The sequence below is a fragment of the Lissotriton helveticus genome, chromosome 5_1 (genome assembly GCF_964261635.1).
Source record: "Lissotriton helveticus chromosome 5_1, aLisHel1.1, whole genome shotgun sequence".
NCBI classification, from domain to species: Eukaryota; Metazoa; Chordata; class Amphibia; order Caudata; family Salamandridae; genus Lissotriton; species Lissotriton helveticus.
The window spans coordinates 243553146-243841503 of NC_136065.1; the positions used below are offsets into that span (position 1 = coordinate 243553146).

A 288358-nucleotide genomic window follows, 5' to 3' on the forward strand; every position below is an offset into this window, starting at 1 on the left:
TCTATAAGGGCCTCCTGTAGCGGGGGTGGAGCATATACACTGCCAAACACCATGGGCTCATCCCCCACCATCCCCTTAACAAATGCAAACCTGCCATGGGCGTCTATCCATTGCGTCTCATGTGTATAGGACACCCTACGGTGTATCAGAATCGCGACTCCCCTGGACCCTCTCGCAAAGCCAGCGTGAAATACCTGGTCATAGCCGTATCTACGTAAGCTAAGGGTTTTGGTTCCCAAGAGGTGTGTCTCCTGTAAGAGCATCACATCCTTTTTTTTCTTTTTTCCCCATTCGCAAGACCGCACCTCTTTTAACTTTGTCGAGCATCCCCCCACATTCCAGCTCATAATGCGTAACGAAGCCCTCGGGATGCCCGTCTCTAAACCATCAGCCGCCATCTACAGGCCAGAGTTTCAGAATGCCGGGCATCAGAGGCCACACACAGACACATAAGACCGACCACGCTTCCGTACACACCGTGCGTAAACTAACTATGTCTACCCCCCCCCAACTCCCCCCCAGAACCCCCCGCCCCCCCGGTCCCACCCACCTCCCTCCAGTCCCACCCCTGCCCCAAACTGTGCCAACAACCCCCCCTCCAACCCCCCACCCCATACCTCAGCAACATTGAAGTACCTGTCGCGGTGCAGGCGATCTCAGCCCTCCAACGGGAGGCCAGAGACCCACTACGCCAATGGATCCCACCCAACTACCCACCTGGTTTCTAACAACCCCCCACCCAACTCGTAGAAACGAACTTCGGGAGTAGACCCGCCCTCTCTCGAGCGTCTCCCGACCCATGGTCCACCCACATACATTTCTTCGTGAAGCAACAGTTCAGGTGATATGCCCGCAGTCAGCATTATTCCTTCTCATGCTACCACGGTCCCTCATCGACCTCCTGGGTCCTTAACGTTAGTCAGGCTCAATTTAGTAGAAGGCCTCACGACTTCGAGGTTTGAGAGTCCGTCACCTCCGCATCCTCCGCTGCTTCCTCCCGGGGAGGTGGGCGCTTCTGGGAGCGCGATCTCCAGTTGCTCCTACTGCGTGATCTTCGAGGTGTCTTCGGAGGTCCCGCCGTGGATGATGAGTCCGAGCCCCGCCTCGGAGGGGTGTGCACCTTAACACACACCGTTTCATCCGTCCATGCAAACACTTCCTCCGGAGAGTTAAAGAACTGGGTGCGGGACTGGAATACCACCCGTAGGCGGGCCGGGTAAAGCAGGGCATACTGAATCTTGAGTTCTCGTAGTTGCGCTTTCACTGCAGTAAAGGACTGTCGTTGCTGCTGTACTAGTTTAGTATAGTCCGGAAATATCAGAATTTTGTGGTTCTCGTACATTAGAGGGTCTTTGGCGCGGGCTTGTCGTAAGATAGTGTCCCGATCATGGTAGTTAAGCAATTTGGCGATCACTGATCGGGGGCGAGCCCCCACTGGCGGCTTTGGAAGAAGTGCACGATGCGCCCGCTCCACGACAAAGCAGCGTGAAAGGGACTCCGGAGGGAGCCACCCCTCCAGTCATTGGGTCAGGAAGGCCTCCATGTTACCTTTCTCGCTGTCCTCCGGAAAGCCCACAAAGCGCAGGTTGTTCCTCCTGGCTCGTCCCTCCGCATCCTCGATCCGGAACGCTAGACCCTTTTAGATCCCCTCCATGGCGGCCATCTTCTTCTTGAGGATCACCACATCGTCTTCCACCTCCGTGATCCTGGATTCTGTTTTGGTGATGCGGGCGACAGCGTTGCGCAGATCTTGTCGGAGCAAGGTCACATCAGCTCCGACCGCCCCAATTTTTGCATCCAGCATGTCCCTCGATTGCGTAATCACCGCCTTCAGTGCTGCGTTATCCGGTCCCGAGCCTTGTTGACCACCGGATGCCCCTGCACCTCCACTCGGCCCCGCGAATTTGTCCATCGGTCCCTGCTTCGTGGTTCCGCCGCTGTTGCCGCCTCTCGTCATGTCGCGCTTAGGGCACAATGGCCGGCCGTGAGGAACGCAGGGACCCGGCACCAACCTCTGCCGTCTACTCGAAGTCTGGGGAAAAGCACACCCGGTGGTCTGGGGGGGTCGGCGTCCTTACTCTCATCCAGCCGAGGAGCCACCGATTTGGTATCAGCACCTTGTCCCCACACACCCCCCGTTAGTCAGGAGTGCAGGATCGCCGTAGCAATTGCGACGGTTCAGCAGGGGTCCACTCCGTCTTTCCCAGGGCCCACTGGAGGCAGTTCAGGTCTCCCTCCTTCCACCCCCGAGCAGAGTCAAAGACACCCTCGGGGCCCCGCTGTCAGCCAAGCGTTGTCTAAGTTCGAGGGGGGGTCTCCTCGTCTGGATCCCCTCTCCGCGGCCCGACGTAACCGCCGAACGGAGGGTCCCACTCAACAACCGCCGTGATGCATAGACCCAGAGGAGACGGACGCGAGATATCCAGAAGAGGGGGGGAAGGGGGGAGAAACGGGATGGCTGCAGCCCCCCAAGGCTCCGAGGCCTCTGAACCCCTGCGGCCCGATCCAACCGCCGAGCGGGAACAGGTTACTGCCACAGGAGCGTCCCCTCCCCCGCCTGTCTGCCCGCCAAGTGGCGGCCCCTTACCCCACAGTCTACGTCGCCTGGGCTCCGCTGAAGCGTCTCCTTCAGGCGCCGATCTACGGTCGGGGTCAGCAGATCTCTGGCGGTAGTCCCACTGTGCCCAAGGTCGGAGGCGGCACGCCCTACTCCGGCCCCCGGCGCCACCGCACTTCCGGGCAGACTGCCCGTCACGCCAGCTCCGGGCTTCAGCGCGTGGCGCAGGCCGCACCACAATCAGTGCTCCGTACGGCTGAAAAAGGCAGAAAAAAGGCTGCGAGGGCGCCCAACTCGCTATCGGGGCTTCCCCTCCGCTGTCAGCAGGCAACCACTCAGTCTGGGTGTCCCTGGGTCGGGGCAACGCAGGATTTTCAACAGGATAATATGCCGGCGGGACGGAGCTCGTTTAAGCTGCGTCCGCCATGCTCGCCGTCTTGGCCACGCCCCCCCCAACACTCTCTAATCTGTTTATGGAACCACAAACAGAGCTTCTCAACTCCGCAAATATCCAATATCACATGTACGCAGACGATATACAACTCTACATTAAGGTCCAATCTCTTGAGGACATCAAGTCCCTTAACTCAACGCTCCAAGATACACGGATCTGGCTAGCTAAGAACCATTTAAAACTAAACACACTAAAAACAGAATTTCTCTTAATCACCCCACCCAACCAAACAACCATCATCCGCAAGTGGATGGAGCACCTAACGGCACTAGACGGTCAACCTCTCATCATTGATGTCACTAAATCTCTGGGAATAACCCTAGATGATAAACTAAACATGCTGAAACACATCAGCGCTGCAACAAAGGGTGCACATTTTCAGATTAACACACTAAGAAAACTGAAACCCTTCATACCCGCAAATGACTTCAAACAGGCAGTTCAATCTCTAGTAATCCCCAGCGTTGACTATGGGAGTGTCGCACTCTGTGGTCTACCCAAATCAACGACCGCTCTTCTCAGAGCCTCTATCAATACAGCCGCTAGACTCGTCACAGGCACCAAACGCAACTGCCACATTTTCCCTGACCTTCAGGCCCTCAACTGGCTACCTTTTGAGGCCAGAATCCAGTTACAAAGCGCCTGTACGACACATAAGGCACTTCATCACAAAACACCGAGATACCTAGCGGAGAAACTAGTACTATCAGGCGACAACAGGTCTACCAGGAGCTATAACAACCTTCTACTGAAACCACAACGTTTCTCCAAGAAAAAAACATACAATCATACCTTCTCAGGAATTCCCCCAGGATATGGAACGCTCTACCCCCAGAAACGAGACTTAATCCATCTGCGGCCTTTTTCAAAAAAGAAGTGAAATCGATTCTCATGTCCAAATTCACTTGAAATTGTCTTAGACACTACTGCAGCTATGTGCTAATCTTTAATTGTTCCCAGTACTGTATTCATATAACCCACTGTATTTATATTTATATGTGTTTATATGCTATTACCTATATTTGATCTGTAAAGCGCTCTGATACCCGCAAGGGTCTTGTTCGCGCTATACAAAACCGCCAAAATAAAAAAAATGCTTAGTGGAGGAGCCACCACTGTTCCTCATTGCCACCCTCGCACCAAACATCATCTTCCTCGCTGAAACCTGGCTCAACCCCACATGTGCCCCAGATATTGCCACAGCGATCCCTGACATATATAAAATCACTCACCAGGTCCACATGAACAAGCCGGGAGGAGGAACAGCGAGGAGGAACAGCTATCATCCACAAAGAGAAAACAACATCATACCCTCACAGGAGCTGTGCGACAACCTCACCCACTTCTTTAACAGCAAGATTGCAGCCATATACAAAAAGTTCAAACCCCAACTCACACCTAAAGACTTCCTTGACAGATACAGCACCACCGGAACCGACACAAACCACACACTGACCACCTGGAACACCCTCTCCACCCAAGACCCCACCTCCACCATGAAAACCATCCACAGTCCCATGCCCGCACCACATCTGCAACCTCGGATCCAAAGGATCGGCCAGGAACTCATCACCCTACTCAACACCTCTAACAACACCACAACGTTTCCCAATGCCTAGAAACACACCAAAGTCAGACTACTAATCAAACAAACCCCTGCCGACCTCGGAATAATCATTGGCAACAAGCTTGCCATGAAATCACAGATCAACGCCATCTCCTCTGCCGCCTTCTTCACTCTGTGCATGCTACATATAATCTTCAAGTGGCTACCCCTACACATGAGAAGCACCGTGACACAGGCCCTCATCACCAGCTGACTGGACTATGGCAACGCCCTGTACGTAGGTTCGCCACACATCTCCTACAGAGACGTCAGACCATACAGAACCTTCCCCGATGAACCCACACCCATTCCACCTCAGGCAACTTCACTGGGTCTCTGTACAGAAGAAATGCCAATTCAAGCTGCTGACCCACAGTGCTGTACACAACCATGGATTGCATACATTCCCATCGCCTGAATTTCCACCAACTGTTGAGAAGACTATGTTATCACTCCTTTTCACTTGCCCATACATCTCGCATCTGCCGAAAAAGAACAAGGAGGACGCTCCTTCTCCCATATCGCAGCAAAGACCTGGAACAGCCTCCTAAAGCACCTCTAGACCATCGCCTCACTTTCGGAATTCCAAATGGTCCTCAGATCTGGCTGTTTGAATAAGCCTCCGGGACCTGCAAGCGCCTGGACACCCTATTGGGTGATTAGCCACGCTTTATAAATCCTGATTTATTGATTGATTCCCAAGCTGAGCAAAGCACAAATAAAGCCTTGTCCTAAGAGCCCTTGGCATTCAGGTAAGATGTTTGTGATACGCAACTCAACCAAAGCTACATAGAAAAGGTGAAGATGTCTCTCCCTGAAATGTGTATGCATCAGACTTAAATATCCTTTTCGAGTTATTATGAAAAGGCTGGCCCTCGTGATTAATGATGCAGGATGCAGGAATTGGCATACACATTCTATTGTGCACTCACTAAAATCTGCTACATGTTATAATTCAGGGAAACACATATATATGAGCAATTGGTGTACTCTCAACCTATAATAAAGCGAGCCCTACATGATAAATGTGCAGATAATAATAAATGAAGCACATGAATATAAATTATATAAATGTGTGCACTAATGCATGAGTAAATATTTATTTAGGAGTTTTATATAGCGCTAGCCAGACCCAAGGGTATCGGAGTGCTTTACAACAAAGGTGATGGGAAAATCAATACAAAACGTAACAATAGTATACATATTGATTTACTGTGAGTCGAGAGTCTCAGAACAGAATGCAGCCTTAATATCCAAAGAGTTACAAAATAAAGGGGTGATATACACAGGGGTGAGGCAGGACTAAGTTGGTAGGTGGGTGAGGTAGATAAAATTAAATGGGTGGCACATAATTAGAAAACTCAAAGCATACGAGTGGCATGGCACGAAAAATGTGCATTACGTATGGCTAGTGTAGCAACCACCATCTGAGAGTATCTGGATTATTATCTTGGTATTAATACAATACAATACATTTGTAAAGCGCAAAGCTAAAAAGGTGTCCCGTTGCTAGCACTGTGTTGGTCCTCCTGTTTAGTGTGAAAGAAAGCGAGAGCCTACCATGAGTCAAAGAGGAATGTTTTTATCCTCTTCCTTTTCCTGAAGACCGCCTCCGATGTACAGCTTCTCAGGGCCAAAGGAAGGGCATTCCAAAGTTTTACAGTCAGATAGACAAAAGACGGATCTCCTCTTCTGGATTTGATGATCCAGATTAGCATGCCTAATTCTTTGCCTTACAGTTTTGGAAAATATTTACTTGGATCCATTCATTAGTCTTGCAACCTCCTAGCCTCAGAGAATCTATCTTACTCAACCTCAAACTCAATCCAACTGATGCTGGAAAAGTTTTCAGAATTGGGGGCTGGCCTTCATTAACACAAATCAGAATTAACATAGTTACTTGGTGGAGTGTGACGGTTTAATTGGTGCAGCTTGGACCACATTTTCACAAACACTCAGCTACACATGGCAGTGCAATGTAAGTCATCAGCAACATCCATTGGAGTGGGGACTCAGATTTATTTGAGTAAGTGTGAGGTCTTTTTGCCGCCACAGTTGAACATTATCATAAAACTCAATATAGAAATGTAATAAAATATAAATAAATATAAAGTAATGTATATAAACATAGTATGCATTTATTATTTAATTATAAAATATAACTAAATAATAAATGTGTACTTTTCATTATAAAATATAATTAAATAATAAAGTACTACTTTATATTTTTTTTAACAATTTATATTTCTTTATATTCTTAACAATTTTAGATAGTTTAATTTAATCTAACATTATTACCTATGGGGATTTATTTTAAGTCCCTACCTCAATTGTTTTCTGTGGGAGGGCGTTGCAGCACCAGTGGTTGGCCTTGTGTAGTGTAGTATATGCTACAAAAGTGGAAATTACTGCAAATGTGCCATTTACTACAAAAATGTAGTTTGTGAATCAAGCCCAATGTTTCTGTTCAGTGTGACATTATTAAAAAAAATATCTGGTTTTATGCAGAACGTTATTATGGCAGGGCTCTGGACTCCAAGAGCATCCCTCTTTTAAGCACACCTTGTTAGTTAATTTTTGTACCTTCATTTTATAAAGATGTTACTCTTGGTTAAGTTGTGCTATACTGCCTGTGTGCTAGAAGGTTTTTGTGTAAAAAGTCCACCCATGTGCAGTACACTCATGTGTGCTGCGTTACCCCGTGTTCAGCTCTGAGCTCAAATGCTTTTAACACTATCTATTAATTTGGATTTTAAAATTATTTTTTTATTGGAAAATTGATAGCAAAAGTACCACTTTTAAATGTCTATGAGAAACACAATCTTATAGTAATTATTGTAAAAGTTCTATAAATGCTACCATATTTTATTTAGTTTATGGGTACAGTTTGTTTGCCTCAATGCATTTTGGGTAACCTTATTCTTCTTGAGGAAGCTTTCCTAATGAGTAGCTGCAATCTTATGTATACCTCTGTGGAGACAATTGGTAAACCAACATAAAGCGTTTAAACTGTACCAATCAGGATAGGAATTGTGCACAACACAATGCACCTCCTGCAAGACTTGCCCATTCACAACATACTCTTGTAACACCGGGACCTGTCAGGATTTTAAAACAGTTGCATCCATAATTATGCCGCTCAAGATGTGCACTGCAAGTAACGGATTCCCTCCACGTTACCACATTAGGTGGACCATCTGGACATCCATTACAGTGGTGCCGTTTAATAGTATAACTTGTAATTTGGAGCCCCAGTGCTCTCATGCACATTAAATGTAAATCCGTATTTGTAAAGCGCGAACTACTCACCCTTACGGGTCTCAAGGCACTGGGGGCAGTCGTGGAAATTAAGTGAGCTATTGCCCAGAGTCACATGGTGCTGATCTGAGCTGCCGCCAGAACCCTGTGCTCTGAAGTCAGCTGCAATGGCCACTGCAACACAGCTCTTCACATTTACATTTTTAAGGAGTCACAGAAACGCTGTGTTAACACTAACTTTTTTAGTACTTTGCATACTGTTGTTTTCTATGTTATTTTTAGACCAAATGATTTTGATGGTGTATCTGGTCCAATGGATGATAAACTATATTAACAAAAGTCACTAGTATTTTATATGTATTTTATTTAAATATTTATGTGATTCTAAATATTGTGGTCGGAGCATAATTGGTTATTTTTTTACATCAAAGTTATATATGTATTGGTTTGGCTGAACCCTATCCTCTGTGCCTTAATAAAAAGGGTTGCTCTCTAAATTTTTGAAATCATCTTAGACACTACCACCCTGCCTATTATCGAGACTGTTATTCTCATTCAAAATTGTACTTATTCCCGAGCATTGCCAAAGTTTTAACCAAGTTCGATTCCTCCAGGTGAGATTTCTAATGGTAAATGTGGACTCCCAGATACATAAAGTTTGTCTGTCCCAATTATATAACAATGCAGGCATGCATGCTCAGTGCCACTAGACCTAAATTGGCATAGACAATGCCAACCATATATTAACGAGCAAACCTGACAATTCACTACTTCTCTGCAACTCCACCATAGTCGAGAAAAGATATTTCTGTATTTTGAAAATATAATATATAATATGGATACAGATACATTGTGTGTGTGTGTAGACATTTAGCTTAATTCCTGTGGGGACACCCACTCTATGTATCAGGGGTTTCAGCAGTACAGCAAACAAGAGAGGAGAACCTAGGATGCTTCTTCTCTACTGTATTGATCAGGAGTCATATATGACCTTTCCAGTTCCATCCCATGTTGATCCGACAGAGCGTAGTAATCCGATCCAAGGCAGTATTCTGGCACCAAATTCCATCCTGCTCATGACTATAAATAAAAGGTCATTGAAGCTGCACCTCCATTACAGACCTGTTTACTACTTAGACTGTATGTCTAATATTTGATAAACTATTCCTATGAGGAACAAAAACATACTGGCCTGGATTTACCAAATTGAGTAACACCAGTGACCGGTTCGCTAGCGCCTTGCCCAGAAAATTGTAGTCCAAGTCTTAAAAAGTAAGAACATGCAATGCAACATCATATGTGGAGGGTCCCTGTGAAGGAACGGGAGCTGTTTGACGAACAACAATATTTTGTTTAAAGTAGAAAGCTTAATCACCCCATATCTATTGTGTCTTCAACTCCCTGCTCGACATCAGAGCAGTCTATGGTATGGTATGGTATGGTAAAAAGTTTTGTACCGCGCTCAGCCACCGTACGGTTTCATGGCGCTCATGACAAATGCGGGGAGGCTGGGACGTGTGTTTTACTCAAAAGCAGACTGGAAAAGATAAGTTTTTAACAATTTACGAAAACAACCATAAGTAGAACAGTGACGGATGGCGGGCGGGAAAGCATTCCAGGTCTTGGAGGCACAAAAAGAAAAACAAGAGCCGCCATGTTTTTTCCGTTTGGTTTTTGGAATGACTAACAGATTGTGGCCAGAGGTGCGAAGATTTCTGGGAGGAACATAGCATTTCAATTTAGAGGTAATAAAGATGGGGGCAAGATCGGATAGGGCTTTAAAGATCGTACAGCCCAGTTTGAAGATGCAACGCTTAGCTACAGGGAGCCAATGGAGGCTCCGCAGTAGAGGCGAGACATGATGATGACGAGGTTGATGATAAACCAGGCGAGCAGCCTGATTTTGCACAAGTTGCAGTTTGTGAAGGAGGTATGCAGGAATGCCGGCATACAACGCGTTGGCGTAGTCAAGTCTTGATGTGACCAGGGCCATGATGACAAGGATCAGTGCGTCTCTGGTAAGAAATCTACAGATTTTTCGTATCCTGCGAAGTTGGAAAAGCAGGATGACGTCACCGCACTGATCTGGGGCCCCATGGATAGGTCACTAGAAATGACCACGCCAAGACTCTTCACAGATTTAACAGGACAGGGAGGGAGCCCTAGTGAGGGGGGCCAAAAGCTGTCATTCCATGGATTGGCTGCTCCACCCACCAGAAGAAGCTCAGTCTTGGTAGGATTGAGTTTGAGTTGGCTATGAAACATCCACTCAGAGATCTCAAGCATGGTGGACTGAAAGGTGGTACAGGAGGAGAGGGAGGTATCAATGGGAAAAATTAACTGTAAATCGTCCGCATAGTTAAAGATGGTAGCAGCAGATTTATGAAGGGAAAAAATCAGGGGTTGCATGTATAGATTAAATAATAACGGGGATAGAGCGGAGCCCTGAGGGACACCGCAGGACAAGGGAGAGTAGGAAGCCGAGAAGGTAGACAGATGCACTGCCTGCGAGCGATTATCCAGAAAGGACTTGACCCACTCAAGAGCCGTACCCTGGATGCCGGCGTTCCCGACACGGTCGATCAAAATTGCGTGATCGACCGTGTCGAAAGCCGCCGACAGATCCAGAAGGACAAGGGCCTGAGGGATGTTGTTATCAGCGCCCTTTCTGAGGGTGTCCATGACAGCAACAATAACCTACTCGGTGGAATGGAGGGGGCGGAATCCAGCTTGTTGGGCCTCCAGGAAAGATGAAGTCTCAATGAAGGTACTCAGGCAGCGAGTGACATAGGTCTCTAAAATTTTCGCCAGATAAGGGAGAAGGGAAATAGGTCTATAAATGCTCAAGACCGTGGGATCGGCATTGATCTTTTTTAGAATTGGAGTCACCACTGCCTGTTTAAAGGAATCCGGAACCATCCCTGTCGCCAAGGAATTGTTGAGTAAAGCCAGGGGAGGTTCGGGGCAGGCCAAAAAGATGTCCCTAAGAACCTGGAAAGGACAGCAATCGGTAGGGGAGCCAGAGCTCACTTTATGCAAGAGTGAACTGAACTCTGAAATGGAGATCGGGGGAAAGGCATCCAAACAACAAGGGTTTCTAGGGGGTAAGGGAGGGGGATGAGGGGATGAAGGCAAAGGAATATTGTTCTTAATATTAATAATTTTATCGGAAAAGAAAGCATTGAGTGAGTCACACAAGAGTTGGGAAGGTTGAGGTTGAAGGGTGACTCGGTCTGGTAAGGAGAGCTCATTCACAATGGAAAAAATATCCTTTGTCTTGGAGGCGGACTCCATGATTTTTTGAGAGAAGTAAATAGTTTTGGCTGAAAGAATGGATTTTTTGTAGGTTCTCAAACGGTCCATAAACTCAATTTTCAGCTGATGGTCATAGTTACGCCTCCAGCGGCGCTCCGCCTGGCGTAAGGCCAGTTTATCTGCCTTCAGTTGGTCCGTAAACCAACGCTGGGCGTCATGAGGGCGCCTGGTTTTTATATTTTTTAAAGGGGCAATGGTATTGCAAGCGGAAAATAGCCATTGATGGAGGAGAAAAGCCTGGTGAGACACCAGGCTCGAGGTCGGAGGGGTTGTAGAGGACAAAATGGAATGAAGTTCCACCAGATTGGCTTTCTTCCAATTCCGAGCAGTGAAATTAGTCAAAGGGGGAGGATGATTAGGAGTGATCAAATTAAGAACAAAGGAAATAAAATAGTGGTCGGACCAGGAACAAGGGGACACAATGGGGGAAGAAATATCTAGGTTGACTGTCCACACCTGATCTAGAATGTGACCTTTACAGTGGGTAGGAGTAGTAATATGTTGATAATAGTTTAGGCCTAATAAAAGGTCAGAAAATTCCACCGAGAGGTGACTTTCTCGGGGGTCGGAGGGCCAATAGTTAAGATCCCCAATGATCATAACCTTGGCATTGTTGATGGTCAGCTGTGAAATATGATCAGCAAACTGACGAGGGAAGGAAGGCATGGGGGCAGGAGGACGGTAAATAAGAACAACAACAAAAGAGAGCCTAGAGGACATAAGTTTAACAGTAAGACATTCAGTTCTAGGGATTGCTGTACAGGCTAGAGTAGTAAAGACATACTGAGAACGAATAATGGCGGCCACCCCCCCACCGACTTGCCCTGCTGATCGATTGGCCTGTAGAATATAATACCCGGCAGGGATGGCGGCAAGGATATCAGGGACAGAGTCCTCAGTCAGCCAGGTCTCTGACAGGAGAAGGATATCCACAGAATTATCGTCCAATAGTTGGAAAATTTCCAGCTGGTGCTTCACCAATGACCAGGTATTAAGATACACCACGGACAGTGGTGTAACATCCGGCGTTGGCAAGTGAAAGTGGGGGGATATCGGCACAGGACAGGGAAGCGAAGTGACAGGGCTGAGGGTAACTGGGGGAACGAAGATACCACAATTCAAAGCAGCCTGTTTAACAGGGGCTGGTAAGGGGTATGGGCGGCGAAGCAGTAGGAGATCGGCGGAAGAATAGGTAATAAAATGGGCATTTTGGACGGCCGCGGGCCACGATCGGCCGCGGACGGGCGCAGACGGGCTTGACTTAAGCGTGGCTTCGGCGCGAAGTCGGCGCTCCCGCTGCGCTCGTCCGCTGCGCTTCCGCCATGTGTCCATGATATACCCAGGGTAGAGTGAGCCGCTAGACCGCTGACCTGCACGATGGAGAGGCAGGGCGGAAGTGGGGAGGAGGGCAGGAAGTGTTGCTCAGTGCTGCGACCCTCCGCACAAACGGCACAATGCCAGGGCGGAACGGGGTCTAGAGCGAGGGTGAAAGTACAACAAGCCCGAGCCCAGCGCCCAATAAAATACAATGAACAAATGCAGGTAAGCGCAATAATGACAATTTTTAAAATAAGCTTGGATTCAGCTCAAAAGAAATTGAAAATCAGCTGCAGCACAATCTCACGAGCGCAGCCTCAATCGCCGCGTTAAGTCTACATTGATAAAGCATAGGCCAGCAGCGGCCGGTGCAGGTAAGCGATGTTGGGCGTTGGTACCGGGGCGAGGCGCTGTGGGGGGATGTCGACAGACAATGGAATAGGAGTTATTTATTTATTTAATTTGCTGTATTCCATCATCTGTCGCCATTGCCCTTGTCTCACCCGCCCCACTGCGCTTCCCTGCACCGGCCGCTGCTGGCATAGGCATACTTAATTAGGAATTTATCCCTCTACAGTAGAAATGCTGCAGATCTAGTATATCAGTTACATCTTTTCAACTTGTAATTCTGATGTAGTCTCTATATGATCATGAAAACAGAATAAGTGCATAACCAGAAAATGTGCTCATAGAAAAGTTTCATTTTTCCCCACACTATAGCTAATTTATTTACAAATAAGAAACCTCACTGTAGGATGTGAGAGGGGAATAGCAGGTAGAGGGATCCTCACCAACTATGTATGGTATATGTTGCATTATGGCTTAGATACCATGCTGACCTATTCCTCACTCACTGCTGTTAAATTGAAAATAATCATGAATCTGCTCAATATTAGCAGCTCGAATCTCAGATTTACTGATAACATCAGTCCCATGTGTATATTGAAGAAAATGATTTATATCTAGAGGTTGCCCCAGGAAGGTAATGTCAATGGCTTTGCCCTAAACTATGATGAGAAAGAGTGCCAAACGTTTGACAACTAACAGAGAGAGCTTGACGAACAGCAGCACATTATAGGATAACAATCTAAGAATTCTCAAGACATGTTTTACACAAGGAAAAAGTTACCCATTTAACAAATCAGTAATTTAGCAAAAAGCCAGAAGTCATGTTTCAAAATTAGGCAAAAACAAGCTAGCATAGAGCTAATTTGAGGATAAACAATCGACATAGTTACAGGAAAGGGTGAAAATTGTACAGCAAATAGAACTGTATAAATGAGACTTATTACCGCAGATCATGAATGACAAAGAAAATAACTATCTGCAAAACACTGATTTGCAACATAGATCATGTGGTTTATGTTCTGCAGTGTCCCTGTGCCAAAAATATGAGGGAAGAACTATTTTTAAGATCAAGAAAAAGATTCTTCAGAACATACATGCAGAATGCCAATAATGAGACTTCTTGGCACATTTTATGATAATGATCCATTAAGAGTGAAGTACGGTGGACTTGATTATATTCCTAGGTGTGCAAAAGGGGGAGAGGCGTTGAACATCTACTATTGCTAGAATCAGCATAATCAATTGATATGGATGCCAGATACTGCCATTCCTAGGGTAGAGGACTGCATAGTTATCCATTGAGCTCCTAATGCCCTCACTGCTGTTTCTACTGCATAAGTTGGGGATCGTAGGATAAGGGAAGCAGGAATATGGTAGGCACATAAAGAAAGGGTTCTGCAACTTAGATGAGTAAGTCAGAAGCACACCACTTCTTCTAAAGAAAGGAATTCATTAAGAAACACTTAACAGTATTCCAAGTGATCAAAAAGCAAATTTACTTATTCTAGTTCTGAAAACAGCTTGGAAGCTGGCAGCTGGTTTCTACTGGTAAGGCTGCAATAATAACTGGAGAGAGTTAAGTTTCAAGCTGTTAAATAAGAACCCGAAGAAGGACCCACAAACAATAAAGGTGCAGGCGTGTGAACTGACGCAGCTTGATTCGTGAGGACGCTGTCCCGCGGCGATTTGGGGAGTCCTACTTGTGAGAGACGCGAAGACGAAAATCCCCCATCTATATTAACCTACTTATTTCATCGGGCGGATTTGGCCGTGCCTGCAGCAGCCCTTAGTTTGGGAGCAAAGTTTTTGAGATTCCTTCTGCCAGACATCGCTGGTCTTTGATTTTCGATTGACACCCCGATTGTTTACAGGGATCTACTGAAAACATAAATACATATCTTGTGTTTCCACCCTTCGAGTAGACCCATTGGTGGGTCGAATACCGCGATTCGGTATCTACCTTCAAATGAGCCGGTCTAGCTCATCATCACCGTTGAGTCACTGAAAGATCAACAGCCGATGAGCCACTGTTCCTAAATGGTCCCTGTGACAGGGAGAGAGAAATCTAGAACCCTCCGAAATTAGTCTCCTAGTCTGCTGTTTATGTACTGTATGCTGTGTGCTGTGTACTCCTGTTGTTTCACCCGCCCTCCGGTTGCCCTGATGAAGGTGTAGCCCTTTAATATCTGGCATTACACCGAAACACGCGTTGGCGTTTGATTTCCTGCCCAGTTTCTAGATACCATCTGATCTCCTATTTCAATAGTGGGAGAGTCTTCTGGACAGTCGATTGGTGCTACATCCAAGCTGGAAAGATTGTTGAGTGTCGGAAGAACTGAAGATCTGAAGAATGCATTGGCATATGTGTGTGTTGAAATTGTGGTATGTTAGTTTAGGTTGAGTGTGATAAAGTGTGATATCTGAGATGAGTGGGTGTGGGTGATGTATGTTAGATTCTCGAATTTTATTATGTTGTGGAGTACTATATGATTATATAAAAATTATTTGTGCAATAATGTATCCGATGTATAGCTAAAAAAGAATGAATAAAAATATGTTTATATTTTTCTAAAAAATGTCTTTGGTTTCTGGCGTTAGTGAACTCGACTGTGCATCCTATTGAATCATGGACTCCTTTGGAGCCGACATAAATCAAAGAGGGGGCAGCTTTTTCCTAGTTTCTGCTTCACCCCTGCTTGCTTGTCCCTTATCAATGTCGCCAGGGGGCCTCTTTTACTGTTTGGTGCACACGAAGAAGGGGCCACAAGCAAAAACAAGTCGCAGTGCAAAAAAACACCATTTATTAATATTAACAGGCAGAGACTAGAATACAGTTCTGGTGTATATACTGTCAGAAAACCTTTTAACCCAGAAGTGAAAGCTCAGCAAACTGGAATTTAGTGAGGGCCATCTTGGATTTGGAAAACAGCCATTAATGAATCAGGTCATAAAAAAGCAGTGGCCAATTTGAGTCAGGGATGAGAGTGCGACGGGCGAGCAATCTCCATTCCTATCCTAGTGAGCATCACTGTCATCTCTCACAAACTGGCAACCGGGAACACTTAACACGTTAAGGTAAAGATTGAGCAGCAGGTTGCAGCTCTCTGCCAGCCCTGGGGTCCCCAGGAAACCATGGTAAGTCCTGGCAGATACCCGCAGGGACACAACCTTTTTAAAATGTAAATTATTTATTGGGTTTTGCTTAGTTAAATGTTCATTGTCACATGCAGTACATCAGTTACATTTTGAGTGCCAACTTACTGTAAAGAAAGAAAAGAAAAGAAGAACCCACAGTAATTTACAGGGAAGGCGCACAGACTTGTGCTAGTAAGTACTTACGGCATCTTGACTGCACAAATTACCAGCTAGGACATGGTACGGAGTCATTGGGCAAGGTAAGGAGAACCCAATTTAGTAAAAGAAACAAGTGAGCAACAATCGCTGTAGTATCTTGGTACTGATTTAATGGAAATAATTTGTCAGATCCCATTTTAAGTTTCTCCAGGATTAGATCCCCATTAGATATGTCCAGTGTTGTACCTGCCCTGTATCCAGTGTGTTTGAACGGATTATCTTTGCCAGTGCCCACTTATACACCCCCAATTGCCATTTGTTGGTTTCAAAGGCCCAAGCAGGTTTTCTTTTTCTGGCAACAGCGTTCTTTGCCATAATTGTGGCTAAATATATAGACAAACCTGTCATGTTATCCTATCTGGGTTTATACATTAAACCTAGAATGCATATTTTAGGAGGAAAGAAATGATTCTGACCCGTGAGCCTGGAACGTGGTCCATTTTCTTGCCCCAGAACTTTCTTATCACTGGGCAAGACCGGACCATATCATAAACAGTGGCATCTGAGTTTTTGCATCTTGGGCATTCGTCTGGAACAGCAGGGAACATCCCATGCCATTTATGTGGTGTGAGATATGTGCAATATAAATATATACATTGTATAAGCTTGAAATGTGCATTTCTGGATACATGACGTGTCGTCTGAGTACAAAGTGACATTCTGCATCATGACAGAGTTTTGCGTACATCTAGCTGTCATTTAGCCTCCAGGTTACGCAGCTCAAGACAGAGTTTTTCCTTACCTGCGTTGTATAGACTGGTTATCACGTGGCTACCTGTCCCCCCATCTTAGTAACATTTGCAGGATTTTGTCCGTTCCTTGTTCTGCATCTTAGTGGCTCTGTGTGGTCATTGCTGTATTGTTTAAAGCATCATGTGTGATACACTGGCCCTGGTGGATTTCATATTCGGCTCTCAGTCTATCTAAGGTCATAAGAAATCTTGAATTTTAAAGGTGACCCACCTGGCTTACAAGGCCCTAATCGAGGCCCTGCAGTTTGATGTTTGTTTAATAATGCTGAACTTAGACATGCATCAAAAGAAAATCTTCGGTCTATATACTATCCACTGGGTAGTGTTGAGTAAGTATCTAGCAATATTTACCTGTTTTTTAGCAGTACCGGTACCGACCCAACATACCAATAAGATACACTGCAGCTGTTGATTTGCCTTGTGCCTCGTTTATGTATATTATTTCAGTGGGCCCACGGAGTTCAAACAGGCCACCACTCATTGCAGCTGCGCTACCCGGTAATATGCCTCAAAGGAACTTAGGCCACTCTCATCCAATGGTGAGTACCACTGGGACACAATCTTGATGAAAATCATTGTCCATTCATGAAATATGACTTCATGGGTCAATATTATATTCCTGTATCTTGTTTTCCTCACCTCCAAATACCTTTTACTTTAATATTTGTTGATGAGTGGCATCCTTATAAAACCATTATCATATATGACCAATAACATGCTACCAAGTCTTCCATATGTTTTTCTTGTTCACTGTTTCCTTTTGACGATTCATAGTTGCCAAATCAGGCTTTCCGGCAGGGGTTACTTTAAGAGATCATGGGTGTTACAATGTTACTAGTCATCACCAACAATGTTACCTTTCTGCCTTTGACCACCTTCCCATTGAGGCACCAGGCAGGCTGAGGCTTGCCTATTACTTTTCTCCTTGATTTCTGAGCAGCCAGATCTTCAAGCTCCAGTTTTGCCTGCCACAGTGATACGTGCTAAGATATATTTTCGGCCTTCACAACCATTACACTTGTGGTATAAAATAGGAATGCGACCAGTATGAGGATAACCCTAACTGATGGCAAACTACAGCCATCATAGATTACTAGTAGGCTTCTTTTATAATCAAAACCCCAACTTTCATGCATTGAAGAATACTGTGTTGAACTTTCATTTTGGGATGTTGATCACATCTGTAAAACTCCTTTCCACAGAGAGTCCCAAATATTCCCTTTGCACTTGTCCTATTTCTACCCTACCCCAATCCACAAATCGTCTCACAATAGGAGTCCACAGTATATCAGAAATCCCCTCTCCCACCCGAACGGGATTCACCACTGGCAACCATTTGGGGAGGGTTTTCTTCCACACACCCCATTCTACCCGATACAACCCCATTGGAATAGGTTTAGCGTCCTTGAGGAGGTGGACTGACTCACTCAGCCATGTACGCCCCCACGAGAACATAATGAGGGTAATCCAGAGGAAGGTGTTATAACACAGGAAAAGTCACTATCCTCTGATAGTTATGAGATCCTCTGGCCTCTTGCCTCAAAGAGGGAGGAGACAAGGGCTGAACAGAGCCTGGATCAGGCATTACTAAGAGAACATGGGGGGGAGAAGGATAAAGTTAAGGCTATGGAAGGTAGCATAAAAATACTCTTGTGGAATGTCGCAGGCCTAAAGAGCAAGCTACTCGTACCAGACTGGTCCTCCTTTATGACCACTCATGACATTTGCTCGATGCAAGAAACCTGGTCCCTCGAGGCGAGTGACAGTCCCGGTTTTGCTACCTTTGACATCCCTGCAGTCTCAGGTGGGAAAGGCCGCCCTTCGGGTGGCCTTGCCACATGGGTAGGCTTACACTTGGGCATGCAGGCTGTACAGGTGGACACAAACTCGCCAGATATCCAATGTGTTTTGCTAACATCTGTTAGTAGATCTACATTGGCTATTATTAATATCTACTCTAGGCCTACCGTGAACGGGAAAGAATCGAGTACTATTCAAGCACTCGACCATTTCCTTCAGACACTTGACTCCGCAACTCCGATCATTCTTGGTGGCGATCTGAACTGTCAGTTCGAACCATTGGGTGGATCCGAGTTGTGTGAGGAGGATGAGGTCGACTTGCTCTGGCAAATTCCAGCCAAAAGAATCGCCCCGGTTAAGGCCTGGACCCCGTTAGTATTACAAATTAAGGCCTTGACCCTTGCAATGTCTCTGCGGGCATGCAATGGAAGGGGCAATAACAAATGTTCCGGCCTGCCCACATATAATAGGACAAATCGAACTTCCACCATTGACTACCTCATGTTGGAAGCCAAACATTGGGGCAAGTTTAAAGACTTCGTGGTTGTCGCAAGGCACGATAGTGACCACAATGCGCTGGTCCTAACGCTTAAACCGGGTGCATTTGGACTAACTAACCCTGACTCTAATTCCACTCCGATAGTTCCACCACATATTATATCTAACAATAGGAGAAGAGTCAAATGGCCTTCTTGCCTAGACTCTCCTACTCGTCTCGCAAAAATTTACCAGATAGCTGTTCCACTGATAAGCGATATGGGAAATTCCACCTCCCATGGGCAGACTATAGAGACCCAGAGAAAGTTAGTTGAGAGTCTAGGGGATGTATTCTATCCGGTTAGTGGGACTAAGCTGCGCCGGAATAAAACACATCCCTGGCACAACCACGCATGTAAAGACTCAAAGAAAGACCTACTCAAGGCAATTAAATCTAAGTATACCCTTAAAATTAGAACAACTAGACTGCTGTATAAAAAGGTGCTCATTAGTGCAAAGAGTGAGTGGGAGGAATCTAGGTGGGAAGAGATGAGACAGACACTACTCCTAAAAGATTCTAAGACCTTTTGGCTAATTGTTACTTTTTCAGTGACAGGAGAGAGAGACACTGGGGTCTCGAATATTGCCCCTATAGTGTGGGAGGCACACTTTAAGTCACTCTATACAAGCCCTGAGTTGGAGGAAATTGGGTGTCAGCCCCGGGAGGGGCTGTCAGAACTGGATTCGGAGCCTCGGGCCTGTGCGCCACGGGACCTCCAGCACGAGAACCGACTGCCGGGGGCCCCGGGGTCCAGGAGTTTGGTTCCACGTGCCCGCACGGCCCGGGACCTCCCGCATGAGTATCGATTGCTGTGGGCCCCGGGCACTGGGTCTTCTCCCTGTCATAATCTTGGCTTTAACCAGGCTTCCGAGATTTCGGTTGCCCCAGACCCCCTGCATGAGAGCCGACTGCCGGGGGCCTTGGGCTCCGGGATTTCGATTTCCTGCACTAGCACGGCCCGGGACCACCCGTACGAGTCTCGACTGCTGGGGGCCCCGGGTGCAGGGATTTCCCCCTGTCAAAACTATGGCTCCAGCCAGGCTCCTGAGCTTCCCATGGCCCCAGACCCCCTGCACGAGTGTAGACTGCCGGGGGTCTTGGGCCCTGGACCTGGATCCTGTCTCGCAATAGTGAAAGGGGATGCCCCTACTGGGTCTCCCACTTATAGTTCAGATAATATTACACTCAGGGAAGTTGAACTGGCAATTCAGAAACTGCTCCCGAATAAGGCCCCGGGTCTGGATAAGCTCCCTGGAGATCTCTTTCGCTCTCAGCCAAAAATCTGGGCCCCATATCTGATGGTTCTGTTCAATGCTGTCCTACAGGGCTCCCCAGTACCAGAGACTTGGCTGGGAGCCGAGATTGTTCCAATTTTTAAAAAGGGCTGTCCGCTCGCCCCATCAAATTATAGACCAATTAGTCTACTCGATACTACCCAGAAGCTGATGGGACGAATCCTGATGGAGAGATTACTGGGCTGGATGGAGGAAAACAAAACTTTGACCACCCTCCAAGCCGGTTTTAGATCAGGGGTCTCGACTCTGGACCAGATCTTTCGACTCCAGGTCCTATTCTGGAAAACTGCAAGAGTAGAGGGTGGCAGCCTCTACCTTGTTTTTGTGGACCTGCGGGCCGCATTCGATCTGGTCCCTAGGGAGAGGCTCTGGACAGTGTTGGAGGAACTCGGTCTCCCTCCTTACTTACTAGATGCCTTAATCCGGCTTCACACTGGGAACTACGCCCAGGTGAGGTGTGGGAAAAACGGGGAATTATCCGATCGTTTCCCTGTTACCCGGGGAGTACGCCAGGGTTGCGTACTGGCCCCTACTCTCTTTAGCTTCTATGTCAATGGCCTGATAGATAGACTCAATTGTGTCAGGGATAACGATGCTCCACGCCTGGCTACTGGTAGGGTGCCCGCTTTGATGTTTGCGGACGACACTTTGTTGTTGTCGCGGACATCATCGGGAATCCAGCGGGTTCTGGACGGGTTTGTTTCCTTCTGCGCCTCGCGGGGTTTGGAGATCAACTTGGAGAAAACCAAGTTTATGATCTTCAACCCCCCGAGGCACACCCGCCCAAACCCCACATTGAATGGAACCCCACTTGAGCAAGTTAAGACCTTTATATATCTGGGGGTGACTTTGACTGAATATTTTACATGGGACCAACAAGTCTCTAAATCCTCCTTGAGACTTGCACAGATTATGGGTAGCGTAGGCAGATTCCATAGTGCCTCAACTTTTAAACCGGCTACCCCTGCCCTAGAGATATACAAAACACAGGTCAGGTCTGCAGCCTTATATGCTGCTGAACTCTGGGGACACACCAATGCATGTAATCTAATGAAAGTCGAGCACTCTTTCATGCGACATCTGTTTGGTCTTCCACAAAGCACGCCCCTGCTACCATTACACTTGGACCTGGGTCTGGAACCTATTACTGATCTGGTGGCAGCTCGACCTCTGCTCTACTGGAGAAGGCTCTGGTCTGTGCCGGAGCTTGAACCGTTTAGAGCAGAATTCAATACTATTTGGGGGCAGTTAAAGAACAAGAATATACCTTGGTTGGTACACGTTAAAACTCTCCTTTACCAAATTGGTCTTCCCCAACTTTGGGATACATCGGAGGACAGCTGTATGAGGATGCAGAGGACTGTACATAACCTCAAACTGCTACACTGTTCTACTTCCCTGGGCAGATTGTCCACTGAGTTCCTCATAACAAAAGTTGAATACTGGATGGAGGTGTTTTTGGACCTGGTGCAGCCGCCACTTGCAAGAAAACTATATATTCAATTGAGGCACGGCTCCTTACCGGTTGGGGCATTCACATCCAGATGGACAAAAACGATGAAGGCTAATTGCCCTGCCTATAATCACGCAAGGGAAGACATTATACATATCCTCTTTTTTTGCCCAGCATACAGTGAAATTCGGAAGTGCTGGATTATCCCATTATGCAAAAACCTGGGTTTTAGACATTGTGTACATGCCTGTAGAGTCCTAACTTATGACAATGCCCCTCTCGTTGTTTTTGCCGTTTCCCGGTTTTTATTCAGCATGTGGCGGAGAAGAACTGCATTTATCCATAAGGAATAATGGACTACTGTTTTTATGCTTTACTATTCCTTTGATAACCAACGTTTAATAACTTTTTAATTCTGAAGTATTTTTTTTTTTTTTGTTTTTTTTTTTTTGTGAAAACCTTTATTGTGCATTAGTAAAAACAAATACGGGCCCACAACCATCAGGCCGGCCACGAATACTATTAAAGCACCAGGGCACACAATACAGCGACACAGACACAGAATAGTACCATAAACGAGCATCAGAATTACAAAACAGATCAACACGATACCATGTCACAGGAGCCCTGAAGGTTAATTTTAAATGTTTTACGTTGCGAATCTTAAAATCGATTTTCACGTTTGAAGCAAAAACAAAGACTAAAAACTACAAGAGCCGAGTCCGTGGTGGTATAACAAGACAGTAGTGATAGAGTCACCATACAGTGTAACAATACATAAGGCACGACATTACAGGCGGGATGGCGGAACAAGCATACGCAGCGAGGCATCAGAATAACAACCTAGTCAAGGAACACCACCCCCGCCCGCCAGGAGCCCCAATCACGGACCCAGATAGAAAGAAGAAAGAGAAACAAAACAAAAAGACAAAAAGGCACCATAGAAACTAAAACCAAGAAATAAAGGCCCCAACCCCCCGCCCCCCACCCTACACTCATGCAGAGGCTACGGCCTACCCCCCCCCAGCAGTGTGTCTGTCGCCCAATAAACCCGAAATATAGAAGAGAAGAAGAAGAAAGAAAAAGGAAAGAAGTACAATAATACAGAGTATGAGAGTAAGAAAGGAATTACCTAAGCAATACTCCCATAAAGCACCGAAAATCTGAGGAGGATCAGAATCAGTTATTTCCGGACTCCGCCGCCCGCACGGAGCTCCCACCCCATAAGACAGGATCAACAAGAGGATATATAAAGTACAACTTGTGGTGGGGAGGAACATGGGAAACAGCGAATCACAATATATCAAGAAAGCGTGTCAGTCCGGGTCTCCGCCAGGCAAAAAGGCAAAATTAACGAAGAACACACCATCAACCCTGTCCCGAACGTTGAAAGTCCGCCAACCATGGCCACCGCTGAGAGCTTACAAAAGGCAGAACAAAGGAACAAGATGGCCGCCCCCCACAAAGAAGAAGCATAAAAGGATGAGTCGAATGTGTCCATTTACCAAGTAGTCCAGGGTCCAAAAAGACGAGCACCCCCCCAATCACAGGATAACACACTCGCCCCCAATGTAGGAATGAGGCTCCAAAGGCAAAAGCAGCCAGGAGGACCAACACCCGAGAGGCAGGCAAGCGAAGCAATAATAGTGATGGCAACCGCAAAGTCTCAGTCCTCAGAGCGGGGGGAAACAATGTAACTGCAGCCTCTCCGGTGGATGAACACAAACCCGTATAGTCAGATCCAGTCCGCTTCAATGGAAACAAATGTGGAAACAACATATCCATTGCAGGAGTAAGTGGAGGCGGCAGGGAGTTAAAACGTCTCGATCGCCCCAGTGCCGATGTAACCTCTGCAATCCTCCAATCCAGATCCCGAGTGTGTCGCAGCCATGTAGCCCACAAGTCGGCAAGAGCTGACAGGATGTCGCCGCAAGTCGGGTCCCGCTGCGGTCTCAGCCAGTCCAGATTACGAGCAGACGCCGTCTGATCAGAACATCGTACGGGACCAGGCAGAATAACACTCCCTGGGGACAAGGAAGCACCCATCCCCCCGTCATAGAAAACCGGCGCCATCACCATTCCAGCAAGGAATACACAATCGCAGGATTGAGGCGACACGGTTACCTGGGAATTATAGTCAGGGGGGGGGGGGGCGGGCAGGAGCGCGGCTCGGAGTCCAGAGCGGCGCTTAGCTGGCCCCGGCACCACAATGAAGGAAGGCGACCAGCAACCGATAAGGCGCGCTAAGATGGAGTCCGCTCAGCCCATCAGCAGCGGGACAAAGAGAGGCGATGCGAGAGGAGAGCTCGTAATGCCAGCGCAAGGTGAAGCCTGGTGGGGAATTTCGCCTCACCGATAAGGATGTACACCAAATCTCTGGACAATTAACAGTGCCATGTCAAGCATCCGCGCCTCTGCAGATCTGCAAGCCGACAACGTCACATCAGCGCCCAGCTGCGGAGATCACGGGTCCAGGGACAGCCACGGAGGATACTTAGCACGGCAAGTTCTCCATGAAATCAGCAGGCAGAGACCTCGGAAGAACGCTCCCGATTACAGCGCGATTAATCCGCTGTCATAATGCGACACAGGCACAGGAGAAACCACAGGATATCGATACAGGAGTGGAAGGCTGGCGGAGCCGGGAGCCTACACGTCCGTTCCGTCGGCCATCTTGGCTCCTCGGCCAATTCTGAAGTATTTATGTTTTATTATCCTGCTTGTACATATTTTATTGCACTTTTATGGTCTTTGACCGAAATAAAGTTATCAAAGTGAAAGTGAAGTGATTTTGGGATGTTTATTTTTCCCTCTTCACTTCATCGCTTCTGGTTTGTGACAGTTTATGGTGTATGTAATTCAGACTGCAAAATACTCTTTAGAAAGACTGTCCTAATCTTTAAATGTTCTGTGAACTTTCTCATCTGCCTGTTACATTAATGACCATTATGTATAAATATGTATTCTTGGCGTGTGGAGTTTGGTGTGTTTTCAGGTACAAAGAGCCCAATTCACACACTGCATTTTTTAGTACGTAAAGTTGTAGTACAGTAGTACTACTTACTTACTGCCAAATATAATTCACAACCGTACGATTGTAAATCTCCCCCTCAACCTCACCTTCCATTTCTTTGAAAATCCTTATACATGTAAGTTTACTACTAAGGGCCCGATTACGATGCTGTAGTAAACAGCTCCGGTTGGAGCCGTTACTACAGCATTGTAATCAGCTGTTCAGATTCCTTTCCAACCGACCCATTTTCATGGTGTTAGTCGGAAAGGAATCCAAACCGGATATCCATATGGCCGCCGTCGGGCTTGGAGAGCCCGTCTGCCATTTGGAAAGACTCCATAATCCCTCGGGCGGCTCTTTCCGCATAAGCGATTATGATGGCAGATTCCAACAGCATTTATGGCCTTTCTGACACAGAAAAGCGGTGGAAATCTGACTTTAGCCCCCCCAGCAGGGCCCCCATGGCGGATCTCTGCACCCCTTGGCAGGCACCTTGAGATGCCTGCCACGGGGTGCAGGGATGAACTGCATTTTAGCTCTTTACAATGAGAGCATGCATCCCGGCAGAATGCAAGCTCCCATTATAAAGAATAGGAATGTGACCGAACAGTGTTCAGTCGCATCCTAATTGCTAGGTTGGGACCGATGACAGGAGGTTGTTCGGTCCCGGTTCCTAAACGATGTCGGACGGATTCATGTCCGTCTGACATCGTAATCGGGCACTTAGTAGTAAATGTGGAAAGTGGCTGGAAAAAGGGAACTACTAAATGGGAAGGGTTTAGGGAGAAGTAAGGATGGGTTTAGGGAGAACTAAGGATGGGTTTAGGGAGACCTAGGAGGGGTTTAGGGAGGGACAGACACCCCTGCACAAAAGAGTTAAACCCTTGCTCTTTACAAACTGCACTTCTAAAGTTACTTCGGCCACAAAGGACCCAAAACAGTAGTAAATGTGCTTTAGCTCAGACTTGGAGTAAATCCATTACACACTTGGTCAGCCACTGACACTGCAACATCCTCCCATAGAAAATAATGAAAGGAGGTACTTAAATAGAACTCCATAGGAAATAATGTTAAAATGAACTAATTTATATTGACTTTAATTTTTTTTATATAAATGTAATTTATTATGAAAAATATTTAAACAAAACCACATTATCTTATGATAAAATATATTTGTACCCCTTTTAAAATAAATTAATTGAAGTTGAATGTATTGTTACATTTTTGTAATTTAAATATGTAATAAGTAAATATAAATATTTTTATTTAGGTGGGATTTTGTAAATAAATATCTTTTTTAATTAGATTTAATTAAATATGTAATTAAAAATTAAGTTAACAGTGCTCTAGTGTTTTGTATTTTGTTCTACATTTACAAGAAACAAATAAATAAAATCAATATCTAAAACCTAATGTACCGTAATACAGTAATACTTATCATAAAAATACTTTAGCCATTTTTTTAAGTATGATAAGCTTCTAAAACGTTTCTTATACTTTAAAGTAGTGTGGTCTCTGCCCAAGTGGTGGAGAACTCCACTTTACTCAATTGACTTAATTTTTTTATAAATATTCAATATATTTTTTTTTTTTAAAACAGATTTTATTGATTGCATAGTGAACACATGTAAAGTAACGCTCTGACATCCAGAGACAATCACCAGAAGCAAGTTATCAATCGCAAATCACATGCAATTTCTGTCATGGGTAAACATACAAGTGGAGGAAAACAGTGAAACTAAAGTACAACACCCACCCCCCCATCCACCCACTACCCCCTTCCCCCCCACGCGCGCCGCTGCCTGCTCCGCCTGTATTATGCTTGTTAAGTATTGCACCTGCCAAATGTGCCAGAGTGTCTGTATGCAGTCCTGGCTGTTGAGCTGTCAAGGGGACTGGAAAGCGTTGTCTTCAGGTGGCGGTTCCAAGTCCAGGCCCCGAAAGTCTGCCCACCTCTTCCATATCCTGTAGTGCTTTCGAGGACAGCCCCTGGCTATGTAAATGGGCTGCTCCAGGCCCATACAAAAGTCCATCCCATTTTTCCAGGCTATGAGCGATGGGGCCCGGGGTGCCTTCCAAGATCGTGCAATGTCTCTCTTAGCTAGGGTTAGCCCCAGTAATAGTAAGTGGCGCTTATACCTATTGCCCCCTACCCCAGCCAGAACGTGAAGGAGGGCCAGCTTAGGATCCTTCTGAAGCACCCAGGCCAGGGCCTCATTTAAACACCTGAACACCCCATCCCAGAACTTCCCTATGACCCTGCAGTCCCACACTGTATGCATCAGCGTGTCCTCTTCCGACCCACACCTAAGGCAATGTGGGGATGCTATCAAGCCTGCCCGCCACAAGCGCTGCCTGGTGTAGTATGTACGATGAAGGTACCTGAATTGGATTAGTCGCAAGCGCATGGAAATGGCTGCTCTCCTGGGTCCCTCTAGTGCCTCCACCCAGTCCTCCTCATCAAGGTCCCCAACATCCCGCTCCCACGCGGTCTTAAGTTGTAGTAAGTCTGTGGAGCAGTGCCGCATCAAGGTTTGGGAGATGTGGGATATTTTCTTATCAGGCAATTCCCTAATGAAGACCTTAGCCTCAATGGGGCTGAACTCCGGTAGGTCCTCCACCCCCTCAAGATATGGAGTGAGGGCATGTCGGAATTGGAGATATTTATAAAATTGGGTACGTGGCATTTCGAACTCCACCCGTAGAGTGTCAAAGGATTTGAGTACACACCCCTACATAACATCCCCTAGGGTAGAGATGCCAATCGCATCCCAGCCCCGGAAGCCCACCAGGGCAGCTAGCTGAGGCAGCCTACCATTCCGCCACAGTGGGGTTTCTAGAGTTAGGACATTCCACCATCCCATCCTACGCAGGGCCTGTCGCCATACCTGAAAGACCACCTGTGTATTGGATGGCAGGGACCTCCGGAGTGATGCCGAGTATAGCAGAGTGTGTAAGGATGCAGTGCCCATCAAGGCCCGTTCCACTGCAAAAGCGGGATCCCTCCTGTCTGCATACCACCATTCGTTCAAGACCAGGAGGTGGGACGCCTGGTAATATGACAAGACATCTGACGTGGCCAATCCCCCAGTGTAGGTGGACCGAAAGCAAGTTCGCAAGGCAACACGCACGGCACCCCCCTCCCACAGGAAACCACTCAACGCTGTGTTAAGGCGCCGAAACCAGCCTAGTGGGATCAACACCGGATGATTTTGCAATTGATATATTAGACGCGGGAGCGCCACCATCTTAAAGATGGCAGATCTGCCATGAATGGAGAGCGGCATTCTGGCCCACACCTTCAAGTCTTCCCCAGTGCGCTCCCAGACCGGGGCAATGTTGCGCTCCCGGGCCACGGTCGCGTCCTCCGTGAGAAACACTCCCAAATCCTTCACGCCATCCGCAGCCACCTGGAGCCCCCTCGCCCACTCTCCAACCGGCTGCGGACCTCCTAGAATCCAGAGGGTAGACTTCCCAGGGTTCATGTAGAGGCCCGATGTTTCGCCAAAAATTTGTAGGATTCGCATAATGCGAGGCCCCGAACGCTCCAGATCTGTAAGGAAAAACAGCACATCATCCGCGTAGAGGGCTATCCTATCAGTTACATCGGTCGACCACTGAAACCCCTTTAGCTGAGCGTCAATCCGCACCCACGCCGCGAGGGGCTCCATTGCGAGTGCAAATAAGTACGGGGAGAGGGGGCAGCCCTGTCTTGTCCCTCGCTGAATGCGAAAGGAGCGGGATATCCCTCCGCCCACTCGCACCGCGGCCGTGAGGTCCGTGTACAATAGCCGTACGTAAGCCAAAAAGTGAGGGCCAAGATTCAGGCGCCCTAGTAGGGCAAATAGGTACGTCCAGCTCAGGGAATCAAACGCCCTGTCCATGTCTGCCAGCAACAACGCCGCCCGTTCTCCCAATCCCCGCCAGGCCGAAATCACAACCTGAGCTCGTCTGATATTATGACGAGTGGCACGTTGTGGCATAAAGCCGGCTTGATCCGGGTGAACCAGGTCTGTAATATGGGACTTAATTCTATTGGCGAGGGCCTTTGCCAGTATCTTGGCCTCGGTGTTAAGCAATGAGATTGGACGGTAGGACTCATGTCTCTCCGGAGGCCGCCCCGGCTTCAGGAACACAGCTATTTCCGCATGCCTCCAATCTGGGGGCAGCATGCCACTCGCGCGCGCCTCTTCAATGACTGGCCGGAAGTGGGGAGTCAACTGCGTTGCATATTGTCGAAAAAATTCGCTCGGGAACTCATTTGGACCCGGCGCCTTACCCGGGTTCAATTCGCCCAATGCCGTGGCCAACTCGTCATTTGTCAATGAACGGTCCAACGCACCGCGAACCTCATCTGTGACGGCCCTCGGAGGGAGGTCATCTATAAACCGCTGCACTACCTCCGCCTCCAAGCACTCCCGGGGCGCGTACAAGGTCTCATAGTACGAAGCAAAACTACCAGCTATCGCAACCGGCTCCAGGAGCGGCACCCCATCCGGGGTCACTATGCGGGCCAATGGCTGGGCATGCATAATGCCCTGACACAGGCGATGAAGCATCTTGCAGGACTTGTCGCCCCACTGATATATGCGGCTGCGTGTAGCTAGCCAGGCCTGTCGGGCTTCATCCAGCAGCACTGAAGCATATTGTTGTTGCGCCAATACTAGCTGACGCCTCACCTGTCTACCGTCATCCCCACGCCCTCTACGCTCCAGATCCTCCAGCTCCGCCTCGCGCCGCACAAGTTCCCTACGCTTCTCCCTACGCGCCGCCGCACACCACGAGATGTCTACCCCCCCGCAGCGTGGGCTTCATTGCTTCCCATAGCATCGCCGGAGATTCTACTGTGCCCACGTTAGTGGACAGGAAGTGCGCAAGTTCACGAGTCATGTGAGTGCCGTATGGAGTCTGCATCAATTGCCATGGCGACAAGCGCCACCTAAACGGCTGCCTATTGCGACCAGTGTCGACAATGACATAGACCGGGGAATGGTCGGACAGTGCCCGTGGTAATATCTCTGCGGACAAGACCCTATTGGCCATCACTCTCGGAACAAAGACGTAGTCTAACCGCGAGAACGAGTCCCGCGCTGAGGAAAAGTACGTGAAGTCCCTACGCGCCCCATGTTTGTGCCTCCAGGTATCAACCCAATCTAGCCCCGTGACCATAGCTTTTAATCTGGTGGCCTGCCCTTTCCCCTCCACCACCTCACTAGCGCCAGCAGTGCTTCGCCATCTGTCACATCAGACCTCCATGACATCGTTCCAGTCCCCTCCCACAATGGACAGGGCAGTGGGCATGTCCACCCATAAAGACATCAGCCTCTCTACCAGGGCCCACTGCAAAGGGGGCGGTGCATATACACTACCTATAACCACTACCTCGCCCCCAATCTCACCCTGCACAAACACATATCGACCCTGCGCATCTATCCATGTGCGTCTATGAGTAAAGGGGACCCTACGGTGTACGAGAATGGCCACCCCTCGTGACCCCCTCGTGAAACCAGAGTGGTAGGCCTGAGTGAAGCCATTTCGCTGAAGGCAGAGTGCTTTGGTGCCCATCAGATGCGTTTCTTGCAATAGCAATATATCAGCTCCCCTCCTCTTAGCCCAAGGAAACACAGCTCCCCTCTTTACCTTGTCTAGCATTCCCCGCACATTCCAGCTCATTAGACGTGTCCCGCAAGGACCTAGCCGTGCACCCCCACTATCAAAAGACATTTGCGCAGAAGCATGCATTTCCGCACAGCCCACTGAAGGCAGCAGTGGCAGTTCCCACCACAGATCGGAAGCAGCATATGGCGCGCGAGCCCTCCCCCCCTTACTGGAACAAAACCAAAACCCCAACAACCCCCTTCCCCCCCCCGCACCTCCCAAACACGGAAGCACCTGTCATGGTCGGAGTGTGGTCTCGGCCCCAACTGGGAGCCAGGAACCACCCCCTCCAATGGATCCCCATACAGCAGCCCATGTTGAACTAGGCTGTCGTTCCCTCCCTAACCCTGAACAAGTGTGGCCACCAGCCCAAGCCACAGCGCCCTGGTCATTGTTGTTTAACGTGTAGCGAAGCAAGTGTCAGTTCCCTCTGTATTCAGGGCACATCCTCCTGCAAGTCTTTATCTCGACGGGTCTTTGATCTCGACTGCGAGCTGCGGCTCGAGCGCGATCTGCCGCGGCGCTGTCGCTGTCTCTCGGGACCCCTATCAGCAGGGCCCCCCGTTGAGGAGTCAGACTCCCCACCTTTCGCCGTGTTGACACGAACCTTTAAAGTCTCGTCCGTCCATCGAAAGACTTCCTCCGGGGTGTCAAAGAATAAGGTGCGGGACTGGAAAACGACCCACAACCTCGCCGGGTAGAGCAGAGCATATGGTAGTTTCAGGTCCCGCAGGCGAGCCTTGGCCGCGGTGAACGATTGTTGTTGTTGCTGGACCAGTTTTGTGTAGTCCGGGAATATAAGAATGTTAGAATTCACATATAGGAGCTGGCCCTTCAATCTCGCCTGTTTCAGGATAGCGTCTCTATCTGCGTAGTTTAAGAGCTTGGCAATCATGGGGCGTGGGCGCTCTCCCACTGGAGGTTTCTGCGTCAGCGCACGGTGGGCCCTTTCCACTACAAAACAGCGATAGAGAGTGTCGGCTGGCATCCAGCCCTCCAGCCATTGTGTCAGGAAACGCTCCGCATTGCCCTTCTCGCAATCCTCTGGAAATCCCAGGAAGCGAAGGTTACCGCGCCTAGCGCGCCCCTCCACATCCTCAGCTCTCAGGGCCAGGCCCTTCTGAATTCTCTCCAGGGCCACGACCCTCTTTTTCAAAGTAGTCATGTCGTCCTCCACCGTAGATATGCGCATTTCTGCGTCTGTTATGCGTTCCATGGCGTTTCTCAAGTCCTGTCGAAGGAGCATCACATCCGAGCCCACTGCCCCGATCTTAGCATCCAGGGCATCTCTGGACTGCGTGATCGCCGCCAAGAGCGCCGCATTGTCCGGCACCTGAGCTTGTGCACCCTTCGAGCCAGCAGCCTCAGTAAATTTGTCTATTGGTCCCTGTTTGCCCTGGCTTCCACCTCCGCCTCGCGTCATGATACCGTCGAGGAGTGGGGCCGTCCTCTGGCCTCTGTCCTACTGATTGCGCCGCCGGCTGCCGCCCGGCAATGGCCCCCAACCGCTGATTGCCTGCCCAAGGAGATGGCGAAATGACTGACTCTGCTCCGCGGTCCACAAACAGCAGCGTCGCTCCCCAACCGGCGCCTGAAGATGCTGGGCAGATACCTTCAGCCTCGTAACCCCATATGCAGGGGGAGTGTCCCCGTGCGGTCCGCTCCCCAGTGGATGTGCCCCGGGGCCCGACCTGACCCCCGATGATCGGCGAGGCCCCGCAGCCACCCTGCACTTCCCATTACAGGGCACCGCACCAGCCTAGACACGAGGCAGCCGCTCGCCCGTTCCGTCGCGGCTCTCCTCTGCTTAGTTCCGGGGTCTCAGGGACAGAGGGGGACGCCGCTGCGCAGTCCGCTCCCAGCTAAATGTGAGCCAGGGGCCCGACCTGACCCCCGAAGATCGACGCGCTGCTGCAGCCACCCTGCCCTTCCCACAGCAGGGCGCCGCACTGACCTGGACCCGGGGCAGTCGCTTGTTTGACTCGGGGCAGCTGCTTGCCTTGCTGTCGCGGCTCTCCTCAGATTGGCGCCAGCCTCTCCCCTAACCAAGATGGCGGTTGCTCTCACCGGCCGTCCTCGGCCCCAGCGCCCTCCGGGCTCGACCCGCAGCCGCGTCCCCAGCGGCGCCACCAGGCGGAGATACCAGCTCCCGGGACCCCCGGTCCCACGACAATCGGCAGGGCAGGCGCCTCTTCAACACTCTGCGCGGCCCCTCCAGCCGATCGGATCACGCTCAAAATCGAGGCCCCGGTTTAGCAGGCCGCACCGGACAGCCCCGCTTGCAGCCTCCCTCCGGGACGTCTCTTGATCTCAGGAGCAGATTCGGGCGTCTCCAAGTGCCGTCACCCGATGCCTCCGGGACCGGGCACCAAGCAGGATCGCAGGGAACTGTGAGAGATGACCAGGGCTAGGATATTAGGTAAGGATTTCTAACGGCTGGTCGGAGCTCCGGCTCTACACAACCGCCATGTTCGCTGGCCAAGCCACGCCCCAATATTCAATTATTTAAATATAAATGTATTTAAATACACACAATTAATGTTTAAAGTAATACCACTTAAAATATAATGTTTGTTTATTGATTTTGTAAAAAAATTACAAAATGTTATGTTTTGAATTAATTTAAATATTTAACATATATATCTTTTTTAAATAGTTACAATTATTTTTTACATTTCGAAAAAAGATTATTTTGAGCATACAATCTTTTTTCTATTTATCTTTTTAACATCAAAGTAAATTCATATATATTTTTAAAAGGTTGAAATAAATTAATTAATTTATTTTCCCATTATTTGCTATGGGATTCTGTTTTAAATCCCTGTCACCCACATTTTCTAAAGACAAAGACTTGGAGTACTGATATACTCCTTTATATCTTATTTTTCAATTACATGCAGCATCAATTGTAGAGATGGCAAGATTTAATTGGGAATCCGATCTCTCATAAGGGTCCTCTTGCACTGTTCACTGTCTTTTTGTAGTACTCTTTCTGTTGTATGTTATTTTTGGTCCTCTTTCCATTTAACAGACGACCAGATCTAGTTGTTGTTCTATATAAGATTTAATTGGTGCCATTTGCTAAAATCAAGTTATCTCACCTTTTAAAAAATCTACACTTATAAAATAATAATTTTTGTGTGTCTCTCTCAATGCCACAAAATATTAAAGGGGTTTCAATGTGAAGATGCGGACGCATTGATAAAGTCTTGCACTGGCATTAAATGTCTGTGCTATTTATTCTTTTGTGAAGCTTGCTCATTTACATCTCTTTGCTTTGTGGCTTTCACATATTTTATGAATTTTTTCAAGGGAAGATTTTTGTTCTCAGCTAGTCCTATGAACAAGTGCAATAATTGGCTAGAATACTTGCAGATCTTTGTAATGCCCTCATGGTTTCTGTGGGTTGCCTTGTAATGCAACGTGTTTTGGGAGGAAACAGGACTCTATGTGGCGCTCCATGTGGTGATATCTGGCTGTGGACTTAGAGTTTGCAATGCTTGGTCCCTTTGGTGGCATACTTCTCTATCATCTTGATCTAGATATACATGAGATGGGGACAGACCCTGTTGGTTAGCACATGCCCGATAGTGTTTCTAATAGTCTGCATGGGGGGCGTGGCCAAGATGGTGGGCTGACAAGACGCTCTCACCGTGAGCTCCTGAGACCCCGGAGCCCTTGAGCCGTTCTACGCCGCTGATCTCCCCCGGATCAAGCGGAGGGGAAGACCGGCACGGCTGCGAGCTCGGTGGCAGCTGCCTGGAGCCTCTGGTGGCTCCGCAGACACAACGCGACGTCTCGCCACACCGGTCCCTGGAGCGAGCGGGGCCACGGTTCCGTCGCGGACACACGAAACGGAGGCCGCGACTCGCACACGGAGCCATAGGGCCGTAGAGCTTCTAAGTGCCCCAACGAGGATCGGAGGTTGAGGGGCATACCCCTCCCGGACCGCCGGCGAGCTTTGAAGGCGGCAGTGAAGGGTGCGGCGAGGACGCGCCTCCTAGGGCGGACCGGGGGAGGAGCCGGCGAGGAGCCACTACGCAAACCCGGGGATCGAGAAGGCCAAGAGGCCTAGCTTACCGGAGCGTCCGACGGGCCCCTTCCCGAGGCCCTGGCTGAGAGGTGGGCCGAGTGACGACTCAGGGGACACACGAGAGTACCCAGCTGACCCCACATGCAGTGGGGGGACCCGCGTGACTCACACTGGGCCTGGGTGACGGAGCCGCCGCGTGGGCCAGCCGTCCTGCCTGGTGCCGAGCACTTATCCCCCCAGCTTATCCCACGGCGGCGACAGGCCTGCGCAGTTGAGCTGCATTCACCGCCCAGGGGTTAGTCGAGCTCGGGGGAAGCCCCGGAACCCAACGGGCACTCGAGCGGCTGACTGCGGAGGCGCGATCCGGCCAGGAGGGGGTCCAGCCTGTACTGCTTTACCCTGTGGGGCGACGGTGCCCGCTCTGGGCCCTTGCGGAGGCGCTGCATCGCAGGCATCAGCCCAGAGCCGACGTAGTGGCCCAATCCTGAGCAGAGGGGGGAGCACCCAACGATTATCGCTGCTGGACATAGGTCGATACCCCTCCGCGGGGTTGACCTGTGGCTGTGTGCTGACTGCTGCGCCCCTACTTGGATCGGCGCCTTGGGGTCCTGGAACTCAGCTGATTCGACCTGCAGTGAGGGCACGCTGAGAAGGAGACGCAGCTGCACCGCCATACCTGCGGCCCTTTGTGGACTACCTCCCTCCCTCCCCCCACGACGCCCCCCACCTCTGAGATGTCGGGCAACAGAGGGGGCAAGAAAGGAGAACGCACCTTGCCCGAAATGTTGGGCCGCAATGCTTCGAGACAGGACAGGACTCAGCCAGCCCCGAGCCCTCCAACTAGCTCTCGGGGAGCGGAGGGGGGAGAACCTCCGGTTACCAGGTCTTTTCTGGAGTCGCTGTTTGGCACCCTCAGGGAGGACTTCCAGACGCTGAAACAGGAGGTGGCTGGAGAGGTCCGGGAGGTGAGGAGGGAAGTCGACTCGCTTGGTGAACGAATCTCCACCATGGAAGACGCTACCCAATCCCGGGACGAAGAGATGGCGCACCTACAGCAGGAGGTATTGCGGCTCAGGGAACTACAGATTGACCTCCAGGCCCACGCCGAAGATCTCGAAAACAGGTCCAGGCGCAACAACATCAGGGTCCGAGGCGTTCCGTCTACAGAGGAAGGGGAAGACACGGCAGCCTACCTGAGGGACCTGTTTCGCAACATATTGGGCGAACCTGGAGACTTCCCGGTGAGAATCGACAGAGCACATAGAGTGGGACTACCGCGCCGAGCCTCGGCTCCGCCCCCGGATATTCTGGCCTTCCTACCGGATTTTCCTCTGAAGGAACGAATCTTGCGTGAGGCACGACAAAAACACCCGGTGAGCTTCCGAGGTCATCAAATAGCCTTGTTTCAGGACTTATCTACGATCACATTGCAGAAACGCAAGTCCTTCAAGATTGCCACTGACTTTCTGCGGGAGTATGACACGCAGTACTCATGGGGCCACCCCTTCAAGCTCATTTTCCGCTGGAAAGGGACACTGCATCAGCTGCGGTCCCTCCAGGACACATGCGGAGTGTTGGGTATCACCGCGGCGGATGACGACGTTCCAACGCCTCGCCGCCGTAACTCCAGGGGAGGATGGCAGACGGTTCGACGGCGACGACCCACGCTCCCGCCTCCACGACCGGATTCTCCCACGATTAGAGCTGAAATGGACAGCGCCATACGGGAGGTGTCCAGAGACACGTCGTCTGGTGATGTGGCCTTGACGGCCTGAGCTACCTCCGGGGGGAGATCGTATTGGCATCATCAACATTGCAGGTTTGAGGGTTCTGAGGGGGAAGGGGGGCTCTGGGAGGGCAGAGGTGGTGGCTGGACGTCCACTCGAATACCTCTCCACGGACTTGTCCGTTAGGGACCAGACTGGGACAATGGAGTTTTCTGAACGGTTGGGGTTGGGGCTGCAGGGGGAGTGGGGGGATGAGGGTAGGACACTGGAAAGGGGGTGGGGACACGGGGAGTTGGGGAGTTCAGGGACTGTTCGGGGAGTTGGGGTGGGAGGGGTTCGGGGTTTCTGCTGTGCTGCATTTGCTTACTGCCGCGCTTGCTTTGTCCTCATGTCACTTTTTTGGGGCTGGTTGAGGACTGTTCAGGGGGGGTTCCGGGATTCGAGCTGTATTGTTGTCGCTGCTCTTTGCTGCTGCTCTTGCCTTGTCCTTACTCCGCAGGTACGGAGTACAGAGTGTTGTGCTAACTGTCTGTCGCATTTGTTCCGACCCACATTGCCGACTTGTATTGGGTTCCCTGTTACTTCAGGTCCGTTTAGCGCCACTCTTCCAATGATTATTCATGGCCCTCAGGATTGTTACTCTTAATGTGAAGGGGTTAAATAACCCGGTCAAGCGCAGGGCAATATTGTCCCTCCTCGAGAGCACCCAGGCCGACATCTGCCTCTTGCAAGAAACTCACCTACTGGCCTGAGACTGTCTCAGGATGCGGTCTCCAAAATTCCCAGTACAGCTTTTTTCCTCAGGGACTACCAAAACGGCAGGGGTTGCGATCCTGGTGTCTGGGAAGTTTAGAGGGGAGGTACTGCATAAGGTTGCGGAGCAAAAAGGGAGGCTCCTGGCTTACAGGGTTAAGATGGGGGGATTTCTGTTCACGGTGGGTTCCATATATAGCACTAATGATCGCCAGGATCTGTTTTTACAAACTGCTCTAGCAGACATCGCGACTACCCCAGACAGACACATAATCATTGGAGGGGACCTGAATATGGTCTTTAACTCATCCTTAGATAGATCTGCGCAGCGCCACCCACACACCGGGGAATTCTCACAGCTGAGTAACTCCCAACTGGGGGATCTGGACATGCTTGATCTCTGGAGACACCTACACCCCACCACGCGGGCCTATTCCTACTACTCCCACGCGCACAGGACATACGCGAGATTGGACTATCTCCTGGTTACGGGACCGGTTGCCGAACTGGCGACTGCTTCCGATATGGGGGTCCTCACGTTGTCTGATCACGCTCCGGTATCGGGAACCTTCCAACTGCCGCCGGTGTCTCCATCACGCGGAGTCTGGCGCCTTCGGGATACCCTGTTACATAGACAGGCGGTACGGAACCAGGTGCGCGCCGTGATTGCTGAGTTTCGGGAACACAATGAGAACGGAGATACCACCCGGGCAACGCAGTGGGCCGCCCTGAAAGCGGTGCTCCGGGGTGAGTTTATCGCCATTTCCTCGGCGGAAAATAGGGACCGACAACGGAAAAGGGACAAACTTACTAATACGGTGCGGGAGTTGGAACAGGTGCATCAGAGGACGGGGGCCCCCAGAGTCTGGAGGCAACTTAAAGCGGCCCGGAAGCTTCTTTCCGCGCTGGACATGGATAGGGCGGAGTACGCAGCGCTGCGCCTGAAACACGCGTATTACACTGGCGGTGACCGATGCGGCCGATTACTTGCGAGTAAACTTCGGGTGAAACACCAGCGCCAACGGGTCAAGGAGTTGTCCACCCCTGGTGGTACATTGGCCACGGAGGACCACCGGATTGCGGACGGTTTCCGTCGCTATTACGCTGACCTGTACACGGGCGAGCCCGCCTCGGCTGAGACCGATTACCTCGCGTCGGTCGACCTTCCTGTTCTCACACCAGAACAAGCGGAACACCTAGAACGGGACATTCGACCGGAGGAGGTGATTATGGCTATCTCCCGACTCAAACATGGAAAGGCCCCGGGACCCGACGGTTACACTTCGCTTTTCTACAAAACACTCTGTCCAGAGCTGGTGCCGCTGTTGACACGGCTCTTTAACTCCTTTGCCGAGCCTGGAGCTATCCCTCCGGATCTCCTGCGGGCTACGATATCGGTTATCCCTAAACCAGGGAAAGACCGGACCAAATGCGACTCCTATCGGCCGATCTCGCTACTCAATGTGGACCTCAAGCTCTACACTGGGATTCTGGCGGCACGTCTGGCACCACATTTGCCGGGACTTGTGGACCCGGATCAGGCCGGGTTTGTCCCGGGCCGACAAACGGTGGACAACACTAAGAGGGTGGTCCACATCCTGGAGAAGGCCTCCCGTATCCCCGGAGAGCGCATGTTGCTCTCGGTTGACGCAGAGAAGGCATTCGATCGGGTGCATTGGCCTTACCTTGAGAAAGTGCTTTGCAAACTGGGTATCGGTGAGAAGTTCCGCACCCTCATATTTAACTGCTACAGATCTCCTACTGCGATAGTGAGGGTGAATGGGTGCAACTCCGACCGATTCGTGATAGAGAGGGGGACCAGACAGGGGTGCCCACTATCCCCACTGCTCTTCGCTCTTTACATGGAGCCATTTGCGCAGAGGATTCGACGCAATCCGGAGGTGACTGGCGTCCGGATGGGGGGATACGTTCACACCATCAGTTTGTGTGCGGATGATGTGATCTTAATGCTTGACAACCCGAGGGTGGCGCTCCCCGCTTGCATTGCCGAGATGGACGCTTTCGCCGCGGTGGCGGGTTTTAAAATGAACATGAGAAAATCGGCGGCCCTTGACATCTCGCTTGCCTCTGCTACAAGGCTTGAGCTACAGGGACGATTCCCCATGCGTTGGTCTGGAGATCTGATCCCGTACCTGGGGGTGCTGCTGGCACCCTCTCTGCCCGCCATGGTTATTGCTAACTATGCAGCCCTGGGCAAGAAAATGAAGGAGGAATTATCCCGTTGGAGCAAAGGTACGTTATCATTGTTGGGACGGATCGCAGCGGTGAAAATGACCCTCTTGCCGCAGGTACTGTATTTGTTCCGGGCCCTGCCGCTCCAGCCGCCGAAAGGGTGGATACGACAGGCTCAGACCGATATCGCACGATTTGTCTGGCAAGGCCGTAAACCCAGACTCAGGAGAGCCCTGTCCACTCTGGCACCCGAGTCCGGTGGACTTGGCATTCCGGATCTCCACAAGTATTTTCAGGCGGCGCAGCTGCGGTATTTAGTGGAGTGGAGCAAATGGGAATCTGACAGGCACTGGCTGTTCCAGGACCAAGCAGTGGCGGGCAGGACTCTGCAAGAGATTCCCTTCCTACGCAAAAGTCACCGGCCCCCCAATCTCTATGCGTCTTTTGTCACACAGGTCCCGCTCCGTGTTTGGGATGCCGTGAATATTAAGCATGAACTTACCACCTTCCCGTCACCGCTTACACCACTGGTGGGGAACCCCGACTTTCGACCCGGGACGGAACCTGGAGCGTTCTCGCTCTGGCGGGCAGCCAGATGCTGTGCATTGTTCCATATCTATGGCCCGGACGGTGCTGTGTCGTTCGAAGACCTCCGCCGGGAATACCGCCTGCCCGAGACTGAGCGTATGCGGTACCTGCAAGTACGCCATTGGGCGCTTCAGTCGCAGGTACGGGACCTGGCCGATCGGAAACTCACCCCATACGAGATGTGGCTAGCGACGCGTTCCTCGGACGCCAAGCTCATCTCGAACCTATACCGACTCTTGCAACCCCCACCTTACCACATCCATAACCCGGGAAGGGTTAGCTGGGAACGAGAGCTGGGGAGGGAACTGAGTCACAAAGAATGGGATGACATCTCCTACCGAGCGCGTCACTCCGCATACCACACTGGGCTCACAGAAACCTTTACTAAGATATCCACATACTGGTACTACACACCTCAGAGGTTGCACGAAATGAACCATCACATCCCGAACACTTGTTGGCGCGAATGTGGACAGACAGGCACACTTACGCACATTTTATGGGATTTTTCCGTTGCTGGGTCCGTACTGGAAGGAGGTCCTAGATGAGATAGACCAGTGCTTCAGCATCGAATTACCACGCCTCCCTGCCTATGTTCTACTAGGGTTACCCAATGGCTTGATGTACCCTCTGCGATCCAGGAGGGGCAGCCAGATAGCGATCGCTCTAGGCTCGGCGATCCAGAACATACTCATATATTGGCGTACCACCATCCTTCCTACCAACATGGGCTGGTTGCATAGGTTATGGCACGTTCTGGGAATGGAGAAGCTGTCCCTCACAGTGGCGGGTGAGGTAGATAGATTTGATGACCTGTGGCAGCCTTTTAATATCTTGCTGCAGTCGGAGTTCAAGGGAGGGCAAGGGAGGGGGCAGTTGGGGGGGGGTTGTTGGTTCTGGAATTTGTCGTCACGGCACTCCCGCCTAAACTGAGGCTCTGCAAATGCTTAGATAGTAATGTATAGAATTCGGAAGGTGCTTCAGGAGGAGAGACTTTGCAGTACATTCTCACGACGACTGTATTCCTTGTATGTACTGTTTTTCTTTGTTTATGAAAAAGCAATAAAATACTTTAAACCTAATAGTCTGCATGCAGCACCTCTAAGGTGGCATCCTTGTTTCCCTTGACTACCTTTATTTTTTATTTTCTTCTTGTAAACGATCCACAATTATATCCAGGGCTCCAGCTCGCTGTTTAGAACTCAGACAGGTTTGTGTTATGCAAATACCCCCTCATGCATGCTTACAATCAATGGTATTTCAAGCTTGACCCTAATTTGCAGTATGACACCGACCTTCAAGCTCTCTCCTGTAGCCACTAGCCCCTTACCCATCCTGCGGCGTCAGCATGTTACTTTTAACTCCACTTCAGTTTTATTGCTGGTTTTCTTCCTTACATTCCATCTTGCATGTACATATTTCAGAATTTGTCTGAACCTCAATTCTAAATTGTTCATTAAATAATTATTGTTATCATCCTGACGGTGTCGAGATTTGTTAGATTCACCAAGAGTAGTTTCTGATTTGGGGCATCCAGGAGCACAGTTGTTGCTCTCCTTGGATCTGTGGACTCTCTAAGTCTGTCTCAGCTTAGCCAGAGCATCCTGTAGGCAATCTGTCTCAATGTCTTTGCTTATCACCTTGCTTCCCTTTGATCTCTTCCACGTTTATGCTGTGTTCCTGCTCCATTACTGATATGCTGCAAGATGAATCAGACTTGTGTTTCTCCACTGAGATCTGTTATTGTGAATTGCAACTGTCTCTCCTACATTTTTTTTCTTCTGTTCAACAGGTAATGGTAATTTCACACCTCTATAATTATGATACATATTCATTATGGTTCCTTGTCACCATCTGAACATTGTTCTGAGAGGAACAAGGTGACATAAGGTTTAAGGAGATCCTGTCTCTACACCGAGGCGAGCACATAGATGATTTTCTAGGTAAGACCAGCTCTTGGCGGTTGGATGACATTACCACGTATGCCTTTAGAAAGCGTATTTTACCACACATTCCTTTACCATGAATTTTCATTAACTAACAATAAAAAGTAATTTACATATAACAGTACAATGCACACCTTTACCATGGATGCTTTTACCACACATTTTCTTTTGTATTAAAAATACATTTTTAAGATAGTCATTTAAAAAAAAATATATATATATATATATATTACTACAAAAGTCTGTTCGCACAATGAAATTGTGGTCATAACATGATGGCATGCAATTTGCAGCTACTTTTTGTGACCATTTTCATATTGCAGGTGGCCCTTATTTGCAAAAGCACTGTCCACTCAATGAAATGGCATGCAGCATTCTATTTATTTTGACCGATTAAATTATCTACATGTAGGTCATATCATTAGGTTTCATTGCCTTGTCAATTACAATGTATACATTTATATTCCTATTTCATCTAGGTTAGGAATTACAGTTAATTTTTAGTTCATGTTATAACTCACATACATTCTCTGCACTTCAGTATATCATTCTTGTAACTCTCATCACAGGCTTTACTAAATGCTGACAAAACTTATTAAACTCCCATGGCAATATGTCAAAATTTCGGCTGAATCACATCCAACTATAGTACTTTTTGGTTGCTCAAGTGCTGACTATGGTCTCAGAGAAGGCCTGAGCCATACTCTCCCAAGCTATTGCTGATTGAAGAGATGCAGCAAAGTTCACCATATGATGTGGGTGCACTGATCTACTCACAGACAATCAAAGAATCCCAGTAATTTACTTACTAATTTAGTCCTACCTGCAACATGTCATCCGCAATAATTATGCAGCTGAATGGGATCCTGGTAGTCAACCTTCAACTTGCAGTGTCGCACTGAAATAATAATTCAGATCTACACATACAGTTTACATCATCAGCAGCCTGGGACCTCTCTCAGGATAAGCATTAATGAGGCCCAGGCAGCACTTCAAAATTAAGAGCTACCCGGAGGTTATTGCATAAAAGCATCCTTAGAAGACGGAAAAAACCTTATCTCTTGGCATCTCATCCTCCAAAGTCGTAACCCTATATTTCACTCTTCAACTGCTGAATCCTAAATCTTAACTGATACACATGCATCTCTTACAGAGAGCAACAGCCCACTTTTTTATAATGGGGTGGTGAGCTTCCAGTTTTTTGGATTGAAAGGCTAAGAGATCCTCATTTAGTCTAATATAATCAGAGATTAAGTTCCATAATCTAGGAGCTAAGCAGGAGAAGGCCTGTTTAGATGTTTTGTATCTTCTGGCTTTCAAGATTTCCAGGATTAGGAGGCTTCTGTTTCTGATGTTCCTGTTGCCACTAAAGTTTGTTGTCAAGATGGGATGGCCGGCTGGTATGTATTGCTCTATGCGTTATGAAAGCTATCTTGAAATCAGTACCCTCTTCCAAGAAGAGCCAGTGGACGTCTAGCTATTAAATCTGTCTGTTCCTTAACATTTTCTTGAAATCCACACAGTTCAAATCTTTCATCTCTTTAGTTGTATTTACAGTCACAGTTTTCTCTTTGGTTGTTTCCTAAACACAAAAAGTGACTAAAGGGTAACTCTAAAATGGTATCTATTGTAAGGAGTTTATGTGCTAGAACTACTGCTTCAAACTGTTTGATTATATTCCCTGTGGTATCAAGTAATTTACCACCCTCTCATATGGGACTGTGAATTTAATAGCGCCCTATATCAAATTTAAGTATGCTGACTTTGAGGAATCTTTGCATATAAACTGTTAACTGTCATAAATACTGTTGCTACATTAATAAGTGCAATTGATTTTAAGTTTCTGCTGAAGAAATGTGTTTATTACAGGTTATGTCTGGTACCAAACGTTGCAAAAAGTAACAACATAAGTTGATAATGGCTGTAATAAACAAATATTGTCTATCAGATTCATGACATTGATACTGATCTTTGGCAAAATTTCACAGATGACTGAGGCTGGATGTGTGGTCTGGTTAGGGCTGGACAGTTCATCAGAGCAACCAGGCTTTCCCTTAGGAGACTCAGGTATTAGAGGCTGGTCTTAAGCTGCCTCTTTTCAGATAGAATACCTGCCTGGGGATAGGAGGCATTGACAGCCAACTGTCATCGCTGGCTAACCATAACACTAATTCTAAATCAACGTTGGAATGGACACTTGTAACCGTGACAACTGGTTACTTAAAAAACCCTCATAAACGCGGTGTATGAGTCGTATAAAGCGGTGTATCTTTTTCTCCGCTCTCCACTCGCCGAAAATTAATTAATTAAATTAAAAAACAGATTAGTTCTCTAGAAAAAACTTTAATAATGAGAACTAGTCTATTATTAAAAGCAGGTAAGAATAATAGACTAGTTCTCATTATTAAAGTTTTTTCTAGAGAACTAATCTGTTTTTTAATTTAATTAATTTTTTCTTTGGGTGAGTCACTATCTCTGGACACTACCGTGTGGAACCGGAGTTTGCCTCAGGCTTGAGGCTGGCATATCATAACTTAATTAACCCAATGACTGTGCCATAACGCGAGTGGAGAGCGGAGAAAAAGATACACCGCTTTATACGACTCATACACCGCGTTTATGAGGGTTTTTTAAGTAACCAGTTGTCATGGTTACAAGTGTCCACTCCAACGTTGATTTAGAATTACTGATTAGGGGAACTGAATGGACACATTTATTCCTCCTCCCTACTCTTTGATTATTAATAATAATAACCATAACACTAGTCAGTGGCACACATCATGATGTAGTCTAACCACCATCCCTGAGATGGAAAGGGAACATGGATGCTACTACCTCCATCTCGGCTCTACTGCTTTGATACAGGATGAGATTCATTTGCTCACTACCAGTGTTTGAGTTGGATTTCAGAAGCAGCTGGATAGATTCTGTGGCAGAGAGACCCCCCACCCATACAAGAAAGGTTACAGTTCAGATCTTGAGTCTAAATTGAAAGTTAATCTACCTGTAATAGAGTAAATCTTTCAGAATGCACTAGAACACAGCTGTCTACTTAACCCTTGAAAGGAAACAAAGTCAAATCCCACAAACTGACATTTGATTTCTCACTGTTTCATTAATTTAGACTCTGGGGGACCTATTCAGAAACTGCATTTTGTGCTACGTTTAGTTGTGCCACAATAATACCAGTAAACTATTACAAAATGCTATTCAAAAACCCTACAAATGTAAATCTCCACCTCTCCTGTAATTTCTATAGGTAGAGCCTCACACATGTAAATTTACTACTTAGGGGCAGTTTACGATCTAAATCGGAAAGCCTCCGACCTTAGGTTTCACTTTGGGGTCGCCTAAATACAATTTAGGTGGTTGGAAGTGAAACCGTCCGGTCATTCTGCTTCTGACTGGCTCAAGGAGCCCGTCGGCAAGTCAGAACTGGCACGTAATCCATATGGATGACGTTTTACGGCGTCCAGATTATGATGCTCAGTTTCCGACAGGCTTTCTATGCTGGGCTTTCCGACATGGAAAGCCTGCCAGAAAGCAAGTTTGGGGGGCCCTAGCAGGGCCCCCTTCTAGCAGTTGTCTACAGTTGGTGGCCGACGGGGCACCTATGGTGCCCCCCTGTTAATCCCTGCACCACGTGGCAGACATGGCAGGCACCCTGAGGTGCCTGCCTCGCGGTGCAGGGATGAACACAACCCCTAATTTCCCTATGGGAGCTTGTGCTACGGCCGTAGCGCATACTCCCATAGGGAAATGTAAGTATGCGACCACACATAGTGCGGTCACATACTTACATTTCCCTACTGGAGCATGTGCTACAGCCACAGCACAAGCTCCCAAAATGAAATAAGAGGTTGCGGTCAACTCTGCACCGTTTAATTAGGCGTACGGTTGGTCCAGTTTCCGCGACAGGTAATAGTAATAAGCCCCTTAGTAGTAAATGTGGGAGGGACGAGAAGGAGTGACCGGAAAAAGGAGCATACTTACAATTAAATGGGAGAGGTTTATGGAGGAGAAGTTTTGGAATGAAGGACTTAGGGAGTGGTTTAGGTAGTGCCCTACACCCACCTACAAAAAAGTAATCCATTGCTATTCACAAACTGAACGTCTCATGTTGCTATTGCCCAAAACTGACCCAAAATAGTAATACATTTCTCCAGATGAGACCTGGGGGCAATCCATCACCACACATGCTTCTGATACTGCAACCTCTTTCCATTGAAAATAATGGAGTTAGGGGCCTAAAATACAATCTCCATAGAAACTGTGTTAAATGAAATAATTAAACATATTTAAAAATATAATCTAAAAATAAAACGTGAATAATGTAATTCTAACCTTTTTTGATCTTATGAATTAATGTGCAATTATTTTTACTAAAATTACTTTTGATTAATTCTATTCCTGACTTTTTAAAATTACTAATACATAAAAAAAAAAGTTTTTTTTGACTTAGGTGGAAATGTATTTTTTAAATCTAAAAATATTTTAATTTCATTTAATTTAATTCAAAATGAATAGTGCTGTATAGATTTTTTTTACTTTGTTCTGCATTTAAAATAAATATATGAACTTTTTTCATTAATATTTAACAAACCTTATTCTGCTAAGTTTCAGTACTGACAATATGGCAGTGTACTGAATGTGATCATATGTAAGTAATAGTCGGAAGAATAATGGGTTGATGTATCTGTAGGATCCCATACAAAGTACTTACAGTTGTGTCTAAAATGCATAGCTGGCACTAGCCCCAGGCACAACGAAATGCTAATTAAGGCAAAAAAAAATTTGAAGCAAACAACCTAGGCTAATAGTTTTGTTGGCCTGCCTGTCTCTATCTGCCTTTCTGAAAATGTAATACTTCTCTCTCCATTGTTGTTAAAGGTTGACTTGGGATATTGATTATCGGGCTACCTTTGGTATGGGCCTCGAGAGCCTTGCAGGTTCATTCAGAGTCCTGCGGTTATAGTGAAATTGGGTACAAATGGTTCTCACATCTGATACCATATTTCAAGTTCAGCCGAGCTGTGCTTGCACCCAAGATTCATCCCTGTCCGAATTCTCCAGGTATTACTTGAAAGAATTCTCATGGAAAAAAATTGTCAAAGTAAATTATTGTGGAACCAAATTACAAAGGTATTTTGAGCCATAAGTCATATGTTACAAAATAGTTAAATTTTTGCCGAACAAGAATTTACAAAGCGATTCTTACTATATGATATGATACAAAAGAAGTTATGAAGCGCACTGTTGCAGAGGTTTCCGGGCAGGTGTAAATGGTTTACTACTACAGCGAGTTCTCTTCCATGAGTGTGGAGAAATCCTATGATTGGGGTGGGAAGTGTGTGTGACAAGTCGTGGTTCTCCTTGGAAGTTGGGAATACCCTAAACGTTGTATGGTTGTGGGCATTCCTAAACACTGATCTGACACTTTCCCACCCAAGAAATGGTAAGAGATTTACTCAAGCAATGAGCAAGAGTAACTCACCTTCCAGGGTGGGAAGAGGAAAGGATCACCCCAAGATTTGCTGGTATTGTAGCAGAGGGCTCTGAGTGAAAAAAGATTAAAAAAACCAGGTATCCATTTTCACAGCAGACTCAATTTCCACTGTTGGAAATGCTACACTCTGTAGATTTACGAACTGAGGAAATAGGATCCTTGGACAGATGTAACATGACATTCTCAGTAGTATGCTTAGAAACCTGAGCCTGGCACAGCTTTCCATGTAATGGAATGTGTCAATTATAAAAAAGAAATAAATATTTACGTGTATGGAGGTGTACTTTCACGGTGCCGATTAGCAACTTTTTTTGTGAATTGACTCTTTTGTGTGTTTACTGGCCCTAATTCTAAATAGGAAAACTTAGGGGGATATGCACAATGAAGTGACGGAGCGTGTCGTTAGCCTCCGGGGCTTAACTACTCTCTCCGCCACTTCGAAAATGGAAGGCTGCCCCATATTTACATGAATGTGATGCAGCCTTGCGTTTCCCCCTGGGATGGCGCTAAGTTTTAAAACTTGGTGCCAACGCAGGCACCCCTGCACCAGAGTGCAAGGGTGTCTCCTTGCAGGGGAGGATTGGTTATGTGTAGGAAGGTGTCCCTTCCTGCACATAAACAATCCTTAAATGCCATTGTATAACTTTCATGTGTACTGCTTCATGCAGCACACATGAAAGTTACAAAATGGTATTTTTTTAAAGGTTTGTTTATGTACAGGAAGTGACACCTTCCTGTACACACACAGACCATGGCATTTTCCTTTTTCCATGTGTGCTGCACAAGACATCACACATGGAAAAAGCAAAAACGAGGCGAAATAATGCATTTCTCCTCTTTTCGCCAACTTAAGACCAGGATTTTCCCAGTCTTAATTTTGGCGCTGCCTCCTATGTATGCCACCCTTGTAAATAGGGGGCAGTGTCAAATAGAATGGGTGTTGCAGGGAAACGCTCACCGCAACACCAACTGCACGCCCCTTTCATGCTAAACATAGTGTGAAAGGGTGCCTTATGTACAAGGCCGCGTTAAGCCTCGTTAAGTGGCTTAACGCTGCCTTGTACATAAGGCAAGGCCCCTATCGCCACGAGAACGTCACAAAAAGTGACGTTTCCATGGCGATAGGGGCTTGTACATATGCCCCTTAGAGTCTGGGTCATAAACCTCTCTTGTACCTGATATTTTCGTCAGAATTAGTATGAGGGGTATAGTGATGCACTCAGTTCTTAACTCTGAAAGTTTTGAGTGGTATCTATATAATTATACAGAACCTAGCAATGTTAAAGCCTTGGATTAATTCATGCTTTCAGTTGAGAAGTTGGGAATCCCAGGAGCACTAAATGCCAAGAAGGCTGTAACCATCTTGGCAGAAAACCTTTTGTTTGCTTGGTGAAGAAGGGCGACCCATTATTCCTGGAAAAAATGGAAGCTGCCTGGGGAAGAAGCAAAAACACACTCTGAATGATCAATTGGAATAATCAAGAGCAAACAGAGTGCAATGGGGTATTAGACCGGCTATTGGTTCTCGGAGACAAATGCTTGTTAATCATTTACCAGAAGGAGATGAGTCCACCTTAGAAAAATAGTCGAATTGGCATGCCCTAAAGGAGTGCCAGGGAGTACACTAAACACCAATTTAAGATGGCTTCCTCATCTTTTAGGATGCACCATCCTTTCGAATTCATTTCAGAATGCGGAAGTATTTAGGGCGCAAACATACTTGCCCCCGTGCCCCTTAAAATTCCATGCTGCCTCTAGTATCAATCGCTTGCTTGGTATTGATCTTGTTGCTTCTCCATGTTGCAACCTACTTGTCTGAATCCCTGCTGGCAATCTAGATTGCTAACTCCAGATTGTCTTCCTGGTTGGTCCTCACAAGCTACATTCCCACCTACCAGCCTTAGTCCTTTCTTGTCTCTGCTGGCTATCTTTTCCCGTTTCTCGTTACCATCACTGGTACGTACCTGCTTGCCCCAGCTCAGCGACAGCTTAGCAAGACCATCCTGTACCCTGTAGATTCCCATCATCTTTTTCCTTGCAGTCTGTAGCACGTGTGCTTTGTGCCCGTGACGTCATTGATCTGCTGGAAGGAGAACCATGTTTTTTCTCTGCAGACCAGTTACTATGAATTGTAACTCCCTCTCCTGCTTTCCACCCCTGTGTTACAGGTGCCGGCAAAGTTTACCCTCTATGGAAGTCCGGTACCTATTCTGCCAAGTCTTTGCCAAGCTCCCTCTACTCTCCAGCGAGACAAGGGGGCTTCAGAGAAAAGAAGAACCTATTTATATCGTGGAAAGAGTACACCAGTGTTTTGCAAGGTAAGACCTGCAGTTCACATAGAAGAAAGCATATAGATTTAGGTCTTTGCTTTAATGACTTCCATCCAGTTTTTACAGCTGACTTCTTCATGACACTCTTAGCTTCATTTTCTTGTCATACTTTCGGATTCTTCAGCAGACAGCAGTTTGAAATTAGAAATGCTGTCCAAAAGAAATAAAAAGAAGACTTTCTTTATTATTCTGCATTATAATAGTTTTTTAATTATATTTTTTCGCATATTGTTTGAGCCAGTTGTAGTGTATCTGTACTTTGATACTTCATCTCTCTTTTTCCTTTTCATATTTCATTTCTTTTTGGGATGCCCTTAATGCAGGTTCACAAACAAGACTAATCCATGGTCATCCATTGTTGCTCATACATAAATAATGGAATGCCATAGTTTCTTGAGGAACATTGAACCAGATCTACTTCCACTTTAGAAAGTCAAAGAAGATAGTGAGTTTTCGAACTCACTCACCTACATTTTTAGGATGCTTGGAGAAATCTGATTTTCTACTGCGTTTTTAGGTATGGTTTTTTACAGCCACGCTATCAAAGAGACCTGTTGCTAACTATATCCATAGATTGGGGTTTGAGTCCACCCCTTTAAACCATTGACTTTCTTTGACCTGCATCTTTCAGCCACAGACTTAGAGAATTTGCCAAACACGTCTTGACTCAGCCTAGTGGAGTATTCATCTGTCACCCAATTTTATTGGCTGTTTGGTTGCACCTTTCTACCTCTACTCAGCAGTTCTTGCCATGAACTCCAGGAGGAGCTAATTTACAACTGTAACCTTCGCTGTCCCCGCCTACTGACTCCCTCCTGTGCATCTCATTTTAAATTGCTAACACTACATCTGTTAGCACAGTAAGCCCTGACCTATTGGCTTTGTCAGTATTTGTTTATTGTTTCTTTTATAGCTGGCTTGACCCTTAGAGAAGTTTTCTAATGTGAGTTGTATTGGTCCCCAAGTTCACCTTTGCAGCTCTTAATATGGAATATTCTTAGGAACCCTACTTTGTTCTGAAGTTTGTTTTGATAGTAACAGGCTTAATGGGAATCTTTTTCATGATTTTATTTGTGACATCCTAGTATACATTTATGTGCTTTTCATGCATAACCCATAGAAAGATACTCATGAGTAATAGCAGATGCTCAGAGTGTAATATGCTATTTATTTTTATTGTTGAGTGTGAAGAGCAGTCATGACGCAAGAGAGGCGAATAGCATATTGAACTACATATCGGCGTATATAGTGCACACCCTGGGAATTGTTAGTGCATATTTATTTAAAAAATATATTTAACCAAAACGAAGATGCAAGAGTACAGGTTTGTGCATTCAGGTAAAATCCCATTTAAGAGGCAGTGTGACTATTAGCAGCGTTGTTTCTCTGTATAAAGTCAGGAATTTGATCTTAGCACTCTGCTAATAAATGTGTGAAAATGTGTTTATTAGTATAGATGCCCCTACTAATCCCTGTGTATCTATATATATATATATGATAATAGTACAAATGTACTCTCACAAAGTTTGCATTCCCTCCATTTGCAGTCTTTGTTAATCTCACTCTGGATTAGGTTAACATCAGTGTAGGAACATCTCTCACTTTGTATGTTTCTAAATATCATCTTGGGCACACATCATATTCAAAGGAAGACATTCTCTTTGAAACTATACTCAGTGAACTTTGTTCAAAGAAGTTTTTAAGTCCAAAGTCTGCTGCCTACAAGACTTCGATCTCTTTATCAATGCAGTGGGTAATAGTCTGGCCTGAAAATAAAATATGACATTGCTGTCTTTGTTTGGTAAAAGTGAACATTCATTCCATATTTATTCTCAACACATCCCAAATAGATGGCTTGACAAACTATCTGTTGCAAGACATAATGTGATCAACCTAAAAAAAGCATCCTTGAGTCCTGCATCGAGTGGCTTTTGCTCTGCCCACAGGTTGGTAGCCATGAGTACATGTTTTGGTTGGGCAGCAATTGTGTGTTTCCAAAGAAAAAAGGTGCTTCTCCTCTACAAAGCTGGGCTTATTGTGTTTATTTATGCAGCTGCCTGAGCTTGTATTTCCAGGGGCACAAACATGACGTTGTAATGCTGTTAAAAAAGTGTCCCAGATAATTAGATAATTTACAGTGTGTTTTTTGCTCAGGCAGCATCACAGATGGGAGGAGGGCAGAACTGAGTTTGTTATGGTTTCAAGCCAATAGTCATGGCAATGGGCCTGATTTGTTTATTATGAAATGTTATGATAAAACATTTGTTAAAGCCAGTAACCCTTTAACAGTTGGTTACTTTCACATTGTTTTACAGGTTACAGACAGGTGTATTGTTACATGTAATCTCAGAAATTACCGTTAGGTAAGGGTTTTGGTGTTGGCCTCTGAAGTGGTGGCAGTAGACGATCACAATTAAATAGGTACAATTTATTGTAGATAAAAAGCACCAGCTTTGTCAGGCAAGCAGCTCTTGCAAGGAGCCAGGGAACAACTGCTTTCACAAACTCACAGATTACCATTGTAGGCAAGGGTTTTGGTGTTGGCTTCCGAAGTTGGGGCAGCAGACAATCACCAGAGCTGCAATAAATACAAGAGTGTGTGTACAAAGCCGATGACAGCACGCGTGTGCTGTATAAATAAACATTGTTAAGAACATAGCAAGGCTTGAGAACATGTAAGAATGTTGCAACAGTTAACAATGCTCTAAGTAAACATTGGCTAAATGGTAACTATTGCAATACTTGAATTAATAAAGGTAAAAGCAACACAGTTACCCAGTACACTCTGACAAACTGTGGGGTCTTCACTGTGATTATTATTGTTAGGCTCTGATAAGAGGAGTTGTATATTGCTTTGCAAGCTGTATTTTTCTACTTTTGTATGCGCCTACGAGGCCTATCAGGCCTACCACTGCAGCCCACAGTGCAGTTTTAAACTGCTATTTGGACCTGGCAAAATAAACCTTTTGCCAGGTCTAAACTATCTGTTTTAATACTTATATGCCACCCCCTAAGTTGGGCCCTAAGGGACCATAGGGCAGGTTACCTTTTATTTTGAAAGTAGGACACGTATTTTTAAGCTTTACATGTCCTGGTAGTGAAAAACCCCTAAATTTGTTTTTCACTAATGTAAGGGCTATCTTTCCTATAGGTTAATCTTGGATTACCTTATTACGTTCAATACGTGCTAACATTTGATTGGGATCAGGTAGAAATTTCATGTTTAGACTAAAATTAAGTGGAATTTAAAATCCTCTTTAATGAGAAAATCAGAATTTAGTTACAATTTTGAAAATATCACTTTTAGAAAGTTGGCATTTCCTGCCCAAAGGTTTCTAAGGTCTTCTAGCAGTTTCCATCTCCCTGGGCCTGTTAATGGCTTTCCCATGAAGAATCCATATTGGGCCCAGTCAGTGTACAGTAGTGGACTAGATATGAGTAGGACCGGCCATCCTGCTAGGATGGTTGGGGTGAAGCTGTTCCTTACTCAACTTATACTTCAATGGACTGCCTCCAGCACACACACAAAGGAACCTGACACTAGTCGTTTGTCACCCCAGACTTCTTGGAGCCTTGGCAGGGGAAGGGATGAACTTTCCAGAACCAAATGTGGGGGTAGCCTCGAAGACTCCCCCACTTCAAAGGCTAGCACGTGTTATAAATATTGGTCCCTCAGACCAACTCATCAGTTCAATTTCAGACCTATGGACATTACAGAAGAAGGACTGCCTTGTTTCCCCTGCTGCTTGAGTCCTGGCTTGTTCCCCAGAGGACTTCTCTGCTGTTTGAGGCCTATGTTGTTCCCCAGAGGACTGCCCTGCTGCTTGAAGTCTGTCTTGCTCTATGAGAGGAAGACTGGACCTGCTCCCTTCATCCCAGGCTAATCTGAGTGACTCCTAGGGTCAGTTGGCTGAGCTCCTGTTCTGGGCTACAGGGACACAAAAAGCTCCAGAGGCCTCTCTGCAACTGTCCAGCTGACCTGCTGCACTTGACCTGCCTGAGCCCTCCTAGCCTCTGCTGGAGTGACTCCCTGATCCCCCAAGAGATGCCTCCACAGAGCCTTTACCCTTGGCTGAGAAAAGAGAGAACTCTTGCTTGTCTAACTGAAGGTTCCATCAAATCTGACAAGAAGCGCCTCAAAGTCTCATTGCACAGTTTTATCGGAACCGATGCAGGGAAAAAAATCCTCGCAAAACAACAGCATGCAGACCTCGCACCAAAGAAATAACGCATAATCTCAGTAAGCCAAACTTTGTCCTGTGCCCGGCCTGTACTCCCTCATGGTCGACATGAGCATATGACTTCTTCCCGGTTCAGCGCGACCAGATACCCTCAGTTGGCGATTTGGGCCTTTTGGTGCTATTTTTACTTAAACCTTTAAAATTCAGTATCTCCGGATCGTTTCACTTATTACAATTTATTTTATTTTTCTAAGTTGGTTTGTGATTTTTCTTGTATTGTGTTTTCACTTTACTACTGTAAGTGAATAAATACTTTGCACATTGCCTCTAAGTTAAACTTGACTACTTTTGTGCCAAGCTACCAGAAGGTTAAGTACAGATTAATTTTTTGACTTTAGTGGTTCACTCTGACAAGGATTGTTGTTGTTGCTTGAGAAGAGTTTACACGCCACTCAACCAATAACCACATTTCTTACACCTACAGGTTATTTTACATGGGATCTAACAGATTGATTCCTCTGAGTACAGGATTGGATTGGCTCAAATGTGTGTGCTGCTGCTAAAAATGCTTGTATTGTAAATGTTGTCTTGCAGCAAAGCTTATACAGTGGGACTGAGCATTTTATAGTAGTAAGCCAGTGATCATGGCTATAGACATTATCTCTTTATTATGAAATGTTATGATAAAGTCACTAGGTAGCCCAAGCCCTCTAAATCAATTACCCTGTCAATCTCTGTTGAGTGCACCCAGGTGGGAATCAATACAATATTCTATGGTGTTACAAACACTTGTATTAAGCTACCCCTGACCCTACACAGGGCTCCCTCAACATATTCCTGATGGGTTTGAGACTTTTTTGACTGTCTGCTGAGACTAATGATCGCTGAGACTAATGAGTCACTAAGTCAACTCCTCACTCTCCAAGAGGCCAAAAAGGTTCTCCACAACAGAATTGTATGCATTGTCTCCCCACAACTAGCACTCCAATTATTAAAGCTCTACATGAGTGCATACTCTCAGGGCTTATCATAAAGTCACTTGGCATGATGTATTCACTTTCAAAACCATTTGTTAAAGTCAATTGGTATTTAAGTGTGAATTGTTATAACTCTATGTTGAACGATACTGATAGATATTTTGTTACACGGGATCTCACTGATTACGAGGGTAGACAAGAGTTTTGGTGAAGGTCACTCTCCCTGGCAAACCCTCGGAGTAGAATTTCACTTTCATGATTATTGTAAGGCCATGTTGTGAGTACTTGTATATTGTTTTGCAAACTGTAATTTTGTACCTATATTTAATTTTATAAATGTATGCCTGATGGTTGCCAGGTTATGCGCACTTTAGTAGGTTTGTGTTGGTCATAATGTCAAGACACAGTGATGGGGCGACTCAGAGCGCGTCTAGGTCCAGCATACAATCTCCCTAAATGTACATGTATACAAACAGAGTGAAAAACAATATACAAAAGGGGGTGCTTAGGAAGTCCAACGGAAAGTTCACTTAATCACATATTAAACCAGATTATATCAATTCTTCTTATAGATCCAATATAACCAGGAGCCATGATATGATATTCCCAAAAAGATTTTCTTCATTCTTGACAACATCAAACTGCAGCCCAGCCAACTTGTTTTGTCTAACCCTGGTTGGAGTATCCTGAGTGCCACAACGCGAAGTTCAACATAGTTAAACCTCAGTGGAACTCCCCTCCGTACCAACCCTCCCACACTAAAAAATAGTTTAAAAAAAAAACACTTACCTGCTCTAGAGTCTCTGGGCTGCCTAACCTAATCTGACAATGATTGGTTTTTTTTAGGCTTTTTTTTTTAGTTTGAAACTTACTATTGCATTTTTTGGTGTATAAATGGTACAATTACATTCATATGTAACAGTTGTGTTACACATAATCCAGTGTTAACAGCAGAAAATATAGGTGCAATAGTCAGAAGACTCAATCAGCAATATATGAAACAGAAATAACAAAAATGTAAACCAAACAAGGAGTACAAATATCAGGTCTGCGCCTTATTATAGCAGGAGGTGAGGGTAAGCAAGCAGTGAGCACTATTACAGAGAAACCAGTGGTGTAACACAGGCAGGGGGCCCTCTCAGCATAGTAATTTGCTTGAGAGCTCTGGATTAAATCCGGAGCTGGGGCCCCTTCATGTACCTTGCAGGGGGACCCCCTGAAATTCCATTATGCCCCTGAGAGAAACAGTACGAATTAAAAAAAAGAAGCAACAGTTGTTGTATACCAATGATTGGGGTTATAGTAGTGATATTTGGCACAGGAGGATTGTTGTCCCTAGAGGATAATTAATTGACCCCTTGTTCAATTTGTGCCAAACATCAACCAAGGCACTCCTCCTAGCCTGGGTCCTTTGCCAACCTCCATTTTGCTTTGGCCCCAACCACTGATGGTCTAAAGGGGGAGGGAGACAGAAAGGTTATTTACGAGGAGGAAAGGGGTGTAGTCCCAGAGCAGAGGCTTGACCATATCTCTACTGCTGTACCTCACCAGCAGATAAGAGTAATAGATTCTGGTATCTATCTTCCAGCGCACACAGTGGCATATGGACCGCGAAACCTACAGACAGGCACACTTATCAGGGTGGTGCCGTTCCTTTGTATATTTTCGAACTACAGTAGAGGGCACAATATATCTCTGCAGACTATTTCTCTGTCAGCCCAGCAATGGGGTGATCGAATTTGTGAGGTCCCAGACAGATGGAACTTTTTGTTTATGCTTTGCAAACAATATATTTTGTGAGAGACCTCAAATCTACTTTGGATATATTGCGATACCTTGAAAAAGTCCGGGTGGACGAAACACGTGTCGGCTGCGACATTGTTGGACAACATTGTTTGGAGAACTGCTTTGGAGTAAAAGAAACTTTGTGGCACAACATGAAATGAAATGAAATGAAATGAAAAGGGGTTTTGTTGAGCGCGGCTGCTGCCCTAAGGCATCCAAGCGCTAAGTAGAAGGATACTGCCTCATGAAGCAACAGCTTGGAGAAGGGTTCAGTTAGTGAAGAGGAAGGTTTTAAGCTGTTTGCGGAAGGATGACAGGTTGGAGTTTGATCTTAGGTGTATGGGGAGTGAGTTCCACAACTTAGCAGCGTTAAACGTGAAAGATCTTCCTCCTGCTCTTGACCTTTTGATCCGGGGGACTACCGCCAAAAAAGCATGAGTAGAGCAGAGTTGCCTGCTGGGGAAGTGAGGGGACAGGAGAGGATGGTTAATCTTGGGACCGGTTCTCCAAAATGCTTGATGGGACACGCACAGGGCTTTAAATGTTATTCTTTCCCTAACAGGGAGCCAGTGTAGGGTTTTCAGTCCAGATTCTATTGATGCTCTGCGAGGAATCTGAAGCAGTGTGCGTGCAGCACAGTTCTGGACTCGCTGGAGTTTTTGCAACACATATTCTGGTGCCCCCACATACAAGGCGTTGCTGAAGTCGAGTCAGGATTGTATTAGGCCCTGTATCACGATCTGCTTGGCTTCAAAAGGAAGGACTGGGAGGATTTTTTTGAGCATCCTGATAAGCCCAAAGCAGGTTGCAGATGTTTTGGTTGCTTGGGTGTTGAGAGTTAGAGATTTGTCCAGCCAAACCCCTAGACTTTTGATATTGTCTTTCGGGGTAGGAGGAATGCCCAAGCTGACGGGCCAGAGGTGGTCGATGGTCAGCAGCGTTGGGGGGCTGAGTAACATTAGCTCCGTTTTGTCCCCGTTGAGCTTAAGGGAAGATGTCGTCATCCATTTCCTTACCTCCTCCATGCATGCCGTCAGATTGGTCTGTGTTAGCTCGCTGTTCTTCTGTGCAAGGGATACCACTAACTGGGTATCGGCCGCGTACGTGATGATCTTAATATCATATGGGCGGACGATCTCAGCCAGCGGTTCCATGTACACATTGAACAGCGTGGGGCTCAGTGACGAGCCCTGTGGTACCCCACAGTCCAGAGGCCTGCTAGTGGAGGAGGAGTCTCCCTCAAAAACTTGGAAGGTCCTTCCACTCAGAAAGGATCTCAGCCAGGCCAGAGCGTCCCCGGACACTCCCAAGTTGGAAAGTCGACACAGCAGAGTTTTATGACATACCGTGTCGAAAGCGGCACTCAGATCAAGGAGGATCACTGCCACTGATCCTCCTTGATCCAGAATCCGCCTGGTTTCTTCCGTTACTGCTAGCAAGGCCGTTTCCATCCCATGTTTGGGACGGAACCCTGTCTGCGAGACATCGAGTAGGTGGTTAGACTCGAGAAATCTGGTTAGGTGGAGGTTAACATGCTTCTCCAAGATCTTACTGGCCCAAGGCAGCAGGGAGATGGGGCGGTAGTTGTTCAGGTTATTAGGGTCCAAGTTGGGCTTTTTCAGTAATGCTCTCACCATTGCTTTCTTCCAGCTGAGTTGAATGTTACTCTTTATTAGGGAGTTTTTTAGTAACTCCATGAGAGTAGGGAGAATGATTTGGTTGGCAGCAACCATAGTGCGGGGTGGGGCTGGGTCACTGGGGGATCCTGACTTTACTTGTCAGGATCTGTTATCATGATCTGTGTGGACTGGAATAGGTATTGCACTATTAATTTGAGACTTATTTTACAATTGAAATAGTTTGTGCTTGAGTCCAATTTGTGTTTTTGAAGAGTTTTAGTATGGAATGTTGCGGGTTTCACAAAAATGTTAGTCGACCCAGAATGGGGCAATTTTGTGGATTCAGATGATGTGATCTTATTGGAGCAGACCTGTAGTGTGTATACCCCCACAGAAGTGGATACTCCTCTTATGGCATTAATGCAACAAGTAAAGAAAAGTGGAGACCCTTAGCAATCAGGGTTAAAACTGCACTCAGGTCCAAAGTCAAAGCAGTCCCTGTTGATTCCCAGGACATCCTAGCAATTGAGCTTGCACTACACACTAGATTAACAAGCATTAAACATGCAATAGGTCTCTCCTTTCATTAAGTTAAAGCTGTTTGCTTTGCTATACAATACCATTAGCAAAGCAAATGGCTTTAACTTAATCAAAGGCAAGACCTATTGCATTTTCAATACTGGTTCTATTTGTGTAACTCACCCATGTCCTCTCCCTCTACAATCCTTGCCAAACATCACTTCTACCTGCACCTGCGACTATCCTTGGTGAGGGTGGAGCAGCCTTAATCTGCTCTGTAAAGCCTCGCCCACCCGGCAGCATCCCTTGTCATCCATCTGCTCTACGGAGGTAGTTGTTTCTTTACATCAGAGCTCTTGCCTCCTCCTACTCCACTTCTTTTAGTTGCACGCACCTTCTTATCCCACGCCCGCGTGACTCCGCTTTGGGTCAAATTGATTTCGTCCTTGTCTTTCATGCACCTATCTAATGTTCCTCCTATCGTAGCTGTGCTGGCATCTTCTTACACCATCCTCCTTGCCCTGACTCCTTCAGATGACGTGCGTCTGTACTGCGCACACCCACCTCTTCCAAATTTGGCTGTATTCAATTCTGCCTTCATCACTGGGGCGCACAGCTGTGGTGTGTCAGCAGTGGTGTGTCAGCAGTGAATTGCACAGCAGTGGTGTGTCAACAGCAGTGGTGTGTCAGCAGCAGTGGTGTGTCAGCAGTGGTGTGTCAGCAGTGAAGTGCACAGCAGTGGTGTGTCAGCAGTGAAGTGCACAGCAGTGGTGTGTCAGCAGTAAGGTGCACAAGAGGGGGGTGTCAGAAGTGGGGTGCACAGAAGGGGTCAGCAGTGATGTATCAGCAGTGGTGTGTCAGCAGCCGCGTCAGCAGCAGCATCAGCAGTGGTGTGTCAGCAGTGGTGTGTCAGCAGCGATGAGTCACCAGCCATGAGTCAGCAGCGATGTGTCAGCAGCAATGTGTCAGCAGCAGTGTGTCAGCAGCGGTGTGTCAGCAGTGGCATGTCAGAAGTGGCGTGTCAGCAGCGGTGTGTCAGCAGTGGTGTCAGCAGTGGTGTGTCAGCAGCAATGTTTCAGCAGTGGTGTGTCAGCAGCAGCGTGTCAGCAGCAGCGTGTCAGTAGTGGTGTGTCAGCAGTAGTGTGTCAGCAGCTGCGTTAGCAGCGATGTGTCAGCAGCGATGTGTCAGCAGTGGTGTGCCAGCAGCGGTGTGCCAGCAGCGCTGTGTCAGCAGCGGTGTGTCAGCAGCGGTGTCAGCAGCGGCATGTCAGCAGCTGCGTGTCAGCAGTGGCGTGTCAGCATCAGTGTGTCAGCAGTGTTGTCAGCATCGGCGTGTCAGCAGTGATGTGTCAGCAGTAGTGTGGCAACAGTGGTGTGTCAGCAGTGGTGTCTGCAGCTGCATGTCAGCAACGGCATGTCAGCAGTGATGTGTCAGCAGCGGTGCATCAGCAGCGATGTGTCAGCAGTGGTGTGTCAGCAGCGGTGTGTCAGCAGCGGCGTGTCAGCAGTGGTGTCAGCAGCGGCGTGTCAGCAGTGGTGTGTCAGCAGCGGTGTGTCAGCAGTGATGTCAGCAGCGGCGTGTCAGCTGTGGTAAGTCAGCAGTGGTGTGTCAGCAGCGGTGTGTCAGCAGCGGCGTGTCAGCAGCGGTGTGTCAGCAGCGGCGTGTCAGCCGCGGTGTGTCAGCAGTGGTGTGCCAGCAGCGGTGTGCCAGCAGCGCTGTGTCAGCAGCGGTGTGTCAGCAGCGGTGTCAGCAGCGGCATGTCAGCAGCTGCGTGTCAGCAGTGGCGTGTCAGCATCAGTGTGTCAGCAGTGTTGTCAGCATCGGCGTGTCAGCAGTGATGTGTCAGCAGTAGTGTGGCAACAGTGGTGTGTCAGCAGTGGTGTCTGCAGCTGCATGTCAGCAACGGCATGTCAGCAGTGATGTGTCAGCAGCGGTGCATCAGCAGCGATGTGTCAGCAGTGGTGTGTCAGCAGCGGTGTGTCAGCAGCGGCGTGTCAGCAGTGGTGTCAGCAGCGGCGTGTCAGCAGTGGTGTGTCAGCAGCGGTGTGTCAGCAGTGATGTCAGCAGCGGCGTGTCAGCTGTGGTAAGTCAGCAGTGGTGTGTCAGCAGCGGTGTGTCAGCAGCGGCGTGTCAGCAGCGGTGTGTCAGCAGCGGCGTGTCAGCCGCGGTGTGTCAGCGGCAGCATGTCAGCAGTGGTGTGTCAGCAGCAGAATGTCAGCAGTGGTGTGTCAGCACTGGTGTGTCAGCAGTGGTGTGTCAGCGGTAGTGTGTCAGCGGTGGTGTGTCAGCGGTGGTGGCTGCAGCGGGGTGTCATCAGCGACGCATCAGCAGTGATGTGTCAGCAGTGGCGTGTCAGCAGCGGCGTGTCAGTAGTCTGGCCCTGGCAAGCTTGTAGGGTTATTGCTTTATTTTAAGAATATACCAAAAAAAAGAAACACAAAGAAAAAATAATCTTGCCCAAACTTGATAGCCATCTGTCTGCCATACATTTTCATTAAAATAAGTACAAAAATAATAACCACTACATATGGTGTTGATGATACAGTAGTACACACATTTTCTCCCAGCCATGTGCACGTAAAACAGGTATAGAAACTCTTTCATTTGAACGCACTTCACAGGAAAATATGATCCTTATTAGAACAAATATTGGAGTTAAGTTACTGTAACTTGAAGACATATGTTAAATACATAAGTGGGACTCAAAATAGAGGCTAAACAATGGAAATTAATATTGACTGGCAAAGTGTTGGGTCTACCGGCCTGCCACTGAGGCACACTTCTTTTTCAGGCGGCTGTGCACATGTGATCAGTTTAAGTGCAATCCCTCACAGAACAAGATAATGCCTTAAGCGGGTTGACCCACTGCCCTATGCTGTATAACTTGGAGAAAGGAAACAAAGTGTTAATGACAACCTAATAATCTATTGATTAGGAAGGCTAATCCTCAATCACCTTTATGTTTGTATGTGTGTATTTTTATGTATTTCTTTGTATTACATGAAAATATGGAAACCACGAAAGCGGTCTCTAGGCCAAAACTAAAAATGAAGTCCAGGTGAACTCGGAGTCACGAGGTCTCCCACTCCGTGGCGCGTGCCTGGTCACACTTGTGCAAGCGTAGTACAGTGAGCAGATCTCAAAGGCCGCCAGTGTTCATTCATAGGAACAATTCACAGCCAGTTACCCCAGCTGACATGACCCAACTCCCGCCCCTATATTAAAACCACTCGGTGCGGCCCGATCTTTAAAGTATACGCATGAACATAGTAAATGACTTTAGTATATACACTGTGCGTCCCTCACCTGGGCTACAGAGAAGAGGGGCTCTCTTAAAGACATGCAGCAGAAGAATGTTGTGATGAGAGTTGGGGGGCAGCAAGCGCACGACGACCAGGCACTGCTAGGGAACATGTAATGGAAACTTCACAGAACGAGCAACACCTGATGTGGCCCCTGGCACAGAATAAAAAAAAAAAGATGACTGTTGGACAGGCCTAGTCTGGTGCAACATGCCATACACCTTTAATGTAACCGGTTCCCCACTCTGGCAATGCCTATTCTTCTTAACGTCCACCAAAATGGGGCGCCCAACCATATCATGCAAGATATTCAGCAATATCGATCTATTGTGAGGGCTAAAGATGGATAGGAACAGCGGGATTAGTCGAAAAACGACCAGCCAGCCTGTAATATTACTCTCCAGGCCAAGCGAAGGTAGAAGAGGCACTTATTATCCAACTTACACCTCCAAGTTACCTCACAGTGACTGAATCTCTATCACCAACATTCTAAGGTGAGCTCCCGAACATTCCAAGAACAATGGAATGCAGGGGGGATGAAATAAATACAAAGGATAATTATGTTATAATAAAGCAGGTGTAAATGAAGTTACATTACAACACAACCTCTACGGAGAGGCCAAGGAATGGAGGGGGCAGCACTGAGTGTGAACTCTCATCTGGTTTTCTGCATTGATGGTACGTGTGAGGAGATTTAGAGGTGATCAGGAAGGGAAATAGGCATTGATGAGCCCTCCGTGGGTGGTACACCAGGCCCGCGACAGGGAGAACCGCTGGAGGTCCTAGAGAGAGTCTGGCATCGGAGGTCATGGTTAGCGGTCACTACAGCGAAGGACTTCAGATACCACTGCTCTCAGTTCAGTGCCAATAGCTACCAAGCGCCAGGTGTATCCTGTAAATTCTCTCAACCGCCTAGAGGTCATTGCATCCGGAGATAGTGGAGGCCCCGAAGTCAGCTGACAAAGGGTAGTGGCGTACCAGAAAGCTTGGGCTCACAGATCACAGATCACAGATGTGTTGCCGCCCCCCTCCCCGAGATTTCCCGAGTGTGAGAGTGCTCTTGTGTGTAATTTGACACGCGGAATGCAGCTGGCGCGCCACTGCTCACTCCTGGACTGACTATTTGTTAACAAGCTGCTAACAAGCGCTGCCCGTCATGGAGGGACAGAAGATGTGCACGCGGGGACTGCCTTTACTGGCGGCAAGAAAAAAAGTCCCCAGTGTATCACGCCACCAGTAAAGCATCCAATCCCCGCGTGCACATCTCTTGTCTAGTTTGTCACCCTGCGTGCACGCTGGAATCGTATCAATTCCAAAAGGTCTCTGCGTGGCAGAGCAGCGCATGTGCTGCTTTTCGCCAGGCCGAGACCTAAAAATTTGAATTTTTAATGTATATAATAGAGTTTCCCTGGCCTCAGAGGAAACCAATGCTATTCGTATTTTAGATTATGTCTTGTCCAAATGCATCGGAAATGCCCCTCTATTGGTAGCTGGGGACTTTAATTGTACATTTGAACCACTTGCCCCTGCCTCTCTAGACTTGACCGAGGGGTGGACAGTTCTTGGCAAATCCTGCAGCTAGACCTCCCCCAGTTAGATGGTCCAAGAGAGGAGGCCAGAGTTGGCCTTTACATTGCTATCTTAATAAAGGGGTGAGGCCCTGTAAACGACAACTAGATAGGGCCTGTCAATAATTAGTACAACTAATTATCTAGTCATGAGTGCTGAGCACTATTTTTTCAAAATAATAAATAATGAGTAAATAAACTCTACAAACCAAAGAAATTAGTTTATGGTCTGTTTCTGTTCAAGTAACATACAGCGATAAAGGTGGTGACTAGATAATTAGTTGGCCTTTACATTGCAGCATGATTTGAGGGCCAAAAATGCTAGGATGAAATCTGATCTGAATGTTGAAATGACCTTTAATAGACCTGGCTATGCCAGCAGAATTGACTATTGCTTGGTTGACCATAGCCTATGTCCCATTGTATCTGACATGACAGTGGTCAAATGATCTGATAGTGACCACAATGCTTTGATGATTTCCCTAACAATTCAGGGGGACAGCGACCCTGATATTAGGGGTTGGACCGATTTGGATTAGCTAGCCATCACTAATAATTTGAGAACAATTAGATGGGATTGGGTGGAGGATAATCCGTGGCCTTTGGAAGTTGTCAAATCCAAAGTCCACGCGGAGGTGGAGGTGCTGTCTAAATAGCACAAAGTAGAAATGATAGAGAAGCTGAGTAACCAGCATGAGATACTATATAGGCAGATTAGGGAAACTCTGGTCCAATTGAAAAAAGGAAATGATTACCATGGAATAAAGGAGGGAAAAGGTGGGCCCCTGTGGCAGACTGGTATAATCAGGACTGTAGAAAAGCGAAGGTTGAGCTCTTACATACAGCAAAATCCAAGATCCGCCCTTATATGGTGGCATGTAGGGCTAGATATAGACAGACATTAGAGTATGCCAAGAAACAATGGAAATGTTCCTTATGGTCCTTCCTACATAGTGCACTAGTAGCCAAAGATAATAACTCCTTTTGGAGGAAAGCAGCCCACTGTCTGAATGGACCAAAGTCTGTTATGGAGTTGAAAGCCCAGGCAGAAGAGGGGGTATCCCACTTTGGGAGTCTTTATGCGATAGGGAACATGGAGGAGGATGAGCTAGTAGGTATGCAAGAGAAAGTTGCCTGGTGCTGTGGAATCCCTAGAAATCTCACTCATGGAAACCCAAGAAGCCATTAGTTCCTGTATTCCAGCAAGAGCTCCTGGCCCCAATCGAATCCCCAATGACTTGTACAAAGAGGACACAGACGTTTGGGTCCCATATATCAATATGCTAACCAATGCTATTGTATCAGGTATGGAAATCCCTACTTCCTGGAGCCTACTCAAGATAATACCAATTTATAAAAAAAGTAGATAGGGCAAACCTGGCCAACTATAGACCTATAAACCTAATTGACTCTTTGCAGACATTTTTTACAAGCAGGTACTGGACCGCATTCCGGATTGGATCCTAGAGACAAATATCCTGTCTGACTTTCAGGGAGGCTTTCATACCAATATCATTACCCTGGACCAGATCTTCCGCTTTCTCTGCATTTATTGGAGAGAAGTTGTCATCAAAGGGAGGTAGTTATATGTAGCCTTTGTGGATCTGTGCACTGCCTTTGATCTGCTCCCTCAAACTAAACTCTGGAGGGTGGTGGCAGATCTGGGACTCCCTCAAACTATGCTAGATATTTAAATTCATCTGCACTCAGTAAATAAAGCCCAGATTAAGTGGGGGGAGTATGGTCAACTGTGCCCTTCATGATAAACCGTGGAATAAGACGGGGATGGGTTTTAGCGCCCACCTTGTTCTCGCCCTTTATCAACGGGTGGAAGACTTCTTCATTAGGGATGGGTGCCATGCCCCAAAAGTTGGGGTGAGAAGAGTGCCTGCACTCCTTTTCGCTGACAATACATATTAATATCAAAGTCCCCATAAGGCGCCAAGGCGCCAAGGCGCCAAGGATTTTGGCTTTTTTTAAACATTGGAGTGGTGCCTGCCCAGAATGGAATGCCACCACCCTCCAAAAGAATTAGCCACAGTCTTTATGCTCCCCCCCCGGAGGCAGATGGGGGCAATAGCCCCTGATCTGCCCGCCCAGGGAGGGTGCATAAAGCCAACTAGGCACCAGGGATTATGTTTTTTTATACCTAGGGATGGGGGCTGCCAAGAAGGGCCATGCCAATGTCCCCACTCCACATAACAATTAGCCACAGTCTTCCTGCCCCCCTCCAGGAGGCAGATGGGGATATATAGCACCTGGTCTTCCCCCCTGGGGTCAGAAAGGCATTAGGCACCAGAGATCTTGTTTTTTTATACATAGGGGTGGGGGCTGCCCGAATGGGCATGCCAATCCCTCCAATCCCTGAATAAAATAACCACAGTCTTTCTGCCTCCTCTGGGAGGCAGATGGGTGCAATAGCCCCTGATCTGCACCCCAGGAGGGGCAGAAATCTCACTAGGCACCAAGGATTATGTTTTTTAATTCGTAAGGGAAGGGCTGCCCAAAATGGCCATGCCCCCACCCCAAACAAAATTTTGATAGTCTTTCTGCCCCCCTGGAGGACATATCAGTGCTTCTTCTTGAGGTATGTTTTTATCGGGAGACCAAGGGGAACACTGGGTGATAGGAGATTTGTGCCGGTGCGGTGATCCCAAACAGAAACCTAAAGATTTTTTTTTATTGTTAAATTTGAAGTTTGTAGGGGATTCTGGGTAAGAAAACCGTGGGGGATCCACGGAAGCCACACATCCTTGGACTCCCCTGGGTATCTACTTTTCAGAAATGTCTGTGCTTCGTAGGCTTCTCTAGATGGCCGCCAAGCCTAGGACCAAAAACGCAGAAAGCCATTAGGCTCCATGGATTTTGCAAAGCCAGGTAGTTCTGTGATTGATAATTCTGATGTCTCCACAATACATTTTGGGCCCTTCCCTGTCGCGGTACTTGGCCCACCCACCCCCAAGCGAGGTAGCATTTTTATCAGGCGACCTGGGGGAACATTAGGTAGTAGGACATTTGTGTTGGCCTGTGATCCCACAACTTCCTCACACAGAAATGTAAGGGAAATTTGTTTTTTGGGGCAAACGTTGAGGTTTGCAGGGATTCTGGGTAGGAAAACGTTGGGAGATCCACGCAAGCCACACCTTCCTGGACTCCCCCTAGGGGCAAGTTTTCAGAAATGTCTGGTAGTTGTGGTAAATAAATAATTAATTACCGGTACTATTTTTGAATATATTAACAACAACAGATAGCTCAATAAATAAGAGGCAGGATCCGATGTGTCCGAGTTGAACAGGCTTTATTCAGGCAAAAGGGAAGGGACTGGAACGGGACAGCCTGAGTAAAGTAGGAAGCAAGGCAGCTGCACCATTTCATTAACAGTGCAGTGTATATATAGTAAGACATTTCAAATACATTACATACAGTAGGCGTAACTTGTGACAAGCGTAAGATAAGAACACATGGGCGGAAACAGAAGGCGTGTACAGGGCGTGCACTGAGACATGTGATGTGAAACGTCATAGAAATGTTATGAATGGGCGGAAACATGGAGGGGGCTACCTGAGAGCAGCTGGGACCTTTAACCTAGTGGTGCGCGCAAACGGGCAATGACGTGTTACTAGGGAGAACTGGGGGCTATGACTTCTGCACTAGAAGAGGAGACTAAAGTCTGCAGTGTCAGGACGACATGTACCTATAGCATATCTGGTATCTCGTGTTTGGAGTACATGTTGATAGAATCTAAAAGTTATCAGGGCAAAAGCTACTTGACACTAAGGCTGGTGCATGCATACATTCTACATGTATTGCGTGTGCTAGGAATATTCTATGAATACTAATACAGTATTTCTCTTACATGGAGACAGAAAGACTAGACTATAGCTGAACTGTTTATGCGGTTCAGTAGCTTAGGAATGCAGAGAAGGAAAGCTGGACTGATAACTGGAAGCATAACATATTCTTGGCAGACAGGCAGGCAGAGCCAGGCCGGGTACCGCGCTGCGAGGCAGGAAGTAAGTGAAGGGTCAGGGATGCAGGTGGGGGCTGCATCGCTCCTCAGAGTGGGTTCAGGAGACTGGAGCTTGAATCTGGTGTCCGGGCCCTTTGAGGCCTAGAAATGGGGACAATGTGGTGAATTAACGTGCACACTGTAAAACGTGGCAACATAGGCCTAATACTCGTTGCTTTCACGAGAACTGGATACTGGCATACTAGAGTTGGACACAACTATAATTGCGTCTTAAATCGATCAGAAGGGGATATACGCATATCGATCATGCACATATAACATAGGATGGGGAACACGTAGGCACATATAACAAGGCAAAATATAATTTTCCTCATTCCCTCCTTGTGCCCTACGTTTCCATCAGGAAACATCAATATTCATGATACCATCTATCTGTTCATAAAGCATCATTTGCTCGTCTCGAATTGTCTTGGAACGGGACTTAGGACTAGGAATACAAGAGGTTGCACACAAGCCGCAAATCGCAGGGCCACATTGTAAACAGAGGCAGCAACTGAAGATGATCATTACTGCGATACCTAGGAATGACAATACTTTCCATCCCCAGGCAGATATAATACTCCAGAGCCAACCAGACCATGTCCAGGTGCCTGGATTCTGGTGTAACTGATGGGCAATTTTATGAAGTCTCGTTATAGCTGAATAAACAGACGGCGCGTTATTAGGAATGAAAATGCAGCAACTAGATCCGATGATTCTACAAGCTCCTCCTCTATCGGCCAGTATGACGTCAAGAACGAGACGATTTTGGAGCACGACAAACCTAATGGCAGATTGCTCTTCGGTTAAATTACCTAGAGCGGAAGTAGTCTCATTCACTACTGCTTCAAGGGTTCTGGTTAGCCTACGTATTAACTTACTATTCTGGACAGGACCTATGTAGAAAAAGAAACCTTTATTGAAGTCTTGATATTGTTCTAGAGTAGTTTCAGTTTGATCGACAATTGGGGACTCAGTCTCCCTTCTATGTCTAACGTGTACTAGATGTGTGTTTCGGTGATAATCAGATGGGGCTAGGAAAACTGGTGGCAGTAGGAAGGCAATGTAACATGTTCCATCCCAATCTAGGGGCAGACGAACATATGCGGTCTGACCACAAACAAAATAAGAATGACGTGAGGCTTTGAAAATAGATTTCCCACTGTCACTATACTCGATCACAGTAGTACAATCACTATGACCTACATGTGCGGAACCATTCTTTCTGACACATAATTCGCCTTTAACTGGTAGAACTGAAATAGCAGGCAAATCTGGAGTAGTCTCGGACTGAACATTCAAAACCATGAAATTCGAGGAATAATTACCTAAATCATATACTTCGTTTTCTAGATCTAACCCTGTTCTATGGGAAAGACCTTCCTTGTCTGGGAAACATGTTCGATTCAGAAGGGACATATCAGTTAGGGATGACGTTAACGTGGACCATGCTCCACACGAACCATTATGTGAAAAAGGATAAGGAAAGAGTGGCAGAACTCCCTTCGGTGTCTGGAAAGGGGGGAGTCGACCACACACCCAACAATTAGTGGCATTGCTGGTCTGGTGTGAATAGTGCAGCATTCGGATAAAAGTATTATTACGCATAGCAAGACGATAGGATAACTCGTGAGGAGGCAGGTCACTAAATGTGTGCTCTACTGTAACATTAGAAAACATATGTACATGTGAAATAGGAAAACATAAATGCAACGCATAACTTATGCATGTAACCATAAGGCTTAAAAATAATAAAAATAACAGAGTATCTATAAATCGACTGCAAAGATTCTTTCGATAGCGTATTCTCTTAGAGTTTTGACTAACTCTTTCACTGTGTGGGTCTGTCTTATACATGTCAGGAACCTGTCTAACCGTTTCACCCGAGAGGGACTTAGACAATTAAACTGGCTGACTTACTAGACCTCAACTTGGATTTGTACTCCTGCTGCAGAGTTTTCTCTAACAGGGGAATTTTAGATTCAGTTTCTGGGCAGTCCTTGAGAACGGGGCAGTCCTTGAGAAAAGATTTAGCTTTGAGTCCATGGAATTTCTTGACGTGGCTGGCGTGTAGCCACCCTTTTCGGTTTTCAATCTTCACTGCTGTCCGGGTGGTGAGAAGAACGAGGCGGGGCTCCTTCCAGCGGGGCTGCAGCGGACTTGAACGATCAAAATTTCGGATCAGCACGAAATCCCCCGGAACGACCTCGTGCGGTTTCACTTCGGTGTTGTCTGGAAATGCAGCGGCAACCTGTGAACGACAAGATTGTAGTGCAGACATCAAGGAAGCAAGGTAATCTGTCAGCATATTACTGTCAACATCGGTAATGGTACGGGGTCTAGGTGTACCCCACATATTGGGGGGACGTCCAAACACTATCTCATACGGGGACAGACCGGCTGCTTCAGGATGGCGTACACAATGGAACTTCCACTGGTACCCTAACAGAAGGGAAACTTGTTTCATGAGCTCGGATGAGAATGGCTGGCCGTTATCTGAATACACGACCCTAGGTAATCCATAGCGGGGAAAGAACTCACGAACCAACTGCCTGGCAGTGGTCGTGGCTGTGTAATCTGGAACTGGATATGCTTCTGTCCACCTGGACAAAGCGCATACAACTACGAGGACATACTTGAAACCTCGACATCGCTCCATCTGAATATAATCCATCTGGAGGACTTCAAAAGGGTGGTCAGGAGGATGGAATCCACCTTGTTCCACCGGGACACCTTTACCTGGATTGAACTGACAACATATCATGCAGGTACCCACTTTCTGCTTGGCTGCTGCTCGTAAATGCTTGTTAAACCAGATGTTCTGGATACTGTCTAACATGGCTTTTTCTCCTAAATGTGCTGGACTATGTGCGGTGTTAATAATGACTTGAACCATAGAGTCGGGGAGAAACCATGTGGCTTTTCCCTTCGTCAACCATCCTTGATCTGTCTGGACCCCTCCTTGTTCGGACCATTTCTTGATTTCATCGGGAGTAGCATGTGACTGTATATCTATTACATCTTGTGTTGGGTCCTTAACTGTCATACAAGTAGTCTGATCTGGAATGTGTGTCGGTGTCGTGTTAACTGGACTGTCTGGAGTCTGAGCTGTGAGCTTGGCTGTTTGATCTGCTAGATCGTTACCTTGGGAAATGATGTCGGTGACTTTCGTATGTGCCTTGCACTTCATGATAGCGATAGCTGTCGGTAAATGTATTGCATCTAACAGAGCTTGAATGAGGGGGCCATGTTGAATCTTGGTTCCATGAGAAGTCATAAAACCTCTTTCTTGCCAGAGGACTCCAAAGTCGTGTACGACTCCGAATGCATAACGTGAATCTGTGTATATGTTTACTTTCAAGTTCTTCGCTCGTATGCAGGCTTGGGTCAGAGCGACAAGCTCTGCTGCTTGAGCAGACAGGGTGTCAATACGATGTGTTTCTATAACTTCAGTGTCAGTAGTCACTGCATACGCGGCTACTAGTTCTCCTGTACTTGTTCTCATACATGAACCATCCACATAAAGTGTCAGGTCGGGATTAGGTAATGCAATGTCTGTCAAGTCTTGTCTTGGCTTTGTAATGGTGTTAACAACTTCCACACAGTCATGTGTGGCAGGATTAGAGGTAACTGACGGTAACAGTGTAGCTGGATTTAAAATGTTGCAGCGTTTAATTTCTATGTGTGGCTGGAACAGTGTCAGTTCATAACCTGTTAAACGTGCAACTGTCAAGTGCTGAGTCTGTGTTCGGTTTAAAAGAACCTCCACGGAGTGTGGAACTTGTACTGTCAGGGAGTGTCCTAACACTATGGAATCACTTTGTCTGATAGCTAGAGCTGTGGCTGCAACTGACTTGAGGCACGCAGGCAGAGCCTGGGCTACTGGATCTAATGTGCTAGAAAAATAAGCACAGGGCTTATATTGTCCTGCTTGATCTTGTGTGAGAACAGATAATGCAGTACCATCACGTTCAGTAACAAAAAGTGTAAAGGGCTTACTGTAGTTCGGTGTTGCTAGAACAGGTGCTTGGCATAAAGCTTTCTTTAATTCATTGAAAACAAGTGTATGTTCCTGGGTCCAAGGGAGGACAGTCGATACGGCTGCCTCCTGTGTCGTTAACTGTATCAGTGGCTTGGCTAGAAATGCATACTGAGGAATCCATTGTCTGCAATAAGAAGTGAGGCCGATAAAAGCTCGTACCTCCTTCTGAGTCTTGGGCTGTGGAAGACGTGCTATTAACTGGATACGGTCTGGTGTCAACTGCCTACCCCTCTTGGACAGTAAGTGTCCAAGGTAGACCACTTGCTGGACACAGAATTGCAACTTGGAAGGGGACACCTTGTGCCCCATCTCGGCCAGAAAATACAGGACTGTAAGTGACGCACGTTCGCAGTCACGTTCAGAACGGGCTGTGATCAGTAGATCATCGACATACTGGAGCAGGGCAGTGTCAGTTGGCATGTGAATATGGTCTAGTTGTCTTTTAAGTGCTTGACTGTAAATACTAGGACTTTCTGTGAAACCTTGAGGAGCTCGTGTGAATTTATAGCTTCTTCCATTTAAACAGAAACCGAAAAGGAACTGGCTGTCTGGATGAATAGGGACACTAAAGAATGCGTTCTTGAGATCGATAACTGTAAAGAACGTGGCTTCAGAATCAATGGCTGTCAAGAGAGAGGAAATATCAGGGACCACTGGGTACTGAGGTATGATACATTTATTAAGTTCTCGAAGGTCAATCACTAATCGATAAACTGGAGGTGCATTTGGATCAGTACGTTTCAGGACTGCAATGATAGGAGAATTACATACATTGGAGTCAGTTTCTACAACCACTCCTTGAGCAATGAGTTCGTCAATAATTTTGGATAAGGCTGCTACAGCCTCAGGTGGCAATTTGTACTGTCGGATTCGTGGTAATACAACACCTTGCTTCAGAGTGACACGATGGGGTGTGATATGCATACAACCTACATCAGTTGGACCTTGCGCCCGTAAATGCTGTGGTACATTCAATAATCTTGGATCAAAATCACGTAATACATAATGACCTTTAAAATCACGCAGAAACAAACGGACCCCTTCTGGGGAGCAGCATATGACTGCTCCTAATTCTTTCAGAGTCTTTATGCCTAACAGATTCTCTGGACAAGACTTCGTGAGTAACAAGTCTGTAGTTCGGGACAATGGACCAACTTCTAGAGTAACTGGTTTCGATATTTCATTAACAATAGGCTTTCCTGAAAATCCAAGGGAAACATTTCTAGAGCCTGAGAGCGGAGCCCCTGGAACCTCGTCATGACTGATGGTAGTCCTACTTGCCCCTGTATCAATCAGAAACTTTCTGTCTTTCCCTAATACTTGACTGTGTACATAGGGACCCTCTTGATCTACAGGAATCTCGATGAGAGGCAAGCCTACCTCCCTCTCTAGGCTGTTTCATGAATATGGCTGATAATCTGGATACTCTGACTGTGCATACTGGTACATCTGCTGTGTAACGTGTTGTGTTGCAGCGATAGGCTGCGGTACTGTAACTGTCTGTTGTGCATTCTGTGGTGGCTGGGAATTCTGTGAAACTTGTTCTTGTCTAGACGGACGTGGTCTCTCTTTAGTCTTACCAGTAGCTATGTTGTGTTTCAGAACTGCACATTCGTTTATAAAATGACCTGGCTGTTTACAGTAATTGCATGTCCCTTTAACGGGAGCTGCAGGATGACTGGCTTGATTCGGACCCCTCTTCTGACTGTCTTGTGGAACAGATTGTGCAACTAGTACTTTCATTTTCGTGTCTTTCATACGTCTCTTTTCGTGTTCCTGCTCTTCCCTGATTCTGTTCTGGTGATACTGTAACATCTGGAGCATCTGTGACGGAGTATTAGCTTGCCATGTACTTTCGACTTTCAGTACTCGATTTTTAACTTGTGGACTTGAATTCTCGACTAGTTTGGTAACAAAAAGATGAGGGTACGATTCACTACTTGTTTTCAGACCACTATTAATAATGAAACATTTCTCAAATCTAGAATAAAAATCACTAGTATCTTCGTCTTGTTTCTGTTTACAGGCTGAGATGGCATCCCAATCTTCCTTTTTCGTGGCTAGTAATCTTGGCAAAACTTGTATTAACAATTCGGGCAAAGCTTTAGCTTTATCCCCAAGACCGGTACCTGGTACTCGTGTATTATCTTCAGTTTCTAATGCTGTCCAATCTATCTTTTTCTCTCCCACCTCCCATTCTTTTTCTTTGAGTTTTTCATATATGCCCGCAGGCAACAGGACCTTTAACATTTTAATGATATCAGGATACGTGTATTCTCCCATACGGAGCATGTCCTTCAATTCACGGTGAAACCCTGCTGGATCTTTATCATGACAAGGAATTAACTTTTTCATTTCTAAGAGTTCTATTTTCGTGATAGGGGTGTAAACAAATACTCGTTCTAGACTACCATCTTCTCCCTTAACTGGATGCACTTCCCGTAACGGATTCTGTCTGTCTATGTAGAATGATTTTCTTTCTGGGGGTGAGGCGTGAACAAAATGTGGATTCAGAAATGTTCGGTATTTGTGGCGCTGTTCTAGAATGACACTAATTAAATCGGTACCTAGACCTTTCCATCTGTATTGGAGTAACTCGTTCAATACATCATGTAGAGGACCTGGATCAGAATGCTGTTCCTCATACAGTGCAATGAGGTGCTGAATCATATATGTACCCACCAGACGTTGCTCGGCTGGGGGCAGTTTCAGAAACGTTTGTGCCACTATTTCATCTGGAAACGTGGTGGAATCACTAGTCCATCGGACTGCTGATCGGGCTAGTTCTTGTTCATGCATTGTACTAAGCTCGCTATAACCTATTCGTGATTTCAGAATTTGATCGGTGGCCTGGAATACTTGCTCAAGAGAACACTGTTCTGGTGCAGGAGGAGGAAAAACTTTCTTGTAATCTAGGCGTGAATATCGGTCGGAAAGTCTAGTTCTACCTACATACGCTATTCTGGAGGGATTCTCGCTGTCTACCTCTTCACTAGAAGAGTCACTCTCTTTCTCGGTTGCTCTTTTTGCTTCTCGTTCCTTGTGTATACGTATTATTTCCTTACGAATTTTCTTATACATACTCTCTATACAACCTTGTGTCTTGTGTTTTCCCTCGGCTATATTGTCACTCCACCTGGTTAGGACTTTCATCTCGTCTTGGTCTTTATCTGGATAATCTTGCTCTCTTATTAAACAGTTAATCAGGAACTTTAAAATCATAAGTTGAACCTCGGCTTTCCTTTGTGACATAGCTTCGTGAATACTTTCAGGATTCTCTCCTGTACGGATGAAACGATATATTCTGTTCAGATGTTCTTTCATATCGGGCAGGGTGATCAAAAAGCTGGCCACCCGTCTTAAACGTACTGAATATAAGATCATGTGATCTTCGCCTGGAACTGGATCATATATACAGTCAGTAAGAAGTCGCTTGAGATCTGTGTATGTCGCCACTTTTGGCGTACGCTGTAACGCTACGTCGTGCAGCGTCAGATGTTTCGGTTGAGGCGGGGTGCGAGGAGCACTTCCCCCCGCAGCTCCTAAACTAGAATCGTCGGTGAATACTGTACGGGCTGGTAGAGTGACTGGCATAACGGGTACATTTACTGTGGGCTGGTCCGGGGGTGCTGGAACATGAACTTGACCCCCGGGAACAGTAGTTGGCGGGACAGGAATTACATTATTAACGGGAGCAGGCGGAACAGGCAGAACATGATTTGCATATGCTGGGACTGTGTCGTCCAAATAGGACGAAAGAAAAATTTCAGCTACGGTCGGTTTGTGACGTAGCTTAATCGGGACCATTGGCGGCGGTAAATTACCGGGTACTTCCGGGGTTGCCTTCGGCGAGCCCTCGGCAAGAAGAGGATACATACCTTTAATAAGGGCATTTCTCTGTCGGTCTGACTGTTCTGCTCTAACTCGTTCACCTTCTTCTATTAATTCCCTTTCTTGGGCTCTTTCTGAGGATTCCCTACTTAATTCTGTTTTTCTGAATTCTTTTTCGGTTCTTTTATGAGATTCTTTGTGCCATAACTCGATGGCATCTTTCTGGGACTGTCTGGCTTTCTTTTTCCATAATGCTTCTTCTACTCGCATGATGCACTCGGCATCCCATGTACCTGATACGGGCCATCTATATTTCTCTTCTAGTTCCTTAGTATAGTCCGCCCATAAGTCTAGATATATTATGGCATCTAAGCCATGCTTGTGATACATAAAATGTCCTGGACTGTCCCTAGGAGGGACAGGAACTGCTTCTTCGAGTAACCCTTTTCTGGTCTTTAACTGACGTAATTTCGAGAACAGAGGCATTTCGGTAATACACTTGGAACACAATACACAATAATCACAGTAATAGAATAGCAAACAAATCTCTCATACCACGACATACAAATACATTGATAACAGTTCGAACAGAATACTACCTGATACACTGAAAACAGAACACATGAATTTCTCGAGAACGAAACTTACTAGAATTACTAGATGCACTGCTAAAACAGTACAGAACATACCGGTCCCATAAAGAGACACGTCGGACCGTATCCACCTAGGTGAATACTTCGGACTGGATCTGTGTACCCAAACCCAACGGACCAGGAACAAACTAATGATCCTGTCTAGATACTTCCCCCGCGACGGTACTCACCGGGAAGCAGAAACTGGAAGGCCTCGGACTGGACTGCTACGACGTCGGACTACTACATACTTCGGAAAGTTCGGAAACAGGTGGGCCTCCAGATACTTCGGACCTTGCTCTCTCGGCTTGGGCTCTGGTCGGGACGAACCGCATTCCACACCGCTTCGTCTGGATGTCGGACCGCAGTCTCCGTCTCCTCCGTGGGCCTGAGGGAGACTTGAAGCAGAAATATCTGCACGTGCACGGTATTGTTCCGTCACGGCTGCAGAGGGTCAGGGGACCGGCGTTGCATCGCCAGCGCGTGAGGAAGGGGTACGTCCCTATTCGGGCGCCATTTATGTGGTAAATAAATAATTAATTACCGGTACTATTTTTGAATATATTAACAACAACAGATAGCTCAATAAATAAGAGGCAGGATCCGATGTGTCCGAGTTGAACAGGCTTTATTCAGGCAAAAGGGAAGGGACTGGAACGGGACAGCCTGAGTAAAGTAGGAAGGAAGGCAGCTGCACCATTTCATTAACAGTGCAGTGTATATATAGTAAGACATTTCAAATACATTACATACAGTAGGCGTAACTTGTGACAAGCGTAAGATAAGAACACATGGGCGGAAACAGAAGGCGTGTACAGGGCGTGCACTGAGACATGTGATGTGAAACGTCATAGAAATGTCATGAATGGGCGGAAACATGGAGGGGGCTACCTGAGAGCAGCTGGGACCTTTAACCTAGTGGTGCGCGCAAACGGGCAATGACGTGTTACTAGGGAGAACTGGGGGCTATGACTTCTGCACTAGAAGAGGAGACTAAAGTCTGCAGTGTCAGGACGACATGTACCTATAGCATATCTGGTATCTCGTGTTTGGAGTACATGTTGATAGAATCTAAAAGTTATCAGGGCAAAAGCTACTTGACACTAAGGCTGGTGCATGCATATATTCTACATGTATTGCGTGTGCTAGGAATATTCTATGAATACTAATACAGTATTTCTCTTACATGGAGACAGAAAGACTAGACTATAGCTGAACTGTTTATGCGGTTCAGTAGCTTAGGAATGCAGAGAAGGAAAGCTGGACTGATAACTGGAAGCATAACATATTCTTGGCAGACAGGCAGGCAGAGCCAGGCCGGGTACCGCGCTGCGAGGCAGGAAGTAAGTGAAGGGTCAGGGATGCAGGTGGGGGCTGCATCGCTCCTCAGAGTGGGTTCAGGAGACTGGAGCTTGAATCTGGTGTCCGGGCCCTTTGAGGCCTAGAAACGGGGACAATGTGGTGAATTAACGTGCACACTGTAAAACGTGGCAACATAGGCCTAATACTCGTTGCTTTCACGAGAACTGGATACTGGCATACTAGAGTTGGACACAACTATAATTGCGTCTTAAATCGATCAGAAGGGGATATACGCATATCGATCATGCACATATAACATAGGATGGGGAACACGTAGGCACATATAACAAGGCAAAATATAATTTTCCTCATAGTTTTCAGAAATGTCTGGGTTTGGAGGTTTCTCTAGATGCCCACTGATCCCGGGACCAGAAACGCAGGTGAGTCCCTCAGAAAAACTGATTGATAATTTTGAAGTCTCCACTGTACGTTTTGGGCCATTTCCTGTTGCGAGCACTAGGTCTACCCATACAAGTGAGGTACCATTTTTATCGGGAGACTTGGGGTAATGCTGGGTGGATGGAATTTGGTGACTCGCCACAGATACCTGAGCATTCCACACACATGTGAGGAAAATATTTTTTTTGCTTTACAAAGTTTGAAGTTTACAAGGGATTCTGGGTAAACGAACCTGGTGGGAGCCACACAAGTCACCCTTTCCCGATTCCCCAGGGTGCCTGGTTTTAAAAAATGTATAGGTTTGCTAGATTTTTCCAGGTACCAGCTGAGCTAGGGTTCAAAATCCACAGCTAGGCACATTGCGAAAAAAAGGTTTGTTTTCACTGTAAAAATGTGATGTGTCCACGTTGCATTTTGGGCCATTTTCTGTCTCGGGCACAAGGCCTACCCACAAGATTTAGATACCGTTTTTATTGAAAGACTTGGGGTAAATGCTGGGTGGGTGGAAGTTGGTGACTCGCCACAGATTCCCGAACTTTCCATCACAGAAATGTGAGTAAAATGTATTTTTATTTAACAAAGTTTGAGGTTTGCAAGGGATTTTGAGTAACAGAACCTATTGAGAGCCACACAAGTCATCCCATCCTGGATTCCCCTGGGTGTCTAGTGTTAAAAAATGTATAGGTTTGCTATGTTTCCCTAGGTGCTGGATGAGCTAGGGTCCAAAATCCACATATAGGCACATTGCACAAAAAAGGGTCCGTTTTCACTGGAAAAATGTGATGTGTCCACGTCGCGCTTTGGGCCGTTTACTGTCACAGGCACTAGGCCTACCCACACAAGTCATCGGGAGACTTAGGGAAACACAGAATAGTAGAACATGTGTTATTATCTATTGACTTTCTTTGTATTTCTGCCTTCCAAATGTAAGACAATGTGTAAAAAAAGAAGTCATTCTGAAAAATGTCCTCTAATTCACATGCTAGTATGGGTATCCACAATTTCGGAGCTGTGCAACTAACCACTGCTTCTAAACTCTATATTTTGTTCCCTTTTCGGAAATATATAGGTTTCCTTGATACCTATTTTTCACTCTTTGTATATTACCAAATGAATTAAAAATGTCCTAACTACAGTGAAGGAAAGTTTCAATTCTATTAAGGACGCGGAGGCGAGGAGTTTGCCTAGCTCTTCCAATTTATTGCTCAGCAGCCTTAACAACAAAACCAAGTAAAGACAACAAATCCCATGAGTCTTTCAATAAACAAAAGATCATAGAGGCAGTCCCATATAAACAGAGTCCAGGAACAGCACTTCCTCTTTCTTCGCTGCTGAGCAGCCAGATAAGTGATTTTCCTTTGTCTCTGTTTATTGGTAGAGCTTAAGGGATTAGTTCGTCTATGGTATGATTGTTTATAATAATGACTGTAATATAATTTTTCTTACTTGCTTTGGTACGATTTGTTCCCGCTGTTTCAGGGCGGGCAGTTCTCTGCATCACGGGGCGGCTCAACTCTCAGAGGTTGCTGCCACGTCAGCTCTCATTGAGCCCCCTCAAGCTAGTGCGTGACTCTTTAGCCCCGTGAGGCTTCACAGCAGTTCAGCCGCTCTTCTCCTCGCACCCGGCAGGGCATTGTTAAGGCTGCTGAGCTATAAATTGGAAGAGATAAGCATAATCCGAAGCCTCCGGTCCTGCCATAGAATTGCTATATACACGGTACACAATGAGAAACCACTGCAAGACGCAGTTCAGTTATTGGCTCTGGGTGCCTTGGGTTCTTAGTATATCCCTGCAACCAGAAGGGTCCAGAGGACGTAACGGTATATTGCTTTAAAAAATCTGCCATACTTAAAAGAAGTTACAGGTGAACACTTTGGCTCAAATGCCTGTTTTTTTAACTCAATTTTAATATGTTATATATAGTTTCTATAGGAAAACTTTGACGGATCTACAAAAATGACCCCTTGCTGAAATCATGATTTTGTCTACTTTTCAGAAATTTATAATTTGCTGGGGTCCATTATTGCTTTCATACCTATTTCTACCACTAACTAGAAGGATGTTGAAAGCACAAAAAATAGGAAAAATAGGCTATGTCCCAGTAAAATGCCAAAAGTGTGTAGAACATTTTAGTTTTCTTACAAAAGTCTGCCTGTTCCTGAAAGCTTGGTAGATGGTGTTTTTAGCACCATAAACCCTTTGTTAATACCATTTGCAGGGGAAAACCCTGACGCTTTCTTCTGCAGCACTTTTTCCTCCCCAAAAACTAAATTTAGCTGTATTTTTGCTAATTTCTCAGTCCCCTCTTGGGAAATCCATAACTACTGTGTACCTTTAGAATCCTCAGGATGGGGGGCGTAGCCAGCAACATGGCCGGTTGAGGAATACCTTGCCGGAGCTCCCGACGAGCTGCTCGAAGATCCGCCGTTTCCAACGTCCCAAGTGAGGCACTAAGCACACGGACGGGAGCTGCACCACCCCTAGGACTACAGGAGGTGTATCCGCCGCACTTTCGATGCTTACTCACGCGGAGAACCGAGCCTGCAGAATCGAGCCTGAGGCTCTGACCTGGCACCTCGCATCGAGACCAAGATGGCGGGCGTACAGTCCGCGAGTCGCTGGGCTGCGTAGACACCACTTCGAGGTCTGGGGCGGTCGAGACCCGATGCCTGGCAGCCGCGGCGGACAGGTCGGTCCGCGGTGCTAATTACCCGGAGTGCGACGAACAGACCGGGCAACACCAACAACCGGCCGCCTTTACCAAGATGGCGGCCGGCGCGATTCCTAGCTGGTGAGGGAGCGCCGGGCTGGGCGCCTCGGTGATTTCAAGCACTCCCACCGGCTGACGGCTGCATCGAGGGGCGGAAAAGGCCCGGGTGTGATTTCGGCAGGGAGGCGACCCCGGTGGGGCGGCCGGCACCTGTCCACTGAGCCCACCACAAGGACCCAGACCCTGCACCAACATGTCGGCGGGACACGAAGGAAGCACGAAAGAGATGATCAGCGCGGAGGTGCCTTAGTCCGAGGTGAGGCTCCGGATCCCACATTCCCCCCCCCCTCCTCCACCTAGCGCCGGTTAACTCGCCCTGTTTGCCTGCGGGCTCGAGGGGGAGACCCGGGGAGCCATAGGCGAAGTTGGTGAAGGCAGCCCTAGGCACCCGACGGCGCTGTGCTCACTGTGGGGGGCAGGTGGTGACACCGCAGCCGAACTGACACGCGAGATGAGAACGGGTGCCCACGGAGGAAGCCACACCACTGGCTGGAGGTCGGCCCCCGAGGGAGACAGGGGACTACAACCTACACTGTAAGCCGCGTTCCACCCCCCCCCAACACCATTCGGCGCCAACGCTACTATTGACTTGTCAGGGGTCTGCGGCTAGCGGTCCTCACCCGACGAGAACGCAGAAATGGGGAAGAGAGACGTGGTCCCTAAACCTGCAAAACAAGGCCCAATGGACAACTTTGCGGCGCCTAGACCTACGGTGGAACACCACTCCATGACGCCCGGAGGGCGAAACGACACAGCGCTGCTGATGGAGGCCATTCAAGCATCTAGGACGGATATCCAAGAGTCCCGGGCGGCCCTGGAGGTGAAGATCGGGGAAGTGGGCTCCGAGGTCATACTGCTACGCCAAGATTTCCGGACATTGTCCGAGAGGGTGACGGAGACCGAAACGAGGATAAACGACAACGATGCGGCGATATCCACCCTGAGGCAGGACATGGCAGAACTGCAGGCCTCGCACCGCCAGCTGCAGTGGAAGGTGGACGATGCAGAAAACAGATCGCAACGCAACAACCTGCGCTTCGTGGGATTTAGAGAGGGAATTGAGGGGACAAACATGTCATCATTCCTCCACGCCTGATTAAAAACCACCTTCCCGACAACACGGTTCTCTCCATGTTTCATCATTGAAAGAGCGCATAGGGCCCTTCTGGCGAAACCACCGGAGGGGGCGAGACCGAGACCAGTCATAGCCCGCTTCTTGAACTTTGCAGACAGAGATCTCATCTTGAGAGAAGCCAGACAAATGGGGGAAATACGGTTGGAAAACACGACTATAATGATTTTCCCAGACTACAGCCAGGAAGTCTCGAAACAACGTCGGTCGTTCGACTCTGTGAAGGCAAAATTGAGGACTTTGGACATCCGATACATGCTCCTTTTCCACGCTAAGCTCAAGGTGATCTACAAGGATAAAGCCATCTTCTTCTCACATCCGGAGGACGCCTGGCAATGGCTTGAGGAGCGCCCTGTACTGAACAGCAGGGAAGCCGCGGGGCGAGAAGCCATGGAAAGATCAGTACGGGAGAAGACACGCTGGGAACTGCCGAAACCTCAGAGACAGAAGTCACAGAGAGTGAGAAAGTTGACACCGGTGACCCCTTACCGATCCCGGGCCACTGAGGACATTCGGAGTGGTGGATCTACGGCAGCAGGCAATGACTCTGTGGCGGGCTCAAGGTTCAGTTGCCTGTGCAATGGTATCCGATCTGAAGGAGATGAAGAGGAAGAATCTGAAGGCCGCGCGACGGGGGGAGAGGAAGAGGTGGAGGACTTGATCCATCCACTAGTCAAGGAAATTCATCACTTGGAGCAGGACTCCTCGGGGAGATCCGGCGCGCCTGTAATGGACACACAGGACTCACATTCGTGAAAGAAAGTGCTCTGGGAGACATGGGATTGCAGCTCGACGGGTGGAACCATGCAAGTTACCACGCCCTTTTGCGTTATTTGAACTTTCTCTTACTGTTTCGGAGTTTGTAAAGGGAGGGATGTGTGGGAGGGCGACAGGCCTTCACCTACTGATGGTTTGGTCCTATGATAGGATGCAACTGGAAGGGGGGAGGCGGGGAGGAGGGTGGGGGAGATGGAAAGTTTTTGAACTCTCTCAAGTTGGGGAAGGAGAGGGCCGAGGGAAGGAGGGGGGTTACTTGCACTAGATTCATGCAGCAGCGCACATTGAGCCCACGCATCACCTACACAGGCTGGTATGGGCATACATGCAATTACCGCACAATCCAATGGCCAATAACATAACCACGCCAATAGGGGCGGATAGGAAAATGAGCATACTGACGTGGAATGTTAACGGTCTGGGCTCTAAAATCAAGAGGGGGCTGGTGAATGCCTATATCAAAAGGGTCGATCCGGACTTCACCTTTCTACAAGAAACACACCTCCGGGGCACCGCATGCACCTTCCTCGCTAGGGGGAGACACAGGGTGTTGGCGCATGCGGGATACACATCTGACTCCAGAGGGGTGGCAATTATCGCCAAAATAGCTTCCCCATTTTGTATTACCCGCACATGGCTGGACCCCCAAGGGACGTATGCTGGAGTACAGGGCACCTGAACAGACGCTCCTACACACTTGTCTCTGTATATGCACCGCCCAAATTGCAATCACGTACGCTCACGGCACTCAACCACATACTATTAGAGACCTCAGACACAATACAGGTGGTGGGTGGTGACTTCAATGACGTAATGGACACCCAACAGGATAGATCGGGAGAGGGGGCTAGGGGCGAGAGCCAGACAACACTCTGCAGCCAGATGTCAGCCATAGGACTTTGGAGGTGGCTTCACCTGACACTACAGGCATACTCCTACTACTCCGGGGCTCATAAGGTGTTCTCGCGCCTCGATTATGTTTTTATGTCCGCCTACAACTGAGGGTTGATGATGTTGCTGAATACAGGGCCAAAAAAAAAAAAAAATAATAGAATCCTCAGGATGTTGGAAGAAAAGGATTCAAATTTGGCATGAATACGTTATGTGGACACAAAGTTACAGGGGTCTAAGCGTGAACTAACCCAAATGCCCAAAAAAAGGCTTATCACCGGTGGGAGTGGGGGAGTGGGTGGTAGACGTAGCAGTGAAGGGGTTATGGGTAGATTGTTATAACTTTATAATAATGCCTACAGAGAGGTATTTTGTTACATGAAATATCACAGATTACTTCTTTAGGGAAAGAGTTTTGGGTTGATACAACAGTGTAATAATTCTTGCAAGACTCACTTCTTATCTGTCTGCCAGGATCTTGGAATAAAACAATCATTAGATAATACATGCATCTATATCTAGGAACATGTATCTATATAGATACATAGAAGGTTAGTAGAGATCTTCCAGTATTACTTACACTCTATTTCCATCCATGACAACTTCCTGCAAGGGATAATGTGTCAGTCCACATCCGCCATTGGCTGTCTTGCCCTGTGAATGACTGCATTTTCTGATCACTTGTGCACATCAATTTGAAACTGAGCGCTTTTCATCGTCACAGCTGGTTTTGCCAGCCCTTTAAGTTTTCAATATTCTCCTTTTATAGTTTCACTTCCATTTCTTCGCTACTCCTCTTTTTATTTTAATGTTTCTCAACAAAATACTAAAACTCTCCAGGCAATGCTAACGGGTCGCTTACTTGCACTCATTTATACTGTAGTGCATTGCATCCCACATGCCCACTTCATCTGAGACAGGAGACCATTATGGAATGCTGCTCTCCATAGGGTATAATTGTTTTACCATTCCAAGATGGCCAACATGTTGGTTCAAAATATGGCAGTCATGCTGGAACTTAAAAACTTCATTTGACTATTTACAATTCCTCTTCAAGGCAGAGACCTGCTGCTATAATTAGTTCTATTTTTTCAAGAAGGATGGGAAGACAGCAGCATGCTTCCTTTTTTTCTGCTTGTATTGTTTTAATTGATCTTACATTTGTTGTTGAGTGTGTGTGTGTTTTATTGCGGTTATGTCAAAAGGTAAATATAAGAAGATGAGTGATGAAGTGCATGTATGCTGACTTACTGAGATCCTAAACCAATCAATGACACAAAAAGAATTGTCATTCATAAGCCAGACCTATTGGCATTGGCAGTGCTTGTTCACTGATTTGTCATTGATAGGTGCAGTGTGCTGCGTGTGTCCCGGTTCATAGTACTCTTTGGTTGATCCCAGGACTTGAATATTATACTCTGCTGGTGAGTATTTGGAATCATTGAGCAACTGTAGTAAATTCAGATTGTTGAATCCACTGGAGGAATAAACACTGGCCAAGCCTGAAAAATCATAATAGGAGCAGGATAGCATGGTCTCCACAGCCATGTGAGGACTTTTGTCTTTGTCTATCATTCCATAGCTTACCTCTAGCTTTTGAATATAGGTTATCATAACTCAATCTCAATACTCTTAGAGTACCTTGAATGATAGATGTGCACTTAAAGATTCACTAGTGGGTAGTACACAGAGTGAACACCCTAAAATGTAATTGTTTTTGCTTCTGTGCACTTGGATTTGGAACATCTAACACATATCTGAGGCACTGTTGCAGATGAGATGGTGAAACAAACTTTCACTCCTTCTGATTGTATGAAAAGATTGAAGACTTGATTAACACGCCAATAATGTCAGCATTAATATTGCAATTATTTAAAAAAAAATGTAAATTAATAATTTTTCTTGCTTTGTGTTTTTAGTGGCCGTCTCCATTCGATTACCCACAGATCTCTACTCTGGGCCCACACCAACCTAGCAGGAGAGGCAATCCATGCTTCTCAATTGGCGGGCCATGGACTCCAATACATGATGACCACTGTGAGTTCTATTGATTTAAATGTGGTTGTGCAGGTAGCTTGACATTCTGGATCCCACAATGGTCTGCAGGATTGCAGTTTAGGGAAAAACACATGCTTTCCAAAAGTTTGATATTTTGCTAGTCAATGGCAATGTTTCTGGACCACTTGCACCTGAAAAAAATGGAAATTCCTCTTTACTGTATTTCTTCATATGCTAATTAGCAGTTGGAGCTTCAGAACACTTGTCACTGCAGTGGCTGTGATTTTAATCAGGGATCACGGGCGCAGTGGCAGGAACAGGAAGTAAACAGAGCTCCAATAGCACGGTTTACTTCCTGTAGTTTCGACGTTTTGCCAGTCCCCTGCCTCCTCAGCAGCATATAGGGTGCTGTTAAGGCTCTGAGGGTGGGGCACCGGGTCATCTCTGATGAGATCAGGTACAGAGGGGGTTTAACGTCACTTCTCCTAACCATTGTAGTAGATGAATTGAGATTCAGGCCGCATTGGGATTATTTTGTCATTTTTGGGCATGCCTAGGAAGAGAGGGTCAATACGGAGGCTGTGCTAATCTATACTGTCATTATTTTCCTATTTATAACAACACTGTCTTTATCTGAAGGTCTTCTTCCACCTGTACTTTAGGAAGGAAGAGAGGCGATCAAGCTTTATAGATAAACGCAAGTTTAATGTGACCCAAAAACTATAAAGCTAATTAAAAAAGAATGCTGGCGAATTGAGATCAATACTCTTTTCTATTTACGATAGCTAAGAAAATTTCTGAAGAAGCAATCATTTTGAATGCCTGCTCTTCAAGAAATCCTCGAGTTACAAAATCAAGGAGACTATATGGCATCTTTTGATCTTTAAGATGCATATTTCCACATTCTCATGGATCCAGCACACCGAACATATTTAAGATTCGATGGGGCTGGTCACCATTACCAGTTCAGAGTCCTACCATTTGCCCTCAAATCTGCCCCATGTCTTTTCACCAAGTACATTGCTCCAATAACAACTTATCTGAGAAGAATGGGCCACCAGATTTACCATTACCACGACAATTGGTTAATAAAGTTCCTTCTTTGCAAGTGGGAGTTTGTCTACAACTCTTCAACACCCTGAGTTTAACACTCAACAAAGACAAGTCTTCCCTAAACCCAAGCCTGAAATATTATTATTGGATCAATTCTAATTACAGAATAATGCAAAGCATTTCCTACCAAGGAGAGAGTAAGGAGGATTTTAAGTCTTGGCCACAAGCTCTTAAAAAAAAGGTGTTTCAGTACCTCTCTTCCTGAGCAAAATGAAATATGAACTGTGCTTTCTCATATTAATAGCACTATTGTGTCCCAGACAATACTGGTACACAGAGCTACTTCTCCTTTCAGAACTTAACCACAACAAACCCAAAATCTTTGAAGTTATCTGCTTGGCTCCTGAACACAATGAGTACATCTCCTAAATATTCCTGGAAAAATTGAAGAGTAGTTCTCAATAAATAAAACATGAGAAACACTGTCCCGGGCACACGTAATTGGGGTAACTTTCTGGTTTTGAAAAAGTCTCGTATTCAGACAGAATCTGCGGTCCAAACCAGTATGATGATTTTAAATGTATTTATTTAATGTAACATCGAAAAGCAACCAGCCGACACGTAATTCGTCACATTAGGGAGTGATCCCGTGATGTCTTCAGGGCTGAACAGAGCTGCAGGGTGGATGGAAGCAAACGGCAAGCCGGTGATAATTCCAACGCGGCTGGGTAGTCTCGGAGGTATGGTGGGGATTAGTATGCCAGTACAGTTCCTGGGTGCAGATACCTATAGAAGGGGCGCACACTTCCTAGAGATCCATCAATATCCGGACAGCAAGACGGCACCAGTGTTACTCTCCATCTCTCTCATCCACTCGACTCCGCTATGTAGACTTACCCGGCTCTCCCACACCGAACACTGGACCGCTCTCCATCACCATATACGGCATTCTACATCCCTTGATGGAACCCTAGGATGCGCCAAACCCATGAGAGATTGGACACGGGAGCGGTTGAGTGCCCTCCGTGCCTCAGCACCATATCAATGGAGGTGTAATTAGGGACATCGTGTATAGTTGCTGGCATGGAGGAGACGGCCTGCCCTGACGTCATAATGCCCGCATAGGCAGAGGATCATGAGATGTGCTGGGCGACGGTGGCCAAATATTCAGAGGGCCAGCGGCTGAATTGCCTTTACATTCTGGCATAGGGGGAGGCGCTGCCTCGTCTTGTGGCCAAGGGGCTGTTGCGGGCTCTCCTTGGTGGCTCTCAATATAGGAACGAGTTGCCTGCCTGGACCTAGAGATATTACAGCTACTTTTTTCTCAGAAACATGTGCCATGGGCCGAAGCTACCCCAAAGTGCGCCAGTTGTCATTTGACATGACTAAAACTCCCAGGCGAGACGACAGTGATGGTGCCGACTGAGGGGGAGGCCCGGGCCCACCGGGCCCCTCTGAAGCTGGCCTCTCCTCTGCTGACAGTGCCACTGCCATGGTAGAGCTGCGGGCTGGCTTTAAGACTATAGACGCGAGATTCGAGACGTTGGACGCTCTCCTCGAGCATATGCATGGCCAGTTAGACAAATATGAGATTCGAATCAATACTGCTGATAAACATATCTCGGTAGTGGAGGACACCCAGACCCAGACAACAATGACGGAGCGCCTTGAACGGGTTGAGCTACTCATGAAGACAACGGCCTCGAAGGCGGAGAATTTGAAGACCAGATCACATTGCAATAATATCCGCACAGCTGGGATACGTAAATCCACGAACTCGGGCCCCATTGCGGCCTATGTTGAGAGACTCCTGGTAGAATTGTTTGGCAGGGAGGCCTTCTCTCCAACGTTTATGGTCGAGATGGCTCACAGGGTGCTCGCCCCTCCTTCGGCCCCTGGCGCCCCTCCAAGATTGCTGATTGCCTGGCTTCTAAACTATCATGAACCAGAAACTGTTATGTTATGTTAATTGTAGCTTATATAGCGCATAATCACCTGCAGGTCTCTTAGCGCTTGTAGAGAAAGCTCAGGTAGCAACCAGAATCCCAGGAACATGCAGGCCAGCATAATACACTGTAACTAGGGCTACCCTAAACAAATAGTTCTTAAGACTTTTCCTAAAGGAAAGGAGAGCAGAGTCCTTCCGAAGGTTCTCTGGTAATTCATTCCAGATTTGAGGGATTAAAACCGAAATTGCTCGGCCACCTTTCGATGCCAATTTAACTCTTGGAAGGGCCAAAAAGCCTGCTATGGATGATCGCAATGTGCGTTCCGGAACATAGTTCAACAGATGTTCCTTGATAAAGCCTGGGGCTTGGCTGTAAATGGCTTTATGGGCGATACAGGGGCCCTTAAACTTGTCTCTCTGTTTGACAGGGAGCCAATGTAACCTGTGTAGCAAAGGGGTGGCATGAGCCCGTCTAGCCAGCCCAAAACGCAAGCTGGCTGCATCGTTCATGATCACCTGCATCTTGCAATCTTTTACAATACGGTGAGCCAGTTCCATAAATATTGCCTATTTTCCTCCAACCACCAAGAATGTGAATCTATGAATGACCCAATACTGGAGAAAAAAGTTACTTACCTTTAAACTGTGGTTCTCCTCTGTTGGTATCTGCCATAGATTCAGATGCGACCCTTCTCCCTGTTCCAGGTTCACTTGAAAGATAATCTAATCTCACACATGTGCTAGAAAATCTGAGGTATGGTGGTCCATTAGAGGAGTGATAATCACGGATCTGCAGTGGAGGCTGGTGATCCCTGAAAGTGGTGGGGTGTAATACTTGCCACTGGTTCACCTCATTGTTTTCAAATTTTGCATTGGGTGCCTGTTAGACCTGTCAGCCCTAGCGTGGTCTTTCCCTATTTTTTTCACCCTTGCCTCATTTTTCCCACCTTCTTTTTTGTTGGCCGTAGGTCTCCGAGCACCTTACCATTGCTAACCAATGCTAAGTTGCAGGTGCTCTCTTTCCCCAACATGGCTGCCACTGACCCCTGCTACTGCAGCGTGGTCTTTTTATGCGCACTCTAGTTGCCAGGAGCTGGCTGGAACCCCTAAACATTGTTGCCATACCAGCCTGACTTGCTTGCCCATAGCTAGACTAGGGAAGCTCCTGGAACCTTCTAGAATAGGGGCGGAGTCTGTTTTTGACCCCTTAGAGTGTGGTCACCTGACCTGGGCATATATAAAGGAAAGGAGAGAAAGTTTTCAGTTAGTTGGGGCTTCACTGACCTGGGGGACCCTACGCAGGAGACTTAGGCGGTAGGGCCTAGTCAGAAACCTATACCACTGGGGGTGACAGGGTTTAGGCGCTGCCCACCAAGCTGTGTGAGGAACACTGAACTAGTCCACTGATCTGGCCCGGCGGGAGAGGAACCCAGGGACCACCTGCAGTGACCTGCTGAGGAATCCTGTCAGCAGCCTTCAACTCAACCCCCCCTTCCAAGAAACCAAGAACCTACTGTCTACCAAGGGCGCAAGAACCACCAAGCGCCTAGAAGAAACCTAACTGCCACAGGACTACTGGGGATCAACCAGGTACTGGGCTGTGCAATCTATGCCCCCCTGGTTCGCCCCCTGGGCCCATGCGCTGTGCTGCCTCATTCTCCCTTACTGTCCTGCCTGGCCTGAACTGCAAATCTGCCTGTCCGACCTACTCAGCGCTCTCCTACTGTGCCCCTGAGTAGCGCTGTGGACTGCTGACTGTCAAGCGCTGCAATCGGCCAGAACTGCTGTGGGTGCCCCCAACATTGCGTTCCACCCAGGCGCTGTGCCCCCTGAGAAGCTCTACGCCGCTGAGACCTTCTGTGGGCCCAGAGATTGCTGCCCGAGGCGCTGTCGTGATTGCCCCCAAAGCGCCGCGAGGACCGAGCGCTTCAACTGCAAGGCGCTTCCCGGCGAGCGCACCACCGAACTCACCGCCTCAGCCCGGGAGCCTTCTGAGCCTTGTCTACGTCGTCGCGGCCCGGCGCTCTCTCTGTGATGCCGGCGCAGCCTTCATCACCCCCCTCGGCGGCCCCCGGAGCCCGGAGAGGGCCGCCGCGAATTCCTGTCATGCTGCGCTAGGCCTTGGAGGCCGGGACACTCTCCCCACGTGACGAGGGCGCCCGTCCGCGCCCCGTCCATAGCCGTGCAGCCATTGGCTGCAAGTGACACGTCCTCTGCAGCCGCTCCGCGATTGGCCGTGAGGTCAGAAACCTCCCCCAGCCTCCTCCTGATTAGGGCTCAGAGAGAGAGCGAGAGCCCCCACCTGCCAGGGACGGCCCCCGAAGGGCCGGGAATAGATCGGAAGGCCGCGGAAGGCCTACCTGAGGGCCGGAGCCCTCCCCACCATCTGCAAACCTCCGCAAGGGGAGCCTCCCCACCATCTGCAAACCTCCGCAAGGGGCCGGGTAGGCCCGAAGGTTAAGGTAAACCCCGGGGAGGAGGGCGGAAGGCCGCAGGAGGCCCCGAGTTCACCCCTCCCCTGGGGAAGACTGAGTTGGGCCCCGTTGGCCCTAATTAGCCAAAGCAGCCCCTGAACTGGGTTAAGACTCCGGTAGGCCCCTGGATCCGGGGCTAGATGAGTTAACCCCATGCCTGGGGTCAAGCTAAATGCCAGCTAATGTAGTTCCTGAGGCCTGGGTTATTTGTTGGTTAATGAAGTACTTTTGCCTGATGCATTGTTTATTCCTCTGGAATGGAAATGTCGCTCCCAGAATGAAATGATCCTTTATGCCTAATGTGATGCTTGATCTCTGATAAGGAGGTGTTGCCTGGTCCTCTACCCCAAAAGGGGGGGGGCTCCACTGCTGATTAATGGAAAGCTCATCCCAGTTCAGTGACATGGTTATTCCTCATGCAATGTTTAATGTGGCCTGATGAAATGTTTATTCTTGCATAAGGAACTGTTGACCCAACGCCTTTAGTGCTATAATGAAAGGGTTGCTCATGTAATGAAATGGTTATGGTGATACATTACAGTGAATAGTGAAGTACTCCCCTGATGAAATGCTTTGATGAGTTAATGTATTGAGTTATTGAACACCCTGCATTTTATTCTAGATAAAAGCTATTTGATTTTTAATCAAACTCACTGGTGTGAAGGAACATGGCGGCAGCAGGCTAGCTGCCGCGGTACTCCGCTCTGAGCACCTGCGGAGCGGTGCTTCTTTACTAATCATCAGGAAGAATGAGGGCGTCTTTCGTTGCGTGAAAAGCTAAGGGAAAAACTACAACTTTAATCTTTAATCCTTACATCAGGAAACCTCTGAGCTAATTTTTTCGAAGAACACGCTGTTTTTCCCAAAGAATCGGCTCCACAGGATCATCGTTTTTGAAGAGGCTAGTGCAAGTCCTCTTTCCCTCTCCATGTGTCGGGGGAAGGGTGTTTTTCCATCTGACTCGGCGTCCTTCCGAGGCCGGTCTCCTCTGCAATCTTCGCCGTTCTGCTGCTGGCTTTGGCACAGGGCCGCCCTGGAGCTCCGCCGCGGAAGATACTTGCGGTCTCTCCGTAGGGACCGAGTGGATGAAGCGGTGCAGTTACAGGAAGGAACCGAAGCAGTCCCAACAGCAGCTGTCTCACCCCTTGCACCAGCAGTGGCCACAGCATCGGATTTTACATCAGCAGGAGCTCAGCAATTAACGCCGATAAAGCAGGTGAAGGGGAAGCATAGAGGAGGGGGGCAAGTTGGTGGCAATTTGGCTCAGGTACCCCTAGACTTAGACTCGGACTTGGGAACCAACGGAGGGAGGGGGGTTCCCAGCGCTTGTGTGCACTCTGAGGTACTTAATAAAGGGCACAGAGGAAAGGGTTTGGGCAAACACCACAACCGAGGGGGGAAAGTGAAAAACAGGAAAGGGGCCAGAAGTACATTACTAGCAGCAGGGGGGCAGTCGAGAATTAGCCCAGAGATCAAGAGCCCGCTCGCAGAAATTGCTGAAGGGGGTAAGGAATGGTTCAAGACAGCGAGTAACTCAAAGACCTCCTCTAAAATATCTTCTTACCTTTCCAATGAAGTGAAAGCCAAGCGAGCAAAAAAAACTAAGGCTGCAAAAACTGTCCTGGAGTCTAGTTCCAAGATAACACCGTCGCTCCGTTCCTATTTTAAGGCGATTCCTCAAGTATTGGACCTAGCACAAAATATCTCTACCCTTGCGAGCATACCCTTTGATCAGCAAATGGAGACGGAACAATCAGGTTGTTTGGATGAGAGCGCTCCTGTGATTAATAACGATAAGATCTCTTGTATTGATTCCACTAAGAACCTTCTTTTGGCAGACACCAATAGTGCCCCCAGTACACCCATTTATATGGCATCTACGGCAGAGGCAGAGCTGAACGCAGAGGTGTTTGTCGGCAAAGGCATCTGCGTTGGAGAGCACTCAACAGATTCTCTCTTGTTACCTGAAACTCCATGCGTATCAAGCAATTTTGTTGAGCTTGAAGTCCCATTAGAAATCCAAAACCAACCCCAGAGCCTAGAGGAGGGTCCCAACTTAAATCTATATTCGAATTTGAATATTTCCTCACAGATAATTCCCAATCTACCTTCCGATAGTGCTTTGCCACCTAGACCTCTTGCTTCTGGAATGGACGCTACCCCAGATCTCACGGTCTCATTTCTATTGCCCATGCTCTCAAACTTGTCAGCAGATATAAAACGGGGCTTGGATGAGTCAACGAAAATCCAGAAAGAAATTAGATCTTATTGTGAATCCCTAGACAGCAAGATAGATGGATTATTTTCGAGAACTGGAGCGCTGGAGGAGACAGTTGCTGTGATCTCGCTTGAACTGGACAATGTCAAGGAAGAGATCACAAAACTAAAAGGAGAGGATACTGCCCTAGCTGATAGGCTGGAGATTTTGGAGAATAACTCTAGGCACTCTAATATTCGTATCTTAAATGTGCCAGAAGGTAGTGAAGGCTCAAATATCAAGGCATATATTATCCGACTCCTAAAAAAATCTCTTAATTTGGATCACTCAGAAGAGGAATTAGCTCTAGATATACAGCGAATCCACAGGGATCCCTTTAGATTGAGTACACAGAGGTCTAAACCACGCAGGGTATTGGTAAACTTCCACACCTATTCTTTAAAGGACCAAATTCTCAATTTAGCACTTAAGCAAAAATCCCTGTCAGGAGAGGGCTTTAACTTTCAAATAATATCTGATCTATCAAGGGCATCCTTAAATAGGCAATGGGAATTGGGCAGGAGGATGAAGGCATTTAGAAATTTAGGCGCAACAGTACAGCTGAGATTTCCCGCAGACCTGAAGATTATGATGAATAATAAGATGTTTAATATCCACACGGTTCAGGCTGCAGATGACCTACTGATGACCTTTGGAGCCACAAAGGGGGCTGAAGGCGGCTCGGGATAAAATAATGAGGGCCAGATTATATATATATTTTTTTTCTGTCTCTTGTCCTTTCCTTCATCCTTCTGACTCCCCCCCCAAAAAAAACAACAAAAAAAAAAATTCTATGTCTTCCCTTAGTAAATCAATGGAGTAGGGTCAAGACCACAAGGAGAAGGGGGGGAAAAAAGGGGGAGGAAATTATGCGAGAAATAGGAAAATGGGAGAAGTATAGAAGCAAGGGAAAAAGATAATAGAAAGATAATGTAAAGATAGGAGAAAAGGAGAAGAAAAGGAAGTGAAACAAAAAGTGGAGGTCGAAAGACTAAATATTCATACTAAGTTAATCTGCACAATGAGGTGATTGATAAAGAAAAAGGGGAAAGAAGAAAAAAAAGGAAAAGGAAAAAAAAAGAAAAGAGAAACAAAAAAAGAATAAAAATACATTTTTGCGATTTCCAAGTTATTAATACAATGGAGCACTACACAGCCCTCTACACTATAAGATACGCTCTTGCAGGGGCTCAGTAAAGAGTTAGGGGTACCGAAAAACCGGACATGTTCCAGTTAGATAGAACAAGGGTTCCTCAAGGGTGGTTGGGGGGGTTTCACTTGGGTGTTGGGGGAGGGGGGGGAGTAAAAAATAAAAAAATTCCTCATTTCCAATTTAGTTGTGGACTGTCTCTCTTCTTGCTTTTTACTATGGGCAGGTTTAATATTCTTAGGCGTAGTATTTCAGTTGTCAGCTAATGACCGCATGATGGGTCAAATTAATCTTACTTGTCATGAGTATGCTTAGGATTCTCTCCTGGAATATTAATGGCCTGCGCACCAAACCTAGGTCTAACAGGATCATTCAATATTTACGGGACTCAGATGCGCACGTCATAATACTCCAGGAGACACACCTGGTTGAAGTCGACCTGTTAGAAGTAATAAAAAAGAACAAGTGGATAGATCTGTCTGTTTCAACTTCGCAAACAAGTACTACTAGAGGGGTCTCGATTATCTTTAAAAAATCAAACACCACAAAAATCGTAAAGCAGAAGGTTGACTCCGCAGGCAGATGGGTCATTGCTGCAGTAGTCATAAATGGATCACATTTCACCATTGTAGGGTACTATGGACCTAACCGGGACGACCCATCGGTCCAAGAGACATTATTCTCTGAATTATTGCACTTCCCAGAATCTGTCATAATGGCGGGGGATTTTAATATCGTGCTTAATCCACTGATTGACAAGACTCCTTCCAGCCGGCAACAAACATTCTCTAAATCCAGAGCCTTCTTACTTAAATCTATGAATCAATATGGATTTCTAGATATCTGGAGAGTAAGAGCAGATCAAAAACCAGTCTACTCATTTCATAATTTTAAATATCACCATCAATCTAGGATTGATTTTATCCTAATCAGCAAAACTTTGCTTGACTCGGTAAAAAATATTGCTTATCTACCGTCACACCTGTCAGATCACAGTGCTGTCTCTCTAGAACTTGTTGGCTTGAGTAGATCTCCGAACAGGACATGGACGTGCGATTGCTCCCTTTTTTCATCTCCAGACGATCTGGCATGTTTTAAGGCAGAGATACAGGAATTTTTTCCTCTCAATATTGGCTCTGCTAATCCCAGTATTGTCTGGGACGCTTTTAAGTGCTTCCTGCGGGGTATTATTAAGAGCAAAACTACATTCCGGAGAAAGCTATACACCCAAGAAGAAGCCAATTTGTCACTGATCCAATCTGAGCTAGAGGCCTGTAATAATGTCTCTGACTCAATTACATCGGATAATCAGGAAAAACTACTAGAGTTTAAGGGGCAGTTGGCTTCTATCCTTAATCAGCGTATTCTCCAGAAATGGGAAGCCAGCAAGTTAGCCAATTTTGAATTCGGAGAAGGGGCTGGTAAATTACTAGCCTGGAAGTCCAGAACTGATCGGAGTCGGAACAACGTTTTATTAAAACCAGGGCTGGGACCGTATCATCAGACGCTGAAATAAGATCTGCCTTCAAGGATTTTTTCCAGGATATATATCAGGAGGACATGAATACCTCATCTGACAGAATAAAGGAGTGGCTGGAAGGCATTTCTTTACCATCTCTAACCATAGAACAAAGTTTATTCTTGGATAAGAGGACCACGGAAGAAGAGGTGATGAATGTAATAAAAAACAGCAAGGGAGGTAAAGCGGCGGGGCCCGACGGCTTGCCGTCTGAAATATATGAACACCTAATAACTGAAATTTCTCCTCTTCTCGTAGATATATTTAATCAAATTTTGCAAGAAGGAATTTTACCTCCCACCTCCTGGAATAATGCTTCCATTACACTCATCCTGAAACTAGGCAAGGACGCTTTCGACTGCGGTTCATACCGTCCCATTTCAATACTTAATGCGGACTATAAAATCTTTACATCCCTTTTAGCCAAGAGAGCTGACGTATGACCTTATAGGAGCAATCGATATGGCGACAACTTCTTCTACGCCATTGGCAATTCTCACGCTGGACGCCACCAAGGCCTTCAACAGGGTCAATTAGTGGTACCTGTTGGGGGTCTTGGAAAAGTTCGGCATGGGATGCTCTTTTCGTAGAGCAGTGGATCTTATATACCATAATCCAACGGCCTCCGTCTTGGTTAATGGTGGACTATCTGAGTCATTTACCATCACAAGGGGCACACGTCATGGGTGCCCCTTATCTCCTCTGCTTTTCGATCTCTATATTGAGCCCTTTGCGCAGAAAATCCGCCAGGCTAATAACATTAAGCTTTTTAAGTATAGAGATTGTGAAAAAAAGGTGTCACTGTACGCCGATGATGTTATGATCATGACGTCGGGTATCAGCACCGCATTTCCAGCAGCTATAAACTTAGCACTCGAGTTCGGGGAAATCTCAGGGTACGAGGTTAACGCATCTAAGACGGAAACAATGGCTTGGAACAGTGATCTAACAGATTTCAATAGTAATCTCAATTATCTCGGTTTAAGAATCATTAAAGACATCAATATGATTGCATCTACAAATTTTAAAATAGTTGCGAAAGAATGCCGGAAACTAATGGAGTCTTGGATGCACCTACCCTTGATGGTTCTGGGACGTACAAACTTGGTGAAAATGTCAATTTTACCTAAGTTAACTTTTATTTTTAACACTATACCATTATTTTTTGACACATCATTAGTGGCGAAGATGCAGAGCAGCATTTCTTCATTTATATGGAGAAATAAAACTGTAAGGATCGCGTGGAAGAAATTAAGGCGACGTAGGGAGAAAGGTGGATTAGCCGGTCCCGACCTTCAGATATATGCCTGGGCCTTTCAGATGACACATGCACGAATGCTGTTAAAAACTCCATCAGACCAAGGTATAGGGTTGATGTTTAAGGCATTGTTGCAGGGGGAAGAAGTCAGGCAGTCAGGCAGTCAGGCTTCCTATTCAAGTTTGGCGACCCCACATTTTTTAAGAAGATCAAACTAAAGGTGCTGCAGGGTCTTGCAAGAACTTGGTACAATATAAGATCTGTAACTAAATTAGGATACTATTCAAATAGATCTCTAATATGGGATCTTCCCGTACCTCCTGGCTGGACGACTGATGCATTGGTAATCCCACTAAAAGATGCTGGAATTCTAACTTGGGGTGACCTATTCGTGGATGGAGTCTTGCTGCCATGGGAACATCTAGCAAGAAAGACAGGTCCAGGCCTGTCTAGATGAAAGTATCTGCAAATCTCAAGTTGGGCCCAAGCCCAAGCACAGCCAGATAGACCCGCTCGGCTCCACAATAGACCTCTAGGTGAAGGCAACCATCTGGAATCCCTCATGCTAGACAAACCAACAGCAGCAAAGGAAGTCTCCCTATGGAATAATTTAATCTTGGAGGAGATTGACGGGGATTTTCATCTCCCCGTAAAATTATGGGGGTCCTTGATGCCATCCTCGAATTTGAACGATTTATGGTCAACATCATGTAACGTTCTGTGGGACCTGGTCAAACCAGCTTGGCTCCGCAGAAACCATCTTTTTACTATCCACAGGGCCTACTATTCGCCTCAGAGGCTTTCCAAATTTTCCTCAGGGGGTTCGGTCGCATGTGCGCGGTGCGGTCTAGTGGCAGCCTCTGATGCACATATGTTCTTTGATTGCCCCCAACTTAGGTCTTTTTGGGATCAAATCAGCAACAAACTTACATCTTCCATCGGTTCCACGGTGTCTATCGATCTTCCGTTAGTAATCTTCGGAGTAGTAGATCAGAAGCGAAGTGCAATCAAAAATCTTTTATTTTTCTCCATCCTGGTGGCCCGCAGACAAATCTGCAAGCGATGGAAAGAGGTATGTCCCCCTTCCATACACGACTGGCGCACTTCAATGCTACAAATATCTAAATTAGATCTCGCCAGAGCTAGGAAACCAGAAAAAATAGCTTTTTGGCACCTACTCGATTAATCTCGCTAGAGGTGTGAGTTTTTTTTGGGGGGGGGGGTTTCCCCACGTCCGATGATTACGAAGCCATGATATATTTACTCTGCTGTGCCACCTCGCCTTTTTTGTTGGGTATAAAGGTTGATTCAAGCAATAAGGAAACTGGCTGATGGTTGAGTATCCGTCCAATAAGTTGCTGGGGGTAGAATGTGCAGAGTGATCGACACAGCATCTGGGTTTTGGCAACTCCACCAATCGGCCGTACCCCTACCAGTTCATACTGAGTTTGCGTGTCACATTCACTGCCTGTCTTTCTCTCTTCCCAGTCCAGAGATTCGACAGATTACAACCATGGTGGAGATGAGGACAAAAAAAAAACTCACTGGTGTGGTCTCAGTCATTGTGTGCGCTCACTGGCTCAGTAGATGTGTGTGCTGTGTGGTCACTTTACACCTAAGCTTTTGGGTGCCAACCTGCTCGAGCCAGGCTACCCCCCTGGCAACTGGTGACCCCAGATCCGACAGTGCCCTTACACACACACTCATTGTTTCTCATTCACAAATGCACTTCCACATCTCACACTTTCACAGTCACGTACCCTCACTCACAACCACTGGTGTACATGGGCTCTAATTTGAACTCCTGGGGTACAGGTGTGCTAGTTTGTTAGTGCAGCAGTTGCAGTTGCCCCAGGGTCTCTGCGCCCAGGTACAACTGCACCTGTTGCACCATTTATAGAGACACCCGTAATTCACTCCCACTCCCCCTCACATGCCCCTCACTCACTCATGCTGATCCATTCCCGCTGATTTACTCACTCCCTTGCTTTCCCTTATTAATGCTCACTCTCACTCAGTCTTTGAGTCTCAGTCTTTCATTCTCATTGACACATTAAGTTAACCTAATCCCATTCTCTCACTATCACTCACAAACACACTATCACCCACACATACACAGAGAACCAACACAGATTGTTCTCGCTTACCTTTCTTCCTTTGCTGGCAACTCAGAGGTTCCATGGCAACAGCAGAGCAGGAATGAGGTGCTGGACATAGGAACAAGCAAGAAATCATTTCTAATGCTGAGCCAGACTGGGCAGCAGGGCCAGGTTTCAAAGGAAGACCCACCTGACACCCTCTCCCAGCTTCTTGATAGAACTGGAAGTACAGTCTTAGTGCTGGGCGTCTTACCCTCCTGCTCTGTAGGGATCTTATTGGCCTCAGTGAACCATTAATGTGTGCCCTGACCAGGGCCGGACTGGATATAGCAGGCACCGGGCAATCCGCCGGTGCGCCGCACGGGTGGGGGCCGGATTTGGGCCCCTGGGGGTCGTTTATGTTACAGGGTCGTTAGCTGCAAAATCGGCCCTGTACCAAAATCGGCCAAAAACCGGCCACGGCAAAGAGCTCCGCGGCACCACCAAACCCCCACTCCCTTCCCCCCAGTGGAGAGGGGGGCCGGCCGAGCACTTTCCCAGGGCCGGTTGTGGTTCTCAGTCCGGCCCTGGCCCTGACAGCCATATTTGAGCAGTTATACTGTGCTGCCTGAAGCATGTGCAGTTTGTCTGCTGAATACAAAAGGAGATCATAGTTGAACTATGCCCCTCACACACACAATCCAGACATCCATCTATAGAGTCCTGTATTTTTAAGCAACACTCTGTAGCTGGGTCGTCTGTCAGGCCCCTCCCCCTCCTCCTCCTCCTCCTCTTCCTGACACCAGGAGCCTGATAGAGAGGCTGAGAGGGCTGACCTGCGCACTGACACTGCAGAGTTCATGCAAACATGAAAGTTGTGTTTGCATGAACACTGCTAAATTAAATTATTTCAGTGTGCTTCCCCTGCTAATCTGCCCCCTGATTGGCATAAGATTCATTATTTTTAAATGATGTGAACAGGTGAACAATGCGATCATTTTTTACTTTTTCAAGCTCATTTTAGTATTGTACTGCTTACTATAAATCACCCTGAGACTCCCAGCACAACGAGGGTGATGATTCAAACTTGTAAATCTATAAAAGATACCAATATCAGAGAACCACAGTCTGCAGGTAAGTAATGTGTTTTTACCAAAGGTCACTGGACATAATTTATACAGACTGATGTTCAATTGGCATCTCCCCTGGGCCAGGGCTGGCCTTAGGCATGTGCAAGCTGTGCACCTGCACAGGGCTGCCAAACCCCAGGGGCCACCACGCCAATATATATCCTTAGATACATATTTGCGTGGCGGCCCCTGGCAGGGATTTGGTGGCCTCGGGCCCCCTAGTCTATGTAATGGTTTGAGTAGGGTGTGCTCTCAACATATATGGGTGGGAGAGACCAGTTTAGGGTTTCTTCCTTCCCAGATGTCACAAAGTGTGTCTGTGAGAAGCTCTAGAGTTGCTGCCCAAGGGATCCGATGGATTATGGGTCACTTGAACACAGCCAAATAGGAAAGGGATCATTCAAGGGACAAAACTAAGAAAGGGTGGGATGGAACAGCTGTGGATGTTTGTCCTCCGGTGAGGAAGTGGGTCTATGGCCTACTACTATAAGTGATCCTATTAAAAGTAATATTTACTTTTTTTGCAGTTCCAGCACCCAATGAATATGAGAAGGCCTTGGCTTCACAAAAGATGGGGCACACCTCCCCGTCATACTCCATATATGGCCGTACAAATGGCACCTATCTGTGGCCTAGTCAAGGTAAATGTTCAAAAAACCAGATGCCAGTATCCTTTATTCCATGTCATAGTTGTGCCAAACAGGTGATCCATCTTCAATTAAGTCACTACAATCTCACTGTTAAGTTTACCAGTATGTTGCATTTTACAGAGTTTGGTATCCTGCTCCTTCATTTCTGCCTTCGAGCAGTGGTCTTGTTTGCCTTGCTGATCACTCTGGAAATATATAGCTTTTATTATTCAGTAGATGGCAGTCCATATTATATAAGAACACAATGAAACAATTCAATTGTAGCGCCAGTCACTGCCATACAGAATTTGGAGTATGCTGCATGCTGCAAGCAGTTGTGAATCATGTGTAGTCACAACCATTTTTCGTATTTACAAGCAAATCATGATTAACCCATGTTTATATATGGTCAACCATGGCTTAACTGTGTTATCGACAGCAGATTTGACTACGGGTGAATACATTAGACACTGCTGTAGGGCAGTATGATCGCAGAGGCTTCAGCATCCTTTGAAGTATTGGGTCAAAGATTCACAACGCATAACAGACTTTGATTCCATCCATAAGAGTAAGCCTCCTCTTAAAAAGATGAGCGTTACCCTTGGAACGGAGGTTACCCATCCCTGCATTGTGTAAGAATAATGAATAACAGAGCTGGGTAACTGAATAGTCTTTCATATGAAAGTTCCAAAATGTAAGAGTAAATCCAGAGTAATGAGAAAATTAATCTTTATTCTTTTTATAATCCAAAATGATTCTCAAAGGAAAAAGCAATAGAGAAGAAAGAAAGAAAGAAAGAAAGAAAATCCAAGGTAAAACCACATTAACCAATCCTTAAGAGAATAGATATAATCAAACACAAGAATTAATTGTCAATTTGTCAGTAGATAAGCAAACACCCATTGTGCAATACCAGATTTCCATTGGCTATTCAGAGGACATTGTAATACAACATTTCAAATAAATGAACACAGAACAAAATTATTCAGAGAACATCACAATGCTAGATTCCAATTAAAAAGACATTGAATAGAATCATTATGTACAGGATTCATGTAATCCAAAATTAATCATGGGGGATACAAGTTAGATGTTTAGTAATCAAAGAAAGATCAGTGATTAAGTAAAAGCATCCATAAGTGCAGAATGAATATAAACTTATAAATACACATTCCGAATTGCATCAGGAGTTCAAAAATTCATAAAGAGCACTGCGCCGTCAAATGCAGATTGAAAGGGGACAAATAGAAAAGTGACAAACATTTTCCAATATTGAATCATATATCAAGTTCTATGGGTTATATCACCATCCATATGTAAATGAATGTGTGGCAATTTATTCAGTTTCTGGCATTGTTGTGGATATGTGAATGAGTTTAAAATCAGGTACTATTTAGACCAGGCTATATGTACACTTTTAGTAGGATGTAATAGATTATCATGCTTGGTTAAGCTTATTTTATTTTTACCTTGACGATGACCTTTCACTGACCTTGTTCTTTCAGACTTCTCCGTAGCCATCTCATGATTAGCATATAATTTGCGCACCCCATCATGATTCGCTGATACCACCCGATTTCACTGAGACATTTTCTCCTGATCAGGTTCCTGACTATCTCATGGACTCCAATTAACCTTAAGACCTTTAATACTCCAAATACTCTCTTTAACACATGAGATGCTTGACAGTACCAGCATTCTTCCTTCCTGGTAACCTAAAACTCATGAAATGTGCTAGGCAGTTTCAGATATCTTGATCCTTAATTCCTGGCAGAGATACCTATGGATATCCTCCTTGGCATGACCTAGGTGGTGTAAATGGATTTTGACTTTATATAATCTTCACTTTCTTTTGCATCAGAGACAAGTTCTATCCTTTTTTCACGTTAGTATTAATATTAATGCTTTATCACCCTTGGAATCCATATAAGTTGCCCATCTTGATGCTAAGCGATATCACACAGTGCCCGCTATCACCTTTTCAGTTTAGGCCCGCTTTTAAATACTTGCTACCTTAAATGGGACGTTTTTATTGGCAATCTAAGATTGGCTTCCCTAGGGTATTGTTAGTGACATTATTAGCCATCCCTCAGCTTGTTTTGCTTTAATCCCAATTCCTCCATTCCAATATGGCGACACCCATGCCGTTGAATTCACTTCGGCCACGGATCTTGTGGACTGTACCCGAAAGTAGCATTTACTATTTTAACGAGGTGGTGCTGGTGGCGTCTCATGAATGACCGCTGTGAGCACCTCTTTTTGATCAGCATTGCTGAACCGCTTCTGACTTCGCTTTTGACCAACTTATAGGTAAATGGCTTCCATAATTGCATACCTTTAGTGACCCTTATACTTTAATTAGCCGTCTGTGTTCTTTGTCAGATTTGGAAACTTTTGCAGACCGCAGAATGTTTCCAGTTGATCAGATGGAACACTGACCACGCTGCCATATCTTTAAGTAAGTTGTTTCCTGCTACTTATGGGGATACATACTCTCTCACTAATAGTATCGATGTTCATATAATCTTAAAGTTCTTCACTAATTTTGCTTCCAGTGGTTTTTAGCATTAACCGGCCAATTATTTCATGCATTGGTCAATTTATATACTTATGGTAAGAACTGGTGGTCTCTTACACTTACCCAGCATCTGGTCTTGGTGCATGGATATGCGCACAGGATCATGATTACACTATTTGTCACTTATTGTACTATTGTTCCCGATTTAAGTCCAGGTACCTGGATCATCGGTTTTGGACTGCTGACCTTGAGTACAAGGAGATAGGTGGTCTGTTTCAATTCAATTGAATGCTTAGCACACTTATAGTGACAATACCTTTATAACGTATGCTGTAAATGGTACCTGCTTTTAGACTCATTCATGTATCCCCAACAATGCAATAAACCCAGTTGATACTCACATTCATTCACATATTTTTTTTTATTTTATTTTTTTTTTAGAGTTTTATATAGCGCGAACTAGACCCGAACCGAATCAGGTATCAGAGCGCTTTACATAGCACCAGTTACGTTACATGAGGACACGCATTCATTTTTAGGCACAGGGAGATTAAGTGATTTGCCCAGAATCACAGGAGGTTTTGGCATCGTTACCGAGACTCAAACCCAGTTCCCCAGGTCCGAGGTCGAGCACCCTAGCCGTTAGGCCATCTACTCTCCCCAAACATATGGATGGTGATTTAACCCATAGAACTTGATATACAATTACAATGTTGGCAATTGTTTGTCTCTTTTCTATATTGTCCTCTTTCCATTTGCATTTCACGGTACGCTGCTCTTCCTGACGAAATTCGGACGGTGTATGTACAATGTAATATTCATTCTGCACTTATGGATGCTTTTACTTAATCGCACGGATCTTTCTTTGACTACTAAACATCTCATTTGTATCTCCATGATTTTTTTTCGATTGCATGAATCCTCTGCATAATGATTCTGTTCAATGTCTTTTACTTGGATTTTCGGATTGTTATGTTCTCTGAATAATTTTGCTCTGTGTTTATTTATATGACATTTTGTATTGCAATGTCATCTGAATGACCAATTGTAATCCAGTATTGCACATTGGGTGTTCGCTTATCTACTGACAAATTGACAATGAATTTCAGTGTTTGATTATCATTATTCTCTTTTGGGTTGGGTTCACGCGGTTTTACCTTGGATTTTCCGGTTATTTTTATTTCTTTGGCCTCTATGCCAATGACAATACCAAATGTGGGTTCAAACCATTTTTTTACTTTTATAAATATATTGTACATTGTCAGCCTTGAGAAAACCGCAGAGCTGCGTGCTGGAAGGGGGAGAAACATGTGTTTCCCGTTCTTTGGATATTGCTTTTGCCTTTGAGAATCATTTTGAATTACTAGAAGAATAAAGATCCATTTTCTCATTACTCTAGATTTACTCTTACATTTTGGAACTTTAGTATGAAAGACTATTTGGTTACCCAGCTCTGTCCTTCATTATTTTTACCGAATTGTCTTTAACGGGTACAGCGGCGCTGCCTCTCCCGCGCTCCCCGCCGGCCCGGAGTCCGCGGCGGCCGCCGGTGCTGGCCAGTGACTGCATCACCCACCCTGTAGTGGACGCCTCCGCCCCTTCGCCTCAGGCCCTTTCAGTGCCAATAATGTTGGGTCTATTTTCCCCCTATGGGATGGATCTTGATGGGTTGGGGATGTGATACTCTATCCATGTTCTCTCGCTGTGATACCAACTGGAGCTGTTGTTTCTTGGAGCACACGTTTTGCCTTTAATTGTCTGCCATGCACTGTGTTATTGCACGTTGTACTGTGTCTGCCTTGAATCTGCTCAATAAAGGTTTTTTTGAAAAAAATAAAAATACATTGTCTTTAACGGGTTAGGAGTTTCCCATTTTGGACATCTGGGTCCTATCTGATAGTGCTCATTTAACTAGGATGGCCAAACCCTGGGAAAGTTCACTTCTTCAGCCATTCAAGTGCATCTGGGCATTGGTCTTGTGTACAGGACAAGTAATCCTCTTACACATGGGTAATGCCAATAAATGAGGTGGAAGTGGAACAGATGGTGAAGCTAGTAACATTCTAGGTCTCTTAGGAACCTCTTCAACTTTCCTCACTCAGTACCACTGTGTCTATTCGGACCAGACCAAATTAGAATAGGAGTGCAAGCAGTAGACCATTTTTAACTTACATCCACTTTTAGCTAAAATAAGGTTGATTGTGGGTCACGTTAGCGGGTATTCTGTGGTCAGCTGACAATGAGATTTGCAAACTACATTGAATTATAGAGTTAAATCACAAAAGCCTGCATGAAACAACAGGAAACTGTTTAGTGGCCAGTGGTGGGGTATTAGAAGCTATAAGATTATAGCGGTCTGGTTGAACAATTCAAAGTGAAGTTTACACCCCGATAACTTCCGATACAGCTAAATGACTTTGGGAGCTTTACAGCGTCTTAAAAGTATTGATTTAAAATACTGGACTACAAGCGCTGACTCCACAAAATATGGAAGACCAAAACCTTTAAAGATATTTTTGGCAATGGATGCTAATTTCACAAGAAAAGTGGCAAATTCGGTGCGTGTGTCTGCGGGTGGCATTCTTGTGGGCTGCGTGGCTGTCCGGTGTTCGTTCATGGAGCCAGCTCTTCTCCAGCTTTCGGCAGGTTCGCTTGGAGGCCCGGAGATCTTTAGTGAACCAGCTGGCTTTCTTTTTGGTGTGACTGTTAGAGGGTTTCTTGATCGGGGCAAGGGTGTTGGCGCAGTCGTTGATCCACTGTCTGAGGTTGCAGGCGGCGGTGTTGTGGTTGGTGGGGTCGACGGGTGGGCTCTGGGCGAGGGTGGTGGTTAGCTGGTCTTTGGTGACTTTGCTCCAGCAGCGGCAAGGCATCTGTTGGGTGCGGTGGTGCGTGGTGGGTTTCTTGAAGGTGAAGTGAATGCAGCAATTGTCGGTCCAGTGGAGTTCGGTGGTGTGGTTGAATGAGACGTGGGGGCTTGCGGAGAAGATGGGGTCAAACGTGTGACCGGTGGAGTGGGAGGGTGTTGAAATTACCTCTCTGATGTATGCTTTATATGCATCTCAGACACTGTTGTAATTAGCCATACCTAAGTTTATTTCAAAATATTATTATTATAGCTAATGTTAGTATCATCCTGAAATAAGGTTTTATAGAGAGTTCACATAGTCCTCCCTGCGGCTGTGGTTAATTCTAAACACAGGCCACGGTTTGATAGTATCGCTGGAATATGGGTCAGAGACTTAACCATCCTAGTCATCTATTTGTTGACCAGAAATCAATACCAGAATGGTGCCCATACGTTTTGCTGTAAAAAGTAAAACCTTTCTGAGTGCCATCCCCCGCTCGCATTTGCCAGCTAACATTAGAATATACATGATATATCCAAGCTCTCCTATATTGCGAGATAGATGTATAGTTGCATTTGAAGGTTCTAACCAGCCGCATGTCCATAATAATATTGTAGTATCCGCCACTAAGGTTGGGCCTGGAGTTTCTAGGAGATCAGACTCAAGTAGACTTAAATATGAGGAGTCATTACAATTGGGGCCATAATAGTCACTCTGCACAGGTCCACTTTAACTCTGCCATCTGCAAAATAGCCACAATCTATCTCCCTGAGTTACCAGTTTTGTAGTCTAATAGCCTGATCCTCAAATTCCTCTTAATGATAATAGCTATTCTTCTTGTTTCACCAACCTGATCTGAGCTGAAAATCTCTTGGACTCATCTGCAACTCCTAAAACAGGCCCTGCATTCAGCTAACTTTAGATGTGCCTCCTGCAGGATAATGACTCAGAATCAGGAAACGTTTATTGTACAAAAACATTACAATTGAGTTCCAATCAGATTAGTAAGAAGCAGCCAGTCCTCGGCTCAAAGGAAGGCGCTAGTCATATTATACAGCACAGAAGTGTGCAAAACGTTTATTAAAATCAGTAGTTCCAGTGGTGCCCTCCCCTTGCTACAAGGGTATTAAGTGCATTGTAGAAATGATCCCAAGCCTTCCAACGTCTAGGTCTCTGTTTTACTTGATGAGGTTTCTTTGATTCTTGTATACGGAAGAGCTATGAGAGTTCAGTAGTCCTCCCCTTACTATGACGTGCTTTGTGTCGCTGCATGATCCTACTTGGACATACTTGGAGCCCTTTACTACCTGGCTGGGTGTTGTGGTCCTGCAACATACGGGTTGCTATCCTGAAGAATTACAGGATGCATGCTGACGGACAGCTGTGTGGACTCCCTTTTCAGACAGCAGAGCATCGCTTTCATGCATGTTCGAATTTTTAATGCCCACAGAAGGGGACGCAGCCTGACTCTCCTGTACGGGACGAACGGTTTGCCGGTGCAGACACACAGTCTACAAAATCTACTTTCATTCCTTTCTCTACTTCCATTCAAGTAGGCTTTAAGCGGGATCAGGCTGAATCTTAATTTCATGAGGGTTTTTTTCATATTCTTGGCAGCTGTTTGGGATAGGTAGATTGGCAGTGCCCCATGGTCATATAACTTGCAAGCCCAGCTGCCATGGGCCTTTCCATTCAGGGTTTGCATGTCTTAATCCCGGGATACTATTTTTGCTTGCTTAACAACAATTCTGCTATTTGTCTAGCCAGGAGATCGAGGGCCCAGATATCATCCGCTTCTAGATCTGTCAATAAGCTAGCCAGGTACCGATGCCAGTTTGATTCGCCTCCATTTATTAATGGCCACAGGATATGTTTTAATGTGCTGGAGGGAGCCTGCTTTAGGTTCACACAGCAAACCAAATATCTTGTATTTAATACTAACTGTTGTGGGGTTAAATTGAATCTCGTCATGGTTGGGCATGTGTTGTGCAGTTTGGTAAAGCAAAGATTTTCCCATGGCTGCTGACTTGAGCTCTGTCAAGCCATTTAGCTATCTTACCTCAGAACACAATCACACCATAGGTGATGGTAGGTAGTAGTTTACTAGTCACTACCTTTAGTAGTGCTTGTGACAGTGAACTCTGTAGGATAATGACTTGAGTTTTGACTCTCTGCAGGTATTCAGCCACTAATCTCTGTCTCTCCATAGGGAGCCAGTCCATTTATGTTCCAATTGAGTATGACAACCTGCTATCGCATCATTCCAAGACCCATAGTCTCATTCCTCCTTACTCCCTCCAAAAAAGACTCATCGTTTCTTCTGAAAGCATAGATAGCAATTTTTGTGGAACCCTGCTCTCCCTGCATCCATTGTGCTAATCTCTTGTGCTGACGTATGTCCCTAGGATATTTTTTTTGCCCAAGTGCTCCCAACTCCCCTGGGCCTTCCTGGAGGAATCCTCCCTGACTTTAACGCCATCATCTCTGTATTACGGTGTCAATCCTGTAAAGTTAATAATCTGACATAAATCAACTAGTATTAGTGCTACATGCAGTATCTTACATAAAACAAAAACTATTTGACTGTAGACTATAATACAGTGTTATTTTCACAGCTACCACAATCTTCTACTCTGGGTCGCTATCAGTGTCCCTATCAAGGATTTGAGTTCATCTTCTCCATTAATTCTCCCTCAGATTGTATATTTCATTCTTCCACATTACATTCAGTCGTACTGGAAAATTAGGCTGCACCTTAAACCCAAGTTTTTTTATCTCATCAGTTTTCCTCCTTAGTTTACATTGCTGCTGATCAGTGTTTTTACCAATGTTTGAGCGCATCTGGTATGTGAAATTGTCACTTGTAAGTAGGTCACCCTTCAGAGCTTTACTCAAAATTAGTTCAGTTATTAAGTAGGTTTTAAAGTTGACCAGAATTTTTTGAGGGGTTTTGCGGGATTCATTTAGTCTATATGGGTCTCTATCTGTCCTCTGTATATCGCAGTGTAAATCAAGATCTTATCTGTCTTTCAGGAGGTCTGCCTTCAGGACCTTGACTATGAATTATTTTAAGTTACTGCCTTCTGCCCCCTCTGGGACACCTAGAATTTGTAAATTACTCCTTCTGGTGTGTATCTCCAGCCTCTCCAAGGACAAGAAAAATGTTGTCACCACTAATACTCTCCCTGTTTCTCAAATACGTTTTTTGTAAATATAAGCGGGCATTGTAGGGGTGTTCTGACCCCTGGCCTTTGTGGGGAGTGCCCAAAATAAAAAAATAAAATGGTGCAGTGGCCCCACAGTGGTGTTCTAGAGGTTTTGGACAGCTTTCACTTGATCCAGTGGGACCCAGAACAGCCCTCTGTGTAGTCACACAGGACTCTTGCGGGAGACAGTGCGTCTTCTGTGCTTACCACAAACCCAAAAAAATAAATAACAAAAATGTGGGGTGGGGTCTGTGACAAGAGGGCCCCTCACCGGTTGTTTGCCACTGTGGGGTTGGGTGCAGGGCCTGGCCATGCACAGCAGGGGGGTGGCCACAGGCGAATGGGCATAAGATCTTACCTTACCTTAAAAAAAGATAAATTCACTGAAAAAAAGGATAAAATGAAGTTATACATGGGTCTTCTAATAATAAAAAAAAACTAACATTGAGAAACCAAAATAAAACACTGACATTCACTAGTAATACATAACTGACCTATGTATAACTGGCACCACTTTGATGCACTGCTTATGAACCCACATTTTACATCTGAAATCTACTGCTATGTAATCTTCATTTCTCTCTTTAATTGTAAATAGTCTAATTTAGTTACATATTCTCCACTGGGCTACTGAATGCTTGATCCATTTGAGTAGTATACATATAATAAATAATTTATTTTAGCAATTCTGTTTTCAAGTTCTGTTGATCACTGAAAATTGATGGTCAGAGGATCTGTTAAGCCTCCAAGATGAGGTATGGTTAGATAAGAACGCAAGGGAGTAAAAGAAGGAAGTATTACAGTAATCTTTAAGAGCAGCTAACTGGTTGATTTATCTAATCTAGAGACCATTTTCAATGTTGTAGAAATTCTAGTAGCTTCCTTGACATTTAACAACAATTCTAAAATTTATCGGGACCACCTTAACACTTTTCTTGGATTTTCTTACTTCGTTAGATTGTTATAGTCTGTGCATATTTTAATAATTAGATTTTTGTTTAATTTTAGCTACGGTGTTCATGGCGTCTCCAATAAAGGCAGTAAAAATGTGGGTATTATGGTTAGCTTCTCTTGCAGAATAAGTATTGCTGCACTTAATCCATTTGCCTAGACAGATCGTCATCTGAAGTTTTTTTTTAATGTTTAATTGCTCAAAAATTAGAGTTTGAAATATTCAACCTCATGGACATCACAAACTCGATCATGCAATCAAATCTTCAGCTCAGATTTTGAAAACTGCCTTGAAACACATTTCACAACCACAGATGGCTTTCCAAATCCCCTAGACCCAGCAGGGTACTAAAATTGTTTAACTATTCTATTACTGTGATATTAGATGAGCCTGCACTACTTGAGGAGAATTATTTTGAACTATTTTTTAAATGTAAATAGTTTACTTCATAGCTGAAATAATAGAAAGTCATGAAAAAGTAAATTTCAAGCTCTAGGGCGCTAGTGCAAGATTTTTCCCAAAAATTCAAAAAGAAAATATACAACAGTTTAACACAATGGTGAAAGACATTTTTGGGGAGTTTAATATGGCGTGAACTAGACCCGGAGGTACCAGAGCGCTTTACTAGAGCACCACTCGTGTTACAGATGGACACATTCATTTTTTTGTTAGGCACAGGGAGATTAGATGATTTTCCCAGAATCACAGGATCTTGAGCATCCCTGCCGAGACTCAAACCAGGTTACCCACCTTCAAAGTCTGCTATAGCCGTTAGGCCATTACTGTATTTACAACAAAGAAGAGTAGATGATTAGCTGTTTTCTGTTTCTTCTAGAATGTAGAATTGGAAGAAATGTATGTGGACTAATGGACGCAAACGACCGAGAGGAACAGGGAAAGGGAGCACATGATATAATAGGCATGGGGAGGAAAAGAAAGAAAATGTAGCCAAACCACTTATGAAATATTTAAACCTTTTACCCACAGAAGTAGGTCCACGTTCCTCCATATATATCTCTTGCATTACAAACATATCTTGTATTACAAACTGAAAAAACGATTTGTTCATAATAAAAATAAAAGACCTGGTCTTCGAAAAAAAAAGAGAGTTCCTGGATTTCCGCAGATTTAAGAACTGTTTTTTGGTTAGCATTAAACCTCAAAACAACCATTACTGTCATCCCCGTGTGAAGTTCACAAAGAATGCAGTAGCAGTAGACCATCTCCAGTCAAAAAAAGGTAGTCATTTCAGGCCATGACCTTGGAGATGATCTCAGGATCAAGGCAGGCAGATGTGTTGAGAGCAGTTGCCAGTGCTGGTAGTTTTGGTTTCCTCGTGAAATGAAGGCACTTCCTGTGGTCCTGTAGGATGGGAACCTGGGAGAAACATTCTGTGGGTCCAAAGATCACGGCCAGTCATTGCTTTGTATGGCTACCAGTGCCTGATACAAAATAAGCATCTAGAACTTCTCCATGGAGAAGGAGTAGTTTCTTACCTGTAACTCCAGTTCTGTAGTAGGGGTATCTCTGTTATAGTCATAATCTAGTGAATAGTCCCGCCCATGAGCGAGGGCCCCGGAGCAATCAAAAATAATCTCTTAAGCTGTCTTCAGTGCAGTCCTGCATAGACACTTAAGAGAAAATTAAAGACAATAATGCAGCCTATACCTGCAAGGCTACACTGTCCAGTACTTCAACTAGAAATGCAAAGGATATTCCACCAACATCACATTCAACACAGTCTGTTAAGTTTCACCCATAGAGAAACTTCCCCTTCACAAAATCCTTGGAATGATAGAGAGGAAGGGATGGACAGACAAGCCCCCATAGGCTGCCATTATGTGTCTGGAAAGTCTCTCCAGAGACCCTCTGTATCCCATGATGCACAGCAAACTCCTTTTACTTTCAGTTCTTTTTGAAGGTGTATAAAGCAAGGCCTGTAGCATACATTACAGTACCATTTTCTCCACTGGGGAGAAGGGCGGGCGCTTATGACTATAACAGAGATACCCCTACTACAGAACTGGAGTTACAGGTACGAAACTACTCCTTCTGTAGTAGGGGATCTCTGTGTATAGTCATAATCTAGTGAATAGAATGGCAAGCCCATCCCAACAAACTAACCGGCAGTGGAGAAAAAGACAACACCACTACTGTGCAAAAAGATTTCTTAACAAAGCCTGCCCCACCTGAGCATATGCTCTGGCATCAGAGTCCAGACAGTAATGCTTAGCAAAGGTATGGACCGACTTCCACGTGGCAGCCCTGCAGATCTCTGCAATGGGAACATTACGTAGCAAAGCCGTTGTAGCCGCTTTGCCCCTGGTGGAATGAGCCTTAGGCTTACCTCCTAAGGTCTTATTAGCCTTCTGGTAACATAACTGGATATAGGACACAATCCACCTAGTGATGGACTGTTTCGAGGTAGCAAGACCAGTCCTGACCGACCCATAGTTGGCAAACAGTTTGTCTGACTTACGAGTATCCTTGGTCTTATCCAGATAGAATTTCAATACCCTTCTCAAATCCAGGGAATGAAGAGATATTTCTGCTGGAGTGGAAGGATTCTGGAAAAACGTAGGTAAAGTTATAGTCTGATTAACATGAAAATCAGAGATCACCTTAGGAAGGAACTTAGGATGAGTACGCATCACAACCTTAGCAGCATGAAAAACAGTATAAGGTTCTTGACAACATAATGCCTGAATCTCACTCACCCTTCGGGCCGATGTAATGGCCACAAGGAAAGCCGCCTTCCACGATAAGTGTTGCAGTGAAGCCTTATGAATGGGTTCAAAAGGATCCTTCATCAATCTGGACAGCACCACATTCAACTCCCAGGAAGGCGAAGGACTCCGAACAGGAGGAAACACTTTCTTCAATCCTTCCAAAAAATCCTTAATCACAGGGACCTGGAAGAAGCAAGTCTGTGAAGGACATTTCCTGTACGCAGTTAACTCTGCAAGGTGAACCTTAATAGATTGAAAATTAAGGCCGGACTCAGCCAAATGCAAGAGATATGGAAGGACAACATCTTCCTTGCAGGTCGTCGGATCATAGTTCTTGGAAGTACACCAGATGCAGAACCTCTTCCACTTGTAGGCATAAGACGTCCTTTTGGAAGGCCGCTTAGCCTCCTTGAGAATGTTCATGCAATCCTCAGGCAGATTCAGGTGTCCATATTGCACTATCTCAGGAGCCATGCCACCAAACTCAACGATGAGAGGTTGGGGTGCACCATCAGCCCCCCGAACTTCGTGAGAAGGTCCGGCCGACATGGCAGTCGCATGTGAGGCTGAAGAGATCGTTGGAGCAGATCCGTGAACCACCACTGTCGGGGCCACTCCGGAGCAATGAGGATCATCCGTGCTCTGGACCGGGACAGCCTGATGAGCACCGCCGGAATCAGGGGAATGGGTGGAAAAGTGTACAGAAAGCTGTTCGACCAGCTGATCCATAGCGCATTCCCCAGAGTCCCCGGTTGGCAATACCTGGAGGCGAAGTCTCGGCCTTTTCTGTTTTCGGCGGTGGCGAACAGATCTACGTCTGGAGTGCCCCACCTCTCGAAGATGTCTTCTAATACCTCGTCGTTCAGAACCCACTCGTGGTTTTCTTGCACGAGCCTGCTGAGTGCGTCCGCCTGAGCATTCTGCACACCTGGCAGATGGGTGCCCGTTATCGTCAGTCCTCTGGCTAGCAGCCAGTGCCATATCGCCTGCGCTTCCAGTGACAGGGTGCGCTATCTCGAGCCCCCCTGCTTGTTGAGGTAATACATTGTGGTCGTATTGTCCGTCTGCACAAGCAAGGAGTTGGTCCGGAAGGACGGATGAAAAGCCTTCAGGGCCAAGTGAACCACTCTGAGTTCCAGGAAGTTGATGTGGTACGTGGATTCCACTGGGGACCACGTTCCCTGAATCTGTAGCTGGTCTGAATGCGCTCCCCAGCCGAGGAGAGAAGCATCTGTGACGATAGTCTGACTCGGAATGTCCTTGTGGAATGGAACCCGCTTGAGGATATTCTCCGCTGAACACCACCATTTTAGGGACTGTAGGGCGTGAAGGGACAGCCTGATCCTGTCGTCCCAACTCCCCCGCTTCTGGTCCCATTGGTCCTCCAGACATTCCTGCAGCGGGCTCATGTGGAGCCGTGCATGTGGCGTGAGGAAGATGCAAGAGGCCATCGACCCCAATAGAGAAGACACCGTCCTCACTGTCATAGATGGAACGGCCATGAGAGCCTGAGCATTCCGACGGATCGATAAGCGTCTCTCCTCCGAAGGAGACACGCTTGCTGACAGCGTATTGATGGATACTCCCAAGTACTGTAGGCACTGGACAGGAGTCGGGACAGACTTGGACATGTTTATGTGCAAACCCAGCTGGTTCAACAGAACGGCCGTCCTGTTGAAGTGCATTTGCGCTTCCTGGAAGGTGGAGGCTTTGATCAACCAGTCGTCCAGGTATAGGTAGACAAACACCTTGTTCTTTCTCAGGTGTGCTGCCACCACAGCCATGCATTTTGAAAAAGCCCTGGGTGCAGACTTCAGTCCAAATGGTAGTGCGGTGTACTGATAGTGATTGGCAAAGACTAGGGAGCGCAGGAACTTCCGGTGTTTCCGTGCAATGGGCACATGGAAGTACGCATCTTGCGCAAAGCCAGTCTCCTCTCTGCAGCTGAGGATAAATCTGGTGCAAAGACAGCATGTGAAAATGTTCTCTGCTAATCCATTTGTTTGCTTGTCGGAAATCCAGAATGGGCCTGAATTCGTTCTTGTCCTTCTTGCGTACCAGGAAGAACCGTGAGTAAAGACCCTTTCCCCTTTGAGACAGAGGGACGTCTTCTATCGCCCTTTTTCTTAACAGGGTATCGGCCTCCACTTGGAGCTCACGCAGTTGGAACTGCGAGCAAACCGGTGGAATCGCTGGAGGCGGGCTGACGAAACAAAGACTGTATCCATTGCCAACAATATTCAGCACCCACTTGTCCTGAGTAATTTGTCTCCACTCTGCCAAGTGATTTTGTATGCTTCCCCCCACCGGAGCGGGTAACGGACGAGGGGGAAGTAGCACCTCAGGGCCTAGACCCGGCCGGGCCTTTAGGCGTCGAGGAGGACTGCTGGCCGCCTCTACCCCTCTGGCGTTTCTCGAATGGACGCCGCTGGTACTGCTGCTGCTGGTGTTGCTGCTGCCCAGCTTGACGACCTTGCCCTCTTCCCTGGGCACCGAAACGTCTCTGGAAGGGACGGAAGGTCTTCTTCTTCTTCTCTTGCAGCTTTTCTAACCCGACGGCCGTCAGGGTTTCAGCCTCTGCCTTCATGCGGGCCATCTCCTCATCCGCATGCTTTCCAAATAGCGTAGCACCAGAGAACGGCAGGTTGTCGACTCTCTGCTGCGCCTCCGGTTTTAGCGAAGTCAGGCGCAACCAGGCATGACGCCTCAGATTAATCCCGTGGCATTATCCATGAGCCGCCAGGAGAGAGGAATCTGCAGCCAAGCTGATCACCTGGTTGGATACCATCATGCCCTCGTTGATGATTTCCTGGAAGTCCTCCCTCTAGTCCCTAGGAAGGTGCTCCAGAAACTGTTGTAGGGAGTCCCATAAAGACCGGTCATACCGACCCAGGAGAACCGTGGCCCTAGCAGCTTTCATTGACGTTGCTGCCGTATCACACACCTTTCTTCCTGCTGAATCCATCATACGGCTCTCCTTGTCCGGAGGCACCGTAGAGGACGAGGCAGTAGCGTGCTGCTTCCTAGCCGCCGTGACTGTCTCTGAGTCCGGCACCGGGTCCGATCTAAGGAACGCCAGAACGGAGTCTGGGGGTCTGTATTTTTTCTGCAGCAGGGAAGGAGCAAATTTCGTCGACGCTGGAGTCAGGAAGAACTCCATAGCTGGCCCCTCCAGCCCTGGCATCAAGGGCAACTAGGGCCGAGATAACTACCTCTTGTGCAGGGTCTCGAAAATCACTGACGTAGAAGGTGTGGGGAGCGTCAGTATAATTCCCAGCTTCGCCGCCCCTCTCAACAACACCTCTTGGAACGACACAATGTCATCCACCGGTGACACCCTCATAAGTGGTGAATCCGATTAGATGGGTGAGTAGTCCTGGGCACTGGAAGAGTCCGTGTGACGGGACCTGGACCTGTCCCTCTGGTGACGGTGTCTGGACCGTGTTGAAAATCGACGGTCACTCCTTGAACGGTGTCTCCGTCTGGACCGTGACCTTGACCTCTTAGGCCTAGGGCGATCCACTGGCCGTACTGGAGGGGTAAGCCGCGGAGGCCGAACCGGAAGCCTAGGCTGTGGAAGCCCCGTAGGCGGCGATGGGAGGCGCGGCAATGACAGAGAACGCGGAGGAGACCGCGGTGGAGGAGGAGAAGGAAGATGAGGCGGAGGTGGTGGAGGAGGAGGAGTAGGATTACGAGGAGGAGGATCCTTCGTCAACGGAGGAGGTGTAGGCGTCCTAGGCCTAGAAGGCGAGTAGGTCTGAGAATAGTCAGAGTCTGCAGACCGAACCACTCTTCTCTTCTTCTTCTGTGCAGGCCTTGATGAGGATGTTCTAGAGGCCGATCTCTTCTTAGACGAGCGCCGGTGCCGCCGCGACTGTGGGCTCGTAGATGCAGAGGACAGGGTGACTACCGAGTCCTGGGACACAGTCCTGCCCCTTGAACGCCCCTGGACCTCGACTTCTCCTTCCTCGACGTCGACCTCTTTTTCAACGTCGAACGTCTCGACGTCGATACATCCCTCGACGTCGAGTCTCTCCTCCTCGATGTCGACCTCGACAACGAACGGCGGTGTCGCCTCGAAGGCGAGCGCCGGTGTCTCCCAAACCCCTCTCAACGTCGATATTGTCTCAACGTCGACCTCGTCCGAGGTCTCGACGTCGGTCCCCTCGACATCGAACGGCGACGTCGCTTCGACCCAGAGCCCTGGGACGACGGGGAGCAGATGGTGGTCAACCCTCTCGACGCCGGCGTCGATGCTACCGACGTCAATGGAGAACTGTGCCATTTCCTGGCCTTGTCTTGACTGGGGAGCCCCCCAGAGGCTGAAGCATGGGCAGAGGACGAAGTCCCTCCATGCCCAGACCCACCTTGGTCCTGCTGTCTCCTGAGCTCCACTCCTTGGAGCCGGATCTTCTCTCTGTCCTTCAGGGTCCTCCTGGAGAAATGTTTGCAAATCTCACAGTTTTCAGTGACATGAGAGGATGGGAGACAGAGGATACACACCCTGTGAGTGCCTGACTTTGCCTTCTTCCTGGCACACTTGGCACTTGTCGAACAAGGCTGGCATATTTGACAAAAGAGTGGGCAAAACTGGCCAAAAACCCCAGAAACAGGATGAAGAAGCAGTCAGACGTCAAGTGAAACACTCCAAACACTTTAAAAGCACCAAAAAATTGAAAAACACCCAAAAAGGAAGAGCTCAATGCTAGCAGGAGCCAGAAAAAAGAACTGTAAGTAAAAGGAGTTTGCTCTGCATCATGGGATACCGAGGGTCTCTGGAGAGTTCCTTAAAGGCACAGTATCCCTTTTCCAGACACATAATGGCAGCCTATGGGGGCTTGTCTGTCCATCCCTTCCTGTCTATCATTCCAAGGATTTTGTGAAGTGGAAGTTTCTCTATGGGTGAAACTTAACAGACTGTGTTGAATGTGATGTTGGTGGAATATCCTTTGCATTTCTAGTTGAAGTACTGGACAGTGTAGCCTTGAAGGTATAGGCTGCATTATTGTCTTTAATTTTTTCTTAAGTGTCTATGCAGGACTGCACTGAAGACAGTTTAAGAGATTATTTTTGATTGCTCCGGGGTCCACGCACATGGGCGGGACTATTCACTAGATTAAGACTATACACAGAGATCCCCTACTACAGAACAGATTAAGACTTAACATTCCAGAATAAAGCATAGTTCTCTGCCATTTTTTGGTACAATAAAATAGTAGAAGTGTTATCTCTGCTTCCTTTCGAGGGTGGGACTGGGTGTTTCACTTCTAAAGGGCGCAGTCTTACAACCTATTTCAGAGTTCTCTGAAAGCCACCTCCTCAGGCAAGAGAAGCAGAGACTATGCAAGTGAGCAACTGCAAACAGTTAGAGATATGGCATGTCTGGCATAAAGCTGCACTGGTGTGACATGAACTATCCAAAATTCTGCTGGAGATGCACACCCAGAACTACACCATTTAACAGAATATAGGAGTTGGAGCTACCTACAGTGCCCCAGCAGCGAAGCAGTTGTGTGTGCCCATTTTCTGCACCCAGGGGCACTTTAGTATTACATAAAGGGCAGCAGACCCTTGTGTGGCCCCTTCTGAAAGGCAGTTATTGCTGGTACACATACAGTGCAGATGCTACCTTAGGAGAGCATTTTTTTATTTGTATGGCGGTGTGGCAAAGTAGGTAAACTATTTGCCTCTGCACCCATGTCTTCTTTTCTGCAAAGTTTAAGACAATGAGATTGTGGTAGAATAGAAACTTAGGGGCACATGCATCAAAGTCGGCTTTTGTGAGTCCTTAATTGCGATTAATAAGGAATTGCTATTAGGGTCTCTCAAAAGCCTATGCATGTAGAAATCGCTATTAAAATAGCGATTTCTAAACGTTCCCTAATTGCGACTGGCAAATTGCGAGTCGCAATTAAGGAATGGCTTCCCATTCATTCCGATGGGCCTACAGGCCCATTGGATTCAATGGGAAATTGCATGCGCAATTTCAAGGGTGCAAAGGTGGCAAAATGACACCCTGTTGCACCCCTGAAATTGTGATGTGTACCCATGTTGCGCACACACATGCACCTATTTTGCAACCCCAAATAGCGAATTCTCTCTTTCTAAGGGGTACATGCCCTCATTTAAGGAATCGCAAATTGTGATTCCTTAAATGCAATTGCAATTTAAGAAATCGCAATAAATTGCGATTTCTTAAATTGCAATTGCCTCACACCTTGATGCATCGCAAAAGCCCTTTTTGCGGGCGCAAACTGTCGTTTTTTTGTGATTCGTACCGTTTGCACCCACAAAACAGGTTGATGGATGAGGGTCTGAGTATGAAATCGGGTGGTCTGACCTCTATCCGCTGGTGTGGCAGTCAGGAGACCGCCCAATAAGCTGTCGGCGGTCCAACCACCCAATTACGATATGACCTCCGTGGTGACAGTCTGGAAGTGCTCCTTTACACTGCAGCTTGTGCTGTGCCCCAGGAAAAGGGTTGCAGCACAAGCCGCCTTGTTAAGGAACACTTAGTGTACATCCAAGCACTATGTGCCATGCACCATATGGTACATGGCACACGGTGCATGGATGTGAGTGGGGGCACTACATGTGCCTCCAGAGCCACTTTGCAGTGGGGGTTAGTGGCCCCCAAAGTCCCTTTCCGACAGCCTTTTTATGGCGGTCAGACCCTCATCAAAAGGCTGTCAGAAAGCGACATTGTAACCCTGAAGGCAGTGCTTCCCTTGACACCGCCACCATATAAGTGATACGATTCCGACCACCACCCCGACAGGATTGTAAATACTGTTGTCGGAGGCGGCAGTCTACCCCCGATCGTTTTGGTCTGACCACCTGTATCATAATGCAGTGGTCGGACTGAAAGGCTGTCTGTCGGTGGGACCGCCATCGATGGCCTGGTGTGGCGGTCCCACCAACATCACAATAAGGCAAAATGTATAGTAGATGTAACACTGTCCCTTTTCTAGTTCTCACATTGCACATAAATACCTTAACAGATATTCAGACAAAGGATATGGCTACTGTGCTGTCTTCTGCATTTGTCGATGAGTGTTGGTTGTATCACACTCAATGTCTTCTAATTGGCAGATGATCTCAGTGTATTACTTGTTTGTGTTTAGAAATGTTAGGTGTTCTGTCGCAATTTACTGTATGCTGTGAAGGCATGTGGCGCTATAAGGAGTTTCTGTAGTGTTCCTTTTCATCTTACATGTTGTGTAGTTCCTACCAATCCGTAGGACCTGCGCATTGTTTGGACAGCATAAACTAAGGGCCTGGTGTCAAGACTGATTCCAGACACCCCCGTAGGATATGTTGGCCTATAGAGCAGCTAGCTCACAGTGCCACCGTACGCCCCCCTAACCTACCAGGGAACAAATGGTTTTCTGGCAACCACTGAACATGACAACCCTGACCCCTCAGGGTTAGTGGAAACATTACAGAATGTTTCACTCAGTCACTCGTGCTCACTTTTCGTAGAGAAATATACAGAGAATACACAGTGGAATGTTTTCAATAATATTTATTGAACCAACATTATTCTTGCATAAAATATGAGTGCTGCAATGATTAGTAAACAGAAGCAGATAAATATGCTTACAAGCACCAAAAGCGTAAATAGTAGATACAGCTCGCACCAAAAGCGTAAATAGTAGATACAGCTCTACCATGGTGCTGAGCAGTGTATATATGCAGGCATATTAACAAGGCAATAATTCTAGCATACTCCTACTATGTGAACCCTACTCTAAATGTACCTAGAGTGTGTGAGGTGTAGAGCCAAGAATACCCCCCAAGGGACGATCCAACCCCACTACCTGATGGGATAGAGTGAAGGACACCGTCTTGGTCACAAACTGGACACCCCTCACGAGATGTCAGACCGCTGCGTTGTGATTTCTCAGCATGCAAGGACCCTCGGCGTCAGCGGAAGCACCTCTTCTACTAATCTATCCGGATGCTCATCTTATATAGTAGAAAGCAGCCTTGCGATTGGCGCCTAGATTAGTGATGTTATGGATAGCCATGTCGCCCCGTGGATGAAGATAGTGATGACATTTGTACACAGTGCAAAACGAGACCTTGTTCATGATGTTCAGACCGTTGTGATAATGTTGTGCGACGCTAGATGTAAAAACAAGTTTAGTTTCGGAGAAACTAATCCAATATTGTTGGGTATGCAAATATGTGGAAAAGGTCACAGTTGGAATATGTTATTTGTGGGGAAAATGTAAGAAATAAGCTGCTTCACTACATGGGCCTAACTCTGGAATATAACAACATCTCTGTCTCTGCCTGGTTGAATTTCCAATTAATGTTGCAGAGAGGTCTTGTGGTGTTCCTCTGGGCCTTTCAAATGTTCCTTCACACCCCGCTGCTCTCTTTCAATAATAATGAATTGTACGGAGGGCCATTGCTGTGTGCTGCATTCCCTGCCAGTCTTAAATTGGGAAGTGCGTGTTTCATGGTGGCCAGTGGTAAAATAAGTAGGCCCCCCAAGAAGGTCACAAGTGATCAAGCGGACAGACAGCATGGTACTTGGATCAAGCACTGCTGTCTGTTAGTCCTGCTACTGATTTGTGCCCCGTCTTTGGGTGCAGCGGTGGTCTGTGCATCCATCAGTGTTTGGGGTTGACAGGCTGGGCCACAAACAAGTTCAACAAACTACGCATGGGCTGTGAATGCACTCTGTCATCTCCCTCCATTTATTGCCCCACCCTAATGGCCTGTTGTGCCACCCGCTCTTCGATTGTTTTAACCTGCTGCCCCAACACTCAGTCATTTGGTATTGTTGCCATGTCACACTGGCCCATTTCATTCAGATACCAGGGACAATTTCACTCAAGTTGCGAGTTGGGGACCAGAAAACCTGTGTCCAATCAGATGTTGTTGTAGGGTCTTCTTATCACAGCCCATATTTCTTTATCTAGTGCATATTGGGCCATCTCCTTGGCCACAGTTTTTGTTCAGATGATGCTATTCTCAGGCCAAAGGGCGGGGTGCTGGACTGGCTTAGTACTGGGACGGAGAACACAAAACAACCCCCTTGCTCCATTCGAGAGGATATGATTCCAAATCAGACCCTTGCACTTGGTCCTATAACAGTTTCTACAGGGAGGGGGAATGGGAAAAAGCTGTGCAGGGGGCAGAGAGGGAAAGCGGGAAAGAAGCTCCTGCTACCATTAAAGCCAAAAGAGCACCCTCTGACCTCGGGGGCTACATACATACAAGGGGACCCCAGTCATGGGCCCCACCTCTCATGTTTGCAAGCCCTATTGGAAGACAACAGGTGTATTCAGGTGGCCTATTCATGACAGACTACACAGATTTATACAGGGAAAAAAGCCTGGAGGCAGTGTCCCTGGTGGTACACAGATAAATTGCCTGTACCCCACAACTATTAGTCACCCACTACCAAATGACTGTTGTGTCAAGACGTTGTTAGTGGGGTGATAGTCACCCATGCTGAGAGGAGTACCACTTGAGGAGTGCCCATGTTACCCAACAGAGTCTAGCACTCGTTGGCCAGCCGCAGACAGGAATATTATGTAGAGTACCTATAAGGGTACTCGAAAGACGATTCTCCTGCACCAGCCTCGTTAGCTTGAGAAAAAGAGGAATAGGATACCAGTGGGCAGTATGCTGGGGAGTTTCAAGGGGTCCACTGTTAGAAACATCTGAAAAGCCAACCATGTTCTGCAGCACATCTGAAGCAGTATGGTTCTCCTGATCTACCACCCTTTCTTTTTGCTGTCTCAAAAGTGGGGGACTTCCAGTGAGGAACCTGTGCAGCTGAACACAGGTAAAATAATCCACCTTGCTTGTTTCCACTTGCGAGCCATGTAATACTATGGATCTAATCAGTCTGTGCAGAGATGCTCACCCTTAAAGCCCAGGAAACTGAAGGGGAGAAGAAATCTAAAAGAAGCATCGCTAACCCACCCAAGAATTATGCACAGACGAGGATCTATCTGAAAAATGATATACTACATTGGTAAGGAATGTGACAAGAAGAGAAACGAGAGTTAAACAGAATATCACCATATTGTTTTCACACAGACCCTGTTTTTAAACGTTTTCTTGCCTATCAGCCATTAGGCGCATTATATTTTAATTTGATGAAAAGAGAGTGGCACAGCTTTTTCCCACAGCGATACTTTTTATTTGACCAGAAAATACATACAGAGATTGATTGATGCATTACCTTCCAAGACCACAGTGGCATTTCAGTGAAATGTTAAAGCAGACATGTTTTATTTACAAACTTAAACTTCTGACGAAAGGGCCTCCCTTAATAAATGCACTATTCTATCGTTTTACTTATTTTGTTTGTCAAATGGCTGCGCAGCCCCACCTCTGCCAAGCAATATCACTTGTTAGCAAGTGAGATGGGCGAATTCGAAGACTTTAGGAGCCCATTCTTGTACAGACTGCAACTTTGTAATATAAAAACGCGCTTCTAGAGCTTTTTGGAAGTATTGGGTTGTCTTAAAATGTATTTTAGTAGTAAGCTCTGCTGCTTCTGACACAACATCTCGTAAATCGAGCGTGCATTTATCAGCAGCCCCTAGCAGCTGGAAACTTTTAAATTGTCGGATCCGACTCTGCCACTTCGTACAAACGTGGCCTTATCTTTGACTGGCATACACCTCCCAGGGACTAGGCCAGATTACTCCCTTGGCAGGGCTTCCACCCACGGACACGGACTCCTGACCCCTGCGGCCGGCTGTCCTCTCCTGGGTGGTCAGGCTATTCAGACAAGAATGCTGGCTCATCGGCGCTCTTATGTTTTTTGTTAATACATTGTGCCCGGCTGTGTATTTTTAGACGACGCTTTGAATAGTTCCTGGCCTACAGCGCACACATAGGGTGGTGCTGACTGGGAAAGGATTAAGGGTTGTTTGTACCGCCTAGACCAGACTCCCACACTGAGCATTACATGGGGAGGAAAAAAGTGCAAGTACTCGCCAAATGGAGCTATGACTCAGGGGGCGGGTTGAGAGGTGGGGCCAGGAGGCGGGGCTACTGGCAAACATTTACTGGGAATCGGTGCGGTATCTAATGGGTGATGCAGTGTTGTCACACACTGTCATTCAGGGGCAGCACATTTCCCATTGTTATGATCACTAAATTTGCACAGACAAAGTTTTACTGACAAAAACTATACAGCGAGCAAACCTGAGAAAATCTACTATGGGTATATAGAGATAACTCTGATCACTAGTATATGCAGTAGACCTTTGTACTATCTACCATTCCTATGTGACTCTTAAGAGTATATCCATTTGTATCTATTCCTTGAGTGACTTTACTATTTGTACATTTGCAATATTTCTTTCTGTTTGTATCTCTTCCTTGTGTGACTTTACATCTTGTACATTTGCAATTTTTCTTTCTGTTTGTATCTCTTCCTTGTGTGACTTTACATCTTGTACATTTGCAATTTTTTCTGTTTGTATCTTTTATGTAACGCATGTAATCCTAAATCCTTATGTTTGCAACTGGTTCTTATGTAAAGCGCTCTGACACCTTCGGGTAAAGTTTGCGCTATACCTGCCCTCAATACATGTATGCTGTGTCTTAAGTTTCTACTCCCACACGCTTTATGATTTAGTTGCCCAGGTTTTGCCTGCCATACCAGAGGACCTCTGGCCCTAGATCACTCTGGCCATCTAACATCGCGTAGCATTCTGACCGCTTTGTTTTGGGTACTGTTTATTATTCCTGTATATGATTATTGTATGTACTCCCCTTATCTCTCTATGCTCCATTGCATAGCCCATTCCTACTCGTGCACTCGGGTTATATTGAGCAGTTATGTTTGTACTAGCTGATTCAATGCCCATTAGATCCCACATGTTAGACTAATGTTCTGATTTGTTGCCTCTGCCTCAAATTGTAAAGCGCTCTGATATCCTTCGGGATCAAGTTTGCGCTATATAAAACTTTATAAATAATAAATAAATAAAATCGCATTAAATAAAATAAAAAAAATAAAAAAAATGTGTGGCATTGGCGTAGCCAGTGTGTCTGTCATTGTCCTCAATGCAAGGAAGGAAACAAGCCACCCACTGGCCCTGTTTGATCTGTGAAATACAGCAATAATCTGGTTTCAGTGCCCCCCCAGGCCTCTGCACAACTGCTCCTGCTGCACCACTGGAAGCTAGGCCCCTGGCTCTAGAGAATGTTAATCTTTTGCGCGTCACCCAATAAAGTATTGATCCTTTGGTTTGGTCCTATTAAATTCTTCCATGACACTTCAGAATAACAAAAGAACTGCTTAATTTTTCCTTTCTTACTTCCAATTTTGAGATATCTGTACAGTTAATTTACAGGTATTTATGTTTGCAAACTTTCAACAACCCTTTCACTCTACAGTCAGGAAAATAAAAATAAACACCAGTCTCCATGTTAAAAAAATACGCAGCAATTTGTCAGATGGTATCGCCTGGCATTCAACCTCTGTGAAAAGAGAAAAAAATCAAAATGTGATGGCATCTTTTTGCTCTTTCTCTTATGTCCAGCGCAGTTATTTTGGATGTCACCCTGTACTTCAAGCGCCTATGCCGCTTCTCAGGCAAAGGGTAACAGCTGGAAACAAATGTAAAAAAAATCCATCCAATTGTGCTCACTGAGCACCTGCATCGGCCTCGCTGAAAGTGGCAGTCTAACTTACTTTTTCAGCAAGCAGAGTTAGAGTGGGATCAAAAGGCCCCACAGGCAGAGATATCGCAGTACCTGAGTGACTGAGCACTGCAGGGCCCTTAGCATATGCAAAGTCCACCATGGTAGAGGCCTCCTCCAAACTCACCTGTGCTCCAGGAAGGCCGCTCAGGCCATCTCCCCCACCCCCTTCCTGCCCATTATGGGCTCAATGGGCAATCGTGTGTCCTGTGCCCTTAGCTTATAGATAGGGGGGGGGGGCGTAACTGCAGGAATCTGATCCTTGCTTCCTGGGTCCAGAGTGGTGATGGATTCAGAAATCTGGTCCTGGGACCCTGCCTGCCCTGGACGGAACCCAGCTCCACACACAGGTGCTGCTCCTAGCTGGCTCTTTGTTGACATTCCTCGCTGCTGTATGTTAGAGAAGGGCAGGAAAGCCATTGAAAACTGCATTTTTAAAGGGCTTTCGTTCCTTCCCACCACACAGCGACGGGGGGATGACGTCACACTTTTTACGATGGACCGATTATTTTCACTGGCAGTATGACATGATAATCAGGTGAGTGTGCATTGCAGAGCAGACATGCTGCGCATGCTCACATGATGATTATGTCTTTGGGATATCCCAACATACTGCAGTGAGGACCAGTGCTCCCCCTGGGCACTCGGGGGAGTGGGGGGCGACAGGAGAAGTGCCGGCCAGGTCCATTTAAAACGCTGCTCCCACAGTTACAAAGGCATTTTTCATTTCAAGCACAGCACAGGTGAAGGCGCAGATGCAAAAAAAACATGTGCTGAGGCCTACCCCCCCCCCCCCCCCTCCCTCCTCCACACACACAATTTATCACTACAAGAGCTCCTTGGCCCTCTGTCTTTTGTTATGGGCTTTTCCCATATTTTGAACAAGTGTTGGTAAAGTCAATCAGTCTGACGTTGGCTTTGTCAGTGCGTGAACTGTTTTGCCATGTGTTTTATAAAAGAGTGTGGAAAATGCAGAGCCCTCATATTTAAAAAAAAAATGGGGAAACTACCCAAGAAGACACAAACCTCCTTGACTTTCTTCTCACCTCAGCAACAAAAATAGTACTCACAAACTGGTAGGACACCTCCAAGGCCACCTTCAAAGGTTAGCTCAACTGGGTGATCTTCCTCAGAGGTGCGGACATTACCACTCTCAGAAACACGTCAGATAGACACCCCTTCAGAGTGATGTGGTCCAAACTGGACAAATTCATGGACACCTTCAAACCACCATAGTCAAAGCACATCTCAACATTGAACCGGTGTACTTGTCTGTCTAAAATATCCACCATCACGGGCTAGTCCACGTTTCAAGCTCTCAGGTTCCAGCTGACCAAAGGAGAGAATTATATGCCAACTGTGGTCCAAACCAAACAAACTCACAGACTCCTTACAACCACCTTGGTCAAAGTACAACCCAACCTCCAATCTGAATTACTTTTCTGTCAAAATCAACCGCCACCACTAGATGGTTTCTGTTTTATGTTTAAGTCAATCAGCGGCGAGAATTAACCAAAAACATGTAACACTATGTCTGTCATTATATGTAATTTGTAACCTGTAAATACCAATAAAAATATCTTTAAAAAAAATAATAAAATGGGAAAACATTTTTTTTTGTTTCAAAGCACTACCTGGCACTAAAGGGAACTACTTTGGGTGTGGATGTGCTCCTTGTGAAAGGGAAGAATGATGCCAGTCCCATGAAGTAGGCCAATGACTTAAATGAGCGGACTCTATGTCCGATGCTAGTGGGCAGAAGAAACATGTGAATGACACATCAGACCAATAGATGAAGAGGGTGGTGAGTGGAAATGTGTGAATTAATCGGAACCGCTCACAGTTACTGTGGGCACATGCCATTCATTACTTTTCTTAACTTATCCTTGTCAAGAAAAACAGGGCTAGCCATATGCAAATTAAATCTGGTTGTGCACCAAAAAGAGCCAGAAAATCACAAACTAACCAACTTTCTTTGTGAATGAGAACGCAAGCAGATCAACCTGCACATGTGAAACTGCATGTTAATCCCGCTGAGAAACTGTGGTTGGCCGTTACTTAAACAACTTTCTAGATCAGAACTGTGTCTACATTACATGGCATTTATTAATGCATAGTGTGTGATGTTTTATATGAGCGTATTTTGTAATTGAGTATTATTTGATTTGTTTGAGAACAGTAATATATATGTTGCACATTGCATGCACATATGTGGGCTTCTAAAAGCATTTTTTATTTTTGTTTTTCTATTGTCAAATACTGATTATAAAGTGAACGTAAAAGGGAACATTTTATCTACAGAACTGGTGTGGCTATTGTATAGAGAAAGGTTTTTGGTGTTGTGATGCCTTAGTTTGGGTCAGTAGACATTTAGAGAGATGTTCAAATGGTCACAGGGTCCCATTAACACCCAGTCTGGGAACTTGGGTCATAGTCTCATGATAATGAAATGCATATCCAATAAGAATTTCCTTTTAGAAGGCATTGCCTGAACGGTTATTTTTAGGTCTGCCTTGACAGTGCAGCTGTCACCAGCCACATACGTGATTAACAGAAAAAGAGCTTTAAGGAGAACTATAGAGAGCTTTGGCTCTGCCCTCATGTTACCTTGATTACAGATTTTCATTTGGCAGAAGTTGTATGCTTCTGCTGAGAGTGTTTGCAATGTGCTTTTCGCCTTTTGGAAAAGCTTACGTTCAACGCAGCAGGACTGAGTTGATTAAGGGGATCTTATTATTATGAAAGGGTACAACAAAGGAAGTAGGTATGGCTTATTTATTGTGAACAATACATGTTAAAGCCAATAGGCCTTACTGTGTTATAGCTTGTAGATGAGTATTTTGTCACAGGGAATAAGGAGTAGTTTCTGTCCTGTAACTCCAGTTCTGTAGTAGGGGTATCTCTGTTATAGTCATAATCTTGTGAATAGTCCCGCCCATGTGCGTGGACCCCGGAGCAATCAAAAATAATCTCTTACGGTGTCGAAAAATGCAGAACTGCACAGCCACTTAAGATAGAATTAAAGACAGATAATGCAGCCTATATCCACAGGCTACACTGTCCAGTACTTCAACTAGAAATTCCACCAAAAAAATCCACAAACAGCAAAGCCTGTCCAGATTTTCCTTGCTTTAACAGCAAAAACCCTCTGGAATGATAGAGAGGAAGACATGGACAGACAAGCCCCATAGGCTGCCATTATGTGGTTCAGAACAGGATACTGTGCCTTTAAGAGAACTTTCCAGAAGTCTCACAGTATCCCAGAATGCACTGCAGGTCTCTTTTACTTTCAGTTCTTTTTGAAGGCGTAACACGCCAGACCTGTAGCATTTCTTACATGAATATATCTCTCCACCGGGGAGGAGGGCGGGCGCTTATGACTGTCACAGAGATACCCCTACTACAGAACTGGAGTTACAGGACAGAAACTACTCCTTCTGTAGTAGGGGATCTCTGTGTATAGTCATAATCTAGTGAATAGAATGACAAGCCCATCCCCACACCAAAGCGGCGGTGGAGAAAAGAGAAATAACACCACTACTGTGCGAACAGATTTCGCAGCGAAGCCTGCCCAACCTGAGCGTCTGCCCTGGCATCAGTGTCCAGGCAGTAATGCTTAGCAAAGGTATGGACCGACTTCCAAGTGGCCGCCTTGCAGATTTCTGCAATTGGAACATTACGGAGCAAAGCAGTCGTTGCAGCTTTGCCCCTGGTGGAATGAGCCTTAGGTTTACCCCCTAAGGTCTTACCAGCTTGTTCGCAACACAATTGTATACAGGACACAATCCACCTAGAGATGGACTGTTTAGAGGTAGCAAGACCCGTCCTGACTGATCCATAATTGACGAACAATTGGTCTGACTTACGAATATCCTTGGTTTTATCCAGATAAAATTTCAACACCCTCCTGACATCCAGGGAATGCAGGGACCTTTCCGCTGGAGAGGAAGGATTCTGAAAAAAACGTAGGCAAAGTTATGGTCTGGTTAACATGAAAGTCAGATATAACTTTTGGAAGAAATTTATGGTGAGTATGCATAACAACCTTAGCAGCATGAAATACAGTATAAGGTTCTTGGCAACACAACGCCTGAATTTCACTCACCCTGCGGGCCGATGTAATGGCCACGAGGAACGCCGCCTTCCAGGACAGGTGCTGCAACAAAGCCTTATGAATCGGCTCAAAAGGCTCCTTCATTAATCTGGACAGCACCACATTCAATTCCCATGAAGGCGAAGGAAGCCGGACAGGAGGGAAAACTTTCTTCAAGCCTTCCCAAAAGTCTTTGATCACAGGGATCTGAAAGAAGGAAGTCTGTGAAGGGCATTTCCTGTAGGCAGTCAAAGCAGCCAGATGAACCTTAATGGAATGGACATTAAGGCCAGACTGCGCCAGATGTAGAAGATATGGAAGGATGACATCTTCCTTACATGTCGTCGGGTCATAGTTCTTGGACTTGCACCAGATGCGAAACCTCTTCCACTTGTAAGCATAAGAAGTCCTAGTGGAAGGTCGCTTAGCCTCCTTCAGTATGTCCATGCAATCTTCTTGTTCGCTGTAGAGGACTGCTGACCTCCTCTACCCTTCTGGCGCTTCTGGAAGAGCCTCCAGAACTGCTGCTGTTGTTGCTGCTGCTGTCCCAAAGCCTGTCCTCGCCCTCTGCCCTGCGCCCCAAACCGTTTCTCTGGAACGGGCGGTAGGCTTTCTTTTCTTTGGGCTCCTCCAAGCCCCCAGCCGTCAGAGTCTCGGCCTCCGCCTTCATGCGGGCCATCTCATCATCTGCATGTTTCTCGAACAGGGTCTCCCCCGAGAAGGGCAGACTAACCACTTGCTGCTGGGCCTCCGGCTTGAGTGATGTGAGCCTGAGCCAGGCATGGCGTCGCTGGTTGATCCCATGACAATACCCATGGGCCGCCAAAAGAGAGCCATCAGCGGCCGCGCTGATGATCTGGTTCGAGACCAGCATCCCTTCCTTCTGGATATCCAGGAAATCCTCCCTCCTATCTCTTGGCAGGAGTTCCGCGAACTGCTGGAGGGATTCCCACAGGGCCCGATCATAACGCCCTAGCAGAGCCGCATCGCTAGCGACCTTCATGGACGTAGAGGCCGTCCCACAGGCCTTCCTGCCATTTGAGTCAATCCATCGGCTCTCCTTATCCGGAGGCACGGTAGAAGACGGAGAGGTAGAGTGTTGTTTTCTGGCCGCCGTCACTATAACGGAGTCCGGAACAGGGTCAATCCTCAGGAAAGCCGGATCGGAATCCGGAGCCCTGTACTTCTTAAGAAGACGGGACAGAGCGGCTTTCGTCGTTGCAGGTGTAAGGAACAGCTCCTCCGCTGGCTCTACCAATCCTGGCACGAGCGGTAGTAGAGGGCGAGACAAATGCTTCTTGTGAAGTGTCTCAAAAATCACGGACGCCGTAGGTGTAGGAGCCGTCACCATGATTCCCAATTTCGCAGCACCCCTCAAGAGACCATCCTGGAACGTGCTGATGTCATCCACGGGAGACACCCTCGTCCCCGGGGAGTCTGATAAGGTCGGGGAGAAGGACCTGGTTTTGGAAGAGTCTGTGCGGGACCGTGATCCAGGCCTCCTGTGGCGCTGTCTTGACCTCGTAGAGGACTTGTGACGACTGCGCGACCTCCCTCTCCGTCCGGAGCGGGATCGCGACTTCCTTGGCTTCGGTCGCCCTGCCGGTTCCACTGGGACGGGAGACTTAGGCTTGGATGGAGCCCTCGGCCGAGGGGTCCCTTTAGGAGGAGTAGGAAATCGTGGCAACAAACCGTTCCTCTGAGGAATCGGAGGAGGCCTGCCAGCCGGCAACTGGGGTTGCTGTGGAGGCTGTGGAAGTGGAGGCGGGGTGGGATCCCGCAGAGGACGTCCTCTCGGCGGAGGAGGCGGAGTAACTGTCTTCGGCCTAGCAGGGGTATACACAACAGAGTACACCGAGCCCGGTGAACCGCCCTCCTGACTAGGCTGGGACTTTGGAGAGTCTTCCCTAGGCACTGGACGCCTGCCAGACTGACTCCTGGCGCCAGAACTCCTTCCGTGCCTTCCCGGCATCGAAGAACAGCGACCAGACAGCGAGCGTCGGCCCCTCGACGGCGAGCGCCGATCCCTCGACGGCGAATGCCTTCGCCTCGACGGTGACCTTCTTCGCCTCGACGGTGACGGTCTACTCCTCGACTGTGACCTTCTACGCCTCAACGGCGACCTTCACCTTGACGGCGACCTTCTCCTCGACGTCAAGAATCCCCTCGACGACGACCTTCTCCTCTTCGCCGACGGCGAACGGCGGTGTCGCCTCGACGGCGAGCGCCAACGCCAGGCCTCTCGACGTCGAAAACTCAACGACGACGACGACGTAGACGACGACAAAATCGTCACTGGAGACTTCGACGGCGGTCTGTTCAGGTCCCTCGAAGCCGAACGTCGACGTTGCCTCAACCCAGAGCCCTGGGGAGACGGGGAACAGACTGCAGTCATCCCTCTCGACGTCGTGGTCGGTGCAATCGACGCCGACGGAGTATGGGGATGTTTACTGGTCTTCCTGCCCCTGGGGAGCCCCACAGAGGCCTCAGCATGGGCAGATGAAGCCCCTCCAGACCCACCTTGTGCCTTCCGTCTTCTGTCTTCAAGGCCCTGAAGCCTGATCTTGATCCTATCCCTCAGGGTCCTGCTAGTGGCAGATGTCACACTCCTCTGGGACATGGGATGAAGGAAGGCAGATGATACACACCTCGTGTGGGTCAGACTTGGCCTTCTTCCTGGAACACTCAGGGCATTTGTCGAATAATGCAGGCATATTTGACAATTAAGAGTGCACCCAAAGACAAACAGGAAGAAACAGCAAAGTACTTCAAGAAAAGCACTCAAATAACTTTGAAAAAGTGAAAAATATCACCAATAAACCCTTAAAAAGGGAGAGCTCAATGCTCCAGGGTCCTGCTTGCAGGAGCCGGAAAAAAGAACTGAACGTAAAAGGGACCTGCAGTGCATTCTGGGATACTGTGAGACTGCTGGAAAGTTCTCTTAAAGGCACAGTATCCTGTTCCGAGCCACATAATGGCAGCCTATGGGGCTTATCTGTCCATGTCTTCCTCTCTATCATTCCAGAGGGTTTTTGCTGTTAAAGCAAGGAAAATCTGGACAGGCTTTGCTGTTTGTGGATTTTTTTGGTGGAATTTCTAGTTGAAGTACTGGACAGTGTAGCCTGTGGATATAGGCTGCATTATCTGTCTTTAATTCTCTCTTAAGTGTCTGTGCAGTTCTGCATTTTTCGACACCTTAAGAGATTATTTTTGATTGCTCCGGGGTCCACGCACATGGGCGGGACTATTCACTAGATTATGACTATAACAGAGATCCCCTACTACAGAACACAGATTACCATACATGGTAAGATATTTGGGGGTTGGTTACCCTGTGTGATAAACCCTCGGAGTTGAAGATTTGAACTTTCAGAATCCTTGATATGCTGTTTTAGGAAGAGGTGTATATTGTTTTTCCAAATGTAATTTGTTTATATTTATAATTTTATGACTGTTTATCAATAGTTGCCTTGTAGGACAGTTTATGAGGGATACAGTAGGCCAGAGTCAATTTTGGTGACAAGTTAGTGATAAAGGCAATAGACATGATTGGTTCATTGGAAAGAGTGGTCATAAGATATAGGTCTAGTCTTTTTATGATGACAATTTATGACAAACACAGTAGTACTGACTTATTGTGAAATTAATTAAGCCTTCACTGTGGCTTGTTATTAGACTGTGTTAAAGTGTGTAGACTGGTATTCCATTGCATGGATCCTTACGGGTTACTGTAGTAGACAAAGTTGGTGGTGTTTATTTACCCCTCTGCATTCCCCATCTCACAAACCCTGCAAGTGAAAGAGTTACACTTAAACAATCCTAATTAGCCATTCAAAAAGGGATTGACTACTGTTTGCCAACTGTAATTCTGTGTGTATTTATAATATTTTGACTATAAGCCTGAGGATTGCCTTGTGGGAAAGCGTATGCAAAATTTAGCAGTACTGAGTTGGTTATGGTGACAAGCCAAAGATAAAGTACATAGGACTGATTGATTGTGTTTGAAAAGTTTGTGACAGATGCCATAGGTCTGATGAGTTTATTATGAAAACGTATGATATGACAGTACACCTAACCAATTTATTGGGAAAAGCATTTATTAAAGCCAGAAGGTCTTTAAGGGTTGAATTGTTATTATACCATTTTCAAAGACTGTAGACATATTTTATTTCATGGACTCTTACAGATTAATTAAGTAGGCAAGTGGTTTTGTATCGGTTACCCCATCTGACAAACACTTGGAGGCATATTTACAAGGGAATTGCACCACCAAAGCCACCTTTTTATGGTGCTCCAGTGGCACAATGCCCTGCTCCATAATTACAAGGTGGATTTAAGCCACTTTGCGTGTCTTAACACCGCTTTCTAAATATCGTACCCTTTCATGCAGGTGTCTGCGTGAAAGGGGCGTGCAATGTGTGTTGCTATTGGTGTTCCACATTACCCATTGCTTTTTGACACTGCCCCAGATTTACAGTGATGTGTACATCGGAGGCAGCACCAAAAACGAGCACCACTGAAAAACAAGTGTTAAGAGTGTCACAACAAAGAGAAATATGTTTATTTCTCCTCATTTTTGCATTCTGCAGCACACATAGGAGCAAATCGCGTTTAACGATTGTTTATGTGCAGGAAGGTGTCCCTTATGTGTTATGTGCAGGAAGGGACACTTTCCTGCACATAAACAATCATCCTTGCAACTCAGATATACATTTGTAACTCTATGTCTGAGCTTGAAAGTTGCTAAGGTATGTACTAAATGGGACAACTGACTTGGTCACGGCTAAAAGTCAAGTTCAAGTTCAAAGCTTTATTTCGATAAAATCATATCATAAAAGCGTCACAATGATATAAAAAACATTTACACAAAGACAAACTTTCTCTTACAATTAGGAGCACACATTTTAAAACTTTGTTTTAAAAAGTAGGATATAAAACAAGGAAATTAAACATTTAACGCAAGCCTTTTTGCTCTAATGGACCATGTCCACGATAAGAACTTGGATAGACCACAGACATATAATGTACGGGTGTCGGATGTTAAAATGTGGAATGCTTCACTTGAATGCCTGGTACCCTTATCCCGACAAATGGCTTTGAGCCACCGTTGCCTTGGGGGTACATAAGCCGGGCAAATAGAATATGTGGAACAGTCTCGATGCTAGTTGTACAAAAAGGGCAAAAAGGTGTAGTTTGGAACGGGGGTTTCCAGTGGGCCGTTAGTGCACGCACAGGGAGAGCCCCAACCCTAAATCTAAAGTATAGGGCCCTATCATAGGGTTTCCAGACAATATCTAGCTAGAGCTCTCGGAATGGTGCATCCTTGTATTTTAAAAACTCTTCCGTTAGCCTGCCAAGAGATGGGTCAGTGGTGGTTCTAGTAGCAACCCATTTCCAATAAAGGATCTTAAGGGTGGCTTTCGGGGGAGAAGACCGGCTAGTCCAGGCTTCGCTAAGTCCCAACTCCCCTAATAAGAATTTAAGATCTCTAAGCCATTTTATATGTTGCCATCCTACCATTGTCAATACCTCCGCTAGCCCCTTTGCATACTTGGTAAGTTCGGGGGTTCGCCACAGTCTAGCCCACAGGAGCAACGGCCGATACTTTGCCAGCTCGCTAATGGACTGGCAGCCCAGATTGAACAGCAGTGGTAGCGTTGGTGTACTCTGCGGAAGTGACATAATGCCCCTTAAAAACTTGTTCTCAGACCTAGTTAAAAGATCGGTGTTAGAAAAGCCCCAGAGCTCAGCGCCATACCAGGCAGCGCTGACACCCTTCGCCTTATAAATATCAATAACAGGAGCAATTGGCCTGGTCGTGGAGGAGCGCTGCTCTTTAAGGAGCGCCCCCGTAACCCTCTTATCGCTTAGCAACATTTTGGTAAGGTAAGGGGCCCACTGCATGGTATCCGTGATACAAATACCTAAATAATCAAATAATGTGACCCTCTCAAGGGATACTTGGTTTAAAGTAGGGGGTCGCCCAAATTTTTTCGGGGGATTTAGCACCAAGTACTTGGTCTTCTCTGTGTTAATTACCAGACCACGCTTGGTGCAAAAAGCCTGAAAGCTGTCTAGAAGGCCTTGAAGGCCCATCGAGGTCTTAGATAGTAGGAGCGTATCATCGGCGAATAAGAGTGTAGGGATTCGCTCCCCCGCCAGGGTATGGTGCGTCTGATGGTTTTCCAAGCAGATGTTCAATAACCCCATTCACATATAGAGAAAAAAGGGTTGGGGCAAGAACGCACCCCTGGCGGACCCCTCTTCCCACCGGTATCCTGTTCGTTTTCTGCCCCTCAGTGCCCCATCTAACTTGCGCAAAGCTATCCTCATGTAGCCTCACAAGGATAGACAAAATATTAGGGGAAATCCCCATGCCTGACAGCACCCCCCATAGGCGGCCTCTAGGTACAAGGTCAAAGGCAGTCTTTAAGTCGATAAACGCGAGATAAAGACTGCCTTTACCTATACCCACTGTTTTCCAATAAATTAACAACAGTCTAAATGCCAGCTCTATTGTGCCGGTACCAGCTCTAAAGCCTGCTTGATAATCAGAGAGAATCTCGTTGTCTTTAGCCCATAGATGTATTCTCTCTAATATCACCTTTCCCACAACCTTCTGGGTAGAGTCTAATAAACTAATTGGGCAGTAGTTGGAGGGGTCGTCCCTCCGGCCCTTTTTATAGATAGGGACGACCTCCGCCCCCTTCCAGGATTCTGGGATTGCCGCTCCATTGTCGATAGCATTAAGTAAGGTATGAATGAGCTTCCCCCACTTTGGCAAATTAGAGCGGAGCAAATCCCCAGGAATACCATCGGGGCCAGCTGCCTTTTGGGGCACAATGCAGCTGATCGCATATTCCACCTCCTTAGTTGTAAAAGGGAATAAGGTGTTTTCTCCGAATGGTACTAGAGTGGTGCCAGGAGCGGAAATAATAGAAGCTTCTGGCTGGCAAGAATACAAAGTGGAAAAATTATCAAACCAAGCCTGCCCCGTGATATTACAGGTAATAAGGTCACTATCAGGCCTGTTCTTTGCCCTTATAGTACTCCAGAAGCAACCTGAGTCCCGCCCTGCACTAGCCTCTCTTAGGGTTTGCCAATACAAGTTTTCCCACTCCTTTTTAGCATTTGCTACCGCCAAGTTATACTCTTCCCTGGCTTGTTTAATTAAGGATTGTGACCTCGCCTTGACAGATTTTATTAGAGCAGACTTCTTTTGTCTGCATACTGGTGTATACCATCGCTGCTTCCTCTTGGGCCTCTTGTGTCCAGTTTCCCTACCCCCTACTACTGGTACCATAAATTCATTCCCTATGGAGGTTATAGCCTGGAACAGCATCGTAGCTCTAGAGGGATCTAGATCCTCTGTCGTGGATGCCTCCATTGCGCTCAGCGTACTTGTTAATAACATGTCAATAGCCTGGACTTTCACTTCATCTAAGGCAATTTTACTCCACTTAAGGCGTCTACCACAATTAGATGGGTAGACGTTTTTGTTGGGCTTTGCCTTACATATTGAGGCTACGCTGTTTTGTCTAGACCACAGATGCTTTAAGGTTAAAGACAGCAAGTTGTGGTCACTATCTACAGTGGGTATAACTGCCATGTCCTGGGCAAATTGCCAGAGAGTTAAATCAAGGAGAATATAATCAATCCTCGATGTATGATTCACCCTGTTGTACGTGTGGGCACCCAAAGGGACGAAGCTGTCCTACCATTTAATGCTCTTAAGCCAAGCTCAAGAGTCATAACGTTCAACTGGATCGCCCTCTGTGTCCATTTTTTTATAGGTGGAATTGCTAAGGCTGGTATGCCCCTCCTAGAGTCGTCCTTCACTACACCCAAGATATCATCTACCGCAAGGGGTTCATATGTACAAATAAAATCCCCTGCGATCAGTACTTGAGTACCAGCACGATATCCTCCTAGGGTCTTTTCAAGCAAGGCTACTGTAGGGGACTCAGAGCTACCCTTAGTACCCCTGGCATATATATCAAATATGTCAAGAATCCTCCCTCCACCTGGCCCTCTCAACGTGATCCTAAGGATATCTGGCGAGCTACTATGTTTTTGTGTAATACTGCAACCCAGGGAGATGCTCACCCATATGAGAAGCCCCCCCGAGGGCCGTCCCCTTCCTGAAAATGGCAAGATCGCGGGTATGAAAAAGATTTGGTAACCAACCGTATAATTTGGTTCCAGACTCCAAGTTTCTTGGAAGATACAGATGTTATAAGACTCCACCAGAGTATTCCAATCGGGGAGTTCTATCTTCCTTGAGATGCCAGCTACATTCCAACTAATAATCCTCATTGTTGAGCTGTCAGCCGCCTCTGTGCCCTGTGGGTGATTTGTATGAATAATGTTGGACGTAATTAAATCACTTTCTAAAATCAGTTACCACAGGAAGTGGCTGGGGAACATGAGGTAGAGAACCCCTGCTGACTGGAGACCTACTCCCATTCAACCTACTGTTATCAGCTAGAGCCAGCGGGGGGTTCAAAGGCGCACAGTCTCCATGTCAGGGCCCAAATCTGCTTCTGCAGAAGTTAATACCACCGCCAAAAGCAAAATTTGGGCGCACGTCATGGTTTCCAGTCTGCGCTCCCCACAGTTGATTACCTTGGCCCTGCCTCTGATATCAATTTAATGGACATGGATAAAAGTATCCCAAATCATGAACACTGATTCCCTCATTACCATATATATTCTTGACAGGTATGACTCGCATTGCGCATGCGCTGCTGCCGGCGCTTTGATATTTTAACTGTCCTGCTGGACATTATTCTCACTTGTTGCTTTAATTATTTTCCCTCGTTTTTAGCGGGATTAGGCAGGGCTCCACACCCCTCCCTCCCTCTTACCTGCATTTAACGGAATCTCCATCGCCGTTTTGGCGAGTCCGGGTCCCGGGGGTTGCCCTACACAGGGGCCATCTTGGATTGGGCTCTTCCTTAATTTGACGGCCGCCATTTTGGAGCGTCATCGCGCTCGCGCTGGGCCTGGAGGGCCTATTTAAGGCGGTTTTTTCAATCTATCTGCCTTGACAGGTATGACTCGCATTGCGCATGCGCTGCTGCCGGCGCTTTGATATTTTAACTGTCCTGCTGGACATTATTCTCACTTGTTGCTTTAATTATTTTCCCTCGTTTTTAGCGGGATTAGGCAGGGCTCCACACCCCTCCCTCCCTCTTACCTGCATTTAACGGAATCTCCATCGCCGTTTTGGCGAGTCCGGGTCCCGGGGGTTGCCCTACACAGGGGCCATCTTGGATTGGGCTCTTCCTTAATTTGACGGCCGCCATTTTGGAGCGTCATCGCGCTCGCGCTGGGCCTGGAGGGCCTATTTAAGGCGGTTTTTTCAATCTATCTGCCTTGACAGGTATGACTCGCATTGCGCATGCGCTGCTGCCGGCGCTTTGATATTTTAACTGTCCTGCTGGACATTATTCTCACTTGTTGCTTTAATTATTTTCCCTCGTTTTTAGCGGGATTAGGCAGGGCTCCACACCCCTCCCTCCCTCTTACCTGCATTTAACGGAATCTCCATCGCCGTTTTGGCGAGTCCGGGTCCCGGGGGTTGCCCTACACAGGGGCCATCTTGGATTGGGCTCTTCCTTAATTTGACGGCCGCCATTTTGGAGCGTCATCGCGCTCGCGCTGGGCCTGGAGGGCCTATTTAATGCTCTCCTCCACCGCGCAGCGGGACGCGCAGGTGGGTCGCCTTCGCTTAGCCGGAGTCGTGCCTGAGTCCTGCCCGTCTGCGCTCGTCAGCGACGAGGAAGCGCGAGGCAGGGCAGGCCCGACTCATTGGTTAGCTTTGGACATCTTCAACTGATGCTGGTATGTTGTTATACTCACGGTCAGAGCTGTTAGCTATTGGACATAGAAATAGGGACCACCCGTGTAAGCCTGTTGACCCATTAGCAGGCCCATATAGATGCCCCTGTAAGGGCTGGTCACTTGTGAGCCCCACGAAGATTCGTTCCTTGGAAGACGCTACTTCTGTAATTCGTACAGGTGGCGCGCCGCGGGACATTCGGCTCTGGTGTCTAAACGTAAGGTCTTTGGTCAAACACTACCAGCTCATTCACGACCTTGTTGAAAAAGAAGATCCGGACCTTTTTTTATTAACTGAAACCTGGCTTCAAGATCCAGACTCAGCTATTTTAAACCTCGCCTTCCCTCAGAATTACACGGTCTTCACGTCCAACAGGACCACAAGAGGAGGGGGTATCGCTATGGCAGTCAAATCCTGCTTTCCTGCTGAATGGAAACCTGCAGGGCTGCCTGCCTGTGAAAGTGCCATCTTTAAAGTGGCTTTCAGCCATCAGTTTACGCTTAGCGGTATGCTCATCTACCGCCCACCCGGCAATGATTCTGTCTTCAGGTCCGCACTGGCCGATATGGTCAGTCCTATAGCGATGGGTTGTGCCAATTTCAACATCATTGGGGACCTTAATATTCATCTTGATAATAGGTCGGCCACAACCGTGAACACTCTGCTGGCGGATCTTGAAGCACTCCAACTCAACCAGCTTGTCACTCTTCCGACCCACTCAGGGGGCCATATCTTGGACCCCTTCTTTACCACGCTAGATGGGGTGAAGATGACAGATCCGATCCAGATGGGATGGACGGACCACTTGCTAGTGGAAGCCTTTTTTCCTATCCGCGATAAGTCTTTTACATCAGTGGACAGGCCGATTTTAAAAAGGCTTTGGCATAAGCTTAAACTTGAAGATTTTTATAATCTATTGGAACAGAAACCTTTGAGCGATTTTGATAATGTGGACCAAGGATACCAACAGTTCTGCTCATGGATCTCGGAGGCTCTTGACTCCCTTATACCCCTGAAGTGGTCGAAATGTAGGGCAAAAACAGCTAGCCCTTGGTATAATGAGTCTCTTGCCGAGCTGAAAAAGTCTTGCCGGAAAATAGAGAGGGAGTGGAGAAGATCTTATGATCCTACTCTAAAAATCCGGTATTTTGCGGCTCTAAAACACTATCATAGGGCCATCTGCAGAACACGGGCCACATTCTACGCTCAGGAATTTGCAGCCAGCACTAACCCTTCCAAACTGATTTTTAAGGTTCTGAAGGACCTTATGAAAAAAAGAGCCACCTCAGAGGTGATTTGCACAGACTCCCATTGTGAGAATTTGGCCATCTTTTTCCTGGAGAAAGTGCAAAAAATCTATCGAGGATTTGATTTATGTCAGCCGACTGGTGCGGTAGCTGACCCTGATCCGTTGAGGTATGAGACCCTGGCTATAATACCAGGTTTGTCGTTGGAGATCTTCGACAAACTTAGCCTTAGGATCAAATCAGGCTCCCCTTTGGACCCGCTGAAGCCGGTTCTTATTAACACACTCTCCCCGCTGTGCCGGACTCCCATATTGAACCTTATCAATATGTCGCTGTCCAGTGGAGTAGTTCCCACCGCCTGGAAACAAGCGGTGGTTACTCCTATACTAAAAAAAGCCAACTCTGACCCTCGGTTGTTAGAAAACTATCGACCCATCTCCCTATTGCCTTGGATCTCTAAAATAGCGGAAGCACATGTCAACTCGGTTCTGGCTGAGCATCTGGCCCGTAACCAGATACTGGATCCCAGTCAGAACGGCTTCCGGCCAGGACACAGTACCGAGACGGCGTTACTTTACATCACTGAACATCTTCGCCAGGTACTTGATTCGGGTCGTACAGCAGCGCTTCTATTACTAGATCTTAGCGCTGCTTTCGACACTGTGTCCCACCAGATATTGATCCAACGCCTAGAGGAGGCTGGAGTCTCTGACACCGCTTTGGAGTGGTTTCGATCATTTTTGTCTGATCGAACCTTTAAGGTGGCGATATCTCCAGGCCAGTCTGCCATCTATCCCCTGGAGCTTGGAGTCCCGCAGGGCTCTTCGTTGAGCCCTACAATGTTCAACCTCTATGTGAAGCCGCTAGCTGCGGTCGTCAAGCAGTGGGGTCTGGTCATGACCTCATATGCGGACGACACGCAGCTGGCGGTGTCACTTAGTGGAGATCCTGAGGTGGAGGCTCCAAGATTCCGGGCGGGACTTGTGGCAGTAGCAGGCTGGCTTCGCACCAATTGCCTACAGTTGAATGCCACCAAAACTGAGGTGTTGGTATTAGGGAAGCACGCCGAGCTATGGGGAAAGCAATGGTGGCCACCAGAGTTGGGCGTCACTCCGATTCCAGCGTCCGGAGTGAAAAATCTGGGCATCTGGTTAGACCCTGGGCTCTCTTTTATGGAACATACAAAAAGGACAGCCGCCACGTGCTATGGTATCTTGCGGGGTATAAGACCAGTCTTGAAATACTTTGATCCCCCCACCAGACAGCTAGTGGTCCAGGCGTCGATTTTATCCCGACTGGACTACGGCAGTTCGTTGATGTTGGGGGTGAATCAGGCGGAGGCCTCTAGGCTCCAGAGGGTACAAAATGCTGCGGCACGAGCCATCGTAGGCCTCCCTAGACACTGTTCGGTGTCAGGTACCATCTCGGCCCTTCACTGGCTTCCGGTCAGACAGCGGATTAAATTCAAGGTGCTGTGTCTGGCCTTCAAAATCCTAAAATCCTCCTCGCCGCCGGCTCTTGCTAACCTACTCACTCCGTACATCCCTCTAAGATCATTAAGATCAGAGGCGCTGTACTTGGCAGTCTGTCCCCGCTTTAAACTGAGTAGAATGGGCGGCCGCTCATTCCGGGTGCTCGCAGCGGGGATATGGAATTCGCTCCCGGTTTCTATTCGAGCTCTTAATGACCTGTTCGCCTTTAGGCAGGCGATTAAAACTTTTCTGTTTCCTGTTTTTTAATATTCTTCCGTTTTAATATGTGTTATGTTATAGTACCTGCCAAAAGCGCCGGGACGCCCCTTTGCTGGGGCAGCTGTGCGCGATAGAAATATAATTAACATAACATAACATAACATAACATAACATAACATAACATAACATAACATAACATAACATAACATAACATAACATAACATTCTGTTGATTACAGATAAACCTTGCCACCCTGTTATCCCTAAAGTTAACCAGGATACAGTCCCCTTGAACGTCCTTAGTTCTCCTTCCCACCCAACCAACTCGTCTAACATGAATGATCTGACCATCCATATCCTTCGGAAGGGGCCTGTTGTTGTTTAACCAAAATGTAGTTTTGTTCTTTAGTTGACTGTAGGATTCGGTCTTACCCTGCTTTAAGCATGGGACTCCTGCCAGGACTACCACATAAGGCATACAGGCTGGCGGAAGATCAATATGAGATAGGTTGCTTGTCTTGGCAGAAGTTAGGTCAAGTTTCGGGTCTAGGTCTCTACTACACATCTGTTTATTGCTGCTATTCGGTTTGGTACGCGGGGTCTGTGCACCTACTCTGGCGCTAATCCCCTTATTACCCTTAGGCGATGATCGAGCTACTGGTTTGCTGCCCATATTTGTTTTCGTGGCTACTGCCAGGAATTGACTCGTTAGTGCAGAATTTGCCAGAGGAATTGCTCCTTTATGGGAACCTACAGTGCTCTGTTGATACGACTGGACACTATTGCCTGATTCCACTGGGGCAACCATTGGGTTTTGGTTCTGGGCTACTGCTAAATAAGGGCTATTTTTAGAATATACTTTGATTAGGGCCTTTACAGAGAAAAAGTTATCTAAAGTTCTCTGCTCAAAGCGATCCAATCTGGCTGTTAAGTCCTTTAACCTTTCAACCACTGGTAAAATGAGGGACTTCAAAGTGAGTTCAATTTGGGCAATAGAGGGGATATCTCCCTCAGCATTTGGAGGGGGCATTGTGGTTTGATTTGTACTAATTGGTTCAATGGTGTTATTGCTTATAGGGTCATTTCGCACTTGGCTGTTGGGAGGTTTGTCCAAAAGGGTCTCTATTCTTTCCCATAGGTTTGCATCACATAATAGGTCTAGATCCTCCATCACAACAGGTACATCCCTATCCACATTACTCTCAGAGTTATTACATGTTTTTGTACATCGTTTGGCAGGCACTTTCCTTTGCTTGCCCCCCTCTACAGTCCCCCTACAGTTTCTACCAATAAGACGTTCATTGACAGCTTGCTTGGACATACGCCTCGCCAACTGTCCCCTAGTTTTTACACTAGGGCTAACACTGCTAACACTACTTGTACTTATAGGAGAGCCCGAGGTTGAGTTGGTGTTAACTGATGTATTAAATCACCCGTTGGTAAAAGGAACAACACCCTCTGGAGGAAAGTCATTGATAGCCGGGGTTTGTGAAATGGAGGGGGTCAGTGACAGTCTGACGGATAGGGCGGCAGTCCCTGAGGGTTGGATTAAATCCGAGGGAGCCGTAGCCTGTGTCATCGGAATATGGCCACCACCCGGAAGGGCAGAGAAAGATGGTGCCAATATTGAATCCTGAGAATTGATGGAAAGCATTGATACATTGGTAGGATAGGAAGAAAAGGAGGGACAGAACCAGCAGGTAGCGAAAAACGTCTCTCTGTATTTTCTATTGCGTTTGCCACCACCCCAATTGTTTTTTGAAGCATGCGATCTATGGCCGTTAGGCTAGGGAGCGGCAGTTTCGCTGCCTCCTTAAGCTGATGGGCAGAGGCAGGAATGGGCTTTGCAAGATTGCGTCTCACCATTATTAACCTTACTAAAAAGCAGGGGAAGAACTGGGCAAGCACTAGACAGACAACAGGAACAGCTGCTAACAATTACCACACAGTCTAAGTTCAACAATGAACTACTAGCAGCTGAAGCTTGATAAACAATACACCATATCATAAAGTTGTACAATACCCAGAAAGTCACAATAAGGAGTCGAAGGGGGGTGGCCCAGCCCGGCCTCGCATGGCCACGAACGTCCAAAAACGGTCCCGCCCTTGTCCCGGGCTTAGTCCGGCACCGCCCGCGTGCGTCCCGCGTTGCGGGGGACACACCGTTGTTTTATGCGCCTCCGGGCGCGTGGATGTGCGTGTGGTAGGCGGGGGAAATCCCGCTAGGCACGCTGGGGGCAATAGTCCCCCGCTCAGCGGCCGCGTGAGGATTTGAAAGGTGGCGGCGGGGGGGACCGGCAAACCAGGATGTCCGTGCGCTGAAGCGCGATGAAAGAGCAGTCTGGGCAGCAAAAGAAACCAACAGCGGTAAAAGTCTCCCAAAAGTCAATAAAGTAGGTTATTGACTATTGTTTTATTGGGAAACCTTATGTCAGATTTATCGGCCTGATCTGATTATGAAAAGTTATGACAGAGGTGGTAGGCCTGTCTTATTGTGAAATGCTGTTATTAAAGCCAATAAGCATTTATGAGTGGGATGTTGTTACACTGTGTTGAAGCCTTTAGAGTGGGATTTTGTTACATGGAATCTCACAGACTAGTTTAGTAAGCAAGGGTTTGGTGGTGGTTACCTCCTCGAATAAACCCTTAATTTAGAAGATCTGCTGTGTGATAATCCTTGTTAGACCTTGTTTAGAGAGTCATTTTATACCTTTGTAATTTTGCTGTCTGCTTACCTAACGTTACCTTAAGAAAATGTTTATGCTTGGTTTATCAGGCCTGAGTTGATGATGGTGACAAGCCAATGATAAAGGCTGTAGGCCTTGGTGGTTAATTTGGGTTAGCTATATCAAACGCTAAAGGACTGCTTGTTTACTGTTAATAGGTTTGACAATGACAGTAAGCCTTACTTATTTATTGTGAAAAACATGTTAAAGTCAATAGGACTGTAAAGGTGGATTGTCATGAGGGCCGGACTGGCAATGCTGGGCACCGGGCAATCCCCCGGTAGGCTGGATGGGGGCCGTTTTTTTGGCAGCGGGCCGGTTTTGGTGCTGGGGCTGATTTTTGGTCCAGCCGGCGGCGTTACGGTCGTCAGAAAAATAAATCAGTAAATCGAAAGTTTACACGACCTCTCAAACTCTGCATGCTTCTCTCTCTATCGCACTCCGTGCAGGGAAAAAAACAGACACAACTCTCAATCTCTGACTCTGTCCCAGTCATTCAATTCTCTGCATAAATAATGGGAGCAGGAGCATGCATTTGTATATTTGGAGCAGTGTGAGGGTGAGTCGCGCTCACGCAGATGTCTCTGCGGCCGCGTCGGCGCAGTCTCTTCAGTTCACCCACCTTAGGGTGGGGCGACCGGTGGTGATCATGCGCGTTAAAACGTGCGCGTGTCCGGTGGCGAGGCCAGGTCGACGTCTCCAGGAGCATTCCAGCAGTAAGCGGCCCAGCAGAGACTAATGCTACGTCGAGTCGCACCTGGTGAGAGAGCTGCCCATTATTTCTAGCCCCTGCCTCAGGAGCAATATCGAAGTATCCAAAGCAGGGGGCGCACAACATTCTGGGAGGGGAGGGGGGCAGCACTCTGCATTACGCCTCTGGCATAAATATCAGAAATGCACTTGAGATGGGCACAAAAGCATTCTGCAAGGAGCTTACTTTTGTGATTTTAATGTCCGTGAACGTGGCGAACCGCAGAACTCACAGGGAGGCCAGGCCGCTCTGTTGACAATCCACAGCAAGTTGTATGTGCTTATTTATACGGTTTACACTTTGGCACACTTGTGCCCCGGCCACTTTGTTCAAAGGCGGTGTCTGTGACACAGCCTCGGGGGAAATAAAAGACAGTAAGGCACACTCTGAAAGCAGGTGTCTGGAAATGTGTAACTTTATTCAGGGCCCAGAGTGCAGTGTCGGCGCTGGCAGCTACAAAAGGGAGATTTACAGAGACCTCGATCACGGTATTAAAGAAACGTCACTGTAAACCGACCAGGAGTGTTGAATGTGTACCAGCAGTAGTGTGTGGTGGGACCGGCATTCATTTTTGGGGACTAGGACGAGTATTCAGAATTTAGTCCTGAGCAAGAGAGAGAAAGTCCGAAAAAAAGGAAAAACAGAAAAGAGGGAAATATGGTGTAAGAAAAAGATATGAAAACAGTGATAATAAGAGAAATAAAAGCAAGACCAAAACAGCAGATAAAGAGACATATGTGTCTGTGGTGGAATAAAGAGGCATGAGATGGCATGGCATGGAATAAAGGCCAGGCAGCCTTGGTATTCATCAAACCTGGCATACACAGCTGGTGGGCTCGAAAGAAAAACTTTGGGCTCCTGTACTTGCACTATTATTTTTTTTACTAATCAATCAACCTGCGACCAGGAGAGGGCCACACAGGGAAGGAAAGGAGAAAAGGTCAAAGGAACTCCCCATCAAAATCGGATATTCCCCATAATAGAATGGTACAATGCAAGAAGAAACACATGTAGTAAAATACTGTTTTACTCAATATTAGATCATAATGTACAGTACATTTGCTTCCCAATCCTCCAACATCTGGTAAATATTTAGAATTTCAAAGCTAAAAGAATTCCAGCAGGTCTTTGCAGGTAGATATTCTCACACACTGGTATGAAAGCAGTCTGCATCAAAGGCATAGCTACCCTTGGTGCAGCAGGTGCCTTGAGGGGCCCATCGAACCCTGATAACCCTAACAGAGTCAGGTGGGCCCTTTTCCATGGTTGCACAAGAGCCCATGTCATCCTTGCTGCACCGCTAGGCTAATTCACATATTTTCCTTACATCTGTTAAATAATTAACAGAGCGAAGACTTCTGTTGGGTGTATATCTTCTCCACCACAAGTAAATAATCACGAGAGAAAGGCCTCAGCATTAAGAAAAGACATTAAAACCGGAACCGTACTACACACCTGCAAATTCATGTGAAAGGACAGACTTGACAGGAAGCTGTGGAAAGGCACCACAAATACTGCAATTCTCCGCTGTACATAACACCTGTCACTTGTCCACTCTGCTATCTAGTCAAACACTACAAAATATGAACTACATTTTGAAATATTAAATTGTGCAGGAGTTTTTTAATTTTATCTATTGCTTTTTGTATAGTATTCAGACTTCTTTAAACCTTTTCTGAAGGGTTTTGCATATTGACCTGGAGAGTTTGGCATAACTCTAGGCACACTGCCCAGGATTTGCTTCATAGCGCTACTGAGAAGGAAGCGTGGCCCATGAGGGCACCCACTTATTCTGTGGTACACACGGAGGGGGCTGGTTGACTTAGGGAGCAAGTGCCTCTGCCTGTTTCACTCACTGCTGCCGACTGCCGTCCGGCCTGCCGGTGAGGCACTCACTACTAGTGCGGCCTGTCTGTCCGTCCGTTTCTGGCGTCCAGCCGTTTGTGGGCTGGGACAGGATTAAACAAAGGTAGAGGCCCTCCGACCCCCACTGCCCCCCACTGCCCTGGGCCTTGTTTAAGCAGCGCACTAGCGCCTGAACCAGTGGCCCCTGAGTGTGGATTACAAATTGTGACTCTGAGCAGGGCAGGCCTGATGATGGTGAGCAGGGGCCAGGGCGGACGACTAAGGTCATCATCCACTATTTACTGTGCTTTGAAAGTTAATACAATTGAATATGTAATGAAAAATGTGGTGGAAAATTCACCATTTTGGTCTGGCATTTTCCAAATCCCCCCTAGTAGCTGTCGGGCTCACTCGCTACGAGCCAGACGGGGGCTGCTTTGGCAAAAGTTGCCAGGGCTGATTTCAGTTCCCAGTCCGGCCCTAATTGTCATTATACTGAGTTAGACTGTGGACAGGTACGCTGTTAAATGACATTTCTGAGTTTGCCATAGTATGTCAGCCTTTGGTGTTTGTTACTCTCTGTGATAAACTCTATGCAGCACCATGGCATAAGAAGCGCTTTCCTTAGTGGCAGCACCAGAGGGTGAGAGGAGCCCTGGTTCAAAGGAGTTATCAAGGTCACTAACTCCCAGTAGGTCATCATATCAATTCCCTTTGTGGTATGGATTGTCAATCTCATCACCCACATCACAGTCACTGTCCAAATGTGTGCTGAACAAGGAAAGCAGGCTATTTGTTCTCCTTAAGAAGTGGAGAAAGTGGTGCCTATACCGTGCCTGAATGCGGCCTCAATCAAGGTCGAACCAGCACCAACTCTGAGTCAGAGAGGACGATAGGTCAATGGAGTCAACTTAGGAGTTTGCCAGTGTCAGCCCTGGGATGGTGTTGGAGGTTCCGATTGGCCGGAGGATGACCTGGCCTGAGGTTTTTCAGATGGAGAAACAAACCTTTGGCTAAGTGGGCCGAAGGCTCGCCAGAGGAAGCCGGCACTGATTCAAAGAGTCGGAGCATCGCCTCACAGAACTCTTCGATCTGTTTTGGAGTGGCAGATGGCCCCGAAAACTTAGGCTGTGGTGGCACAAGTTGCAGGGTAGGTTACGAGGTCGATTGACTTCAGGACCTAGTTCGAGATGTATGGTGCCACTCCTGCACCTTCTCAGGGGCGTGCGAGTGATGGGAGGGGATGAGTTCTGCATACATTTCTTGTGCTTTTTCTTCAACTCACCGACAACTTTGATCAAGATGAAGAACAACTTCTGGATGTGGAATGGGATCTGGAAAGAACTTTAGACTTGGAACAGTCTCATCTTACGCTTCCGGTGCTTGGGGATGTAAGTTTTTGTCTTGTGGCCTTTAATGGCCTTCAGGTTCATCAACGCATAATCACTGCAAGCTTTAGCGTTGTGACTCAACCACAGGCAAATCTGGTGAGGATCTGTCTCAGACATTTGCTCACGACCGTCCTTACAGAGATTAAAACCTTTTAGGGAGGTAACAATTCCCTTGCACACTGAAATTCGAAAAATTCGAATCGATAAGGGTCCAAAGAATCTGGAAGCATGAAAAGAAAGGAACTGGCAGCTGCATGCAGGAGTTGTGCGTATATACTCTACATATCACTTCTGGAGCAAAATGGCATCAGCACAGACTCGCAGCACAACATACCAGCCGGCAAATGTACTGCTCCAAAGATCCAATCGGACCCCTGAGAAATATTCAAACAGTAATGAATCTGCAGTTTGAAGTCCCTATCAAAAAAAGAGCAACAAAAATGTTAACACTTGGACTGGTAAATAATTCTTTGGATTGGGGAAATACTAATCGAGTAGGGGCATAATGCATGTGAGATCCTACACAGGGTTAGCCTTCACCACAGTACTAACCACCAGTGTTTTTTCCAATAGAGACCCTTATCATGGGGAAGACTGCAGTTACTTAGTAAGTAATGTGTTAATTTTTATTTTCATCTGATGCCCCTTGTAATTTATCAGACAAGTGGGGTTAATGGAAGTTGAGGACCAATGTGAAAACCATTTTAGATATACAATCACGTAATCAATCATTAATATCAAATAAAAACTAAGATGCAAGTACGTTGTGTATGTGGCGTTTGTAGTTAGTCTTCATGACATTTCCACTGTTATTTTCAGGGTCCCAAACTGCAGTGATAAAAAAAACGTGCAGTATAGTAGCTGAAAAGCTTGGCTGTTTGATTACTCCTAGTAGAACATTCCCGGGACTACCACACACAACTAGGTGATGTTGGGCAGCTAAGCTGGGGCTCCATATTGACCCGGTAATGACTGAGTGGAGACACATATAAGGGCCATCACACTGCGCCGATGTCTGTACCTTTCTTACCATGCCTTCAAACATGGATCCAGGGCACCTGCCACTCTTGACTCCAAAGAGAAGGTGCAAGGGTGTCAAGATATAATTCACACTCCATAGAGGTCACCGGGGGGGGACAGAAGGAGTAGTTTCTGTCCTGTAACTCCAGTTCTGTAGTAGGGGTATCTCTGTTATAGTCATAATCTAGTGAATAGTGCCGCCCATGTGCGTGGACCCCGGAGCAATCAAAAATAATCTCTTACAGTGTCAAAAAATGCAGAAAAGCATAGACACTTAAGAGAGAATTTAAAGACAGATAATGCAGCCTAAAAAGGCTACACTGTCCAGTACTTCAACTAGAAATTCCACCATAAAATCCACAAAACAGCAAAAGCCTGTACAGATTTCCCTTGCTTTACCAGCAAAATCCCTCAGGAATGATAGAGAGAAGAACCTGGACAGACAAGCCCCATAGGCTGCCATTATGTGGCTCAAAACAGGATACTGTGCCTTTAAGAGAATCTTCCAGAACCTTCTCCCAGTATCCCAGAATGCATAGCAGGTCCAACTTAGTTTCAGTTCTTTTTGAAGGCGTAACACGCCAGACCTGTAGCATTCCATAAAGGAATATGTCTCTCTCCACCAGGGAGGAGGGAGGGCGCTTATGACTATAACAGAGATACCCCTACTACAGAACTGGAGTTACAGGACAGAAACTACTCCTTCTGTAGTAGCCCATCCCCACACCAAAGCGGCGGTGGAGAAAAGAGAATTAACGCCACTACTGTGCGAACAGATTTCGCAGCGATTTCGCAGCGAAGCCTGCCCAACCTGAGCGTCTGCCCTGGCATCAGTGTCCAGGCAGTAATGCTTAGCAAAGGTATGAACCGACTTCCAAGTGGCCGCCTTGCAGATTTCTGCAATCGGAACATTACGGAGCAATGCTGTCGTGGCAGCCTTGCCCCTGGTGGAATGAGCCTTAGGCTTACCTCCTAAGGTCTTATTAGCTTTTTGGTAACACAATTGTATGCAGGACACAATCCACCGCGAGATGGACTGTTTAAAGGTAGCAAGACCCGTCCTGACCGATCCATAATTGATGAACAATTGGTCTGACCTACGAATATCCTTGGTTTTATCCAGATAAAATTTCAACACCCTCCTAACATCCAGGGAATGCAAAGACCTTTCCGCTGGAGAGGAAGGATTCTGAAAGAACGTAGGTAAAGTTATCGTCTGGTTGATATGAAAATCAGAAACAACCTTGGGAAGAAACTTAGGGTGAGTACGCATAACAACCTTAGCAGCATGAAATACAGTATACGGTTCTTGGCAACACAACGCCTGAATTTCACTCACCCTGCGGGCCGATGTAATGGCCACGAGAAACGCCGCCTTCCAGGACAGGTGCTGCAACGAAGCCTTATGAATAGGTTCAAAAGGCTCCTTCATCAATCTGGACAGCACCACATTCAAGTCCCATGAAGGCGAAGGAAGCCTGACAGGAGGGAATACTTTCTTCAAGCCTTCCAGAAAATCTTTGATCACAGGGATCTGGAAGAAGGAAGTCTGTGAAGGGCATTTCCTGTTGGCAGTCAAAGCAGCCAGATGAACCTTAATGGAATGGACATTAAGGCCAGACTGCGCCAGATGTAGCAGATATGGAAGGATGACATCTTCCTTGCATGTCGTAGGGTCATAGTTCTTAGACTTGCACCAGATGCAAAACCTCTTCCACTTGTAAGCATAAGAAGTCCTAGTGGAAGGTCGCTTAGCCTCCTTCAGTATGTCCATACAATCCTCTGGGAGATTCAAATTGCCATATTGCACTATTTCAGGAGCCATGCCGCCAAACTCAAAGACGAGAGGTTGGGGTGCACCATTCGCCCCCCGAACTTCGTGAGAAGGTTCGGCCTGCACGGCAGCTTCATGTGAGGAAGGAGAGACCGGTGAAGCAGGTCCGTGAACCACCACTGTCTGGGCCATTCCGGGGCAATCAGAATCATCTTCGCCCTGGATTGGGAGAGCTTGATGAGAACTGTTGGAATCAGGGGAATGGGTGGAAAAGCGTACAGAAAGCTGTTCGACCAGTTGAGCCATAACGCGTTCCCCAGCGTCCCCGGCTGGTAGTACCTGGAGGCGAAGTCTCGGCATTTGCTGTTTTCAGCGGTGGCGAACAGATCTACGTCTGGAGTTCCCCACCTTGCGAAGACTTCTCCTAGTACTTCGTCGTTTATGACCCATTCGTGGTTTTCCTGAATCAATCTGCTCAGCTCGTCTGCCTGAACATTCTGCACACCTGGCAGATGAGTGGCCGTTATCGAGAGTCCTCGGGCCAGAAGCCAGTGCCAGATCGCCTGCGCCTCCTGAGACAGAGTGCGCGATCTTGAGCCCCCCTGCCTGTTGAGGTAATACATCGTGGTCGTATTGTCCGTTTGCACAAGCAGAGAGTCGGTCCAGAAGGACGGTTGAAACGCTTTCAGCGCCAAGTGAACAGCCCTGAGTTCCAGGAAATTGATGTGGTACGTGGACTCCGAAGGGGACCACGTCCCTTGAATCTGCAGGTCTCCGGAGTGCGCTCCCCATCCCAGGAGAGAAGCATCCGTCACGATCGTCTGTGTGGGAATGTCCTTGTGGAAGGGAACCCCTCTGAGGAGATTCTCCGCCGAACACCACCACTTCAGAGACTGAAGAGCATGTAGAGACAGTCGTATCCTGTCGTCCCAAGATCCTCTCTTCTGGTCCCATTGATCTTCCAAGAACTCCTGCAGCGGTCTCATGTGCAGCCGCGCATGTGGCGTCAGGAAGATGCAAGAGGCCATCGATCCCAGCAGAGAAGACACCGTCCTCACTGTCGTGGATGGAGTGGACAGGAGAGCATGCGCCTTCCGAAGGAGTGATAAACGTCGCTCTTCCGAAGGAGACACGCTTGCCGACAGCGTATCGATGGAGGCTCCCAAGTACTGGATGCACTGGACCGTAGTTGGAACAGACTTGGACATGTTGATGTGCAACCCCAGCTTGTTCAAGAGAACGCACGTCTTCTGGAAGTGTGCTTGAGCTTCCGAGAAGGAGGAGGCCTTGATCAACCAATCGTCCAGGTACGGGTAGACAAACACCTTGTTCTTCCTCAGGTGTGCCGCTACCACTGCCATGCACTTCGAGAATGTCCTGGGCGCAGACTTCAGCCCGAACGGAAGTACCGTGTACTGATAGTGATTGGCGCCGACTTGAAATCGCAGGAACTTCCTGTGTTTGTGTGCAATGGGCACATGGAAGTTTGCATCCTGTAGGTCTATGGCACAAAGCCAGTCTCCCCGTTGCAGCTGAGGATAAATCTGATGCAACGACAGCATGCGAAACTTTTCTCTGCGAACCCATTTGTTTGCCTGTCGCAAGTCCAGAATGGGCCTGAACTCGTTCTTGTCCTTCTTGCGGACCAGAAAGAACCGAGAGTACAGACCTTTTCCTCTTTGAGACAGAGGTACATCCTCTATCGCCCTTTTCCTTAACAGGATGTCGGCCTCCGCCTGAAGCTCGCGCAGTTGATACTGCGAGCTGATCGGAGGAATCGATGGAGGAGGGCTGGTGAAACGAAGACTGTATCCATTGCAAACAATATTCAGCACCCACTTTTCCTGAGTAATTTTTCTCCACTCTGCCAGGAAAAATTGAATGCTTCCCCCCACCGGAGCGGGTAACGGACGAAGGGGAAGTAACTGCTCAGGGTCGAGACCCAGCCGGGCCCTTGGTCGCGGTAGAGGACTGCTGTGCACCTCTACCCCTCTGACGTTTTTGGAAGGGTCTTCTGTACTGCTGTTGTTGCTGCTGCTGCTGATGTTGCCCAGAAGACTGTCCCCTTTCTCGACCCTGCGACCCAAAACGCCGTTGGAATTGGCGGAAGGGTTTCTTGTCTTTGGGCTTCTCCAAGCCCACCGCCGTCAGGTTTTCCGCCTCGGCCTTCATCCTGGCCATCTCGTCTTCTGCGTGTTTCCCGAAAAGGGTATCCCTGGAAAACGGCAGATTTGCCACACGTTGTTGCGCCTCAGGTTTAAGTGACGTCAACCGAAGCCAAGCATGGCGCCTCTGATTGATACCGTGGCAGTATCCATGCGCGGCCAGCAGGGAGATATCCGCCGCGGCGCTAATGGCCTGGTTAGAAACCAGCATCCCTTCCTGGACGATCTCCATGAAATCCTCTCTCCGGTCGCGCGGAACGAGGTCCGCAAACCGCTCCATGGAGTCCTACAGTGCACGGTCGTATCGACCTAACAACGCCGCGTCACTGGAGGCCTTCATCGTTGTAGAGGACGTCCCACACGCTTTTCGTCCAGCCGAGACAATCCAGCGGCTCTCCTTATCGGGAGGCACGGTGGAGGCAGGAGAGGTGGCATGGAGCTTCCGAGCCGCCGTCTCAATCACCGAATCCGGTGTCGGGTCCTTCCGCAAGAAAGCCGGGTCCGACTCAGGAGCCCTGTATTTCTTCAAGAGCCTGGAAGGCGCAGCTTTCACCACCGCCGGCGTAAGGAAGAGTTGTTCCGCCGGCTCAAGTAGACCTGGCACCAGAGGCAGTAGGGGGCGAGACAGGTGTTTCTTATGCAATGTCTCAAAGATCACGGAAGTTGAGGGCGTAGGAGCCGTAACCTCGATCCCCAACTTCGCCGCCCCGCGCAGGAGAACCTCCTGCAACGTGCCAATGTCATCAATCGGGGACACCCTCGTCTCCGGTGAATCTGACAACGTAGGTGAGTAGGAACGGGTCCCCGAGGCAGAACGAGACCGGGACCTATGCCTCCTATGGCGATGCCTGGATCTCGAGGAGGATCCGCATCCACTCCTCGACCTGTCCCTTCTACCTGAGCGTGACCTCGATCTCTTGGGTCTGGGACGCTCCGCCGGCCTCCCCGGGTCGGACGTCTTGGGTTTAGGAGGAACCTTCGACTTAGGAGTCTTCTTCTGAGGTGTCGGGAGGTTGGGCATCGACACCGATCTCGGTGGAACCGGGGGAGGAGGAACAGTTGGAACCGGGGCCTGAGGCGCCGGTAAAGGAGGCAACGGAGGAGGGGGTGACACCCTCTGAGGCGGGCCCTTAGGCAAAGGAGGCAACGAAGGCGGTGCAGTAGGCTTCCTCGGGGTATACACCTCGGAGTATGCCGTTCCCGGAGAGCCACCATCCCGTCCTGACTGTGGGGAGCCCCCCACAGTCCTGGGCCTGTCCTTACGACCTCCTGACGTCGACGATCGGTGCTCAGATGTCGATCGTGGTTCCTTTGACGGCGAGCGGCCCTTCGGCGTCGACCGTTTCACACTCCTCGGCGTCGACCGGCTTCTCCGCCTCGACGTCGACCCCGACCAGATGGACGAACCTCTAAATCTCGACGACGGGCGATGACGCCTCGACGGCGACCTCGACCGCCTCGACGTCGACCTCTTCGAACGCCTCGACGGCGACCTCTTCGATCGTCTCGACGTCGACCTCTTCGAACGCCTCGACGTCGACTTCTTCGGCGCCGGAGACCTCCTCCGTCTCGACGGCGACCTCGACGACGAGGATCCCCTCGACGACGTCCTTGCCTTCGACGACGAGCGCCGACGCCGGGCCCTCCGATGCTGTCCACTCGACGCCGACGACGAGGAGATCGACACCGGGTTCGACGGCGGCCTGTAAACGTACGTCGACGGGCGACGTTTTCTCGACCCAGAGCCCTGGGGAGACCGGGAACTGGCCGTGGACGTTCCTCTCGACGTCGTGGTCATAGCAACTGAACCAGACGGAGACCTTGGACGTTTGCTGGACTTCCTGCCCCTGGGGAGCCCCCCAGAGGCCTCAGCATGGGCAGCAGAAGCCCCTCCAGACCCACCTTGAGCCTTCAGTCTTCTTTCTTCAAGTCCCTGAAGTCTGATTTTTCTCCTGTCCTTCAGGGTCCTGCCAGAGAAGCCTCTACAGATCACACACTCCTCTGGGATGTGGGAAGAGGGAAGGCAGAGGATACACACCTCATGGGGGTCTGACTTGGCCTTCTTCCTGGAGCACTCTGGGCATTTATCAAATAATTCAGGCATTATGGACAGCCAAAGAGAGCAGAAACCCAAGAAGAAAGTCACTAAAGTACTTTAAAAGTACACAAAATCGAAATTAGTGAAAAAACACCAACAAAACCCTTGAAAAGGGAGAGCTCAATGCTCCAGGGTCCTGCTTGCAGGAGCCGGAAAAAAGAACTGAAACTAAGTTGGACCTGCTATGCATTCTGGGATACTGGGAGAAGATTCTGGAAGATTCTCTTAAAGGCACAGTATCCTGTTTTGAGCCACATAATGGCAGCCTATGGGGCTTGTCTGTCCAGGTTCTTCTCTCTATCATTCCTGAGGGATTTTGCTGGTAAAGCAAGGGAAATCTGTACAGGCTTTTGCTGTTTTGTGGATTTTATGGTGGAATTTCTAGTTGAAGTACTGGACAGTGTAGCCTTTTTAGGCTGCATTATCTGTCTTTAAATTCTCTCTTAAGTGTCTATGCTTTTCTGCATTTTTTGACACTGTAAGAGATTATTTTTGATTGCTCCGGGGTCCACGCACATGGGCGGGACTATTCACTAGATTATGACTATACACAGAGATCCCCTACTACAGAACCAATTCCTCAGTTGGTTTCAACATGCAACAATGTAATTGGGCCGTCTGCGACCCTGAAGACTGAGGCTTTCAAAAATGCCATGCTGCAAATTTTCAGTGCACTTCTGGCTACCCTCTGGCATGCCTTCAGCCCCAAGAAACTGCATGGGCCTCTAGTCAGGTTACTGCCGTACAGACATCAATGTTGGTGTTATTTTTTGTGACATGTCTTTACTCAAGTATTGTTTGCGTATAATCCACAGAATTCCAGGGGGACAGTTGCCTTTAGAAGATAGCTGGGAGCAGGCTACTTTAAGCTCTCCCAGGAGTGTTTCAGACTTTGAATAAATCTTTTGAAATTAACTGGTGTGGACATCATTACCAGCCCTCAACAAATCTACTCGCCCACTACCGAAGGCGAATCAGATTTTATCAAGGTGAGCTACATTTAGGGCTTACTCGAATCCTTCTGGTGAGCTGATACAACAGGTGCTCTATGCATTACAGATACCTTGCAATCGTGATTTTATCTTGTCACATTTATTCTGTGTTGGACATGTCAAAAGTCAATTTACAAGTACAATTACTTTTCTTCTCTGACTGCAAAGTTCAAAGATTTTTTACAGGGAACTATCTGATAATGTTCTGTACAAAAAGTGTGAAATGAAAGGCTGTAAGAGTCATGTTTTATTCTAACACAATCAAATAGCTAAAAAGTGAACTGTACAAACATTTCAAAATACATTTCAGTAGTTTTAAAAGCTTTTGTTTTGTAATTCTGCGAGATAAAAAAAATATTTTAATAGGATGAAAACAAATCAGAACACTTTACCTATTGATATGCAAATGATAAATGTTTGCTGAAACCCAATTTTCTGGCCTGATGGCAATGCTATTAGCGAACTAAGAGGCAAGACAGGGCGTGCGTACCCTATATGTGGGCTATACTTTTATTATTCATGGAGCAAATATTAAGTCTATTATATCAAACCAAATAACTATTTTGGTACATCAGGAATGCTGAACTCATATATTAGATGGTGCTCTCATATGTGATAATGAAGAAAAAGGCCCTGCAAAATAAAATATTTACCTAAAATGACATGAGACCAGCTTATAGGTCATGTACATTAGTTAGGTTGAGCAGATTATTCAAGTTACTAGACTTGCAGGTTTAGTAACATTTTAATGATTTTTCAACAACTGGCTACTTCACAGTTGACTTTAGTTTGAATGATGTCACACTGTCAGATTATAAATATGTGACCTATTGCCATGTACCTCAATTCTAATCCTGTGCCTCTACTATGTTGTGTTGTAGTTCTATCTAGGACCCTAATTCAATATTCCTGATTCATGCCCTTATGTGGTTATAATAAATAATATCCTTATAAAGGCATAAGAATCATATCCATATTTAGTCATAGCCCATGCTGTCCAAATTAAGCAAGGCTACTTCCCCAGGCTCCTAGAAAGTACAACGAGTTCTGTAAACAAAACAAACCTCCAGCAACCTGGGAATTCCCCATTGCTTTTGTTTTGATTTCGTCCTAGAACTCCTGTGAGCACTGAAAGAACGGCCAGTTCTTAGTGACATCTTTATTGACGTCTTATGTCCAACCTTACGTTAAACCCGGCACCTTTCAGGTATAAATATACCAACGTTGCCTTAAGCAAACACACGGTGGTGGTTTTGGAGCAGAGCGGCTATCTTCTTGCCCGAGAGCCCAGCTGATGCGAGAGCCCACGGACGCCGCCCCTCCCCTTTGATGCACTGACAGAGACGCGGTCTTCTCTCCTGCCGAGAAATCCAGCTACCGGTGTTTCCAGATACCCTCGCGGGTTACTGGGATATCGAGTCCTGAGAGAGAGATACCAGACCTCCTGCTTTCTAATACCCAGGTACGGAGCTGACTAAACCCTTTAAGAGCATTCTTGATTCAGATTCCTTGGCAAAACCAACTTAACTTAAACTGCTACTTACTTACTCCTTCCCACGTATTAGGCTTAGGTCAGGTACACCGGGGTGGGCGTATTTAGAAACACCAGTTGAGTACGTTAGTCAATGTATATTTGTATGTATATATTTTATCTATTTTAAGTATCATATGGCTAAGAAACCATATCAATGCTTTTACAGTATTATTTCATAATACTCCTTTTAGTGTACGCACTTTACTTTATGCTAAGTATTGCAATTGTGGCAATTAATTTCTCTTGTATGAGAAAGAAGACTGCTCAATAAATAACACCTTTTATTGAAAACGCCCGTCTCTCTTTTCTCTACACTCTGGTGAAACTAAGTATGCACACTTGACTGAGTGAAATAGCTGTCTATTGTTTTCACACGACTCTAGAGATACACTCTTATTCTGAGGGAGCAAAGTTGTCATGTTTTATGGTTGTCAGAAGCTAATCCCTTCTTGTCTATCCAGGGAGGTTAAACTCCTCCTCGTTTATTCGAGAAAGTTTCTAGTGACCTCTGAGCTAGCTGGCAAACCTTAAGTCTAATATAGTCAGTAGAGACCTAGTCGACCTCAGTCCTACGTCTACACTGCTGAATATATTATTCCAATGCGCAGAGCCTATTGGGAATATAGGAACTACACTACATGGCGCCCAACGTTTGGTAAGGCGATAAATCTAACGCAAGACGTTAGATTAACTCAGTCGTGCTTTTTCACACAGACCCTTTTTTCCCGTAAATACTCCAAAAGACGTCTGGAGTGGGTAAAAGGTTAAAATCCTCCGGAACTTAGTAGGAAGAGATTCCTATGTAAAGTTTTTGGTTTTGTCAACGTTGAAGGATACAGTGTTCCAAAATATTGTGCACCTAATCTTTGTTTCCTTGAAACTTAATCTACAACAAAAACCTTTCTGTTTGTAAAAATGACGGAAAGTGAAGAAGAAAGGGAGGCAGCTACAATAGCAGCTCGACTCCTAGCGGATGACACAAGTCTCCAAGACAATGACCCGAGTGTTATAATCATTCCGGTCAACATAAGAAAAACTATAACTCTTAAACTTATAGAAAATGGACTGACATCACCAGGTGGTATAGTCATATTCGTGATAGAGGCCCATGAATATCGGCAGAGAGGGGTATTCTATTCATGGATAAACTTTCCAGCAGCAAACGCTGTAACACACGAATTCCACTATTACAAAATAGAGGAACCTCCGGATGTATACACTCCTTTCGAGGAGATTGAAATCCCATTAAATTACCAAGAGCACCTGCTCTGGTTTAAAGGCGCCCTAAAACATAACAATCACATCACCAGGCTCGGTCGACCAGGAGCAACGTGTCCGGTTCTAGCCAGCTACACACCACATCCAGACATTGATAAAATGTCAGTACCAGAACTTTTAGCCCAGCTAAAACAACTGATTAAAATACATAGACAATTAGTCCAATATGTAATGCGGACTACAACAGTCCAACCAGCAATTAACATTCCACAGCTGACCCCTCATCATGGGAACACAAACAAAATAACACCACAGAACATACAATCCTGTCTTGGTAAAACACCCGCAAAACGGGAACAAATTCCATTCTGGTTAGCACAAAAAATCACTCAAATAGAGGCAGTATTTCCTGATACTACACCTACTGAGAAACACAGAATTCTGACTATCTGTCTTCCAATGGGGATCACACCACATGTGGAGGACTGTGACACTGGGGGCACAGTCTTTGCTTCCATTTACACAAAAACACATGGTGTTCCGTCCATGGCGGTAATACCAGATGTACTATGTAGGAGAGTAGGGTCTGCAATCCTATGATCACCCAGATTTTTGCTTTTTGCTGCACTGGTTTACGACTTTCCCTGGCTGTGGGCCTGCTAATCAGACCCACAGCCTAGCTGTTCTCTCTATCCAAATTGTACTCAGGTACTGAATTGGCACTGGGCCCTCTCCAAGTCCCTGTACCCAGGGCTGAGGTGTACCCAGAAGTCTCCCAGGGGCTGAAGCATGTATTATGCCACCCCTGGGCTGACTAACTAAACTGACACAACTGGCTGCACGACAGCTGGGGCAAGGTGGTGTACTCACCCTTTGCTTTAGATATAGTATACCTATATCTAACCCTAAAATGGACACACAGATCTCCTATCAGTCACTCCTATGGCAGGCCTTAACAATCCTGAAGGCAGAGTGCTTGGAATCGTGTGAGATGGTGCTCTGGCATGAGCTGAGCCTGTCTGCGGCTTTCGGGACCCATCCCTTAGCCGTTTCCATGATATCGCATACCATATACTCTAAGTGCATTATAATCCTCGCGGTTAAATGCCAACTCTGGTATCGCTTTATCAAAACATGTCGAGTAAGGTGTCATACGAATTGGAATACTAACCCCTCGCCAATTCTGGCGACGGGGTTAGCATTCCACCCTTCTAGAGGGACACGACATGCATGTAACCTATAACCCGGTTAAAAGTCAGACAGAGCCTTAGCATCCACAAAATGGATGCTGCCACCGAGACACAAGTCTGCCCTCCTGCTGCTGGGAGTCCTCCCAGAGCAGGAGATAAGGACAAAGGGTTTCCTGCCAGGGGCGGTGCCAGCACCGTCCCAGACAGGGTTTTGTGTATTGTAGGTAGGCAGGGCTTTAGAGGAAGGTGACTGCACGTGGCACCCCGGTGCTCACTGTGCATAGGCTGGCTGAAACCAGTTCCAGGGTCACTCCAGACCCTGTGCTGGGGAAAAGCCCGCCAAGGAAGTGGGTGTAACCACCCCCCTCCTAGTCCCACCCATAGGGCAGGACTTAGTCGCGTGCCAGCCCCTTTTTACAGGATAAAGGTAGAGACTGGCCCCCTTCCAAATCAGATCATCTTTGAATCCTGAAACTACTTTCCACGAAAGGAACTCAAGACTTCTTCCTAAGATTTCTCCCTTGTGACTAAGGAGTAGTCACCCTGCATCCGCAGGCACCATCTTAAGAACACTGCGGTCTGCTGCAAGTCTCTCCTCCGGATCAAGACTGCCCAGCTCGACGAGAACCGGCTTCCCTGGCACCTCTGACCTCTACCTGCATCATCAGTCACGCTGAGATTCGTGGGTGTGACGAGACCTCGAGGGACCGGCCATCTTCAAGACTGCACGACTTCTTTCCAGCAAGCCCGCCGAGTGAATTCCTGGTGAGTGCTTTGGGGTCCGAGAAGCCCCCACCCTGAGCAGCTCCAGCACCGAAGAGCAGCCCCCCAGCATCTCCACGATCTGCGTGGGGCCCTTCTGCTTTTTGCTGCTCACCGCGTTGTTTGGCTACTAGCCCGCTGGCTGGTGGCCTTCCTGACGACGCCCGACGACATTTCTGCTGCTGGTCTGGTTGCTCCAGACTGGCCCTTGCTTCCCTCCATCGGAGAAGTACCCTGGACCCTCCTGGTCCGCCCAAGACGCCATTTTAGGTCCACCGCGTGGGCCTTGCATTTGCCAAGACTTGTTGCCCAATCCTGGGACCAGCGACGTCGACAGCAAGAACCTTCGTGGGACAGCTCGCACCTCCATCCTGGTCGCCGACAACGCCTCCTGGTCCGAGAGACTGCAGAGCCCAGCAGCGCCCACTCACCTGACTGCGGTGACTTCGCCCGGTGCCATCCTGGTGCCCACTTACTCACTGGCTAGTGATTCAAAAACTTGGTCCCCTCTGCTTTCAGGTTTTCTTCTTCCTTGATCCAGGCTTGGATCCATCGAACTTTTCTTCACTGGTCGCCTGCCAGCAACTTCTTCCTTCCAGGCTCCTGGTCCGGCAACGAGATCCCCGACGTCTTTTCAGACCTATGCAGCTGCAGCCCCTGGGCTAGGTAACTTCGGCACTTCGGTGTCCCAGCATAGCCTCACTATCCTAGGGTCAGGATCCACTGTCGTTTTCTTCCTACCAGGTCGGGTTCGCCCGTGAACACTAACTTTGTGAATTCTAGCTTCCATAGACTTTGTCCCGCATCCCGCGTGAGAGTGCACACTCTGCACCCGAGTCCCCTGGGCCTCCTAGTAGTAATCTAACGATTCCCTAGTCCAGTCCTAGCGATTCCAAAGCCTATTAGAACTGTTACTTACCTGCTAGTAATTCGCATTCCACTTTTAAAGTATATGGTTTTTCGTGCCCCTCGGGCATTTGTGTATAACGTGCTAACTTAAGTATTTTCGTAAGAGTTTTGTTGTGTGCTTAGCTCCCTGTCTCATAAAGAGCCAGGGTAGTCTTGTTATAAATAAATACACTGTTTATTTTCATAACAACTTGTGTGGTGTCCTTTCACTGGGTGTTCAAGGGGTAATGTGATGGTAAAACAGCTGGCTTAACACGCCCTCTAGAGTCTTAGCCTTAGACTGCTCGTATCCATGCTACTAGGATAGCTGGTCTATAAGGTTGACTTACAACCAATCATCAATAAGGGTTGTTTGGACTGATATATAGTGATCACTAGAATAGTGAACACTGCACATCAGGCCAACTTCTCACATTGGTGGCAGCGGTGGGATTTGAGCTTGCTGTTGTTTTACCACACATGCCCTAAGAATATCTTGTGAAAGATCACATAAGTACTAAAGGTACATATAACTTAGCTTAGAATACTCTGAGTTCTACTGAACCAGCTGTTGTAGCTCCTAGGGCCTAGCACACCCTAAACTACAACTCTAGCAAGGGATCAGTAGGCAAACATATAGTGTAGGTAAGTGCACCACTTACACCTCACTAGAAAAGCATGTCTACCCAGGGAGATTCTACTGAGACTCCCCTGGTCAGTGTTGACCCTCCACAGGTCACTTCAAGATATGCAGCTCTCAGTTTCCAGGAGATGAGACAGATCTGTGTCTCCAGAAAACTGAAGCAGGGGTCTAACCCCACCACTCCCTTTCTGATAGGTCTCTTAGAGACATATGATGCCAGAAAGCTTTCTCAGTTACATGAGAACATGCCAGCCTTAGAGGGAACCTCTGGGGATCCAGACCTCCCCAACACTGATTCAGCAGTTGAGGAGGGGGATCAGGAGGAACTCTCTGGGGATGAGGTAGACAAAGGTCTTGAGGTAGTCAGAAGGCTAACTAGGACCAACTTAGACTTACTTGGGCTAGGATCTGGGGGACCCCCAGTACTAACCCGAAGTGGGCCTAACCTTGGAGTTAGGAGAGATAGATCTCTTTCTAGGGACTCCAATAGATCTCTGCACTCTAATGCCTCTTCTCAGGGGAGAAGGAATCCTCCACAGAGGAGATTCACTTCCCCTCAGAGAAGGGAGCATGAAGCTAGGATGAGACAAGCTGAACTGAGGATTGAAAGGGAAGAACTTGCCCTGGCCAAAGAGAAGCTTGCCTTTGCTAGAGAGCAGCAGATAAGTGGGTTAGCACCCACTGGTGGCAGCAATCTCCCAAGAGATAGAGAGAAGGGTTTAGATACTAAACACCTGACTAAGATAGTGCCCCCCTTTAAGCAAGGGGATGATATCCAGAAATGGATGGCTGCTCTGGAGAGGGCCTGCACTGTGCAGGGCATTCCCCAGAGTCAGTGGGCAGCTATACTGTGGCTCTCCTTTGATGGTAAAGGTAGAGATAAGCTCCTCACTACAAGAGTGGAGGATGCTAACAATTACCAGGTCCTGAAGAATACACTGGTTGATGGGTTTGGTTTAACCACTGAGCAGTACAGGTTGCTGTTCAGAGACACCCAGAAAACTCAGTCTCAGGACTGGTCTGATTTTGTGGATTGTGCCACTAAGGCTTTGGAGGGCTGGTTGCTGGGTAGCAAGGTTACAGATTACACAGGATTGTATAATCTAATGATGAGAGAACAAATTTTGAACAATTGTCAGAACCAGTTGCTGCACCAGCACCTTGTTGATTCAGATCTGACCTCTCCCCAAGAATTGGGAAAGAAGGCAGACAAATGGGTCAGGACAAGGATCAAGCAGAACCAGAACCAGAACCAGGGTGGTCAGAAGAAAGCAGACCAGAAGGGTAATGTTAAGAATGAGCAAAATGACCAGAAGTCTTCACCAGGTCCCCAACAAACCAAAGAGGGTGGGGGTCAGGCTTCCCAGAATAAGAAGACTCAAGAAGGCCAGTCAAAAAGGTGGTGCCAGTACTGCAAAAGTAAATCTCACTGGTTTAGTGAGTGCACCAAAAGAGGAGGACAAACTCCTGCCACTACAGCTCCTAAAGCAACTGCACCCCCTAGTACAGTCAGTAGTGGTAGTGTCACTCCCAAGGCATTAGTTGGGTTAACCTTGGGTACTGAGGGGTCTGACAACTTAGTTGGCACACTCACTCAGGCTGTCCTTGTCTGTACAGGGGATATGGATATGTCCCCTGAAATAAGTCCCAATACTTTGGGCAAATACAGGCAGACACCTTTGATAAATGGCAAAATGGCTCAGGCCTATAGGGACACTTGTGGCAGTGTCACCATGGTGACACCTAACTTTGTGGACCCTGGACAGATCATGCCAGGTACTGATTTCCTGGTGACCAATGCCAGCAATGTCACTACTAGTCATAGTGTGGCAATTGTGGCTTTCTCCTGGGGTGGAGTGAAGGGACAAAAGAAAGTTGTAGTCAGTTCAGACCTCCCAGTTGATTGTTTGTTGGGCAATGATTTGGAGTCATCACAATGGTCAGAAGTGGAGCAGAGGACTCACATGGAGATGTTAGGCTTGCCAGCACATGTGCTTGCTGTGACTAGGTCACAGGCCAGCAGATGCCCCACTGAACAGGTGCTGGATCCTGAAATTAGGGACCAGACACCTTCCAAGAAGAAGAGCAGTAAGGGTAAGGCTTTGCCTTCCCCCTTGCCCCAGGTTGAGGATCAAGTCTCTGAGGAGGCTGATCTAGAAGAGCTGAGGGAAACTGAGCCTAAAGAGCTTGAACTTGATCAAGTTGAGTTTCTGGGCTCAGGGGGACCCTCCAGAGCAGACCTGGGGAAGGAACAGTTGAGCTGCCCTTCCCTTGAACCCCTCAGACAGCAGGCTGCTGCTGAGGCTGCAGGGAATGCCACAGGTGCCCACAGGGTATACTGGGAAGATGGACTCCTGTACTCTGAGTCAAGAGACCCCAAGCCTGGTGCAACCAGGAGGCTGGTCATCCCCTTGTCTCTGAGAGGTTTCCTTCTCACCTTGGCCCATGAGATTCCCCTTGCAGGTCATTTAGGTCAGACAAAGACTTGGGACAGGCTTGTCTCACACTTTCACTGGCCCCATATGAATGAGAATACCAAGGAGTTTTGTCGCTCATGTGTCACTTGCCAAGCCAGTGGTAAGTCAGGTGGCACAACAAAGGCCCCCCTCATACCACTACCTGTGGTGGGGGTTCCCTTTGAAAGAGTGGGGATTGACATTGTTGGTCCAATGGAACCCCAGACAGCATCAGGACACAAGTTTATACTGGTGGTGGTGGACCATGCCACCAGGTATCCTGAGGCTATTCCCCTTAGGACCACTACAGCCCCTGTAGTGGCAAGAGCCCTAGTTGGAGTGTTCTCCAGAGTGGGTTTCCCTAAGGAGGTCGTTTCTGACAGAGGTACAAACTTCATGTCAGGATATCTGACTGCCATGTGGAAAGAGTGTGGTGTGAACTACAAGTTCACCACACCCTATCATCCACAATGCAATGGGCTTGTTGAGAGATTCAACAGGACCCTGAAAGGGATGATTCATGGACTACCTGAACCTCTTAGGAGAAGATGGGATGTCCTGATCCCCTGCCTCTTGTTTGCTTACAGAGAGGTCCCACAGAAGGGGGTTGGCTACAGCCCTTTTGAGCTTCTGTATGGACATCCTGTAAGAGGACCCCTGTGCTTGGTGAAGGAAGGATGGGAGAGACCTCTCAAAAAGCCTGCAACCAACATAGTGGACTATGTACTTGGTCTCCGCTCCAGGATGGCTGAGTATATGGAGAAGGCATCTAAAAACCTGGAGGCCAGCCAAGAACTTCAAAAAGCTTGGCATGACCAAAAGGCTGTACTGACTGTATACCAGCCAGGACAGAAGGTGTGGGTGCTGGAGCCAGTGGCCCCAGCAGCTCTGAAAGACAAATGGTCTGGGCCCCACACCATCATTGAGCAAAAGGGAGAGGTTACCTACTTGGTGGACCTTGGAACTCCCAGGAGCCCTCTCAGAGTGCTCCATGTTAACAGGCTCAAGGCATATGTTGACAGGAAGGACATGAGCTTGCTCATGGCCACAGATGAGGGACAGGAGGAAGAGAGTGACCCTCTCCCAGACCTGCTCACTCAGAATCCTGATGATGGGTCAGTTGATGGTGTTGTCTTTTGTGGCAGCCTCACTGAACATCAGCAACAGGATTGCAGGCAAGTTCTGCAATCCTTCAGACATATGTTCTCTCTGACACCCAGCCAAACTGATTGGTGTACCCATGATGTTGACACTGGAGACAGTCTGCCTGTCAAGAGTAAAATCTACAGACAGCCTGATCATGTTAGAGACTGCATCAAAACTGAAGTGCAGAAAATGTTGGAACTGGGAGTCATTGAGCCCTCAGATAGCCCTTGGGCTAGCCCAGTAGTTCTAGTGCCAAAGCCTCACACCCAGGGTGGTAAGAGAGAGATGAGGTTTTGCGTAGACTACAGAGGCCTCAATGCAGTCACTAAGACTGATGCCCACCCAATACCAAGAGCAGATGAGCTTATAGATAGATTGGCTTCTGCCAACTTCTTAAGCACATTTGATTTGACAGCTGGGTATTGGCAAATCAGGTTAGCTGAGGAAGCCAAACCCAAGACAGCATTTTCTACCCCTGGAGGGCATTATCAATTTGTGGTAATGCCCTTTGGACTGAAAAATGCACCTGCCACCTTCCAAAGGTTGGTGAATCAAGTCCTCACTGGGCTGGATGACTTCTGTGCAGCATATCTGGACGATATTGCTGTCTTTAGCTCCACCTGGGAGGATCACCTGGTCCACCTGAGGAAAGTGTTAGAGGCTCTGCAAAAGGCAGGCCTCACTATCAAGGCCACAAAGTGCCAGATAGGGCAGACACAGGTTGTATACCTGGGCCACCTTGTAGGTGGAGGCCAGGTTCAGCCACTGGAGAGTAAGATACAGGCCATCAAGGACTGGACTCCTCCAATCACCCAGACTCAGGTTCGAGCTTTCTTGGGCCTGACTGGGTACTATAGGAAGTTTGTCAGAAATTATGGGTCCATAGTGACCCCCCTTAATGACCTGACAAGCAAGAAGATGCCAAAGAAAGTTCAGTGGACAGCAAGCTGTCAGAAAGCATTCAATGACCTAAAGCAGGCCATGTGCACAGCACCTATCCTCAAGAGTCCAGATTACTCCAAGCCATTCATTGTCCAAACAGATGCTTCTGAGTTGGGTGTGGGAGCTGTTCTGTCTCAACTGAATTTTGATGGTAATGATCAGCCTATTGCTTTCATTAGTAGGAGGTTAACACCCAGAGAGAAAAATTGGTCAGCTATTGAGAGGGAGGCCTTTGCTGTGGTCTGGGCCCTGAAGAAGCTGAGGGCCTACTTGTTTGGCACTCACTTCACCATTCAGACAGACCATAAGCCCCTCTTGTGGCTAAATCAGATGAAGGGTGAAAACCCCAAACTGCTTAGGTGGTCCATTTCCCTACAGGGGATGGATTTTACAGTGGAGCATAGACCTGGGACTGATCACAGCAATGCTGATGGGCTCTCCAGGTATTTCCACTTAGAGCAAGAAGACTCACCTGGTCAAGGTTAGTTTATTGTCCCAAAGTTTGGGGGGGGGGGGTCATGTAGGAGAGTAGGGTCTGCAATCCTATGATCACCCAGATTTTTGCTTTTTGCTGCACTGGTTTACGACTTTCCCTGGCTGTGGGCCTGCTAATCAGACCCACAGCCTAGCTGTTCTCTCTATCCAAATTGTACTCAGGTACTGAATTGGCACTGGGCCCTCTCCAAGTCCCTGTACCCAGGGCTGAGGTGTACCCAGAAGTCTCCCAGGGGCTGAAGCATGTATTATGCCACCCCTGGGCTGACTAACTAAACTGACACAACTGGCTGCATGACAGCTGGGGCAAGGTGGTGTACTCACCCTTTGCTTTAGATATAGTATACCTATATCTAACCCTAAAATGGACACACAGATCTCCTATCAGTCACTCCTATGGCAGGCCTTAACAATCCTGAAGGCAGAGTGCTTGGAATCGTGTGAGATGGTGCTCTGGCATGAGCTGAGCCTGTCTGCGGCTTTCGGGACCCATCCCGTAGCCGTTTCCATGATATCGCATACCATATACTCTTAAGTGCATTATAATCCTCGCGGTTAAATGCCAACTCTGGTATCGCTTTATCAAAACATGTCGAGTAAGGTGTCATACGAATTGGAATACTAACCCCTCGCCAATTCTGGCGACGGGGTTAGCATTCCACCCTTCTAGAGGGACACGACATGCATGTAACCTATAACCCGGTTAAAAGTCAGACAGAGCCTTAGCATCCACAAAATGGATGCTGCCACCGAGACACAAGTCTGCCCTCCTGCTGCTGGGAGTCCTCCCAGAGCAGGAGATAAGGACAAAGGGTTTCCTGCCAGGGGCGGTGCCAGCACCGTCCCAGACAGGGTTTTGTGTATTGTAGGTAGGCAGGGCTTTAGAGGAAGGTGACTGCACGTGGCACCCCGGTGCTCACTGTGCATAGGCTGGCTGGAACCAGTTCCAGGGTCACTCCAGACCCTGTGCTGGGGAAAAGCCCGCCAAGGAAGTGGGTGTAACCACCCCCCTCCTAGTCCCACCCATAGGGCAGGACTTAGTCGCGTGCCAGCCCCTTTTTACAGGATAAAGGTAGAGACTGGCCCCCTTCCAAATCAGATCATCTTTGAATCCTGAAACTACTTTCCACGAAAGGAACTCAAGACTTCTTCCTAAGATTTCTCCCTTGTGACTAAGGAGTAGTCACCCTGCATCCGCAGGCACCATCTTAAGAACACTGCGGTCTGCTTCAAGTCTCTCCTCCGGATCAAGACTGCCCAGCTCGACGAGAACCGGCTTCCCTGGCACCTCTGACCTCTACCTGCATCATCAGTCACGCTGAGATTCGTGGGTGTGACGAGACCTCGAGGGACCGGCCATCTTCAAGACTGCACGACTTCTTTCCAGCAAGCCCGCCGAGTGAATTCCTGGTGAGTGCTTTGGGGTCCGAGAAGCCCCCACCCTGAGCAGCTCCAGCACCGAAGAGCAGCCCCCCAGCATCTCCACAATCTGCGTGGGGCCCTTCTGCTTTTTGCTGCTCACCGCGTTGTTTGGCTACTAGCCCGCTGGCTGGTGGCCTTCCTGACGACGCCCGACGACATTTCTGCTGCTGGTCTGGTTGCTCCAGACTGGCCCTTGCTTCCCTCCATCGGAGAAGTACCCTGGACCCTCCTGGTCCGCCCAAGACGCCATTTTAGGTCCACCGCGTGGGCCTTGCATTTGCCAAGACTTGTTGCCCAATCCTGGGACCAGCGACGTCGACAGCAAGAACCTTCGTGGGACAGCTCGCACCTCCATCCTGGTCGCCGACAACGCCTCCTGGTCCGAGAGACTGCAGAGCCCAGCAGCGCCCACTCACCTGACTGCGGTGACTTCGCCCGGTGCCATCCTGGTGCCCACTTACTCACTGGCTAGTGATTCAAGAACTTGGTCCCCTCTGCTTTCAGGTTTTCTTCTTCCTTGATCCAGGCTTGGATCCATCGAACTTTTCTTCACTGGTCGCCTGCCAGCAACTTCTTCCTTCCAGGCTCCTGGTCCGGCAACGAGATCCCCGACGTCTTTTCAGACCTATGCAGCTGCAGCCCCTGGGCTAGGTAACTTCGGCACTTCGGTGTCCCAGCATAGCCTCACTATCCTAGGGTCAGGATCCACTGTCGTTTTCTTCCTACCAGGTCGGGTTCGCCCGTGAACACTAACTTTGTGAATTCTAGCTTCCATAGACTTTGTCCCGCATCCCGCGTGAGAGTGCACACTCTGCACCCGAGTCCCCTGGGCCTCCTAGTAGTAATCTAACGATTCCCTAGTCCAGTCCTAGCGATTCCAAAGCCTATTAGAACTGTTACTTACCTGCTAGTAATTCGCATTCCACTTTTAAAGTATATGGTTTTTCGTGCCCCTCGGGCATTTGTGTATAACGTGCTAACTTAAGTATTTTCGTAAGAGTTTTGTTGTGTGCTTAGCTCCCTGTCTCATAAAGAGCCAGGGTAGTCTTGTTATAAATAAATACACTGTTTATTTTCATAACAACTTGTGTGGTGTCCTTTCACTGGGTGTTCAAGGGGTAATGTGATGGTAAAACAGCTGGCTTAACACGCCCTCTAGAGTCTTAGCCTTAGACTGCTCGTATCCATGCTACTAGGATAGCTGGTCTATAAGGTTGACTTACAACCAATCATCAATAAGGGTTGTTTGGACTGATATATAGTGATCACTAGAATAGTGAACACTGCACATCAGGCCAACTTCTCACATACTAAGACAGATTCAAAATGAATACGGTCCAGAACCTGCTTTAACTCTGGGTATGAAATTACTGAAAGACTTCAAGCAGGTCTCGGCTATATTATTAGCCAACATAAAAGGAGAAGCAGCATCTGTGGCGATCCGCCAGAAATTGAAAGAAACAGATATAGCAGAACAGCCATTTGAACTTGCCAGAATCATAGAAAAATCCTATGAAGAACTAGGTAGAGATAGTTTGGGTGGGAAACCAGTACAACCCCAACTAACTGAAAATCCTGAAAAAATCTTTATTAAAAATAATCTAAATACTCCAAAAAAGATTTGGGATGGAAATAAACAATCCACTCCCAAAGAAAAACTATTCCAGTCCAAGGAAGTTCTCCTCAACAAAGAGAAAGATCTCCTGACCGAGGAAACAAGTCTCCCCAGAGGGAGCCCTCTGAGAAAAGATATAACCTTAGAAATAGGGATATTTTAGGAAAACCTGATAGATATCAAGATATTGATACACGTCCCTCTCGATCTTTTCAGACTTCCTCACAGAAATCGGAAAGAAGAGGACGGTCAGAACACAAGGAAGAGCACGTCAAGTCCAAAGACAAGGAACCTGCTCAACAAAGTAAAAAGTTACAATTTCCAAGAAAGAAGGTAGCCAGTATTAAAATAATTAAACATGCCGAGGATACTGAGGACACAACTGAAGAACGGAGAGTGGGCAAAGACAATGCTAGACAGCGCAGCAGAAGTGACCATAGCTCGCAAGATCTTGATGAATCTTCTGGAGTGAATATATTCAGGTGGAAACTGCAGATACCAGAGTTAGCAAACCTCATAAAATATACAAGATAACTTTACGTATAGAGGGAGAAAAAAGAGGTCTCTTTTGGGATAATCTTTCAAAAGGCTATGACATCCTTTTAGCTGAGAAAGACTGGCCACCATAGTTTGTCAGGGAGTGCCCTCATGGCGAAGAAATGATTATGCCTGCCTTCTCAAATCATATTCCAATACATAAAAAATATACATATGCAAGAAAATGGGCAGTAGCCCAAGCTCCTGCATTATACAAAAATCATGTAGGATGGGATGAGGACTCTCCTCCTCATAAAATCCAGTTAAAATGTCAACCCACTGCACAAAGGCAGTACCCAATTAAGCAAGAAGCAAAAAAGCAAGTCAGGGAGATCTTAGATCAACTTGAATACCAGGGGGTGATTGAAACATGCACCTCTCAAATGAACAATCCTTTTTTTCCTGGTCTCCAAGCCAGACAATTCATATCGTCTAGTTTTGGACTACAGACACCTTAACTCATGTTGCAAAACATTTGCAGTACAAAACTCACACAGTGCAGCACTAATGAATAACATCGTGCGCAAAAAATACAAAACGACATTAGACATCTCTAATGGATTCTTTTGTCAAAACATTGCACCTGAGAGCAGGTATTTGACCGCGTTCTCAATAATGGGGTCGCAAAAACACTTCTGTCGACTCCCACAGGGATTCAAGAATAGCCCAGGATTATTCTCAGCAAGGGTAACAGAGTTACTACAAACATATGATGATGAAGCATTATCATATGTCGATGACATCTATCTCACAGATGATGACCTGGATACTCACTTGAAAAGAGTGAACACCATAATACTTGGGTTCGCAGCTGAAGGTTACAAATTCAACTTTAAAAAGTCTCGAATTGCCCATCTAACTGTCCTGTTTTTAGGATATGAATTATCAAGTGAAGGCAAAAGCCTAGCAGACAACTTCTTAGAGAAGTGCGCTGTACTCCAAGCACCAAAAACGCTGAAAAACTTACAATCAATTCTAGGTTTCATGAATTTCGGAAGAACATATATTCTAAATTATGCAGAGAGGGTTAAACCTCTCTATGAATTAATAAAGCCTGATTTCAAACCAATCAATTGGACTCAAAAACATACAGAAATTTTAAGATCATTGCAAACAGACATGTTAGCTAAAACAAAATTGCAAACTCGCGAAAACATACGCAACCTTGTAATCCGAGCCATCCCAGGAAGATGCGGATTCACGTACCTGACCTCTAATGAGGGAGAAACGGTACCAATAGCTTATAAATCACACTTGTACACACAAGCCGAAAAGACGTTCAGTCTTACGGAAAATATTTTAAATGCGGTTCAAACTGCTGTAGCAAAAGAAAGAGCCCAAGCCCAAAGCAAAAGGATAACTGTTTTTACAGCAGAATCAGCCTTTGAGGCATTAACAAGCCCACACAATTTGACTAAGGTGGCATTAGATCCAAAATGGATACAATGGGAAAATTCTCTTGCTGCAGTAGACGTGAAATACTATTTTGACCCGAAAATGAAAAAACTGAAAGATCTAAGATATGAAAAAGAATATCCTCTGCCAATCGAGATTCTGCCTCTCGAACAATACACATGTGTAATCTATATGGACAGATTTGCACAGCATTACGATGTAGAGAAAAAATCCTACAACGCAGCGTGCGCGATTGTTAAACGTCGCTGGCGCTTGGGTGAATTCAAACCTTTAATTACCAAAACTGAATCAGTCAGAAACTGTTCAACTCAGCGAGCTGCAATAAGATCTTTAAAGATCAAATCTTACAATAATGACTTGCAGATCTGGGTTCAAAACGATTACAAAGATAACACAGGTGCCACAATAAAGCATAAAAAGCTTTGGGAACAGGTAGTTCTTTTGCAGAAAGAACTACGAAAGACTCACGTGATACATACACTGAGTCATCAGCGTGATGGCGTTCGCGCTGCAGGGAATTCATTGGCTAACACAGCCACAGCGGAAGCAACTAATCCGGCTTCCGTAGCCACAAAAAAAGCGTTCAGAAAAATACATAGACGGGGAAACCATGCTGGCGGTAAAAACGTCTTCTAAAGGCAACTGTGCAGCACTGCCTCTGAACTATCCACTCACTTATACATACATAATTGATGCAAACTCCGTTCCTTTTGCTCGAATCCCTGGAGTGGGGGATAGAGTGATTCCCAAACACGAACAGGAGAATCTTCTTGATTCAAGAAGCACATATGGGATTAGGTCTAAGGCACCAGGAGATCATGAAATCTCTGAAAGAATTACAATCAGAATACTGGTGGCCGGGGATGAGTCTGCATAAGGAGTAGTTTCTGTCCTGTAACTCCAGTTCTGTAGTAGGGGTATCTCTGTTATAGTCATAATCTAGTGAATAGTCCCGCCCATGTGCGTGGACCCCGGAGCAATCAAAAATAATCTCTTACAGTGTCGAAAAATGCAGAAATGCACAGACACTTAGAGAATTTAAAGACAGATAATGCAGCCTAAAAAAGGCTACACTGTCCAGTACTTCAACTAGAAATTCCACCATAAAATCCACAAAAACAGCAAAGCCTGTACAGATTTCCCTTGCTTCAACAGCAAAATCCCTCAGGAATGATAGAGAGAAGGACCTGGGCAGACAAGCCCCATAGGCTGCCATTATGTGGCTCAGAACAGGATACTGTGCCTTTAAGAGAACTTTCCAGAACTTCACAGTATCCCAGAATGCCCTGCAGGTCCCAGTTACTTTCAGTTCTTTTTGAAGGCATAACACGCCAGACCTGTAGCATTCCGTACATGAATATCTCTCTCTCCACCGGGGAGGAGGGCGGGCGCTTATGACTATAACAGAGATACCCCTACTACAGAACTGGAGTTACAGGACAGAAACTACTCCTTCTGTAGTAGGGGATCTCTGTGTATAGTCATAATCTAGTGAATAGAATGGCAAGCCCATCCCCACACCAAGCGGCGGTGGAGAACAAAGAAATTACGCCACTATTGTGCGGACAGATTCCGCAGCGAAGCCTGCTCAACCTGAGCGTCTGCCCTGGCATCAGCGTCCAGGCAGTAATGCTTAGCAAAGGTATGGACCGACTTCCAAGTGGCCGCCTTGCAGATCTCTGCAATGGGAACATTACGGAGCAACGCTGTTGTGGCAGCTTTGCCCCTGGTGGAATGAGCCTTAGGTTTGCCCCCTAAGGTCTTATTAGCTTTGTAGTAACACAATTGTATGCAGGACACAATCCACCTTGAGATGGACTGCTTAGAGGTAGCAAGACCCGTCCTGACTGATCCATAATTGATGAACAATTGGTCTGACCTACGAATATCTTTGGTTTTATCCAGATAAAAATTCAGCACCCCCCTAACATCCAGGGAATGCAAAGACCTTTCCGCTGGAGAGGAAGGATTCTGAAAGAACGTAGGTAAAGTTATAGTCTGGTTGATATGAAAATCAGAAACAACCTTGGGAAGAAACTTAGGGTGAGTACGCATAACAACCTTAGCAGCATGAAATACAGTATAAGGTTCTTGGCAACACAACGCCTGAATTTCACTCACCCTGCGGGCCGATGTAATGGCCACGAGGAACGCCGCCTTCCAGGACAGGTGCTGCAACGAAGCCTTATGAATAGGTTCAAAAGGCTCCTTCATCAACCTGGACAGCACCACATTCAAGTCCCATGAAGGCGAAGGAAGCCTGACAGGAGGCAACACTTTCTTCAAGCCTTCCAAAAAGTCTTGATCACAGGGATCTGGAAGAAGGAAGTCTGTAAAGGGCATTTCCTGTAGGCAGTCAAAGCAGCCAGATGAACCTTAATGGAATGGACATTAAGGCCAGACTGCGCCAGATGAAGTAGATATGGAAGGATGACATCCTCCTTGCATGCCGTAGGGTCATAGTTCTTGGACTTGCACCAGATGCAAAACCTCTTCCACTTGTAAGCATAAGAAGTCCTAGTGGAAGGTCGCTTAGCCTCCTTCAGTATGTCCATACAATCCTCTGGGAGATTCAAATGGCCATATTTCACTATTTCAGGAGCCATGCCGCCAAACTCAAAGACGAGAGGTTGGGGTGCACCATCCGTCCCCCGAACTTCGTGAGAAGGTCCGGCCTGCACGGCAGCTTCATGTGAGGAAGGAGAGACCGGTGAAGCTGGTCCGTGAACCACCACTGTCTGGGCCATTCCGGGGCAATCAGTATCATCCGCGCCCTGGACTGGGACAGCTTGATGAGAACCGTCGGAATCAGGGGAATGGGTGGAAAAGCGTACAGAAATCTGTTCGACCAGTCGATCCATAACGCGTTCCCCAGCGTCCCCGGCTGGTAGTACCTGGAGGCGAAGTCTCGGCATTTGCTGTTTTCGTCGGTGGCGAACAGATCTACGTCTGGAGTTCCCCACCTTGCGAAGACTTCTCCTAGTACTTCGTCGTTTATGACCCATTCGTGGTTTTCCTGGATCAGCCTGCTCAGTTTGTCTGCCTGAACATTCTGCACACCTGGCAGATGGGTGGCCGTTATCGACAGTCCTCGGGCCAGAAGCCAGTGCCAGATCGCCTGCGCCTCCTGTGACAGAGTGCGGGATCTCGAGCCCCCCTGCTTGTTGAGGTAATACATCGTTGTCGTGTTGTCCGTCTGTACAAGCAGAGAGTTGGTCTGAAAGGACGGATGAAAGGCCTTCAGTGCCAAGTGAACAGCTCTGAGCTCCAGGAAATTGATGTGGTACGTGGACTCCATCGGGGACCACGTCCCTTGAATCTGTAGGTCTTCGGAGTGCGCTCCCCAGCCCTGGAGAGAAGCATCCGTCACGATAGTCTGAGTGGGAATGTCCTTGTGGAAGGGAACCCCTTGGAGGAGATTCTCCGCTGAACACCACCACTTCAGAGACTGAAGAGCATGTAGAGACAGTCGTATCTCGTCGTCCCAAGATCCTCTCCTCTGGTCCCACTGATCCTCCAAGCACTCCTGCAGCGGTCTCATGTGCAGCCGCGCATGTGGCGTCAGGAAGATACAAGAGGCCATCGAGCCCAGTAGAGAAGACACCGTCCTCACAGTAGTAGATGGAGTCGTCAAAAGAGCCTGAGCCTTCCGAAGGAGTGATAACCGTCGCTCCTCCGAAGGAGACACGCTTGCTGACAGCGTATTGATGGAGGCTCCCAAGTACTGAATGCACTGGACCGGAGTCGGGACCGACTTGGACATGTTGATGTGCAACCCCAGCTTGAGCTTCCGAGAAGGAGGAGGCCTTGATCAACCAATCGTCCAGGTACGGGTAGACAAACACCTTGTTCTTCCTCAGGTGTGCCGCTACCACCGCCATGCACTTCGAGAACGTTCTGGGCGCAGACTTCAGCCCGAACGGAAGTACCGTGTACTGATAGTGATTGGTGCCGACTTGAAATTGCAGTAACTTCCTGTGTTTGCATGCAATGGGCACATGGAAGTATGCATCCTGTAGGTCTATGGCACATAGCCAGTCTCCCCGTTGCAACTGAGGATAGATCTGATGCAACGACAGCATGCAAAACTTTTCTCTGCGAATCCACTTGTTTGCCTGTCGCAAGTCCAGAATGGGCCTGAACACGTTCCTGTCCTTCTTGCGGACCAGAAAGAACCGGGAGTACAGACCTCTTCCTCTTTGAGACAGAGGTACGTCTTCTATCGCCCTTTTCCTTAACAGGATATCGGCCTCCGCCTGGAGCTCGCGCAGCTGATACTGCGAGCTGACCGGGGGAATCGATGGAGGAGGGCTGGTGAACCGAAGACTGTATCCATTGCAAACAATATTCAGCACCCACTTGCCCTGAGTAATTTTTCTCCACTCTGCCAGAGAAAATTGAACGCTTCCCCCCACCGGAGCGGGTAACGGACGAAGGGGAAGTAACCGCTCAGGGTCGAGACCCGGCCGGGCCCTTGTTCACGGTAGAGGACTGCTGTCCACCTCTACCCCTCTGGCCTTTCTGGAAGGGTCTCCGGAACTGCTGCTGTTTTTGCTGCTGCTGCTGTTGTCCCGAAGACTGTCCTCTTCCTTTCCCCTGCGAGCCGAACCGCCGTTGGAACTGGCGGTAGGGTTTCTTGTCCTTGGGCTTCTCCAAGCCCACAGCCGTCAGGGTTTCTGCCTCGGCCTTCATCCGGGCCATTTCGTCGTCTGCGTGTTTCCCGAATAGCGTCTCACCGGAAAACGGCAGATTGGCCACTCGCTGTTGCGCCTCAGGCTTGAGTGACGTAAGCCTGAGCCACGCATGGCGGCGTTGGTTGATACCGTGGCAGTAGCCATGTGCGGCCAACAGGGAGATATCCGCCGCGGCGCTTATGGCCTGGTTCGAGACCAGCATCCCTTCCTTGACAATTTCCATGAAGTCCTCCTTCCTGTCACGCGGGACAAGGTCCGCGAACTGTTCCATGGAATCCCACAGCGCACGGTCGTACCGTCCTAGCAACGCCGAGTCGCTGGAAGCCTTCATAGTAGTGGAAGAAGTCCCACACGCCTTCCTTCCAGCCGAATCAATCCAGCGGCTCTCCTTATCCGGAGGTAGAATGTAATTTCCTGGCCGCCGTCACTATCACTGAATCTGGCACTGGGTCCATCCGTCGGAAGGCCGGGTCCGAGTCAGGCGCCCTGTACTTCTTCAGAAGTCTGGATGGAGCTGCCTTCACCACCGCTGGCGTAAGAAAAAGCTCTTCCGCAGGTTCGACCAGTCCTGGCACCAACGGCAGTAGAGGGCGAGACAGGTGCTTCTTGTGCAAAGTCTCAAATATCACGGACGTCGTAGGTGTAGGAGCCGTCACCGTGATACCCAACTTCGCAGCCCCCCTCAGGAGAACCTCCTGGAATGTACCGATGTCGTCGATCGGAGACACCCTAGTCTCCGGGGAATCCGACAAAGTAGGCGAATAGGAACGGGTCCTAGAGGTAGTACGGGACCTGGACCTATGCCTCCTATGGCGATGTCTAGATCTCGTGGAGGACCTGTGTCTACTCCTCGATCTGTCTCTCCGCCTGGAGCGCGACCTCGATCTTCTAGGTCTGGGACGTTCCGCCGGTTTCCCCGGGGCGGACGTCTTGGGCTTGGGAGGTTCCTTAGACTTAGGAGTCTTCTTAGGAGGAGTCGGAAGCCTGGGCAACGAGACCGACCTCGGTGAAACCGGAGGCGGCTTGTCTGGCACAGGGGTCCTAGGTCCTGTTGGAAGTGGCGGCAGAGGAGGCAACGGAGGAGGGGTTGGAGCCCTCGGAGGAAGACCTCTTGGCAACGGAGGAGGAGGCGGAACAGTCGTCTTCGGAGTATACACCTCCGAGTACACCGATCCTGGTGACCCGCCATCCTTTCCGGACTGAGGGGAGCCCCCCACAGTCCTAGGCCTGCCTGCACGACTCCTCGACGTCGAAGAATGGCGTCGAACGTAGATCCCTCGACGTCGAGCGCCCCTTCGGCGTCGACCGTCTTCCATGCTTCGGCGTCGAACGGCTTCTATGCCTCGACGTCGATCCCGACCATCTCGACGACGATCCTTTATGTCTCGACGGCGATCTTTTGCGCCTCGACGGCGACCTCGACGGCGACCTTGTCCGCCTCGACGGCGACCTCGACCGCCTCGACGGCGACTTCTTCTTCGCCGGAGATCTCTTCTGCCTCGACGGCGATCTCTTCCGCTTCGACGGCGGCCTCGACGCCGAGGATCCCCTCGACGACGACGATGTCCTGTTCGTCGACGGCGATCGGCGGTGTCGCCTCGACGGCGAGCGCCGACGCCGATCACTCGACGTCGATGCCGAAGACGACGACGATGAAACCGTCACTGGGTTCGACGGCGGCCTGTGCAAGTCCCTCGATGGGCGACGTTTTCTCGACCCAGAGCCCTGGGGAGACTGGGAACCAGCCGTGGACCTCCCTCTCGACGTCGTGGTCAGTGCTACCGACCCAGACGGAGACTGGGGATGTTTGCTGGACTTCCTGCCCATGGGGAGCCCCCCAGAGGCCTCAGCATGGACAGATGAAGCCCCTCCAGACCCACCTGGCGCCTTCAGCCTTCTTTCCTCGAGGCCATGAAGTCTGATCTTCATTCTGTCTTTCATGGTCCTGCCAGAGAAGCCTTTGCAGATCTCACACTCCTCTGGAACATGGGAAGAGGGCAGGCAGAGGATACACACCTCATGAGGGTCTGACTTAGCCATCTTCCTGGAGCACTCCGGGTATTTGTCAAATAATGAAGGCATATTTGACATTAAAAGAGTGCAAAACACCAAGACGAAAAGCCCAAAAGTACTTAGAAAGCACTTAAATCGATTTTACAGTGAAAAAACACCAATAAACCCATGAAAAGGGAGAGCTCAATGCTCCAGGGTCCTGCTTGCAGGAGCCGGAAAAAAGAACTGAAAGTAACTGGGACCTGCAGGGCATTCTGGGATACTGTGAAGTTCTGGAAAGTTCAACAGACTACTTGTCTTGGCCTAGCCAAGATAAAAGATTTAAATAAACCGTCTATTCCAAAGCCAACACCTGACAGTAATATCACTACAGATGTTGAGATAGACGTATCCCATATTTTTAACCAAAACAGAACACATCCTGATTGGAAAAAATGGTTGATCTGGCCCACAGACACAAATAACTGTCAAGATAGATTCCTGAACAAAATACAGGGGTTAAATATGACCAGGCCAGACCCAAGATACTCCCAGAGACAACATCCAGGGATAGTCACAACATACAGTGTAGGGAAACTCTGCCTCGAATGGCTACAAAAATCCACACTGGCTGAAATTAAGCAACACTTGACTTTACTTAAAGACGGTGCTGACTTGCGTGATTTCATTCTGGGACCACCAAACAGCGTCAAAAATGTTTCATAGCGGCCGGTATATACGCTGCGTATAACGAAGCTTGGAAAGTAATGCAAATTGAAACAGCAGAAAAAATACGAGAAATTGATCGTATTAATTTGGAAAAATCACTTTCTGTTGTGGACCATGGGTTAATGACTCTATCCTCCAGAATATATTCACTGGACAGTATTGTATCATCTGCTATTGATATAATATGGAGAAGGGACTGGCTCCATACTAACAAGGACGCCTACCGTAGGTCGGTGAGATCTTACAAAGCCGCCTTGAGGTGCACCAAAGCCGCATATTATGACACCAGAATAAGGAATGCCACCAACTCAGCGAGAGAATCTTACCTCATCGCCAAAGAACTGCTGAAAATACCGGCGCCCCCTTCTTACAATTCATCTTCGCCGGACAGAAGCGATGAACTGGCAACCTACTTCGACTCTAAAATCACCCGTATCCTAGTCTCCCTCCCGCCTCCTAGTCTACCTAATCACATGTACTCTGACGCACTCACCAATCAGACAGGAAATATACTGCCCCCACAACTCACTGCCTTTAGGGCAGTATCATTGGACGAAGTAGGATCAGCCCTGGCCAAACTGAATAGCGGCTCCCCCCTTGACCCTGTACCAATCAGATTCCTGAAAGCAGTCGTTCCCACTATCCTCCCCACCATCACGGAACTCATCAACATCTCGCTATCCCAGGGCTCTGTTCCACCGAGCTGGAAGAGCGCTGTAGTTAAGGCTCTTCTCAAAAAGCCCCAACTAGACCCCTCCGACTTGGCCAATTATCGGCCAATCTCGCTCCTCCCCAGTATCAGCAAAATAGCCGAGAAACTGGTAAACGTCCAACTGTCCCAGTTCCTTGAATCAAACAACCTTCTACGTCGGTCCCAAACTGGGTTCCGCCCTGGCCACGGTACAGACACCGCCCTCCTCGCTGTCATCGAGGAGGCTAGGTGCATTCTGGATTCAGGAGGGTCAGTGGCAGTGATCCTCCTGGACCTCAGTGCAGCCTTTGACACGGTGAATCACCGTGTCCTACTCCACCGGCTGGCCATGGCGGGACTCGCGGACACGGCGCTTGCGTGGATAGAATCTCTCCTATCAGGCCGCTCTTTCCAGGTATGGGACGGCAATTCCCGCTCAGCCCCTTTCCCCCTCACTAGTGGAGTTCCCCAGGGGTCGTCATTAAGCCCTACTTTGTTCAACGCTTATATGGCCCCCCTTGAGGATGTCGTCTCCCCTTTCGGAATCAAGATAGTGAGCTATGCGGACGACACGCAACTGGTCGTCTCACTCTCTCATCTTGACAATCACCCGGACAATCTGTTGAACTGCCTCCAGGAAATCCACCACTGGATGTGCGAGTCATCATTGAAGCTCAACGGATCGAAAACCGAAGTCATGCTCATGGGCAAGAAATGGTCCACCATCCCACCTTCGGTCTGGCCAGACGCTTTCGGTGAGGTGCCCTCCCCGAAACCAGAAATCAAGACCTTGGGAGTCTGGCTTGAACCGGAGTTGTCCATGAAGACCCAGGCAGCCAAAACAGCAGGCACCTGCTTCGGACTTATGCGTTCCATCCGTAAAATCCTCCCACTACTCCCGCCCCTATCTAGGAAACTCTTGATTCAAGGTTTGATCCTTGCCCGGCTAGACTATAGCAATGCTGTCTATCTGGGAGCCCCTAAATCTACCCTGGCCAAACTCCAGCGAACTCAAAACGCGGCAGCCCGGCTCCTTATGGACCTCCCTTCCAGAACCTCTGCCAGACCAGCGCTGAAGGCCCTACATTGGCTTCCAGTGCGGCAGAGGGTAGAATTCAAGGCGATGTGCACTGCCCACAAACTCCTCAATGGTCTTGGCCCTTCTATCCTGAGAGACATGGTCACCCCCTACAAGGCCCCTAGACTCCTACGCTCTGACAACGAACGCCTGGCCACCGTCCCGAGATTCAGGAAGGCACGCACTGGCGGTAGACGGTTCGCAGTAAAAGCGTCTGCAGGATGGAACTCACTCCCCCGCTTCCTGCGACTGGAACCCTGCCACCTCCTCTTCCGTAAAAAACTGAAAACTCTGCTTTTCCCCAAATAAGCTCCCCTTCCCCCTCTGGTCTTCACTTGTATCATTAGCGCGGGGATGCCTCCGGGTCACCAGGCGCTTTATAAATCGCTAAATAAATAAATAAAAATATAAATAAATAAATAATAGAGCAGGACTTACTAATGTTACAACACGGTCAGTCCCAATTACGTTCTATTGTACAGCTTGGCTGGACGTTGCAAAATCTGCGTTCAGGCTACGTACCATGGCGTTTAATCAACACAACGTCCTTATTCTCTATCTTTAACCTTACTGATAAACAAATCAGTTTGTCACAAAAAGGAGCAGACTATACGATTCTGAGCATTGAAAAACTTGAGAGATTACCATTGACAATGTCAGAAAAACCTGTCATTGAATGGATAATACACGGAATAATCATAATTCCGATTACAACTTTCCAATTTAAATACTGCCAAGAGTATATACCAGCCGGCCAGTATGAAAGGTTGGGTAAAGGGTACATCAAGTCAACATGGAAATTACCCGATACACACACATGCTACAGTGAAAAGAAAAAGAATGTATTTCTTAGTGGTAACAAATGTAAAAGATCACTAAGCGGTACACTTCTTTGTGAAGGCATTAACCTGCATGGAGCTTGCGAATGGTCTTCAAATAACCTTTCATGTCACCAGCAAGGCACACCTGCAACACAGATAGAGCCATTCTTTAGACAACTTTCTAACGGGAGTTATATTCTAATAAATGACCACAGCTGTTGTGGCATGGTGCCAGGAAAAGCCTATCTCGTCAGCGTGAGTTCCATGGTCACTTGCTGTATGCAAGTATTGTATCCAAACAGCACTCCAGATACGGAGGCAACAATTTGGCCTTCTTTGAATATCTCTTCTATTCGAATTGATACTTTAAGCAGAATAAAGTCTGTTCTTTTACAGACAACTGTGCCCTTAACGTCATCAAAAGAAACGTATGATCTGCAAGTTGCAAGGACAACGGCAGAGATACATACCCTTTTACCTACAAATTGCCCCGTGCATTTCGTAGAAATGCTAAGCCAAATCCTAAATATGTCAGATACCAGTGGTATCCCACATGTATTTAAGACAATTTTTTCGGGACTGTTAACACCCTTCGAAACAGTCCTGGGCATTTTTCCTAATTTTGTCCATTCTGTCTTTGGCGGCCTACCACTTCTTTTGGGACTCGTAGCAGGAATTTTATTTTTGATCCTTCTGCTCCGATATGGCAAGCCAAGTCGCAGACAAGACTCCAGCAACGATGGAAGAAACTATCCTAGCTATACGCTATCGGGACCGCATAACTAAAGTCCTTGGATTAGCCCGGCTAAGAGACCTGAATATGACCTGGTTTCTTTCATTCAGACCCATCTGGCAGAATTGCATCTTACCTGTGCTTTGATGTATGCTATGCGGAGAAGAATGCGTGTTGGACGTCTGTCTTACACTACCATCAGCAGTACCATTGGATACAGATACTTTGCTAAGTCCTGTAACGGCTCATGCATCATGTTGTCCCCAGCGGCTACCCATTCTGATGACGGCATTCGTTGAGACTTCGAAACTAAAAATCGAAAAAAATCCCTTCAATGGCCATATACTTCAGTTGTGTGCATGCATCAATACATATCAAAAACTAGTGACAGAAGGAAGGTAATACTAAACAGAACTCATTCAAAAAATTTTATTTATTATTTCTCTTTTTTGTAAATATAAATTCATATAAGAATCGTTATAAATCAGACAAATCTATAAAAAAAACACATCAATTCATTATACAAGTTCATGAAAGACACAATAGAATTATAAAAATAAACAACAAATAAATATATATCCCCCATGGTGTCAGACATACAACCAACTAACTCTCGTGCTACCAAGCATACTACAGTCAAACCTCATACATTGATGAAAAAAGGAACTGGTAAACAATTAGCCAGATCACACAGCTAAAATTGTTCAAGGGCTACAGAAAAGGAATAACGGCCCTTGTAGCAGGTCTACGCGCGTTTCGGTGGTTCAAACCACCTTCATCAGGACCTTGTTCATCGTTTAGTGCAGAACCCGGGGATCAGACAGGACAAAAAACCTAAAAAGGAGAATAAATCTGTCACTCAAACTTCCACAAATTAAGTTTTATAAAAAGGCATAAGACATTCACTATTGCAGTTAAACTACGTGGGCTCATCAACGTGACACAAGTAAGATCCTATACTATGTTAGTTCAGAGAACATGATATAACTGGCTTCATAGCACTGCAAAGAAGAGACCTGTTGGGCCAAGAATACCTATTCACTCTCAGGGCATGTTACTGGCTAGATAATAAGCACCAGATAAGAAGGACACACAAATTGGCTGTTTACATGGGAGCCTGTCCTCAGGTAAGGGGTCAGAGACTCACAGTAGCGCAGTTGTACATTGTCTATACTTACAGAAAGAGCACAGTGAATATTTCTCTTTTTTAAGTACGATTATAGAGGTCACATGAAGGACCAGATCAATTGAACAGCATCTACAAAGGAATCAAGGGAGGCTGTCAATAGACATGTAATGGCGACTTGCTGAAACTCTCACATGTCCCAGATTAAGTAGGGCTTACCAATAGCGTCGTTCATGATGGGAACAAACAAGGCATATGAGACTCAGGACTTCATCCGTATCGATGGCTACAGGGAGAATGTAAACGCCATGATGTACACCTCTTGTTTTGGTTACGCTACATTCAAGCATGTAAATTGTAAGCTGTATACGCACTGAAACATTGACCTAAACTATAGTTTCTTGGTTTAGCGGGATTATTTATTTTTCCACGTTTACATCGGAAATTATTCCCCTAGTCCGATACTAGTAAGATGCACGTTTTCCTGAAGTCCTATGTTTGTGTTGATATTTGGAAACCTCTGCTATCTGACGTCCACTTCCCGCGGGATTGGAACGCCTTTGAAGGTGTATAAATCATGGCGGGTCCGAAGCGTCTTTTCACCAAGGGGCGCAGTGACGGAGAAGAATTTTGGCGCGTCGCCACGGACCTTAAGGTAGGCGTTTGTGTCACGGAGTTACGCTGGAGGAACTCCCGGCTTTAGCGCTAGGACAGGGCATTTCGAAGTTTCGGCGCTCTCGTGGTTAACCCATGATCAGTGTACTGACCCAGTTCTGTTAGCCAGTTAAGGATCAGGCAGTAATTTTCGTTTCTGCCAGTCCGACAAACAGTACAGGGCACCCCATCCTGCCAGCGCGGGATGTCATATGTAATAAGATTAACGCGAGACCGGGCATGTCATTCTTGCAGTGTCGGCGTTTTTGTTACCAACACGATGAGTGGGTATAGATGCAATGTACTAACTTAGGAGTGTCAGTCGTCTAAGAAATAGGCTGCAATGTGCGCTGTTGCCAGTCCGTGAAACAGCACAGGGCTTTTTAATCTGCCGGCGCGTGATGTTATGTCTCAAGAGTCTACGTGATACTGATACCCGGGTTGCCAGTTGTTTACTTACACCAATGTATCTGGCAACATGAATAGTCCGTATCTATCTTCCTCTACTTAGATATGGACATTTGCACGCCCTCAAGATAGGTCGCCGATCCAACTGGCAACTCGTATTATCTCTTGCCAGACCCTGCCCAAACCCTAACAGCGAGTAACGTTTTCTCTTCCTCTTTAGAGTCGTTGGCATACAAGAAAGCAGCTTACCAATGGACTGTGTTTCTACTGGTTATATAAGTAAGCCTACACCTTTTCTTCCTTCTTTGGCTTTATTGTTCGTTGCTATCTTGGACATGCATATGAAGTGTAGTGCGTCAGTGCTTACTGGACTCTTGTGTTAATTTTTTCTTCCTTGCACAGATTAAGAAATAACAGTACTTAGTCCCCTCGCCGTCAGCCCTAATCAACTTGAGATCTTGTTTTTAAACACAACACATTGCTGTATTTCGTGAAGTTCCACTGAACAAGGACACACTGCGACCGCCTTGGTAGGTCTCTGTCAGTGTGAAATAAGGATGAGTGTCGATAGGCAGCATACATACGTTATGTTTTTCTCGTTATTTGTGCATAAATTATGACATCATGGCGTTTACATTCTCCCTGTAGCCATCGATACGGATGAAGTCCTGAGTCTCATATGCCTTGTTTGTTCCCATCATGAACGACGCTATTGGTAAGCCCTAGTTAATCTGGGACATGTGAGAGTTTCAGCAAGTCGCCATTACATGTCTATTGACAGCCTCCCTTGATTCCTTTGTAGATGCTGTTCAATTGATCTGGTCCTTCATGTGACCTCTATAATCGTACTTAAAAAAGAGAAATATTCACTGTGCTCTTTCTGTAAGTATAGACAATGTACAACTGCGCTACTGTGAGTCTCTGACCCCTTACCTGAGGACAGGCTCCCATGTAAACAGCCAATTTGTGTGTCCTTCTTATCTGGTGCTTATTATCTAGCCAGTAACATGCCCTGAGAGTGAATAGGTATTCTTGGCCCAACAGGTCTCTTCTTTGCAGTGCTATGAAGCCAGTTATATCATGTTCTCTGAACTAACATAGTATAGGATCTTACTTGTGTCACCTTGATGAGCCCACGTAGTTTAACTGCAATAGTGAATGTCTTATGCCTTTTTATAAAACTTAATTTGTGGAAGTTTGAGTGACAGATTTATTCTCCTTTTTAGGTTTTTTGTCCTGTCTGATCCCCGGGTTCTGCACTAAACGATGAACAAGGTCCTGATGAAGGTGGTTTGAACCACCGAAACGCGCATAGACCTGCTACAAGGGCCGTTATTCCTTTTCTGTAGCCCTTGAACAATTTTAGCTGTGTGATCTGGCTAATTGTTTACCAGTTCCTTTTTTCATCAATGTATGAGGTTTGACTGTAGTATGCTTGGTAGCACGAGAGTTAGTTGGTTGTATGTCTGACACCATGGGGGATATATATTTATTTGTTGTTTATTTTTATAATTCTATTGTGTCTTTCATGAACTTGTATAATGAATTGATGTGTTTTTTATAGATTTGTCTGATTTATAACGATTCTTATATGAATTTATATTTACAAAAAAGAGAAATAATAAATACAATTTTTTGAATGAGTTCTGTTTAGTATTACCTTCCTTCTGTCACTAGTTTTTGATATGTATTGATGCATGCACACAACTGAAGTATATGGCCATTGAAGGGATTTTTTTCGATTTTTAGTTTCATTGTTTCTCCCCTCTGTCCCTTGGCCACATTCGCTCTTTGAGGGGGTCCCATTGTACATGTTACATTCGTTGAGACTTCACCACTACGATTAGGGGGTAGTGAAGTACGAGGTGAGAGCAGCATCACCCAGGTACGACCTTCTGTGAGCATTTGCTGATCCTGACATCGATGATAGCAATCATTCTCACAACTGTACTGTTTCGGCATTTTCAAATTTGGTCGAACTTTCACCTGATGTCGTAGACCAATTTTTTGAGAGTCTGTCTGAAATGATGTTCTCCCTGAACAGAAAGAATAACTTTTAAAGCAACGAGCACACAGCGTTCCCTGAACTCTGAATTCGGCTTTCAGCTTTGATAAACAAAAGCTACTGAAAACATTTGGAACTGTTTTTCCCCAGAAAACAATTTTTTTTTCTCCAATTTCAAAATATTTACCTTTTTCTGGCACATGTACTCTGCTTAAAGTAGAACTATTCTTATAGAACAGAGCTTCTATTTTAGGAACTCTAGAGACAATATTTTACCTCAGCCTCTAGCACATGTACAGCATTTTGTATTAATATGTGATGGAATGGTCTCGACCTTCTTTTCTGTATTAAGAGCCATTTCATGTGTAAATTTTCGCAATTCATTCAGCTGATATATATATGCATTTTTTAACTGAATGATACCACTGCTTGAAAAGTGTACAGTACCAATACTCATTTTCGTGTATTACCATATACCATTTCAATATGCAAATTTATGTATTTTGGGGTGGGTTGGAAAACACATGCATCATTATATGTTTACTATTGCTTAGTTTTAAGTAATGAGGGACATTAGATCGTGGAGTGGGTGTTGTAGTTCTATCTAGGACCCTAATTCAATATTCCTGATTCATGCCCTTATGTGGTTATAATAAATAATATCCTTATAAAGGCATAAGAATCATATCCATATTTAGTCATAGCCCATGCTGTCCAAATTAAGCAAGGCTACTTCCCCAGGCTCCTAGAAAGTACAACGAGTTCTGTAAACAAACCAAACCTCCAGCAACCTGGGAATTCCCCATTGCTTTTGTTTTGATTTCGTCCTAGAACTCCTGTGAGCACTGTAAGAACGGCCAGTTCTTAGTGACATCTTTATTGACGTCTTATGTCCAACCTTACGTCAAACCCGGCACCTTTCAGGTATAAATATACCAACGTTGCCTTAAGCAAACACACGGTGGTGGTTTTGGAGCAGAGCGGCTATCTACTTGCCCGAGAGCCCAGCTGATGCGAGAGCCCATGGACGCCGCCCCTCCCCTTTGACGCACTGAGATGCTGTCTTTTCTCCTGCCGAGAAATCCAGCTCCGGCGTTTCCAGATACCCTCGCGGGTTACTGGGATATCGAGTCCTGAGAGAGAGATACCAGACCTCCTGCTTTCTAATACCCAGGTACGGAGCTGACTAAACCCTTTAAGAGAATTCTTGATTCAGATTCCTTGGCAAAACCAACTTAACTTAAACTGCTACTTACTTACTCCTTCCCACGTATTAGGCTTAGGTCAGGTACACCGGGGTAGGCGTATTTAGAAACACCAGTTGAGTACGTTAGTCAATGTATATTTGTATGTATATATTTTATCTATTTTAAGTATCATATGGCTAAGAAACCATATCAATGCTTTTACAGTATTATTTCATAATACTCCTTTTACTGTACGCACTTTACTTTATGCTAAGTATTGCAATTGTGGCAATTAATTTCTCTTGTATGAGAGAGAAGACTGCTCAATAAATAACACCTTTTATTGAAAACGCCCATCTCTCTTTTCTCTACACTTTGGTGAAACTAAGTATGCACACTTGACTGAGTGAAATAGCTGTCTATTGTTTTCACACGACTCTAGAGATACACTCTTATTCTGAGGGAGCAAAGTTGTCATGTTTTATGGTTGTCAGAAGCTAATCCCTACTTTTCTATCCAGGGAGGTTAAACTCCTCGTTTATTCGAGAAAGTTTCTAGTGACCTTTGAGCTAGCTGGCAAACCTTACGTCTAATATAGTCAGTAGAGACCTAGTCGACCTCAGTCCTACGTCTACACTGCTGAATATATTATTCCAATGCGCAGAGCCTATTGGGAATATAGGAACTACACTACAGTTGCAGCTATCAGAAGTGGCTCAATTCTCTTCATGGCTCTGATTTTCTCCCCAAGCAGCCAACTCCAGAAAGACTTATTGTACAGGCTTCAACTAATTAGGGAAATGATAACTCATTTCCTACCACTGCTCCGGATAAAGAATCCGTGAATGCAGTCTGCCTTTTGAGCCAATATAGCCGCCCCCCCCGCCCCCCCACAAACATTGCCAGCGAGATATAGCCCGCTGTGACAGTGGATCTTAGGGCCTCATGATGGACACCATGCCCCCAAATATGTTATCTGCAAAGGTCTGGATACCAGACTTTGACGGGTCTCAACTTTTGTGGAGAACGTGGACTCTGCTTTGGAATGCATTTAAGACAGCAGAGGTACCTTGAGTTCCTCTGGGCTGCTGACTGAAGCCAAACAATTTCTCAACCAGTTAAGGAAATGAATGTGCTATTCCATAGAGCTGTGTATAAAGATAGCTTTCCCTGCCATTATTTAAACAGACCCCCCAGTCCTTTCAGGGCTGCAGACAGATCCACCTGGAAACACGGAGGCCAGCAGGGCCACCAGTCTTTCAAGCCTTCTTCCCCTGCTACAACTCACAACAAACCATTTTAGTTTGCCTTGGCGACACATGCTCCACCCATGGGGGCAAGATTTAAAATTTCCTTCTGGGTTGTGAATTGATAACATGGGCGTTGCAAACTGCTCTTTCCTTCCAACCCCCCCTTCCCACCCAATATTTCTGAGATGCTGAAATGAATTTCAGCAGAACATCTGTCGATCCTGCCACAGGTGTGTTGCTCTCAAATAATGCCGTAGAGGGGGTACCTGACTTGAAGAAAGGTTAGGATATTGCTGTTTCCTTATCAAGACAAGCATTTACAATGCAATGGTCTCTGCATTATTAAAGGTAGAGCGATTGCCATTGCTCATTACATTAAAAAAAAAATGTTTTAAATCATAAATAAATGGCATTGTCATTTACAATGCAATAGCTTAATAGCTCGCAAATGCATGACCTATTGCATTTACACCCACACAAAGCCACACATACAGAGCCAGACACCCACACAGAGCCACAGACACACACACAGAGCCACACACACACACAGAGCCACACACAAACACCCAGAGCCACACACAAACACCCAGAGCCACACAGACACCCAGAGCCACATACACACACAGGAGAGCAAGCACAGCGAGGGGGCAGGAGAGCAAGTACAGCGAGGGGGCAGGAGAGCAAGCACAGCGAGGGGGCAGGAGAGCAAGGGAAGCAAGCACAGCCAGGGGGCAGGGAAGCAAGCACAGCCAGGGGGCAGGGGAGCAAGCACAGCCAGGGGGCAGGGGAGCAAGCACAGCCAGGGTGCAGGGGAGCAAGCACAGCCAGGGTGCAGGGGAGCAAGCACAGCCAGGGGGCAGGGGAGCAAGCACAGCCAGGAGGCAGGGGAGCAAGCACAGCCAGGGGAGCAAGCGGTGGCAGGGAAGCAAGCACAGCCAGGGGGCAGGGGAGCAAGCACAGCCAGGGGGCAGGGAAGCTGACAATTAAGTGTTCGGAAACACCGGCTCAAATTAAGCACTGCACGCCTCCCTCATAAATACACTGTTTTCCTCTCAAATGGCTCACTAAGGTAAAAGCTTTCAGATGCTACCTGCAGATCACAAGCTCAAATTCTGACAAGACCAACTCAAACTTACATTTCTGAGGTCAGTAAACATAGTCCTATTTCGATATTATCAAAACATCTTATTTACAACTGATGGGGTCGGGTGGTGACAAAGTTGGAATATCACTAACTTTCACAGAAACCACAGGTGTGCTGGAAAATGTAAGAAAGGGTTGGCTTTGTTATTCAAGAGCCAAAACCGAAGCTTTTACTGCAACAGCGCGACTATTTTGGGAATGTACAAACCAGGATGCCCAGTATAAACATTTGTTTTCACGTAGCTAAAGTGGGGGAAGCAAGCTCTGAGGAAGGTAAAACCACAAGGGAGTATAACTGTGAGGAAAAGTCAGACTTCTAAAAAGTTTGAAAGGAAGGCGTTTTTCTGCTAATAAAACCTCATGACATCTGACCCGTAAGAAAATAGACATTTTATAAACGGTTTATCTGCGCCACAGGTGGCTTTAGCGTGCAGAATACTCCACGCTCTTGCACCTTGTATGTATATGCTGAAAGGTAACCATTTTACCGGCCTCGGAATGTGGTAAAGCAAACTCAGCCCTGCTTGTAAGCCAACCTGCATACTGCACAAGCGCCTGAAACATTGTAGTTGAAAATGTAGTTTTAAGACAAAAGTACAGTAACATATTCAGCAGTAAAAAATATAGTATGGAATTCGGCCTCTTCGATTCCCACGCACATTGAACTTGTGAAAGTGCTGTGGAAATATTTTTACTGCACAAATACACGTTTGAAACGTAGTACGTAATGAATAAACTGCTGCCTTTGAAAACTCTGATAGGGCGGTGTGTGTATCTGTGGCGGTTAAGGGCATGGGCTGAATATGAAGGAGAGAAGCAAGAACTTCGAAATATGTCCAAGTCCAAACGTGTTGTAGTAATTGTTGCCGAGACTGTGGGCAGGGGCTGCGGTGTGGGCGGCATGGGGCTGGGGTGGGCGCTCTGAGCCACGGGGTGGGCAGCAGGGGGCTGTGGTGGGCGCTCTGAGCCACGGGGTGGGCGCAGGGGGCTGTGGTGGCCGCTCTGAGCAAAGGGGTGGGCGCTCTGAGCGGGGACGGCTGCCGCTCGCTTCGGGTGACTGGTCTCACAGGCAGTTCACTGCACCGAGGACTCCTCTGGGGTTTGGAAAGCAGTCAGTCCCGCGTGCCTGTCTGCCTGGGAGGTTGTGCCGCCGTCCAGGTTTGGGATCTCACCTGCCCCTAGAGCCAAGAGCAGAGATCCGGGCAGAAAAAGGGTGCAGGCACAGAGGCTGGGGACATGGAGCTGCGCCAGAGCCAGCGTGCTCGCCACATCGGAGTCTGAGGAGAGACCGAGGGAGGGGGTTCAGGGAGCAGCGGAGACGTTGGGGCACCGAGGAAGGAGCAGCTGACTGAGCCCGGGCACCATGAGCTCGCCCTTCCCTCTGCCCCGGCCGCTGCGGCGCTCAGTCAGCCTGGCCCCCGCTCACACCGTGCGCCTTGTGGTGCTGGGGCAGAGCGCCGTGGGAAAGACCGGTAACTCGCTGCCTGCCAGCTGCGTGCGTTCATTGACCGTGTACTGGTTTATTCTGCTCTCTTTAAACACGAAGCGCAGGGTGCTGTCTGGCATGTAGGCCAGTCTGACCCCCAGACAGCACTAGGGCTGGGGAATCCGCTCCGCCAAACACTGCTTTGTTCTCTGTGCTGTAACATCAAGTTCCCCCCAGAAGTCTTACACACAAGCCGAGGCAGCATGGCCACTGGAGAGGGATGGAGGCCCAGGGGAGCGACGGAGAGCTGCGGCAGAGGGGGGGGGGGGGGGCGGGGGAGGCGAGAGTGCGACGGAGGAGGGCAGAGGGAAGGGGGAGGCGAGCGGAGCCGAGCAGCTTCTGAAAGCAGAAGGGAAGGGAGGCGAGCAGCTCCGGAAACACCACCACGTTTCTCCGAGGCGAGGCGGAAATGCCTCGGAGAAACACACGTCATTTTCGCATTCGGGGGAGTGTTTTTAGGTTTGAGTGACGGATGACGTCAAAGTAGAGAGAACGCAAAAACACACCCCGAATCCGAAAAAGATGGGGCTTCAACCAAGTGACGCCCCTCTCCTCCAATGGCTGGCCTCCATTAAGGAAGCCAGCCAATGGAGAAGAGGGGCGGGTTCAAGCCCCATAACTAAAACACATAAAATCTTCGGATTCCGCCCACTGTCCTCGACCTAAAAAAGGATTGGGGCCTCATGCCTATCTTGGCCTCCATCATCTAAATGTCTTCCTGAAGGAGAAATTCAAAATGCTCACATTGGCCCATATCCTAGCTGCTCTGTGCCTTGGCAACTGTAAGGGGTCCATGGATATGCCGGGGTGGATATTCTTCCGCATTATGCACTGGCCAAGAAGCAGCAGGCCCCCCCCCCAATGTCTGAGAACCCATTCCTCTAGTGTTGAGGCTGCTACCACTTCATTGGTGCGCAAAACATCCATCCTCGATAACTGCCGGACTGGAACTTTGATGTGGGTGCATACGTTCATGAAGCACTATTTCTTTAACAGCCATTTCCGGTGGGATGGACATTTCACCCACTTGGTTCCACAAGACTTTTTTGTCTGAACCCACAGACAAGGGGAGGAATCTGCAGACAGAAGAAACCATTAGAAGAACAAGTTACTTGCCTTTGGTAATACTCTTTCCAGTGGATAATCGATCTAACTGCAGATGCCTTACTGCTGTCCCATTTCCACATTCTGTGAAGTGGCTGTGTTTGTGGTTTTTTTTTAAAACAAATAGTCCAACATTAATGCTTGGCACACTGTACCAGCAATTGTTCACGACATGTCTGAGAGCGCAGTAAGTGAAAAATAAATAAAAAACTGACCTCAGAACCCAGAGGTGCTTTTATGCGGCTCCAATTGGTCATTTCCGAGGCAGTATGGAGCTGCATAATGCCACTTAATAGCATGCAGCAGCACTGCAATACAAATCTCAGGATCCAGTCTGGCACTGGGGTATTTTAAAAGGAGGAATATAGTCTGCCAAGAGTATCCACCAGAAAGACAATTATCAACAGTAACTTGTTCATCAACATCTTTAACGCTAAAACTTTTATGCCATATATTGTCCGCATGCAATGTCGAGTCACAGTCCAAGTCAAATACTAGCTGATATTAACATGGCATATGCTTTCACAATGGCATGCAAAGCAAACAATTTTTACATATAGGTAGATTGCAGTTGGCTACTTATAACTAATCTAGCATTTGATATGAATGATAATCACAGACAGCTGTCCGTTTTCTTCTTTAGAATTAACTCCAGGACCAGGCACCTACAATGTGGAAAAAGGATTCTTGGCAGTCAGACCCCGAACACGCAATACCCACATCCATGGCGAGAGAGGAATCAAGAAGCATGAGCTGGGACCATTTGCGTGCTTGTGAAGAAATTTGGAGATCTAAACATTTGCATTCTAATGTGTTTTATTTACACCACTAATATATATTACATAAGAGGGTAACATCAAAACGCTCTAAGAAAAGGCACACACACAATGATGTGCAATGAAATGTACGCAGATCAATAAACATACGAATCAGTTTACATATCACACACTGTGGCTGGCAATCTTTTAAAGTGGTGTGGCTTAAATAGCCACCTAAATTGCAACCCAATAGCAAATTAATGAAGACAGCATAACTGACTGTAAATGAGTCTAACCTAGTCATTGTAGAAAAAAAATATCAAGTAAAGCAATTAGGTCAAATAGCACATCCATCGGAAAAATTTACACATAACAACTTTGAAATATTTCACTTCTTTAATACTGTAGCAAACAGTCCTCCCTCTGGAAATTGGGGGTTCATTCCTCCTATAAATAGATCATATATCACAAGCAGTTTATCATCTTCTTTTCAGGATCTTTCTTCACTGCTGCTATTTTATACTGGCTGTTCGTGGTGTGGGGGGCAGTTCACTAAACAAAATATTAGTTTTTAATGAAAAAACACTGTTTTGTACTCAAATATAACTAAATGCAGCCACACCAGAAAAGGATAGCTGCCGTAGATTTTAAATGGAGGATTTTTTTTTTTTTTAAGGTCTCGTGACCTTAAATGCGCGCAAGCGCATTGAGGAACGAGAATTCAAGTGCTCAAAATGCTCATGAAACCACCAGCTTTTTGCTGGCGTTTTCATGCAGTTCATGTGAACCACGTGTTCAAACATGAACGCGCATCAGCCTCCCTCCATTTGCCGCACAGCACATCAAAGGGCTTCGCCCAGGGTGCGCTCTGCAGCTTCTCCTCCCCTAACTTCCTTGCATTTCTCCTCCCCCTCCCCAGCCAGCTTCCCCCAGGCCGTGTTCCCTCATCCCTTGCACCCCCTCCAATGATCGCACGTCACGACCAGAAGATTTGTTTTTTTAGAACCTCGTACAGCTCCTGCCTTGACTTTTCTTGCTCCGTCTCTTCTCCAATGTCTTCCTTCTCGTCCATGTCTCCCTGGTCTTGTTATCTGCCTTTTTTTTTTACCTCTACTTGTAATTGCACACATGTCACTTTTTCCTCTTGTTTTTGCTTCCGTTCCCCTTGCTCCTTCGGTCCCATATGTACGTCGTCCCTTTCTTCCTTCATCCCTTCCATTGTTTGTTGCTTCGTCTCTTACTTCCGCCCATACTCGCTTCCTCTCCCCCTTTCTTTCATCCCTTCCCTCTAGCTATCGTCCTTCCACCCCTCCTTCCTGGCCTGTCCCCTGCCTCTGTCACGAATGTTTTTTTCCTTTACCTCCTCGTGCCTCTTTTTCGGACTTTGTCTCTTTCCCTCTCTCTGGTGCGGGGCTTCTCGAGCCACAGGGGTGCCAAAGGGTCCCCAGAACACGTCACATAGAGAGATGTACGTCACTTCAATCCCCAGAACGAGAGATACATCCGAATGAGACTCGTCTCAGTAAACAAGCATTGGCATTGCCAATAGGTCTCGCTTGTGGGACCTTATAAGTATTTAGTTTTGCAGCACAATATGATGAGTGGCGTTGCGTGGGTGAGTGGCGTTGCGTGGGGTTGCGTGGGTGAGTGGGGTTGCGTGGGTGAGTGGGGTTGCGTGGGTGAGTGGGGTTGTGTGGATGCGTTGCATGTGTGAGTGGCGTTGCGTGGGTGAGTGGCGTTGCGTGGGCGAGTGGCGTTGCGTGGGCGAGTGGCGTTGCGTGGGCGAGTGGCGTTGCGTGGATGAGAGGAGGCGTTTTTAGATACATGAAGCCAAAATTACAAGTGAGCATGTTACAAAAGCAAACGTTACGTTACATGAGACAATAGTGACAGTTGTGCAAGTATCAAGAGCAACAAAATACAAGAGGTAGCAAACGATATGCAATAGCATATCTGAGGGAACACGGCCTGGGGGAAGCTGGCTGGGGAGGGGGAGGAGAAATGAAAGGAAGGCTGTGTTTGCGGGGAGGTGCTGGTGTGGGAGGGGGAGGTGCTGGTGTGGGAGGAGTGCTGCTACGGCAAGGCTGTGTTTGCGGGGAGGTGCTGGTGTGGGAGGGGGGAGGTGCTGGTGTGGGAGGAGTGCTGCTACGGCAAGGCTGTTTGTGGGGAGAGAGAGGGGAGGTGCTGGTGTGGGAGGGGGGAGGTGCTGGTGTGGGAGGAGTGCTGCTACGGCAAGGCTGTGTTTGCGGGGAGAGAGAGAGGGGAGGTGCTGGTGTGGGAGAGGGGAGGTGCTGGTGTGGGAGGGGGGAGTTGCTGGTGTGGGAGGAGTGCTGCTAGGGGAGGAGAAGCCCTGGCCGTGAATGCTCGTGCATGTTCACGTGAACTGCAAGAAAACGCCGGGCTGAAACCCCTTAGTTTGAAGAGGATTTTGCCGACATGAATTCGATCCTATCCATTCCTGCGGAATGGGACAGGCTCGACCTAAAAACATAAAGTGCACTAAATGGCCCAGTAATGACGTTTTGGAAAGAATCGAAAGCCCATAAACAAGTCTATTTGTACCATAATTGAAATGCCCTCCATATAAAGCAGTAAACCGGCACATTTCCACCCATTTAGACGGTGAGAGGAATAAGTAATGCCTCACAGGGGACGCTGGGAAGGGAACTGGGGGACACTTTAGGTGACATGTGCGGGGGGGGGGGCGTGGGCAGAAGAATGACCGTGCAGAACTAAATGCCAGAACACGCAGGGTAATCAGGAAAATGGTGAAATAATGGATCAGTCCTCATGTTCTAACACTTGACTGAGGCGTTAAAGGTGCTTGTGGGGGACGTGCTCTAAACAAGCATTTGCAATGCAATAGGTCTCGTTTTAACGCAAATTTAAGCTATAGGCCTTGTAAATGACAAAGCCTTTTATTTATGTTCCAAAAACCAGAACGCAAAAATAAAGGGCATTATCATTTACAATGCTAATGGTTCAGACTCGCGTAATTGCGAGACCTATTGCATTTCCAATGCTTGTTTTCTTTTACATTGGAACCGCTGCTTTTTTTTTTTGAGTAGGTCAAACAAATAAAGGGACTCATCCTGAATGCTATTTTAAGTGAAGCAGCAAACCCTAAACTGGGTTCCAGCAGGAGGGAAGTCACTGTAGGCCACTTATTAGCACAAAAACAAGAGACATTTTCCACTTTCTATGTGTGCTGCAGAATGCATCACACATAGAAAGGGGAAAAGCCTTGGAGAAATAAAGATATTTCGCCTCATTACACCTCACCTGGGGAGGCGTAGGATTGACACAGGTTTACACATGCTTCTAAATCTGGCAATGTATATAAAAAAAAAAACATGCAAGTTGCGAGGGAGCGCCCACCTCCCTTGCACAGAGTAAGGAAACAGCGCAAATATTCCAGATTTATGAAGCCATTCAGTCACACAATGTGGCTTCATAAGTCTCGAGTCTTGTGTACCGCATGTATCACTCATAAATATGCCCCTCAATGTCTAATCATGAGAAGTCAGTTTTCCATAATCGTTGATAGGTGGTTGCTGCTCAGCACCATTTCTCTCCGCAAGGCCACTTTACTAAATGTGTGTATTTTACGAGTGTGGAAGCATGCAGCGTTCACCCCTATTCTAAAATTATTTTAAAAGTCCTCTGTGGATCCAAATATTCACAGCAATTATCCATGAACCTAAACACTTGGAATGCAGGTTACTAAAGCTATTACAGCCTTTTTGGACAATAACTGCTCAGCCTGCATAGAATAGAAACTGCTCGGGTTGTAGTTGTATAATTGAGCTGGCCCCATGATGGAGGTAGAGTATCCTTGATATTTGTTACTTCCGATACCCTCTCCCACGTTGAACTCGCCACAGCACTATGACAATGGATAGCCTTGAGTTGGCTTCCTCCTTAGTTGCATTATCAAACTCAGTCAAAATTGCTTCCTACTCTAAGACAACTAAACAAACATGTGCCGCAGGGTTAGTCTTTGAGTCCCGCTCTACTTAACATTTATATAACCCTTCTAACCTCCCCAACCGGTGAATTGTGTCCACCTATTTCAAAGGTAAAACAAAACTCATCCACCTAGACTTTTGATTGTTTTAGGCATCTCACTAGTATCTGAGATGAGATCCAAGTTATCTTAAAACTGAAAACAAATTAAACCGATTTAGTGTGGGCATACATGTCCAGTTAAGCAAGATTGACAAACAGCTGGTGCCCTTTCAAATGAAAGCCTCATCTTGAGATAGCCATGACCGTTCTCTTGTTTCTGTGCAGCTGTTCATGCTCACTGGGAACCTCCCACTGCAAACTCCTTCCTCAGACTTCCGGTTTCCGTAGCGTGGCGTCACGAAGGGCGGCTGTGCCCGGAAGAGTGTCGGGGGACTGTAAAGGAAATTGAACTGTCGAACAGAGCGTGTAGCGCAGCACGAGCGGCATGGAGCGAGCCGCACTCAGCGAACCTGGTGGTAGGAGCACCTTTAAAACCACTGCGAGCCACTACCACAAGGCTGGGATTAGGCACAGCCTGCCTGCGGCACATGCGGTAGAGGGAAGGAGCTCCCATAAGCCCAAAATACAGAGAAGGGCCATAGGAGTGTAAGAGGGAGCATATGAGGGGTAATAATTAAATAAATAATAGTAGGCTGATGAAAGTTGAAAGTGAGTAGCAATGGAAGCCTGAAAATTAGAGGATATCTAATCCTGTGGCAGGTGTGAAGGTCTGTGTGGCCGTAAACTCAGGCCAGAGGGAGTACCTTGAAAATAACATCGAGCAGTGGTGGAGGCGAGAGCGCGAGCCCACAGAACAGAGGTAAGTGAAACTTTACCATACCCAAGTACCATTAAGGGGAGTTATTCCGAGGGCACTAGGAAGAAGCGGTGGCTGTGCACTGGAAGAAAGTTAAGAAGAAAGAACCATCCAAAGCAGCAGTTCCCTGTAAAGAAGGGGGTGAAAGGGATTAAAAGAGATGGCCTTAGGAAAGAACAAGCCACAAAAGGCCCCTAAAAACTGAATAAAAGCTCTGGGGTGGAGGACTTGGCAGAAATAGCGAGAGATGTGGAAAAGACAATCGGGTGTTATGGCAACACCTGTCGTTAGTAAAGCACCTGCGAGAGGGTCTACCCCGCCCTCAGGCTTATCCTCAATGAAGGTGTTGGGGTCTGCAAGGAAATTAGGCGTAAAGGGTGGTTCAGCAGTCTCAAAATCCATCAAGGACTTTATAGGCAAACACTTTACAGGGAAAGAGACACCAGAAAAGGAGCCAAATGCAGTAGAGTCACCATTAATCATCGAGGACCGGGCAGCTATAAGTGTGGAATCCCTTGAGCAGACTGACATTGCTGGAATCCCGTTGGAACCCTGCCTGTCATCTTCTCCACGGCTATTTCAGTCGTTAATTATTCAGGAAACAGAAGTTGAATTTAAATGCATTTGTAGAGTGCTCGTGTACTAAGCAGTTTCTTGGCGCTGAGAGGTAACAGTGGTGAAAACAGACAGACAGAGGACGGTGGGCTAGCAGTTGAACGCTTGCTGGAACAAAAGAGTTTTTAGGGCCCTACGGTATTCCATATAGGAGGACAGAAGTCTTACTGAAGGTGGATGGGCGTTCCAGAAGGTGGGGGCCAGAACTGAAAATTTCTGACCACCAGACCTTTTCTTCCTGAAGCGTGGCACTGCCAGCAAGCCCAGGGAAGAGGAGCGAAGAGCTCTGGGTGGGCAATAATTCGCGATAGCAGAATTGATGAAAGCTGGAGCAGTGCCAGCTCGGGCTTGAAAGGTGAGGCATCCCAATTTAAACAGTGCCCGCTGCTTAATGGGGAGCCAGTGAAGGGCTTTCAAGAGGGGAGTAGAGTGGTGTGACTTGGACAGGCCGTACACCAGGCGAGCTGCCTGGTTCTGGACCAGCTGAAGGCGGTGAAGGGCATATGCGGGAACACCGTTGTAAACGATGTTCCCGTAATCAATTTTGGATAGAACCATGGCCATTGTGATCAGTTTGAGGGCAGGGAAGGAGAAAAACCAGGATATTTTCCTAATGGTCCATAAAGAAAAAACAAGAGGAAACAAGTGAGCTGATGTGAATGAAGTGCAAGTTGATGATTGAGAGTGATACCTAACGTTTTGACTGAGAGGGAGGGAGGGCAGGGATGGTGGCCAAAAGAGGGGTGACCAGGGGTTACCGGTACCGCCCGTCAAGACCAGCTCCGTTTTGTCCGGATTTAGCTTGAGGTGGTTCGCATTCATCCATTCACGGATGAATAGCATCACAGGGGGGGGGGGGGGGGGGGGGGGAGGGATGGTGCCCAAAAGAGGGGTGACCAGGGGTTACCGGTACCGCCCGTCAAGACCAGCTCCGTTTTGTCCGGATTTAGCTTGAGGTGGTTCGCATTCATCCATTCACGATGAATAGCATCACGGACTGGAAGCTGGGTTTGACCTGACGAAAACCGGGGACAATTAAAAATAAGTTGGAGGTCGTCGGCATAGTTATACACCGCGACCTCCATGGGCTGCAAAGCAAAAATAAGGGTGAAAATGTAAAGGTTGAAAAGCAGGGGGGAAAGGGAGGAGCCCTGGGAACCCCGCAGTTTACTTTACGGGGAGGAGCAGCGAATTCTGCCAGATGGACAGCCTGAGATCGATCGGACAGGAAGGACTCAAGCCAGGCCAGGCCAGGGGGGCAGCCCTCAATGCCTGCCCGCCTTGACACAGCACAGAAGGATGGAGTGGTCCATCGTGTCAAAGGCGGCAGACAGATTTAATAAACGAGGGCCTGGGGATGTTGGAGTCCAGTCCCTCCCTGAGTTGGTCCAAGACTGAAATGACCACCTTCTCTGGTGGAATGACGGGGGCGGAAACCTGCTTGGCAGGGGACGGTACTCGCTGCCCTCGATGAAGGAGCTCAGGACCAGAGTACGGTGGGACTCTGCGATCTTCCCTATAAATGTGAGAAGGGAGATTGGCCGATAATTGGCCGGGGTCTGCCCCAGGTTTTTTTTTAAATGGGATGACCGTAGCAGCCTTAAAGGAAGGGGGGACAATACCCTGTTCAAAATGAGTTGTTTAACAGGGTGAGGGCGGGGGAATGGCAGTCCAGGAAAATCTGACTTAATATGGTGCTGGGCAGATGTCAGCAGGGGAGCCAGATTTCACACGTCTGAGAAGAGGGGGAAGTGAGTCCAGGGTCAATGGGGGGATGAGGGCTAGAGACTGGCTATTGGGGGGAATGGGACACTCACAGAAGATGTTAGCCTTAATGGTAGCCACTTTTTCAATGAAAACCCATTGAGGGAGTTGCACAAAGTCTGTGAAGGAGGAATTTTAGACTGGGGTCCTATCATGGACCATCGCGAAGATCTCTCGTGACTGGTTTTCAGCTGCCAGAATGCGTCCGGAGAAATAGTCTTTTTTTGCGGCTAGAATGTCTCGCTTGTATTCAGAGAGGACTGTGATGTAGAGCTGCCTAAATGAAGGACAGTAAGCACGTCGCCAAGCGCGTTTGGCTTGTCGCACTGCTAGTTTAGCTTTTAGGGCTGGGCTAAACCACTTGTTGGCATTGTGGACGCGGTTAATAGTTACCCGCTTAAGTGGGGCTATATGGTCGCAGGTTTTGACAAGCCAAATCGTCCAGAGTGGGCCTGGGAGTGTAAACCAGGCCCTCGAGGGCCCGGAGGATGGAGCGGAGTGAACTGCACAGGGTGGAAATGTCGACTCGGCTCCAGTTCCGGGTCCAAATGTTTTTGGGATGACGTGGGAGGGTGGGGGGTGTTGAGGGCCAACGAGAAGGAAAGGAGATGGTGGTCCGACCAGGCACAGGGCAGTACCGAGGGCGTCGAGATGGGGATGTTAAGGGTCCATATCTGATCAAAGTATGTGCCCATGCCTGTGCGTGGGGTGTGGACATGTTGTGAAAAATTCAGGCTAAGGAGCGATGCAGTGAATTCTTTGGATATTGCATCCTCAGCAGGGTCGCCGGGCCAGAAGTTAAAGTCCCCAAGGACTAGCCACTGAGGCGTTGTTGATGGACAGAGTGCCTAGGAGTTCTTGAAATGTGGCGATAAAGCCAGGGGAAGATTGGGGAGGACGGTAGACCAAAACACAGGTGAGAGGGGTTTTAAAGGAAGCAGAGCGTACCGCTAGACAATGACGCTAGAGAGGTGGGTGAAGCTAGCGTCTGAAATTGTAGCCCCTCACGCGCTATTAGGGCAACTCCGCCTCCTATTTTCCCATCTGTGCGGTCAGCACGGAGGGCAAAATAGGAGTGGGGAGGGCCGCCAGGGAGGGAGTCCTGGCGGTACCAGGTTTCCGTTAGGAAGAGCAAGTCTGGGCTCTCAATGTCCAGCAGATGGAAAATGTCAGTTTGGTGCCACACTGCAGACCTGGTATTAAGCAGAAAAGCAGAGGTGGCAGGAACAAGGGTGGGGGCATGTGAGCTAGGGGTGGGCGGTATAGTGATAGGAGACAGATGAAGTGGAGGAAGAGAAAGACAGAGTAATATCTCAGGTGGGGGCGAATCTGACACTGACTCCAGTCCATATGTGAACCCTAGAGGGGAAAACCTCTATGCTGCTCGTACTGATCTATCAGGCATTACCGCACATAGATTTGAGGCGACAGGGTCATCGAGCTCATCTATGCTTGAGGTTATGCTAATGCTACAGAAAACATTACAGGGCATTTTAGAGGTTTCAGTGTTAAATAATGAAATTTTAAAAACACAAAGTAACCAAGTTAAGAACATAGCAGGGGAGCTGACCCAGATTATAGGCCTAATGCCCACTTTAGTAAGAGCAGTGGAAATTCAGGAGCATATGGAAGAGGTTGGGGAGGACGATGTGGTAGGGGAGGATGAAGTAGTGGAGTTGGTAAGGGAAGAGGAAGTAGTGAGTAGACCCAGAGAAGAGGAACCAACAGTATACATCTCCTGTTGTCCTATGATTATAAAGAGAAACAGGGATAGGAGGTGTTTAAAACAAAACGTCCAGAGGCGGCGAATGGGCAAAAAGGCCCTATATAAACAGCCCTCGGTAAACAAGGGCACGAGTTAAGGCGGTGGGGCCAAAACAAAAAAGCTAACTTTTGTAGATACAAGTGAAAAAGCCCACAGTGCAGAGGGCCAATCCAAGAGGGTAGCAGGGAAAAGTACAGCAAGTAATATCAAGGCCCCTGGAGGAATTACCAAGGATGGAAGGAGGAGGCAGAAACCAGAAGGCAGGATGGAGACGCCAAAACGAGTGGTTGGAAAATCCCAAACTTCACAGCAAACTAGGATGGTGGATACCTGGCTATTTTTTAGAACCCTCAGGCCAGGAAAAGGACAAAGAAATAAAGCCCCATAATCGGTCCCAGCTCCTTGCTTCATTTGCAAAATGTCCTAGTTTAAAATATGTAAGTATCAATGGGGGCTAGCTAACTTTAAGGGGGAGAAAAAAGGGGGTGACTCAGGTACGTCAGACAATACAAGAAAACGCAGTGTTTTCCTTTTGAAAGCCCTCACCCACCGACCTAGTCGGTGGCATGCTTCATCATCGGGCCCACACAGTGGCACCGAATGTGCCCCGGGTGTGCTGCAACGCCAGGAGACTGCGGAGCTGGTATATTGCTGCGTGTGCAGTGATGGGGTGAGAAGTGAAAGTTTAAAATATACAAGTGGTCCCAGCACCCGAGGGTTAACAAGTGTTTAATAAACTGGGCCTCCGTTAGCTGTTTAAAAAGGCGAGAGGACAAAGTGGAGTGATTAATGATCTCCCATGTCCTGTGTGGTCTACATGTTTCTGCCAGTGCCTTTTCTATTATAAGCTGGCTTTCCTCAGGACCAAAGAGTTAAGTGAAAAGGTGCAAATTAAATAATAAACTAATAAACTATATTAAGTGATTGTGTTTTTTGTTGACTATGTGTCGCGCTCGCTAAGGCGCTATAGCTGTTAGAGGGGGATTAAAATAGTTTAAAATATGTCAGCACAGATGACCTCAAAGTAGGGTTCCTGAATAACTTCAGGGGGGATGAAGTAACAAAAGTTCTCCACTCAGCACTAATAAAAGTCGCTATGGAAAAATCAGAGGATGGGAAGGGATTAGAATATTGAAGAGAGGCGTCAAGGGTGAATCAAGGGAAAACATTCCTCAGGAACCATGCGGGGTTGGGCGACATGCAAATAAAAATGATTACATAAGGTCGGGGTATAAATGAAGCTCTTGAAGTCACGATAATCCCTACAAACACAAATTGGGAGGATGGTGAGGTTTTGGCCGGAAATAGATAGAGAATTGGTATATATGGGCCACAAGGAAGAGGGGTACCCGAGCAATAATGGTTAGGAATCTGGGTCGTCGCACAGCCTATCCATCTTGTCCTGGAATGTAAATGGATATAAAAGAATAGTGATAGAGGAAGGGTTTAAAAATATCCGTGGGAAGACAGACATTGTTTGTCTGCAGGAGACGTGGCTGTGCGACGATACCCTAGTTATTAAAGGCTTTGCTCATCAGGTAAGGCCAGCAAAAAAGAATCAAGTAGGTAGCCAGATGACCCTAGTATCAACAAGGATAGTGAAAGATATACAATCCCTTTAATTTAGGTACAACTGGGCATTAGGCAGTAGAGCACTGTTAATAAATAATAACACGGGTGGCGGAGGTATCTGCATCATAAATGTGTACATTCAGAAAGGGAAAACAAAAGGCGCACAAAGTGGAGTTGGACTGCCTAAAGAAGGATCTGGAGGGATTATTAGTTATACCCTAAAAAGATTTTATTATTGGGTGATTTTAACCACAGATTAAATCCCCAAAAATTAGATTCATGGCAGTGATGTGCCAAGAGCTTATAGCCAGGAGCCTGATCTGTGTTAACGGAAGGCAAGAAACGGATCGGCCCGCTAAACGTACCTTTAAAATAGGGCAGCAACTGTGCCCTATAGAGCATGGCGTTTCCATCTAATAAAACACTGAAGTACTTGGGGTAGAGGATAGTGACCCTTTCCCTTTGCTGATAGAATTAGAGGTAAATAGGGTCCCGCCAAGACAGTGTTACAAATAGATATTGAATACCCAAAGCGGCTTACAACCCGGATTAGTGAAGAACATTTAGAGAAACAGAGAGCTCTCCAGCTCTTAAATTGGGCTAGAATTCCCCTTACCAGGGGAGGCCTTACCCTGGTATGAGGATATAAGACGACTAGTGGAGTGTCTTAGGGTAAAAATCAAACGGGGAAACTATGGGCCGTAAAGTTAGTGCACCCCCAGGTAATAAACCCTGGTTTGATAATGTCGGAATGCTATGGCCGCTATTAAGAAACTGGAAAGAGGCCTTAGGCAGAGCTATAATGTTCTTATCATTGGAATTAAAGAAAGCAAGGTTAAAATACAAGTCAACAATCAGAGAGAAAAAAAAAAGGCCCTTTAAGGAAAAATGTTGGGTTAATTTACTCGAGGCAATTGAGGAAAAAAAATGTTAAAGGATTCTGGAAATTGATTAAGGAATGCACAGGGGAAGTTGTGGGATCCTGCAGTGCTCTGTCCCAGAGGATAAGTGGGCAGTTTATCTTGAGGAATTATATGGCAAATGGCCTAGCAAAGGGGAAATAATACTGACAAGCTGGCCAGCCGGCCCAGACAACCTACCAACAATTATTATAAATACTAATCCTGACTGGTGGGCTGAGTTTTTCTCAAATGTTTCATGGGATATTAAAGACAGGTCTAATACCAGAAAGTTGGAAAAGGGCTATCGTTAGACCAATACACAAAAAAGGCGATGTAAACTCCCCCAAAAATTACTTTTTCCCCTGTTTTTAGCCGACCTACCAGCAAAATTAAAAGAGGTAAAAGGGCTAGCCCAAAAGTGGGTGGTAATCATGTCTCGTGTTTACTATACGCTGACAATCTAGTGAACATGGCCCTGACGCAGATAGGTCTCCAGAGAAAACACATGTTCAATGAATACTGTCTAAATAAAAAGCTATCGGTGAACATGGAAAAGACTAAAATGTTAAGTTCGGTTGGAGTAAATCCCGGTTCCCTTGGTGCCTAGGCACAAATTTACTTGAGAGAGTGAATGAATATAGATCCTAGGAATCTGGTTTATGGGTAACCTTAATTGGTATACCCATCTGGAGGCACTTAAAATGAGGGCATCTGCCTCTGTGAAAGGACTAAAAAGATTTACGTGTAAGGCTTTTATGACCGGCCTATCTGAATTGTCTCCAAATTAGCAATGGGAATAAACCCCTGCTATGGGAATATTGAGTTTAAAAATTCTATGCTGAATAGTAATGGTACCTGTACTTGCGAGTTAGGTAATCATTGCAATATTGTGCATATTTTACTAGATTGTACAAAGTTTTGGATTTTCATAAAGAGATTTTATGTCTGATTTTTAAAAAATATCAGAAATAGGTTGCAAGCTGCTAACCTAATTGAAATGACGAACCTAGACATTGCATGTGCTATGGGGAAACTTATGAGTAAGGTCAGGGTGTTCCTCAAGTGTACAGAGTAAATAGCTTTTACTGTGCACTTGGGGTAGGATGATGCTGTACATGTAAAGGACAACGGTACTGCATGGAATTCCTTGGAAGGATCCTGATGTAGATGATGGGTTTATCCGACCTAACTAGTCGTCGATGGTCATTTGTATATCTTATGCTATGTAATTATACCATGTTTTTAATACGTTCTTGCCTATATTTAATAGTTATTTTATGTATAGGGTACACTTTTATGGATGTAATTAACCAAATAAAGTTCTTACTGACTGATAGCCTTAGCTAAAAGCATTCATGAACTTTCTTTTACTACGGGAAGTTTCACAAAGTCTGCCCCTTCTCATCAACACTATATCAGGCAGTCTTACTTCCCAGGTTGGATTGCTGAAAAGCACTCTGCCTGGTCTCCCCCAGAGCATCAATGGAGCTAACTTACTTAGTTTATAACGTGCTTCCCCCCAGCTTTGGGCTTAGTCTCATTGCTCTTCCTTCAGAGGCCAGTTTCACTGGCTCACTATTAGGAAGACAATTGTTAAGGCTCTATACTTTGCCCATCCTGCCTGCTGTTAACTAAATCCCAGCTACATTCAAGCAAAATTAACAAAGTATATTTTAACTAAGCTCCTCCTCCTTTGTGCTACAGGAGAGAACCAAGTTGATCTTTCACAGTAAACGTGGGAAGACCATGGAATGATTTCTCTGCGCTCTCAATTTGAAATGAGCCATTTTAGCATCAGGAAACATCTTAAAACAGCACTCGTCCCATCATTCTTTCTTTACCCCACAAGCAACTGCGAATTATCTGCAATTTGTACCATCAGGATATTATCTGCAATTTATACCATCAGGATATGTTTAGTATTAGTTGCCTTCTTTTTAAATCCTTAATTATTTATTGCCAGTCGACACGACTTAGCTTCATTTTCCTTGTCTTTTCATTCTCACAACTTTTCTTTTTAGATTCAGGTTTTAAAACGTTGATCCAGTATTATGAATCAAGGTGGTACGCCCACCCTTTGATGATTTAAACGAAATAAAAGTATTTTGATTGATAGTTGCCTTCTTGAAACAAACACTGCATGAAGCATGTGATTGAGGCCTTGCTCTCAGAAACCTGTGATGATCGCGTGTCAGCAGCTTCAGACACACATGAAGATATTAGAGACGTCTAATCAATGAACTAATTGTGAATTTCCCTTGCCTGGAACGCAGAGTACATAATCATGGAATTTCAGCTCCAAGGCGGGTCCAAAACAAGAATATGCGTTTCCTTTTTGGGGAGCCTTGTACGTGGTGGAGGTTGTCACTTGTGATTGGTTAGAGATGGTTTAGTCATTGTGTGGTGTAAAGCAGGATGAAGGTTGTTTTAGTAATATATCAAACAAAGAGTGCCAGGATTTACTTCTACCTTTGAGAGCCCTTGAATTAGGTCTTTGAAGTTTTAGTCAAGAATGAGACTAGCTAGCACATGTAGGTTATGTGCCATTACATTTGCCGCAGGGTATTTTTGCTAGGGTGTGTCCATCTCACACGATATTCAATTGCGGCATTTACAAATAAACAAATGTGCAGAGTTTACTTTTTTTTCAGCCACAACATAGATTGAGGGATTCAGTTTTCACAAATGTTTGAAAAGTATCACCAACTTATGGCTCTCAGAGCACTAAGTGATTCAGGCTATTCCAGAAAGAAGAGTTTGTCAGTTGACATTAAGTGAGACAAAAGGGGACTTCAAAAAACACCTACTGTATTCCCAGTTTTTATATTGTTTATATACATTGCATTCATTTTGATCCTAATGCTTACTTTACAGTTTGTTTTGCTCTATATCAGGGCTCAATATATTAATAGTCTTTCTAAGTAATCATTTCTGGAGTGAAGAGGGGGGTATAGTAACCCACCAAATTGTATTTCATAGGAAGATTGGCCCAAAATGTTCTCGTTAGCAGCGGGCCACAAACTGCCCGTTTCTCCTGCTCAAGCTTCTACAAACCAGTGCTTTTCTCAGAGCCAATAGGAGTCTACCCTCCTACGACTACAAGGAGACTCTTAATGTTAATTATTTTTAAAGAAACCACATGCACTATTTAAAAATGTGGTTTCATGAACGTACTTCATTAAGACAACCCCCCCCCCCCAACAACACAAATCCAATAAGGAAATGTAAAACTAGTGTTCAGTGGGTACATTTAGTATACGTAGCAGGTTACTGTACTGGCAATTAAACAATTCCTCCCAGAATCTAATTAGTCAAAGTACATATAGGACTTTCTTTTATACTAATTAAACTACAAAACTATTCAAAGTTGGTCTAAAAAAATGTTGCCTTAAAAGCACATTACACGTTCAACCATACAATACAGTAAAGTTTTTAAAAAATAAGTTAAGACTATTGCAAGTCGTGCTATTTCATTGAACATTACTAAAAACCCAAGAAAGCAAATTAGACAAAACCAATTAGAAGTATTCCAGCTCCTGTCCAGAAGTACAAACCTGTACTCATTAAACACTGGCGGGTGCTTTCTTCTGCACAGCCCTACAAAACAATGAAATTGTCCCACTTTTAGCACCCAAAAAAAAAAAAAATGAGTGAGGAGGCAACACCCAACTTCGATTATCTTCAACAAAATGTTTTCGTATTCAGGATGCTCAAGTACAGCTTGACGCATTCAACCAGATCAGCCCCCTCGCTTGCATGACCCAAAAAAATCTTTTAACACATAATTCCAAAAGATTTGTTTAATGTCATATCTAGGTATCAAAATTAGTTCTAAAACGATTAGGATATTCTGAACTTTAACCTAGACTGAAATCAAAGTTGCGCTACTCTTGTAGAAAATAACTAACTAGTTTACGCCCATGTTCTTGCTTAGTTATCTGGTTGCACTTTACTTCTGTGGAAGTACGGTCACAAACCACAACCTACCAAGAATATTCCGATTCAACTACAAGCTCAGGTACAAAATTGAACTCGAACTCATTTTTGGGGGGATATTGGTGCGTTTTGACCACTCCTCCCAAAAAAGTCCTGGTCAAGACAACCTCACCATATTACAGTCATCATTACTGGAAAAGCACACTACACAACACTGCTAACAACCATCAAGACCGGACATCTTTCATGGTCAACATATTAGTAAGGTACAATCTGCAACCTTTAATACTGTCAATCACCAAGACAGGTTAGTATCAAAGTTCTATAAACAGGAGGGGCCTAAAATCCAGGTAATTTAAGTCCTTCACTTGTAGCTCCCTGCAAGCATCCCTTACTAAATCATATCTTGCACGTGTAACCACTGGGAACACCACTAGCTGACAGGCATTTGCACATATAGCTCTACATGAGATCAAGTTAACTAACTTTGTGGGATTCTGTGAATGTAATAGTAAAAATGTTTTTTTAACTTGAGTGCTACTCAAAAGATTATACTTGGCCAGAGGAACCGTAGCATTTCAGATCTACAGTAAAGAACTTCGGCATGGCACAAAGTCGATTTGTTAATAGGGACTATAGAACAGGAGCGCATTTGATGTTAATCATTAAATTGTGGTGAATTTACTCTAAGGGTATGAATCTCCAGATAAATTATTGGTCATATAACATACTGCTAGTTATATTTAGGAAGGGTTTCAGACAGGTGTTTTTGGCACCCTTGTGTTCACAATAAGCGTAAATATCATTGGAAAGGTTAGGTCATCGTCTAAATCTGATGTACCAAGAATCATGCTGTGACACCATTGTAATATTCTCACTCTGCTTGGTATTATCTGTCAAATGGCTGCACATCTAACAAGAAAGTTTAAAAGGATCAATTCGTCCTGGTGACTGAGTTTCTGTACAGTACATTCCATAATTAAACCAGGTTTTTAAAACGTGAGCCTGCTCTTTTACGGTCTTAAGAATTCTTTATCCATTTGCTCCACTGTAAAATGCTTTATAAACCAAGCGATAGACTTGCAGAGTTTGCCTGATTTATATCCAATGCATGTCTAATTGGGTTTTTATACTATTATTTACTGTATTATGTTTGAGATATTTTACTAAATAAAGATGGACTTGATACTTAACCGTAATGCCGTCAAGTCAGGGATATTCTGTGACCCGATGCAGTTACTAGCCAAATCTTATGATTAAGCCATGTGAATCTATTTGAGTCTATGTTCGGTCTGTCTGAGAAAGCCCAATAATGCTCTACAGATGATTTAATTGGCTGGTAGAATGGCACTAGATAAGATTTGGGACGCTGGCATAAAATATCAAGTCAAGCTGTGCAACCTGCAATTTAGGGCTGCATTTATCTGGTTTTAGATTCTACCCTTCCAAACGCATGCTGCCATGCCAAATACAAGAGGATACTTTATCGGATTTACTTTAATCAGTTGTATGATCATGGTTTTTAAAATATCCTGTCTATGCGCCATGAAACCGCCCAGTGTACGTGCGCTTTACAAGATTAACATACTGATTCAACTACCGCAGTTTGCTTCAGTTCAAAACTTCACAATTAATAGACTACATCGAGTTCAAACCAATCAGCAACATTTTTTGGGGGTGATATTTGGATTGTTCCAAAAGTATTTAGGTTGTTTAAGTCCCGTTATAACTTTCTGGAATGGTTGGAAAGAAATGTACAGCTTCCATATCAGCTTAACAGGAACCATATCAAAGGGGGCAAATCACATTGTGTCGAACAGTTAATTATACAAGTTCTCTTGTAAGAAGGTGACTGACAGCAGTGGCCACTAAACACACCACGCTGCTAATTTACCTTTTTTTATTCTTGCACATCAGAAATATCTTCCATCTCATGGGCAAAGAAATGGAGATAATGAAATGTGCTGCCATAGAGGGCCAATGAGGATGGTTTCAATTGAAAAATTACTTATTTTACTCTCAACTATTTTCTCAAGTGACTTGTTGGTTGTTGGTTACAAGCTAGCTGAGACAAACCAGAGGCACCACCTTAGCTTGAGAATTTTTTTTTAAATACCTTTTAGAAATGGGACTTTTGGCAATTGTAAACATCAGAAGCCTTTACCTTTAATACAGGCAAGCTATTGTTTGGGTTCACGCATGTGAACGTTGTCCAATTTAAGCAAGAAGCTCAGGATATGCATTTTACTTAGCTGCGAACACCATTTGCCAGAGGTATAACACAGCTAGCTTAAATTGTAACATTTTACATAACAGCAACATTTACATTTGAAAAAATGAGCAAGGCAAGATGTGCTAATTTAAAGTTTTTATTTAACTCGACACTGCAACGTTTTTAATTCTGCAGGAAACAAAAAGAAAAAAGACAGCCATTAGTAAAATTCAGTATTACCAACATAACACTACCTTAAAAAGACTAACTTAAAAACTACTTACAGCCGGACATTCGACGGCACCACTATTGATATCATCAATTATGTCATGCGGCGGCCTTCCATCAACATTGCATCCAACAGACTGGGCAGTGCCAAGGATTTCCTTCACGGTACCTTAATTAACATTAATTGTTAGTCTATGAGCAGACCTGTTCATGAACTGGATATAGACCATGCAAGGTAACTATTGTACATGGTAATAGACATGTACCAACTAAAACAAGAAGACAAATAAAAATCAGTATGAGGACACAGCCCAATGAGCGAGAAAGAACAAAAGCATGACAAAGCATTTTGAGTCACCCGAAAGTTTTAGGCATGTAAATCGCAATTTGGGTATACATGGGTTAAGAAAATTAAGTTTATGATGGGGCTTTCACCAGAACTGCAACCCGTCTCCCAACTACTCAAAAGTGGCAGCCCTAAGGTGGGTGGACAAAGGCCCTTTAAGACTCAGATTACTGTTAAATATAAAGTTACCTGTACCCACTTTTTCGGCACAGAGCCATCCATAATAGAACAGCCCTGTTTCCTAAAATGGGATTTATTTTTAGCACACCACTGGATTATACAAGTCACTTAGTTCAGACCAGTATAGTGGCGGGTGGCTGGAGCACTTTTAACGAGGAAGAAAAAACTGCTAGAGGAAGCAGACTCCCAATATGAATGGAAGCGAGGTTCTCCGTATCGAGCTGCCACGGATAAATTCGACCCTCGGTAGCCTGAATGAAAGGTCTGGGGAAAGGCTTCAGGTGTTTAAACGATCTACCAATGTTCCAGCGCGGCTAACGTGACAGCTCAAGGGTAAAAACAAGGCCTAGTCACTGGGTGACCAGAACTGTACTCGCTAACAAACTCGATGACACGAAGCAGGAAACATCCGAGTAACAAGTGCAGACCTTCTTTGCAGCAGTAAAGATAATCAATAAACTGGCACAAGCTTGCAGCCTCTACACCAACACAAATATACACGGTACAATTCTTACCGGAGAGCTCTCTGGCCAGGGACCGGTGCCTCATCTGACGGGCAATGGAAATAATCTCATCCATGCTGACGCTGCCACTATGTTTGACTAAAAGAAAAAGAAATCTTTAGCAAGCTGGTTAGACAAAAATTTCTCATGACAAGCACTATACTTTAATGCTGAAAGCACACGTACAGCAGGTCCCTACAGATTTAGATCCCAGTGTGAGAACCCATTCAGGCCTTTACTAACGGGAGTAGAGTCCACTCGACTTAAGAATCGATCGTCTCCATTTAAGGAGCGAGCCCGCACATCACAGCCAGATATTTAAGAAAGGTTTTGGTGAAGCATGTCCCCATCCTTTCGGCACAGAGCTGCCCACGAAGAGAGCAACCCTGTTTCCTTAGGCGGGATTTAGTTTTAGCACACCACTGGATTATACCCAGTCACTTAATTCAGACTGTTATAGTGGCGGGTGGCTGAACAGGCTACCCCTACCACCCCCACCCCCCCAAGCTTAAACGTTCACAAAGTAAACCTACTGTTCTTCTGCTTCTTTCTGTCGCGTGGTGGCTCCTTCAGGGCTTTGATAATCAGAGCAGAGGCAGATGGGACAACTTCAATCTGAAAACGAATAAAGCACTAAGTCACACTGAATGATTACTTAAGAGTAGTTGCACCCCACTAGTAGTTGCACCCTACAACAGCTCACACTACATTACATCTGATTATACCGCCCCACCCTATACCATTCAAGTTATCTAGCTGAAGATTGTTCTACTGTTACATGGAGTCGACATCACGAGAGAAAGTTAATCGGAAAAATTGGGCAAGTATACTTGACCACCCAAAACAAGTGATTGAGATATTTTACGGCATGCCCTTTACCTGAGCTTGCCTATTCTGGATGGTGAGCTTGATTGTGATCCTCAGGCCCTTCCAGTCACCGGTTGCCTTGGCAATGTCATCACCAACCTTCTTGGGAGACTAAGAAGAAAAAAAAGATACATGTAGGGTTGCTCAACTGCAGCGTCCAGAAGTAGTATGACAGGTTTTACATGGGCATAGCCTTGATATACAAGGAACAAAGTAGTACATTTTAAATATGATGTCATGCTTTGCGACACGCCGGAATGCTATACTAGACCGCGGTAGCTGTATTGCTAAAGCCCTATTAACTTGCAGTGCACCTACAGCCCCAGCCATTGCGTGCCATGGAATGGCTTAATCTACTTGCTTTAACGACTATCTCGTTGGTCTAATCCTTTTGATCAGCACGACGGCCTTCCACAACTCACTTTTATTCAGCACCACATTAGAGAACACGTTACAGCGGTCTCTCGCATGGTGCTCCCTCCCTCAATTCCCGCCCAACGTGAGTTTAAAGGCACAGCGATAGTGACATTATTCATTGGGTTTGACTGGAGAGCTGACTTTAAAAGCATTCGACTTATTGCATGAAAGCCGAAGATAGACACAATTTGCTTAGTTTCCCGAGTGAAAGGTATTTGAGATACAATATGATCAACTTGCCCTATCATTTAGCATGGATTGTTTCAGATATGTCCATAATGAAAACAGATGTGCCTAGTAGTGTATGGGAGAAAAACTTACCAGACCCAGAGGACCGATCTTGGGAGCCAAAGCAGAAGTGGCACCCACTTCACCTCCAGTGCATCTTAAATAAACTGCAAAACAAGCACAACAAACAGTAAGAGGGTGTGCGGACCTTTCAAAGCAACTTTAATACAGAACGTGGACACGTGTACCCAATCTTACGGCACAGAGCTGCCCATGAGTGCAGACAAACCCTGTTTCCTAAGTTGGGGTTTGCTTTTAGCGCACCACTGGATTATGACTGCCACAGAGTCAGGCATAGTGGCGGGTGGCTGAAAATTCTCATAAACATGCACTACCAGTTGATAAAATACCCGTAACATGGCAGATCCCCAACCTACCCAGCATATAGGCGCGCAAGTAAAGAGTAGCATAGGCTTCTCACCCTGTAAAACATTTTAGTCACACCAACTTGAGCGTTAAGCTACGGGGGTGTTCGTAAATCCATATACATTTTTATACCAAAAAAAAACAAAACACACAAGCAGACCCTTCTGCCTAAAACAACGTCTTCCAATACAGAGTATTGTATTTTTAGAGTAAAACGTATTGGAAAAACAAATATACATATGGAAGGGTACAACTTGCATTTTTGAAAGCATACGCAGTAAGTAAATAGGTAAATTAGACTGGCCCGGTAACATAATAGGCAAGTATGGACGTGAACAGGAAATACGCTACTGCGCACAGTACAATAATTTGTGAAAAGGGCTGGCCAGTAACCACAGTATGTACGCAGAGTGGTAATACAACAGGCCAGTTAACTGAAAAGATTGCCCAGTATTACTTTTATTTACAGAAAAAAATGTTCCGCACAAATGTCTAATGAAGACCCAGGGATCAAACTGTATTTGAGGTAACAAACGTTAGGGGACGTGCACGTCATTCATCTAAAATGAGAAAAACAAGCCAAGGAAAGTTTTAAATCTGCGATGGACAATGAGGGGAAGATTGTCAAATCTACACTCAAAGCAGCCATTAAGAAGAATAAACCACAATACCCATAAGGAAAATGTTATAGAAGATTTAAAACAAAAAGGCTCCCAGGATGTCCATCATACAGTGTATGAAAGACGTTATGCCTGCAGCACAGTAGTCCGCTTACTTTACATCCACATGCGCTTAGATCAACCAAGGTCAGTTCCCGAACATGGAGATTGTAAAGTATACACCACTGACCCATTTAATAGGTCACATGGACGGTCGACAGCCTAGGGTGCGACAACGTGGAAGGTAACACCGGCTATCATACACTCCTAACTGGTATGAGCCACTTTTAATATAGTACAAGGATACAATTTCAAACATAACCCCCCACCCAAAAATAAAGCTCAATATTGGCCCCGATCGTCATAAAACTGCAGTACCCTACCCCGAACATCACAGGCCTCATTTCGAGACGGCCGTCAGAGCCCCTACCCACCAAACCGCCATACCGTGGTGCACGGGTCCCGCTGCCCTGGGACATGCGCGATAATCCCGGGTCAGCCATTCACTGTACCCTGGGGTTCTCGCGGAGCCGCTCACGTACCGACTTTGATCTCAGTGGGGTCAAATTTGGGAGGCATTGCGGAAAGGTACTACCGCGGGCTGCGCCACGGATTGCGGTTGTGGTGTCGGATGAACCCGGATTCGGGACGACCGAAGTAAAGTTGCACCTCAACCGTCTACAGGAAGCGCAAAAGAGGGCGGTTCAATCTCGCAGGCGCGTGATATAGTCCAAAGTCTCGCGAGAAATCTTTTCAGAGGCAATTCTTCAGCCATCTTGCGTTTGGCAGCTCTTGCCATTCCGGAACTGCGCGTTCGCCAGCAACTGGTGTCCTCCGCACTGACAGATTGTGGCGTCTAACGTGCGGACAGAAGCAGCTTCCAGGGCTGCAACGCTGCTGGTACTACTTTTATTTACAGAAAAAAATGTTCCGCACAATTGTCTAATGAAGACCCCGGACTCAAATTGTATTTGAGGTAACAAACGTTAGGGGACGTGGACGTCATGCATCTAAATGAGAATAAAAACAAGCCAAGGAAAGTTTCAAATCTGCGATGGACAATGAGGTGAAGATTGTCAAATCTACAGACTCAAAGCAGCCATTAAGAAAAATAAACCACAATACCCATAAGGCAAATGTAACAAGGACTACAAAACACATGACGAAAGAGAACCAATAGCAACTTCTCAGTCCCAGTAACAGTCTCTCACCTAGTTTCTTTACATCTGAGTGAAGAGAATAACAAGCATTGAAAATGCAATAGGTTTCGCCCTTGTTAAAGCAATTCGGTTTGTAATTAGGTAGCTTTTTAGCTTTGCGTTTATTAGTGTTTTTCAAACTTTCATGTAAATAACATGCATATGTATGTATGCATATATGTATATGCATGCATGCATTTATATTTGTATTTAAATAGATATGCATATATATATATATATATATATATATATATATGTATGTATATATATATAAATGCATATGCATATATATACATAATAATAATAAGGGAGATTTGTATAGCGCCTGGTTACGCGAAAAGCGTGTCCCCGCGCTGGAACTGAAAGCTCATGAGACAGAAATAGGGGAAGGCCCGATTATCCTAAAAATAGATGTGTTTTAAGTTTCTTCCGGAAGCTCGGTTCAGAAGGATCCAAGCGAAGGTTGAGAGGTAGGGCATTCCAACTCTTCGCCACCAAATAGCGAAAGGACCTCCCTCCTATGCGGCTCCTGCTCACCCTAGGGACCTTTAATAGGCCTCCGTATGAAGAGCGCAGAGCGCGAGATGGTACATGCCTAGTGACAAGGTTCTGGAGAGGTGCTGGCGCCTTCCCAGCAAGGATGCGATGGCAGGTGCAGAGGGCTTTGAATTCAATTCTGCTCCTTACTGGCAGCCAGTGGAGGGTCTGAAGGGCAGTTTTGGAGTTCGATCTTTTAGGGAGATTTAAAGTAAGGCGAGCTGCCGCATTCTGTAAAACCTGAAGGCGGTTTGTTGCCTTACAGGTTGCTCCCAGATACAGTAGGTTACCGTAGTCCAACCGCGATGTGACGAGTGCATGCACCAGCGTTCTACGGGCGGACGTAGGAAGGAGGACAAGGACCGTCCGTAGGCTTTTTAAGACGCTAAAGCATACACCCGCCACCCGGTCTATCTGGGGTCCAAAAGATAGGTCAGTATCGAGCCAGACACCTAGGTTTTTGACTTCTTGACGGGGCGTTGGGACCTCTCCTAGGCATGGGGGCCACCACGCCGACGACCAGACAGATGGGTTCCTCCCCACCACGAGCACCTCGGTCTTGTTGCCGTTTAATTTGAGGCAATTAGTGGACATCCAGGTTGCAAGATCTTGCATGCAAGCTCTGAAGCTGTCCATGGCAAGGCCGGGCGCACGTGAAAGGGAGATAACCAGCTGCGTGTCATCGGCGTAGGAGCATATGTGTGCGCATAGAGAGAGGTAGAGAGAGGTAGAGAGGGAGAGGTAGAGAGTAAGTAGTAGAGTGAGTAGTAGAGTGAATAGTAGTAGAGAGTGAGTAGTAGAGAGAGTAATAGAGAGTGAGTAGTAGTGAGTAGTAGAAAGAGAATAGTAGAGAGTGAGTAGAGAGTAGTAGAAGGAGTAGTAGAGAGTAGTAGAGTTAGTAGAGAGTAGTAGAGTGAGTAGTGAGTAATAGAGAATGAGTAGAGAGTAGTAGAGCGTGATTAATAGAGAGTGAGTAGTAGAGTAGTAGAGAGTGAGTAGTAGAGAGTAGTAGAGAGTGAGTAGTAGAGAATGAGTAGAGAGTGAGTAGTAGAGTTAGTAGAGAGTGAGTAGAGAGTGAGTAGTAGAGTGAGTGGTAGAGAGTGAGCAGTAGAGAGTGAGTAGTAGAGAATGAGTATGGAGTGAGTAGTAGAGTTAGTACAGCGTGAGTAGAGAGTGAGTAGTAGAGAATGAGTAGAGAATAGTGGAGAGTGAGTAGTAGAGTGAATGGTAGAGAGTGAGTAGTAGTGAGTGAGTAATAGAGAGTGGGTAGTAGAGAGTGCATAGTAGAGAGTAAGTAACAGGGAGTGAGTAGTAGAGAGTGAGTAGTAGAGAGTAGTAGAGAATGAGTAGAGAGTGAGTATTAGAGAGTTAGTAGAGAGCGAGTAGAGAGTGAGTAGCAGAGAGTGAGTAGAGAGTAATAGAGATTGAGTAATAGAGTGAGTGGTAGAAAGTGAGCAGTAGAGAGTGAGTAGTAGAGAGTGAGTAGTAGAGAGTGGTTAATAGAGAGTGAGTAGTAGAGAGTGAGTAGTAGGGAGTAATTGAGAGTAAGTGGTAGAGAATGAGTGGAGAGTAAGTAGAGAATGAGTAGAGAGTCAGTAGTAGAGTTTTTAATAGAGTGAGTAGAGAGTGAGTGGTAGAGAATGCGTAGAGAGTGAGTAGTAGAGAGTTAGTAGAGAGTGTGCAGAGAGTGAGTAGTATTTAGTGAGTGGAGAGTAAGTAGTAGAGAGTGAGTAGTAGAGTTAGTAGAGAGTGAGTAGTAGAGAATGATTAGAGAGTGAGTGGTAGAGAGTTAGTAGAGAGTGAGTAGTAGAGAGTGAGTGGAGAGTATATAGTAGAGAGTGAGTAGTAGAGAATAGTAGAGAGTGAGTAGTAGAGAGTAGAAAAGTTTAGAGTGAATAGTAGAGAGTAGTAGAGTGAGTAGTAGCGAGTGAGTAGTAGAGTGAGTAGTGAATGGTAAAGAGTGAGTAGTAGAGTGTGAGTGGTAGAGAGTGAGTAGTAGAGAGTGAGTAGTAGAGAGTGAGTTGTAGAGAGTGAGTAGAGAGTAGTAGAGTGAGTAGTATAGAGTGAGTGGTAGAGAGTGAGTGGTAGAGAGTGAGTAGTAGAGAGTGAGTGAAGAGTAGTAGAGTGAGTAATAGAGAGTGAGTAGTAGCGAGTAAGTAGTAGCGAGTAAGTAATAGAGAGGGACTAGTAGAGAGTAGTAGAGTGAGTGGTAGACAGTGAGTGGTAGAGAGTGAGTAGTAGAGAATAGAGAGTAGTAGAGAGTGAGTAGGGGAGAGAGACTAATAGAGAGTGAGTAGTAGAGAGTTAGTAGAGAGCGAGTAGAGAGTGAGTAGTAGAGAGCGAGTAGCGAGTAGTAGAGAGTGAGTAGTAGAGTGAGTGGTAGAGAGTGAGCAGTAGAGAGTGAGTTGTAGAGAGTGGTTAATAGAGAGTGAGTAGTAGGGAGTAGTAGAGAGTGAGTAGAGAGTAAGTAGTAGAGAATGAGTAGAGCGTGAGTAGTAGAGTTAGTAGAGAGTGAGTGGTAGAGAATGCGTAGAGAGTGAGTAGTAGAGAGTTAGTAGAGAGTGAGTAGTAGAGAGTGAGTGGAGAGTAATTAGTAGAGAGTGAGTAGTAGAGTTAGTAGAGAGTGAGTAGAGAGTGAGTAGTAAAGAATGAGTAGAGAGTGAGTAGTAGAGAGTTAGTAGAGAGTGAGTAGTATAGAGTGGGTGGAGAGTAAATAGTAGAGAATGAGTAGTAGAGAGTGAGTAGTAGAGAGTAGAGTAGTACAGAGTAAAGTAGTAGTGAGTAGGGAGTAGTAGAGAGTGAATAGTAGAGAGTAGTAGAGTGAGTAGTAGCATGTGAGTAGTAGAGAGTGAGTGGTAGAGAGTGAGTGGTAGTAGTAGAGAGTGAGTGAAGAGTAGTAGAGTGAGTAATAGAGAGTGAGTAGTAGAGAGTAAGTAATAGAGAGTTGTTAGTAGAGAGTAGTAGAGTGAGTGGTAGAGAGTGAGTGGTAGAGAGTGAGTAGTAGAGAGTTAGTAGAGAGTGAGTAGAGAGTGAGGAGTAGAGAGTAAGTAGAGAGTGAGTAGTAGAGAGTAGTAGAGTGAGTAGTAGAGAAAATAGAGTAGTAGAGAGTGAGTAGGGGAGAGTAAGTAGAGAGTGAGTAGTAGAGAGTAGTAGAGTGAGTAGTAGAGAAAATAGAGTAGTAGAGAGTGAGTAGGGGAGAGTGAGTAATAGAGAGTGAGTAGTAGAGAGTTAGTAGAGAGTTAGTGGAGAGCGAGTAGAGAGTGAGTAGTAGAGAGTGAGTAGAGAGTAGTGGAGAGTGAGTAGTAGAGTGAGTGGTAGAGAGTGAGCAGTAGAGAGTGGTTAATAGAGAGTGAGTAGTAGAGAGTGAGTAGTAGGGAGTAGTAGAGAGTGAGTGGAGAGTAAGTAGTAGAGAATGAGTAGAGAATGAGTAGTAGAGTTAGTAGAGAGTTAGTAGAGAGTGAGTGGTAGAGAATGCGTAGAGAGTGAGTAGTAGAACGTTAGTAGAGAGTGAGCAGAGAGTGAGTAGTAGACAGTGAGTAGTAGAGTTAGTAGAGTGAGTGGTAGAGAGTGAGTGGTAGAGCGTGAGTAGTAGAGAGTAGTAGAGAATGAGTGAGAGTGAGTAGTCGAGAGTGAGTACTAGAGAGTGAGTAATAGAGTGCATAGCAGAGTGAGTAGAGTAGTAGAGTGAGTAGAGAGTGAGTAGTAGTGAGTAATAGAGTGAGTAGTAGAGAGTGAGTAGTGAGTAGTAAAGAGTGAGTAGTGAGTAGTAGAGAGTGAGTAGTGAGTAGTAGAGCGTGAGTAATAGAGAGTGAGTAGCAGAGAGTGAGTAGTAGAGAGTAAGTAATAGAGAGTGAGTAGTAGAGAGTAGTAGAGAGTGAGTAGTAGAGAGTGGGTAGTAGAGAGTGAGTAGTAGAGACTTAGTAGAGAGTGAGTAGAGTGTGAGTAGACAGTAGTAGAGAGTGAGTAGTAGAGAGAGTGGTAGAGAGTGAGCAGTAGAGAGTAAGTAGTCGAGAATGAGTATGGAGTGAGTAGTAGAGAGTTAGTAGAGAGTGAGTAGAGAGTGAGTAGTAGAGAGTGAGTAGAGAGTAGTAGAGTGAGTAGTATAGAGTGAGTGGTAGAGAGTGAGTGGTAGAGAGTGAGTAGTAGAGAGTGAGTGAAGAGTAGTAGAGTGAGTAATAGAGAGTGAGTAGTAGCGAGTAAGTAGTAGCGAGTAAGTAATAGAGAGGGACTAGTAGAGAGTAGTAGAGTGAGTGGTAGACAGTGAGTGGTAGAGAGTGAGTAGTAGAGTGAGTAGTAGAGAATAGAGAGTAGTAGAGAGTGAGTAGGGGAGAGAGACTAATAGAGAGTGAGTAGTAGAGAGTTAGTAGAGAGCGAGTAGAGAGTGAGTAGTAGAGAGCGAGTAGAGAGTAGTAGAGAGTGAGTAGTAGAGTGAGTGGTAGAGAGTGAGCAGTAGAGAGTGAGTTGTAGAGAGTGGTTAATAGAGAGTGAGTAGTAGGGAGTAGTAGAGAGTGAGTAGAGAGTAAGTAGTAGAGAATGAGTAGAGCGTGAGTAGTAGAGTTAGTAGAGAGTGAGTGGTAGAGAATGCGTAGAGAGTGAGTAGTAGAGAGTTAGTAGAGAGTGAGTAGTAGAGAGTGAGTGGAGAGTAATTAGTAGAGAGTGAGTAGTAGAGTTAGTAGAGAGTGAGTAGAGAGTGAGTAGTAAAGAATGAGTAGAGAGTGAGTAGTAGAGAGTTAGTAGAGAGTGAGTAGTATAGAGTGGGTGGAGAGTAAATAGTAGAGAATGAGTAGTAGAGAGTGAGTAGTAGAGAGTAGAGTAGTACAGAGTAAAGTAGTAGTGAGTAGGGAGTAGTAGAGAGTGAATAGTAGAGAGTAGTAGAGTGAGTAGTAGCATGTGAGTAGTAGAGAGTGAGTGGTAGAGAGTGAGTGGTAGTAGTAGAGAGTGAGTGAAGAGTAGTAGAGTGAGTAATAGAGAGTGAGTAGTAGAGAGTAAGTAATAGAGAGTTGTTAGTAGAGAGTAGTAGAGTGAGTGGTAGAGAGTGAGTGGTAGAGAGTGAGTAGTAGAGAGTTAGTAGAGAGTGAGTAGAGAGTGAGGAGTAGAGAGTAAGTAGAGAGTGAGTAGTAGAGAGTAGTAGAGTGAGTAGTAGAGAAAATAGAGTAGTAGAGAGTGAGTAGGGGAGAGTAAGTAGAGAGTGAGTAGTAGAGAGTAGTAGAGTGAGTAGTAGAGAAAATAGAGTAGTAGAGAGTGAGTAGGGGAGAGTGAGTAATAGAGAGTGAGTAGTAGAGAGTTAGTAGAGAGTTAGTGGAGAGCGAGTAGAGAGTGAGTAGTAGAGAGTGAGTAGAGAGTAGTGGAGAGTGAGTAGTAGAGTGAGTGGTAGAGAGTGAGCAGTAGAGAGTGGTTAATAGAGAGTGAGTAGTAGAGAGTGAGTAGTAGGGAGTAGTAGAGAGTGAGTGGAGAGTAAGTAGTAGAGAATGAGTAGAGAATGAGTAGTAGAGTTAGTAGAGAGTTAGTAGAGAGTGAGTGGTAGAGAATGCGTAGAGAGTGAGTAGTAGAACGTTAGTAGAGAGTGAGCAGAGAGTGAGTAGTAGACAGTGAGTAGTAGAGTTAGTAGAGTGAGTGGTAGAGAGTGAGTGGTAGAGCGTGAGTAGTAGAGAGTAGTAGAGAATGAGTGAGAGTGAGTAGTCTAGAGTGAGTACTAGAGAGTGAGTAATGGAGTGCATAGCAGAGTGAGTAGAGTAGTAGAGTGAGTAGAGAGTGAGTAGTAGTGAGTAATAGAGTGAGTAGTAGAGAGTGAGTAGTGAGTAGTAAAGAGTGAGTAGTGAGTAGTAGAGAGTGAGTAGTGAGTAGTAGAGCGTGAGTAATAGAGAGTGAGTAGCAGAGAGTGAGTAGTAGAGAGTAAGTAATAGAGAGTGAGTAGTAGAGAGTAGTAGAGAGTGAGTAGTAGAGAGTGGGTAGTAGAGAGTGAGTAGTAGAGACTTAGTAGAGAGTGAGTAGAGTGTGAGTAGACAGTAGTAGAGAGTGAGTAGTAGAGAGAGTGGTAGAGAGTGAGCAGTAGAGAGTAAGTAGTCGAGAATGAGTATGGAGTGAGTAGTAGAGAGTTAGTAGAGAGTGAGTAGAGAGTGAGTAGTAGAGAATGAGTAGAGAGTAGTAGAGAGTGAGTAGTGGAGAGTGAGTAGTAGCGAGTGAGTGGTAGAGTGAATGGTAGAGAGTGAGTAGTGAATGAGTAATAGAGAGTGCGTAGTAGAGAGTAAGTAATAGAGAGTGAGTAGTAGAGAGTGAGTAGTAGAGAGTGAGTAGTAGGGAGTAGTAGAGAATGAGTAGAGAGTGAGTAGTAGATAGTTAGTAGAGAGTTAGTAGAGAGCGAGTAGAGAGTGAGTAGTAGAGAGTGAGTAGAGAGCAGTAGAGAGTGAGTAGTAGAGTGAGTGGTAGAGAGTGAGCAGTAGAGAGTGAGTAGTAGAGATTGGTTAATAGAGAGTGAGTAGTAGAGAGTGAGTAGTAGAGAGCGAGTGGAGAGTAAGTAGTAGAGAATGAGTAGAGAGTGAGTAGAGAGTGAGTGGTAGAGAATGCGTAGAGAGTGAGTAGTAGATAGTTAGTAGAGAGTGAGTAGTAGAGTAGTAGAGAGTAGAGTAGTAGAGTGATTAGAGAGTAGTAGAGAGTGAATAGTAGAGAGTAGTAGAGTGAGTAGAGAGTAGTAGAGAGTGAGTAGTAGAGTAGCAGAAAGTAGTAGAGTGAGTAGTAGAGAATAGTATAGTAGAGAGTGAGTAGTAGAGAGTGAGTAGTAGAGTTAGTAGAGAGTGAGTAGTAGAGAATGAGTAGAGAGTGAGTAGTAGAGAGTGAGAAGTAGAGAGTGAGTAGAGTTAGTAGAAAGTAGTAGAGAGTCAGTAGGGTGCGGTGGTAGAACAAGCTGGGGTCTGCACCGAAAACAAACCAATCGGTGCCCTTAACTACAGAACACCACAAACAAACGGAGCCCACGCTAGGTTGCATGTGTGTCACGAGGGCTGTGCGTGGATGAGGTGTCCTTGCAAATATCAACGGACGCACAGAAACACGGACCAACTCCACTCAACACAGTAGAAGTAACGATCGCTGGCAAAGAAGGCGAAAAATGAAGTAATCTCGAACACTTTCTGCGGACATTATAAAACACACAATCTGGCATTTAAACAATCTGGGATACCAATAATTGCCCTCCCATTTGGGTCCCAAAAACCTCCTCCCTGCTCCCACCTGCTCACAACCAAGGGTTACTTTAAGGAAGCCAGAGGCGAGTTTGCGCGCCGGCTCTCCTTCAAGTAGTCCACATTTAAACTTCTCAACCCACGTTTTATTGTAATGTAATGTAAAGGACACTTTTATAGCGCTCCTATCACTCCAAGGAGTATCTTGGCGCTCACCCAACCCAGATGGAAGGGTTGGAGGGAAAAGAAATAGCTTACACTTTGCACTACACATTACATTACACCAGCGCTCTGCAGGCAACATCAGTTAAAGAAAAGACCCAGGTTTTTAATGCTTTCCTGAATTGAGTTTCTTGGGACAATGATCGTAAGGAGGGCGGGAGTTTATTCCAGGCCTTGGCGCCCAGCACAAAAAGGGATTTGCCACCTTTTGTTGCCAGCTTGAATCGAGGGATTATGAGCAGATTCTGACTGGCAGACCTCAAACAGCGTGTCGGGTGATATCTTCTGAACCCTTTACACAGGTATTTTGGTCCTTGCTGTTGAAATGCCCTGAAGGTGATTATAAGAATCTTAAAAAGAATCCTTTTACCAATTGGTAGCCAATGGAGCACATTAAGTGCTGCTGAGGCTGAAGACCTACGGGGCCAACGTAATACAAGGCGGGCCGCTGCATGTTGGACCATTTGTAACCTATGGAGTACGGCCTTATTAGCTCCAGCATATAAGCCATTACAGTAGTCCAACCTGGAATTTATTAGGTCCACTGCAACTGTTTTTCTGGCCGGCAACGGGAGAAGATCAAAGAACTTCCTCAAAGCTTTTATAATCTGGAAGCACGTCCCAGCGACGGCCACCGCTTGATGTTTGAAAGACAGTTGATCGTCGAACTTGATACCCAAGTTTCGAACAGATGTAATTGTGTTGGGGGGGGCTTCTGCATCAGCAGGCCAACACATTTTTGGGGAAAACAGATTATGATTCCCAAACGGCAAGATTTCTGTCTTTCCAGCATTACATTTTAAATGATTGTCAGTCATCCATTTAAACGTTGCTGCTAGACACTCCTTAAGATCTTCCTCGGCACCAGGCCGTTCCCTGTCCAACACCAGGATGAGCTGGGTGTCGTCAGCATATGATATTGTACTGATCTGGAATGATGCGATCAGTTTCACTAGGGGTACCATATACAGGTTAAAAAGTATAGGACTTAGACTCGAGCCCTGAGGGACCCCGGAGCTGACGACCTTTGCTTCAGACTGGTATTGACCCAACACTGTGACTTGGCGTCTATTGCTGAGGAAGTTCCTAAGCCATGCCAAGGCCTGCCCTCCTACTCCTGCGGCAGCCAACCGGTCCACTAAGATGTTATGTGAGACCGTATCAAAGGCTGCCGACAGGTCAAGTAGGATTAGGACAGCCTTCTTTCCCTGGTCCATGGCCGTTCGTAGGGTCTCTGCTGTATAAATCAGGGCCGATTCGGTAGAGTGTTTTGACCGCAACCCTGACTGGTTGGGATGTAGGATGTTATTTTCCTCCAAAAAGCTCGTCAGTTGACTATTGACGAACTTTTCCACCAGTTTGAACAGCACCGGAAGCAGGGAGATAGGACGCAGGTTGGAAAGGATGGTAGGGTCAGCTAGTGCCTTTTTCTGGAGAGGCTTGACAGCTGCAAGCTTCCAGTCATTAGGAATGTCTGCCGTAGCTAATGATGAATTAATAATCCTATTGACGATAGGATTAACCACCTCTACTAGGGTCTGTAGGACTAAAGGAGGACAAGGATCAAAAGGAGAACCAGATTTGCTGGCCAGAATAGCCTTGGAGGTCTCTTCGAGGGAGACCGGGGCAAATTCCTCCAAGCGGGCAGAGGTCCTCACCTCCTCTGTCTGTTCAGCAACTACCGGCATAGCGGGTACTGGAGGGAAAGTCTTCACGATGTCGAGGATCTTATTGTCAAAATAATCAGATATCGCATTGCAGAGGTTTTGAGACGGAGGAATCTCCTGCGAAAGAGCTGATGGGTTCATAAAATCCTTTACTATCTTGAAGATTTCCTTTTGTCCCTGGCCCGCCGTGGAGATGGCCTGTAGGTAATGGGCTTTCTTGGCTAACTTTATTCCAGCATGATACTTCCGTCTCGCTGATCTGTAGGCGTTGCGGGCGGTAGCATCGTAGTTCCTACGCCACCTCCATTCCAAAACTCTTACTTCTCCCATTTCCAATTTCAAGGCCAATGAGAACCATGGGGCACTCTTTTTGGTCTTGGTGGCCCTTGGATTCTTATTGCCGGTTGGTCCCAACGAGGCACCCGCTCTGGCAATCCAATCACAAAAGTTTTGATTGTCAGCAGAAGTGTGACCTGATAGAACCGGTATACTAGCTTTTAACTTTTCTACAACATCAGGTCTGCTGGGTAGTTCCTTCCAGTTAGGAGTGTATTTTTCCTCGGGACTATTAATACTTTTTATAGTGGTGACCATAGGTTTAGGAGTTAGTGCAATGTGAAAAGGAACAAAGAAATGATCGGACCAAATCTGAGGGCTGGGGGGCTTAACTCTCAGCCTAGTGGAATTTGAGCAGATACAATCCAATAAATGTCCTGCTAGATGTGTGGGTTCGCGATTCAGAAGAGTGAGTCCAAGCACGTCAATGATATCCATGAAGCAACCAACCCCTGGTTCATTAAGGGAGTCTAAGTGCAGGTTTAAGTCGCCCAGTACTGTAAAGTGGGAGAATCTAAGCGCTAACTCGCTCAGTACATCTCCCACAGTTTCCAGAAACTTTGTTGGGGGTCCCGGAGGGCGATAGATGAGGGCACCAGAAAAGGTAAAAGAGTCATGGATGCCTAAAGAGAAGGCTAGCGCCTCTGCCCCTTTAATATCTGCCAATTCTTGAGTAGAACATTTAAGGGAATTACGGTAGATAATAGCCAAACCCCCTCCCCGTTGTTCAGGTCTATCCAATCGCTGGATGAGAAAATTCTGCGGGAGGGCAATGGCTAAGTCGGGATTACACCAGGGTTTTAGCCAAGTTTCTGTAACCAGGAGCCAGTCGAGGTTGGTCTCCAAAATAAGATCGTGAATGTTCTGGGCGTTCTTGGAGAGTGATCGGCCGTTAATTAATCCGCCCCGTAGGACAGAAGAATGCGAGGGTGTTTTCAGGATAGGCTCTGGGGTCAGCGTAAGTTTACAATGACCACAGCAAACAGGGCCATACCATTTTCCAGGAATTAGAGCGTCATGACAAAGTACGTGAGGTACATTACGGGAAAGCAAAAACTCCCTAGACATACTTGATTGTGAGTTTCGAAGGGCCAATGTCCGCACAGGGTCTCCCGCCTCAAACACCTCCTTTGCGCTGACGGGCGCAGACGGGCAAGACTCTGGCCCGACTCCGGCGCGAGTCGGGCGCGCCCGCTGCGCGTCACCGCTGCGCGAAGTCATGGGAGGTTTAAGTAGAGGCTCACCTCACCGTCCGCCTGAGCACTGGAGCGCTCAGCCCGATGGCACCACGAGACCTCCCCGGCTACCCCCAAGATGGCGGCGATACACAATAATCACTGTGAACCACAATTCGGCCCGCTAAAACAGTGGTGGGAGCACGATTATAGTGCAAGTGTGTGGGCAGAGGATCAGAGTAAAAACAGGGGCAAATAAACAATTTTACAAATAAAATACGAAAAATCGGTAAATTTTAAAAGTACGCTGATAGTTCCTACAGCAAGCTCGCTTAAGCGCTGGCAGAGTGTAGAAGCGCCGCGAGTCACTAGATACAGCCTTTCCCTAGGACAGACTCACCAAAGTGGTCGTCTTAAGTAGAGGCTCACCTCACCGTCCGCCTGAGCACTGGAGCGCTCAGCCCGATGGCACCACGAGACCTCCCCGGCTACCCCCAAGATGGCGGCGATACACAATAATCACTGTGAACCACAATTCGGCCCGCTAAAACAGCGGTGGGAGCACGATTATAGTGCAAGTGTGTGGGCAGAGGATCAGAGTAAAAACAGGGGCAAATAAACAATTTTACAAATAAAATACGAAAAACTATTTAACAACTATACAGGATACGGTGGCATGGTCATGCAGCAGCTAGAATGCAAGCAGCGGCACCCCGGCTCAGGCACTGTAGCCATCTTACAGCGAAGTCACCAGGGTACAGTGTACACCTTCTGATCTTAGACTCTTTTTATCTTTAATTTTCTGCATGAACACATTTTGAATTTATAACAGATTTATGTATGTGGCATGATAACAAATGGTACACCATTGTTTAGTGCCGCCTGTACCAGAGAAGGCATGTGTCTTATTTGCCCTGCTGGAATTTTTAGAACGAGTGCCTCACATCTATCACTGCATGTTGGGTGAAAGTATCAATGCTCTTATTAGTACTGCACTCAGGTTTCCGAGGGAGCACAGGATGCTACGGTGGGGGGACGGGTGTTAGCAGGTGGGAAAAGGAACCGTGGGCAGAATCCTTCCGGAGGAAACGTGGGGGTGCAGTCTCAGGAGCCCTGCAGAAGCCCGCTATACGAGGTAACACGAGATAGCAGCCTCTCTGGGTTCCCTGCATGCAGTTGCTCAAAGTCCCTCCGACCAGCACGCCGTCGTTGCTCATGAGGTATCCAGGCATCCATTTAGTCGCTGCTGGTGTGAGAAAAACCTGAAATGCCGCCTCTCCAGCAGCCAGCTATCAGAGGGGGTTTGGTGCTCCGTCCCTCTGCAGAGATGGCAGAAGGCGGTCTCTCTAGAAATCCTGCTACCACAGGGAGCCTGTGAGAGGGGTACTGTGTGTTCACCAAGCAAGGAGGCAGGGCAGGAGGAGGAGAAGGGGTTAAGGAGTGGGTGATGCGTAGCCGGGCTGCTGGCTCCCGCGCGTAGGGTGTGAATAATGCCCGTTCTGTCTCAGGGTACGGAAAGGGGGCGCACTGCTGCCTGTAACCTGTCTGCATCACCTAGTGCCAGTTCAATCACAGGGTACGGAAGGGGGCGCACTGCTGCCTGTAACCTGACTGCATCACCTAGGGTGTGAATAATGCCCGTTCTGTCTCAGGGTACAGAAAGGGGGCGCACTGCTGCCTGTAACCTGTCTGCATCACCTAGTGCCAGTTCAATCACAGGGTATGGAAAGGGGGTGCACTTCTGCCTGCAACCTGTCTGCATCAGCTAGGCCCTAGGGTGTGATTGTGAATAATGCCCGTTCTGTCTCAGAGTGCGGAAAGGGGACGCACTGCTGCCTGTAACCTGTCTGCATCACCTAGTGCCTGTTCTGTCTCAGGGTACGGAAGGGGGCGCACTGCTGCCTGTAACCTGTCTGCATCACCTAGTGCCCGTTCTGTCTCAGGGTACGGAAAGGGAGCGCACTGCTGCCTGTAACTTGTCTGCATCAACTAGGGTGTGAATAATGCCTATTCTGTCTCAGGGTACGGAAAGGGGGCACACTGCTGCCTGTAACCTGTCTGCATCACCTAGTGCCTGTTCTGTCTCAGGGTACGGAAGGGGGCGCACTGCTGCCTGTAACCTGTCTGCATCACCTAGTGCCTGTTCTGTCTCAGGGTACGGAAGGGGGCACACTGCTGCCTGTAACCTGACTGCATCACCTAGGGTGTGAATAATGCCCGTTCTGTCTCAGGGTACAGAAAGGGGGTGCACTGCTGCCTGTAACCTGTCTGCATCACCTAGTGCCCGTTCTGTCTCAGGGTACGGAAAGGGAGCGCACTGCTGCCTGTAACCTGTCTGCATCACTTAAGGTGTGAATAATGCCTATTCTGTCTCAGGGTACGGAAAGGGGGCACACTGCTGCCTGTAACCTGACTGCATCACCTAAGGTGTGAATAATGCCCGTTCTGTCTCAGGGTACGGCAAGGGGGCGCACTGCTGCCTGTAACCTGTCTGCATCACCTAGTGCCCGTTCTGTCTCAGGGTACGGAAAGGGGGCGCCTGTAACCTGTCTGCATCACTTAATTTTTTTTAAACTGTGTTTTTATTGCAGATTTTGAAAACATACAGTTGTACATTCCGACGTGCCCGCCACTCCCAAATACCATCCCCAAATCGTCAAGCAGCCCTCTACACAGCCTGTACGCCCACATCCCGGAGGCTGGGCAGCGTCAATTAGATAGTACTCAAACAAGTTAGTAGCATAAGGGAGCAACAATCGACACTCGGTTAATGAACTAGCATCTGCTTTTAACTCTAGTACCCTGTTCCCTATTTGTCAGACGGTCCGTCCCTAAGCTCCTACAGGGGATTCTAGTGTGTGCTACCACTATTATCCTAAGTTCCCTACACTAGACCTTCTGACCCTTGTGTTAACCACCCTTCGGGAACACCCCTCACTTACACTCATCCTATTGTGGAAGCATCAGGCACGCTACCCAAACCATCAATTCGTGTCATCCTCCTACGTCAATGTCCTCGTACGACAAAATGGAATTCCACACCCCCCCATCCCACCCCCCATCAAACCTTGCCTGGTGTGGGCCTAACACATAGTCAATAACTAGGAAAAGAAAGAGACCATCGTGACCTTACGTAATATTCTGTGCATCCCAAGGAACTTCCTTACACAGCCCTTCTCAGTTAGTCCTCCTCAGCCTCTAAGCTGCTCTTGAATGTCCGCGTCAGGTCTTCCCACACCCTCGCCATTTCTAAACTCCTTTCATTAGCCGTGCGGGTTGCCTGCCTAAGTCTAATAGTGCCTTCGCTACCAGCCCATTTACACATGTCAGTCGCCCATCTCCTACTCGAGGGACCCTCCTTCGACTTCCAATGCCAGGTTACCTCCCTCTGGGCCAGCATAAGGCCTAAGTCAATAAATTTACTGGTAATCTTGGTCCTTTTCGTATGAGGAAACCAAAGTAGCAGACAGGTCGCCATGTCGTACTCCACCTGCCTGTCTGTGGCCTTGTTCAATATTTCTCCCACCTCAGACCAATAGGGTCCCAGCTTGGGACAGTTCCACAACATGTGGTCCAGCTCCACATCAGGCATCAGACATCGAGGACAAGCTGCATCTGGTACCTGGAAATATTTCTTGATTTTCCCTGGTGTGAGGTAGGCCCTGTGTAGCACAAAAAGGTGCACCTGCTGGAAGCGAGCATTTCTGCTCCCCTTCCACGTTCTCTTCATTATCTGGTCCCATGTCTCGTCTGGGATGGGCTTCCCCACACTCACCTCCCATTTCTGCTTGAGCGCTGTAAGTGGTTCCAACCCTTCAAGCAACATTCAAGAATGTAAACAAGTGCCCGCCTTAAAGCTTCCCGCCGCCATCACCACGTACTGGCAGGCCATCGTAACCTTCGGTTCCATTTGCCCTGATTTCCAATGTTTCTTTATTGCCTTCGTAACAGCCATGTGCAATAGGAAACTCCCATCAGGAAGACCAAACTGTTCTTGCACTACTCGGAAGGGCAACAGTGCCCCCTCAGCATATAGGTCCCCTACCATTTGGAGTCCCAGTTCTTCCCAGTCTAACAGCCGTGACCAATCACCCCCGTGTGGCAAGGCCGTCAGCATGCCCAGAGGGATCTCAGGCGCATAAGGATGAGGTACACCTGCCTTACGCTGGCTTTTATTCCAGCACAACCTCAGGGTTTTTCCTCCAGTGTTAACTCCTTCAACTCTAGCTTTTGTTGCATAACAATTTAGGAAAGAACATGCCTCTGGATTCCCGTCCCCCGGGACTGCTCCGGGCCCCTGAATTCCTTTGCAACATTCTGCGTGAGGACCTGTAGCTGCGCTGCTAAGTAGTAAAGTTCAAAGTTAGGGACAGCCAACCCTCCGTCCAATTTCGGTCGCAGCAACGTGTCCATTGCTACACGTCTCCTTCCGTGCCCCCATACGAAATCAATTGTGAGCGTACGCAACTCGCGAAAAAACCTCGGGGGTATCCACAACGGAAGCGTGCGGAAATAGTAGAGTAAGCGGGGCAGGGCCACCATTTTCAATAGTGCCGCTCACCCCATCACTGACAGGGGAAGTGTAGCCCAGAATGCCATACAGCCTCTCAGGGCCCGTATACATCGCCCCACATTCCCCTCCAATATGGCTTCCGCCCCATGGTATAACCGAACTCCCAGATAAGTAAAGCATGACCGCTCCCATAGCAGACCATCCGGCAACAGTGGCTGGTGCATGTCCGCCTTCAGAGGGAAAACACATGTCTTATTCCAGTTAACTCTGAGGCCTGAAAGTGCCCCAAAATCTGTGAGTAGAGTTACCGCTCCCTGCAATGCCACGGTCACGTCTTCTAAGAACAGGAGCAGGTCATCCGCATACAGGGAAATATGGTACGGAGTCCCTCAACAGAGAAGGCCATTATATGCCTTCCCCATCCTAGCCTGGGTCGCCAGAGGCTCAATTGCTAATGCAAACAGCAAGGGCGAAAGCAAACAACCCTGCCTCGTGCCTCTCTGTACCGGATATTGCGAGGATATGACAGGTCCCAGCCTCACCCTGGCCGTTGCCAGGGAGTATAAAATCCTCGTCCACATCCGAAACCGTTCCCCCAGTCTGAACCTCTCCAGCACTCTATCCAGATAGTCCCATTCCAGGCTGTCAAACGCCTTCTCTATGTCCACCGACAGTACAGCTGGCAGCACATCCATATCCAGGTCACTTTCCAGCACGCGTACAAGGCGGCGAATATTAACCCAGGTATTCCTAGTTGGAATAAACCCCGCTTGGTCAGAATGAATCAGGGTAGTCATGTGGGGAAGCAGCCTCGTGGCTAAGATTTTGCTCAGGATTTTATAGTCCACAGTCAACATTGACAATGGTCTATAAGAAGTCACATCGCTACCTTCCCTTCCAGGTTTCAGCAGGGGGATTATCAGCGCCTCACGCATAGATTGCGGTAGGTTGCCCTGGGCTGCCGCCTCATTATACACCTCCACTAATCGGGGAGCTAGGACATCTGTGTATTTGACATAGAATTCTATAGGGAGTTCATCTTCTCCTGGAGTCTTATTCTTAGCCATCTGTTTGATCGCCCCCCTCACCTCTTTCAACTGAATATTCCGCCCCAGTCGCCCAGCATCTTCTTCATTCAACTGCGGAAGCTGGATACCCGCTAGGTACTCCTCTATGTCAGGCATTGCAGCCTCTTGGTGTCTGCTATACAGTACCGTATAGTAGTTCAAGAAACACCAGCGGATTTCAGACTGGGAGTACACCACGTCTCCCGACTCCGCACGCATGCTCAGGATCGGGCACCCTCCCGACATCGGTGTAGCTAGTTTTGCCAGAAGCGTTCCCATCTTGTCTCCCTCTGCGTGAACCATCACCATGTACTGTCGGTAGTCAAAGCTTCGTAATCTTTCCATCTCAGTTGTCACCAGCTCTTTAGCTTCTAACAACTGTTTCTGCAACCCCTTCTGTTCCGGTCTATGTTTCTCTACCTCCCTCAGCGCTGCTTCTGCTTTCTCCACATCCTCCAACACTACCTTTCTCTCGCCTGCGTGACTGCTAATGTATAACCCTCTCACCACTACTTTAAGAGCGTCCCATTCCATTCCCCTGGACGATGCTGTTCCTGCATTCACTGTAAAGTAATCATCAATACCTTCCTGAATTTTGGTGCGAAATACCAAATCCTCCAGGGTATGCGGTCGTAAGCGCCAAGTGGGTATGGCGGTTCTCGCCCGTTGCCAATGGAAGGCCACCACCTGAGGATTGTGATCTGATATTGTCCTGGCCAAGTACTCGGAGCGAGTCGCCAGGGGAACCATACCCGGCTACAGAGGATCGTATCAATTCTGACATGCAGCTCGTGGAGTGCGGAAAAGAAAGAATAATCCCTATCTGCTGGATGGTGACCCCTCCATATATCTACAAGCCCCCACTTGTCCTGACAATTCGCTCTCTGCCTCGCTGTTCTATGCACCAGGGACTCCACCAGTGGAGGGTGCGCCCTGTCCAAGAGCACATCAGTGATTGAATTAAAATCTCCTCCCAATATTACAGTTCCAGTCAGGGAATGTGCTAAAGATCCAGACAGCCTATCTAAGAACCGGGGCTGATCCGTGTTCGGGGCATAGACACTGCAAAGCACCACTTCCCTTCCATCCAGTCTTCCCTCCACCGCTACATATCTACCCTCCGGGTCTACCACAGTAGTTGTTGCCTGAAAAGGAATCCCCGCCCTCACCCAGACCATGACCCCCCTGGCAAACGCCGAGTAGGTAGTGCCAAACACCTGGCCCCGCCAACGCCTCTGCAATGCTGTACACTCTTGCTTAGTCAAATGAGTTTCCTGGAGCAACGCTATCTGGATTCCCCTCCTCACCAGATATGCATGTACCTTGTGGCGCCTGGACATAGTATGCAATCCACGTACGTTCCATGTAATACATTTCAGTTCAGGTAACGACCCCATCGCCAAAGCACTCTGGTCTCTCCCACCCCCAACATCGCCAGCCCACACCAGGACCCTTGAACTTTAAACCTACAACTTTTCGAACAATTCCCAGTACCCACCACCCCAGAACAGGACCCAATAACACAGTATCAGTCCCCATCCAAACTTCCACAACAAACCACACACACCTACCCTGTAGTCACCACCACAGGCTGTCTTAAGGGCTATGGAGAGGTGGTGTAGTCCCGACAGGTGACGGCTCACGCTCCAGCCCCCGGCCTACCAATCCCCTCATCAAAGAGGTGCAGCCAAAGTGTTCTCATCAATCACCACCCGCCCCATCGGACATCCTTGCTGATCCCAAGTAGTTACCCTCGCCGGAGTCGGCGAGACTCATAGATCATCAGCTGACCTGGGCGTTACATCTGGGCCTCTGGTGCTATCTGTGTCCGAGAACTCCGGGCCTGAGTGCCGTTTATCTTCTTCAGAGTCTGTGCCCCTGGCTGAGTTCTCAGTTTGTGACCCAGTGATTGCAGCCGTGGCCATCAGCGCACCTTGTTTGTCTGCTGCCAATTGTGCAATCTGTAAAGCTTTCTTGGCTCTGTCCCTCTTGCGGATACGTTGTGATTGGCGCATTCGCGGCGGCTTGAACTGTTCGCTAGTCCCTTTGCCCCTGCGATCTGTGCCTGCTCTATAGGATTCGAGCCATGACCAAACCTCGTCCGGCGTTAGAAAGAACTGAGTTTTGCCATCTACGATCACCCTCAACTTTGCAGGAAATAGTAGCGAGTACTGGATTCCTTCATCCCTGAGCTCCTTTTTAACCGCCAAGTACGATGCCCTTCGTCTCTGTATGTCTTGGGTATAGTCCGGAAAGATTGTGACATCGCTGTTCTCTATTTTAAAAGGCCCATTGGAGCGTGCATTCTGGATCAGCAGATCCCTATCCCTATAATGAAGGACTCTAGCCACCACAGGCCAAGGAGGGTGTCCCTGTAGGGGTGGTTTGGCCAGAACCCTGTGCGCCCTTTCCAGGGTGAAGAAAGAGGACAAACCCTCCGGGGCCACCCGCGTTTGAACCATTCCTCCAGGTATGTCACCATGTCCGTTCCCTCAATTTTCTCGGGCAGGCCTACTACTCGTACATTATTACGTCAATTGCGACTTTCGGAGTCCTCCGCCCTTCTTTCCAGAGTTGCCAGTCTCTGGAGTGTGTCGTCCAGTTTATGCTCCACTGTGACCACCGCCGGCTTAAATTCTTGTATGACCGATTCGGCATCCTTGACCCTATCCACCAGTTTCGAGTGGTCTGCCCTTAGGAGCCCCAGCCCCGTAGCCACCCGCGCTATATCCTGGTGCAGGGACTCCTTCGTCGCCGCAATCGCTTTCAGGATTTTATCCAGGCGCTCAGTGAGCCTCTTCTCCAACGGCGTTTCCTCAGCGTCCTCACTGCCTCCCTTGGCGCCATCTTGTTCCGCTGCCCCCTCGGTTTTACCCTTGGGTTTCATCTTGAAAGAGCAAGTGTACCAACACGCCGCTACCCGGTGACCACTCGGCCCGGCAACCTTCCACCCGCAACAGCGCGGTCCACCGTGACAGTGGGGGGCTCTACCTGGATTCACAAAGCACCCTCTCCTACCTCACAGAGTTTCCACGCTCCAAAAGATGTTTCCAAAAGCCGAGGGCCCTCGCCGAATGCCCCTTAGCAGCCACTAGTACAGCCTGCAATGCGGATGTGACATCATCCTCTGTTGTTCAGGCCCCCAGCCACTACTTCAGTCGCCGCTAGCACCTCCGCTACTACTTCACGGATCTCCTTTTTAGAGTTCCACACAACAGTTTCAGGATCCAACCCCCATACAGCTATGGTCTTCCCAATAGGTCTCACCGTTCAGCAGCTGCTAGGGATATGTTTAGTAGTCCCGGTTCTCAGAGGAGGGGGGGTGCGGATATTAAGGCCTCCAGCCCCGTGGTTCACTGGGCTCATGTTTCCAGCTCCCGGTGCTGTGGGTCCCCAGACCTGCCCCCAGCTCCACAGCAATAGTTCAGGGCCTCCGCTGCTGCCCTCACCCTGATCCAGGGCACCCCCAACCACTATCCGCCACCTTTCAGGCCAGTTCGTGGGGCACTCGACAAGTGGCTCCCAGCCGCAACCCCAACGTCAGGCTGTAGGGTCGCGCAGTCAGTACTACGGCGCACAGTGGGCGCCCGGACTTACACCTCTGTCCGGCGGGGGGGCCGCACGGCACACGAGCCCCCACCTCGCTCTGCACGGGAGGTTCTGTGCAGGAGTCCGCTGGTCCGGTGCCCCTAGCTCTCCTGACCGACTGCGCCCCCTCTCACTGTCAATCCAGCGCTCTCCGGACAGTTCGCCGTCTCGGCGCCATGTTGGACGTCCCGGGTGAAGAGCCGTTTCCCACTCCGGATTCGGGCAGCGCTTCAGCAGCCAATCGATCGTTCCCCACAGGACACGCCATTGGTCACGCGCGGGCTCCGATTTCAGTCGTGTCGCGGTCACGCAAGCACTCGACACCTTCAGGGTACTGCTTCCCAGCTCCAGCCGCCGGCCGCCTCCGCCATTTTGCCGAGCCTCCTCCGGGGCTGTCGGCCACTTCCTTCGCCGCAGATGTACTTCGCGTCTCTCATACGGCACTACAGCCGACCGGCACGTTCTCTGGGTGTTCCGACACCCGCGGGCATGAAAACCGCCGCACCACAGGACAGTTTAAAGGATAAACGGGGGGATCGAGCCCGGAGCTAGCCGCCTACGCCGCCTCCACCATCGGCGCCCCAGCCACTCCCTCCCAGTCTGCATCACTTAAGGTGTGAATAATGCCCGTTCTGTCTCAGGGTACTGAAAGGGGGCGCACTGCTGCCTGTAACCTGTCTGCATCACCAAATGCCCGTTCTGTCTCAGGGAAAGGGGGCGCACTGCTGCCTGTAACCTGTCTGCATCACCTCTGGTAGGGCGGCGCTGCCTCTGTAACCTGACCCGCTGGCTCCCTTTATATGTACCTCGCTGTCCTCATCTACAACAGGGGGCGGAGCGAGTCCACCGTACAACCTGTTCCTACAAAGGCACATTTATTTTGAAGGTGCTGCAGGAACAACCTCCTGACGTGGACAATCATCCGGGCATTTGAAGGGAAAGCATAATCCCTTTAAGAGCCTTGGCAGTGGAAGGCGCCGCATCTGTACTCACAGAGGCGCTGGCACCGCAATGAAGGCTCAGCAGGAGGCAGGCCGGCTCTCTCCAGCCCCTCACCACCGGTGCAGAGCTGAGAGGCCTGCCACAGCCAGAGCCTACGGGACGGTGCACTCCGGGAGCCATCCCGGAACACGAGGGAGACAGCAGGCGGCAGTGACGCACAGGAGCCCAGCTCTGTGCGCCCGCAGAGACCCCTTGGCTTTGGCTCCAACGGCCTAATTTCTCTGCTGCACGCCAGGCGCTCTGCCCTCCGGAATGTCAGCCCAGGCTGGAATGTGCGGGCGTGATAGAGAGCCCTTGTGAAGACTTTTCTTATCTGCTTGTTAAAATAAACAAGCAGATATTAAAAGTTCTTTACCACAGCCGTAAAGCAGGCCATGTTGTCTGTAGGGGCTGTACGAAAAGCAGACAGGGTGGCACCCAAAAACACTCCTTTCCATTGTGAAGCCAGCGTTTATCATAAACGCTGACGCTCCCCAATGGAAAGGAGGGGCGGGGCTTACAGTCCCTTTTAGAAATCTTGTATTTACAAGATCTCTCGGAGAGGCGGGGCAGCTTTGCTGCCACGCCCAGCCGAAACCTAAAAAACTTGCTAGTATTTGGCAAGAATTTCCAATTTTATTAAGGATAGGGAGACGAGGATTATTGCTTGTCTTTCTTCTACTGCAAAAACACAGCAGCCAATAAAAAAACTTTTAACATTACATATACTACATTTCCCATTTTACTCTGCCATCTTAAGATACTCTTTCTTTGCTCCGAACAGTCTATCAAATCCGAACCTGGAAATCAAAAGAAGACCAGAAAAATACATAAAACACAGACTATACCTATGGGTGTGTCAACAAGTCATAACAATTGTATAATGGCATATTGGGCGGGATAATCCTCGCCTCTGTGTCCTTAAAAGAATTGAAAATACTTGGTGCAAATGCTAGCAAATTTTATATCCTATTTCGGGACCAGAGGCTTTGATTACTGCTAGTTTAATGCTTATAAAAAAACACAGAAGTAATATTGCCCACATGTTTATAATATAACTGTTTAAAAGTAGATTCAGATGACCAATCAGTTTATTTCATAATATCTTGAATTGTAGAACCCAACATAAAGGATTTAGAGGCCATTGTTCCTCGTACAGAGTGAGCTCCAAAGACCTGCGTACCAATATCAGCTTCTGCCATGATTAATTTCAATCACCTAGTAATTATGGCAGATGAAAAAGGCTTAAAAGCCTTTTGTAAATCAATCAACAATTGTGTAGAACTTTCAGGTCGCAAAGTACGAGTACATTCTTTGTAATCCTTCAAACAGTGAACAACACACAATTTAACATTAGCAGGAAATAATTTAAACTCTATACAATAAGAAAAATATTTTTTTCTGCCGGAAACGGTAAAGGAAACTCCTTCCAGAGTAAATATTCTACCTGTTAAGTCCAGAGCTCTTACATCTGAAGTGCGCCGACAGGCAGTTAAACATTGTATTGTATTGTAATTGCATTTGTATAGCGCTTTCTACCCCTGACGAGGCGTCAAAGCACTTTTTCGGAGAGTAGCACACTACTATGGGACTCTGAGAGGATTAGTGTTGAATTAGTATAGTGAAACATGCAATACATTTTAAGTGGTGGATATGTTAGTCAGTTATTTGGATTCGGAAGTATAGCAGAACGATAAAAGAGGAAAAAAGGTTTGTATTTATATAGAGCTAGTTACCCCTGATGGGGTGTTGAAGCATGCTACTCCGGAAACCCATAAAGAATTAGTGGTGAATTAGTATGGTGAAATATGAAAGTAATTTGAGTGGTGGATATTAGTTAGTTATTTGGAGTGAGAAGCATAGTGGAGGGGTAGAAGGGAAAGAAAGGTTTGCATTCATATAGGACCTGTTACCCCTGATGGTGTTGAAGCACTTTTCTGGCGAGTAGCACGCTACTTCGGAATCCATAAATGATTAGTGTTGAAAATTAGTATCGTGATATATGAAGTAATTTGAGTGGTGGATATGTTAGTCAGTTATTTGGATTGAGAGGGGTTGGGGAGGGGTAGAAAAGGCTAAAGGTTTGTATTTATATATCACTTGTAACCCTGATGGGGTGTTGCAGTGCTTTATTGGTGAGTAGCACGCTACTCTGGAACCCATAAAGGATTAATGGTGAATTGGTATAGTGGAATATGGAATTTGAGAAGTGAACATGTTAGTCTGTTATTTTGAATTAAAAGGATAATGGAGGGATAGAAAAGTGAAGGATTTAATTTTTTAGGTTATAGCAGTAGGAGGAGGCTTTTGGATGAGTAAAAAGGGTTTTTGGAGGGGAAGAGTCAGAGGGAAGAGTTTAGAAAGGTTTGTTTTGGAGGATTGGTATAGTGTAAAAGAGGTGTCAGATGATGCAAGGAGGGGGAGAGTAGGAGAGAGGCTAGAAAGGGTTATTTTGGCAATCATAGTAATGGTATGGGGTTTGGGATAAATGAGAGAGTGGATGTAGAGGATATAATGACAGATGTATAGGGTGAGAGATAGGATAGTGCATTGGAAAGAGTAGTAGAAAGAAGTTTGAGAGGAGTCAGAAGGTTGGGCTAGAAGATATATTGAGGGAAGTATAGGCTGAGAAATAGGGTAGTGCATTGGAAATGCTAAATTAGAAGAAAGTGATAAATATATAGATCCATAAGTACATTGAAAGTATATAGATGCATAAAGGAGGTACGTACATGTGGATTAGAGATATTGATAGAGGTACAGGATGAGAAATAGGGTAGTGCATTGGATATGCTTTTTCAGGAGAAAAGTAACAGACAAACAGATCTAAGTACATTGAGGTACATAGATGCACAATGGATGTAAGTACATGTAGACCAAAGATATTTGTTTTATAACAACATAATTATTCTACATGTTTATACAAAGTAATACACAAAGATAGGTACATATCTACAGTGAAAATAAATGCTTATATACAGAGGGACACATACATAGGGTGGGTATTACTGAATGGGAAAATGGGTAGCATTTCTTGCCCTGGTCCCGACCGGTCTCGACCAGGCTCAAACAGGCAACTGCCCATGTCCTCTCTGCCCTTAGCCCCAAGGCCCGGGCTGAGACACCCTAAGCCTTGGCCTTTTATAGCCCTAGTAGTGAGGTGACCCCTTCAGCCAATGGGAACCCTAGCCCTAACACTATCCAATCATAACACTAGCCCTAAAATCTAGAACCAATAGGAGAACAGGACCTTACAGTCAATCTTAGCCCTAGTCAGTTTCAAAAACCCTGATCTCCACATCCAATAGAGTCCCTAGCCCCACCAGTAGTCCCAACCCAAGTCCAAGCAACCAGTGGCACAGGAGGCCCTAGTTCCTACTTCCAATAGAGAGCCTAACCCTACTCTTAGTCCCACACCTAGTCCAGCAATCAATCACACCAGAAGCCCTAATCGCTACTTCCAATTAAAGGCATAGCCCTAGTCCCACCCTAGTGCCAAAAACCAATAACACTAGGAAGCCCTAGTCCCTACTTCCAATAGAAATACTAACCCTAGCCCCAACCTTACATTGATTGAATCACAGACCCAGAAACCAATCAGAACCCTCAAATACCCAATCAATGAGGACACTTACCCGAATCCAATAGAAACACCAGATACAACCACCAATCAGTGTACACATGTACCAAACAATAGTAGACTATATAAGGTCCCAGCTACCTCAGACAGGTATGCTGGTCAGGGAGTTGGAAGATGCTCCTCTATTCAGAAATCACCTAAGAGACAGACTGGCTCAATCCACACTTTGGACTTCTGCGGGTAAGAGCCTAACAAACTTGTTCTCTAACAATACTGTTTGTATAGAACTTTACTCTCTCTCCTGGCCAAAAACGATGTGCATAGTCCATATTAAACACAGTTTAAACAGTTCACAGCAGATTACTGCTGTCTCAGAGCACCCTCTGAAGTAGAATATCCCTGTTGCTGGTGGAGAGAGGGGCTGGTTTCACTGACTTGTTAACACAAATGGTGGCTGGGGGTGTACTGCTTAACATACAGGTCTTAGCACAGAGCAAAGGAGAAATTTGGAGGGAAAAACTGATAGTCATGGGGAATCAGAGGGAAAAGCTACAGAGTTTGGACTGCAAATCACACAATTCAACAGGTTAAATGGTAGCAGTCACAGGCAGGAAAAAAATACAAGTTTAAACACCAAAACAGGTGATAAATTATGCAATCACGGGCAGGTTAAAACTACAATTTTAAACCGTAACAACCACAGGCAAAGACAGTTAAAGAAAAATTTAAAAAAAGGAAAAGATGCAATCACAGGTTGGGGAAATCGTTTTTGAGCTTTTTTAGGAAAGAGCCAGTACTACTCTGCCTCCTTACCACTTCCTGGACTCTGCTCACTGCAATCTGGGGCACAGGTAGGCTTTAACTCACAAGAACTCCAGGCCAGAGAATGCTGTGGCACAAAAATAAGAGCATAACCAGCTTAGCTGACAAATGTTTCCTAGACAAAAGAGAATTGTACAGCGACCATTCAAGAAGGGTCAGAATCAATGACACATTCCATAAAAATTAATACTTAGCCTTTGGAGAATTAGCCATTCGGATATCCTTAACAAGTTTACACACAACCGGGTGTATACGTATCAGCTTACCATCCACCTGTGTATGACCCGCAGAAATAGCAGATCGAATATTATTCCCAGACATGTACGACAAACCTGTCAAAGCTTTATCAGACAAAAAATTCACAACGTGGGGTAACTCTGGCCCCATAGGATCTAAGTGCTGTTCCAAGCACCAATGCACCCAGCATCGCCAAGCTGAGGAATATCGTTTCCTGGTGTAAGGAGTCCAGGCCTGTTGTATGAAGTTTGAAGCTGTGCCCAAAATGCCTGGCAATTCCCAATGTTGCCTGAAAGCCGCCAGACCATCAGGGACAACTGATCTGACATTATCAGCGGATGCATTCTCCGTGAGGGCCCTAGAGCATTGTCTGAGACCAAGGCAAGAGCAGGAGCTAATTGCACTTCAGTTCCAACAGAATCGGAATCCAAGGATGGGCTTTCCAAAGAGGAGTTACTAACGCTATCTCTGCCATTTGGCAATTGATCTGGGTTGCCACTCTGGGAATGAAAATGATCATGGGAAAAGCATAGCTCAGAGTCGAGGACCAGTCCTGCGAAAGGCCATCCTTTGCTTTTGTTAAGGGATCCGACCTCTAGCTGAAGAAAGTCTCTAACTGGCGATTCAATCTGGAGGCGAAAAGATCCATCATGGAAGGACCCCGGCAGGCCTGTATCCATTAGAACAGACGCGGATGGAGCCGCCAGTTACTGTAATCTGTCAGGTACCTGGAGTTCCAGTCCGCTACAGCATTGGACTGACCCGGAATGTAGTCCGCTACCACTGATATCTGATGACTCAGTGCCAAAAGTCCTTGGCTATCTCCACTAAGAGGAACAATCTCGTATTCCTCAACTTGCTGATGTAACTCACTGCAGATATGTTGTTCATCCTGAGAAAAATGCAACAAGATATCTTCCTGGGGGAAAGAGTCCGTATTGCAAAGGACCCCACCAACAGCTCTAGGCAGTTGATATGAAGGGATAATTCTTGGAGAGACCACCTTCCCCCAGTGGAGATATCTCCGCAATGTGCTCCCCAGCCCCACCGGCTGTCATCTGACTCTATAATTAACTCAGGTTGGGACCCGAATATGGCCCTGCCATTCAAGGGTTCCATGTGTCCCAATCACCAGTGGAGTTCCTCCCGTACTTCATCTGTCAGAGAACAATCTGATTTGGATAAGACAGACCTTTCTGAAGATGTTGAATTTTCAATCGTTGGAGAGCTCAGTAATTAAGTGGACTCGGGAAAATAGCTTGGATGGAGGATGCCAAAAGACCTACCAAAAGGGCAATCACTCGTAAAGAGACCACCTGTCAAGGAAGAACAGATTTCAGTTCCTTCTTCATGTCGCACAATTTTGTTTTGGGAAGCTTCAGCTGTGCTGCCTGGGAGTTGACCTCAAACCCCAGAAAGTCTATCATCTGAGATGGACAGAGATTCAACTTGGTTCCATCGATGCCAAAACCCAAATCCTGCAAGAGAGGCGTTGTCATCTGTAAGTGAAGATGAACAAAGGATTGGGCCATGATGAGAATATCCTCCAAATAGACTTTCATGCGTTTTCTCTCTCTGCTCCCTGAGAAGGGCTCCATTGGCTTCATCACCTTTGTGAAACACCATGGCACTGAAGAAAGCCCGAAAGGAAGGACCAGATATTCCAACCAATCAACCTGAATTGAAGAAATCTCTTGTGTGGTGTGAAAACTTGAATGGTCAGATATGCATCTTTGAGGTCCAGCCAGACCATCCAATCCCCTTCCCATAATAGATTTGTTAAAAGATGGATGCCCTCCATCTTGAAATGTTTGTACACTGTGTACTGATTGAAATCTCGCAAATTCAGAACCAACCTGTGGCCACCTCCCCATTTCTGAACCAAGAAGACGTTGCTAAAGAAACCCCGGGTGCTGTTGTTGCAATATGTTATGTTAAAATATTTGTAAAGCACATGGGTGCCCCAGCAACGGCGCGTCCCAGAGCTAGTCTCAGAAAGGACGGCATAAGAAGATATGCAGAGGATTAAGCAGAAAATAACCAGGTGGTTATGGCCCTTCTGTAGGCCCAGTGATTCAGAATGCTCCAGATGGACAGAGCTAGTGGATTCCAGAGGGTCGGAGCTTTGATACAAAAAGAATGCCCTCCTGCTCTCGCTCTTCTGACATGAGGGACACAAGCCAAGTAAAGATTAGCTGAGCGCAGGGTCCGCAAGGGGACATATGGGTGAAGCAGATTGGATAGAATGGAAGGCAGCTGAGCTGTAAGGATTTTATGACCAATGCATAGAACCCTGAAATTAATTCTCTTAAACACAGGGATCCAGTACAGCCTGTTGATGAATGAAGCTGGAAACCGAGCAGAAGCCTCAGAGTTTTGGGCCAGCTGAAGTCTTTTGGTCACTCTCTTATTGGATCCTATTACAGCGCATTGCAGTAGTCCAGCCTAGAAAGTATAGTAGACTGGATAATTTCCTGGCGTGTATGAGAATCAAAAAATCCCAGAATGGGTTTTAGCCCTTGTAGGAGTCCAAAACAGATACCTACCACTGCCTCCATGTGATATCGGCTCCTCACCAGGACACCGTGTGATGGGAGCTAATATTGTGTGTCACACGGTGACACCATGCGAGTTGACAGGTATGATGTCAAGACCGGAGACTTTGGATTATGCAAGTTTAGAGCTTGTTGACTACCAGTGACACTGCTTCTATCACTGGTTTGAAATAGAATTTCATAAAGGTGGACTCCAATCCATTTCCTTCAAGATGTCCTTGAGGCGCCACCCATAGGCAGGGCTGGACTGGGAACCCAAAGCAGCCCTGACAATTTTCTCGGACCGGCACCTGTGGAGGGCAAGTGTGAAGCACTGCTGCTTTTGTTACTGGGGGTTGATATTGCAGCACCACTGCACAACTGGCTCCTAGTAACAAAACCAGCCCTCACTTCTGCATACCCGGCCTCCACCTTTCCCGATGCCTGCTATGAACAGTTCAGTCCTGCTCACAGCATATGCTTTATAAGTTATAGTACACTTGACAAAGTGTGCCCCAATGTCCGCATCTGTCATAATACTTCTGACCCATCTTGCAATTTTTGCTGGGGGAAACTGGCTTGTTTTGGTTTGTTTACTACTTGCAATGAGGATTTGTTTAGACCCTAGAGGGTCCCTAGACCCTAGAGATTTGATCTCCATGGTTACACTCTCATAAACACGTAAGCATCTCACAACAAATAGTTTTGGGTTGTCTGAAAATGCAGGGTATTACACTATCCTAGTGTTAGACTTGGTGTTCTCAGTTACTGTGAAGAAGAAACCTTCAAGTGTGTGCATTCTGGCAGAAATATCCAGGGCTCTGACATCCAAAATCTATTTACTGCATATGAGACAAAGTAGCATTGGCAGTTTTCTAGACAGTTTTTTCAGAGAAAGGAATAGATTATCCTGTCAGGATTCCTCTAAGAAGTCAATAGACCAGTGGATATTCCCCCACTGGACCCCTTGAATGGGGAGAAGCCCTGCAGAAATGGACGATCCGCTGGTGTTGACAGTACTGTATGCCACAATTGCCCTCCGAGGTCCGATACGAAATTCACAATGTGTACTACCCCATCCCCCAAAAGATCACAGTTTCATCCATACATCAACAGGACCATCTTCGCCGAATCAAGATATACTGTTTTACTGTAGGTTCAGAACATGCCTTCCTCATGATTTCGGAAGCCTGCTCCGAAAGGCCAGGAACACCCCAACGTCTGCTGTAATCCTCCACTCAATGAGATGCAAATTGCTCTACTGTACCAAGGGGTGTAAGTTGCAATGAACATCCCTGAGAGTGTCTAACATCTAGGGAAGATGGATTGGAGATTTTAGAGGAACTGGAAATCCAAGCTTGCAATTTCCAATGCTGTGTCACCAACACAAAATTTGCCTTCTGCCTCCTACCTCTGCTGTGAGCCTCACAATCATAGAAAATGGGGGAAATAAATAGTTCACTGTCAAGTGTTAGTCAAAAAATGACTAAGGGTACTGTTCTCTCTGGATCTGCGCTGGCTGGTTGGCGTGGAAAAAGAAAGAACTGGCATCAGGGCGCTGGGGCGGCGTTTAAGTAGATACTGCAATGTCATCCCGGCGATCCCGACGACGTACCCAGAGTCGACTGATGCCACCTACCGCTGCACAGGGGTACTGCTGAGAAAAATTCTCAGGATCCAGTCTGACGCCTGGGGGTAATTCTAAGGTAAGGAATCTATAACTAATAATATGTCTATTACAGATATATTGTTACTGCAGGCAAGTAACTTGTTCTTCACTGTCTGACCCCATTCTTGGAGGAACGCACCTTTCACCTCTTGTAAAGGGTACAAAATCCTACAGTAAAACTGATATTGTTTGAATCCAGTCTTGATGTAAAATGATGTTATGTTATGTTATGTTAATAATTTATTTATTAAGCGCACGTACGCCCGTAGGCTTCATGGCGCTATTGAAAGGAACATAACACACAAATACTCAGAGGTAAGCCTGATGGAAAAGCCAAGTTTTGAGAGAATGTCTAAAGGTAAGAAGGTCTGGGCTCATTCTCAAAGGAGGTGGTAGAGAGTTCCAAAAGGTGGCTGCAAGATGGTCAAAGCAGCAGCCGCCAAGACGTTTTTTCTTAAAAGTCAGAACAACCAGTAAAGCTTTGTGGGCAGAACGAAGATTCAAAGAAGGGTTGTATCTAGAGACAAGGTTTTTTATGAATTTTGGACCTGTGTTTTGTAGAGTTTTAAAAATAATGCATCCTGTTTTAAAAGCAATCCGCTGCTTCACAGGTAGCCAATGAAGTTGTTTCAGACCTGGTCTGATAGACTGCCATTTTGGTTGTTGCAGAATAAGCCTGGCAGCTTGATTCTGAACAAGTTGGAGTCTTTTTAACAGGCCCACTGGAAGTCTGAGGTAAAGACTATTTGAAAAGTCCAGTCGGGACAGAACGAGGGCAATGGTAACCTGAATAAGTACAGGTGATGTCAGAAACTGGGCTATTTTTTTTATTTTCCTAAGTTGAAAAAACTAGCGGAGACCACTGTACCAACTTGTCCTTTCAGGGAAAGATCAGCACTGAGTGTGACTCCCAGGCTTTTAACCGAGAAGGAATTCGTTGGTGTGACTCCCATACTAGGTGGCCAGAAAGATGGATTCCAACTTAGTTCACTTTTCCCAGGCAAGATTAATTATGTCTTGCCTGGGTTTAGCTTTAAGTGGTTGAGGTTCATCCACCTCTGTATGTGTGTCATGGTGTTCTGGAATTCCAATACAGATCTGTATTATTTAGAGGAAAGACAAGTTGGAGATCATCCGCATAGTTGTAAATGGTAACTTTGGCGTTCCTTAAAGAGTGTAATAGTGGGCGAAGATAAAGATTGAACAGTAGGGGTGATAATGATGAACCTTGAGGTACCCCACAAGTAATGGGGGTTCTGGAAGCTGTGAAAGTACCAAGTCTCACCGATTGCGAACGTCCTGTGATAAAAGAAGTGATCCAGCTTAATGCCGGGCCCCTGAGGCCAGCTGACAGAGGGTGGAGGGTAGAAAGAGGCCTTCCCGAGCCTCTTTTAGGGCGTGGCCACGCTCACTGTGGTCTGGATAATCGTCTCAATCATGCACTGGTGGAAGGAAGAGCAATAACGTGAGAAAGACGGCTGGTCAAGTTGGAGTGGCACGTTTTATTATTATAAGCACATGTGTATCAATACCAATAACGCATAATGCAAGAGATCACTCTTAAAAGCTCTGGCTTCACTCTGCCAGGAAGTATGCTAGGAATCAATTATTTCTATAAGTTATTGCGATGCAAACAGAAGTGGCTATCTATTAAAAGACGACTTTCTGTGTAAGCAGGAAACGTTTACGAAGGCTTCTAACCGTTCGAGGAAGTACGTTGTCTTTACACAATGTCTCCGCCGAGAACTATCATTGCAGGTTTAAACATTTTAGCAAGAATAAAATAACAGTGGTTTAGATTCTTAAAAAGCATACTAGAATTCCAGCTTAATTATTCAAAGTACACTCCTATCAGGCCTAGTGCCTAGAAGCACCTTCCTAGGGGAAAGAACCTCAGTAGATCTAATGCTGATCTAATGCTGAAAGATACCTATGACTATTGCAAGGAATTGGGAATGGATGAAAAAGCATTTAGCAAATTGAGATAATTAAGAAAGCTTAAGCTACTATCTCATTCAGGGAGGCATAACCTGGAAGAATAGGTTTTGCGTGTTCCTAAATCAGACAGTTCAGTCGACTGGAGGACTGCCCAAGAAGTTAGCTTGGAAAGTTCTGCCTTCTAAATGTGATGGTAGATCTCTTATACTTCAAAATAAGGAACTAACACTGTCCTGACGTATTTTGTGACACAGGTGGCTGTGACCGCATTGTCCTAGAACAGTGGGGATGGTCAGGTGTCCCAACAGTTGGTTGGCCATGCGAGAACATTTTGTTCTGTACACTATGGGCAAGAACATCTTGTTCTGTACATCATGGGCAAGAACATCTTGTTCAGTACATATTTCTAAAAATGTATGGTGACCGGAAACTTACGCTAGGCGTTAGTTTTGTAAGAAGCTTGTGGCTTATTTCGACAAACTAAGTTTCATAACAAGACTTCAGTGGAAAGTCCCTGAAATGTGTCAATCTGCCTCTACGCCAGCTGAGTCTGGTGCATGTGTGTGTGTGTGTGGGCGTTGGCCTCTGTGGAAAATTACTACTTCACGTTATGCCAATTTACCTGGAATGGAATAATCAACCGTGTCGAACGCTGCCGACAGATCAAGGAGCACGAGGGCCTGGTGGATGCCTCTATCAGCATTGTATCTTAGAGTGTTTTGAACAGCTAGGATCACGGCTTCCGTCGAATGACAGGGGCGGAAGCCTGCCTGATTAGGTTCTAGATATTCAGATTCTTCAATACATTTGGACATACACGAGGAGACATGAGCTTCCAAAATTTTTGATGCATAAGGTAGAAGGGAAATTGGCCTGTAATTTGTTAGGTCATGTGGATCTGCTCCTAACTTTTTAATCAGAGGGATGAGCAAAGCTTTATTAAAGCTGCTTGGCACTTTGCCTTGCAGAAGGGATTCATTAAGCATCGAAAGAACGCCGTGTGGAATAGCCAGCCCCACCTCTCTAAAAATATATGGGGGACAGATGTCGTCAGGGGATCCCGACTTGACGCGTGTGAAAAGATCATACAAGGCTTTAACCTCAATGGGATGAAAAGTTTCCAAAATGAAAGGGTTATAGTAGACATCATCCAGAGGAATAGGGGACACGGAGTTAGAGATGCTCTGTTTTAAAAAGACATTCAGAGAGTCGCAAAGCTCCTATGTGGGAGTGATCAAAGGGGTGGTTCTGTCACTGTTACAAAGATCGTTCACAATATTGAACATATCTTTTGTCTTGTTCTGTGAGTTCAGTATTTTTCCTGAGAAATAGTCAGTTTTCAGTTTTAAAATAGATTTCTGGTAAGTTTTCCGAGCCAAACAATAATTGGCTCTATCTTGTGACAGATACCTGGTCCTCCACTTCCTCTCTTTTTGGCGCACTTTAAGTTTTAAGATCTTCAGTTGTGGGGTGAACCATTTGTGTGCATCATTTGGGCGTGAGCGGGGGAAGTTTACATAGGGTGCATGGATGTCAGCTGCCCGTTGGATCCAGTGTGAAAAGGTTTCTTCTATGACATCGATGTCTTTCTCCATTGGGGGAAGAGTAGTGGCCAAGTTGTCCAAAAAAGCAGAAGTGTTAATGCCCTTCCATTTCCTAGTTTTTCTACCCGCCTGGAAAGACTGTCTTATGCTTCTATCCATGTTAATTATAAAGTGTATAATGAAATGGTCCGACCATATGCAGGGTGTTATAGAAGAGATGGATAGGGCGAGGTTATGGGACCATATTTGGTCCAGGCTATGGCCTTGCTCGTGGGTAGAAGAGTGGATCTGTTGGGTTAAATTCAGATCCAACAGTAAATCCTTAAGTTCTGCAGCCTGGGGGTCTGCTTTAAGATCATCAAACCAAAAATTATGCTCTCCAATTAAAACAATTTTGGAGTAGTTTGTTAGAAGAGAGGCCATTTGCTCGGCCAACGATGCGGAGAAAGTAGGCATCGATAGGGGGGACGATAAATCAAGACTAATAATAGTGCTCCACTATCAGTGTCAGTTTTAAAAACAATATTCTCTGTGCTAGCCAGGACAAGTGGAGGAAGTGTAATAAATGTATGAGTATTATGGATAATAGCAGCTACTCCTCCACCTTTTTTGCCAGCAGGTCGGTTAACGTTTAAAATATAATAATCAGATGGGACGCAGGCCAGAATATCTGGCAGTGAGTCCTGGTTAAGCCAAGTCTCCGTAAGTAGTACGATATCCGGTTTCTCAGATGTCAGCAAGAGAAATATGAATGAGTAGTGTGCATCCCGTGTGCATCCCGATGAGAGGCACTCCTGGTTGGTTCTTAACAAGATTCCAAACTTAGTCGAGGAAATGGTTTGGTATTTATTTATTTGCACATGATTCTTTTCTTCATGATATTAATAAGATATCAGGGAAGTGCGTGGCAGTATCATAATGTAGTCATTTAATGAAGACTCCGATGCATTTCGGCAGAGATGCCCTTTATCATGGAGTGCTGAAAGAAGAAGAAGAACAGGATATAGAGCGTCTGGAAACTCTAACAGATGGTGAAGATTAGACAGTGAAGTGTGTGATATTTAACAAAAAGGAATTATTCAAGCAGTGCTCAGAGGGCTGTGGAGGATGACAGTAAAGTGTGTTATATAAATTCAATGGTCTTCGAGAATCAGTGCAAGACGTGTGGATTAATGGCATGCCGAAACGGACTGTGTTTAAAAAAATGTTAATGGGGAAGAGAGTATCTCGCTCGTGACGGGAGTGGTGGTGATGGTAACGTGAATTTAAAGGGTCAAAATGGGTGCTGTACAAATGGCCTGCATGCTCGGGAGTGTGAGGCGAAAAACTTACTTCATGGCGGAAAACGCCGGGATTCTGCAAGCGGGTCAGCGTGTGATCAGGTTCCGGTGGAGGGTGACGGGTGAACGCTTGAGGTTAATGCTCGTGGCGCATAGAGATAGAAAGTGGACTAGCGTGATATGGGAGAAGGGTGTAAAAACGACAAAGTAGAATGGATGGAGTGGCGGGGGCCATCTTGGAGGAGGAGTAAAATAAGGAAAAAGATGGGAAATTCAGAAAGGGAGGAGAGGACCGCACAAAGGGCAATGCATGACAATGTCAAATAAAATGTCATAACAGTGGCATCCGGATTATAGGTAACAACTGAATTCCGTACGATCGTTTAATCTGTGAGGTTTCAATGTTTGCAAGCGATAAATCCATTCTAATTCCCTTTTGAGTAGGAATTTGCGGTTGTCGGTTCCTTCTGTCTTCATCACAGTTTCCAATACGATGAATTGCAATTGAGCGATGGTGTGATGAAATTCATGGAAGTGGGTTGCAACATTGGATTTGTCATTTTGGGTCCGGATATTGTATTTATGGTCATTAATGCGCACTTTGATCTTTCTCTCAGTCTTGCCTACGTACAGTTTGCCGCAGGGACATTTAATGGCATAGATTAAATTCATGGAGTCGCAAGTGGCATTAACATTCAATTTGATTGTGTAGCCTTTCATGGGGTGTCCTATGTTATTTCCTTTGATTATGCAGTTGCAGGTATTGCAATTCATGCATGGTCGAGTTCCTTTGTTGTCTTTACAGATTGTAGGTTTTTTACTGAGTATTTCCTTGATGTTGTTACTGCGGGTGTAAGCAAACAAAGGATATGTCTTAAAAATGTCCCTGAAATCAGGTTCCATTTGTAAAATGGGCCAATGGGTGAGAATGATCCTCTTGAAAATTGCACTAGCCGTGGAATATTTAGACACCAACACCATGCGTTGGTCTGTTTGCTTGGTGCTTTTGATTAACGTATCTTGTCTATTTATGGCTGCCACTCGTGTGATGGCTTCCTTTAAGATGGTGTCAGGGTAGCCTCGTTGTTTGAAACGGTCATGCATTTCTTTAATCCTGAATTGGAACATGTTTTCATCAGAAACGATGCGTTTCACACGTAGCATTTGGAAAACGGAAGGTGCTTCTTAAGAGATCCCTGGTGAAGACTAGTATAATGTAGGGTGTTGTTCCGATCTGTAGGTTTCCGAAAGAGATCTGTGGTGAGCCCTTGGTTAGTGATCTTAATGTTGACGTCTAGGAAATAAATTTCTGTTTCACTCATATGCCAGGTCAATTTAATTCTCTCGTTTTTGGTATTTAAATCAGTAAGTGCGTTGGTGAGGGAATCCTTGGTGTCCGTCCACATGAAAAAGAGATCGTCGATATATCTGACGTACATCTTGATTTTGTCAAAGAAGTCAGTGTTACCGTATATGTACAAGTTTTCAAAGTTTTCCATATAGATATTTGCGTATGTAGGAGCAGCGCAGTTTCCCATCGCCATTCCGGATAGTTGAAGGTACCAGCTGTTGTCTTTTTTTTTTTTTTATTTGTTTATTTGCATAGTAAATAGAGCAACAGCGTGGTACAGTTGGTATACAAGCAATCGCATAGTAATTCGCTCTTTGCGGTACAATAGTATCAAGTGTGATATAAATTTTCTATTTTGTTGCATTGCAGTTAAATAAACATAACCCCCAAGAAAACCTTTACCCGCCACCCCTTGTAAACCCACCCTAGGCACTCATACTTCGTAATTGCAGATATCCATTGGTATTTGGCTATGCCCAAAAACAGCTCTTTCCTAATATATTATTCTATACAACCAGTCAGGGACACAAACAGAAAATGTGTGGGTTTCCCCAGTGCTGTGTGTCGAGGTACACCGAGCACGTCCGTGGCATGTTGTGGTGTATTGAGGACGGCTCACAGTTCAATCTGCGGATAACGAGACAATAGATTCATCGTCCCCCTCAAAAATCCCTAGTATGGCAAACCAGTCTAGTGAGATCAGCGTCTTCCTAAGGCCCCTAGGTTCCTCGCGTTGTAGTGCTTCCCCCTCTGCCCTGCCCCATCGTATAACCTCTGTCCTCCACATGTCAGGGTCAGGTGGTTTGGGCGATTTCCACCGCATGGTTATCGCACGCTTCGCAAGTAGCATGGCCATATCAGTGAAACGTGTCGATACACTTCTTTTACGCGTCACTGGTCCTAGCCCCAGTATTGTATGTTCTAAGGTGTGCGCTAGTAGGGGAGCACCCGCTTTGATAAGCGATTCGTGTAAAGTGGTCCAGTAATAGCCCAGTTTTGGGCAGTCCCATAGCATGTGTATCAGTGACGCATCATCCGCTCTGCATCGGGGGCAGGTGTCAACAGCGTCAGGGAACATAGCGTGTATACGGCGTGGCGTGAGATACGCCCGGTGCAAGACCATCAATTGAATAAACTTGAACTTCGGGTTTCTAGCTACTTTTTTGGGAAATTGAAGGATACGCTCCCATTCTTTATCCTCGAGCAGGCTTCCTATGTCGCCCTCCCATTTGGCCTTGAGGGGCAATAATGAGATCGCCCTCCCCGTTCTGATTCCAGCAGTAAGCCATCTGGTCAGGTGGCTTCCCGTTCCCATGAGGTACTGCATTGTTAGTAACGGGTTTGTGGGTGGCTCTTCGCCCTCTCGCGCCCACATAGCTGTCACGTAGTGACGCAAGCCAGCATGTAGGAGGAACGACCCTCCCGGGACGTTATGTGTGGCCCTGAAGTCCTCAAAGGACAACATGCGTCCATCTATGAAGAGGTCTCCAATTTGCGTTACCCCTGCATCGTGCCATGGAGCGAGCCCGTGGGCCGAGAGCGTTCCCGATTCCAGTGGGATACCTAGTAGTGGAGTTGTAGGGGCGTATGAAGTCGTTGGGGTCGTGTACTTTACTGCTTTCCGCCAATATTGTACTGCAAGTCGGAGAAGAGGAGGGGTGTCCCTAGGTAGCTCCGACCGGGGCAAAAGCAAGATATGAATTTTCCCCTTGGAACGATCCTCCTCTGTCATGTCGATTTCATGTAGGTTCCGGCCTGCCAGCCAGTATGCCAACCATTGCAGCTGACAGGCAAAGTTATAGGCCCGGAAGTCCGGTGCTCCCATTCCCCCAGCCCCAGAGGTAAGCTGTAATTTAGCAAGTCCAATGCGTCTCCGCCCCGATCCCCATATGAGCTCCGTTAGTAGTGTGTCCAGTGCCCGGAACGTTGAAGCTGGAATCAGGAATGGCAAGTTAGTGAAATAGTAAATGAGTCGGGGAAGCACCACCATCTTGGAGACTGCCACTCTACCTGCCACCGACAATGGCAGCGACAGCCAGAATTGTATCTGTGATTTGAGTGCCCTCATTGCTCTACCCAGGTTGCCGTCTATCATTTCCTCTGCACCTCTGTAGATTTGGTTCCCAAGGTAGCGGAAAGTTGTGTCCGACATTTGGAAGGTGTATGGCGGGAAAAGCAGTGATGCAGATGGGCCAGTGGCATTAAAGCAGTACCCATACGACTTGGGTTCGCTTATCGTGAGGCCCGATAACAACCGGTATTCCTCAAATAGTTTGGGTATAGGATCTAGGTCACCCCTCAGATCACGGAGGTACAGGATGATATCGTCAGCATAGGCGGACACCACGTGTGTCGTCCCGCCTCTCTGAACGCCACAGTGGGAAGCCTCCATCCGGAGCTTACAAAGTAGCGGTTCGAGCGCCAGGATAAATAAGAGCGTGGAGAGTGGGCACCCCTGCCTGGTACCCTTTGCAATGGCCAAGGGCTCAGAGATGCATCTGGACGTTCGCACCCGCGCCGTGGGGTGGGTGTATAGCAGCCTGACCCATGCAACATATTCAGTTGGGCTAGTCTACGGAGGTTCATAGCTGTGCTCCTACCAGGTACAAACCCGCACTGGTCGGGGTGGATCAGTTGGGGGATGTACTGCGCCAGTCTAGTTGCCAGTACCTTGCTCAGTATCTTATAGTCAGTATTAAGAAGAGACAAGGGTCTGTAGTTAGCTAGGTGCATCCCGTCCTTGCCCGGTTTTAAAAGGGAAGTGATCAAGGTCTGGAGGGATGATTGTGGCAGGGAGTCGGCCCGTAGTGCCTCTTGGTAGATGATTTGTAGGCGTGGGGCGAGTAGGTCAATAAATGTCTCATAAAATTCCACAGGTAAGCCGTCCGTCCCAGGAGTTTTATTCCTCGGGAGAGCGTGTATTGCCTGCTTAATCTCTGCTGTGGTGATATTACGTTTTAGGTCATCTCGTTGTCTGCCAGTGAGTTGGGGCAGATCTAAATCCCCCATAAAGTTCTCCAGTGCCGTTTGTGAAAGGGGCTGGTGCGGGCCATATAGTGTGGTGTAGTAGTTCCTGAATGCCGTGTTGACTCCTAATTGAGTCGAGGCCATCGAACCTTCTTGGTCTATAATTTCCAAGATTGGGAGGTGTATCGGGGAGTCCCGTATAATGCGGGCTAACAGTGGGCCTGACCGATCAGCCTGAGTTTGCTGTCTGTTAGTGTATTCGCGGTAGTCCAGTAATCTTAAGTCTTCAAGTAGCTCAGCATGCCTAATGTGTGCTTCTTGTAGTGGCGTAAAGTGCATGTTTGTGCCCACTGCTTCATTCTCTAGCATTGCCAGTCTACCCTCTACTTCCTTGAGGCTATCAAGCACCTCCCTCTTCATGCCCACCCGGGTGGCCATCGCCTCCCCTCTTATGAAGACTTTGAATGTATCCCACTCTATTCGTCTGGAGCTAGCAGTGTCAGTATTCGTAGCAAAGTAAGCCTCAATGGTGTCCGCCATGGACGATTTGAAGACATTGTCTTCTAACAGTTCCGTGGGCAACCTCTAGGTCGGTATCAGTGCCAGGAGCCTACCCCATTGCAATGCCAGTTCGACAGGGTTGTGGTCTGAGAGTGTCTTACCCATATGTTGTGCTGTGAGAACCGCCCCCAGGAAAGAGCGGGAGCAGAACACGCCGTCGATTCTGGTGTGCAGTTGGTGTGGTGGGGAGAAAAAGGTATATTCCTTGTCAAGCAGGTGTTTACTGCGCCATGTATCTGCTAGGTCCCACCCTTCTGCCCACTGTGCTAGTGCAATCGGCGCCAGACGGAGACGCTACCCGAGAGTGCACCCAACCTGTTTACCCTCAACTTAAAAACTTAAGGAAATCTCTTTAACCAGACGCAGTGCACCCCCTACTACTATTTTTGTCATACATTCCTTCCGCTCAACCAGAGGGTAGCACGCCTATTACCATGCAATTTGACGAGATCAGTAAAAGCACTGAAGCAAGGGCCAATGTTCTTGCCTACAATGAAGATGAACGCCAACGCATCTATTCTCTGATAGAAGAAGACATCAACCTAACCACCACAACTCGCACTAAAGAGCAATGCTTTAAACAACTTTTATATCTCTCTAAACGACACATCAACCAAAAGCTCCACGTGAGCACACTACTTAAGTACCACCGAGCACTCAGAATTCCACGCGGATTACGGATAGCCCTCAAGCCTTCTCTCTGCAAGAATTCGAAGACATTTAAAGAAAAGTGGAATGGAATTCTGAACAAATGTAGTCTTGACCTGATCCTATTGATAGTTGAAGAATTATCTGGCATCCTTAAAGACTTGGATAAAGAAATCAAAGACACCGAATGCGAACTCAGGGATTTACTAACACCTGAAGAACTCACCAAAACATTGGAAGACATCAAGGAAACGCTCGACAAACATAGCAAAGACATTAATGAACGTAAGGTGAGAAAATTTAGGAGAGACACTCTCGATTATAAATTAGACGAAGTGTACACTTGGGCCGACGTCTATGCCCAACGTCATCGCAATAAACCTTACAACACCCAAACCGATACTTCATCATCTGAGAGTGACCCCACCTATCGACCCCCAAGAAAAACAAACACCCAAACTTCATCCATGAGTGAAACGCAGACTAATAATCAGGCTACCACTTCTTCAGCAGGACAACAATCTACCTTGGTTCATTTTTTAGAATCAGGCCAAGAAACAACAGAAGACCCAGGAGGAGCAAAAAGAAAGGAAAAGGAAATAAGTCCTCCTACCACTCGGAGCACGGTGACCAAGAAAGACACAAGACCCAAAAAGAACACCTAGTTATTAACATCTCAGACACGGATCTATCAAGTCACCAAATGAATTTACTTGAAAAAGGCACGTCATTTATCCCGACCGCCCAAACCAATCTTTTGGAACTTGAAGTTAGTACCTTTAAACTCATACGTAAACTCAAATTACGCCACTTTTTTGATAATGTGTTACCCCCCCAACACAACAGCAAAACCAGACCAACTGAAGGTTTTACGTCCACCCAGTACATATCAGACACCTATCAGCCGTAAGTGCATCGATCTCTTTGAGAATCTTGTACGCAACGACTTGTCCAAAATCAATCTCAAGAAAACCACCAAACATAAAAACATCACACAAAAGGATCTAGACACTTTAAAAAGCCTTGCAAACAACCCACACATCAAATGTGTTAAAGCTGACAAGGGAGGCGCTCTTGTAATCCTCAAAACCAGCATGTACAATAAGCGCTTATATGAACACATCCAGGATGGGAACACATACATGAAACTTGATGATAACCCGACAAGGGAATTTCAAACCATTCTGCAAACCATTGTATTGAAAGCGCATGAAAAAGGTATCATAGAGGATTGCACCAAGAACTATTTGCTAAGAGAACATCCCAAGAGTCCCTCAATCCACATGTCTCCCAAGATTCATAAGAACTTGCATGACCCACCTTTCAGGCCGATTGTCTCAACTCGAGGATCCATACACGAACCAGTGGGTAAACTTATCGACAAGTATCTTCAACCTCTTGTCATCAAAATGACCAGTTACATTAAAGACACCACCGAATTTCTACAGAAACTCGCTGAAATTCACATGGATGCGACTGAATCACTGGTACTATGTACAGCCGACGTTAGCTCACTCTACACCTCCATACCCCATCAAGGGGGTATTGAAGCTATAGAACAAGCCATCCTACGTAGCGGAATTGACACTCCTATGCAAACGTTCCTCATGGAACTCATGATCTACACATTATATCATAGTTACTTTCAACAAGACAACAGCTGGTACCTTCAACTATCCGGAATGGCGATGGGAAACTGCGCTGCTCCTACATACGCAAATATCTATATGGAAAACTTTGAAAACTTGTACATATACGGTAACACGGACTTCTTTGACGAAATCAAGATGTACGTCAGATATATCGACGATCTCTTTTTCATGTGGACGGACACCAAGGATTCCCTCACCAACGCACTTACTGATTTAAATACCAAAAACGAGAGAATTAAATTGACCTGGCATATGAGTGAAACAGAAATTTCTTTCCTCGACGTCAACATTAAGATCACTAACCAAGGGCTCACCACAGATCTCTTTCGGAAACCTACAGATCGGAACAACACCCTACATTATACTAGTTTTCACCAGGGATCTCTTAAGAAGCACCTTCCGTTTTCCCAAATGCTACGTGTGAAACGCATCGTTTCTGATGAAAACATATTCCAATTCAGGATTAAAGAAATGCATGACCGTTTCAAACAACGAGGCTACCCTGACACCATCTTAAAGGAAGCCATCACACGTGTGGCAGCCATAAATAGACAAGATACGTTAATCAAAAGCACCAAGCAAACAGACCAACGCATGGTGTTGGTGTCTAAATATTCCACGGCTAGTGCAATTTTCAAGAGGATCACTCTCACCCATTGGCCCATTTTACAAATGGAACCTGATTTCAGGGACATTTTTAAGACATATCCTTTGTTTGCTTACACCCGCAGTAACAACATCAAGGAAATACTCAGTAAAAAACCTACAATCTGTAAAGACAACAAAGGAACTCGGCCATGCATGAATTGCAATAACTGCAACTGCATAATCAAAGGAAATAACATCAGACACCCCATGAAAGGCTACACAATCAAATTGAATGTTAATGCCACTTGCGACTCCATGAATTTAATCTATGCCATTAAATGTCCCTGCGGCAAACTGTACGTAGGCAAGACTGAGAGAAAGATCAAAGTGCGCATTAATGAGCATAAATCCAACATCCGGACCCAAAATGACAAATCCAATGTTGCAACCCACTTCCATGAATTTCATCACACCATCGCTCAATTGCAAATCATCGTATTGGAAACTGTGATGAAGACAGAAGGAACCGACAACTGCAAATTCCTACTCAAAAGGGAATTAGAATGGATTTATCGCTTGCAAACATTGAAACCTCACGGATTAAACGATCGTACGGAATTCAGTTGTTACCTATAATCCGGATGCCACTGTTATGACATTTTATTTGACATTGTCATGCATTGCCCTTTGTGCGGTCCTCTCCTCCCTTTCTGAATTTCCCATCTTTTTCCTTATTTCACTCCCCCTCCAAGATGGCCCCGCAACTCCATCCATTCTACTTTGTCGTTTTTACACCCTTCTCCCATATCACGCTAGTCCACTTTCTATCTCTATGCGCCACGAGCATTAACCTCAAGCGTTCACCCGTCACCCTCCACCGGAACCTGATCACACGCTGACCCGCTTGCAGAATCCCGGCGTTTTCCGCCATGAAGTAAGTTTTTCGCCTCACACTCCCGAGCATGCAGGCCATTTGTACAGCACCCATTTTGACCCTTTAAATTCACGTTACCATCACCACCACTCCCGTCACGAGCGAGATACTCTCTTCCCTATTAACATTTTTTTAAACACAGTCCGTTTCGGCATGCCATTAATCCACACGTCTTGCACTGATTCTCGAAGACCATTGAATTTATATAACACACTTTACTGTCATCCTCCACAGCCCTCTGAGCACTGCTTGAATAATTCCTTTTTGTTAAATATCACACACTTCACTGTCTAACCTTCACCATCTGTTAGATTATCCAGACGCTCTGTATCCTGTTTTTCTTCTTCTTTCAGCACTCCTTGATAAAGGGCATCTCGCCCGAAATGCATCGGAGTCTTCATTAAATGACTACATTATGATACTGCCACGCACTTCCCTGATATGTTATTAATATCATGAAGAAAAGAATCGTGTGCAAATAAATAAATACGCAAACCATTTCCTCGACTAAGTTAGGAATCTTGTTAAGAACCAACCAGGAGTGCCTCTCATCGGGATGCACACGCATTTTCATGCGTACACTACTGATTAGTATACTATCTGCGCCAGACGGAGACGCTACCCGAGAGTGCACCCAACCTGTTTACCCTCAACTTAAAAACTTAAGGAAATCTCTTTAACCAGACGCAGTGCACCCCCTACTACTAATTTTGTCAGCAAGAGAAATATGTCCATTTGATGTCTAACAATAGATCGCGTATTAAGATAAATGCAGCGGAGTTTAATCTGTGGTTTTATTAAGGACTGAGGGTCAACACGTGGGCATGAGTCGGAAATGCGGCTACCAGCTGTAGGCTTGATTTTAGAGATCCCATACAAAAAAGTGCGTTTTTGTACATGCAAGGGTAGTGGCGGGTAAAGATGGTCAGGGGGTCTCAAAGTGAGTAGGTCATGAGAGGAATAGGTATGTTTTTGGCCATAATTTATGGCCCCTTGCCCCGGTCGGCTGCAGACGGGCGCAGACGGGCTTACCTTAGGCGCACCTTCGGCGCGCCATCGTCGCGCCCGCTGCGCTCCCGGAAGCACATGGCGTTTTAAGCCCTGCCTCCCAGAAGAGCTAGACCGCTAACTCCGGTCCAGCCCGATCAAAGATGGCGCCTCGCCCTCCACGCAAATGGCACAGTCAGCCGCGGTGGAACGGGGCGAGGTACAGATCAAAAATAAAGCTGAGGAGCTATAGTGTTACACAACTACACAGTGCACATAGATGGTGAGTGATTTAAAAAAATATTCTGTTAAAATAAGCAAGACGGCACCGACATCTAAATCATGCAAGCGCTATCTGAGGCATTCTGCAAGTAAATGTGCGCGATATGGCGCTGGTATTGCGAGCGGTTCCCACAGAGAACCTCAGGTGCGGCCACCAACCTTAAGTCCTCGGGGGGCCCTGGGCTTTCGATCGTTTTAAGCCCTGCCTCCCAGAAGAGCTAGACCGCTAACTCCGGTCCAGCCCGATCAAAGATGGCGCCTCGCCCTCCACGCAAACGGCACAGTCAGCCGCGGTGGAACGGGGCGAGGTACAGATCAAAAATAAAGCTTAGGAGCTATAGTGTTACACAACTACACAGTGCACATAGATGGTGAGTGATTTTAAAACATATTCTGTTAAAATAAGCAAGACGGCACTGACATCTAAATCATGCAAGCGCTATCTGAGGCATTCTGCAAGTAAATGTGCGCGATATGGCGCTGGTATTGCGAGCGGTTCCCACAGAGAACCTCAGGTGCTGCCACCAACCTTAAGTCCTCGGGGGGCCCTGGGCTTTCGATCGTTTTAAGCCCTGCCTCCCAGAAGAGCTAGACCGCTAACTCCGGTCCAGCCCGATCAAAGATGGCGCCTTGCCCTCCACGCAAACGGCACAGTCAGCCGCGGTGGAACGGGGCGAGGTACAGATCAAAAATAAAGCTTAGGAGCTATAGTGTTACACAACTACACAGTGCACATAGATGGTGAGTGATTTTAAAAAATATTCTGTTATGATCTAATTGGCATGGACCCCAAATGTTCATAATCAACTGGAATACTCACGTGTCCCGTTGCCAGACACTGGAATCTTTCAGATATCTGGAGATCCAGTTGAGGATCAGACTTAACCTCCTAGGCAGGTATTTGGATACCACTGAAATCTTCTTTTCCAGGCAGAATTGCCAGAACTCATTGGCCATGTCTGCCATGACTTTTGAAATGGTACCCCTCCCCCAGGTGATTTATGTATTGGACTGCCAATACATTGTCCATTTGTAGGATTGTCAAGCATGATACTCTGTACCTCGTCATGCACTTCACTGTGAAATGGTGTGACCTCCAGTAGCCACATCTCCACAACTAGCTCTCTAGCCCTAATGGCTGGCTTTGGATTAGATCACTAAATCAGCAGCTGATCCAAAAATTACCTTGCCATTTCAGGCCTTCATGCGGTCGATCCAACTCTGCATCTCAGTCCTGGTCTCCTGGGAGAGCAGGACCAGGTTTTCATAGTTGACACTAATCCTGAGGTGCAATGCCGTTAGACAGAGGAGAGGCCGAAATTACAAAGGGCCTATAAAGATGGCTTGAATTGAGAATTCAAAGAAGCCTATTTTCAGTTTCAGATGTCACAATGTGGTCTGTTCTCTTGTGAGTGTTCTTCTGAGTTCTTTCCGGATTATCATCAGCTTCTTCTGCGGTAAGCTCAGTGACGGCTGTACTGAGTAGATGAGGAATCAGAGGAATATCATCACCTGAGATAGAACTCGTTCTGAAGGTTGATGATAAACCGTAGCCCTTGGAGTAAGGAGATTGTGAACTCTAGTTCCTGTGGTAATAGTGTGCGATCCTGATTCACGAACAGGATGTTATCGAGGTAAACAATTACTCTCATGACCTTTGACCTTTAGAGTTCCACCTCCAGTATTCAGACCTTGTGAAACACCAAGGGTCTGAAAAAAGCCAGAATGTTAGGGTGACAAATTCATAATTTTGATCTTGCGGCAAGAACTGAAGGAATCTTCTGTGTGAGCCAAAAATAGGGACCATAAGATACGCACCTTTAAGGTCTAGTGTCACCATCCAATCATTGGGCAGCGGGATGTCCCTGAGGAGGTATATTCCCTCCATCTTAAAGTGGTGGTACACAGAGTTGAATTCTCTTAGATTAATCACCAGATGGAATCCTGGGACTTTTTTCTCTACTAGGAACAAGTTGTTTACGCAAACTCCTGGCTACAATCTTGTTTTTTGAATATCCCCTTTGTGTTAGAGTAGCTGAATTTCCTACGCTTTTATGACCTGTTCTGTCTATGAGAATAACAAACAACAGGGTCTTCCTCTATGTATTGGGGTTCCAAAGAATTACATTTAAAAGCCCTGCAACATTTTCAAAACCAAAGCATCCCCCTGTTATTCTTTCCAACTCATGGAAGAAACCAACCAATCTTCCCCCTATTTTTAGTTGGGAAAACTAGATACACCTCACTTGTGGGATCATTAAGAGCATTTTTCATGCCTCAATGTGCATCTCTGTTGCCTCGGCCTCTACCAGTACCAGATGTGGGGAAGAAACCTCCAAATCTTCTTTGGTCCTGCAAATCCATTTTCTTGAATTGCTTCCTCTGGGAGGCTGAGAAGAAGGTTCCGCCGGTTGAATGCCTGCTGCCTTCCATAATATCTCCAAAAACCTTCTGCCAAAGACATGTTTTATTGGTTGTTGGTCCTTATCCAGGGAAGAGAAGGTGGTAACAAATTCACTAAGTTCTTTTATGAATTGTTGCCCAATAAGGCCACCGTCCGCGATTGAGCCCACCTCAGTTAAGGCTAATTCCCCCGATTTGGGGTACATTTTAATAAGCAGGGAGCGGTGTCTCTCCATGGACAGGACACAGTTCGTGTTTCAGAAGAAACAAACCGCTCTTTCTGCACACCCGGAAAGTAGATAGCAATTGCCAGTCTCTTTGGCCTATTTGGCCATGTCCAGAATTTTTGTTATTGGTTTCAAGACATCCAGGAGTGTGTCTTGGCAAGCCTGTCAAGGATTGTCAATCCCCTTCTTATCAAATTTAGTAATAAATGAAGCCACCTTGCCATCAATCTCTGTGGTTTGGGCTACCCTTACCTGTAAGCGCACGTCTCGGATATTCAACTTTGAGGAGGCCCCTGACTTCCTTGTTCAATGGCTTCCTAATTCTGTTACTAACATACAGGGCCACCTTGTCTGCTGAAATCAAGTCCGCTAAATGTGTATGATAGATATCATCTGTGTTGAACATACCTGCCAGTTCTTTAGCCCCTGAGTTCCCCTTTGAGGGATCCCCACTAACCTGGGTCATTTGGGATCAGCCTCCAGTCTCCAGGGTCTGGTCCAGGCTGGCTCTTTCCCTGAATCATCTTATCCCCCTCTCTCGGTGTATGGTCAGAGTTGAACTCATCCCGCTGTCCTGTAAGGATGACTTAGGCCTTTTTTAAAAGGCCTGTCTCAGCTATTCAAAGATGTCAGAGGGAGGAGATCTTGAAGACCCTTTTACCATTGCTTTTCCCTGGTTTCCAGAGTTCTTTGAGGTTCAACAGATCTCTTGAGTACCCAACCTTCCCCTAGTGGGGATTCATAAAACGTTAGTTGTTAGCAGTATAATCTGCCTGCTCAAGGGCTCCAGTGCATTAGACACTGCCCTCTGAAGGGATGCGTAAATTGCATCGACAAACTCCTCATCTGGAGGTAGGACCATGTCATCAGACTCAACCTACCTTCTAGCACCTGCCATAATGTACAGGTGTAATGTATACATTCCCTGGTACCAAATAATTGGACAATATGTGGGTAAGCCTGTCCTCAGGCCTACTGGGTTAACCTTTGAATACACAGTATTCTGTGCCTACAGCCTAGCCACACCCTTGAATCCTCCTGGCAAAATGTTGTGTGCCCCAGTCCTATCATAGAATTGTGTGTATAAGTTAGTGAAGCAAAGAAATATTGAGTATATTTCATAGTAGTTGTAGGTGTCCAATCAGAAATGCCCTTGACTTTTTTTATCCATTTTTTAAAACCGATTTTTATTAACTTTAATTTGGTACAACAAAGAAATTTACAGAACATTTCAATAAAAGGATATTTGCTGGAGTCCTCCTACGATAAGCGACAAACCAAAACAAAGAGTAATCAAGTTAGAGGGAAGGACCTCCAATGGGATGCTTGCAATCGAGCCCTCCAATCAGAGAACAAAGCAGCAGCTAATGATGTATGGAGAGGGAGACTTTGGAGAGCGGGAGGGGAACCCAGGGTAGCCAATAGAGGGGCATGAGAATGACCATGAGAGGAGTTTGACTGATGGTTGTGGTATGCATCGTATCTGGCCAGGGGGTTTTCAATTTCTGAATTGATAGATGAGGGGTAGTTGTCAATGGTCATTTCCCCTAGCCGTCTAGGATGGGGTTGGGGAGGGAGTCAACTCGGTCCAGCCCCACGTAAGAAGTTGCCCTAGAGATGATTTGTTTGGCCTGGTGCCCGTGCAGGGTTTGTATAGTGGGCAATAGATAAGGAGAAATAAACCACTAGTGTTGGCTTAGGAGGAAAAAGAGCCATCTGCACCCGAATCCACAAACCTGCACAATAGATCATCCCATGCCTAGGCTATAGGGCAGCGGCAGAGGCCCCTGACCTCCTCCCTGTGAAGGCATAGGTTGCTTCAGCACCAGCCCACTGGGTTACAGTGGCCTTCCATGTCACAATATTGAGAGGCTGTGTGTTTTTCTATGCCATTGTTACTGTCCTCTTTGCTAGTACAAGGACTAGGTTGATAAAACGGGCTGCTGTCTTGTATCTTTTGGACAAATGATAAATTACGAAGGCGCTGACCTTCCAAGTATCCAATCGAGGTCAGCCTGTGGTCCCAGAAATTTTCTGGTAACCTCTGTCCAGTAGGGGAGAAGAAGGGGTCAGCCCCACAGCACATGCTGGAGATCTGCGATCAGGGACGTACAGTGGGTCAAGGTGTCAGGATCGAATATACCTTTAAATCCCAGGATCATCAGGGAAAATGTGATGAATGCACCAAGGTGAAAAATAACCTCTGTGTAGTATGTAAAGCACACTGCGGGAGAATTTTTGTGGGTATTCTAAAGTCTTCACCCATTCCCTCTTGTGTGGGTCCTGCCGAATGGAGCTTCCCAGGGCTCTCGGAGGTGTTGTAAATGGACCTAGGTATGTGACACCATTGCCTCAGTGATGAACGATACAAATCACCTCTCAGTGCCCAAAGTGTGTAGGGAATCAATGAGGCTATTCATGGGGGCTTGGTGTTCTCTATCAGTCAGTGGTCCTGGAGAAGCCCGAGCAGGAGGCCAGTCATAAAGAATAGACTCAGGTGGAGGCCACGTGATTCACTAATTCTTCAAAGTTCAGAAGCTGCCCAAAGTGGAAAAGGTGACCTAAGGTCAGACCTATTTGATTCCAGAACCGTGGGTCTCTTTTAGCCCATTCACCTGGAAAGGCCCAACAGGGCAATGGATGAGCAGAGGAGAGGAAATCTCTAGTGAGCCAGCATCCTCTGACTCGGCACGAAAGGGCCACTCGCAATAGGCGAGGAGCTATTTAGCTGGGTGAGCCCCTGACAACGTCATGGCGAGAACAGCCCTTCGAGTAAGAGGGGCTCAAGTGCCCTCGTGTCCTCTAGCCAGTGCCCAGCGAGCTAGTGGGCAAGCCATTGCAATTGGGTGGCAAGGAAGTATAGTTTAAATTGCCAGGCTTCCCAGCCCCTCAAAGCCAGAGGGTGTTGCAGCTTCAACAGCACCACTCACCGGCAGCAGTTATGCCAGGTGAGGTACCCCAGGAGTCTATCTAGGTGTTTGAAGTATTCAGCGAGGTATTAGAAGGAGGGTAGTAAAGTGATATAAGAGTCGTGGAAGCATCACCATCTTCACAAGGGCAATGCACCCCTTCACTGATAGTGGTATGGATTTCCATAAAGTAACATGAGCACAGAGGGTTCGGACCGCAGCAGTAAGGTTCTTATCCAATACATTGGCCTCGCAATAGTATCCTAGTGTCCAAATATTGGAAAGACATCCTTTCCTAGCAGAATGTCCCAATGGGTCGGAGGTGTAGTGTGGTCAGGGGAAACAGAGAAGATTCAGACCAAATATGTTACTAGTCAGGCCTTGCCGGATTGGTCAGCATTTAAATAATTGATCTAGAAGAGGATGTCATCTGCATATAAGATGATGACCTTATATCCTTTCCGGTAATTGGATGCCTCGATCCGTTCCCGGGAAACAGACCTAGGCAACGAGGGGAGAGTCATTTTAAGGCATAGGCACAGTGGGCTCTAACCCAGAGCCCCAGCCTTTCTGGGGGTCCCCTGCTAGGGCCAGCTCTGTTCTGCAGAGAGTCTTGTCCTGATGAGCTTGAATAATTCTTTATTTTTTTGCAGAGATATAGCGTGAACTTGACACGCAATCGAATCGGTAATCAGAGCGCTTTACATAGCACCAGTTACGTTACATGAGGACACTCATTCATTTTTGTTAGGCAGGGGGAGATTAAGTGATTTGCCCAGAATCAAAGAATGTTCGGCGTCGTTACCGAGACTCGAACCCAGTTCCTCAGGTCCGAGGTCGAACGCCCTAGCCGTTAAATTCTGCTTCCTTTCATTTAATTTTCATGTGGTTAATGTATGAGAGTCTATTATAGACATTTTATAGAGAAATGTTACGTTTAAATTTCATGCAACAGCCGTAAAAAGTGTCTTTTTGATCAAAACAGGACCTCACATGGGAGAAATGAGAGGTTGTCACAGAGGTTATGTAAGTGAACGGCTGCCGTGTAACAAGATTGGAAACACACATCACTATGCCTTAATATTAGATGCCAACACATTTTGAATTTGGGCAAGTAAGCCTGTGCACTGTCAGTGACCTGGACAAAGAGTGCATGAAAGAGCTGAAATAGGATTACAAATTCAAAGCTGACTGATCAGGAGCCCCCAAAAACACGTTCGGCCCAGGGTCTCCAAAATCCTTAAAATGTCCCTGAACGAGGGGCTCCATCCCTAGTGTGAAGAGTAGTGGGTAGAGGAGACACGGTTGTCGAGTGCCCCTGCCCAGCAGAATCCGGCCCCGAGTGGACCCTCACCATGGGATCAGTGTATAACAGTTGGATACGTTTGATAGTGCGGGACACAAAGCCAAAACGGTGCAGTGTTGCGAATAAATATTCCCAGTTTAAGGAATATGGGGCCATATGTATTCGGCGTTTGCGAACCCATTTTCGCAAAATGGTATGTATGAAAGAATTTGGGTGCAAAATAAGGAATCGCAAAATTTGCCATTCCTTATTTTGCGATTGCATTTAAAGAATCTCAAATTTTGCGATTCCTTAAATGCAATGTATTAAGCAACAAAAAAAAAATCAAAAATGCCCTTAAGGAATCGCAAATTACCACCAACTTGTTGTTGGTGGTATTTTGCGATTTCTTTTACAAATGCACTTTATGCAATTTGTAAAGGTGCCATGTGACGCTCATACATGCCCTTAGGGCATGTATGTGCGCCATATGCGCACACATGTCATTTTCAGGGGTGCAGCAGGGTGTTCTTGAGACACCCCTGCACCCTTGAAAATATTCTCAATTTGCGATTAGCAAATTGCGAATCGCAAATTGAAAATAATTTTGCATTCATTCCTATGGGCCTCCTGGCCCATAGAAATGAATGGGAAATTATTCCTTAATTGCGATTAGCAATTTGCTAATCGCAGTTAAGGAATTTTAAGAAATCGCAAAAAAAAGCGCATTTCTACATACATACCATCTTGCGATTTCTAAATAGCGATTCCTTAAAAATCGCTATTTAGAAATCGCAAAAGGGAATGTTGATACATATGGCCCCTAATGCCTATTCTAGGTTTTAGAGCAGGGCTTTGGCCCGGGGCCACTGGGTCTGCGCTGCCTCCATGATACGGTGCAAACGCCTGATGTTTAGAGCTGGGCACCTGCCAAGAATGAAACCATTCTGGTCCACATGAATGAGATAGGGAAGAAGCTGATAGATCTGGGTGGCCAGGATTTTACTCTGGAACTTGTAGCCCATGTTCAGGGTGTCTACGTGGTGGTATAATGCCTGGTTAGTGGGTTCTTTTTGAGGTTTCAATAGAGCAACCAGTAGCGCTTCCCACTATCAAGGACCTGCCCCACCTCCAGTACAGAGCCATAGAGTTTGTCAGTCGAGGTGCTAGGGAGGCCATGAAAGTTTTATTCAACTCCATCGGGAGCCCGTCTATCCCTGGCATTTTCCCTGTAGCTAGGTCTGTAATAGCTGTGCAGCTATAATACTGTAAGGGTGGGTAAAGGAGCTTGGTCAAGAAATGCTTGAATATCTGTCGTTGGGGCCCCTGTGGGAGGAGAGTATAATCTAGTTTATAATTCCACATAGGCCTCATGTATTTCTCCCTGTGAGTAGCTGAATGCTCCGTCTGACCTTCTGAGGTGCGTTATCAAGAGTTGCCTGGTCTTGTTAATTATCAACAGGCCAACAGATGGCCCGCTTTTTTACGTCTGTGTGTGATCGAACGAACTGTGTAGGATAAATAGTTATATCAGTGCAGTTTTCCAAGCAACTTGGCCTCAGCTTCTCACAACAGTAACGTGAGAGCTCTGCATTGGGTCATCTACGACTCTGCGGCCGTAGCTACTTACTCTTGTTCCATCTGTGCAAGCGTGGTAGCAAGGCTTCTGCGTTCACCACATATGGTACAAATGCATGACCCTCTGATGAACACTTCAAAGATCAGGGAGGCAACTGAGCCCTCCCTGTGTTCAAAGTAGTCTATGATGTGACTGGATAGGGTGTCCCTAAACGTTGGATCCTTGAGGGTCGCCGGCTGTAGTTTAGCAGGATTCGTGGAGGGAGTCTTGCCCCACCGCAATCCTAGAAGTAGAGGGTTATGGCCTGCTAACCCCCTCACTGAGCATTGTCGCCGGGGAGGACCGGAAGCATGATCTTGCGACTGAGTCATGTTGGAGGGTATGTCCCAGCCCTCCATACACCCCCAAACATCCCCAGGATCAGAAAAGAAGTGGGTTTTCTGATCAACCATGATTTTGAGCTTCAATAGGAAAAGCAGCCCATAATTGAGTACCATCTCTCTGAGCTTTCGTTTGACACTTCGGAAGGAAAACCTCCTCTTCTGAACCACCAGGGCATAGTGTGGGAATATGAGGAAGCAGTGATTGTCCCTAAGAATAGGATTAGGTTGTCGGGGTTCTTCCAAGGATGGCAACACAGTCTTTGTAATGTAGAATTTTGGCCACACTCTGGCGCCATAATGTTCCCGTTGGGGGAGGGTGCAAGGGTACGCAGTGGGCCCTCTTAACTGAGAAGTAGGGCTGAGCTCCTGAGGGGGTACCAGCTACCGCAGGCAGACCTCTAGGAATTCATCTATGTTGATGCCCTCCACTCCCTCCGCCAGTCTCACCACTTTTATATTACTACAGCAGGACATCCCTCTATGTCCGCCACGTGACCCTCTAGGAACCAAACCCTGTCTGACAAAATCTTGAACCTGGTTTTGCAAGGCAGCTTCTTCGGGCGGTATATTCACCAACGTCTTTTCAGATTGGGTGACATGGTCTGACAGCTAATGATGGTCATCATGTAGGAGAGTCACATCCATGGCAACTGAGCCTATATTGGCCTCTAAAGATGAACCAGAAGTCTCTATTACATAGAGGATGGTGTGTCTGAGTCCATAGTGGTGGTGGCAGGTGTAGCAGAAGAGTCAAAGGGTGACATGTACAAACTTTTTTGCAGGTAGCAAAAGGGCAGATTCACAGAATCGGTCCATTTGCAAATGCAAAAAGGCTTTTTGGCATGTACAAAGCCCAAATAGCGATTCAGCAACTTGTTACCGAATCGCAATTTGGGTTTTGCGATTCGGTATTAGGAAGGGGCGTGTTAAGGGCGTCCCTTTCTAATAACGGCTCACTGTCCATGTACGACTGAAATGTGGTCGCAAAACATTGGCTTTTTACCACTAAATTCCATTTGGTGGTTACCCATTTGGAAACAGGAAGGGGTCAACAGGGGGCTCCTTCCCCTTTGTGAATGCATGCAAAAATGTTTTTAAGAGCAGGAAGTAGTCCCACGGACCGCTGCCTACTCTTGAAACTGAAATGTTTTGTTTTCCCTTTTGAAAAACATCCAGTTTTCATTTATGGAAAACAGGCTGCATTAAAAAAAAAAGTTGCTTTGTTTAAAAGCAAACACAGACACAGTGGTCTGCTGACCCCAGCAGGCCACCATCCTTCTGTTTTTAGCGATTCCCAATGGGTCTCAAAATGTGACCTACCTTATGAATATTAATGAGGTAGGTCTATTTGCCACCCACTGGGAATCATAAATTAAACTCAATAGAGTTTCGTACATTTGAAATTGCGAATTCCTAATTACGATTTGCATGGTATTGCAATTTGGAACTCACAATTTCTAACATACGTACATGTGGCCCCAGGTGACTGAAGGAGGTTTCGTCTGTCCGAGGGTTCGGTGGTCTAGTCCCCGACATGGTGGAGGTAATTTATAGGAAGGAGGTGTCGAGCATAGTTTGTGGAAAGTCAGAAACCAAAGTGGGCCCTCTTGCAGACACCTGTGTATAGGAGCAGGTCCCAGGCAGCACACCACAAGTAGCCCAAGACCTCTGGAGTGTTAGGGTGGCAGCTTGTTATGCAAATTGGCTGTCCCTAGGCCTAGGTTGCCATCTTTGTGCTTCCGGCTCTACCTCAAGCTTCTGGGGGGCCTTATAGGCAGAGGCCAGCAGACTATCCAATGTCAGATGAGGGGTGTGGTCCTACTGCGAGGGGTCTAAGATAGTAGGGGGGTCCCGAGGTTGGTAAGCAGGGCAGGTAGGAGGCCCCTCTGCACAGCCCAACTGCCAGGGAGCTCCGGACTGTGGTGGGGGCCCCTTTATTTATTTATTTATTTATGCATTTTTATATAGCGCGGACTTTACCCGAAGGCGTCAGAGCGCTTCACAATTTGGAACAGAAATGAAACATAATGAGAAACATTACACAAGAACAGATTACAAAAGCATACGTTACGTTACATAAGGTAATAGTGACAATTGTGAGCAATCAAAATACATGAGGTAGTAAAAATTGTGAGCAACCAAAATACATGAGGTAGTAAAAAGTGCACAAGAGGAAAAAGTGACAGGTGTGCAGTTACAAGAGAAAACGAAGTATAATTTGAGGTATAATACTGCAATAGGTGCTAGACACACAGGCAAAGGTGGCACTTGTGCAAGTATCAAAGGTAAAAACATGTGAGAGGTAGCAAACCGTGTGATACAAGGGTAAAGTGGTGTGTGCATGTTACAAAAGGGCACCAAACACAAGTACATGGAAAATACTGCAAAAAGGCAGACACTCCAACCACAATAACACAATTGGAAGGCACTTCCAGGGTCATGGAAAGTAGAAATTTTCAGTAGTGGGAAGTCTTCCTCCAATAACATGAGGACGTGAATTACTTTTGGAGGTGTCTCTGGAGGAGGAGTACTTTGAGGTCCCTTTTGAAGGCCTGGGAGGAGGCGGTGGTCCGGAGCTGAGGCGGAAAAGAGTTCCAGATTCTCACTGCGTTGCCAGAAAAGGATTGGGCCATTGTTCTCTCCTTCTTGAAAGTGGGAGGTTCAAGCAGTAGATTCTCCGCATTGCGTGAAGGTCTAGAGCCTCCAGAGAGTTTCAGTTTATTCGCCAGGTAGCGAGGAGAGGAGGAGTGCAAGGCTTTGTGGGTGATACAAGCGGTCTTGTAGATAGCTCTAGCCTCGAAGGGAAGCCAGCGGAGGGTGGATAACATCGGTTTGATGTGATCCCTTCTTTTGGCCCCATAAATGAAGCGAGCTGCTGAATGGAAAACAGACTTAAGTGGGGACAGGTGAGATTTGGGGAGCCCAGTAAGAAGAGAATTGCAGTAGTCTAGTCTGGAGAGGACCAGCGATTGCACCAAGGTTATAAGGTCCTGCTCCGGGAAGAAGCGTCGGATTCCCCAAAGAAGGCGCAGTTGGTAACGAGCAGATTTTGCAATAGAATTGATGTGGGGAGTTAGATTGAGTTTTTTGTCTAGAATGACACCAAGGGATTTTGCGCTGTCGAGAATGATGGGTTTATTGTTTAGTAGATTAATCTGATCCATCCATGATTGAACCGGGGGAGGAGAGAGAGAGGAGGAGAAGAGGAGGAATTCAGTTTTGGAGGGATTCAGAATCAATTGATGAGTTGCCATCCAGTTTTGGATGGAGTCAAGAGTAGAGCTTAGGATGGAGAGATCATGAGTGGAGGCAACCTTGAGATAGAGTTGAGTGTCGTCTGCATAGAGATGATATGAATCCCGGATTTGCTTAGGAGATTTCCCAGTGGTTCTAAGTAGAGATTGAACAAAGTGGGTGCAAGTATAGAGCCTTGGGGAACACCTTGACCCACCGCCACAGGAGGAGAAAGACTATTCGCTATTTTGATCATTTGAGATCTGTCAGAGAGGAAGGATGAAAACCATTTAAGCACAGTGTCCTCCATGCCCATTCTCTGTTGAAGGATATTGAGGAGTGTGTTGTGATTGACAGTGTCAAAGGCTGCAGAAAGGTCAAGGAGAATTAGCAGACAGGACCCCCCTGAGTCGAGTATCCTCAGCGCATCATCAACCACTTGCAGTAGGGCTGTTTCAGTGCTGCAGTTTTGGATGAAGCCGGACTGACAATTGTCAAAAAGATCATTGTCCTTGATATGACGAGAGAGTTGTTTAGCTACACATCTTTCTGTGATCTTCGCAAGAAAGGGAAGGTTAGTGATGGGGCGGAAGTTGTTGAGGTCCTTCGCATCAGCAGTGGGCTTTTTAAGCAGAGGGGTGACCTGCCCAGTTTTGAAGGAGACAGGCAGGGAGCCTTGCCAGAGGGAGAGGTTGATCAGAGTGGTCCAATAGGAAAGGGAATGGGTATAGAAGTCAAAGGCAATGGCACTGGGGATAGGGTCAAGAGAATGGTTGGAGGGCTTTGTTTCGCGTATGCACTTGAGAAGGGCATCTTCAGATATGGGGTCAAAGCTCTGCCAAATGGCTAAGGATTTGCGCTCCTCTGGAGGTGTAGGATGAGCGACCTGATCCACAAGTGATTTCACTTTTTCATCGAAGAAAATAGCGAAATCCGCTGCTCTCTTAGTAGAATCCTCCACCTCGGAGGATGGGGGAGAGCAGCTTGGAATCTTGATGAGATCGAATAGTTTTTTGGGTCTATTTTTGGCGGAGTCAAGGAGGGTTTTGAAGTGCGCCGCTTTCTCAAGGAAGATATGCTTGTGGTACTTGGATCTTGCTGTGCGATGCATGGCTAAATTGTCTGTGGAGGGCACTTGCCTCCATTGCTTCGCCAGGAATCTTAGCTGCTTCCTTTCCTCATAAAGGGATTTGTTGAACCAAGGTGCTGAGGGAGTGGGCCTTATCCTTTTGCTTTTGAGTGGAGGTGAGGGAAGGTGAGGGAAGAACTGATTGGAGAAGCCTTAAGCTGGAGGGCGTTTCTAAAGATGGGTATAACCCCTGGGTATTCTCCTGACTAGGCTGCCACCTGCAGTCTCCTTCCTGCTGTTTCCTCTCCTTGATATGTGGAGTGGGGGATTGGGAACCCGGGGCCAACAAGCAGGGCAGGTGGGGGTTTCCATGGCCCGGCATCCCGCAAGTTCCTTACATTCCTGACCCACAACCTCCAGTCCCTCTCACTTGCAAACGGCAAAGGCCTTCCACGAGCATCTCGGCTCCTACCGCGACATAGTCAGGCGCAGGGATTCATCCCAGTTCTAGGGCCAGTTGAGTTAAAGAGTTTTGTGGGGTGCTGCTACCTCTGCACGGTGGCTTGAGGACTAGTCTGGCTCTTCGTAGGATTTGCCGGATAGGCCCGCGCAGCCGCGAACAGACCTCGTCTCGCAGCACGGGTTCCACACTGTGGTAGGGCGGCTTGGATGTGACCCTGCAGAAAAATTGTCCGAGACGTCAGTGCTCTCTGACCCCTGTTCCCCCTACAGGCAGAAGGTCCGGAGACCCGTCCTGAGCTCCCGATGGATTGGAACAAGGAGTCCGGGCCAAAGCTCTGCTTTCATTTGGCTGCCATGTTGGCCAAGCTAGCCACACCCTTGACTTTTGTGATCCATGTATATTCATTCTAAGGACAGGACATAAGCTAAGTAACTGATGGGTTGTCTTTCAAAGCAACACTTTCTGGTTTTGATAAGAAATGATATACTTTAAATCAGTAAAGACCTTTCTTGATTTGTCTTTGAGGGTATGACCTATCTTTTATGTACCTTTAGAGATTTAGGAACGATCAGCATGCCATCCAAGTAAGCAATTGCTGAATGGTGTAACAAATCCGAGAGGACTATATCCATAAATCTTTGGACTTTTGCAAGGCCATTACAAAGCCCAGAGGGCATAACAAAGACTGAATGGAGTTCTGCAAACAGTCTTCCACTAATTCCCTGCTCTAATAAATGGCAGATGGTGGGTCTGTCTCTGGTTATGTTTGGTGGAAAGCGAGCACTTCTGATTCCACATAGGAGAATTATCCTTTGATGATGAAAGAAGATCAAGTACTGGAGAAATTCTTTGATGAAAATCTAAAGAAAGGATTCATGAGGCATTACACCGCTGATGCAGGGATTTCAGACTCATGGTTCCAGAGCGGGGATGTCTGAATTTTTATGCTGTTTCATCTCACCTACCTTGTACTCTGGGGAGGCTAAGAAATAATTCCTGAGAACACAGAAGGAAAGGGGAATTGTGAGAGACACGTGTCACTACATAGCATCCTCTCTTGGACCTGGTATGGATTTGTCTTTGGTTTGAGTCCTGAAGAGAATAAACAAATAACATTTTCTATATAGTCTTCTGAACTGAACCATCTTACACCATCCAAAATACACTGTATGATGTACTTGAGAGTTGGGTAACACTCTGCAGCCACATATGCTTGAATAATATTGAATGCAGTTATAATATGTTAATAAAACTCAATCAAGTAGGAGGTTTTTAGAAGAAATGGGAGAGTGTCACTCCACAGATGAAAATGTCTGTGGGGTGAAAATCTTTAGTTCAATAGAATTAGTCATGAAACAATACTGCCTTTGAAGAACTATCAAGTCCTTATAAACACAGATGGTTTAGTCCAACTACAATCAGTTCTAATGAACAAATTCAGTTGATACCACGAAGAAGATTTTTCAGAGATGATCGTAGCACAATCTATTCTTCAAACTGAGTGCGACTCTAGCGGAAATAAAATGGCCATCGGCAAGCACGGATCTTCAGGGTGAATGCCTTGATACACTAGAGATAAAATGTGGCTGACACATTCTAGTTCAGGTGGGTTCTCATTTGGGATGTGATTTTCACTATGTGGTTGCAGTCTTGGTTTGGGAAAGGTATACCAAACCATCACTATTTTCCCTTCCATCTTGAAAGTATAGAACTTTATTTAAATCTGTATTAGATATTCAATGATTGACATTTATTCAAGATGTAAATATTCTCAATGTCTGAAAGGAAGAAACCATAAAAGTACCTACAACTGATGTTGTTACCTTGATTGACCCCCATGATGATCCTCTGCTATTCTGACCACAAGTAATGCATACTGTGTTAGTGTTCGTGACATGTCGCCCCTATCTTTTTCATTCCTAAATCAAATTGGACTTACAAGCCTGGTGTTGACCACTGGGAGCTCGATAACATCACTGTTGGCAATCTATATATTTTGCTCCTGATTTATGTATTAATGGGACAGGTAAAGCAAGCCATGGTCTTCTCAAAGTTGGATTTGACTGGAGTATATAATTTAGTATGAATCAGGGACGTTGATGAATGGGAGATCGCCTTCAGCGCTTTGCACAGCCATTTTTAGTGTTTGGGTATACCATTCAATCTCTGCAATGCTCCAGCTATATTCCAGCTCTTGATAAATGACATCCTTAGAGATATTTAGATCAGTATATAGGGCTCTACTGGGACAACATTTTAATTTTCTCAAATTCTTTTGAAGAACATCACAGTCATGTCAAACTCGTTTTTTCTTCTTAGACAATATTTGCTATATGCAAAACTGGAGAAATGTGAATATGATTTTGGAAAAAGGGGGTGGTGATGGACAGAGTTTCTGAATGATGCAGAATACTCTTACCAAGTCAAGAGATCATGGTTTTAATCCATCACCTGTTTTTTAGCTCATTGCACCATCCCAGCTCAGAACCTGGCTATATGCAAATTAGTCTGTTCCTGTCCCAGTGCATGATGGGAACAGGGCAAACTAAACTACCAAGCCAATTCTTATACTGGGAAGGAGACAAGCTTCCGGGGACCGGTTTCTGGCATCACAGCCTTCGTCGGCCCGGCTTGCTTGAATCCTGATGGTGCAATGAGCAAGGGACTCACGTCTGAGTATACCCTCCCACACATAGTGTGGATAAAATCGATTTTGGAAAAAGGGGGTGGTGATGGACAGAGTTTCTGAATGATGCAGAATACTGTTACCAAGTCAAGAGATCATGGTTTTAATCCATCACCTGTTTTTTAGCTCATTGCACCATCCCAGCTCAGAACCTGGCTATATGCAAATTAGTCTGTTCCTGTCCCAGTGCATGATGGGAACAGGGCAAACTAAACTACCAAGCCAATTCTTATACTGGGAAGGAGACAAGCTTCCGGGGACCGGTTTCTGGCATCACAGCCTTCGTCGGCCCGGCTTGCTTGAATCCTGATGGTGCAATGAGCAAGGGACTCACGTCTGAGTATACCCTCCCACACATAGTGTGGATAAAATCGATTTTGGAAAAAGGGGGTGGTGATGGACAGAGTTTCTGAATGATGCAGAATACTCTTACCAAGTCAAGAGATCATGGTTTTAATCCATCACCTGTTTTTTAGCTCATTGCACTTTGAAATGTGAATATGAGAAATATTAAGAAACTTTTTTGGGGCTTGCTCGCTCTGAAAAAGGAATTCAAATGGATCCCAGTAAGGTCAAAGCTCTGTTGGAGTGGTCTGCATCCAAAAAAATGAAATAAATCCAAAACATTTGGGCTTTGCAAATTTTTATAGACAGTTTATTTTTATTTGTGATAGGTTCTATTGCACATAATTAATCTTACCATAGAAGAAATCAAGTTTATATGGGGATCAGAACATGAAAAGGGGATTTAGCCATTACATAAACTTTTCATCTGCATCTATTTCTACAGAATCCTGACAATCAGCCCCCTTCATTGTCAAGACTGAGGCTGAGACAGAAGGTTATTTTGGTCATCCTGTCACAATAACATCTTATAATGAAACATTTGCATCTCATTCCCCTCTTCTTGTTAACACTCCCTAACACTAAGCGAAATGAGACCATCTACAATAATTATTGGCAGTTAAAGAGGCTTTCAGTAATGGTGCTATTATTTGGAAGGGGCTAAACCTAATGTAAGAGTCTGGACAGATCATACGAATCTGAGACTTATGAAATTCATGAGGTGCAATAATGCTAGGCAGGTCAGACCGAGTCTCTTTTTCTCTAGGAGAACTATGAAATATCATGGTGTCCAGGGAAAAGGCATGGGAATGTGGATGCTTTATTCACGTTACGAGAGAAGAAGGATTAGATGGGTTTTGGCACTGCATACATCCGGCATTAGTGAGGAAGCATTCCTTCGGAAAATTAAGAAAGCACAAAAGATTTTAATGAGCAGAAATGGTTAAAGGAGGTCCAAAGTTAGAGAATGACGAGGCGAGACTTGTTATTTTTGGGGAAATTGCTCTTGTACCTGAAAATAAATTACAGAAACATATTCTTGAACTGATTTGTGATTCCACAGTAGAAGGGAATCAGGAAATCACCAAGAGATTGGACATGGTGAAACACCATTTTTGGAGGCTGCAGTGCATAAGGATTACTCCAGTATGTTAAGACCTACACCAATTGTGCCGAAGCTAAATCTGAACATCGGTGAACGGTGGGAGTTTGAGATCTTTGCCCGTATCTTTTCATCCGTGAGCCGCCAACATCTCTATGGACTTCGTTGCTGATCTACTGCATCTCATACGCCAGTGTTGGTAGTAGTTTACCATTTTACTGAGTAGGGTCATTTAATTCCTGTGACCAAGATGCACGTGGCTTCAGAACTAGTTCAACATTTTTTGACTCCGTTAGTTAGTTACATATTTGTCCACAGGTTCTAATTACGGTCAGGGTGGTCACAGTTCATCTATAAGTTTTGGAATAATAAAATTACAATCTTTACATAAAATTAATTATATGTCCACCCCTTACCACTCACAGACAGACAGTCAGGCGGAGAGACTCAACCAATCCTTAGAACTGTGCTTATGATGCTTTATTATGGAACATATAGAGGATTGGGCACCATTTGGTACCTCTTGATGAACTCACCTGTACCATCTCCTTACGCGGTGCCTTGGGTTATTCCCACTTTCATTGCCCTTTTGTGTTTCATCCACGGTTATGGAATTCTTCATTGTCTAATGGTATAGTACCCTTTGTTTCTGCACTATGGAAATAGATTCATCAGACCCACAGATCAGCTATTTCACATTTATTACAGACCTAGACAACTTACAGAAGATGTGTTGATTGTTATATCAAACAAGCCCATAATTACAGCATGAGAGACTATTCAAATCTGTCTTAGAAAAACTTGTTAGACTGGGAAGGATTGGAGATTGCGGAGCACCAGCTGTTGGTGGCTGGCTCCAGGGACATTTTAAGGATTATGGGGGCTGTATTTTGGGGCACATGTCGAAAGCCCCTTGAATTTATGATCCAGTTTCAGCTCTTTCATGCCCTCTTTGGCCAGGTCACTGACAGTGCACCGACACACTGGTCCAAATTCAAAATGTGTTTACATCTAATATTTAGAGATAGTGAGTAGTGTTCTCAATATTGTGACAGCTCACTAATATTAATACAAATAATCTATGTGACATATGAAGGTTCTGTTTTGATCTAAGAAACATTTGTATGGATGTTGCATGAAACATAAACGCAACATTTCTGTGAAAAATTTCTGCAATACACTCTCTCACATCACCCACATTAAAAATAAATGAAAGGAAAACGATATTTGAAACAATCTTTTTAATAAATATTCATGACCACAGATGGCTCTATCAGAGCCCTGAATGGCTGGGGCCCTAGGCCAAAGCCCACTTTGCCATTGCCTTAAAACGACTCTGGCTGGCTCATGCAAAGAAACCAAGAGTCACATATAGGCAGTTCTGGGTCACAGCTGGTAGAACTCTCATAGTACAAGCTGGTTCCTATAAAAGATCTGTGAACCAGCAAGACGACGCTTGGCAACTGCTCAATTCGTCCCTGCATTGGGTCCCTCACATTTCTGGTTTTGTTCCTTCCCCAGTTCGAGTATTCCATATACCTTTTTGGCTTTCTCATCCTAGTTGTTCCCTGGATTTTCATGCTGTAGTGGGCAGGTTTGTTCCATCACGGCAGCTGGCCTGTTGACCTACCACCACCTGGGTTCCACAACGTTTCCTTGTGCTTTTGGGACTCATTACCATTCGTTCACCTGAATTACCTGGTGAGTCTGGGTAGCATTTCCGTCTCTACTCAGACATCCTTTTCTGTTGCTCATATATGTTAATTGTCTTTTTAGGTCGAGCTGGAGTTAGCATCCAAAGGATGCGTCCAGCTGGAGACCTAATGTTGCCTGTCTCGGGGGAAGGAAGGACAAGAGGGTGTTACGAGCTTGAAAGCCGGATTTGTGTGCACGAACGCGCACGTTCCGTCCCGCGCCGTGCCGTGCACTTCCCTCCCATACTCCCAGCAAGTCAGCCTAACGCGCATGCATGCACACACACACACGCGCGCGCGCACACGCACTTACACTTACTTACACACACACACAGACACACACGCAGGCACCCAGACAGGCAACCCCCTCTCCCCTCCTTTCTCTTACCTAACTGGGCTTCGGGCTTCTCGGGAGCCTCGCAGAGCACTCGAGCTGCTCTGCCATGCCTGCAAGATGCGGGGCTCTCCCCTTAGGCATGGGGGCCCCGCAGTCTCCCCGCTGGTCTTCACCCGGGCCCCCTCCTGGGTCCCGGGACTTCAGGAACGGTACTTCGCTGTCGCTCCGGGGCCGGGCTCGCGCTCCGAGCTCAAAACGAAACTTGGAAATGTTGCGCATGCGCAGGCAGCCCCCGCCCTCCCACTCCTCCCAGGCCGGATATTGAGCTTGTTTGGCCCTCGGTTCCATTTCCAGCATTGCCCTTAAATAATTAAATGCATAAATATGTTTCCAGCTGGAGAAATGATGGTGCATGCTGGTTGCTGCGACCAGTGCGCTGATATTATATGCAGAGTTCTCCCTAAATAAATGAAGTCATGCGGGGCTTTGACAGGCAGCGCCGTGGTTCTATCTCTCTTCGAGTCTCTGCCACCGTTATTCCTGGGAGGCGGCTGCACTACCTCTCATTCGTATATTCGGCGAATGCCACAAATCGAATTGGTGGTGAGTGCTTAGATAACGTCTACGTTTTTATTTAATAATATTAGTACGAGTTTATGCGAGGTGGCAATCTGGATATGCTTCCCCAATACCCTCCAAGCGACCCCCTCCCCTCCAGGCCTCCATGGTAAACACAGATCTCCGCAGCAGGCGCTGCACCTCCTGAGCTACCTGGGCGGGACGAGGCCCGCCCCCTGCAGCCCGGAGCAGGTGCTGTCGCCGGGAGCGCTCGGCTCGCTGCAGACACCGGTGCACAATGGGCCTGTCCAGGCCGGGGCTCTTTGAAAAGAAACCTCGAGGCGCTGTGGAGGTCGGCCGGAGCCGGGGCAGGGTAGGGGGGCAGTCGTGGAGGGGTAAGAAGCCCTCATGGCGACGGCCTCCTTTTTATCTCCCTTCCCTCTTTGTCCGAGTGTGACACATGAATGCGCGGCCCGCGGCCTGGCGGCGCCGCCACCGCACCGGCGCTTGGCGGGGATAATCCGGCGGTAATCTAAGCCGCCTCTCTCGGGGGGCGGTGCTGCGGACGCCCCCCATGCTGCTACCACGGGGCCGGAGACTAGAGCCTCGTCTCCGGCAGTTTAGCGCCCACCTAGGGTCACTCACCGGCCGCCGGGGTCGCAGGTGTACACCATGGATACGAAGCAAAGGCAGCGGATGTGGCGTAACGGCCAGAGCTGCCGACCCTGGCGCTGGGAACCAGGTTCGAGTCATGGCTTCGGCTCAACAAACTTCCTGTGATTCTGGGCAAATCACTTCATCTCCCTGTGCCCACCGAAAATGAACGTGTCCTCGCGTAAGGTAACCGGTGCTCATGTAAAGCGCTCCACTACCGACGAGACGTTTTAAGGGAAGGGCAAAGTGTGCAATTGCCCAGGGCCCCCGCAGTCCAAGGGCCCCCTGAGAAACTGAACTTTGGTAAAAATGTAACATAATTTTATATTGTTTAGAATGTGGACTTGAATTAGTAGGAAATGGTTAATAAAGAACGCATTTGTTCCATATAGGGGCCCCCAAACAAATGTTTGCCCAGGGCCCCCAAAATTCTTAAGCTGGCACAGACTACCGTCCGGTCGAGTTCCCGCTATATAAAACTGCAGAAATAAAATACAACTCAGGAGAGTAGTTGCCAGCCCCTGCATTGGGCAGTAAACGAGAGCGATAATTGGGGTGCAGAGGGCCCTATCAACATCAGAGCCCCGGTGCCACTGCACTTGCTGCATTAATATTAGCAAGAGCTCTGATCATGAGTTGGCCGACCGAAAAATCTTTTGTTTGTGACACAGTATTTCCCCCCCTAGACGGTGGACACGCGAGCAGATGGGTGGGGTGACGGTGATCAGCTCGTCATGAGCATGGGAGCGCTGTGCGTGCCTCCCTCTCCCCCAGCACAGCGGGGGAATTACCCCCGCAGCGAAGGGGCTAAGCTATTAGCATTGTAGATGTTTAAAAACAAAAACATAAATAAAAGGCATTGCCATTTACAATGCCAATAGCTCTAACTTTAATAATGCGAGACCTATTGCATTGCAAATGCTTGTTACTATCTGTTGTTACAGGGCCTTGTTGCCCCAACCCTGAAACTACTTTCAGCACACCATCCATTCAATACATGCTGAAGGGGTCTACTGAGGCATTTCCCAGCAGACCTGGTGTATTTTCCCTGTGCCTCCCCTGTACCCTAAAGTCCCTCCCTGAGGTTGTTCCAATTGTACCGCCTCTCTAAACATTCTTACTTGGAGATTACTGGATTAGCAATTGTGTCCAGTGCTCTGGAGTCCTTAGTGGAAATGGGTGCATTCCTGAAAGTAGTCTTGAATATAAAATCAAGAAATGCTTTAATAACCATTAAATTAAGCTATGATATCAGTAAATTAATGTCAGTAGAACTGTTTTAAGAGTTGCACTAGGAGATGCAGGCTGTAGTGACTGACAGACCGCCTGAATGTATTCGTAACATTGCTGCGATTGCGGATGTCATTTTGTTTGTCCAGGTTACCCATTGTACTCATCTAGTGCCTTGCCGCCCATGGGCATTCTGTAAATGTTGTTCAAATCAAATGACTCTTGTTCAAATTATATCAAATGTATTGTCAAACAGGCTATGCCACTTCTGATATATTAAGCCTCACTCTCAGTCTTGGCAGCTCCAAGCGAAGATTAATCATTCTCCAGTAGTCAACTAGAAGTTTACATTTCTTTTATCTTTTGTTAAAGTCATTGGCGACCTTCTCATGAGAACACTGTACATCTGTATTCAACCGTTTTCAATAAATAGAAATAATGCTTAGTTTAAAAGGACTTTAGTTAGCAAACCAGGCTTCAGTTGACATGACTAGGCCAAAGTCAGCCGGCATTGACATTTGTTTTACAGTGGCAGACAAAATGTGGATTTTAAAATTCCATTAATGAGTATCCTGCGTTCATGTTTCTCTGGGTTTTTCCACACAGAATTCATTTTTGTGGTGGTGTTTATTAGCAGAGATACAATATATTTAATTGTGTTCCTTAAGGAGGAAACCAGCTGCTGAATGTTCCTATAGTCATTAGTGATAATGGGGTAACCCAGTTTCCCTCAGAACCTGGGTATTTATGATATATAAAACAAGTGGTTCGGTCGAGAAATTTTCAATTACTTTGCTCAATGTATATAATTCAGTACCCTTTGAACTTTTAATTTCCAAAGGCTTGAGAACAATTTCAAATATGAGTAAACAGTTATTTTCGAAAAGCAAAAAAGAGAATAAGAAACAATAAGAAAAAATAGGCAAAGAACACACCACAAATGCCAAGTAATTTAGTCAGAATTAAAATGTTTACTTAAACATTTAAGGGCAACAAAGAATGAAGAAGGCTGTCAAATAAGCCATACAAATACGGCAAAGTAACAATGACCAAAGTGCAGGATAGTTGACTTATGGTGATAGGTGAAGTACAAAGTGCTATACATATATAACCAACATAAGTGTCACAAAGAATAAAAAAAAGAACAAATTATTTATTTTGTCCTGTCCTATTGACGCATGAATGCACAACCCTAATTTTATATTGTATTCAGAGAGACTGCATGGACTAGGGTGATAATCACGTTGATGTTTCGAGCCTTGAAAAATGCGTAACTTATTGTACGTCAAAGGCGGGTCTTCTTCAGGACTGGGGGGAAGATTGACAGCCGCAACTGATTGGTGTCAAGGATCCTATATGTGAAATCGATAGGAGATCCATTGGTTACGATAAACACGGTGGGCTACATCCGAAGGTTGTGGTCTGAAACAGTATAATTCCTCCCACGATTACTCCACCAGCCAGTTGGAGACATGGCAAATTTCAAAGAACGCCACCAAAGGCGATCGTTAACACTGAGGAGATGCTTCCTCGTCCGTCTGTTTCCTCTAAGGAAATATGTAATATGTTCAATCGATAGAGATCCATTGGTTACGATAAACACGATAAACACTTCTAAGGATACAGACGGACGAGGAAACATCTCCATATCCAGACCCCCTCCCCCCCCAGTGACAGGGTTTGTATTGGACCTAGGGTTCAGGGTTTGGGTTCTGACTGGTTGATTGGGCTAGTGTTCTGATTGGTTTCTAGGACTAGGGTGTGTATTGGACCCAGGGCTTAGGATTTGGGTTTTGATTGACTGATAGGGCTAGGAATGTGATTGGTTCCAAGGGTTAGTGCTGCTATTGGATTTAGGCTTTAGGGCTAAGGTTCTATGTGGCTAGAGCGGTTATTGGCCCACGGTCAACTGATCATTAGCGCCGCTTTATCTTAGGGCTCAGGGCATCCAGGTAAAGGGCAACAGGTTAAGTGTGTTGCCTGTTTGGGCGTGGAAAGGGTCTAGGGCCAGAGATGCTGCCCATCTCACAATCTAAAGCTACTTTCCAAGAAAGTGCTACAGACACAGCGATGCACTCAAACTCATAGCTAACATAAACCCCTCTCTACAAACATACATTGTTAATCTACTCTCCACTCAGTCACCAAACTCTAACCAGTAATAGAACACACACCCAAATACCCTTAATACCCTACACACACAAAGTCCTATACAGCCCATTACACTGCACTATCAACACAACCAAATACACCTTTTTACTTACTTACCAATAAAACACAAAGCTCACACACATAATCTCGAAGCCCCAACACGTTTCCGACATTACCCTCCAACCAAAGGCAACAACAGCAACTATGCTTCTTCAAAGGACTATCACCAACTGAATTTCTGGATCCTGTAAAAGCAAGTAAGCCAGCCAGCTGCCCCTCTGACCCTTGTCCACCTAAAATCTTCAAAAAGACCCTACTATCAACTTCAGTGGCTATTTGAGTAAGAACACTCATCAACAACTCCTTAACGACAGTAGTTTATCCACAAGAACTAAAAAAAAGTCTTACAAACACTCCTTTTAAAAAACCCGGAACCTGGACAATCAACACCCCTGACAACATCAGACCTATACAAATGGATCATTGCTGGGCAAACTTACATAAAGAGCAACTTTCCCACAGATATCACAATTCCCGACTTCCAAACTAGTTTTATTCCAGGTAGGGGCACTGAATTGGCTCTAATCTCTATCTGGGGTGGCCTTAAAAACACTGTGGGCCAGAACAGAATTACTACTCTTCTTCTTTCGAATCTATCAGCTGCCCTTGGCACAGAGGATCATTATACACTCATCCAAAGACTTGTGGAAGCTGGAATAGATGGCCCAGCTCGCATTTGCATCTCATCCTGCCTACACAACAGAACAAATATTATGCATTTCCC

At 46.6% G+C, this 288358-nt stretch overlaps 1 protein-coding gene, 1 long non-coding RNA gene and 4 other non-coding genes across 6 annotated transcripts; 1 reads left to right on the forward strand and 5 right to left on the reverse strand.

Annotated features, from left to right (window-relative positions):
* The first annotated feature begins 85518 nt into the window (after positions 1–85518).
* On the forward strand, positions 85519–196658 carry LOC144754394 (uncharacterized). The gene is made up of 3 exons (XR_013594719.1): positions 85519–85629; positions 100985–101098; positions 195669–196658. It is a non-coding gene; the product is annotated as an uncharacterized LOC144754394 (long non-coding RNA).
* A 16340-nt stretch (positions 196659–212998) lies between these two features.
* On the reverse strand, positions 212999–213129 carry LOC144756965 (small nucleolar RNA SNORA19). The gene has a single exon (XR_013595439.1). It is a non-coding gene; the product is annotated as a small nucleolar RNA SNORA19 (small nucleolar RNA).
* Positions 213130–213515: 386 nt separating this feature from the next.
* Positions 213516–217930, reverse strand: RPL12 (ribosomal protein L12). Its single transcript, XM_078642117.1, has 7 exons — positions 217771–217930; positions 216237–216310; positions 215511–215609; positions 215165–215246; positions 214644–214730; positions 213659–213771; positions 213516–213563 (listed from the first exon to the last, which is right to left on the reverse strand). Exons 1-7 carry the CDS (start codon positions 217805–217807, stop codon positions 213558–213560), a joined length of 498 nt encoding a protein of 165 aa, XP_078498243.1. The 5' UTR covers positions 217808–217930; the 3' UTR covers positions 213516–213557.
* On the reverse strand, positions 214136–214262 carry LOC144756952 (small nucleolar RNA SNORA65). Its single transcript, XR_013595429.1, has one exon. It is a non-coding gene; the product is annotated as a small nucleolar RNA SNORA65 (small nucleolar RNA).
* LOC144756953 (small nucleolar RNA SNORA65) lies at positions 214970–215098 on the reverse strand. Its single transcript, XR_013595430.1, has one exon. It is a non-coding gene; the product is annotated as a small nucleolar RNA SNORA65 (small nucleolar RNA).
* Positions 216384–216508, reverse strand: LOC144756955 (small nucleolar RNA SNORA65). Its single transcript, XR_013595431.1, has one exon. It is a non-coding gene; the product is annotated as a small nucleolar RNA SNORA65 (small nucleolar RNA).
* Positions 217931–288358: the final 70428 nt, after the last annotated feature.

Coding starts and splice junctions, on each gene's coding strand:
- RPL12 (XM_078642117.1), bottom strand. CDS start 217,807: ATGCCTCCCAAATTTGACCCCACTGAGATCAAAGTCG. Junction 216,311..217,770: donor CCCCACTGAGATCAAAGTCG/GTACGTGAGCGG, acceptor CTTGTTTTGCAG/TTTATTTAAGATGCACTGGA. Junction 213,772..214,643: donor CCTGGCCAGAGAGCTCTCCG/GTAAGAATTGTA, acceptor ATGTTAATTAAG/GTACCGTGAAGGAAATCCTT.